Source organism: Plutella xylostella, chromosome 12 (genome assembly GCF_932276165.1).
Source record: "Plutella xylostella chromosome 12, ilPluXylo3.1, whole genome shotgun sequence".
Taxonomy (NCBI): domain Eukaryota; kingdom Metazoa; phylum Arthropoda; class Insecta; order Lepidoptera; family Plutellidae; genus Plutella; species Plutella xylostella.
The window spans coordinates 10,203,101-10,439,079 of record NC_063992.1 but is presented as its reverse complement, the minus strand read 5'-3'; the positions used below and the strand labels follow the sequence as shown (position 1 = coordinate 10,439,079).

General features: G+C 37.2%; 1 protein-coding gene across 1 annotated transcript; it reads right to left on the bottom strand.

Annotated features, from left to right (window-relative positions):
* Positions 1-29,054: 29,054 nt before the first annotated feature.
* LOC105382773 lies at positions 29,055-175,541 on the bottom strand. The gene is made up of 6 exons (XM_048624783.1): positions 175,288-175,541; positions 130,601-130,735; positions 34,711-34,922; positions 31,191-31,326; positions 30,591-30,850; positions 29,055-29,983 (listed from the first exon to the last, which is right to left on the bottom strand). The coding sequence occupies exons 2-6, from the start codon at positions 130,656-130,658 to the stop codon at positions 29,771-29,773; spliced, it is 879 nt and encodes a 292-aa protein (XP_048480740.1). The 5' UTR covers positions 130,659-130,735; positions 175,288-175,541; the 3' UTR covers positions 29,055-29,770.
* Positions 175,542-235,979: the final 60,438 nt, after the last annotated feature.

The following is a 235,979-nucleotide window of genomic DNA, read 5'->3' as shown; positions in this document are numbered from 1 at the left end:
GAAGTGTCTGAATCGAACGAAATTAGAAATACGAAGTTTTGGCAAAGATAGAATGACCCCCAACCAGTCTAGTAACTTAATATAAGTACTTACCTATCTAGATACTTACATACATCGTGATCTTACCTATTCCGTCTGCATTGTTGTAATGCAACATAACGTTCACCACTTTATAGCCACTATAGGTACCTATGCATAAGTAGTAGAATCGATTTTAGTATTACCAAATTATATTCGATTCCGGTCTAAAATTTGAAAATACTCGTATAATCCCACCCCAATGACAACAACAGAACGGTAGGGAAATGGCATTTTGTTATCAAACATGCTCAAAAATGAAGCGTGCTAAATGATGCGCGGTCATGTTCGGCAACTTACTGCATTAGTTGTACCCCGCCCCCGGCTAGGGTTGTCACTATTCCAGAGCGTCAAAAGGGCACCAGCTCAGCATGTGATGTGGGCAATAAGGCCACTCTGATTTTCAGATGGTTCTGATAAGTTGAGCTCAATCTCGAACAAGAGGTAGTTAAATTTAAATGCCATGTCCAGAATTATAACGAAAACCGTCTTGGTATAAGAAGTTTAGCCTCCCCAATGAGCGCTGCGCCATAGGTACTTTAATACTTATATTTTTTTGGTCATTACTTTTCATAATATTTTAAATAGTTTTTGTAACGTAAACTTTACGGGGCAGCCCTACGACTGTCCCGGACAATGGCTCGGCCATTCCCTGCCCTTCACTGGTTCCCTCGATTTGGTTATTGACAGGGGCTGTAAGGTTCCCGTAAACCTAGCCAACTCTGTTAACAAGTAGTTGATGCTCGCGAGCTTCGCTTTGTCTTTAAAGCCTTGCCTTACCTTAGGAATTCCGGAAAAAAGCCTATATTTTAATCCAGGATATCAGCCAGCTAAATAAAAAACTTCTTATTTTAACTATAGGGAGTCATTTCTTTTTGAATTTTCAAATGTCTTAGTAGGTGATCAGAAGGACCCCCTTAGGGACACCCTTTTTCGCCATACTAATTATACTAGTTCTGAAAATTCCTGTATAGTCGAAATAATATTATTTTGTTATATTATAGCGCTGTTAGTCCTTCATGCAATAAACTCATATTTTAATCCTCTAGTTGCGGCGTTAAGTAAATTTATTTTGTATTCCTTCTGGTTGTTATGTTTTATTATAACGGATACACATCATAATCCTATAATACAGGATCATTCCTAGCTTAAGTTTATGATGGTTCAACTCACAACGCAATTGTTCACCCTTTATTTTGTATAGATTAAGTTGGTCTGCAACGTTGCTTTTTACTGAAATAAACTTTTTATTATTATATTATTTTATCCTGATGCTCCGTTAAATCTACTTCAATGTTGCAGAACGCGATATAAAGCAAGCTTTTTTCCGTTTAGGAGTAGGTAAATATGTGTTTTTCTCAGTGGAACCTTTTCATTGCCCGTGAGTGTAATATGTATTAAAATCGCGTGTGTGCGGCCGGCCTAGCCGTCATACGTGCGTCGATGAATAGAGGGGGCTGCGACAGGAGGGCGAGTCTGACTCATCCGATACCAACTACTCCTGCAGTTACTGACACCTCTCTATCCCGCTAGGTACTTATAGGACATTTATTATTAAAAAAAAAAAAAAAAAAAAAAAAAAAATTATTTATTTCTGAATATGTTTACAGTATTCTTAAAGTAGGCACTAGAGCGTAAGTACATGTTATTTGTATATGGGGTCAGTGGTGTCCTAAATAGGTTTTTTTTAAAACCTGTAGTAAGGACTACCGATAAAGTAGGTACAAAAAAACTATTACATTTCCAATTTACTTAACTACTTTAACTTAGTTTAACAAAAAATAAAATAAAAAGTTAAACAAATCAGAATTATAGTTAAAAGATAAGTTATATAATAGATTATAAAATACTCATAGGTGCACTGAAAAAGTTCCACTAAGAAACAAAAATTAACACACTCGCAAGCGAGTCACCCGCTTTTCGCTGTGCATTTTGTACTCACGTGATAGTCTTGAGCCGTATCGCCGTTTTGAATGAATGTACTCATAGCACATAATTATGCACTTAGGATACACATCTAGAATCTAGATGTGCAGGTTTCCTCACGATGTTTTCCTTCACCGTAACAAGAGCGATGGTATAAATAATTGTACTTACATTCATATGGGTGGATTTCAACAAGTCCTAAAAAATATTCATTTCCGTGGACTTTTTTATCTTTAGGTTTTTTATATTGAAAAAGCGCTTTTATTAAATTTTTTGTTAATGTTAGTGTTCTTACTTAATGGCTAGCAGATAAGTTAAAAACTTAACGAGATACAGATGATCAAAAATTTCGTGCCACGGCGATGACACATGCGTTCACGGCAATGAAATAAGCGTCCACGGCAGTGAAAAAAACATTCACGGCAATGAAACTAACGCCCACGGCAATGAAAGAACTGTGCTATGGATATGAAAGAATCAATCCATTGCAATAAAAAAAAACTGTGAGGGAAACGCAAACTTAGACAGATTATGTATGGTAGAAATATTTGCATAGATATTGGAACGAAAGAAAGAACGACAGTATGTATAAAATAATAAATAATGTAGTATGGAATTCTTTAAGTAGTATTATGGGGTTCGTATTGCGACTTATAAGAACTAAATGTTTAATTTCACATTAATATAGTTCACAATATATAATTAACCTTATCTATTATAACATATGTATTTTCATAAAGTATAATATTATACATGTTGCCAGTGATGACCTACGGTGCCGAGACGTGGTCTTTAGGTCTCTTAAATAGGCTCGGAGTCACCCAGCAAGCTATGGAAAGGGCTATGCTCGGCGTATCTCTACGTGATCGAATCAGAAATGAAGGGATCCGTAGAAGAACCAAAGTAACCGACATGGCCTATCGAGTCAGTAAGCTGAAATGGCAGTGGGCCGGACACATTGCTCGAAGGACTGATGGTCGGTGGAGCAGAAGAGTCCTCGAGTGGAGACCACGTAGCGGCAAGCCCCGCGAGATGGACGGACGATATAGTCAAGTCCGCGGGGAAGAACTGGATGCGGGCCGCCTCCGATCGGACAAGGTGGAAATCATTGGGGAAGGCCTATGTTCAGCAGTGGACGTCCTATGGCTGAGATGATGATGATGATGATAATAATATTATACGAACTGTTAATTTTATGTAAAGTTCATAAAATATATTATGATATGACATGATCTGTGCTGATCAGCTGAGTTACAAATCACCGAACAAACCACCAAAAGCACCAAAACCTAAATATAGGTGCAGTTAGGTGCACATGTTTGTCAACAGCGAAGTGGGGCGCAGCATGTGCACTTAACCGCTCCTCCTCGCTTTCCTCGTCATCACACCTATCTCAAGGTTTTGGTGCTAGGGGTTTTGATGGTGTTGTGTAATTTTACACAGATTACGTGATATGATGGAATATTTTATGAGCTCTATGCTAAATGAAAGTATATTTTAATTGATATAATAATATGGAATGTATTTTATCATAATCAGCCTATAATCATCCACTGCTGGACATAACCCTCTCCCAAGTAGCGCCACAACACTCGGACCTCGGCCTTCCTAATCCAGCTACTACCGGCTACCTGCCTAAGCTTGCACATTTTGACAGCTATGTCGGTAACCTTAGTCCTGTGACGGATAACCTCTTTTCTGATACGATCCATTAGAGAAACCCCAAGCGAAGCTCTCTTCATAGCACGCTGAGTGACTTTAAATCGGTGGACCAGTCCCACTCTCAGTGTCTACGTCTCTGCACCATACGTCATCACTGGCAGGGTGCACTGGTTGAAGACCTTTGTCTTCAGGCTCTGAGGAATGGCCGAGGAGCATATATATGTGACGATGATTCCCGAATGCAGCCCAACCCAGTTAGATGCGCTTTTCAGCCTCCTTGTCGAAATTGCTTCTGCCTAGCCGAATAGTCTGCTTGAGGTAGACATATAGTTGTCTCACCAACGATCACGGGCTCCCGTTTGATGTGAACATTCTACATGACTTTCGTCTTGCCCAAGTTCATACCGAGGCCTACACGTTGGCAGGCAGCATTTAGGCCACTTAGCATCCAGCTGAGTTCTTGCGGAGATGTATGTTCTATGCTATTCTATTATCTGCTGGGGGTGTAAGTACCTGCACCTGGCTCTCTCGAATGGAACCTTTGTGCATATATCCAAGGTCTAAACTGCCTTTTTAATCTTGGACCATTTCCGACCACGCTGGTCCACTGAGGGTCGGTGGATTCACATATCTAGATGTGCTAAATCTAGATGTGCAGATTTCCTCACGATGTTTTCCTTCATCGTAAGAGCGATGGTATACATTATACTTAAATTCAAAGAACTAATCGGTACATGCCAGCGCCGAGATTTGCACCCGCATCTCTGGCATGAGAAGCGGGCGCATGAGCTAAAACAGATTTTATTTATACATTACATTAATTATAATACTTATTTTGTGATTGTTATTGATTAAATTATACATTTAGTTTTTATACATCGCGATACGCGCCCGTTTTATCGAACTGCAAAAAGAGGTAATTTAACAAGTCCTGTAGGTAATTTCAATGATCGGTATTACCTATATTACAAAAGATGGTAAATATATTTTTATTTGCCAAATCATACATACCATGGCGATGAAAACATATGTCACGGAAATGAATAAACTGGCCACGGAAATGAATAACCTGGCCACGGAAATTAATAACCAGGCCACGGCAATGAATACACATTATTTTACAAGACATGGCGATGAAATTTTTTTCATTGCCGTGACTTTTTTTTCATTTCCATAGCAAATTTTGGCCACGGAAACCACGGAAATGAAAGCATGGCGATGAAAATCACGCCATTAAATATAAATAACGAAAAAAGTATTAACTATTCGGAGAAACAAACACTTTATAAGACAAATATTTTCTAAATGCTTTCTTTTGAATGCTTACTCAAGAAGACAAACTTAATTTTATAGAAGTTATATCTATCCACGGCGATGAAAGAAAAAATGTCCAGTGACCAAAAACAAATATAACTTTCACTATAGCGCGAAAACGTGGGCACCTGTGTACCTCTTTCCACGTCGAGTAGTTAGGCAAAACTTGTAAAAAACGATTAGCGCACCGAGGGGGGGACTCAAGTTCATAGATAAAACAATATCCTTGATCATGTTTAGGTCACAGCGATGAAATGTAGTTCTGGGACACATGAATTTTCACTTACCGTTCGTTATATTCTTTATTTATTTGAATAAATGTATTTCGTAACAATACTTTAACTATTAATGTATCAAATGAAACTAAGTTTAAATCTAAACACTCAATATTTTTTCATCAATGAAGAATAATACAAAACGAGATGACCTGGGGACAAACACGGCAATGAAAGATTTGGAGGTTCAATATTTTTTTGTAAAGTATCCATTAAGCCTAATGATAAAATATTTAGTGCTTCATATAGATTACTATTCCACATAACCGGAAAAAAATATAAGAAAATTATAACTTTGTTTTTTAGTACCGATTTCATTGATGCCACGCAAATTTTGGCCGCGGGAAATTCACCCATATAGGACAATTTATACAATACTCATAAGTAGTATATTCACGAGCAATGGACAACATTTCATTTTCTTTACCCTATATTTTTATTAGCTATTCGGAAAATTTATAGAAAATTAGAGGACCCGTATTTTTTTATTTTGTATATACATTAATTTTTGCATGTTATTTTTAACTTTAAAGTTAATTATTTTAAAACCGGAAGTATCGTCACATATTAGGTTCAATTTTTAATTTTGTCTATTGCCTTAGTCTCGAAAAAAAACATAAATGACACTGACAAGTGACATTTAAACTTTGTTTACATGCCAACCAATAAATGGGTCATTTTCAAATGACATTGATGATACAAAGTACTTATCATGTAAAAAAATAACCAGAAGCATTTTTCAGAAGCATTTTTTCAGCTGTGTGGGCGGTGGCATGCTCTGGGACATATTATATAGAGGTCATCTCTTAATACGTACTAACCATTATATATAATAAATAAACAAATAGTCAGAAAGTGTCAGAACAGAATTTATGAAAATGACCCAAATAAACAAAAACTTCACGATAAAACGTCAACGTCAATCAAAGATGAAAGTGACAGTTACTTTGTTTTTAAATCTATAGGCTTTGATCATCAAAATGCATCGCACCTGATGCATGACGTCTTCAGCACTTTTTTACTATTTCATGATTTTCTCGAAAATGGTACATCCAAAAAATACAAAAACATTTTTTTTGTGGCCTTTAGAGCTAAATCTCGAAATGGTTTTCGATTTATAGCAGCTTTAGTTTTTTGAAATGTTGTCCATTAAAAACGAACTTCTAGTGACGTGAACGGCAACGGCCAGTGGACCTTTTTCAGAGCTTGCGAGTGTAGTATGGAGTGTGGACCACGATAACACTGCATCTAACTGTAAGCAACTGTAAGCACAGAATCTGCTGTAAGCTGCTAGAAAACTTTTAAGATTGCATGGCAATAGATGCGCAACTCGGCATTTGCCAAGTTGCTTCCCATGAAAGTATTTGCCACAAAGTGATTGCCATAGCGAATGATCCAGCACCTTTTAAAATAACTGGTTAAATTAGAAAGAGATTCGTACAAAAACTTCTAATAGCCTATAGGTAGCTCATTAATTATACCCAGTTACCTATTATTTATTATCCCGGTAGACCCGCCATGTTAATGCAAGGATCGTATGATAAATAGAATCAGTTCCGCTCGATTAGTCCCCAGTTCCAGTAAACTCGGTAGTTTGTGAGGGGAAATAAAACCCTACGACAATAGGCAGTTAGATAAACTCAATGCATTTCCGGAAAATATCAAGGGTGGAAAGTTGAAAAGAAAGTTTACTCATATACATACTTAAATTTAGCTACTCGTAGATAAGTATCAGGGTATTTACGTTAAACATGCACGGTGGAAAAGTAGAAAAGAGAAAGAATCTTACTAAGTTTAGTTAACTACTTATAAGGCTGCAAATAGCTGTAAATTATACAGGTAATTATAATTATATGTATTATTTGAATTGTCCGTAATTGATTAAAATTGCCAGAAGGACCGTGGCGGCGTAACTGATAATATTATTATCTACTCGTCCTCTCATGGGAAATAAAGGCAGTCTAGACTTTAAGGAGATATGCACAAAGGTCGCATTTATAGAGAGCCAGGTACTACAGGAATAAAAAAACTCATGTCAACCGCTACCAATTTGGATTTTTGAATAGTAACTAAATAAAAATAACCAAGAAACACACAATCAAACTTCCGATACTTTTTTATTCGGCGGCAAAAAATAAGTTGCTCAGCAGTCCCATAATTGGTGTACTGTAAACAAACAATAGCTGCTACAAGCTACAAGTACTGGAGGGTTACTCTATACTGACGAAAAATGAACGAACGAGAGCTGTCGTGCAATCGGCTCGTTGAATAAAACGAGGAGTCGTGGCTCGCGCAAACTTATTTGTCATATATAGAGTGACCCCTTATCTACTCTGCCGTCATTGATCTCGTCTCGACATTATTGGCTGCGAGGAAGCTCCACTCATGCATATTCAACAAGCAGCCGACTGTATCCTTATTCCGATACCAACAATTACGTAGGTACCATTTTTTTAATACATTTTCTTTCTTGTTAAATTAGTTTACTTCGGAATGGACAGTTAGTGCTAGCTTCCTGTGTAGAATAGAACTATAGGTCAAGTAGTTGCGGTTGAAAAGTAAAGTTAAAATAATTAAAAATATTTGAGTACTTAACATAAACAACTTGTGTCTATGGGTGATTCTTCGAAATTCCATTCTTCGTCTGTTTTATATGGCCATTTTTTTATTTCCTTTTTAGCTCTATAACATATGTTTATATGAAAATGGATATAGCAAATAACATATAATTGGAAAAGGCACTCGTTTTCATCAAGTATTTTTCGAGTTATTGACGTTACAATTTTTTGTTGCCATATGAATCAGAAACAAGAACACCAAGGAAAACCATCTTTTTTTAAAAATATAGCATTTTTCGCAATTTTCTTGGACTGTCATCAATGTAAGAACTATAGAAGGTTACGAAAAATAAAATTCAAAGTTAAAATATTGAATTTTGTACCAGTGACATGCAAAAAACTGGTCTGAGGCGACAATTTTCAGAAAATTTATAAAAGTGTAAATATCTCTAAAACTATTGACATTTTACTTAGGTCATATAGGTAGCAATATTCTGATCACTCCTAAGGTGTTCTATCAGCCCTCCAAAGCATGACGTAAACTTTGGGAACAATCTGTATTGGATGAGGTTTTTTACCGTATGAATCATATACAAATGAATCAGGATTAATAGTAACCTTATTTTTATATAAATTTTGTGATTTGTGTTTAATTTTAAGTAGGTAAATTCTACTTTATTTTTATGTTCTGGCTGTTTAGTTATACTTACAGTACTGTTGCACCTACTCTATTAGTTCCAATTAACAGTAACGGAGTAAATACCATATCTGTGTACCTAGTTTACTTTGCGGGATGGCACTGTTGCCTATAATACAGGTTTTACCTAGCTTAGGCATCAGTAACCAAACCAGAATTTTAGGTTTTCTTTTGTTCAGTAATCAAACTGTTAATTACTTTTACTGTTTACAGGATGTAAAATTCTTTGTTGTAGGTACTTAATTTTTTTATGGCCAATAAATAATTTTTGAATCAGGATTTTGCATAAAACCTTTGGAAGTTCATAATAAATAAACACGCTACAGTGTTGTATATTTTTTTCATAAATCTGTAACCCAAGAGCATTACATGAAACTCATATTGAAGAATCATACTCAGAAAATATATTTTTTACAGGATACATATTAATCAGAAGGGTACCTGAACCAAGACCATATGGATCAGATTTTGACCTTCTTTTCACCTGGATGTAGGCATACTAGGAGCACCTCCATCTACTGGCTGGTCCGTTGGAGAGCTGGCTTCCAGCGAGCGGACAGCCAGACTTCCATTGCCACTACAAGACCAAGTATGGTCATCAACATATGAATCAGTACTACATGCCGGACACTCCTTAATTATTTATTCATAAAAAAACTTACGTATTTATAAGTACTTAATTTTTTTTTGTGAAAGGAAAACTCATTGCCCTTTGATAAAAGGGAAATGTGATACTGAACATTTTGTTCCTGAAGCTGGCAAACGGACGCTCTATATGAATCAGAATAAACCACTTCAAATATTTTTTTTTCAGTAGTGAAATTACTGCATTTATTGAAAAAATGAGATTGGTTACAAATAGAGATAGAGCAAGACTGTATTGAAAAAAAATTACGTGTCATTATCTTAATTGGTTACAAAGATTTATCCTCAACGCCGTCGAAAATACGGCCCCTGAAGAATCACCCCTATATAACCTACTGTTGATAATCCTGTTCACTGCGATGATGATGTAGTTTCCGTAGTTGAGCCAACTTCAGAGATTGTAAAAACTTATTGTAATAACAAATTATTAAGCAACACATGACACGGTCACATCTGACGGTCGGGTTGCCCACTTACCCAACAACTCTATCAGCACAAGCTTGCTTGTGTTGGGGTCCACCAACCCGCACTAGGCCAGCGTAGTGGACTAGGCCTTAAACCCTTCCTTCATTGGAAGGGGGCCCGTATCCCAGCAGTGGGAAGGTGATGGGTTGTGATGATGAATGCAAATAAACTATCTAAGAAAATATATAACCAAGCGTCAATTTCTGATCTACCACATGCAATCCATCAAATGAATATTGACCTTGAGCATATACTCTCATGGAGCAAAGATCACGGTCTGAGAGTTAACCCCACCAAAACGCAGGTCATAGTTTTAGGCAGCCCTAGATTTACCTCTCTTGTCGACCTAAATGCCCTGCCTCCAATAGTTTTCAATGGAGTTCACATACGTTGGAGTAAATGTGTGAAGAATCTGGGGTTTTTATGGACAGCGCTATGACTTGGAAGAATCAGCTCGACGAGGTGAGCCGGAAGGTGTTCGCTTCTGCAGGCTCACTCCGGAGATTGCGGAATTTCCTACCCACGGCCACCAAAATTGTTCTTTCTCAATCCTTACTTCTTCCTATTCTAGATTATGCCGACTCTTGTTACACCGATCTTACCGAGCAGCAACTTAACAAACTTGAGCGCCTCCAAAATGTCTGTATAAGGTTCATATTTGGTTTACGCAAATATGACCATGTTTCTGAATTTCGCTCCAAGCTCAAGTGGCTCCCTATTCGCCTCCGCCGGAATACCCACATCCTTTCACTATTGCATTCAATACTGTTTAACCCAGCATACCCTGCGTACCTTAAAGAGCGCTTTAACTTTCGGTACGAATCTCATACTCGGACACTTCGCTCATCACATAATCTTCGCCTTAATATCCCTCCCCATTCAACAAAATTTTACGGTGATTCCTTTACCATACAAGCCATCACCTTATGGAATGATCTCCCACTACACATACGTAAAGCGCCGTCATTGGCTTCTTTTAAAAGAATGGTAAAGGATCATTTTCTTAGTGTTTAGGTAGTTTTTTTTTCCGTTGTCTTATTATCAGAGCTCAGACAAGAATTAATATATATCCTATAAAATCTGATAATTATATTTATGTAGGTATATGTAGTTTATTATATGATATATATGATTGTTATGGGTATTATAATATATAAAGCTGGATTACCACTGACACACTGACTGACATGATTGTTCTCCCAGAAGGAGCCATTTTTTGATATGAAAATGTTTTAGGGAAATGTACAGGATGCTCGGGTGAGTAGAGAAAAAATCCGAAATTTTAAAAAAAGTTGTAAAAAAAAAAAAATTTTTTTGTTCCTCTTTTTTGGTGACCATACATTTTTTCATATTCCGAGGGTGTTTTTGGAATGTCTGACAGATTATAAAAAAAATATAAAAAAATAAAAAAACAAAATGGCGGCCGAGTTGCAGTGTTGCAAAGTTTAGGGCGTGTCAGACCCGACTTGAGGTGAATTGATCTCCCGGAAGGGGGGGAGGTGGGGGGATGCTGTTTTTTGTAAACGGTGGGACACATGATGAAATTTAAGGGAAAATTCCAAAAAATGATTTTTTTTAAATTGCGGGGTGAGGGGAGATTTTTTTATAAAAACGTGTTTTTTCGGGGATTTTCAAAGCATTTTTTTATTGTGTTCGAGGCATTTGAGAGGTTTGACTTGTATGGAGCGGTTGTGTAGTTTGACGAGTAAAGTTGCCATGTGAAAGAATTTTCCCCATTTTTGGGGTAAATTTTGAGATTTTCCCCAAAAACATGAAAAGTAGAAATGGCCACTTTTGATTTTAAAATTTGATGCAGTTTTGTCGTAAAGACCTGTACTAATGACATTTGACCATTTTTATTACTTTCGACTGGCAACCCTGCGCGATAGGCGAGATTATATTTTTTCGGATTTTTTTACGTCGACCCAACTTGAGGTGAATTGATCTCCCAGAAGGGAGGCAGGTGGGGTGATGATTTTTTTTGTACACGGTCTGTTATATGGTGCAATTTATGGGAAAATTCCGAAAAATTGAAAAAACAAAATGGCGGACTGCTTTGGCGGCCATTTTGTAAAAGTGACTTTTTTTCACGATTTTTGATTGGATTTTTGACCTATTTAGAGTGGTTAAGGAGATTTGTCTTGTATGGCGCATTTGTGTAGTTTGTTGAGTAGACTATACCTACTAAATAAAATTTCCCCATTTTTAGGGAAAATTTTGAGATTTTCCCAAAAAACGTGAAAAATAGAAATAACCGTTTTGGATATTAAAAAATGATGCAGTTTAGTCAGAAAGGCTCATACTAATGACATTTGACTATTTTTATCATTTTCGGCTGGCAACCCTGAGAAATACGGGATATTATATTTTTGAAAAAGTTCGACGTCGATTCAAGTTGAGGTGAATTGATCTCCCAGAAGGGGGGAAGGTGGGGTGATGTTTTTCTTTGTACATGGATGGATATATGGTGAAATTAATAGGAAAATTCCGAAAACTTCAAAAATCTAAATGGCGGATGAAGTGGCAGCCATTTTGTAAAAGAGAAATTTTACATGTTTTAAGGCTATTTCACCTGTATTGAGTGGTCTGACAGTTTTGACTTGCAGAGCGCGTTTGTGTGTTTAGGTACGCTTAATTTTTCTATGAAATAAAAAAATCCCCATTTTTAGGGAAAAAACAAAATTTCCCTAAAAACATAGGAAATTTTACATAAATATGCAATTTCATTCCTTTGAGACGGTCTGAGGGGATTCGAATGTATAGTGCATTTGTGTAGTTAAATGCATAATATTTTAATTTACAATAAAAACTCCCCACTTTTAGGGAAAAAAACAAAATTTCCCTAAAAACGTAGAAAAAATTACCAACATTAGCAATTTCACCCCTTTGAAGTGGTCAGACAGATTTATGGTATATGGCGCATTTGTGTAGATAAACACAAATAATTTTTATTTAAAATAATAACTCCCTACTTTTTCCTAAAAACAAACAAAATGTAAATCAACTTTACTACACACTTAAGTGCCGAGCGTAGCGAGGCCATAGTCGTTCTACAACCTATACCAAAATAAAACCAGCCGAGCGCAGCGAGGCATCCGACAAGTAAACTTGCGATAAAGAAAAGAATTCCGAGCTAAGCGAGGCATTACGTATCATAATTATTAATACCAATAAAGAAAAACTTCGGGAAAAGTCCCCTTTAAGAAGTGGAAAGCCGAGCGAAGCGAGGCAAAACAACCTAGACCTCAATCCAATACCTAGAGCGCCGAGCGGAGCGAGGCAAAACTACTGAAATCAACAACCGAAAACCCGAAGAGCCGAGCGAAGCGAGGCTAAAGCGCAATAAACAGCAAATTCCTATGTTACTGCAAAGCCGAGCGAAGCGAGGTAAAACGATCAAAACTATCATTCCGAGACCTAGAGAGGAGCCGAACGAAGCGAGGCAAAACTTCTTTAATCACCAACTGCATGTTTAACTGGAGAGCCGAGCGCAGCGAGGCAAAACAATCCAAGCCATCATACCACAAACTTTGGAGAGCCGAGCGCAGCGAGGCAAAACATTTCAAAACATTACACCACAACCACTGAAGAGCCGAGCGCAGCGAGGCAATACAACTTAAGTATACCCTACCGTAAAAATATAAGGGCCGAGCGAAGCGAGGCAAAACCATTCAAACCACCAAAACCCAAACCCTGAAGGGCCGAGCGAAGCGAGGCAACACTACTAATCTGAGAGCTGAATGTGGCAAATAATACTAAAGAATCCAATATTTGTGTACAAAAGATATCGCCTCGATACTAGGTAAAGTTCATGAAAAAGAAAGTTCATATAGGTAGGTAGTTTCTCTACTAAAAAACTCAGGAGTTTAAGTGAATAATCGAGACGCTAGAAAAACGCGCGAATGGCGGTTACTCAGATTTCCTCATCAACAAAACTAATCTGAGAGCTGAATGTGGCAAATAATACTAAAGAATCCAATATTTGTGTACAAAAGATATCGCCTCGATACTAGGAAAAGTTCATGAAAAAGAAAGTTCACATAGGTAGGTAGTTTCTCTACTAAAAAACTCAGGAGTATAAGTGAATAATCGAGACGCTAGAAAAACGCGCGAATGGCGGTTAGGCCCGGGTCTCCTATTTACTCCGTAGGTCGCGTCAAGTGTCACCGCCGTGGGCCGCGTCACAATGCTCATTATGTCTACGCGCCAACGTCGGCGTGTGAGGGAGACCGCATCAGTACATTTCTATAGTGAGCATTTGTGACGCGGCCTACGGCGTGACGCTTGACGCGACCTACGGCGTAAATAGGAGACCCAGGCCTTACTCAGATTTATGAGGTGTTTTATTAAAGAAGCCAACGTTTATATACAAAAAGATGTCACCTAGATAAACTATAGGTAAAGGTATTATAGATACCTATAGTTATAATGGCTACATTTTTGAAGGGAAATCATAAGCAGTTAATGCCAGTATTTTTCTTCAAAATGATTGGAATATTAATGCGAAGAAAAACGCCAGAAAGAGTAGCTGCGATATTGTAAAGCTGACCGATACTTATAATGAAAAAAACTGTTTTTAAAATAAAAGGAAAAGCAACAATACCCACGTGATAACGAAATTCATACGGAAAATACAGTTTTGAAGGCAAAACAAAACACAAGAAAGATTTGCTACAGTATGTTCAAGTCAATACCCTGCTAAAATCGAAATTCATACTGAAAACTGTATCCCCCCCTGAAACAAAATCATCAGAACCCCTTTTATAACGAAATTCATACAGAAAACAGTTTTTAATCTAAAACAAAACACAACAAAGAATTGCTAAGGTTTGTTCAAGTCAATACCCTTCTGAAACCAATATTCATACTGAAAACTGTAATCCCACCTGAAACAAAATAATCAGTAAGTGCCCCTTTAATAAAGAAATTCATAGTGAAAAATCATTTTTAAGGCCTAACAAAATGCAAGAAAGATTTGCTACGGTATGTTAAAGTTAATACCCTACTGAAACCGAAATTCATACTGAAAACTGTTTCCCACGTCAAACAAAATCGTCAGGAACCCTTTAATTATAAAAAAACATAGTGAACACAGTTTTTAAGGCATAACAAAACGCAAGAAAGATTTGCTACGATATGTTCAAGTCAATACCCTGCTGAATCCAAAATTGAAAATGAAAACAATCCCACCTAAACCAATAGCATCAAAGCCCCGCGCGGCTGCTTGCAGCCCGCGCCACAACGCAACCTCTAGTTATAATATATATAGCTGGATTACCACTGACACACTCATTGACATGATTGTTCTCCCAGAAGGAGCCATTTTTTGATATAAAAATGTTTTAGGGAAATGTACAGGGTGCTCGGGTGAGTAGAGAAAAACCTCGACTATTTAAAAAAAGTTGTAAAAAAAAAAAATTTTTTTTGCTCCTCTGTTTTGGTGACCATACATTTTTTCATATTTTGAGGGTGTTTTTGGAGTGTCTGACAGATTATAAAAAAAATAAAAAAACAAAATGGCGGCCGAGTTGCAGTCAAGTAAAGTTTAGGGCGTGTCAGACCCGACTTGAGGTGAATTGATCTCCCGGAAGGGGGGGAGGTGGGGGGATGGTTTTTTTTGTAAACGGTGGGGCACATGATGGAATTTAAGGGAAAATTCAAAAAAATTGTTTTTTTTTTAATTGCGGGGGAGGGGAGATTTTTTTATAAAAACGTGTTTTTTCGGGGATTTTCAAAGCATTTTTTTATTGTGTTCGAGGCATTTGACAGGTTTGACTTGTATAGAGCGGTTGTGTAGGTTGACGAGTAGAGTTGCCATGTGAAAGAATTTTCCCCATTTTTAGGGTAAATTTCGAGATTTTCCCCAAAAACATGAAAAGTAGAAATGGCCACTTTTGATTTTAAAATTTGATGCAGTTTTGTTGGAAAGACCCGTACTAATGACATTTGACCATTTTTATTACTTTCGACTGGCAACCCTGAGCGATAGGCGAGATTATATTTTTTCGGATTTTTTTACGTCGACCCAACTTGAGGTGAATTGATCTCCCAGAAGGGAGGCAGGTGGGGTGGTTTTTTTTTTTGTACACGGTCTGATGTATGGTGCAGTTTATGGGAAAATTCCGAAAAGTTGAAAAAACAAAATGGCGGACTGCTTTGGCGGCCATTTTGTAAAAGTGACTTTTTTTCGCGATTTTTGATTGGTTGTTTCACATGTTTAGAGTGGTTGGGGAGATTTGTCTTGTATAGCGCATTTGTGTAGTTTGATGTGTAGACTATACAAACTAAATAAAAATTCCCCATTTTTAGGGAAAATTTTTAGATTTTCCCAAAAAACATAAAAAATAGAAATAACCGTTTTGGATTTTAAAAAATGATGCAGTTTAGTCAGAAAGGCTCATACTAATGACATTTGACTATTTTTATCACTTTCGGCTGGCAACCCTGAGCAATACGGGAGATTATATTTTTGAAAAAGTTCGACGTCGATTCAAGTTGAGGTGAATTGATCTCCCAGTAGGGGGGGAGGTGGGGTGATGTTTTTCTTTGTACATGGTTGGATATATGGTGAAATTCATGGGAAAATTCCGAAAACTGCAAAAATCAAAATGGCGGATGAAGTGGCAGCCATTTTGTAAAAGAGAAATTTTACATGTTTTAAGGCAATTTCACCTGTATTGAGGGGTCTGACAGTTTTGACTTGTAGAGCGCGTTTGTGTAAGTGGATGCATTTAGTTTGCTTATGAAATAAAAACTCCCCATTTTTAGGGAAAAAAAACAAATTTCCCTAAAAACATGGGAAATTTTACATAAATATGCAATTTTATCGTTTTGTGATGGTCTGAGGAGATTTGAATGTATGGCGCGTTTGTGTAGTTAAATGAATAGATTTTTAATTAATAATAAAAAACTCCCCACTTATAGAAAAAAAAACAAAATTTCTCTAAAAACATGGGAAAATTTACATAAATATGCAATTTTATCACTTTGAGATGGTCTGAGGGGTTTTGAATGTATGGCGTGTTTGTGTAGTTAAATGCAAACAATTTAAATTTTAAATAAAAATTCCCCACTTAAAGGGAAAAAAAATCAAATTTTCTCTAAAAACGTATAAAAAATTACCAACATTAGCAATTTCACCCCGTTGAAGTGGTCAGACAGATTTATGGTATATGGCGCATTTGTGTAGATAAATACAAACAATAATTATTTAAAATAAAAACTCCCCACTTGTAGGGAAAAAAACAAAATTTCCCTAAAAACGTAGAAAAAATTACCAATATTAGCAATTTTACCCCTTTGAAGTGGTCAGACAGATTTGTGATATATGGCGCATTTGTGTAGATAAATACAAATAATTATTTTTTAAAATAAAAACTCCCCACTTTTAGAGGAAAAAATATTTTCCCTAAAAATATACAAAATGTAAATCAACTTTACCACAGTGTAAGTGCCGAGCGCAGCGAGGCCATAGTCCTTCTACAAGCTATACCAAAATAAAACCAGCCGAGGACAGCGAGGCATCCGACAAGTAACCCTGCCATAAAGGAAAGAAATCCGAGCGAAGCGAGGCATTACGTATCATAAATTATTAAAATCAATAAAGAAAAACTACGGGAAAAGTCCCGTTTAAGAAGTGGAAAGCCGAGCGAAGCGAGGAAAAACAACCTAAACCATCAATCCAAAACCTAGAGAGCCGAGCGGAGCGAGGCAAAACTACTGAAACCAACATCCGAAAACCCGAAGAGCCGAGCGAAGCGAGGCTAAAGTACAATAAACAGCAAGTGCCTATGTAACTGCAGATCCGAGCGAAGCGAGGCAAAACAACCGAGACTACCATTCCGAGACCTGGAGAGGAGCCGATCGCAGCGAGGGAAAACAATCCAAACCACCATACCACAAACCTTCGAGAGCCGAGCGTAGCGAGGCAAAACATTTCAAAACATTATACCACAACAACTGAAGAGCCGAGCGCAGCGAGGCAATACAACTGAAGTATTACCTTACCGTAAAAGAGTAGCCGAGCGAAGCGAGGCAAAACAATGTAAACCACCATACCGCAAACCCTGGAGCGCCGAGCGAAGCGAGACAGCACTACTCATACCCTTGTCAACACAACTATACCTATAACCTGAGAGCCAATTGTGGCAAAAAAAATCCTTGAATGAATAAAAAAGAAAGACAAAGGTTTGGGCGCGTTTATAGTTGCAATTATGGATTAAATTGAAGTAAACCATAGTTCTGTAAACAACCATGTCAATAAACAATCATAGGAAATGTTCAAAGTGTGTGTGTTCGAGTGAGAATTTAAAAAAATAAAAAATAGTCTCAAACAGCAAACCCGAGTAAGAAATTAATGAATAAAAAAGCCTGTGTATTTCGTTGCTGTGAAAAAGTTTCTCTTCAGGACAAAGTAGGTAAACTAATAATCGAGACGCTAGAAAAACGCGCGAATGGAGGTGAGCGGTGGTAGCTCAGTCGGGTAAGCGCCCGCTTCTCACACAAGAGATGCGGGTTCGAATCCCGGCGCTGACATGTACCAATGAGACACAATCGCTCTTACGGTGAAGGAAGACATCGTGAGGAAACCTGCATATCTAGAATCCACCAACCCGCAGTGGACCAGCGTGGTGGGAAATGGTCCAAGCTTAGGAAGGCAGTTTAGACCTTGGGGATATGCACAAAGGTTCCACTCGAAAGAGCCAGGTGTAGGTACTTACACACAATAGAATAGAATAGAATAGGAGGTGACTCAGATTTATGAGGTATTAAAGAATCCAATATTTGTACACAAAACGATGTCATCTAGATACTAGGTGAAGTTTACGAAACCAAAAAATAACCATATAGATCAGTTTCTCTACCGTATTTGTGTGAGACAATCCGTTATTCATAATTTAAATAGTTTTCAAGGCAAATATTAACATTCCTGTGGAGTTTTTCTTAGGTATGTAAAGCCAAATTCAAGAAATATCCGTTGTACACTCCCGGGCAATGAAAAAGTTCCACTCACAAAATGCCGACACCATACGACCCCAATTTTTACAAAGATTTTTTAATTTAAAATTGGAACAAAATATTACCGTTTTCAGTTGGTTGTTGCAGAAGACGGCATTAAGCTAGATTTTCCGTTTAGCTTTTCTCAGTTGAAACTTTTCACTGCCCGTGAGTGTATTATGGCAAACTCAATACCTATCTGTTACCAATTTCATACTGAAATTAAATTTCAAGGGAAAACTAAACCCCATAAAATATTCGATACGTTGTAGTCAAGTGAATAACCGTATCTCACTAAAATTCATACTGAAAACCGTATCCCACATAAAACAAAAATCATCAGTACCCCTGTTATAATGAAAACCATAGTGAAAACCGTTTTTAAGGCATAACATAACGCAAGAATGATTTGCGACGGTATATTCAAGTCAATACCCTGCTGAAACTGAAATTCATACTGAAAACTGTTTCCCACGTCAAACAAAATCGTCAGTACCCCTATAATAAAAAAAATCACAGTGAACACAGTTTTTAAGTCGTAACAAAACGCAAGAAAGATTTGCTACGATATGTTCAAGTCAATACCCTGCTGAAACCGAACCAAAAGCATCAAAGCACCGCGCGGCTGCTTGCAGCCCGCGCCACAACGCGACCTCTAGTATAAGTATAATTTCACGTAAGTATATTGTTTAGTTTGTAGGTATTTATAGTTAATTAATAAATTCTTTAGTACACTTGACCCTATCTGAACATAAATATTCTTCCACCTAAAGGTTGTCTTGAAAAAATCGCTTTTAGTCATAAGAACGCCTTTTTTGTACCTATGTGTTTATATTTAAGCTTTGTATAATCTATTCTTGTGTACAATTAAAGAATAATATAATAATAATAATATAATATAATATGTGGGGACATCTCACACACGGCCATCCGACCCCAAGCTAGGCAGAGCCTGTGTTATGGGTATCGGACAGCTGATATATCTACACAAATACATAGATAGATACATATGAAATATAAATATCAACACCCAAGACCCGAGTACAAATATCTGTCTTTAAACAAATATCTGCCCCAGCCGGGAATCGAACCCGGGACCTTCGGCTCAGTAGTCAGGGTCACTAACCACTACGCCATTCGGTCGTCAGAATATTCTATCTATTCTATTCTTAATTAAAGAATATTCTATCTATCGATCTATCTATAAATACAACTGCACCTGTATAGAATAATATATTTATCTTTTCGATCCAGTCAATAGGCGCCCGCAATAGTCTGGTCAGAACGGCTCCCAAAAGACCTTAACAGAAATAAAATACAGTCCACGTAACTGTCGGTGTATTTCCCGTTCGCCACACGACACAATTCGATGTTAAACACCTCATAACGTGGCGTTTTATGTAGTTATACGACCCGAGTGACAATCGGGGTGATTTACTCGCTCATTTGTATCATAACTGCGCTTCAAGTCTGCTGATTGCAAGCAACAATGTGGGCTGGCAAACGCGTATTTTGGTAAATATATAATGACATTCTTTACAATATGTATAAAGAGCTTTTGCCATCGGCTTCTCGTTAAATTCGTAGTACTTACTTAATACAATTTAGTTATTATACATTTAAACCTCCATGTTATCATTGTATCTTAAAAAAATTAAACGCATTGAAATCCGTTGTAAAGATCGAAGGAAGCATAGATACGTACACATCTAGACACGCGGTAGCGTGTCAAGCCAAGTTCGAGAAACAGAACTGGCGAGCCGCACCGTGTGTAATATTACACGAACCATTTCGAGCTACTTTTGATCCCCTCATAAATCAAAAACTATTTCACATTAACGTATCAAATGTGGCTTATATATTGAGACTAGCGAGATACATATGTGTTCCAAATTTCATAAGCGTATCTCAAACGGCTATTAAGATATTAATGTCCAAAAATCCTCATTTTTATCATTGACTCATTCACGTATAGATCAAAACTCTTGTAGTGGTAAAACTGGCTTTGAGATAAAGTCTAGAAAGCTGTAAATGGATGGGATGGGATGGTACTGATACGATACGATACGATACGATACGATACGATACGATACGATACGATACGATACGATACGATACGATACGATACGATACGATACGATACGATACGATACGGTACGGTACGATACGGTACGATACGATACGATACGATACGATACGATACGATACGATACGATACGATACGATACGATACGGTACGGTACGATACGGTACGATACGATACGATACGATACGATACGATACGATACGATACGATACGATACGATACGATACGGTACGGTACGATACGGTACGATACGATACGATACGATACGATACGATACGATACGATACGATACGATACGGTACGGTACGATACGGTACGATACGGTACGATACGGTACGATACGGTACGATACGGTACGATACGATACGATACGATACGATACGGTACGATACGGTACGATACGGTACGATACGGTACGATACGGTACGATACGGTACGATACGGTACGATACGGTACGATACGGTACGATACGGTACGATACGGTACGATACGGTACGATACGGTACGATACGGTACGATACGGTACGATACGGTACGATACGGTACGATACGGTACGATACGGTACGATACGGTACGATACGGTACGATACGATACGATACGGTACGATACGGTACGATACGGTACGATACGGTACGATACGGTACGATACGGTACGATACAGTACGATACGGTACGGTACGGTACGACACAACGCGCCACGACGCGACACGACACGACACGACGCGACGCGACGCGACGCCTAGGACCTATGATGCTGATGATGATACTTTCAAGATTTTCTTACTTGTTATTGTTTTTAACTTGGACTGCGATAATGTTTTAAATCATTTGTTTTACTGTGGTTCTCACTAGATGACGCTGCTGTAAAACTTTCTACATCGCGGTATGGTTGTGTTTCTTGACCACCATATAACCTGTATTGTAGCCTAAGGTCTGTCTTGGCTGGCTAGTTTTCATAGATGAATTATAACATATTACAAGTTAAACCTATAAGAATTCTTATTTTATAATTCCGATAATTTGTATTGTTGGTAGAAACTAGCGATGAAACAGGTAGGTGTATAAAAACTAGCCAAATCAGACCTTAGGCTACAATACATAATTTTATGTTATAAGAACATAATATATGATATGTTATGTACCTACTGTTACTTATAAATAAATTACAGGACTGACCATTGAACTTGGCACCCATTTAGATCTCACTTCTTTTGTCGTTGAAGTCAACAATCAAGGCATTTATCATGATATTGAACTTGGCTCTTATTTTACATTTATGTTTTTGATGGGATACATACTACAGACAGATTTTGACATAGAAGCGACTTCACTTTATAGGTACTATGATCAAGTGATAGTGAAGAAGAGGTACTTAAATATGACATAGGCTTTTGAAAAGCATGTTAGTGGTATCAGTGTTAGTGTCATCACCGTGGCGCGGAGCTGGCTGTTGAATGACCAGACTTGACGCCCTTTATAGGTTATGGCTGAATATATGATGAGCTGACCGCCCCCCTTGTTGCATCGTTCATTACATTTTCAATTACGATTGGTGTATTCCCCCGTACAGACATATTGTGTTATTGTTGCAGTAACTACTTCATTAAAATTCTTCGATTCCTTAAATATTGGAATGCTTACTGATTTAAGTCTTATCTAGTGCTTGTTAGGTAATTTCCCGTGAGATATTTTGAATAGATTTACACACAAAACATGAAATAATTACAAAAATTGTGGTACAATAAAGTATGCAGTTTATTAAAAAAAAAACTTATTTCCAACAGAGTTTGTACAAAAAGTGTCAGGACAATCTGTCCGTGTATCTTTCACATTATTTACATCTCTGGTGCATAGGTAGGTACCCTTGTCAGGTGTAGGATTTGCTTCAAAGATATCGGACGACTGAAAAAGGGAAAAAAGTATTCATTCCGGAAAAACCTAGAATGATTCGAAGCTTCCTGGCATTAGCTAGGAGGTATATTATACCCTGTATCTACAGAAAATGCCGGCACAATTTAAAATCATTTCTTTACTGGCCCGGCTTATAAAATACTCAATCAAACAGATCAGTTACAAGTGAAGGTTTCCCGATGGGGTTTTAATTATTCAAGGCCCATAATTTGATATCCGACCCAGCCACTTTGTGTTATGGACTTGTTATCATTTTCACTTAATTTGAGTTCATAATTAATGTTGCATCATTATTACTTGAAAACCGCGGTCGAAATAAAAGTGGTAGCAGAATATCTTATTATTTAAATAAATGAGTATAGTGAGTATGTTGTGCTCTGTAATAGTGTATTAAGTATTTCACTCACCTACTAAGTAGGTACATAACTTTTATCCGGCTACTGCTTAGATCAAAACTAAATCTGTGTATTATAATACATGTAGTAGGCGTATGTACTTGTGTGTATTTTTTATTTATTTTTTGCTTATATTTAGTGTGTAGTAGATAATAATAACTTAAATTATACTATATTCCTTGAGTAAGTACACTGTACCCCTTTTATATCTCTAGTCCATCCATCCAAAGGTTGTCTGGAAGAGATCGCTATAAGCGATAAGACCGCCTTTTGTACCCTAGTTAAGTGTCTATGTAAAATTGTTAATCATTTCTTGGTGTACAAATAAAGAGTACTCTATCTATCTATCTAAATCAAACGTATTGAAACTCTCACGGGAATATTTTTATGTTTCGCCAAAATGTTACATTAAATTAATGCTTAATAAAAACACAGTAGTTTAATGATAAATGCATCTTCAAAAACAGGCGAATACCTACAGTAATTCAATGTCATAGACAGAGACACAGAAAGATGTCACCTATATATCCTTAATCCTTTAATTTTAATTCTGATTCGATCCTTATTGTTTTTTTGTATAGGTACCTAATTAGGCAAGAAAATGCAACAGGTGACAGTCGTATTAAAAGTATACGGAATTAAAAGGTGCAGTGTGGTGAGAATGCTGTCGGATTGGATAATAAGGCTACGCGGCGGAACACTAGGCGGCGTATTTATAAAGTCTACAATATGTTATTTTGTATTTGAACAATCTGCCTATATAAAATATAAAATGCGCCAAAACGACAAGTTTAAGAAGTAAATTTAAATAAGTTAGTTATCCAAAAGAGCACAAGCACCAAAATCTGAAATCGGTCAAAGAGTTACATTTTACTTGGACCCTTAAACAGTCAGTGACTTTATTGCCTTTAGAATATATCATTACTGTTCTATAAATGTAGGTACTTAATACAATATTTAAAATAAATTGGCAACAAGCACTTTAGTCCGCGCACATTTATCAAAAATTACACTAATGTACTATGAAGTTTCAGGCTCGCACAACATACTTAGGTACAGCTCACGGCTCCCCTGGGCTTTGCAGTTACGCCACCTTTTTGCCTCAGATCGGTATGCATTATGCAAACTGCATGCGCGACCTAACGGCTGCGTATCACGCAAAATGGGATTGCAAGCTATGATTAAGAAATTTTTTGCTCCACCCCCGTGTTTGCGCTGAAATAAATGAGTTTTTCTAAGAACATCCGGTCAGCTGCGCTGAGCACCTCTATGTTTTCTAAATGTATTATATTTATATAATGAGGAATCCTTGTTGGAAATACAATGATAAGTATTTAGTGGGAATCGTATCACACAAAAAAATATTTTCATTAAATATAATTAAGTATGCAAATAAAAGAGATTGATTCCATGAATTTAGATAATTACATTATTGACTGAATCCATTTTAAAGTGGATTGATTATACCTATTGTGTCTGAGTACTATCTACCTATTTATCAGTGAATCAATGTTACCCTTAAAGTAAATGAATGAACAATCACATTCCAATATAATAAAATACCGGGTATATTCCTATCGGGTTGGAATTTTGATTAAAGTCAAGCCAAATGTATTGCGAGGGTGTAGTTTTCGGAAATAAATTGAGGGACACATACAGGATGATGCAAAAATATTATACCTTTAGTAAACCGAAAGGTGCCAACTCCGGGGGTCATTCAGAACAACTTTTGTTTTACGGCTTTTGAAAATTCGTGACACACTCTGTATATTTCTGAGGGGAGTTTTTGCGTGTGAATTAATACCGATGTTTATGATACATTTAATCGAGTATGATTTGTTAGAACGGTGACTAATTCTTAGAGCTTTATAAAAATGTTTCTGTATGAGTCATATCAGTCATAAGTCATAACATAACATCACCTTTGCATACTAATTATATTTTCTCAATGAAATCTTTCAAGTTTTTTTTACTTCTAGAATACTACTTAGTTACTTGCTCACAATCTTCTTTTTACTCCGGTACATATTAATTAGTTTTATTGATGTTTCCTCATAAATTATTTATGATTTTCAAGTTAATTATGACGATTTATTTATTTCAGGTAAGTACACTAATGCTGACGATGGAGATGTCAGCTGAAACCGTGACTAGCAGCCGCGTCATCTTGCCAACGATCCATGTTAGTTAGTTTCTATAGCTATTCAATACACCGATACAATACATATTCTAAACAAATTTTCTCTAAAACATAGCAAAATTTACAAAAAAAAACGAGAACTAAGCACTTACTTGTACCTTTATCGTTCACGTGCAAATTTTTTGTAGAATGTAGAACTATCTTTTGGCTCACTCACATATCAGCCTGTATCAGGTAGTATGAAAAATAGGCAAACAGACATCTAGACGATCTAATGTCTAGAAATAAATAATTGAAATCATATATTTATTTTAATAATAAACTTCCACAGACATTTTCTTAACGTTCCCCCTGTATACAAAGGTACATAAAGTCTTCCGATTCCAATAAAGCCAGGTATTGCTACATCGCATCAAAGAATATAACGATGAAGATGAGTTTTTCCAATTAAAACCAATGAATTAATTAAGTATTTTTCCTACCTGAAAAATGGGGAAAAGGAAAGGTTTTACAGTGATTTTCACGAACCGCGGTTTGAACAGGCTTAAGTATTTAATCTTGGCAATTTTGCTTCCGACACGTTGATGCGAATTGATTTCTAATCCCCTCTCTTACCAACTCTTACGTACATTGTAAAAAAAGCTACAAAATTTGTTTTAAGCTGCGTACAGACCGGCCCAACGAACGCCCAACGATGGATATGTATCATACATAATACAGGGCAGATTGCAGCAACGAAGTTCAACAAAACCCGTTCTTTGGCGTTCGTTTGCCCGGACTGTACGCAGCTTTATAATTAAGCGTAATCGTAAATAAGGTAATTCGTCGGTGAGCCAGGTAGGCTAGGTAACATGTATAGCTATGAAATTCTGCGAGCTGTAACTTACATTGCAGTGGTAATATGCCAAAGAATGCATAATGATGATGAATACGGTTTCTGAAGTGGAAACCATGGACAGACAAGCTCTTTTGTTTGAAAAGATGGCTCAGGAGTTTTTTTCCTCCGTTCTTCTTCTAAGACAGAGACTTTGACAAGCGTGGCGTGGGACGCCCTCCAGCCCACTCTACCTACGACGTCATTAGACAGGTATTCGGTAGTGGTTCGATGAGGATGACCGAGAACAGAGTGTTGGGGCGCTCCTAGGGGGAGGCCATATCATGTATGATGATAATAAAAGTATAGTGTCAGTTCACACCAGAGATCATCCAGTTAAGCAGAACTTCATCATCAGCCTATAGCAGTCCACTGCTGGACGTAGTCCGTCTCTCAAAGCACGCCACTACATGCGATCTTTAGCTTTCCGCATCCAATGATAAACAGCCACCCATCGTCGCCCCATATAGGCGGAGGGCTTAATTATAGTAGTAGTCGGTATATACTGTACGGTTTAGCACTTCAAAAAACACTTTGGTTTTGATTTACCTACCTATTGGTAGCTATTCTTAAGGCAGACATTTTTATTTTAGCGCTGTCAAACTATATTTTTTGGTAGTAAAAATGACATTTACGGGAACACTCATAGAGTCGAATTTCAATGAAAGAAATTAAGGTCTCAACAGCTCTAAAATTAGAATTTCTGCCTTTAGAATAGACATCATTATCTATGTATACTTACGTTCCTCTATATATTTATGGTATACACTTTCAAAATAACAGTATTTGCAGTTTCCGTCTACATGAATGAGCTTTGGTGTATATGTATGTAGGGAAATGAAGAAAAGTAGTTAGGTAAAATCTGTTTAAGAAAAACTATGTAATAAGTTGATCACATCATTTACTCTCATATCTTAACATTGAGCTACGTTATTCTCAATATTTACACAGACAGTCTTAAATACCTATATATAACTTATTCTTATAACAACAAGCAACAACTTACACTATAAAGAATAAATAAAACCATACGACATTGATGGTATCAAGATATTAGGGCTTTATCAAGACATAAATTGGGACTTGTACTGGTTTTTAAATAAAACTGGCATAATATTAACCCCTGAATACATAGAATAACTATCGACTTCAAGTAGAAATTTCAGTAAGTATGTATCACCTCTTGTTTGTACAGTCAGCTGAAAATATAAGTAGCTATACACATTTTTGACTTGCTTGATCTCAACTATTAAAACGTATTTTTTTATGAATGAAGCGGTTTGTGAGTTTGACAAGGTGTTAAGCTACTTGTGAAACTGGTAGAACTAAAATAGTTGTAGCTAATTTCATGAAATTATCACTAACTTTGGTTTATGTCTTGATTAAGTCGTGCCATTATAGTATAAGTTCTCCCACTAGTTCAGTTTTACTAGAGTACCTACGTACTGTAGTGAAATATTTATCTTTACGAAATAATATAGTTTTTACTTAAGCTGTTTTTCATATAAAATGCTAACATGAACGTTTTATACAGCTCCCTGTCTCGAGAAATATGTTTTACGCGGCTAAACTTTGTATAACTATTATTTATATGTATAATATTACGAGCATTAGGTAGGTACATACCTACAGAATTATGGTAATACAAATTAACCTTCTTTATTGACAATTATTTGACTAGCTAGGTATAGTAAATATTACTGTTAGATGCAGCCATAGCACACGTATATAATGAATCATAGGAAAAGAATACATAAATATAAAGTAAAAATCTACTTATAAATAGAAAAGAAAATATACATTTGCGTTTCGAATTGTATTCGTTATATTTTTTTAACTTAAACGTATTTTATAATATAGGCACACTCTATCTAAGAATGTAATGAAACCTAGGCAATACGAGATATATGTAGATATAGTGGTACATCATATAATAAATTATACAAAATTAAGTCATTTTATAAGCTTCCTACGTGATATGTTACTCGCACAACTTTTTTTCGTAATTATCTTTTTAAATTTTCTTATGTTTTACTATATCTCACTAGAAAGTATGAAACGTAATAGTATAGTATACGCCCAATGTCAATTCATATAGCCATATTTAATAGTACGCACTGCTCTTTATCGTTTATAATTTTCATTGATTCACTTTATACAATATTTAACTTCCTTGCCAGTACGTACTTATGTAGATAAAATAATGTTATAATAGGCCTATTATTTCATTTACTATCTAAAAAACTGGCATTATCATTTCATACAAATTCATGATTTAAAGTATATATACATGATCAATCTCTTATTTCACTTTGGTTGTATACAATACCTCTGTTCGCTGTATCTTTGGGTCGCTATTTATATTTATTAGGTAACAAATAAAAAAAAAACTTGAAGGTATGTTGTTTGTGGGCCAACCTTTCTTTGGATAAAATACTGTTATTATTTACGTAAATTAAAATATACTTTTAGTGCAAAGCAGGTACCTACTAACAATACGAGTACAACAAATTACAGAGTACTCAATACAAACTAGCATAATGAAAATCTATGAATTTGAGTGTCGAAACATTGTTACTACCTGATTGTGCACGTATTTAAAACTGTACTTTAAAGAATTCAATAAATAAATTATTATTACTGTTTTATATATGTATTTTGTCATTGACATTGGTAAGTCCACGATTAAATTCTTATAGAATCGCCTACCAGCACATAATTCAGAAACAATAATGCCGCTGAATCCTATTTATTTACCACATTTACAATTCAAGTAAAGGCGTGCCAAAGCGGCTTTTATAGCGCAACAGATGGCCGGAATCCAGTGTTGATGGTATTTTAATTATGGCCACTAAAATCTGGCTAACTTGCTGACTTCTGCATCCTTGGCTTTTGTATAATACCCGACATTCGAATAATTTCAGTGGCCCCTAATTTCTGTCATTGTAATCTATGCTATTGTTATAAATTCAAAGCGAAAAGCTTGTACAGTTTGTAAGTTTAGGATGGTTTAAATATATTTAAATATATTTTAAAGCGTCCTTTTTCACTGAATTTTAAGTCAAGTTAGATCGTACTCCATTGAAAGCATTCAACAATCGGAGACATACGTCGAATGTATTCTATGTATGTGCTTGTAGGAGGTTAAAAATATCGGGTTACACGTTTAATTAACGACCTCTAAAAGCTCCGATTAGAGTTTAAAAAAACACGATTTGCCAAACATAAAATATGTAGAGAAAGCTTTTTTTTTGCGTTAAGATAATTTAACTTACTAGCTAGGATTAGTTAATACATAATTTCAACAAGATTAACCTTTTCTTACATAATCTGTATATTTTCCTAATAATGTTTACTCTCTTTTTTATCATTAGTAATAAAAAGGAGCTAAAATGTACATATATTCATAGTTTAAGTAGAAGTAGACACTGTCCATTTGCTGTAGTTTCCCCCATCTTTGTGGGAAAAGTTCCAAGATAAATGTAAATTGAGTTCAGAGCACTCTAACTCACAGGAAGGAATTGTAACTGGAAAATTTTCTTTGAACATCGTTTTAATTTCAGAATATATTTCTAAAGTCAACAGTTAAATAGGCCTTTATAAGTTGTAACAAATAAAAGTTCCTCTTTTTCCTACTTACACATTTTATGCAAAATGGCGGCTGAACGACGAACAGCAATCCCGGAGAAAATCACAGCACCGGGACACAGCGAATTGACGCGCATTAATACCTTATTCTAAGCCTTAGGTTAGTCTATCGCATGATATTTGTGTGAACATCACGAGCAGGAATGTGAGGGCGGGGGTCAGCCGGCGCCCCCCCGAGGCCTGGACCCGGTCTGCCCGGGAGTCTCCCTCGAAGGTCACCTCGCGCGCCTTCGCGTAGCCCTTCGGCCTCTCTCCCTGCACGCTCTCCTCGTTGCTCCTCCAGTACACCGTGGCTATCGTGGCGAGACACTGCAACAAACATGGCCGCCGTTAGTTTGCGAAACCATAGACTAGACTGTTACAGTGAAACCATAGACTAATGAGCTAACTTTTGAGCGGTGCACTGATCGTAGAATGTAGTGGGGGAGGGTGAGAGTTGTATTATTATGATAATAAAGTTAAAATGTTGGTTTGTTGATGAATGTTAGTGAAATGAGGTATTGTGTAACACTTTTTGAGCGTGAAATCGCAAACCTACACAGGGGAGATTTGTAACGCATTTATTACCATTACGTATAAACTCAAAAACTAATGAACTTATTTCACATATTCTTTCACCTTTATATTATGCTTATACTCTACATTTTAGCCCTAAGTACCATTCACAGCTAACATTTACTCAGGAATTCCAACGAGAAACCGCAACTCAAAGGAGATGCGATAAAATCACGAAACTTAACATAATTATGATATTTTAACTAAGTGTGAGCATCTAACGTAGCTTAGATACTTACAAACTAACCCCGTTATTCATAGAAAAGTTAAAGAATGGTTTTAGCTATTGAACTGTTTTGTCTCTCTCTGACAAAGAACAAGTTGTCTAACAAATCTTCTTGTTGATAAATAACAAACTCACTTTAAGTTTCAAATCGCCTCTCCGAAAATGCTTCGGCTTGACTTTAAAATCCAGCCCCAAGCTCGTGGTCTCCAGTCCATCAGACCCTCGGTGCTCCTGCAGAGGCAGCAGATAGGAGGCGGGTGCGGGCTCGCCGTTCACGTACCACGCCAGGCGGGTGGCGGGGCGCGAGCGGCCGGATGTGCAGTTGACTTGGACCCGGTCTCCGACTCGGTAGCGCAGGCGGGAGCCGACTATTGTCGGCCCGTGTTCTGGTAAAGCTGGGGAGAGGGAGATGGTTAGGTTTGTGCGATAGAAAAAACTTGTGAGTTGGGTATGCTTCTTATTAGTGTATAGTGACAAACTGGTGCTGGACTTGTTTGTCAGGTTTGTCACCATAGTGAGAGGATTAGCAAGTGTGAATAGTGTCATTCCATAATTGGGTGAGCAGCATACCGCTGGACTATAAAGTACACTAACTTGCACTCGATCAACAAGCAAGATACCTTTTGCGAACTACTTTGGCTACTTTATCACAGAACATAATTCGATATAAACGTCTCCTTGGGAGATCTGAAAACCCTTGACCACAATGACCCATAAGATAGCAATAAAGCTCACCAACGACCATCATATCTCCGTGGTCGGACACGGTGGGGAAGAGCGGGCGCTCCCCCGATACCTCGCAGCGGTAGCGCCCCGCCGTCTCCACCACTGCCGGGGACAGCGTCACGTTGGCGCCGTTCGGGCTGGACTTCTGCAATTAAAGATGGCGGTGTCAGTTAGCTGTCGAGGCTGCTCACTATACTATTTCACGGGGAAACGGCTATTATATAGTTACAAGTAGTAAACGGCCACCTGGGAGTAAAAAGAGTACATTGGATTGGGAATCATTTTCTGAAACAACATGAATCAGTGTGTAAAGCAAATAGGTATTGGTAACAATCATTTGAGTATGTAAAGTGTTTTATTTATAGCCCTTTAATGTTAAAGACATAGAATTATCACTGAAATTAGTTTTACCCCTGGAAAACTGAAAAAAGAAAAGTTTAATGTGACCTCAAGGGCAAAAACGTTACTTTTAATAGGAACATTACTACACTGCTACATAAGAAGGTAAAACTACACTGATTGTAACTGTAAATTTACATTCAAATATCAAACAAACAACCAAAAATATTATTAACTTAATATATTCATAGATCTCACTATCGCTTGCCCATCGCATACTACGAGTCTTTGCAAGTGAACCTCAAGACATCCCCGACTCACACTGACAATATAAACTCAAGTGTCGGAGTCACTCCGGATCTTATCTCGTTTACGATGTACTAAATAAAACACAAGTACAAAATCGCCGCGATATCATTGAGCATTATTATTATGCTATCTTTATGACTGAATCGTGTTTTTATCACCTCGACTCGTGCATTCAGGGAATGTGTTCAGATCACGCGACCGTTGTCAAAGATATCAAATCAAATCAAAGTTTAGTGTTCACTCGCAGAATAATAAATGTACCGAGGCGCTGCAGCCATGCATGGCAATGTCGTCAATTATTCGACAACTGCTTGTGCTAAAATGCTAGCGTTATTGGAACTAGGTTAGCTGCTTTGCATAGGTATGAGGTGGAGCGGAGGTGAGCGGGTGATGGAGGACTTGCATTTGTGTTACATTTTTGAATTACTACAGTTCATGAGTTCAACACCCGAATTTAAATCCGTTGCAGTTTAAGTGGAAATATATTTTCGTGACTCTTTGCAGTTTATATACTTTAACTTCTTTATAGAAACTTTGTTGCTCTCGTGACTTTTTGCTATGGGGAGTGTAAAAACGAGTTTTTTTTTATTAAATGTCGCAGTCAGTTAAGAATCTTAACAAAATAACTACACTATTGTAATACATCACACAACTGCAGCTGGCCCACAAATCACTTCCCTATGTACGTATATGTGTGTTTGTGTGTATCTACACACCAGATAGTGAGCAACCGCCTCGGCTCTAAATCACGCAAGTGTGTGCACTATAGCTATAGTGAGAAGCGTTCGCTGGCAAAGGTGAAAGAGTTTATTTGTTCCGCTCCCCACAAACTAATTTCCGTAGCGGAGAGCGCGGTGGCGCCTCTCGCGGCCGCTTGTTGCACTAATTAGCTCAGTGGCTCCGGCAAATAGAGATACAGCCTGAATAAATAGGGCAGAAATTAGACGACGATTCACATCCTGCTAGAAGCCTGTTAAAAGAGCGTTGTGACTTTTTTAGTATCTTGGTTGTACGTTTGAACAAAACGTGATAATAAAACGAGTTATCGATTCAGTAAAGTGAAAAATAAATGAACTAAGTAGGTCAAAAGTAATTGTCACATACCTAGAGCTATAGATTTATGTAGGTATCATACATATATTCATTAGAGCACGGAATCTCTCATATGACAAGGAAAAAAACATTAAATGAGTCCATCCGTGGAATCATAGTGATTGTTTTAAAAATATGTTATATTATAAATATAAATAATAATAGAAATAGCCATTTATACTATGTTGCGCCATAGGTCTCTAGCCTGAAATGCTATTGTGAAATAAATAAATAAAATCGTGAAGATACTCTATGGGCGTAGCGCATTCGTAGCGCTACGGCGTAGTGGCGTAGGCATTGCTACGACCAGCTACGACTGCGTAGATAAAGTCATTGGAAGAATCATTATTTAATTTTAATGAAAAAGGGGGTTATCATTATAATTTATTTGTAATTAATGTAGTGACCATGAAGCCTTGAAAAACGTATTTTGTTACATTAACATAAATTTCCAATTAAGCATTAAGTGGTGGTCTCAACGGACTCTCATTGCCTAATTATGATGTCCGCATAAAAGCTTCATTTTAAATAGGTAAAAACACATTAATAATGTAACTCAATTTGCCATATTTCACGCCGCAACGTTGCAAAGGCTGTTACGGAGGAGAATGAGTACAGAGCGACCCTAAATTCTCATTTGCCGATGTTAGATGTTGTTATAATCCCATAGGGTGTGGGGTTTTTTCTACACGAAAAAATTCTTGCACTCTATGAAAGACATTTTTTCTTCGTTAAGATTCATAAAATATTTTTGTACCTCTAACTAAATTGTTATTAATAATATATAATAGTATGAAGGAACCCATAGGCAAAGGGTCCATAGACCACGATTCCCATGGGCTTGCATACTGTATTAATTGATTTGATATTTAAAATGCACCTTATGATATTTTATGATAGGTAAAGTATATATTAATTTTTAATCCCACCGGCTTCCAATACAGAATTCTTAGTTGCGTTATTTAGTTTGATAAACTCCTACGTTATAATATAAATAATTATAATGAAGGTTATTTTAAGAGTCTACTTAACTTTTCAATCATATTTTTTCTAAATTTACCAGATCCAAAACTTTCCGTATTTGCTGAATATAAATGTATTATGTATTTCTTATTAAAATATATTATAAAGTCTAAACGAACAAAAATATTCAATAAATCCATTTCGTCTGAGGCGAGTCTTCGCATAATTGTGTTTATTCTATCTTTTTCTAGATTCTAGGAATAGAAACCATTAGGCATTTAAAGTGCTTTTAAACGTCTTTTGGGGAAAATGATATCATAACAGTACGTATGTCAAGGAAAATTTTGTCTTGATACCTTCTTTATACATTAAAGACAAATAAAAATATCGAATTTACATCGCTAATGATTAACAAGAATAGACAGCTGACGGAGCCAGGCCGGAGCTCTACTCACAGAGATAAGATGAATGTGAACAGTGCATTTTACTTATTTACTTATGATTTATAGATATAGATAGAGACTGACTATAATCCTATAGCGGCAACAACGCGCGGTCACCAGAGAAAGCGCGAAATAAATTTGTCACAAATTGTGAGTAGTACAAAGAGTGTAGAGCCATAAAACAACGCGTACCTACTCGGGTTGTGTAGAGCTATCTTGTAGGGCTCGACATAATCTTACCGCGCGCCATAGCCCAAAACAAATGAATATCAAATAAACCGCTGGCCACCGACAGAGGAGGATGAAGCGCCTGGTGTCAGCCCCAGACTCCTCGGAGGAGTAGCGGGAATGAAGAAAAAGAAATAAATTTCAAAGCCCCTTACCTCCACATCAACACCTGGCAGCGGGAACTTCCTCCTTGGCTCCAGGTCCCTTGGCACGTGTCGGAAGAACTCCTTGCCGTCCTTGTACCACTTGACGGAGTAGAGCGAGTCGTGCGGCGCCAGCGCCCAGCGGCACGCCAGCAGCGCGCGCGTGCCCAGCGGCACGTGCGACGGCACGCGAAGCTCCAGCAGCTCCAGGCTGAACACTGCACCTGTGGAGACAGGAATGGGTTAAGCCAGGCGTATGCTGGTACTTAATCTAATCCGGAAGACCGCGAGAAACATGGCAGCGCTCAGTCAAGAAGGAAAAGGGGCAGGCTATCTGAGCTAGCTCAAGATCGTAGACAGTAGCGGAGCTTCACTTCGGCCCTTCAATGCGGGGAGTAGAGATTGGAGATAAGTTAGTTAGTATGCTGGGAAGCAGGCTATGCTAGGTTGTGTGTCCTGCTATACGCTCACGGTCTATGGCTTGTCCAATGTCCACCCTCCGCTTTCTGTACTACCCTGAGTCATTTGCGTTTCACCATACGCCTAGACTTAACATTACAAGCCCTTAGTTTACGCGTTTGTAACGTGTAAATTTAACCATCTTATCATGCTTCTCAATAGCACAAACATTTCTGTTTCACACATTTTGGGATGCGAACGGGAGGTGTGATATAAGATAGTTCGCACGTTTGTAATGGCTATGTATACTAAGGGCTTATGCTTGTCGTGCGCCCTGTGTTGGAAGTGCCAAGCAGAAATTACTGCTTCTTCTTAGACAATGTACTTCTGATACAATAGTCACCTTGTAATGTGTAAAGGATTCAGTAACGAGATGACGACTATCTCCAAAATATTTAAACTTACAATGCCAAAAAAACAGTGCTAGTAAAACTTTTATACCTTCCCTTCTAGGCATATGTGATCAAATGTTATCTAAAATATTTTAGGCGTGCATTAATTTCAAACCATAACGTAACGTAGTAGTAGCAATATGAACCTGTGAAAACTAACCTGAATCAATTAATCAAAATAATTGTTACACAACTTACTAATGGCTATCAAAATGCAATAGCTTTTAAAAATCAATGGCTTTTACTGGCCAATGCGAGCTGCGAGCAAAAAGTCATTATTGTTATTATGTTTCGGGGAATATCTCGATTCGCTATCAGTTGAAGGGTAAAGCGCGAGAATTGATGGGTTCGATGCATTTTATTACGCGGTTACTGGAGTTATTTATGTAACTTTATTATGCAGTGCATCAAGTGCATAGGTGGAAAAAGAAATTAATTAAGTATTGGTCAAAAAGAAGGAATATATAATATTAATTGGGTTTAAGAATAATCCCACAAAATATTTCAATAACTACCTATGTTTTACTGTCTATTTATGGTGATATTTTTTCTACACGCCATGCGAAAGGGGAACACCATAGATAAAAATAATAATAATTAAAGCACCATTTTATTATGCATTAGTATACTAATTTGTCCCTATAACAGCGAAGCATCCAGAAGTGGTTTTCAAAACCTCCATCCATTAGCAGTCTTTAACGATATCCTACTGGGCACTGGCGACCTACTTGCCCTGTCTCAGTGCCGCCCGCCCCGCTCTGCTGCATGTGCTTGGCTGTGAAAAATGTACATCTTGGGAAATACCACCCGCCTCGGAAACTAGAGACGGCGAATAATGGAAAATTACGACGCGACGCTACATGACACTGAAATAGCCTGAAAGATATCTAACTACTTTGTTATGTAGAGTTTAATTTTAAATTAAATGGATTAGCTGTATTTAAAACAAGATTCGGTTGTAAACTGAGGTTATGTGTGTGTCGAATCATTGATTATCACAACGCTTCATTAACACACGAATATTGTAGGCCTTTGGTTTTGGATGTCCAGCCCGAAGGATGGCAATGTTCAGCAAAGTAAACGCATCGCTTGGGAAAGTGACTACATTCTACATATTCCTGCAAGTACTTGAATTTAACTAATTAAGAGTACTTGAGTAAAAAGAAGTTAAACAATTTTACATTTATCTATGTGTAAGTACACTAATGATAGACATAAAGAAGAGTAGTGCCGAATCGCAGACAGCGGCGCAACATTTAAAACCAATCGTCCCGCGGCCGGCGCCGGCACGTGAGCAACAATTTATATTTTTATCCGCCGGTAGGTGGCGTGTTATGATGGCAGAAATCCATTAAGCCGCGCGTCAAATAATTTCCCTGGCGACTAGCGCTCGGTGCCCGTAAAAGAGGCAGTGAGCCACTATTGCCCGAATAATATTACTTTATTGCCCGCCGGGGCACGAAATGTAAGTAAATTGGCAAATAAAGACAGCACGACATAGTTGGCATATGCGCGGCACCAGCTAATGGATTCGAAACGGCGACGCGACATGTGAACTCGCAAGATTTTGTACCAATTGGATTTGCGAAAGCGTAATTGAATTCGGGACACGGTTGCTCCTCATACTGTTGTTTTGTTGACGTTTGAGGTGCTGGGGTGAGGTATGATTTCTATAGCGTTTACCCTCGATGACCCTTTCCGCGTTTTATATGCGCATCAAAATAATTGTACTGTTAACGTAAAGATAACATTTGGGCGTAGTGGTAGGGTTAGAGGGCTGAGTCTTATTTCGAAGAACCACGGTTCGATTTCAGGCCGGAGCAATAGCTCTGACTTTGAAAGTTAATTAATCCAACTATTCTATTTGAAAGTATTCTTGCTACTTTAATTAGAATACGATAAAATTCTGATTTAAATCACAAATTCCTACACAGAAAGGTAATTTCATTTAAATCGCCGTAAATTTTAAAATCGCCAGTTCATCTGACCTACTTTCTTCGATAAAATAAAAATATTGATAGAGTTTTTAATTTTATTATATTGTAGTTTCCAAGTAGGTATTGTCATCGTTCCTCTCACTAACCGGATCAACAGCATGGTTTAAAATAAATAAGTAACATACTACTTATACATAATTATAACATGTATCCATGTATTTTTAATAGTAATAATGTTAATCCATTATAATAACATTTCTGAATAGGGAATGGAAATTGTCTCGAAGAACACGAAATTGCCTTTCGTTTATTTTTAAAGACTTCTTATAACTTAGTCTCTACCTACAACACGAATCCGACAAGAGCTAAACTATGAGTATTATTACCATTTCTAAACGTCAATATTTTTAATAGGAGTTCAGAATGGGTATTTTAGGACACAACTTTCTGTAACTAAATTTGTTCTTGTTTATTGAGCAATGACATCATGTCTATTTTGCAAGCCTACCATAAATGTTTATAAGCATAAGGCTTTTAATAAGATTGGTATATCTATTACAAGGCTGGTCTCCAATAGCCGCTTCTGACCCTGCCGAGAAGCGAACCCGGGACCCTGATCACAACAGTCAGCGTTAACCCCCACTCCATCCAGCCGTCGACCTACTTTTGTAACATACATAAAGGGCATTGAGGTAGGTCAGGTTAGGAAAGGTCAGTTTTCAGTCCTGTTACTTATTTAGGCTACTGGCAATGTAACTTGATTACGTGGCAATGGCATTATACGTCAATGTTTTTTTGTTGTTTTGAGTCGTGATGGCGTTAAATGTTATCCTCGGCTCCCAATCAGAGTGGGTTCATATGTCCACTACTAGACACAAGACTGACCCAAGGAGCGCCGAAACACTCTGTCCTCGGCCTTCCTCATCCAGCCTCTACCGGCCACCTGTCTAAAAGTTGTTGTCCAAAAAGCCGTATGCCGAAATGCTGTGTTTTCATCGTTTCACGACTAGCTAATTATGTGTTGCAAAAGTGATAACTATTTTTTTGACAATTGCGACTATTTACGACTATTTCATAACTATTTTTTGGCATTTTCAAAATTCGATTTTATTAGGTTTTATTTTTTGAGGATTATAGCTGAAGGGAAGCACAATAATGAGGCAAAAAATAGTTTAGAATTACCCCAGGAGTTACTCCTTTACGGCTTTCTATAGCGCTTTTGCAGCATCCTGTATACGAATCCTGAGATTGGAATCACGATTTTCATCCTTCAGTGTCTTTCATTAGTTGGTTCATTAAGGAGGAATGTGGGTCGATGCATCGAGCTCGGATCGCATTCCAGTGAATCCTCAGACTTCGCTGTCATTCACAAAATACGCAATCACTTCTGTACATCTACGGGTATTTAGATTAGAATCAATAAAATTTGTGACTTTAATTTTGGTTTAATTAAAGACATAATAAGTGTACGTATACACAACAACGCAACAATCTACAAAACAATTTTTTTGGACACAGATTTTTGATTTGTTGACAAATAATAATGGTGTACCCAAATGATTTACACACTCCAAGCTATACCCAATGATGCTCTCATCTCAACTCTAGAAAACCCCTCCAAATCAAAGAAAAACATTGTCAAATAACCGGACAAAAGACTCTCGTATCCGCGGTATTGTCGGCGAGTCGTTCTTTCGTCGAAACGCTTGCATTCGGCGAGACGTGACAATTTGTATCGTTTCGGGACTCGAGTGGGGGAATTAGGGCGGTGAGCGGCGGCTGAGTGGCCTAAGGAAGATAGTACACGAATTGTCTGCGGAACCCACCGTTATTCTGGATATTGGGCTGATAAAGGTACGATGGGGAAATGGTTCATTGCGAAAAACATCAAGCCTCAGCGCTAACAACTAACGTCAGTGACGCGCGAGCTACTGAGCGCATCGAACGTGTATCGAACGAACGCGTACCGTGTGAACGTGTGTTGTGCCTTTTTGGATTTTCACTTTTTGGGCTATAAACTATGAATATACACAGAAGTCCAGTCAAGGTCGGGGGATCACTCAGTGATCTGTCCAGCTTACGGGACCGGGATGTAGACAACCTCGTGACCCTCCGCAAGCGAAAACAACCCGAGAGTGACCTTGCCGATACTCTCGCCGATTTCCGAAAAGAACTAATGAAATCCTTCCAAGACTTCTTCGAAATTCAAAATAAAAGTTTATCGTCATTGTGTGAAGATGTACAGTGGCCTGCGCCTAAAAGTATACAGGCACGGTCCGCACAGTGATGCCATCTAGTAAAAACCTTGTAACTACAACGTATTGGACGTGTGTTTTGATGAGTGCATGTTGTTGTTCTATAAGAGAGTGTTTGAGCAGTACGATATGGTTTATATTCGCTGTTTTTACTACTGTGTATATTAGGTAGTTAATTTCATACAATTTCGTCATAGTCACTGTGGCGTAGTTGTTAAGGCGTGGCGCGGCGGTGCCGCATGAGTTATTACGAAATTGTTGATACTTACTTCGCATCCTGTTATTGTTTTTTGTGACTTTAAAGATCATATGATAGAAGTTTCCTTTACTTTCTTTTTTAATTTTTAAATTCGATTAAGGGTTTGTTATTATTTAAAACCAAATTTAAAAAAAGTTTTTATTAAAATATTAAAACATGAATTTTACTTAGTTGACTTTAATTAACATGCTTGAGTTAAATATAAATACTAACTATAATCGAACCACAATTACTCTGCTACAAAATAAAAACTACTAAAAAAATGTTTAGATTGAAATACTGATTAATATAATATTTATTGAAATTGACAACTATGAGATTAACATTTAGACTATGTTCTTTTCCATATTTGAAAATGTCACGGTGAATGACAAAACGTAGCATATAAAAACAAGTCAGTTAGGTTTTTCACAATCTTTACCACCCTTCCGCCTGTGCAATTAACAATTTACTACACATGACAATAATATTGTATACTTATTGAGTTACCTAATCAATAATTTGAGTATGGCCGATTTATAACTTGTGCAGAGATAACATGGTTCATATATACTTATATAGTTAAGTGAAGTGAATCAACATGTTACATATTGTAACAATAACATCACTCACTTTCTATAACCAAACGAAACCCAACGAACTTAACGCAAAATAAAGTATATAGGAGAATAAATAGAAGAATAATAATAATTAAATGCTTAATAGCGAGTTGCTGCACCCTCCTGGTTCATGACTTCTTGCAGCCGTCTCGACATGCCTGTCACCATATTCCAGCACATATCACGGCCGCGATATGACTCCCACGTTGACGTCACTAGTTTTTCTAAGTTTATCTTAGTTCTTACTTCGGATGGGTCCCAGTTAAGCACCATTTGGCCCCACAAATTTTCAATGGGATTGATATCGGGGCTTTTAGAGGGCCAGTCAATAATAGTAATATTTGATTGTGTCCTTAACCAGTCACGAACAACTTGAGCACGGTGAACTGCACAGTTATCATGCACGAAGTAAATGTGATGTGGTTCAGGATACACATTGCGCACCGAGGGTAACATTACATCTCGTAACAATTCTAAATATTTGAGACCAGTCATACGGCCCCCTACTTCAACCAACTCGCCGGGACCCATCGAGGACATCCAGCCCCAGTAGCCGAGAGTAATCCTGCCGCTGGTTCTGCATGGAAGCGTGTTAACTTCATTGTAACGTGTTCCTGTTGTTCTCCACAAAAAAATTCTACCATCTTTGTCTGATTTAAAACATTTTTCGTCAGTAAATATGACTATGTTATCCTGCCAGTTAAAATTTAAATATTGGCGAGCGAATTCTATTCTTGCTTGACGATGGGCTGGTGATAGCGCTATTTTCTTCGCTGGTCGATAACAATGAATGCCGCCTGCATGCAGATGTCGGCGCACCACATCCATGGATACTCCATGCTGAAGGGCAGTCGAACGAGTCGTGGCAAATGGATTTGCTGTATGAGCTGCTATAATATCTCGGTGGCGGGCATTAGCTTCGGTATACGTGATAGATTTCCGACCACGTTTTAAATTATCTATCTCCCCTGTAGAAGCATACCGCCTTATCCATAATTGGACGGTTTTCCTCTGTAAAAAAAAACATAAATTAAGCATAAGGACTTTAATTATTTTCGCCTACTGTGTCATTAGAAGTCACAGTATAGTATTTGGATGACTAAAACATTGGACATACCGTTATTAGCAATCGGCGAGCTATCTCACTAATGCTCACATTTTCTTCATGCAAAACAATGATCCTTGCCTTCATAATCACCGTTAAATGATGCATTGCGAAACAAAATAAAATTTCAAAGCTGATTGTTAATCAATAACACTTGATAGGGATCAATAATCAACAATAGTTAGTAGCAGTCAGGTGCAATGTAGCGGACGACTAACTAAAACTTCTTCTTTTTATTTATTGAGTTGTCATAAGATTGAGGGTAGAACTATACAATATATTATATGTGATCATGACTCCCAACGCTTCTTTGAGACAATACAACACTTACGTTCCACTCAACGTTTTATAAATCGCTTTGGCTACTAAATATTACTTATCGGTGCTTATATACTGATATCAAGAATGTTAAAAGGCATTTAAAAATAAAAACTAATAGTTTTACTATTTAGTGGAGGACTTGAACCCAGGGACCTTATGCCGCCGCATCAATTGATGAATGCTTAACCAATCAGACTATCACCGACCATGATAGCGTTGTCTAAATATGCTATCGGTTATTATTACCACCACCGCCCCGCAACTTATATTTACAAGCTGGTTACTAGATGGCATTACTGTTTGCAATTCGCCTGATTACTTTTAGGCGCAGGCCACCGTACGTCAGATCAAACAAGAAATGTCCGGGATGAAATTATGCAACGAGAAAATTTTGCAGGAACAGAATAAACTAAAGCATGAGGTATCCGAGATCAAAACTGATAACAACATGACCAAAGAAAAAATCGAAAAGCTGGATCGTAATCTATCTCAGGCGCAGCTAACCATTGCTCAACTTTCTTCTAAACTACGTGACAATGACCAACAAGGACGCAGAAATAACTTAGAATTCGCGGGAATACCACAACAAAAGAGTGAAAACTTGTATAACATCATAAAAAACATTGCCACTAAAGTTGGTTTTACCCTAAATCCATCGGATATAGATTACATTCACCGCGTCCGAAGATTCAAACCAATCACGCCGGGCAAGCCAAGCGTCGCCGCCGCCGCCGCCGCCGGAGACGACGGTGTACCCACTTCTACCGATTCTACAATGATACCTAACATCATAGTCCGGTTTTGCCGGCGAAACACTAAAATGGAATTTCTATCAGCTGTTCGCGCTCGTCGGGGACTCACTACTGTTGATGCCGGCTTAGATGGACCCTCGAAACCCATTTTTGTGAACGACCATCTCGCTCCATACTATAAAATGCTGTACAGTCGTACCAGAGCTCTGGCCAAGCAGAACGACTACAAATACGTCTGGCTGAGGGACTGTCAGATTAACGTTCGAAAGAATGATACGTCGAGACCAATTGTTATTTTATCTGAAAATGATTTAGATAAAATATGACTTCCATTTACCGTTAATAACATTAACACAAAATGCCAAAATGTTCTAATGTTGAAGTTCATATTAGCTCTGAGTCTTATCGTTACTTGTTTTGCTATAATAACGCTTACAACCATAACTATATCTATTTACACAGCTAGCACTATTTGTTACGAAGCACGAAATTGCTCTTATGTATGTAACCTTCATAAAAACTATAATTACACGCACAAAAGTTTATGCTATATGCTTACTCTTATTTACACTCACATTCTTTGTACTGCTTTGTATATTCTACCGACATTGCTTTTGATTCATTATAATTACATTCCTAATGCTAGCAATAGACATATTGTCTACATAAAAACATTAACTATGTGTACTATTTACAAATATAACATGCTATTTCATGCGATGAAACTGGTTTGTTATCATGGAACGAGTGTAAGTTGCGATCTCGAAAATATGCCTTGTATTATGCATACTTATCTATACCTATACTATTACAATGACAGCTAGATATAACTTATCCATTTATTACCAAAATGCGAATGGGCTGCGTACTAAATCAAATGAGTTTCTTACAGGAGTTTTGAATAGTAATTATGACATTATTTGTATTACTGAAACTTGGTTACACGATGGTTTCTACAGTAGGGAGTTCTTTGATAATCGTTACGAAGTGTACAGATGTGATAGGGACCGAGCGGCGACGGGGCGCGAGCGCGGGGGCGGGGTGCTAGTGGCGGTGCGGCGCGAGCTGTGCGCCCGCGCGGCCCCGGCCTGGTGCGCGCCGCCGCCTGCAGACGAGCTGTGGGTAAGTGTGCCGCTAGGTAAGCCTGTGCCCGCCCAGGCCGACACTCTCACAGGACAAGTCAGGTACCTACACATTGGCCTTACTTACATACCTCACGGTCGCACTCACGAAGCTTTAATTAATTCATTCTATGATAGGACGAGCCAAAACATTTTTAATAATCCTGATGATATATTTCTTGTGTTAGGTGATTTTAATGTCACTAATGCCATCTGGTCCTATGACGAAGATATTAATTCCATGAATATAAACACAAATAACGACAATTTGGCAATAGTAACTGCGGAATTTATGCATTTCTCGGGAATTATGCAATATAATGCAGAATTTAATTATCTCAACAGAATACTGGATCTAGTTTTTTGCTCAAAACCATGTAAAGTTTCTTCTGTACAAAACCCGCTCATCACTGAAGACCGACATCATAAGTCTCTCGAAATAGAACTATCTCTCTTATCTCCCCCCCCTCTAAAACACAACAACACAGTTAAGAAAATGTTTTTTAAGGGTGATTATGAGTCTATCCGTTCTGAGTTAAGCTCCATTGATTGGGTAACTGAGTTTTCTTCTTATAATGACATAAATATGATCACAAATGCTTTTTATAATATTCTAAATTCCTTAATAGAAAAATATGTGCCGATAACTACACGAATTAATCAAAAATACCCACCGTGGTACACCAAACCTCTTATTAAACTCGCAAATGAAAAGAATAAATTTCATAAAAAATGGAAGATCTATCAGAATTTAAGTGATTATCGAACTTTCTCCACCTTAAGAAAGCGTTTTCGAAAGATGGAGCGTGACTGTCATGAATATTACTTGAATGTATCTGAAGATAATATCAATAGGAACCCTAAATATTTTTGGACTTTTGTTAAATCTAAAAAGTCCAACAACGACATCCCTAATACAATAACGTATAAGGGCGATAGTCTATATGAAGGAAGTCAGATTTGTAACGCTTTCAATGACTATTTTCACTCGGTTTTTATTTCTTCTAATAATAATATCACCCATAACCATTCCTCCGGCTCCGTTGCTGATATCGACTCCATAAAAATCGACGAAAAATGTGTCCTCAGTGAACTTAAAAAACTTAATATATACACAAGTGCTGGTAGCGATGGTATCCACCCACTATTTATTAAACAATGTGCAAATGAAATTTTGGTGCCTTTGTTATATATTTACCGCTTCTCTCTGCTAAGTGGCAATTTTCCGTCGGTATGGAAGAAAGCTCTTATCACCCCCATACCAAAAACTGCTCAAAGTAATGATGTAACACAATATCGACCTATTTCGAAACTATGCACTTTTGGTAAAATCATTGAGAAAATTGTTACAACTCAAATATCCAGTGCTGTAAAACAGGAACTATCTGAAAACCAGCACGGATTCGTAAAAGCTCGTAGTGTTGACTCAAATATGGTAGTTTTCTCAGATTATATTCTTAATTCCATGGACAGTGACCTACAGGTGGATGTCGTGTACACCGACTTCTCCAAAGCGTTCGATAAAATTAACCATGATTTGCTTTTGGTAAAGCTTATGAGGGCCGGTGTACACGGCAACCTATTAAGATGGATAGAATCCTATATACGGAATAGAAGTCAGGCAGTATGCTTGAAGGGGTATTGCTCAAGGTTCTTGCACATTCCTTCAGGAGTTCCACAAGGTTCACACCTAGGACCTTTGCTGTTCACGCTGTACATAAATGATTTAGGTAAGATCCTTGGTAACTCTGATCACTTACTCTATGCTGACGACACTAAGTTGTTCAGAAAAGTTTCTAGTATCGAAGACAGCATGGGTATTCAACACGATCTCAACTCATTATTAAATTACTGTAATACCAACCAACTCTTTCTTAATGTTGAGAAGTGTTTTGTTATAACTTATACTCGAAAAAAGAAACCAATTATGTTTGACTATACAATAAATAATTTAAAACTTGTACGTGTTAACAGCATCCGTGATCTTGGCGTTATGATGGACAGCAAGGTTTCGTTTAATCCACACATAGACAATATACTTAACAGAGCTTTCAAAAACCTCGGTTTTATTACAAGAATCAGTAAACCCCTTAAAAGAATAAGCACTCTTAAACTTCTTTATAATTCGTTTGTTAGGTCTATTTTAGAGTTTGCCAGTGTAGTATGGAACCCTTCTTATCAGATTCATATTAATCGTATTGAAAAAGTACAAAAAAAGTTTGTTAAACTGTTAAATTACCGTAGCCATCGTTTAGATTCCTATGAAAATTCACTAAATTATTATAACTTAACATCGTTATCAAACCGCCGTAAACTCATTGATATGTCCTTTCTTTTCAAAATTTTAAATAACTTAATCGACTCCCCAACTCTTCTATCTAAAATTAATTTTGTGACAAGAATACGCATGCCCATTCGCACCTCGCGAAATAAAAATAAAACGGCACTTGTGCCTCCTAACTTTAAAAAAAATTACACTCGAAATAGCTTCATATCTCGTTCAATCACCACTTACAACAAAGAATTTTCTGACGTGGATTTATTCAATAATCACCTTATATCCTTCAAGAGAACCTGTTTCATAAGCATGCAGCAATAAGTAATAAACTTTTCATATAAGTAAGTACAGTTCCCCTGAATTGATAGTGCAAATGCAGATCTTCACACCCGAATCATTGAATCGTAAGAGCCTTAAACAAAACACCTGCATTTTGCACCTTGTTCTAAAGAAATAGGAGTCAATATCATGTGTCACATAATCGAAAGAAACCGATCTGTCAAAGATTTCTAGATTGTCAATTTTGGACAACTGTAAAATATTATTTAATCTTAATTATAGGTACTTACGAACTAACTTTTGTAAGAATATTGTAATGCTACTTCAACATAAAGTGTCTATTCTGTAGTTTATATAAATATACTTTCAAATTGATGTAATCAGATTCCAAATTGCTGCTGTATTATTAGCGTCTCTTTAGCTCTTTTTATTTTTAATATAAATTGAATTGTATTTTCGGCACAGTAAGGTCTATAATAGAATGTAAGTTTATTTTGATAAATTTTTGTATGTATGACTGTTTGTTGCCATAATAAAGATAAATAAAAAAAATAAATAAACAAACAGTGGAAATTGACATAACTTAATATTTTTAGAGCGTTTGTCCCATGGTGTAGGTTGCTCCGTATTAGCAACATTGCGTTGGAAATTGAACCTCACTTACAAAATTCCACCCTATACAGTCGCAGCTGTTAGACGTCGCTAAGCCATCTTACGACTTAGAAAATCTAAATCCCTTTGTGTAAAACGTAACATAAGAAGCTTAATTTAATTTATGAGTAAATTGCTATTGCTATATCAGACGGATTCCGCCTTACTGAATACATAATTCGGGGATGATCATAATCTAAACGGATCAGGTGTACAGTGGCGCGGAAAATAAATATAGGTATTATATCCATGGGAAATGGAGAAGGCTATTGCTGTTGGAAATATCCTGGTTGAACCACCAATACCTATATTTAATATACGTGATAATATTCTAAAATACAACCGGTAGGTATATTCAGGTAACACAGCCGGGGTAACCCTTGTAAATAATAGTATGGGTATTCGTGTAAAATGTATGCACATTGCACGTCATAGTTCGTGGATTTTATTTTCTATTTGTATGTTTCCAAATTTATCGCGATTCTAAAAACATGTAAGCTAAATACTTCTTTGAAAGTTTGCACAACACATCAGTCATTGGACTCGAAGTAAAAAAATATATTAATTAGTTCAATTAGAAGACTTCCCAAAACTTGAGTCCTAAGCCAGCTGAAACATACATTTTTGTGTAGCCGTACAAGTGGATCGCGTGCGGGCGTCGGCGGCGTCTCACAACGGAGCCGTATTCTGGGAACCTCAGCTATCTCAGTAATAAATAATAAATATATGGGGACATTTCACACACGGCCATCCGACCCCAAGCTAGGCAGAGCCTGTGTTATGGGTGTCGGACAGCTGATATATCTACACAAATACATAGAGATAGATACATATCAAATAGATAAACGACAACCAGACACAAGGCAAACACAAGTGCTCATCACACGAATGTTTGCCCTGGCCGGGATTCGAACCCGCGGCCCCAAGCTTCTGAAGCAGCTTCACTACCGCCTAGGCTACGGTGCCGTAAGATAGGGAATTTACATTATACTTCTTCATTCATTGATCTGTGTACTTCAGGGAAGCTGGTTATACTACTCGAGAATATATTATAGAGGTACGTTTGACGAACACTATTCTATGGACGACCAAACAAAATTATAATGATTTTTAAGCACCGCTTTTTGTGCTTTCTAATTGACCGGGGTGTCTTCGATGTTAAATTATGTTGCGTCTTGTATGTGTCTTGTTGCCCTAAAATTGACGTTTCTTTTATGTGTCCTGTGGATACCTTGGATAATGGTCATATTTAACGAAAGCGAAATATCAGTCAGTGGACAGCAGAGACCAGTGAGTCGGCAAACTGCTTTCAGCATATCTGTTACTTCTTAAGCAACCAAGCCTCCTATACCTACTTTCATAAAACTATTTCAGTACCTATTTACAATCACTTTACAACCGCAACTGCCCCAGAATAGGAATCCTGTACCCTCTGCATGACTCACTGGCCTCCGCTGTCCACTGACTCAATTGCGGATAATTATGTCCGTTCTCGGTGGCAGCCCATCCAGTGCTCACGCGATGTCCGGGCCGCGCCGGACACCCGGTGAACCGGACACCGGGCCAGTGGGAAGTGCTCTTTAGTGTTACATCGCAGGTGAAATTTCAGTTCACGGAATGCATTCCCCGTTGAGTTTATGTTAAAGTTGGATAACTTTTGAACGGTTTAGTAGATTTTGATAAATTAGCGGTAGTGATTCAGCCGTTTTAAGAGCTACGCTACCACAGACAGATACACACAAAGACACAGTATATCGAATTAAGTATTCTTTGTATAGAAATTCACTCCATACATTTATGAAAATCCGTTGGTCCTACACGCACGATACCGATATACGCTTACAGTTAATCTGAGTACTATACTCTTCCCAGCCCTCCTCTTCGCCTCTTAAGTCCGTGTCCTGATATCGACACCACTAAAAGTGGGTTGTAAAGTAGAACTTATTGACAGCTGACAATTACACTGTAGACGAAGAGTGCACGAGCTCGCCGCTTGAATAACTTTATTTATAACTTTATTTTCCATTCGAACTTAGTTACAAAGAAATTTACGTAGGTACCAGAGTTGAGAACCTATCAAACGGCTTTTTGCACCGATTTTATAGCCAAACCAGGAATATAAAAACCCTGTATTAAGGGCGCCACATTCGCGTTGAGGACTGCAACACTAAGTATAGTCATACCAATGTGAATTGGCCATGCTCAAATTTTTTATTGTAATTTTTTTATGATTTATTTTGAAAAGAGTGTCAGTAGATCAGTGAGAGGATATATCCTATGCGTTCTTTGGGACTAAAGTAACATAATGTGTAATGGGTGAAATCGCCAAAATTTGTACGTAACAAAAACGTAACAAAAGGGAAACGTTACAAAAATGTTACAAAAAGGAACTATTCGGACTCGATCACACTAACTATGAATAAATAAATCAATATTTATTTAATCAGCACTACGGCGAAGCGAAAAGGAGGGTTATGATTTTGACCGGTATCTATTCAATAATTAAAACACGAACTACTTTCGTAATTTTTGAACAAAAATATTTAAAATATATATATATCTATGAGGTTTTTTTTAAATTATTCTGGTTGTATTGAATTATTAATTATTTTGGTATTAGGTATCACTAGTTAGGATAATTGAAATTAAACTTCTGTACAACTTATATGTTTTTGTAATTTATTAGTTTAAAAAATGTCATCACATTCTTGTCAGTCTGAATGTGCCCTTAGCTTTCCTTTTTGTAACGTTACAAAGAAAATTGTAACAAAATGGAACAAAAATTCTTACGTTCATAAGCTAAAATATTTTTAACACACGTGGATTTAGTTTTCCGAAAATTTGACTGACTGAATAGTAAACAGACTGAAATTGTGATTTTACGTGCAGGAATTACTTTGTAAATACTTTCCTTTAACTTAATTTGTCGGTTGTTACAAAGGGGAACACTGAAAAGTCTTTTTTCTTCCGAGTTCACTATAACTTCGATAACGACTACAAACAAAATGCCGGAGACGCGACACTAACGCCACTTCTAAGAAAACGTTTGCTCATGGTGTTGCCAGTAAAATAATTTAGATTTAATACTATTTTATACAAAAAAATACTGTTACAAAGAGCATAACAAAGAAATATGATATTTTTATTAAGATTTAAATTTATGTAAATTTCAATAACCACTGTACAAAATATGATAAAATACAAATAATTTAATACGTTACTTATTCTACTAATATGATTTACCAAAATTTTCTATGTGAAGTTGTTATATTTTTCTCATTTAGAAGGTTTTAGTGCAACCAAGAGAAATGGACAAAAAATGTACAAATTTTGGCGATTTCACCCTAATAACAGTCTTACGGTGAAGGAAAACATCGTGAGGAAACCGACCGACCTTGTAGGTACTCATTAACGGCAATTTGAAAATAATGAAATTGTGCTAAAGGCATATTTACTGAAATGGTTTTAAGCATTCAAAAGACAAGAGTTAGTGGCTTAATATTTTCCATCCTCACAGGAATTCGACATAAACTACACCTTGGCCTTGTACAGTTCTGCATGCAGAACTATGTCATATGAAAGTTAAAAGCGTTGCCTGGATTATAAATTTGCCAAATTCATTTGCTCTTACTATACTTTATACCTACCAGTCATTTTGACAATAGTATCAGTTATGTTATCAAGAGGAATATACCTAGTCCAATCCCTCGGACTTTTTCTCCGACAAATACTTGTGTATGTGGTAAATTAGTTTCCTTTCACGGCTATGGATAGATTTCGGCATTTTGAAACACAAATAACACACAAAAGCTATAATAAACCCTACGGATTGACAGCACCACAGTTTGACAGCAATAGACAAATGACATTTTGAGTTTATGACACTTTGTGATACCCGTGCAAGAAAAAAGTTCTATTGCTTTTCCGCAATATGGCGAGGGTTTTTATATTCCTGGTTTGGCTATAGTATGGCCAATATTCTTTTTAATACGCCTGAATCGCGATTCGCCCACGTCACCTCTAGTTAAGTTTAAATTAAACTTAAGTTCTTTCCCCCGAATTCATAGAGCTTTTTGACACTTTAAAATTAAGTACATAATGTTTTTTATAACTTAATAGGTACTTCCCATAACTTTTATAAAATTATTTAAAATGAACTCCGAAGTCAATATTGCAACGCAACAATATTTTAATTGCTTTGGTGGTAGGTACATCTTTCACATATTCTGGTAGCTTATTGTTCATTCGGGCTGCGACCATGTCATCGAAACTGAACAGCATTCGTCGAAAGGAATGCCCATTAGTGCAAAAGTCCTCGTTTAATACCAACTGGTGTAAAGGTAGCCATGACGCCGGCCGCACAGACTGAATGGCTAGAGGGATGCTTTGAATCGTTATCATACGACGCCTTATACGATGGATTTCGACGTATATGTGCTTAGATTAACAATATGTGAACAAGATGGTGTGTCACATACAAAAAAAAGCAAAACACTTGTCCGCATTTTGTTTTAAGTTTAATGACAAAACCTTTGTACCAATGAATAAGGTTACAAAACTTCTAATCAAACTAATTCAAATTAGAATGTTAGGAGTGGAAGTGGGGTGCTATTTGAAGTTTCTTTTGCACCGACACTCCATCTTATTCGTATCTTGTTAATCTACGTATACGTGACCAATTTATGGGGCTCTGAGCCCTATCGTTCGTCTGCACAAATTGGCGAACTTCCAAAAGACAGCAAACAAAAGTTGTTCAGAATGTTGAGCCTTCAAATCCCTTTTTGCAATACTCTGAATATCTCTGCTGGAAAACTACGTAGGTATTATTTACATCGGATGGATTTTATTTATTTAAAAAAGAGTATTTTTGTGTTTGCTTCAGGCCAATTCAAAACTTCGGGTTGAATTTTATATTATTAATCCGTGGAATAAAATTGGAAATCCTTTTTCAGCCGTTCGCTGAGCCAACATACTGTTAATGTTAGCATTAAGCCGGACGCTAAACTAATGAGGACTGATGGATTGATCTAATTTGATTTTCAGAAGTCTTTATTTAAATGAGCACAAACAGTTGACATATCACAAGCAGATAATTGAGTCAACAAGCTAATTCGGAACATTAGAGCACCAAAACGTGACCAAAACTATTTGTTAGCATCCGGATACAAAAAAGGTATATAGCCGAGCCTACCCAAGTTATGTATTAACAGGGAATATGCATGTGTTATTTACAATGCTTTATAATAGAAAAAAACTGAGCTAAAACTATATACATCCGGCGCAATCTGAACAATCAGTGACTGAAGTGACTGATTTGACTGGCTAATAGAAGAAGAAGTGGTGCCCATAAAGAAACTTACGTAAAATGGCGGTTCGTCCAGTCTGTAACTAAAAAAACCTAACCACATATGAAATGGCAGTTGTCATGAAGTGATCCTAAACATAGGATCACTTCATGACAATGATACCAAACAAGTAGGTACTATACTATAAACATTTGTATTAGATGGGTGATGTACCGTAATAAAACATTCTGCGAATACACAAATTAGCTAGTAGGTATTAATTTAATGATAGTATTTGTAAACTAAAATCTAGATTGATGGATTCAGATCCGTATTCCTAGTTTTTAATTACTGTCAGTTAACTTGTCACTAGCAAATAATAAATAAACTGAATCTAAATGGGGATGTCTGGTTTATATCGAATTTACATACCGTCCACTGTCCCACGCCAGCGATGCTTGTGAATGAAAAGTAAGTCATATTGCATTGATTTAAGAGCTCAATACAGCGCTGTGAACGTTAATGTAGAGGACAAGCTATCAGTGAATGATGGAACAGTGCAGCTCTATATTGGTGAAGTGACGGGACTTTTAAGCTGTCAATGTTGAATCGCAATGTTGATTTTAAATTTGTGCTTTAGATTGTGGGGAACTTCTGTCCTATATTCATGTAGTGAAACAAATTAGATAATATATCCGGGCACGCTTAAACTAATCAACTGCTGTCGCACTACACATTAAGCAATCGAAAGTAGAATAGAATAAAATACTATTATACAGTGGAGTTAAAGCAATAGGCGACCTTATCGCTAAAACGATCTCTTCAAGGCAACCTTTGGGTGGAGGAGTGACTTAAAGAATAAATGAGGAAGGTGTATATGTGTACTTAGGTACTGTTGCATAAATAATAATTAATAATCCATAAGCTGTGCTGAAATCTAATATAACTGGTGTGGATCAGAGTGATCAGACCATAGACCAATGCGGACTCGGGCAGACGGATGTTTGACTGATCGGCAGTGCTCATTTAGAAGGGAAGAAAGAAATCAATCGATTTTGATATATTTTTAAGGCGTTCCACGATGTTTAAATCGCATCCAGTATTTTTACGTTTAATCCTAACTAATCCCGACTATTTACACAGAACAGACACTCATCTCTCCTCTGAAAGTCGGAGTCCCTAATCAATCATATATCTATCCCTTTCTCTGTGGGTCAAGTACCAGTTTTTACACCGTTCGAGAAGCGGCGTTATATCTAAGCCTGAAAATGAAATCTGAATACCAACATTCTGCTGCACATGTAGGTTTTGGCTTAGTATACCCTTTTTGCAACACCCTGTATATCTCGATCGTTTGGGGTGGCGATCGTTAGGAGAGGCCTATGTCCAACAGTGGACTACAGAAGGCTGAGAGAGAGTATATCTCGATCGGTATTGAAAAACCTACACTAAGCCCTCTGTTTAATCCTAACTAATATTATAAATGCGAAAGTCACTGTCTGACTCTCCTACTATAGAATAGATTTAACTTATTAGGTTTTGTATTTATTTCAGACAACTGAAAAACTTTAATACCGCGATGTAGGATCTTCATATTAATTGGCCTCAGTTCCATACAAGCTCTCTGTATTGCGATTTTAGTGCCATCTGTTGGTTATATGCGGAACTGTCTGTCTGTCTGTCTGTCTGTTACTCTTTCACGCCAAAACTACTGAACGGATTTGAATGAAATTTGGTATACATATGGTCTAGACCCTGAGAAAGAACATAGGCTACTTTTTATTGCGAAACGGAGGTTGTAAGGGGTTAAAAGGGGGGGTTAAAAGTTGTATGCGAATACTTAATTCTAAAAGATAAAAATACTACGGCTGACTGGCGTAGTGGTTAGTGACCCTGACTGCTATGCCGAAGGTCCCGGGTTCAATTCCCGGCCGGGGTAGATCTTTTTTTAAATAAACTTTATATTTAAGCACTTGATGAGCAATAATTAAACATTTTGTTCTAGCGTTTTTGAAACTTCGATCTGTGAGTGGATGAAAATTGATGAAGATAGAGGTTCATATTTTGTATGAAGTTCGTCATTTTTGAAGATAAAAACTTAAAAACATTATATTTTGTATTTAGGCACTACATAATCACAAAAAAATAATAATTAGCATTTTAAAAAAAACCAGTGTGGGGGTGTAATATAGGGGTTGAAAGTTTTATGGGTGTTGAGTTTTATAAATTAGTTTATAGAAGTTTAATTTATATAGTAGCTATGTCCTCTCCTAGATGGCGTTGTCAGATCGGATATAGATCGCGGTATGGTTTGATTTTAGCTAATGTACTTATAGTTTGTATGTAGTTGCAGTAAGATCATAAGGTCCTCGAAAACAACCCATTAAGCGACTGTACTTTTCAACACGAGGTTTAAATTGTCATTAAAATTTGGTTCTTATGCGTCATTTTTGAAGATAAAACCATGAAACTTATTACGTAGGTGTTTTAGGATAGGAAAAATGTGCAGAGATTTTCTATACGGAATTCCCATGACTGACACGCACAGGCAAAACGTAGCGTAGGCACTTGAAATTTGGAAGTACGTAGATCGTCGACGATTGATACGTAGATCGTCGATCGACGTAGGACGTAGCTTAGGTACCGTATTTTCACACAAAAACCGGAGTTAGCGGTTGAAATTCGGCATTAACTTAGGCTGTTTTTAACAGCATGCGGATTTGATCACGCACGCGGGATTTCCCCGCACGCGTTCATACAAGTATTCATTGTAACGCGTGGAATATGCACACGAGATGCGGGAAAATGGCGTGCTATCCCACGTGCGTGATGAAATCTGCATGCTGTTAAAACAGCCGTAAAGCTTAGTTACAATAGGATAATGCAAGATACCTAGATGTTTTCAATCTAACATGTCTGCACACCTTAGTAAAGTTATGGTTTTGTTTTGAAAAATGAGAGTTAAAGTGAAAAAAAATAAGTAGTATGAAAAAAACCAAAACTGCATAAGTTAGATGCTTAAAATTAAACATTTATAAATTACTATTCTGCCATTGCTATACAAGTCTTTGCTCAATGAAGTCATGAAAATCATTTTTAGTCAAGTATCTTCGTACTTATTTGTCAAATTTCATCTTATTTAATACCACCATGGCATGTTATTGGGTAGGTAGTTCGGGAGTCGTCCACGACAACATAATTTTAAGGCGAAGCGAAGCTCGCGGGCAACAGCTAGTTGCACATAAAGTCCCGGCCGCGGCGGGCGACGTGTTTACGAGAGTGCGAGCGAGACAGTTATAATGCGATAAACAAGCACTGCCTTTATTGACACGATCTCTTACTTGAGAAATGGACCCGTTAGGTCATTGGTTTGGACCCATGCTAAGTAAGTATTGTCTGAAATGGCGTTGGTGTTATACTGATTTTAATAATACAAAAGTATGATGTGTTCATTGTTTTCCAGGAAGATTTTTATGTAAAGTACCTAGCTTATTGACTAATTCAATACAGAGATTCTATTTTATGGAGTCGTGTTCTTGTCACCGTAATTTGATTTCTCATCTTATTAAAAATAGCACTAACTGCCAGTTTCTATAACTCTATCTATCCATAACTGGTGGTTACTTTCATACGATTTTGACAGAATCAAAAGTAACAATCTGTCAAAATCGTATGAAAGTAACAACCAGTTATGGATAGATAGAGTTATAGAAACTGGCAGTTAGTGGCATTTTCAAGTAACTATCAAATTGAGTATTTTCAATATCGAATTTACTAGATTTAACTTCGCAACAAAAATTGCCCTTAATTATTTATAATAATAAAAGGCAAATGCCCACACTTCTACACATTTATTCATACAAATTATTTCTGTTATTGATGTTATTATACTTGGGTCATGTACCGTAGGTCTAGTTGGTCCTGGGTGTTCCACTAGGAGCGATTTCCTAACTATTAAGTACCTTCTGTTTGCTGCCTCTATTAGGAACTTATGTTATTTCACTGTGGAGTTGTTACAGTTCTTTAAACAACGACCTGTGTGTAAATTTTAAGTACTTATGTATCGTTAAATTACACGGTCATCTGTTGAATGTGGTTTATTTTCCAACAACTTTAAATTTAGTTTTTGTACCTGTTTAAGATACAGTATTCAGTACAATTTCCCCTTGTAATTGCCGTTCCATTATATCACTGGAACTTTTTCATTGATCATGAGTGTATGTAACCTAGCAAATTATTATAATATACTTATGGAAGAGCTAGGTTCCTGCGTAGTGTGTACATTGTCATTGTGTCATTTGTCAGGGATTGATCTTATGGTTACGTTAAAAAACTCTTACTTCTAAAATACTTTTAAAAAATCCAACAAGGTGTTTTGTAAATCCAAAGACAAAGTTAGGTACTTATTTGCTTCGTCAACAAACATTTTATGGGGCAATAATAGTATAAGCCCGCATAGACGGTGCTGACATGTCGACGTTCACACGAATAGAAATTAAACTAGCTTTAAGGGCTCAAACAATGTATGTGAACTTTACGACTGGACATATTTACCCAGTTTAAAATACAGGACAGCATTTTAACATTGATCTCAAGAAGTGTTCACTTAGCCGAATTTTGACCGTGTGGCTAATCATTTAGAACAGCAATGTAACTACGCAGGAGTAGATTATAGTTCCCAAGTGTGAGGGCAGTACAGGAGCACTCTCTGTTCCATCACTCTCATAAGTCTCATAACCCAATGCGACAGATTGACCGACACAACTGGAGAGAGCTGGGCGCAGGACCCGACTGCTTTACATTCATATCGGACAGGATGGATCATTTCACATTAAGGATGTCTGATGGTGATCAGCCAAAAAATTTGGAAACACAAATTGAAGGAACACCCACCTGGCTATCGGACTCGGGACTCGGGACCTCTGGTTGTTTACGCAGAGCTACCACTAGACCACGCAATACTTACCTCTCTGTGCCTAAGTGTATGTCGGAAGGAAAACGGAGCTCTTGATCCGAACCAAATCATGATGCCATGAAGTATCCATGTTCATTAAATATATAATGTTGCATGAGAATTCAACGAATAGTAATTTCGATTTAACGTTCCTATTCGAGTTCCGGCTACAAAGTTGTCAACAGGACACTAAACACCGCCAGATCAGTGAATCAAACACACTGCAGCTGATATTTCGTCAGTAAACAGTATTCGATCGCGTTGTTTACATGGAATTTAGTCACCAAACTGTTCCGAGTAACGTTTTATTTAGGCTATTCAGCCTACATGGATGCAGACCGCGCGCCGCAGCGCCCGCATGCACAATTAAATCAATCGACCAGAAAATAAACTAAAAAACTGCATTCAAACGCATATTCCATGCGTGGACAGGGGCCGGCAAAAACTGCTAAACACGTATTAACGGTTTTCAACCCTAAGACGCAGGGAGCAAGAGTGGTAAGAGCCCCCGGGTGTAAACACATATGGTAGAGTTCCAAGTTAAGAAAACATTAATATAAATTAAGCACTTTTAGCCCCCGGCTGCATTTGTGAAGGACCCTTTTAAGTCGCTCACTTATATTAATAGCATAAAAGGTCCAAGCATGGAGAAAGTACTTAGTGTTCTTATTTAGTTGTAGGAAACGAGCCATATTGCGCTTGCTTAATATATTTACTTAATTAAAAGAGAGAACCAAAGTACCTGAGTAACTTTTTTATTCAAAGCAGTTAAAATTTTGTTTCATATAATTTGTCACGACATAGAATTACAAGACAACTAGATATTACATTTATTTTTATGTAAATACGGTAAGTTGAGATAAAAAAGTACAATGTCATTCATATTAACAGTGAATGCTGTAAATTTCATGTACTTACAGGTAGGAGATTCAATACCCACTCTATAATCGTTCATGACAATATTGTAGGAAGTATAATAATGTTATTACGAAGCGAAGGATATCTCAAAACTTTCCATATAATACAACCTATCCACACAGCTTTCGGTTTATGCTAAGTATTATTATAACGTACCACGTCCCAACCTTCCGTTAGATCAGATTTCCTCAAAATCATCAGTTATTCATAGTCGATGTAGACGCTTCTACTTCAGAGATACCGCTGCGAGTGAACAAAAAACCCCAGCCGCCATTATATCAAAACTTACAACTCCAAATACAGTTCCTTTGACATTTATGATATTATTATGAGACATAATACGAACAATGCGGATATATTAGAAAGTTAGGCAATTGTAATGTGTGCCCTTATGTTTCGGGGGGCAATTTGAAACGGAAAGTTCCCACTTTTACGGTAATGTCAGCCGTTGCCATTCCACGCTCCCAGTTTATCAGAACACCGCGGTATACTTATTCGTATAACTTGTGCTTATAATTTCTACATTATGAAAGGGGGTGAAAGGTGGAATGGTGTTAGGAAATGGTTACGTGTGTTGAGTAGCTGGTCAGTGGTAGTCGTCGGCTAACGTGCCACTTCGACTCTGTTACTTGTAATGGAGTGATTTGTGTGTTGGCTAATATAAGGCTCATTTTGTACACGCAGTAAAATAATAAAGTACTTACATGTATTTTGTAAGTTTACTTTTATAAAAGCCTCATTTAACCGTTAGTTTTCTGTTAAAACGATAATGACGGACTATAGAATTTTGAAGTTCCAGCCACTGTAGCATATCTCTCAACAACAAAAGAAGCTTAAGAATTTCGAAATGACTTCAGTAGTTCAAAGTATAAACAACAAGAACGCTTGTTATCCTCTCGCAAGCACGTTTAAGCATATTACTGTCGATAAAAGGGTCCAAATTATGCGAATATCTTTTACACAGCCGCACCGAGTTAGTAAACTTGATTATCTTGGGAACTTTAGCCAAACGTTCGTATTTGGCTTATGAAAATAGGAGTAGAGTAGGTAGACGTCGCTGGCTAGAATTTCATGCTCTACTTAAGCTTTCCGTCGATTTCTTACGCATTTCGAATAACTAAATATCAAGCCGTTTTCCTCAAATATGAAGTAGGATGCCGCGTGTAGTATTTTCTTACTTCTGCTTCCTGATTTACAGTCAGTAAATAAACATGGCAAGAAATACGTAAGTGAAATAATAGGTACTTGTATTTTTATGGATGATGTCACAATTTTATTACTTCTGAAGGGCTAGCACGGGAGCATTTAAGACGTGACAAAAGTTCTCTGCCGCGCTTGCTCTTGAGGCTGCGCGATGTGAGTGACCGCGATGCAAAACTTTGTCACGTCTTAATTGCGGCCCGTGCTAGGCCTTCTGGAGTACCATATTTAAGAACAACGTTTACACACGTCATACTCATAACTAGATTATCCGTTATTCATTCAAGCGTAAAAATATTGAATAGAAGGTACGTGCGTGATGTGTATACTGTACTATCATAACAGGTTCGATTAAACTCACTTCATATTGCTATTATGCATAGTAATTATTTCCCATAATATAAGTTACTTTAAAATCTGAAGGTCCAAAGTTTTGACATTTATTTTTCATCAAAGCAAATTAATTCACACATCAAAATGCACATACTGCACACTATTAGATAGCTAAGTTATGAACATGACACTAAACATGGCCAATGTCCCCCGAAGGTGTCATATCTCGTAAGCTTTAAGCACCGTCGTTATTGCATCAAAGATAAAGCTCCAATTAGCCGTCAAAGTTCTTTATAAAACAGGCTCGGTGTAGACGCTACCTTATCCGTATCGAAGGATCGTGTAGCTTAATCCTAATCTACTAAACCGGCGCATCTATAGCCGTCTGAGCTCATTTGTGTGGCTTCTATCGTATTATGTTACATTCGAAAGCTTACAGTGAAAGTGCAGATAATATACTTAATTGATTCATGTTTGTTCTGCTTATTTGGTTTGCGAAGCTTTGTAGGTATTAGTGACTAGCTTTTAGTATCGACTTTTGTTCAGCATTTTAACGGTTTTGTTGTGAGAATGTAGGGATAAACAGCAGCTACAACTGTTCCCGCGAGCTTCGCTTTGCCTTTGAGTTCCGGGATAAAAAGTAGCCTATGTTCTCAGGGTCTAGCTAGACCATATGTATACCAAATTTCATTCAAATCTGTTCTGTAGTTTTGGCGTGAAAGAGTAACAGACAGACAGACAGACAGACACAGTTACTTTCGCATTTATAATATTAAGTAAGGATTAGTTAGAATATCACTTTGAAAGCTGTAAACCATATCTCCGCCATCATTATACCTATTTTCAGGAGCCCTTAACATGAATGTAAAACAATAACTTTTTCCATTTTGAAACAAATTAGATATGCGATAGCTGAAACAATTCATATTTTAACACAACTTCGAATTTATTGCAGACAAATGGTCTTTATTTTTTATTTGCACACGTTAAAATAACAAAACGGTTTCAACAAAACAAACAAGCGATGTCTCTCAAGTACATTTAAGGGCACGTGGAATACTTCGACCCTTTCCCAGTTGAGTGAGCAGTACAATAGCGGTCTTGTCGAGCGTAACTTAACTACACAAAATTACATAAACCACGTGGGTTTCTAGTCCATATTTCATGCGTCGTAAGAGTTAAATTACCACATGTTTACGTATAGTGTTGTCGCGGAATATTAATGGTTCAGTCGTGGTGTTGCGTTTCTTAGGGTTCCGTTTACAAAAGGCTCTTATTGCGAGGGTTCCGTCGTTGAGTGGACTAATTAAGTGCGAGGTTCATTATTTTATGCCCGATGCATGATGGTATCGCTGAAGTACTAATAACTAATTAGTAATGCTTGAATGTATGATATTTATACGATGCGATACCTTTGCGGCTACGGATGTAGGATTTTGGAACGGTCTTCCTGATAATTATTAAGAATTGTTTTCCCACAACGTGTTTAAACGCTTAACTCGTGCTTCTGATTACTACCTTAGCAAGTTAGATAAATAGACAGCCTCTACCTATTTTATAGATAGATAGATAGAATATTCTTTATTTGTACACAGGAATAGATTACACAAAGCTTAAATACAAACACATAGGTACAAAAAAGGCGGTCTTATCACTAAAAGCGATTTTTATTTACGGATGGTTCAGAATCGTTCAGTTCACCTACTGGTAACGCAGCCTATAACACAACCATCAGCTTCAGGAAATATTGAAATACACTCGGAAATCAGGGTTAAACGAGATTCCTAAACTAGATCAGCTCCCCCCTACGTGGCTGGTGCTGAGGGGAGGGGATTACCGCTAATTAAGTGAGAAGCAGGACTTAGCGAGTTGCGCCGACAGATTATACAGAGTGTTCCCGCGGCGCCGCCAAGATACACAGGCTGTGCGCAGTGTTCACAGATTACTCGTGGTTCGTTATGCCTATGGTTTAGGGCAGAAAAAGCCGTTATAAGTTTTGGTGTGTGTCAAAGAACTCAAAGACTCAAACTCAACTCTGTCAACCGATTTTATTTAAGTTTCATTTTTTATAGATATTCAAAGATGAAAACTGTTTGTGGCCATGTTTTCATGTCCAAATTTGCGGGATTACTTTCCAGACTATTCTAATGAACTCAGGTATTTGCATACAATCCATATCAAAATAGTATTTTTTTAATATTTCCTCCCCCCCTCGCCTGTTCTACAAAGTGCGTTTTCATAACCGCAATCTTCCTAAATGCACACAAAAAATTCGATAAAATTTAATGTAGTTATTATTCAAAAAGTATTGCTCATTTGAATCTTTTGTTTTTCTCGTCGGCGGGAAACAGTCTTTTCTGCTTTGTGTTAGGGTAGGTAATAGTGTGACAGGTGGTTTTGAGAAAACATTGTGAGATTAGGGAGTGTCTCTGAGATGCTCGTTAAGATATGACGAGATGAAGTATGGAGGCACCAGGGACGCAGGGCTGAAGGGACTCTTACAACCTTAGATTTGCAATATGCGAACAAGATGGAGTGTGAGCGCAAAAGAAACGTCCCGCAGAAAACACCCCGCTTCTACTACCGAGCTCTTCGGTATTTTGAATTAGTTAGGTTAGAAGATTTGAGATTTTATTCATCGGTAAAAATATAGTATACATAATGGGGACAGTTTATTTATTCCTTTTTTTTATACTGGGTGTTGCAAAAAGGATGTACTAAGCCGAAACCTACATGTGCAGCATTGTATATCTAAGCCCGAAACTGAAATCAGAATTTCAAAATTCGCGAAAAAAATAACATTCTCCATAGTAAAAAGTCACGTGACCAACAAAGTTTCTAAGGAAAATGCGAATTTTGAAATTCTGATTTCAGTTTGACCCTTTTTGCAACACGTGTAAGTTGAAGATCATTGATATTCAGTAAGGGCTGAATTCAAAGCGAAATTGAACTTAATTATAGAATATTACATTGTGATTTATTGTTACTATATTAAGGTATCTAGGTGAAATACTGGATGAAAGTGAAGGCTCTAATGAAATATACTAAATATAGGTATACATTCTGATATTGTTAGAAAAAAAACAGAGACATTTTGATGTAGTTGTAACATTAACAGATATTATTTTGTTCTCGGGTTTTGGGTGGTAATATGTAGCTATACATATAATATGTAGGAATTAAATCAGATGTTGTATTTATCACTATTATTATATAAGGGTCAAAATAAAATAAAGAAATATGAAATCGTCTTTACGTCTTTATACGTCTTTCACACTCTGCTTTCACTCTATGCTCCTCTGTTATTCGTCGTCATGGATACTTCACCTTGCGTTCTGTTCCACTCCCACATAATATGTATCTGTGTAGATGTATCATCTGTCCAATACCCATATTAAAGGCCTGCCTAGTTTGGGTTCGCATGGCCATGTGTGAGATGTCCTCACATATTATAATATTTACTAACGTATCATTATCATCATCGGGCCTCTGCCTCTCACTGCTGAATTAGTATACTGTACCAACTTATTTTATTATTTAAAACATGGACTATATATGTATATATTATGGGTAGATTGATGGCCAATCACATTTCTTTTAACACGGTCAAACGTTAAGAAGGTACTAGACTGAAAAACTTATTACTCATATAAACCGCTCTTCTGCCTCACCCAATAATTTATAGTGAGTGAAAACCAAAGCCAGTGGCTCTTTGATCTTATTATAACAATAAAGTTAGTTCATTTCGCCTCAGTAATGAATATTAATGGTCTTGCTTAAGTCATAAAATAAACTTTATCTGAGCAGCGGGGACGCAGCCACCTTGCACCGTAGCGCCGCCACGGAAACAGCGGCCGTCTATGGAACTAAACAGCTGAAAGTTAGGGTATACACTCACGAGCAATGAAAAAGTTCCAGTGGCAATAGCACCAAATTGATTCCAAAAGGAAAATATTAGCTTAATGATGTCGTCTGCAATATTTAAGTACATTTAACAGCGCATCTGAATATTACCAACTGAAAACGTAAATATTTTGATCAAATTCTGAATTATATATGGTTAAAAACTTATAATATAATTTATTAAATTTATTAAAATATTTTCCTTTTCCTGGCCCCGTCGTCCGAGAGTGAGTATAAATTTACAAAGAATGAGAAAACAGTCCGTTTTCAATTAAAACAGAACTTTAAGTATTAAATTTTCACGTTCGCAGCAAGAAAGAGCAAATAATAGGCTCAGGATTCCATTGCAATGTATAATAATGAAATATTTTCAGTTTTTATGAAATGTCTAGTTTACGCAACTGTAGTGTAGGTATTACAAAATCTAATTATGGCTAAGTTTTGTGTAAGTGCATCATATTCAATTTAAAGTAAGTAACTTTAGTTTAGGTAAGTTTAGTTCCATCAAAAAATGTAGGTAGGTATCTTAAATATTATAAATACTTAAAATATACAAATTCACGACTACATGAGCGAGTAAGTATAGTTATAGAACATACAGAAGCCTCTAAGAGATTAAATTTAATTAACATCATAAAGAATATCGAACCGTGTCGTAACAAAGGCACGACGATAACTAATCTGATTAAACAAGCGCCGGGTATCAACGAGACGAAAGGGCTCATTATATCAAAGACTTTCCAAAACCCTCAAGATCAACATTCAATTCGCATGTTGGAAAGAGTTTGACTGTTTCCAAACATAACACTCTGACTCATGAGCACACAACCCGGCTGTGTGTTCACAGATAATACAGAGTAACTAACAACGCGTGATGTGGTCCGTTACGTTTGTTCTGTAAACAGGAGGCTGTTTGTTCTGACAATGGAGTAAGTAAGAACGATAATTCCTCTCGGAGCGGCTAAGCTCCTTGCGACTTGTTAGTCCGCGCCCCCGTGGGACGCCCGCCCGGCGCACTACTCCATCCAATCGGAAATTTCTCCCTATAAATCCCAGGCGACACAAAACTTTACCCTTCTCAACTCAGAATTCATTTTTCAGTGGCCGCCACCGACGCTGGTCATACAATTGCCTTAGTTTTAGGTCGTTAAGTCCTAGAAAAGACAGGCTCGCTATAGATTCTGGTTTAGTCACGTAATGGTCAGTAAACTTTGTAAATCTTTTGAGATAACTCGCGTGCCGTCTCGGGGGTCGTTACCATAAAGCTGGAAGTTCCCCGGCGACGGACATCGGCTTTACTGACATTATTATTTCAATAAAACAAATATTCAAAACAAAAAGGGAACAGGAAATTAAAAGCATCAAAAAAGGGAATTCGACAGAGCACTTTCAGCTTCCAAATTGAATTGTTCATGTAAAAATTACGGGCGCGATAGAAATCTCGGGAATGAGAATCGAATCAGCCGAGTCGATCGAACCTAATTCGTTCGTCACCGGTTCATTACACGGGGCTGCCCGCGGCGCTGAGCCGTCGATCTTGAGCCGTGTTTGTCTATGGTGATGAGATGGTAATGACCGACACCGTCGCGGCCGCTAACTGGCTCATCCGGGGCGCGCTGCCGGCCACCGCCGTACAGCGGACGAAATATTTGTTACGCAAACACTCGCATGGTAATGAGGATCGAAATACTCGATTGTGGCCGCGTTTGTTACTCACTGTTTGCGTTATGCTAACTTCGTTTTTGAATAACAGTTTATTTGTGATTGAGGCTGGATTTCGCTGGGGTAAAGCGAAATGTTGCCGATTTTTCGGTTAAATGTTTTCGTGTATTTATTTTCCCTTGCCCGCCCCGGGCTAGCATAAGCGTCATAGTCGGGAAGGTGGCCGATGGGAAAAGTGGAAAATAGAAATATGTGACGGCATCATTCCCTATTTACCAAGCAGAAATACATACATTTTTTTTTCACAGAATGGCTAAGTACTCCTAATTGCTTGTGAGAGACATGGTTTATGGGTGATCGTGTTGACCGTGTTTCGTGTTGTGTAAGCCACCGTTATTACAGTCCAATATCATAGATAAAATTACATATGCTCACGTTCTTTAAAAAGAGGATTAATAAAAGCATGTATGTAATCCACCAACTTGTTTTGGACCAGCGAGCAGCGTCCACTCAAGCACATCTACTAGTTTGTACATAAGTACTAAAACCACCCCACAATAATGGAATTGGAGTACAGTTTTTTTCCAAAATAATTGTACGTACAACTTTGTTGTTTCCATCCGGTTTTTTTCACTGGAGCGCCAGAATAGAATTTAGTTTTAGGAAACCGGCTGGCTCGTTGATCGAAACCGATTAACTGCAAGTTAGCACTTCAGTATTTCCGGTTTTCGAACACTGCGTCTGTGCTGTCAGTAGTCCGAAACTGCGAGAGGTTTTTCTTTTTACTTTCGCCGATATTTTGGTTAACCCGGTTGCCGAACTGATACTTTTCGTCGAATTCTCCGGAAAGTCGGACAGTAGTAGTGGAAGCACCTAATGAATAAATAATACGGCTCGGTCGAGGATAGCTGTTGATACAAGTATTGTTTTCTTTTCGATGTCAGCCCAGCGCAGTCCACTGGTACGAGTAAACATATTCTTCCTCATAACGCTCGCCAACGGATGCATTCAAAACTTTCCAAGTCAGTATTATCAGAACTTCACCCAAACTCTTTGTACTCTACGTTTACCACGGATTTCACTAAAACGAGTCTACTCTATCTATTGGCTATTGCTATTCCTAACACATCAACTAGGTTTAAGACAGGGTAAGTCGAGACAACTGCTCTTCATCGCCAATCGCTCACATTAGGCCAATCAAGTAGGTAACTGGCGCAAACTGGGACTATATCCATTGTTGTCCGGAATAAAAAGGTCCCGAGCCGCTGGTCAAAGAAACCGCTTACGAAAAATGGAGATGGATTAGATACTTGAGATGAAAGCAGGTGCAAATTGCGTCCAAATGGCATCGGAAAGGTCGTGGATGGGTGGGACATATAGGGAAGCATCTGGTGTAATGTTTTTTAGCCGTAAAGTGGATACTGCGACGTACATTAGTTGATTAACACGCGCGGGTCCCCAGTGAGTCGATCGGCTCAGCGCCGCTAGTTCACTAAGTAGGCCGGAGTCCTTTTGTAGCTTAATGTAAATAGTTTATTTTATGAGCCAGCATCAGGTGAAGTCGCATTTAATAATTTGATTACTTTGCGCTTGCTGTATGAAGCCGTGTAAGTAAATATCCATGTACAAATAATTCAGTGGTAGGATATGTTTATAGTTGCAGTCAAAATTCGGCGTTTGCATATATTATTAACAGTTCTTATCTAAAGTTTTGAGTAGGTTTATTAATCTACTGACCCCGACAGGTATATTTTAATGATACTTCTAATCTTAAATTAAAAATAATAAAAACAATATATTTTGGTGATGTATTACTTAAAACAGCACGTCAGTGTCAGCATAGGTAAGGTAAGAGCTGGTCGGAGCTATAATATCTAAAAAAAATATGTAAATGACCACCCCCAAACAAAGACAAGGCGAGGACTATTGACATATTATTATATGCGAGGACGAAGAATATCATTCAGAAACCAACAATTCCACATTCATTGCACATTATCTCTCCCCAATCGCTTTTTAGCCACAAACATTGCAATAAGACGCGCCTGAAATACACGGATCACACATGCGAAACCATTCGCGCTTCCTGTTTGATCCGAAACGACATCCACATCGACACTTACCGTCCACCGGTGGCAACATGGCGGCATGGCGGCACGCGCGCCAGAAATAAAACCGTAAACACAAAATAAATAAATCGCACATGCTAAAAAGACAAATCGAATCTCCGTTCCCAATTTTACAATGTCGAGCGGAAAACGTCCACCGCTCGTAGTCTATAAAGCTGGCAGTAGTCCATAAAACTTACAGCAACAAAAAAAACTAGCGAACAAATGCCCCGCGTCTGTTTTGTCAAATGGAGTCCCGACGTGCGCGTCGCCGCCGGCCGATCCGCTTTTACAGCACCATAAAATCTCCTGAATCTCCACCCTTAAATCACAACACGCCTCGTATTTCATAGTTTCGGTTGTCAATGTTTATTTTATGTCATATTTTACACATCGCCCTGTATAAATCAGGCTGGATTGATAAACATTAGGGTCACGTAGTGCGGCGGGCGCTTAGTTCCCGCGCTGCTGACATATGGCCCGAAGGTCGCGATGTATTGTGTCATTTGTTTGCACAAAACTTGTGACGAGGAGAGAATTAGCCGCGAGATGTCGTCTCTCAACAGGTTAACAATAAAAGGTACCATCAGCCTCAGAATAAACCGAATAGCGATATTTGGAACTAGATAAAAACTAAACAACCTTAAGTGGAACTAGAATGAAGTACTCCTAAAGTTAATTGAACGAAGTACATTTTTAGAAGCTTTTAATGTCCATACTCTAAGGTTAACAAGAAAATAAGAGGATAAGTAAACTTTGCAAATGTGTGTCATCATAATGTAATAATAGCTATACCTATTGCCTACTTAGTTAATTATGAAACCGTGCAATATTACCTACTTAACTCTGCGGATGCTGTTGTAAACTTTTATGTACCTATTATAAAATGTTTTTGGAAAATAAACGAAATAATAATAATAAGTGAATACAGTAGAGCAGACTAAATGAAAACTACAGATCAGTTTTTCCAATTGCCTTTTTACCTGCCTACAAGTACTTGAGTCAAATAGACCTGGCTACAACCAGCACATATTCACATTGACACGTTTCACACTCGTTCAGAGCAATCGTGGACGTCAATCTGGTCCCCAATGAGTAGGTCTCTGTGACCTGGATAACCGGCCCATCCGTCTTCAGCCATCCTTCCGACCGAATCTGATGTAATCTGGACGACGAGAGAATTTATCACCGCACCGTTTTTCTTCTCATTGTTAGTTGCGCGGTTTTTTCGCCGCAGTTTTTGAATTTGGAAAGTAGGCCGTTTGAAAGGAGGTCCTTAAGTTTTACAAATAAAAAAGTTTGTTTTAGCAATTTGTCGACGAAGTTATTGTTGTGTAATGGTCCTTTCGGTTCGAAAGTTAGAAAAAGGCACTTGACAATTAAAATTAAAGTTGAAACACATTTCGGCACCGTTTAGCACTGCAATTTTTCATGTTTTTTACTAAAAAAACATTTGCTATTATTGTTTTTTTGAATACCTTTGTAATCAACATTGCATTATTCTTTATTTGTTTCTTAACCTTTTTTATTGACTAACAATTAGGTGCGTGTAGCTTAGTTACTGTAAATTTCGCATCGAACGCGTTTGCTCGTTAATGAAAACTGTTGAAAACCAACAGCAGCTAATAACCTCACTCCGACAACACGCAAATATGCAACGGAACAACCCGCTTAATTATGCATTCATAAATCTTGACCGTCTATAAGCACAGCGCTGGGCGGGAAGGCAGTAACTATGGACCTTTTTATAACATAAAAACTGCAAATTGGTGGCTAAAGACATGACTGTGGTTACAGTAGGCAACGAGTCGTTTCTATTGTATTGATGTGAAGCTGACAGTTATCGTTATGTGGAGCTTCTATTCTTTTTGTTTCTCTATGAATGTGTTGTCTGGTCTGAATAAAATGTTTTAATTTTCATTCTTGTTTGAAGTATAAGTATATTACAAATTTCTGCTGTTTTCTGCATTATTCTTAGACATGACTTGAATTAGCAGAAAAGCTTTAGTTTATATGTCTCCCTCACATAATAATTTACTAAGCATGTACTAGCATCTAAGTCACCCTGCTACACAAGAGAACATCTAGCTTACACAAACCCCATTCTTACAATCGTAGAAAGCTCGACGCTACGGATTTAGGAAAATAATAAAAGCTCATTTATTATTTAGAATGTGAGGCGAGTTGCGTCCTTCTCCGCTAGGAGCCGCGGCGATGCGAGAAAATGCAGTTCTCATAACAATACATTTGCGAGAATTATTCATATCCTTTGCATTCATATCCAGGACGGGCTCAACACACGAGCGATTTTGCACGGATAAGATAAGATTTTTATGTCCGAACTGATCATTGTAAGAATTGTAATTTAAGGCTGTCACTAAAGCTGGAAGAAAATCAGAATCTGTCAAATCTAGTGAGGGGGGGTTGAGGTATGCGGGGCGTTCTACGGACAATGACATGAAATTTTAACATAGTACTCGAAAACATAAAAGTGAAGACATGCCACTTTGTTAAAAATAATATACTAAGTAAGTAATATTGTTTTGTGATACGAAAATATTTATTTTTATTTGAAAGTATTTTTAATATTTAATAATTCATTATATATAAAGTCGTACCCGTGCCGATATTTATACAGGTTGTTGCAAAAAGGGTTTAATACTATGCCGAAACCTACGTGTGCAGCATGTTATTGATGTTATTTCTTAGCCAGGAAATGAAATCAGAATGTAAAAAAATCGCGAAAATATTATCAGAGTTTAATAGTTCAGGGTGTTGTATTAAACTCTGCCCCCGTGTAATAAAAAAAGTATAGTTAGCCGAAAGGGCGTTACTCAGGCGTCACTCTGAAAAACTTTTATCCTACGTAATTTTTTATATTCATGAAAAAAACGCTTCTTCATATAATTTTTTTTTGGTCACGTGACCTTTTAGTTAGACGACCTGTTTTTTTTTGGTGTTTCAAAAGCAGAACAGTAGTTTGCAGAACTCTGCATATACCTCATCACGACCCATTACGTCCCCACTGCTGGGGCACGGGTCTCCTTCCAATGAAGGAAGGGTTTAGGCCTAGTCCACCACGCTGGCCAAGTGCGGGTTGGTGGACTGCATATACAGAGTGTCACAAAAGGTTACGTAGCTGGCAAAGGGATATGGGGAGGTCACCAGAAAAATAATAACATGTAAGTACCCCCGCAAGGGAGTACATTAGTACAAGGCGAGAGTGTGTATTTTTTTTTTTAAGTACTTATGTGTATTTGGGATATGATAGAAATAATATTTTTGTTTCTTAAAAACCAAAAAATTTACACCTTGCTGCGCTCTTTTGCTCACTGTAAGTACACCTACAAATATTGCTGTATTAAAAAAAACGGTTTTGTTATAACGATTATAAAAAAAAGTTATTTTCATGTCAAGGAGTCATTTACCTAATTACGATTTCACTCAACAGCAGGTGAACTGAAAAAATAAGTTCTAGTTCTATCATCACTTTAGATCGCAAACATTGTAACTCCACTTTTCTCGGCGAAAAGTACTCTTTGGTGTCAATAGAAACGTTTTTTGAATTCACATGTTTTCCTCTTTATTCGAAAAAAAAAACTGTATTCCGCATTTTTCCATTTGTTTTCCTCTAAACCCCAAACCGTGATTTTTAAACAAGAAAACTTAGTAATTATACCCTTTATTCTCATATACAACGTGCGATGTAGGCGAACGTGAACGAAAACTATGCAATAAGCCTTTGTTTTTATTACTACTTTAGTAAATTACAATAACATACTCAACAATGTTAATTTTTTTTGCAATGTTATGTTGTTAAATTAAGATCTAATATTTTATTAACATGAAGTTACTTTCAACTTTTTTTTGCATCTATGCGTCGAATCACAGCATGACGGCTGCTGCAGCTTCCTGCTGTCCTGTCCTCCAACCAATCCCACCAGTACTGCAGGTTGCGTCGAATACGAGCCATTCTCTTCGACTTGACAAGACAGGTGCTCCCGGAAGGATCATAGATCGCACGGAACCCGTACCGTATAGAGGCAACGGACTCCTTTGCAACAGCCCCCCAGATTCGGAAGTAGCCCATGCACTGCATGGCGAGCACAGCTGCAGCAATTTTTTCGTAATGAATCATTGGGATGTCATCCCCGAAGGAGGCTCTCAGCCTACCTCACGACCTGTGTGACATTAGAAAAATGCACTGTGCTAACTCCGTTTGCGAGCTTGATTTGCAGGACCGCGTTGTATGCCAAGTTCCACAGCAGAGGGGTCCAAGACCTACCGCTGTGGAACTCCGCAACTGATCTTCTTCAGTGAAAACAAACCCTCTCTTTTCGCATCCTTAATGTACTTGTTAGACACGTATGACCTCTGTCAATTTTCTGCAGATAAGAAGACAAGTGATGGTATACAAGAGCCGCCCTAAAGGTTCGCCCTCTAGGGGATAGAGTTGAACGCGGTTACTATTTTTAAGCAAACAGCCAGCGCAACAACTCGCCCGTGGTTCTTATCCTGCTCCGACAGTGAACGAACGCAAAGTATTGTACCCACTATTCGAATCCGCATTTCGGATGCCAAACTGACTGTCCGAAAGGTCGAAACCGTACCACCACAGAGGTATGACTCGTTCGAAGAGCTTATCAGGCTCTTACAGCAATCAGATGTGTCGGTACACTGAAAGATAATCTACAGGCCTGCTTTATATATTTAGGAGCACTAATGGCCTCCTTTCAGTCATTGAGTCACTGGCACTCAGGCTGCGGTTGAACAGGAAGATAGACTGTCTAAACAAATCATTTTTAGGCTAGTTAAAAAAAACTTTAGGTGGGTAGTATGCCAACTAGAACTACAAATAAAACAGTATTTTTGTCTCCTCTAAAATTTGGTCACGAGGAGTTACGATGATTACGATCTAAGGTGACGCTGACGATATTTTATACAAGGTATTGAAAAAAGGGTATAAAGCTTAGCCAAAAGTGGATTTAGGTGCCATTCTGATCCACTTTTCTGCTACAAATTTGAAAATTCACGTAACAAAACCTTTTACATAGAAACTTATTCGATCACGTGACTTTTTACTATAGAGACCGAATTTATTTTTCGAGAATTTCCAATACTTGGAGAACAAAAGTTGTTCAGAATAACCCCTGAGTCAAACCCTTTCGGCACAGTATACCCTTTTTGCAACATCCTGTATAGGTAATATCAGGTTTATAAAAGACCTGGGCCTGTAGAGTGAGACTCGGCATGGGGAGTCATAATTTATAGATCTTTTAGGTTGCAGTGGCGAATGGGCACTGGTAGCCCTGCCCTTTTCTATAACTATAACTATAGGTAATTTTATGGCAATTTAAAAATGGTATAACATTTATCTATTTGAAAAAATCATTAAAAATATACATTACCTATCACCCTAATTTAAAAAAAAAATTCATCCCTTACTTTAAACTTATAACACCCCTCTTTTTCCTTCAGGGGTTAAAAAACCTGTGTATTTAATATTTTCTTATGAGTTTTTTTAAAAAAACTAGGCTCTTACATAGTTGTACATAATATTATGCGGTATTTTATTCCACTTGTAACGCATAAAACTCATAGCTACAGTAAACATTTCATTTTTTTCATGGCGAGATACAGTCGCACTTAACCGCTTTTTTGCAAAGCTTGTTAAATAGATTTAAAAAATTATGTAAATTTTAGATCTTCAATTTTTAAAAATACTTACTTATTTTTAACAACCTGTAGTGTACAGACTACCACATCTTAAAATATATATATTTTTAATTAACTACGGTTTTTGGTTTCAAATAAAACAAATTATGAACTTACTTTTCAACACCCTGTATATTGTGTAGCTTACCTAGCATACACAACGGTTAAAATAAAATAAATTACCCCTCAGAATATAAACAGGCTCGCGCTTTGGCATACTGCATTGACCGTATAGTTCTTATTCGGAGAATCTAATAAGTGTCATTATATGCAATGTTTACCTTTATCTATGCATCTGTAACTCTATAGTAAAAAATGTAAACAAATCGAAAAGGCGAAATGTTTTCTAAGAATTTTCGGCTTTTCTGCATCTAAAATGATTAGAAAATTAACTTTCCATAGCAAATGCATATGTATAATAATACTTGTAGTCATAATTTGTTGATTTAATCAGTTTTTGTGAAATATTTGATAAAAAATAAAATGGCGTGGGTATCGCTCCTAACAGGCCGCCACCAGGGCGACGACTGAAGAAATCTGAAATCTGTCACGGTGTCATCATTTTTAAACCGGAATTTATTAGTTTTTTGCAAAAAAAGTTGACTTCTGGTCCATTAAATCCAACTCTTTAAGGTAACTTTGTTAAGAATTTAATTACCTACACATACATATAAGATTCCATGAAAATGGGCCCTCTGATTTCGAGGGTTTTTTCATAATAAGTCAAAAAATGGCAAAAGACATGGTGTGTTTGCAATTTTTTTTAACATACTTATTATAATCCTGCACCAATTTATAAGCAACTAACATGTTCAGTATACCCTCTGCTACAAAATATATTTTTATCAATGTGATAGAAGCCACCGTTTTTCCAATCTAATCAAGTATATCAAGCCGACTTTAGCATTTTAGCTTTAGGGATCCCCTTAAGTAACTATATTAAAAAAACTAATGAAAAATTTAATTTATACTTACCAAATGTATAATTTTATACTTACCAAATGTATAATGAGTTTCTTTTATTGAAAAATGTTAATCAAAGGTAAACGTCCACCTTTCGGCATCGTACGCAGCGGATACATCAGGAATTCACACAAGTGCGTCCACTTTATCAGGATTGCCGACGCAGTATCTCCATACATTTATGACAATCCGTTAGGTTAGAATGGTGCGATATAGGTGGACTCTTACCTTAAAGGAGCCTTTTCGATTGAAGCATCAGTGTACCATACTATAATAACGTCCGGCGCACCCTGCTGGGCATTCAGCCACACAGCTAACTATCGTATCGGTCAACTTTCACTGATTCGTTAATAATAAAAGATAAAAGAAGAAATTTGAACAATAATGTGAAGTGAAGCTTACAAAACCCCCACCTACCCCCCGGTGGTTGATTCTGAAAATTCTAGCACTCAACTCACAACTTTAGTTGTGAAAAAATCTTTCATGATATGTCACCTTGACTGGTAACAGCTGAAGATTTTATCAGATCACAAATTGTGATCAGTCGGGAAGCTCGGAACACCGACATGACTTACAAGCCAATTTCGGCATGCAGTTTACCTGCAGATGCATACAAAGGGTAATATTTTTAACAGGAGCACTCTGTGCCACTTTTATTCCATTCTAGCCTCTGCATCTCGTGCAGGCGACACTTTGATTCCTGTAGAGCTATTACCAACACATCTCAATAGATAGATAGATAAAATATAACATACATAGGTTACACAGCAGGATTACTAATATTATACAGACAAGTAAAACAATAACTGAACTGATCATGATACAATTTTACACTCCATGTTTTTTTTTATTACATGTTACTACTCGTAATAATTATTGCAGCGTTATACTTACGCCAACACAACACAGCAACATATGACAACACAGACGTCCTCGGCTAGATGGGGTGACGACTTGCGAAAGGTGGCTGGTTATGATTAGATGCGTAAAGCTAAAGATCGCATCCAGTGGCGTGCTTTAGGAGAGGCCTACGTCTAGCAGTGGACTGCTATAGGCTGATGATGATGATGACAACACATAAACAATTAAAATATTGTAAAGTGTTTGCTGATTATAAATAAATTTTTATTACCCTTACTTGTTCATTGTTCAATAAGCTTTCAGAGCTTCATAACTTTCTTAACTATTAGTTGAAAACAAGAATAAGCTGTTAAGTCTGAACATAACTAGGTAATTTAATCAACTTCGGCTATTCTTTCGTACTAGACTTTTATTTGTATCATATGGAACTCCTGAAAAAGTTTTACTGTGGGAATGCCGGTATGAAAACTCTTATTATACATATTATATAATATTTTCATCTAAGTGGTCAGCTTTTTAAGTGAAAAACATACATTAAACAAAACTTTTGTCTTTATAATGTAAGTACTGTGCAATAGTGTGATTTGATGATAATCTATAAATAATCAGCAAATAACGAGCTGATTTTTTTACAAAGCACATATACACTCATATCACATTGTAGAACCCTTTCAATGTGTAACGGTGATGTTGGCAGATGTTGTTGGATATTGGTCATTCTGCGTATTGGGTTCATAAAAAAATATGGCTTTTGAAATAACTCGGCACGTTTCGTGACGGGACTGTAATGGCGACGCACTGTTTGTTTTTTAAACTAGAGATGTGTTTTGTTTATCTCTCTGGGACTCTTTTGAAAAAAAAGGCAATAAAATTAATAAAATATACCTACTAAGCATAAAATATATTTTGAGTAAACTATTACAAATACCTATGTAGAATGCAATAACTTGATGTCGATCGATCGCAAAGTAGCGAGCTTATGTCCTTTTCGTTATATTTTTATCTCGCCACTTACTGTACTACCACAAAGAACTTTAAACACTGTTTAACAAGTGTTTAAAACAAAATTTGACAGATTTCAGTCAATAGATAGTTCAATACTGACTAAGTTTAGGTGGTAAGGCCCTTAATATTCTATACTACATCGTTGCCGTATACGCATAAATAGGCCTTAAAAGGGCTGAAAAACACAACATACGCCAAAAACAATTTGCATCCGAGTGCGTCAGTAATAACATAACAACTGATAACCGTTATAATTTTTAATTTCAGCGAGTCGGCACAAAAGGCTGCGTCCATATTGCGGGTGACACGAGGCAATCATCATAACGAGGTTGTCGGATAAAGCCTTCCTAATACGAACGCTAACAATGGTTGGTGCTAAAGAGGTACAAGGGGGTTACTCTCTACATGATGATAAACGAAGTTTCTCGAGCCACGACTCCGGCTCGCTGTAGTGAACGTGCCAATTACACGACAGCTTTCGTTCGTTCGTTTTTCGTCAGTATAGAGTAACCCCCAGAGTTATCGGTTGACGCATTGCCTTATTTGTGAGTGTGTGGGCTCAATACACTCAGCATTGCAAACAGTTCCAGTGACATAGCACCAAATTACTCCTAAACGGAAAATTGTAGTTCTAATGACGCCGTCTGAAATATTGAAATATACAGTTTAACAGTGCACTAGAAAACTACCGTTGGTAAAACGTAATATTTTGTTCAAATTTTTAATCGGCAAAAAATATTAATTTATTATTTTAATAAAAATATTTTTTTAATAAACTTTGAATTTAATAAAATACTTATCGGCATTTTTTGAGTGGAACTTTTTCAGTGAGTACATAATTATGATGCCTTGTTAGTTTTTCTTGATATTGAATATTCAACGCTTGTTACAAGTTTTCCGCGCAAAGTGGAGTGTGTTGTAGGAAAAGCTCGGAGTAATTGACATATTTATATCTTTCCCTCCATAAGTGAGATATTTTCATAAATAGATTTATCTTAACAAAACCTTTTGTTATGAAATTATACCGACATCCCTTTCTTATTCATACTGTATAGCGATCACAAACAATTTGACTCTTAGGGCGAGGCCCCATTGGTGCGATGACGCAACTCAATGCAGCGCCACGCACCATTGGGGCCTCACCCTTACTCTTGCAGTTCGATTCTTCCATTAATTATTTACTTACTGAAAAAAACTGTTATCAGATGTCGTAGATTACCTGAAAAAAAATTAATAAAAAATAAATAATTATGAAAATGTGGATGATTATGGAACTCTCTCTGACTGCCCGTTTAGGAATTACAATCGTGAGTTTTATTCATACAAGAAAGCCAAGAAAATACGAGACGGCATAAAGGATAGTCAGTCTCTAGTGTCTACATTTATTACTGCAATTTGTAAGAAACCCAAGTCTCAACACCCTATTCTGTAAACGTGATATCCTATGTAGATCCCGTGACTCGGGGTCATTGACATGATGACAGTTCATTTGTACTTGTAATGTCGAGTGTTAGGTACCCGACGTGAGATCATGGTGAAATCTGAGTGAAAATAATGACATGATACAGAGGTGTAGTGGATCCCATTGAGTACCTATAACCCGCAGTATAATCAACGTTAAAAACGCCTATATTAAACACTAACCCCCAAATTCATAGAGCTTTTTGACACTTTACAATAGGTTTAAAATTGACGTTGTGTTATACGAATTTCAACTTTTTGACTGACCTAAAGAGCCGAAACTCGTGTGTTTCAAAGTAAATTTTAACCTTGTTGTAAATTTACAATACGGTCTATGAATGTGATGGTAAAATCGTATAACTTTGGAATGGCTACACTAAATACAATTCGAATTTATTATTAACTAGCTGTTCCCGCGAGCTTCGCTTCGTCTTAAAAGGTTTTCCCGTGGGAATTCCGGGACAAAAAGTAGACTACGTTCTTTCTCAGGGTCTAAACCATATGTATACTGAATTTCATTCAAAGCCGTTCAGTAGTTTTGGCGTGAAAGAGTAACAGACAGACAGACACAGAGTTACTTTCGCATTTATAATATTAATTAGGATATTGCACACATGACACACCTTTAACAAATAATGAGTAATGGTCTCATAAATAAAATTATAACCCGTAATTGCAATAATAGCTTCAATCAGTCACCGATCCTTCCATTGAATTCAATTACATCAATACCTATATGCAGGTATAGCCCAGTTACTGAAAGCTGGCATGTTCAACACAGTGACACGTTGCGCTTGTGTGGTGTCTGTTAGTGCGTGGCGTCGCGTCGTACTTTTGCTACTGTTTTATAAATACGTTATATTTTAAATATATATAAAAAGAGTGGTGTCATAAGTTCTGTATATCTGTCTGTGGTAGCGCGTAGCTCTAAAAAGGCTGAAAATTGCATAGGTATATGTGAGTACAGTAAGGTGCAGATAAACCTGACCCCCCTCATATTGTTAGTATGAGAGGGGGGTCAGGTTTCTTTGCACCTGACCGTACCTACTGTGAACATGTCAGCTTTAATGAAATGGCCTGTACTTACGTATTTTACGAACAATATCACGAGAAGACTTTGAGGACAACTGAATGGCAAGTCATTGGCCATTATTATGGGATTATAAAATTATACTGCGTCCATTGTCAAAGGATATCAGTCGATACGGTTCAGACGATTCAATTATCCACTCGTTTGTTTTTAACATAATGAACTCTATTGCACTAACATTAAGAGCTCAAATGGAATGATTTTCTATGTGTCATTTGAAACAAAAAAGTGTGGATGCGCAAGAGTGCATTCTATTGTCGAGAAGATTAACACCCGTTTGAAAATGGAATCGCTACTGATCATCTCATTGGTAATGTAAATGTATGTGTAGTACAGTCAGGATCACTATACAGTTGCCACATTAATTCTTAATGATTTGAGAAATACAAAACATTTTAATTTAAAACTTGAACAAAATATTTTTTTGTTGGTAATATCCTGATGCTCCATTAAATGTACTTCAATGTTGCAGATGTCGTAATTAATCTAGCCTTTTCCGTTCAGGAGTAATTTGGTACTTTTCTCAGTGGAAACTTTTCATTACCCGGGAGTGTATTTGAATTTATTTGGTTGTAATAATAGGGGTGTAAGGGTTCTAAACATCCGAAATGAACCAATTACCAACCTCACCTGCCCGTGGTGCACCCTGCTAAATAACAGACGAGGCTCTGGCGACCGGATGATGGCGGTATAACCATCCAAAAACAGCTACACTAAATCCCATAGGCCGGCGATGGGCAGCAGCGTCACCGGCACGAAAAGTGTAGCCCTGCGATCACCAACCCGCATTGCCAAGCGTGGTGATTATGGCAAAATCCTCCATGGAGTCACACCCAAAGCCCCGGCCCCCAGTTCCCGGCAGCCCTACTATTCCTGACTACGGCAGCGGTCTAGGTAACGGTATGGCAGGGGGTGCGAAGAATCCCCGGGTTACGAATGGCTGCCATCAACGACTAAAACTGGCGACATACAACGCACGGACACTGAGAGAGGACGAGAAGATGGTAGAACTCGAGGTAGAGCTTAGCAAAATAAAATGGGACATCTTAGGGCTATCAGAAGTCCGTAGAGAGGGCGAGGACACGATGACCCTGGAGTCCGGCCATATGCTCTACCATCGCGAGGGCGACCAACTGTCCCAAGGTGGCGTAGGATTCCTCGTCAACAAGACCCTTGTCAACAACGTAGTGGAGATCAGCAGTGTGTCGAATCGGGTAGCGTACCTAGTACTAAAACTAACCGAGAGGTATTCCTTGAAGGTCGTACAGGTATATGCACCAACCTCGGCATACTCTGACACAGAAGTCGAAGCAGTATACGAAGATATCTCTAGAGCTATCAAGTGTACTGCTAAGACCCAATACACCGTTGTGATGGGGGACTTCAACGCCAAAGTGGGAGTACAAGAATGCGACGAATCGAGGGTAGGACCTCATGGTTTTGGTAGCAGAAACCAGAGAGGGCAAATGCTTGTTGGCTTCCTTGAAAGGGAGGGGCTGTACTTGATGAATTCTTTCTTTGAGAAACAGCCCCAGAGGAAGTGGACATGGGCAAGCCCCGATGGTAGGACGAAAAACGAAATCGACTTCATTATGACTGACAAGCGGCACATATTCAGAGATGTCTCAGTGATCAATAGGTTTAAAACTGTGAGTGATCACCGACCGAGGTACTCTGAATATTAACTTCAAGCTGGAGAGGAGACGTCTTGTGAAGTCGACCCTTCGTCCCACACTGCACCAAATTAGAGCTGGCAACACCAGCTTCCAGAGAGAACTACAGAGCCGATTCGAATCGCTGGAAACCACTACGGATATTGACGCGGATACAATCCAAATAGTGAAGGCTCTTCGTTAGGTGGGCCACAGACATTTTAGCATGAGAAGCAAAAGCAAGGAGTCTAAACTTTCAAGCGAGACACTCGAGCTTATGAGGCAGAGACGCGAATTTCCGTCGGCAGGTGACACTTCGTCAAAACTACGGGAACTCAACAAGCGTATAAAGAAGCTGATACGAAGAGATCTCCGTCGCTCCAACACACGCGCCATAGAAGCAGCAATTGAGCAAAATCGGGGGGTCAAAAGTCTTCGTTCAGCAACTTGGGAGAAGCCACTTGACGAAGTTGAAGTCTGCAGATGGTAATATCGTTGCCTCTAAGCCGGAGGTTCTTGCCGAAATCGAAGGTTTTTACGGACAACTTTATGCTTCACACGCGCAGAAGTCTGTGGCTCAGCTCACCGATTCCAGAGCGCCACTAATACGCCACTACACTGACGACATCCCTGACGTCGACATAGGCGAGATTAGGATAGCCCTTGAGCAGCTTAAAAACAACAAGGCTCCGGGTGAAGACGGAATTACTACAGAGCTTCTGAAAGCTGGAGGTATTGCAATCCTCGAACAGCTCCAGAGGCTCTTCAATTCGGTTCTTCACAATGGCATTACACCGGAGGCATGGTCTGAGAGCGTCGTGGTATTGTTCTTTAAGAAGGGTGACAAAACCCTTCTGAAGAACTATAGACTGATCTCGCTTTTAAGCCATGTATACAAGCTGTTCTCAAGGGTTATCACGAACCGTCTTGCCCAAAGAGTTCCAGCCCCCAGAGCAGGCTGGGTTTCGAAAAGGCTTTAGTACAATAGACCACATCCACACAGTAAGGCAGATTATACAGAAGACCGAAGAGTATAATCAGCCTCTGTGTCTAGCCTTTGTTGACTATGAAAAAGCCTTCGACTCCATCGAGACCTGGGCAGTTTTGGAATCCTTGCAGAGATGCCAAATCGATTGGCGCTATATCGAGGTGTTGAGATGTCTGTACAATGCCGCTACTATGACTGTCCAAGTACAGGACCACAAGACAAGACCTATCCAACGGCAACGTGGAGTGAGACAGGGGGATGTGATATCTCCGAAACTGTTCACCAATGCATGGGAAGATGTCTTTAAGACGTTGGACTGGAAAGGACATGGCATATTTATGGTATATATGTAACATTTTACCAGCAAGCCTTAAGCATAAATATCTCCTCCTTGTAAACAGCCATGGTAGTGAAGAACATAAAATACCTATCCAGCATACTTGCGGCACAAGAGGGGCTGTGCAAGGAAGGTACCAAATACCATATACAAATAATTATTTTGGTGGAAGAATGCTCTGTAAACAAATACCCAAGTTATATAATGAATTACCGGTAAGTATTAAAAATGAGAAAAAATTATCTTTATTTAAAACATTATTAAAAAAACATTTACTTAAAACTTATTACGATACTTAAAACTTATTATGATTGAGAGTGGTGCCTTCCTTGCACTGCTCACTTGACACAGTCAATATATTGTTTATTTTGTTAATTTTTAAATAACAGCTTAATTAAAATGTCACTGTTTACCCACAGTCAAACCAAAAATATTGGTTTTGTGGGAATTCTTCTGTACCCTGTAATATCCCCCCCCTGCAATGATGCTTCGTACTCTAACCTACCTATTTGAGACGTATTTTTTCGCCCTACATAAATTGGAACGGAACTGAAGAGAAGTTTTGTAACGGTATACGTGTTTTGCATTATTCGTTTGGCCAATACGTGATCGTCTAGTCTAGCGGTTAGGACTCTACATTGCCGAAGTAACTCAAGTTCTTTTAGGAGGTTGAGAGAATCCCTACCCTAGCACTAATCCCTAGAACCCTAGTTCATAATCCCTAGTTTATCTAATTTTTAGGACAACAGAACAAAGCTCAAGCAATAGTTATTTCTTAAAAATATACATAATTGAGAGTGATTTAAAAGTATATATTATATATATATATAAAAAGGGTTTTTTAATTTGAATAGAAGGTGCGCCCCGCCTCGCACACCCTATGAAGGACGACCAGATCCGTCCACCAGACCCATCTACCTTCTCTAGCCCACTGGCTCTATTCAAACTGTTTTTTTTTGTCAGTCAGTCCCTAGGAAAGGATCTATTGATTGGGATCCAGACGATGTTAATAATATTTTATTCAGCTTCACAATTCGGCACGGATATCTCCTGAGCCTACTTAAGCATTTATTCGACACGGATATTTCCTGAGTCTACTTCTGTATCCATAATATGTAATAGTTATTCGGCACGGATAGTTCCTGAGCCTACTCTTGTATTTTCGACACGGATATTCCCTGAGTCTACTTATACATTTATTCGACACGGATATTTCCTGAGTCTACTTATGTATCAATAATGTGTAATAGTAATTCGGCACGGATAGTTCCTGAGCCTACTTCTGTATCCATAATATGTAATAGTTATTCGGCACGGATAGTTCCTGAGCCTACTCTTGTATTTTCGACACGGATATTCCCTGAGTCTACTTATACATTTATTCGACACGGATATTTCCTGAGTCTACTTATGTATCAATAATGTGTAATAGTAATTCGGCACGGATAGTTCCTGAGCCTACTCTTGTATTTTCGACACGGATATTTCCTGAGTCTACTTATACATTTATTCGACACGGATATTTCCTGAGTCTACTCATGTATATCGTCACAGTACAATGTTTTCCAATAATGGACATAATTAAAATATAATTATTATCTCCCATTTCAGCTTGTGTCAAGAGCAATCACTCAAATGTATCTCTATATTGTAGATCTCAGAGTTATGTGACAATTAATATTTTATCGATGCTGGCTTGTATCTACCATGGTACCTACAAGTTGTTCGAGGTGGTTTCCCTGCCTCTAATTAACTTCATCACAGTCAAGCTCAACATTACTTATTAATAACTAACTGTCATCATCTCCTCCTGTATATAGTATATTGGTAAGTTTGTAAGAAGAATCCAATTCAGCAACTGCTTTCCTTTACCCAAGCTGATAAGAAGTCATTTCAATTTATTTATCGGTAGTAAGTAACTCATGTACTATGAAAATATTTTCCTATCTTATTCAAAACTTAGTAAATTTTATTTAGAATAGAATACAGTTGAAACTCTTATGGTCGCCAATCGCCTCAATGACCCTAATTATAAATTTTGTTTAATATTATCAACATCTTATCCAAACCCAAATCAATAATTATTTATATTAGCAGAATTAAAGGAGAATAATAAGTATAATAAATTATTACTAATCACTTAATATGTAAAAGTTGTCATGGTCACAGTCAATAATATATAGCCAATGATACCCATTTAACCTTCAAAAGTAAAATTGCATGAATATTCACTATGGAAATATTTATTTTATCTTTTCCAAATATTTCAGTTAACTTAAAATAGTGTTAGTGCTCCTATGGCCGCCATCCAACACATTGACCCTACTGGTATAATTACCTAATTGAAGGTATTTATTTTATTTTAATCATACAAGTAGATAACTTTAGTAAAAGTAAAGTTGGTGCTCAACTAGGCCGCCAACTGACTCATTGACCCTATTATTTATTAATTTTGTTTAATATTCTTAACATCTTTTTCAAGCAAAATCAATGTTTATTTATATTAATAAAAGGGTATAATGCAGGTTTTTAAGTATTATAAATTATCATTAACTTGCTGAATATATAAGAATTGTCTTAGTCACAGTCAGTCAGGTACAAGTTATGGCCAATGTAACCATTGAATAAAAGGAATAATTACATGAATTCTATTCTGTTGTCTGATACATAACTAGTTATTGTAGTAAGTAAATACCTATTGAATTCCAATAAAACAAACTTTACATACTTAGGTGGGTAAGTAAGTACCACAATCATACCTATCACATATGTAGATCAGTAAGAAGCCTAGATTCACTAAGCATACATACATCAATAACATTCACCACACATGAGATACAAAAGGATAACTTGTTTTCCCCTAAAATTCAATAACCTACTCTCCCACAGCCTAAACCTAACTGCTTTAAGTGGTTTGAAGATGAAATGCATTTTATATTATATGTTCCTAGTATCAAGTACCTAGTAAGTAAGTATAAATTAAGAATCTGGGTTTCTTAGTTCTGAACTAATGTTTTGAAAGTAGATTTATTTTGCAACCAATACAATACTGGTGTCCCTTAAATGTTTGTTGGTTTTGTTGCTGCCTAATTGTTAAGTATGTTTTTCTTTTATGATAAACAATACTTCAAATACCTGAATTTACCAAGTGTAGCTAAACCCATAATAAAACCATAGAGAATCATTAAACTAGTGAATCACACAAGTACACACAATAATTATTCAAGTAGAAACATAGTATTTTATGAAAATATGGTCCGGCCAATTTTCATCCCGGTGGAAAAATGTTTAAAATCATTTCAAATATTAAGAATACAAGTAATAAGTAATGTTTATAATAACCACTCTTAGAGAATCAAAGTAGGTTGAGCTAGCTGTAGATTCTAAATTACTTAAGTACTAAATAGAAATGCTGATTCAAATAAGAATATAATTTTGCTAAATAGATTCATAGCTTAATATGAATAACCTGAAGCATATTCTTCATTCTGGTTTCAAGACTGAATACATAAGTACATGCTTACATGAGAACTAGATGGAGTTGGTAGAAATAAGTTTATATTGTGTATCTCAGGAGATAAGTAAATAAGTACCAACTACCTAGGAATATGAATCTTCTTGTAACCTAAACAATTTCAGAATGATCTAATATGTTATCTAATAGATTTACTTAAATTGCAAGCACTTATCACTGAATAGGATTCCACATAATTATGTTATATATCTGATGAATCATCCATTATTATTACTTAGGTACTTATTCAGATTGTTGTGCAAGCCTAGTAAGTTTGTAAACCAAATATGTTGGAACATAGGTTATGATCCACCACAATGAAACATAGGTACACCTAATGGTCTTTATGCTAATTACTGTTCTTTACTGGGTATGCAAAGACTGCTGGGTGAAACAATTTCAGGTAGATAGATTGCTGTGAGTAAAAGTAACATACTTAAATACTTGACTCATTAGCCATCATCTCAATAGAACATACTATTCAATATCTGTACTATATTGATATAAGTAACTAAGTTTATTCCTTCCAGGTAAACAAACATAGCTTGATGAAACAAGTGGGGTAATTTTCCCATAGTCGAATGTACTTATGCTTGTAAATTGATTGTTTTATGTAATAGAATCTTTAAGGCTGATTGATGAAGTAAAAGGTGGTTTCCTTGGGTCTCTCCTAATAAGCCTAGGTACCCTAGCAGCCTTCAATTTCAAAATGGCCAAGAAGCTTAACAATAAATAATGGGGAACAATTGGATTTTTAGGTTATGAAAAATATTCTAATTTTGAAACCAGAACAAAGTAGATATATATTCTAATATAAAGAATGGGGTGAAGTATAGATATGCTGTGATACTTCTAAATAGTGGTTATGACAAAACCCTATCGACACTTAGCTGAGGATCCTGAGGCGCCGCCGCCGGCCGGTCGAAGCTGCAAAACCACCCCGCCATAAAATACACTTCCACTAACGCTCCATCCTATCACCCGAAACTCCACGAGAAGACCAAGGGCGAGTTTTCTTCCCGAAATCTATTTATAGCCTCTCCTGACCATCGACTCCCTTTTTTCTTTTTTTTTCTTTTTCCGGTTCATCCATCGAACTTTATCGATTCAACTCCATCCCCAAGATCCTAGACTACCTAGACTACAGGTGGCGCCACTGAGCTAGACAATAACACAACTATTAAATATTTTTAAGGTAATAAACCGATGAACTATTGTTCTATAATTATTGATAATTAATATTATTATTATTTAACTAGTATTTACTAATTTTAAGTCCTGATTCAATTAATTAGAACTAAAAGATATTCAGTTGAGCGTCAAGGAGGCGTAGTACGTAAAGTGTCGCGTAAATTAGTGCAAATCTGATCCTCATAATAATAACTTATCACTATGGCGTCATTCATTTCAATAATCAAACAATAATTAACAGAGCCGTATAAACGGTTGAAACATAATATAACCGAATCTAGTATGATATCTCTTTAAACTCTAAGCGTCAACAATAAGACTTGTACTTATTCTAGGTATCTGTCGATTCGAACGACACAACAGCCCCTGAACATTACCATATAAGGAAATGCATCATCGAGTCTAACCCATTAGATGGCACTAGTGTGGCATTTCTACATCGCGGTATGGTTGTGTTTTCCAACCAGCGTATAGTCTTATTTTGCTTATAATAAAAATTTCGCCAATCTATACATAATGTATAAGTCTGCTACGGACGGACTATGTTCCGTTACAACCACCCCCTAAATTTTTAGGAAATGCAATTGGATAAAAATTTACCTATCTAAGACTTATACATTATACATGAATAACGGTACATGAAAATAACAAACTAATATCAGAACCTTACAATACAAATAAGTTTCGTTACAACCACCCCCTAAATTTTTAGGAAATGCAATTGGATAAAAATTTACCTACTTAACTTGATAGACAATGATAACTCTATATCTTAGTGAAGGTGATAAACCCCAATACTCTCATATTAAATTTACTTAATTCATAGTATTGTAACCAGTGTTTTATTGTTACTTAGTAATATTAAAAACAGAATATTCGAGGTAACAGTCGCTGTACCCTTCGCTATCTCGAATATGCAACGAGTTCGGGGCCCCCTACTGCAGATAGATGCCACCCACTCGGCCAGCGCACCCAATGAGGACAACAAAGGTGTCATTACCCGACAGGCGTGCACATAATCAATCCTATCAGGTAACTCATTTGATAACTCTCTTATAAGAATTCATCAAACGCCCTATATGTTTCTCAGTGATTTCTCCATACGATCGATGCATTGGGTGAATTGCTTACTGTTTTCTTCCCAATGTCTTTGCAATTAAGAAAAGAACCTAAGTAACAAAGTTAAACTAAATACTTGAGTTGAGACCCATATCCCCTCTCAAATATGTGATCGATTAGAGCCCTCACTGTAGATCCTCACCAAATGTCCAGTCAAGCAGACACCATCTACGACACAGGTATCATTATCCAATAGGCTTACACTATCAGTAGTCCTGTTGAACAACTCATTCGATAGCCCCCTTATAGAAGCTCACCAAATGCCCTATGTGCCTATCAGTGGTTTACCCGAATCGTTTTACTTTTCTACTTGAATTAACTCCACTTCAACACCTTCACAACACTTTTATCAACAGAATTTTGTAAGGTAAATTTAAGAATCCCTGGGTCTTATCACCTTCAGCATTTACTAAACCTACCTAGCTTTATGTAAACCTGTAAGCTATAGTGACAACAGGATAAAAGTTTATAAGAAAAACAAATAACTGAACGAAACTTTTAATGAAAAGAAATGCATCTCTGGAAGTACTTCTTAATTATAGCTTAGTTACGTAAATATTAATTAATAAATTACGGCATACTAAAATTGTAACCAGTGGTAAGCGTAAACAAAGTATTCGAGATAACAGTCGTTGTGCCCTTCGCTACCTCGAACACGGAACAACTTCGAATCCCCCACTGCAGATTAATATCGTCCCACCAAACCAGCACTCCCGCGAAGGCGACAAAAGTATCATTATTCAAGAGGCTTGTATTTTTAGCCTAATGAATAACTCATCTGATAGCCCCCTTATAGAAGCTCACCAGACGCTCTATATGTCTCTCAGTACTTTCTTAGAACGATCGGCGCATTGAGTGACATTTAAATTAGTTCCTCATCAATGTCTTTGTGATTTATGCAAATCAATAATAACTCATTAATGAAAAATATTTGAGTTGAGATCCAAAGTCACACTATTCCCTTCTCAAATATGAGATCGTTGAAAGCCCGCACTGTAGACCATCGCAGAAAGTCTTAGTCGGTCGAGACAATAAAAACGACAAAGATATCATTATCCAATAAGCAATGCTACTAGATAACTCATTTGATAGCCCCCTTATAGAAGCTCGGCAAATGTCTTATATGCCTATCAGTAGTTTATCCGAATTGTTCAGCAGTAGGTATGAATTTAAAAACCATCACTTATCACCTTCACAAAAAAATATATATATTATAAAATGTAATCTATCACGGTAAAGTTATTAAGTATAGGAAGAAGTACTCCAAAACTACATTCCATCTCATTACCATACCAAAGTATAGTCACCGACATTAGCGCGCCCAAAAGTATAAAATTTACAGGGCCAATGAATAAATGACACGGTTACACGGTGTGACCATCATCACTGTACCTTCAGATAACCTGTACCTAAACTTAAATCCAAGTAGAAACTTATTTACTATCCCTCTTGTGTAAGTACACAACACACCCCCTTGATTTAAGAATTTATCCACTCTCCTAATCACTAATCATAATAACAATAATCCTATTCCAATCCATAACTTTTAGTTTAACCCAAAATCCTTTACAAAATCAATTAGTTATTTAAAGGAGTGCAATGAGAATTTAAATCAGCTATACTCAACCTGCGGCCCGCGTACCATGACTTAAACGTGTTTGTGGCCCTTACATAAAAAGGTTGAGTACCAATGATTTAAATGGTGTATCACCCCCAAAATTAAACAACTCTAAAATATTTATCTATGTTGATGAAATACTTAGGTAAGTTAGGCACATTCGTTCACTCCAAGACAGTCAAATTTAAAATGCATTCAAATTGTCAAATAACCTAAGCTCTTATCTATTTCTGTAGATGAATACTCTCACCCCCACGTGTGTAACAACAGAACAATACTTAACCCACATTCACATCACAACCGTCTTTCCTATTTTATAGTATTGATCGACTCAATTCAATCACCTCACTACACTCTCATTCATAAACATTCCTACATTTTTAAACCATATTTACTAATTTTAAGACACACCCCCACTCTCATATGTCACCTATTCCTAAACACACCCTACTGATGATGATGATGATGATTATTATTATTATTATTATAAAATTGGAGCAGTCCATATTTACTCACTTTAAGCGACACCGCCACTCTCTTATGTCACATATTCGTAAACACCCCCTATTGATGATGATGATGATGATTATAAAATTGGAGCAGCCCATATTTACTCACTTTAAGAGACACCCCCACTCTCTTATGTCACCTATTCGTAAACACCCCCTACTGATGATGATGATGATGATTATAAAATCGGAGCAGCCCTAAGGATACCTATTCTGTGACATTTACCTAATATTATGTTGAACCGCCCGATGATTATGAATCTTGGCCATCATAATCTAACACATCATTATAATCTAATACACATATTATAGTTTATAAAATATAGCATGAGCCCTTTAAAATATACCACGTTTGATTGACAGATCTTCCTGGTAGATGACTATCGACAAATAATTGTAAAATTTTACGTCGACTAAACCATTTGATTACCGACATAGCTGTCAAAATATGCAAGCTGAAGTGGCAGTGGGCTGGTCATATCTGCCGAAGAACCGATAACCGTTGGGGTAGACGAATTCTCAAGTGGAGACCACGAACAGGCAAACGCAGCGTAGGACGCCCTCCTGCCCGCCGGACCGACGACCCTAGGCGGGTGGCGGGTAGTGGTTGGATGAGGAAGGCCGAGGACCGAGTGTTGTGGCGCTCCTTGGGAGAGGCCTATGTCCAGCAGTGGACGATTATTGGCTGATGATGAAACCATTTGACTTTGACTTTGACTTATGCCTGCTAAATAAAGTTGGGTTTCCCTTGAAAGCGAAGAAGTGACAAATAAAATGTATGGATTTGACAGCTGTCATTCTAATCAAGCTATTTTTAAGGAACTGTAACATACATTCACTAGGCTCACCCCCACTATCTTATGCCTTCCAGCTTCCTCTCCTGGGAACAGTCCTAAACACCCCCTATATGTGATGACGACATTGAAGTAACCCTATGAATACCTATTTGTGTGTAACTTTTAATCTAATGATGTTACGGCCGATGATGATGATGAACCCAAGCCACCCTAATTTAACACATTGATAAAATCAGATATAAGTAAGTATGTAAATACGAACATAGTTTCCTTCACTAGCTCATTTTATTTACACCGTAATCTTATCATTCCTCTATCTCATAATATCCCTAATGTCGTGCACATTATTCACAATATCAATCCATACTCAATCGCACCTACACGCAATTAGCAATCCAATACCTATACTATATGTAGCTAGCACGCACTCACGCGCAGCCTGTATTTAGGTATACACTGCAGGACACGAACCTCCTCCAATTCCCCAACAACAGAGAGCCACCTCCACAATCTCCATGCACATAAATTTAACACCACAACACACATTGAACATCAAAAACCCGAGGATCGAACTCGAGACAGTAGTCAAGGTCACTATCCACCACAACATTCGGTAGTGTAGCCAGCTAAGTATTTACATACATGTAGAAACATAAGATCATAATATCATAACCTCTCTTTCTCCACATGCTAGGTATCGATTTCCCCCTCCTAGTTCCAATTATATACCTAATTACCTATACCTGCGTATTAGCAAAACGCATACCTACTACATACATGCCATTGAAGTAGGTACAACGAAAGGAGTGACATATCCACTGTACCCAACACACGAACAGTGCCTCCGGCATCGGCAAACAGCCACCGACAACTGATCCCACTACATAATCTTTTAACCACGGTGACAAACACCTTAGTGACAATCACTGGAGCTGGACAGCTGTTTGTCACTGACATTATAATAAGAAGTAACATTACCTATCATTGCCTAATTAAATAGGTACATACATGAAGGTCATTGAACCTGTACAAAACAGTCTTTAATTTTGTCGACACGAATGCGGTAACTATATACATATTCAGTTAACCCCACGAAAGCTGAATATACTATTACTAAAATCCACAAAACTCATAACAATAATATTCGCTAAACTTATAACAGCCCTTTCCTTTGTCCGCAAGGTACCTACACGTCAGGTACCTAGAACTCACCTACATCCATACCAAATTCATGACACCAATCCCCTTCTATCGTGGGTAAAAGTCACCTTGACATAAGACCCAACACTAATCCTATCTTTTCTATGCTGGCAAAATTTATTTGTCATACATAACTAATTCTCATTACACCCCTTTCTCTAGCGTTGAAAGTATAAATATATCAGCATATAAACATACACCAAACCTATAACAACACTCTTCCTTTATGGTTTAATTAAACCCACATAACGGACTACCTAAATAAATGAGTAAGAAAATTATACAATGCAAAATATTTTAATATGTATACCAGCGCCACCTGTGTTAAAACTCTTGAACTGCAATTAATCATTGATATCTACAGGTAATCAGGTTCGAACATCAAATACAGCTAGCTAACTTCTTCCTGTTGTATTCTTATTTACCTTTTATTTAAAGGTAAGTAGAAGTATAAAATAACAGTAGACAGACAGTACACTTGGAATTAACCCTAAAATCGGATGCACACAATCAAAATAAATTTGCAATGAGTAGATATATCTCATCCGCCGCTGTGAAACTGACACTTATTAAAATGTATCTACTATCTACCTATAATATGTGTATATGTATGTATAAATAACAAAAAATCTATTCCCTAGACAATCGTAGTCGTAGAAAAAATTAAATAGGTAAACAAGTACTTAGGTACTTACTAAAGTTTGCATTCACCAAAACATCTGTTAGTTATAGCTACCTACCACGCTAACTTCGAACGGTCTTTGACCTTACTAGTTTATTCTCGTTTACTTAGTAGATACCTACTTTATTTTACTATAGGTACCCCTTTTTCCTTTATTAATTTAATGAAATAATTACAGAAAATGACGCAACATCCATGCGCCAAACCTACCAGTTTCAAGTGCACCATGGTAAGATCGGTATAAATGAACCATGTAAAGTGTGCGCAGCTTCTAAATCACAATGTCATGTCTTTACCAAAATAATAATGACAGGACGCTACCTATAATCTATTTGATTGTTTTACTAATGCATTTGTAGGCAACCTACACGTATTTTAAGCACACTAAGTTTGAATGCAACAAATTTGTATACAATAGGGTAAAAGTACCACATATCGGCACTTCAAATGTTTCAAGCAAAATTTATACAAGTATACAAATATTATGCTAAGTTTTTTTTTTTTTTTATGTAAAGGGTAAAGTTACCAGTTATTGACCTTTTAAATGGTTCAAACAAAATTTATTACCTAAGTGTACACATTATATATATTTCTTTTTTTATTTGTTTTTTTTTCTCTAAATGCCTATTTTATTGTACGCCTACACATATGATTTTTCTATTAACGTTTTCTCTCAATCTCCTTCCGTTTCACGGCAACAATTGTAGGCTAAAAGCCTTTTAAGTTTTTGAATAATGCAAAACACAAATAAAATAACGTTCCTAATAACCCGATCCTGTTTATAATAATTCTGATCACCCTATCCTGGTCACGGCACCAATTGTAATATCCCCCCCCTGCAATGATGCTTCGTACTCTAACCTACCTATTTGAGACGTATTTTTTCGCCCTACATAAATTGGAACGGAACTGAAGAGAAGTTTTGTAACGGTATACGTGTTTTGCATTATTCGTTTGGCCAATACGTGATCGTCTAGTCTAGCGGTTAGGACTCTACATTGCCGAAGTAACTCAAGTTCTTTTAGGAGGTTGAGAGAATCCCTACCCTAGCACTAATCCCTAGAACCCTAGTTCATAATCCCTAGTTTATCTAATTTTTAGGACAACAGAACAAAGCTCAAGCAATAGTTATTTCTTAAAAATATACATAATTGAGAGTGATTTAAAAGTATATATTATATATATATATAAAAAGGGTTTTTTAATTTGAATAGAAGGTGCGCCCCGCCTCGCACACCCTATGAAGGACGACCAGATCCGTCCACCAGACCCATCTACCTTCTCTAGCCCACTGGCTCTATTCAAACTGTTTTTTTTTGTCAGTCAGTCCCTAGGAAAGGATCTATTGATTGGGATCCAGACGATGTTAATAATATTTTATTCAGCTTCACAATTCGGCACGGATATCTCCTGAGCCTACTTAAGCATTTATTCGACACGGATATTTCCTGAGTCTACTTCTGTATCCATAATATGTAATAGTTATTCGGCACGGATAGTTCCTGAGCCTACTCTTGTATTTTCGACACGGATATTCCCTGAGTCTACTTATACATTTATTCGACACGGATATTTCCTGAGTCTACTTATGTATCAATAATGTGTAATAGTAATTCGGCACGGATAGTTCCTGAGCCTACTTCTGTATCCATAATATGTAATAGTTATTCGGCACGGATAGTTCCTGAGCCTACTCTTGTATTTTCGACACGGATATTCCCTGAGTCTACTTATACATTTATTCGACACGGATATTTCCTGAGTCTACTTATGTATCAATAATGTGTAATAGTAATTCGGCACGGATAGTTCCTGAGCCTACTCTTGTATTTTCGACACGGATATTTCCTGAGTCTACTTATACATTTATTCGACACGGATATTTCCTGAGTCTACTCATGTATATCGTCACAGTACAATGTTTTCCAATAATGGACATAATTAAAATATAATTATTATCTCCCATTTCAGCTTGTGTCAAGAGCAATCACTCAAATGTATCTCTATATTGTAGATCTCAGAGTTATGTGACAATTAATATTTTATCGATGCTGGCTTGTATCTACCATGGTACCTACAAGTTGTTCGAGGTGGTTTCCCTGCCTCTAATTAACTTCATCACAGTCAAGCTCAACATTACTTATTAATAACTAACTGTCATCATCTCCTCCTGTATATAGTATATTGGTAAGTTTGTAAGAAGAATCCAATTCAGCAACTGCTTTCCTTTACCCAAGCTGATAAGAAGTCATTTCAATTTATTTATCGGTAGTAAGTAACTCATGTACTATGAAAATATTTTCCTATCTTATTCAAAACTTAGTAAATTTTATTTAGAATAGAATACAGTTGAAACTCTTATGGTCGCCAATCGCCTCAATGACCCTAATTATAAATTTTGTTTAATATTATCAACATCTTATCCAAACCCAAATCAATAATTATTTATATTAGCAGAATTAAAGGAGAATAATAAGTATAATAAATTATTACTAATCACTTAATATGTAAAAGTTGTCATGGTCACAGTCAATAATATATAGCCAATGATACCCATTTAACCTTCAAAAGTAAAATTGCATGAATATTCACTATGGAAATATTTATTTTATCTTTTCCAAATATTTCAGTTAACTTAAAATAGTGTTAGTGCTCCTATGGCCGCCATCCAACACATTGACCCTACTGGTATAATTACCTAATTGAAGGTATTTATTTTATTTTAATCATACAAGTAGATAACTTTAGTAAAAGTAAAGTTGGTGCTCAACTAGGCCGCCAACTGACTCATTGACCCTATTATTTATTAATTTTGTTTAATATTCTTAACATCTTTTTCAAGCAAAATCAATGTTTATTTATATTAATAAAAGGGTATAATGCTGGTTTTTAAGTATTATAAATTATCATTAACTTGCTGAATATATAAGAATTGTCTTAGTCACAGTCAGTCAGGTACAAGTTATGGCCAATGTAACCATTGAATAAAAGGAATAATTACATGAATTCTATTCTGTTGTCTGATACATAACTAGTTATTGTAGTAAGTAAATACCTATTGAATTCCAATAAAACAAACTTTACATACTTAGGTGGGTAAGTAAGTACCACAATCATACCTATCACATATGTAGATCAGTAAGAAGCCTAGATTCACTAAGCATACATACATCAATAACATTCACCACACATGAGATACAAAAGGATAACTTGTTTTCCCCTAAAATTCAATAACCTACTCTCCCACAGCCTAAACCTAACTGCTTTAAGTGGTTTGAAGATGAAATGCATTTTATATTATATGTTCCTAGTATCAAGTACCTAGTAAGTAAGTATAAATTAAGAATCTGGGTTTCTTAGTTCTGAACTAATGTTTTGAAAGTAGATTTATTTTGCAACCAATACAATACTGGTGTCCCTTAAATGTTTGTTGGTTTTGTTGCTGCCTAATTGTTAAGTATGTTTTTCTTTTATGATAAACAATACTTCAAATACCTGAATTTACCAAGTGTAGCTAAACCCATAATAAAACCATAGAGAATCATTAAACTAGTGAATCACACAAGTACACACAATAATTATTCAAGTAGAAACATAGTATTTTATGAAAATATGGTCCGGCCAATTTTCATCCCGGTGGAAAAATGTTTAAAATCATTTCAAATATTAAGAATACAAGTAATAAGTAATGTTTATAATAACCACTCTTAGAGAATCAAAGTAGGTTGAGCTAGCTGTAGATTTTAAATTACTTAAGTACTAAATAGAAATGCTGATTCAAATAAGAATATAATTTTGCTAAATAGATTCATAGCTTAATATGAATAACCTGAAGCATATTCTTCATTCTGGTTTCAAGACTGAATACATAAGTACATGCTTACATGAGAACTAGATGGAGTTGGTAGAAATAAGTTTATATTGTGTATCTCAGGAGATAAGTAAATAAGTACCAACTACCTAGGAATATGAATCTTCTTGTAACCTAAACAATTTCAGAATGATCTAATATGTTATCTAATAGATTTACTTAAATTGCAAGCACTTATCACTGAATAGGATTCCACATAATTATGTTATATATCTGATGAATCATCCATTATTATTACTTAGGTACTTATTCAGATTGTTGTGCAAGCCTAGTAAGTTTGTAAACCAAATATGTTGGAACATAGGTTATGATCCACCACAATGAAACATAGGTACACCTAATGGTCTTTATGCTAATTACTGTTCTTTACTGGGTATGCAAAGACTGCTGGGTGAAACAATTTCAGGTAGATAGATTGCTGTGAGTAAAAGTAACATACTTAAATACTTGACTCATTAGCCATCATCTCAATAGAACATACTATTCAATATCTGTACTATATTGATATAAGTAACTAAGTTTATTCCTTCCAGGTAAACAAACATAGCTTGATGAAACAAGTGGGGTAATTTTCCCATAGTCGAATGTACTTATGCTTGTAAATTGATTGTTTTATGTAATAGAATCTTTAAGGCTGATTGATGAAGTAAAAGGTGGTTTCCTTGGGTCTCTCCTAATAAGCCTAGGTACCCTAGCAGCCTTCAATTTCAAAATGGCCAAGAAGCTTAACAATAAATAATGGGGAACAATTGGATTTTTAGGTTATGAAAAATATTCTAATTTTGAAACCAGAACAAAGTAGATATATATTCTAATATAAAGAATGGGGTGAAGTATAGATATGCTGTGATACTTCTAAATAGTGGTTATGACAAAACCCTATCGACACTTAGCTGAGGATCCTGAGGCGCCGCCGCCGGCCGGTCGAAGCTGCAAAACCACCCCGCCATAAAATACACTTCCACTAACGCTCCATCCTATCACCCGAAACTCCACGAGAAGACCAAGGGCGAGTTTTCTTCCCGAAATCTATTTATAGCCTCTCCTGACCATCGACTCCCTTTTTTCTTTTTTTTTCTTTTTCCGGTTCATCCATCGAACTTTATCGATTCAACTCCATCCCCAAGATCCTAGACTACCTAGACTACAGGTGGCGCCACTGAGCTAGACAATAACACAACTATTAAATATTTTTAAGGTAATAAACCGATGAACTATTGTTCTATAATTATTGATAATTAATATTATTATTATTTAACTAGTATTTACTAATTTTAAGTCCTGATTCAATTAATTAGAACTAAAAGATATTCAGTTGAGCGTCAAGGAGGCGTAGTACGTAAAGTGTCGCGTAAATTAGTGCAAATCTGATCCTCATAATAATAACTTATCACTATGGCGTCATTCATTTCAATAATCAAACAATAATTAACAGAGCCGTATAAACGGTTGAAACATAATATAACCGAATCTAGTATGATATCTCTTTAAACTCTAAGCGTCAACAATAAGACTTGTACTTATTCTAGGTATCTGTCGATTCGAACGACACAACAGCCCCTGAACATTACCATATAAGGAAATGCATCATCGAGTCTAACCCATTAGATGGCACTAGTGTGGCATTTCTACATCGCGGTATGGTTGTGTTTTCCAACCAGCGTATAGTCTTATTTTGCTTATAATAAAAATTTCGCCAATCTATACATAATGTATAAGTCTGCTACGGACGGACTATGTTCCGTTACAACCCTATGTATCACTGCAATGTTTATAAATAAATAATAATAAATAAATATGTATAAATGGCGAGTACATGTCACACCTCCGCTTCACGGACGACATCGTTATTATGGCAGAATCTCTGCAGGAACTCAGCTGGATGCTAAGTGGCCTAAATGCTGCTTCACGACGTGTTGGCCTCGGTATGAACTTGGACAAGACGAAAGTCATGTACAATGCTCACATCAAACCGGAGCCGGTCGCCGTTGGTGAGGCAACAATCGAAGTTGTGCAAGAATATGTCTACCTCGGGCAGACTATTCGGCTAGGCAGAAGTAACTTCGACAAGGAGGCTGCAAGGCGCATCCAACTGGGTTGGGCTGCATTCGGGAAACTTCGTCACATATTCTCCTCGGCCATTCCTCAGAGCCTGAAGACAAAAGTCTTCAACCAGTGCGTCCTGCCAGTGATGACGTATGGTGCAGAGACGTGGACACTGACGGTAGGACTGGTCCACCGATTTAAAGTAGCTCAGCGTGCTATGGAGAGAGCTATGCTTGGGGTTTCTCTGATGGATCGTATCAGAAATGAGGTTATCCGTCAGAGGACTAAGGTTACCGACATAGCTGTCAAAATATGCAAGCTGAAGTGGCAGTGGGCTGGTCATATCTGCCGAAGAACCGATAACCGTTGGGGTAGACGAGTTCTCGAGTGGAGACCACAAACAGGCAAACGCAGCGTGGGACGCCCTCCTGCCCGCTGGACTGACGACCTTAGGCGGGTGGCGGGTAGTGGTTGGATGAGGAAGGCCGAGGACCGAGTGTTGTGGCGCTCCTTGGGAGAGGCCTATGTCCATCAGTGGATGATTATTGGCTGATGATGGTTGTAATAGTACTTGAAAGGATTAGTTCGCGTGATCAATTTCGCATGACTCAGCCTTCAAGATTCATTTATTCTAATTGAGCTTTGAACAAAGCTGAGAATTTATTACTGTGCACTGCATACTTATAAAGAGTTAAGTATATTTAGAAATTGTAAATATTTTCGAAATATCTTCGAACTTAACTTTGTACAGGCAAGCGAATATTGTACCTGAAGTCAGCATTTACTTACCGAAAGTAAAACAATCTGTTTCTATTTTAGTTCTGCTGAAAAATTATGATCTATTTACCTAATCATGCTATTGGCAGTATCAAAAAATCACTGCCAAAAAATGCTGAATAAAATATTGAGCAACATAAAATTTTCTTATAGCAAAGTTACATCAAGAGTATGAATTTATCATACATGCTCATCACTGTCACTCTGTGTAATCATGTTTTAGTTAGACAGTGACAGCATGTGTTTTATCAGGAAGCCATAATCCAGACATTGTGAAGCCGGCCCTTATTTAGACTACCTATTTTATTTCTTTAATTCAAGATTGACAGTGTTACTGTGGTTATTTATCAGTTTATAAAATAAATGTGTTGTTTCCCCGATGTGATCGCGTCCCATCGCCTAATCTTGGGATGAGCAGAAACATCACGTATTTAGTGGTCAAAGGCACAGTAACGACCTCAAATACACAAACACACTGCCGATATACAGGGTGTTGCAAAAACAAGCAGAAATTTAGCGAAAAAATATTCCAAAAGTCGTAGAAAAATATATGTTCAGATTGACTTCCTGAGTCACCCCCTTTCGGTTTAGTAAGTATAATACTTTTATATCTCTCTCTGGATTGCAGGACATGCTGCTGGTCCTTCTTCACTGGAGAGTTACTACCATTCTCCATGCGTGGCAGGCGGGTTGGAGATAAAACGCCACACATTAATAATAATGATTATGTAAAACAAAATAAACAAATATAATTTTTCAGCGACCACAAACCTAACCAAACCTATTTTGTGAAACAATAACGAAATCAGACGCGCAATCAGTTTTGATATTTTCAGGCCTGAAGTTACTCAGTGGACCAACGTAATATAATAATTATTGAAAAAGGCTGTTATATATACCTATGTTTGATGTGGGGATAGCTGACTGTCTGTCTGTGTGTAGAGCTTTGTAATTGAGTTTTGTTGGGAGAGGTAAATAATTAAGATAATGACTGAATAATAATATGTATGTAATACAATTATGTTAATTATAAAAAAAAAAAAAGTTTTGACCGGAACACAGAGAATATAAATAGAAAAACAAGTGTTATTGGTTTTGGTTCCCTTTCCGAATTATTAAGATATACCTAATATTTTACATTTAAATTAATCTGAAGCAGACATTTAAAAGGAATAATCGTCAAAATTAATTGAAACTTCAATGGTCCGGACGGGAACACACCCAAATTTCATTTACCAGCAAAATTTCATTTTGGTTTTAAATTAAGCGAGTAAAGTAAAAATATTCAATATGCGGCTGAATACGGCCATGTTGCGGTAAATTAGCATATTATGTGCTATTCAGAGGTGGCCAGGTTGCGTAGGCGTGGCGCTGTGGCCATATTTGCCGACAATGTACTGCCGGGCTAACTACGCGTAGGGAAATGAGTTTAAATATCTATTAGTTTCTTGTTAAATCCCGACCAAAACTGGAAGATTTATAAAGAATTGTTTGTTTTGTGAGAGGCACGAATATTGTATGTGTATGAAATGGATTAAACAAATGTAGCCTTTTGCTGGGCAAATGTGATTAGCTGTTTTTGTTGTTGAAGATGTAACCTAATTTGGTTAAGATTGTTCTAGCTATTTCTGTGAATAAAAATCGGTTAAATAAAATTATACACGTAACTAAATTCACACTGCAAATCATCTAGGTAGCATTTTTAATTCAGCCGAGACGGCGAATTACAAAATTTATTAAAAACACGCCACCGAAACGAACCACTTCTGCAAACATTGTCTCCGTTAGTACTCTCCTCATACATATTATACTTATCATGATTTACATAAATGCCTATAAGGGACCCGGCGGGAGGATAATCAGCCCTCTAACCCGAGAGTGAGGGGGTCCCGCGCCCACGCGGCTCGTAAGACGCTCATACGAAAGTACAACTTCTTCTGTAGAGTCGTTCCACTGAGCCTACATCGGGTTAACGAGGTTAGATTATCGTCTCGTGTTGGCAATTAACAAGCTTGCATATTTTGCCACCGAGAGTGATAGTAACAAGTGTTATTATACTCTGTGAGTGATATTATAAGTACCCACGTCTTGTAGTTTTTACAGGTGCATTGCTGCATGTTTTTTCCGTCGGTGCTAATGTTTAGTCTCAAAGTTATAGGGAACGAGCTTAAAGCCATAGCTCTATATTTAAGCACACCGCATAAAAAATAACTTATTTTATCTTTTTTTAGTTTTTTAAATACCTACCTTAGCGAGTAGTCCAATTATGCCGAGGTCGAGCTGATCCGTCTCTATACAGGGTGTTGCAAAAAGGGTATACTAAGCCGAAACCTACATGTGCAGCATGTTATATCTAAGCCCGAAACTGAAATCAGAATTTGAAAATTCGCGAAAAAAAAAAACATTTTCCATAGAAATTTTGTTGGTCACGTGACTTTTACTATGGAAAAAAAATTAATTTTTTTCGCGAATTTTCAAATTCTGATTTCAGTTTCGGGCTTAGATATAACATGCTGCACATGTAGGATTCGGCTTAGTATACCAATTTTGCAACACCCTGTATAACCTTCAGGAAGACATTTGTGTGGGACAGCAAGAGTATGGGGTCCACGAAAGGGTCATGAATGTCATGATGGAACATCCGGCGCACCCTGGGCAGACGTTAGACCAGCTCAAGTTTTTGTCAACGGAACGCTAAGAAGAAGCATGAGTAATATGAGTATGTTGGAATCGAAGCGCAAAGCTCAGCTAATAAAGAATAGGGGTGGTCTGGAGGCTCCGGGAGCGAAGCGCAAGACAGATGCTCTCAGGTACCATCGGGGACATCCATGCAGGAGGGTTACTCTATACAGACGAAAAACTAACGAACGAGAGCTGTCGAGCAATTGGCACGTTTAATACAGCGATATAGAGCCGTGGTTCGCGCAGCAGCGCTCCGAAACTTCGTTTTTGGACATGTTGAGTGACCCTCCAGGCCCGATTTCAAAACAATATTCCTTGCGCAAATCATCGCACGACCATGTGTGTTTGTAGTAACGCGCTGGCACGCTTCAAGCGGTTCTAAGCTTTATGGTAGGCCGTGTGGTAGACCAGCCGATTCCCCAATAGTACATCTGAGGTGTAACAAATTCTGTACAATTTCTGCTAAATTGAAATAATTCCCAGCGAGTCGTCTCAGCAATTTGGGACGACAATTAATTCGGGCCGCAGTAGGGAGCGGCTAATGTCCCTGCTTAGTAATCAGCCTTTATTTATTTAGGATGCTTTGCATTGTATGAAAAATATGGAAGCAGATTAAAACAGTAATTATTCGCGTAATTTGACGTCGGGGGAGCCTGTTCCTAGGTGGGGGCTTTATTAATTAATTTCGCCGTGTTTTTGTCTTGTTTCATTTTTTTATAATTATAATTATTAATAGGTACCTACATAAGTTTTTATTACACCTATAGCTTTTTGGTTCCTTTCCTACTCATAAGTAACATAACCTCAGTAGCTAAATAACCCTAAAACCCTAGCCTTGTCGACTTTATTTTTAAATAATCTCGCATAATAATAATTTGTGTAACGCGATACTGTGTACAACTCCAAGTACTAACCGGTTAAGCTTCAGCTTTGTGCGAGGCCTATATCCAGCCGAGGACTGTTATGGACTGATGTGTGCCCATAATGGTGGCGAGACAAAAGGCTTATGTTGAAGGCTTTTGCGCCGCAGAGAAAAGAGGTAACTTGATCCAACAAACTCGTGATTTGAGTCTTTTTTAGTAGGGTAACGTGGTAGTTCAGTGTTAGGACCGCCACGTCATCGCCATTTTAAATAAGTTTATAAGTTGGCTAGGGGCTTATTTTTTTGAACGTCTCGATAATGCAATGTTATGTGTGTGTGTGTTTGACACACAAGATACAGACGCAGAAATACGCACTAAAATATGTAGACTCATTAAAATATACAAATAACACTTTAAAAAGATTTAGTAGATTTAGTTTATTTCTCTTCATCTTTTATTGTAACTAAGTATGTATTTTGTATACAATAAAGTGTTAAAATTAAATTAAAATTAGTAGATAAGGAGAACAAATTAATAATGAATTAGACTTTAGATGTTAGCGTATAAAATACTTTGCCAACATATAAAGCAAACAATGACGTGAATAAAATATGACACACGTAAGTAAATCTGAGAAGAAAAAGCTGCCATAATTCCGAAAGGCAGAACGCTGAAATTCTTACCTAAGAAGGGGTAATTCGATTTTTTCATCCGAGTGACTCATAAGGCTTTCATGCCATCGCTTATGTACTTCGTCGAAACAATTTTCTCTTTATGAATAAAATTTTAAGGTGCGTATGCAAATTTCCATTACGCGGCCGACTCTAGATTGTGTCATTTCCATGGCACGCTCTTTACACTGAGGTCCTAACGGATATTTCCTCGATTTTCCTGTTTCAAAGAGCGGTGGTGGCGTAATGGATAAGCCCTCGTCCTCTCAATCGAGAGGCCGTGGGTTCAAATCCTGGCCTGTACCAATGAACTCTTTCAATTGTGTTTTCAATGAAGGAGTTTAAGTACAATGATACCTACCACGTGGCCTTACGGTGATGGAAAACATCGTGAGGAAACCTGCATATCTAGATTATGTGTATCCTAAGTGCATTTTACTTATTCCAAAACGGCGGCGGCGATATGGTTCGCAACCTATCACGTCAGTACAAGTGTGCTGCCAAAAGTGGGTGGCTCGCTTGTGAGCCACCTCTGACTACCCGTTTGGGGATTACAGTCATGAGTGCATATACATATATTATATTTCCTGTTTCATTGCTAAACGATTGGATAGATCTTCTTCTTCTTCTTCTTGTCGTGTCGATGGCAACTGTCACACTTCCGCGGCCCAGTGGGCCGCCACGTCGATACCCCTCTGGTTGGCCTTGAGGAGGTCTTCCCGGGTGCAGGTGTTGGGACATCCAGGGCACACCATCAGGTGCTCCATGGTCTGTGGGGACGCACCACATGCGCAGATGTTGGAGGCAGGGCCGCGGTAACCCCACCTGCACATATTTTCTCCGCATCGGCCCATGTTTGTCCTGAGTCGGTTGAGTGACTTCCATGTCGCCCAGGGTAGTTCGTGTCCGGGAGGCAGGGACTCATTAGGGGGGATGAAGGAGTTCGCCATCGGGTATTTTGCCTGCCATAGGTCTATCCTTTCCTTCGATGGGTCCTTGTGCGAGGCAACTGTAGACCTAAGGAAGCTTTTCCGGCTTTTAAGTCGGTAAGGAGCTGGTTCTTGGTTGTAGAGCGGGTGCCTCGGGTCGGTCTCCTGTCTGTGTTTTTCTCGAGAGCAGGCAGCCTCTCTACGCACATCGGGGGGGGCGATACCGCACAGTGAGTACAGCATCCAAACCGGTGTCGGCTTAAGGCATCCCGTGATTGTCCGGCAGGTGTCGTTCAAGGCCACATCCACTTCCCTGCAATGCGCAGATCTCGCCCACACGGGGCAGGCGAATTCACCTGCAGAGTAGCATAGTGCCAGTCCTGTGGTCCTCAGTACATCCGGTGTTGCTCCCCACTTGGTTGACGTAAGCTTCCTGAGTAGGTTGTTGCGTGAGCTCACCTTCCGTTTGAGGCTTACGCAATTCCATTTAAAGGTGAGGGCACGGTCCAGTGTGATGCCTAAGTATTTGGGGTGGTCATTGTGCTCAATTTTTGTCCCACGCCATGTGATGTTGAGTGTGCGTTGTGCTTGGCGGTTACGGAGGTGGAACACGCAGGACTCCGTTTTGGAGGGGTTTGGCTTCAGCGCATTGTCCTCTTAGAATTTCCCCAAGCCTTCCAGAGCAGCTCCAAGGTTGTCTTCTGCTTCCTCGAACGATTTTGTTTGAGTAGCTAAGGCTAGGTCGTCGGCGTATAGAAAGCTGTATTGGATAGATGCCTTGACACTACTGCTATCAAAGGATGATTCACACACTGTTTAGTGGGTGTGTTAAGTAGACGTAAATTGCTGATATTCTATACAAAATATATGTTTTTTTGCTACTATAATCAGAACGCTCCGTGAGTCCGAACAGGGGTTATGTTTTGGTGATTCGGATTAACGAGCCTCTACTGTATATCTGCTAATAAAGCGTTCTTCATGATCACATGATCAGTCGGGAAAGAGCGTTTTTACACTGACGACGTAAAAGCGTACCTAATGCAAGGAGCTTCGAGACCTCTCTGTTAGACATTTTTTTATCAATGTACAGTCAGTTGCATAAGTAGCTATACACTTTAGTATCTTGCCAATCTAACAAACCGCCTATCCATTCATTGAAACATTGACAGTTCGTCAGTTTGACAAGGTACAGAAGTGTATACTTAGCTAGGTACTTATGCAGCTGACTGTACCTCCTTGTATTGCTTAATAAAATATTGCAGTAGATATTTAGTTCACCTTACATAAATCTTTTGTACTTTTTGTCTTAGATAAACGGGGCACCGGTATATAGACGCAATATTCCAAGTAAAGCCTGATTGAGATCCGATACTCAGTAAAGGCCCTTTATCCTATCAAACTTATTAATGGCTAATGAATTATAGGAACAGACGTACCTATATACCTACTTACCTGTATATTAGTCAGTCGATTGATTCTCCCAACAAAGTTAAATCATTATAATTTATGTGCTTAGATCTTTAATATGCGGGAGGATAATCAGCCCTCTAACCCGAGAGTGAGGGGGTCCCGCGCCCACGCGGCTCGTAAGACGCTCATACGAAAGTACAACTTCTTCTGTAGAGTCGTTCCACTGAGCCTACATCGGGTTAACGAGGTTAGATTATCGTCTCGTGTTGGCAATTAACAAGCTTGCATATTTTGCCACCGAGAGTGATAGTAACAAGTGTTATTATACTCTGTGAGTGATATTATAAGTACCCACGTCTTGTAGTTTTTACAGGTGCATTGCTGCATGTTTTTTCCGTCGGTGCTAATGTTTAGTCTCAAAGTTATAGGGAACGAGCTTAAAGCCATAGCTCTATATTTAAGCACACCGCATAAAAAATAACTTATTTTATCTTTTTTTAGTTTTTTAAATACCTACCTTAGCGAGTAGTCCAATTATGCCGAGGTCGAGCTGATCCGTCTCTATACAGGGTGTTGCAAAAAGGGTATACTAAGCCGAAACCTACATGTGCAGCATGTTATATCTAAGCCCGAAACTGAAATCAGAATTTGAAAATTCGCGAAAAAAAAAAACATTTTCCATAGAAATTTTGTTGGTCACGTGACTTTTACTATGGAAAAAAAATTAATTTTTTTCGCGAATTTTCAAATTCTGATTTCAGTTTCGGGCTTAGATATAACATGCTGCACATGTAGGATTCGGCTTAGTATACCAATTTTGCAACACCCTGTATAACCTTCAGGAAGACATTTGTGTGGGACAGCAAGAGTATGGGGTCCACGAAAGGGTCATGAATGTCATGATGGAACATCCGGCGCACCCTGGGCAGACGTTAGACCAGCTCAAGTTTTTGTCAACGGAACGCTAAGAAGAAGCATGAGTAATATGAGTATGTTGGAATCGAAGCGCAAAGCTCAGCTAATAAAGAATAGGGGTGGTCTGGAGGCTCCGGGAGCGAAGCGCAAGACAGATGCTCTCAGGTACCATCGGGGACATCCATGCAGGAGGGTTACTCTATACAGACGAAAAACTAACGAACGAGAGCTGTCGAGCAATTGGCACGTTTAATACAGCGATATAGAGCCGTGGTTCGCGCAGCAGCGCTCCGAAACTTCGTTTTTGGACATGTTGAGTGACCCTCCAGGCCCGATTTCAAAACAATATTCCTTGCGCAAATCATCGCACGACCATGTGTGTTTGTAGTAACGCGCTGGCACGCTTCAAGCGGTTCTAAGCTTTATGGTAGGCCGTGTGGTAGACCAGCCGATTCCCCAATAGTACATCTGAGGTGTAACAAATTCTGTACAATTTCTGCTAAATTGAAATAATTCCCAGCGAGTCGTCTCAGCAATTTGGGACGACAATTAATTCGGGCCGCAGTAGGGAGCGGCTAATGTCCCTGCTTAGTAATCAGCCTTTATTTATTTAGGATGCTTTGCATTGTATGAAAAATATGGAAGCAGATTAAAACAGTAATTATTCGCGTAATTTGACGTCGGGGGAGCCTGTTCCTAGGTGGGGGCTTTATTAATTAATTTCGCCGTGTTTTTGTCTTGTTTCATTTTTTTATAATTATAATTATTAATAGGTACCTACATAAGTTTTTATTACACCTATAGCTTTTTGGTTCCTTTCCTACTCATAAGTAACATAACCTCAGTAGCTAAATAACCCTAAAACCCTAGCCTTGTCGACTTTATTTTTAAATAATCTCGCATAATAATAATTTGTGTAACGCGATACTGTGTACAACTCCAAGTACTAACCGGTTAAGCTTCAGCTTTGTGCGAGGCCTATATCCAGCCGAGGACTGTTATGGACTGATGTGTGCCCATAATGGTGGCGAGACAAAAGGCTTATGTTGAAGGCTTTTGCGCCGCAGAGAAAAGAGGTAACTTGATCCAACAAACTCGTGATTTGAGTCTTTTTTAGTAGGGTAACGTGGTAGTTCAGTGTTAGGACCGCCACGTCATCGCCATTTTAAATAAGTTTATAAGTTGGCTAGGGGCTTATTTTTTTGAACGTCTCGATAATGCAATGTTATGTGTGTGTGTGTTTGACACACAAGATACAGACGCAGAAATACGCACTAAAATATGTAGACTCATTAAAATATACAAATAACACTTTAAAAAGATTTAGTAGATTTAGTTTATTTCTCTTCATCTTTTATTGTAACTAAGTATGTATTTTGTATACAATAAAGTGTTAAAATTAAATTAAAATTAGTAGATAAGGAGAACAAATTAATAATGAATTAGACTTTAGATGTTAGCGTATAAAATACTTTGCCAACATATAAAGCAAACAATGACGTGAATAAAATATGACACACGTAAGTAAATCTGAGAAGAAAAAGCTGCCATAATTCCGAAAGGCAGAACGCTGAAATTCTTACCTAAGAAGGGGTAATTCGATTTTTTCATCCGAGTGACTCATAAGGCTTTCATGCCATCGCTTATGTACTTCGTCGAAACAATTTTCTCTTTATGAATAAAATTTTAAGGTGCGTATGCAAATTTCCATTACGCGGCCGACTCTAGATTGTGTCATTTCCATGGCACGCTCTTTACACTGAGGTCCTAACGGATATTTCCTCGATTTTCCTGTTTCAAAGAGCGGTGGTGGCGTAATGGATAAGCCCTCGTCCTCTCAATCGAGAGGCCGTGGGTTCAAATCCTGGCCTGTACCAATGAACTCTTTCAATTGTGTTTTCAATGAAGGAGTTTAAGTACAATGATACCTACCACGTGGCCTTACGGTGATGGAAAACATCGTGAGGAAACCTGCATATCTAGATTATGTGTATCCTAAGTGCATTTTACTTATTCCAAAACGGCGGCGGCGATATGGTTCGCAACCTATCACGTCAGTACAAGTGTGCTGCCAAAAGTGGGTGGCTCGCTTGTGAGCCACCTCTGACTACCCGTTTGGGGATTACAGTCATGAGTGCATATACATATATTATATTTCCTGTTTCATTGCTAAACGATTGGATAGATCTTCTTCTTCTTCTTCTTGTCGTGTCGATGGCAACTGTCACACTTCCGCGGCCCAGTGGGCCGCCACGTCGATACCCCTCTGGTTGGCCTTGAGGAGGTCTTCCCGGGTGCAGGTGTTGGGACATCCAGGGCACACCATCAGGTGCTCCATGGTCTGTGGGGACGCACCACATGCGCAGATGTTGGAGGCAGGGCCGCGGTAACCCCACCTGCACATATTTTCTCCGCATCGGCCCATGTTTGTCCTGAGTCGGTTGAGTGACTTCCATGTCGCCCAGGGTAGTTCGTGTCCGGGAGGCAGGGACTCATTAGGGGGGATGAAGGAGTTCGCCATCGGGTATTTTGCCTGCCATAGGTCTATCCTTTCCTTCGATGGGTCCTTGTGCGAGGCAACTGTAGACCTAAGGAAGCTTTTCCGGCTTTTAAGTCGGTAAGGAGCTGGTTCTTGGTTGTAGAGCGGGTGCCTCGGGTCGGTCTCCTGTCTGTGTTTTTCTCGAGAGCAGGCAGCCTCTCTACGCACATCGGGGGGGGCGATACCGCACAGTGAGTACAGCATCCAAACCGGTGTCGGCTTAAGGCATCCCGTGATTGTCCGGCAGGTGTCGTTCAAGGCCACATCCACTTCCCTGCAATGCGCAGATCTCGCCCACACGGGGCAGGCGAATTCACCTGCAGAGTAGCATAGTGCCAGTCCTGTGGTCCTCAGTACATCCGGTGTTGCTCCCCACTTGGTTGACGTAAGCTTCCTGAGTAGGTTGTTGCGTGAGCTCACCTTCCGTTTGAGGCTTACGCAATTCCATTTAAAGGTGAGGGCACGGTCCAGTGTGATGCCTAAGTATTTGGGGTGGTCATTGTGCTCAATTTTTGTCCCACGCCATGTGATGTTGAGTGTGCGTTGTGCTTGGCGGTTACGGAGGTGGAACACGCAGGACTCCGTTTTGGAGGGGTTTGGCTTCAGCGCATTGTCCTCTTAGAATTTCCCCAAGCCTTCCAGAGCAGCTCCAAGGTTGTCTTCTGCTTCCTCGAACGATTTTGTTTGAGTAGCTAAGGCTAGGTCGTCGGCGTATAGAAAGCTGTATTGGATAGATGCCTTGACACTACTGCTATCAAAGGATGATTCACACACTGTTTAGTGGGTGTGTTAAGTAGACGTAAATTGCTGATATTCTATACAAAATATATGTTTTTTTGCTACTATAATCAGAACGCTCCGTGAGTCCGAACAGGGGTTATGTTTTGGTGATTCGGATTAACGAGCCTCTACTGTATATCTGCTAATAAAGCGTTCTTCATGATCACATGATCAGTCGGGAAAGAGCGTTTTTACACTGACGACGTAAAAGCGTACCTAATGCAAGGAGCTTCGAGACCTCTCTGTTAGACATTTTTTTATCAATGTACAGTCAGTTGCATAAGTAGCTATACACTTTAGTATCTTGCCAATCTAACAAACCGCCTATCCATTCATTGAAACATTGACAGTTCGTCAGTTTGACAAGGTACAGAAGTGTATACTTAGCTAGGTACTTATGCAGCTGACTGTACCTCCTTGTATTGCTTAATAAAATATTGCAGTAGATATTTAGTTCACCTTACATAAATCTTTTGTACTTTTTGTCTTAGATAAACGCGCACCGGTATATAGACGCAATATTCCAAGTAAAGCCTGATTGAGATCCGATACTCAGTAAAGGCCCTTTATCCTATCAAACTTATTAATGGCTAATGAATTATAGGAACAGACGTACCTATATACCTACTTACCTGTATATTAGTCAGTCGATTGATTCTCCCAACAAAGTTAAATCATTATAATTTATGTGCTTAGATCTTTAATATCCATAACTTTATTCACAAGAAAACGTAACACGTTAAACTAAACTAAGGCCTAAAGTATCACAAAATAGTGATTGTTTACTAACGTCATTTGAATTTAAACTTTACTTTCATACAATAATTAGTAGTAGGTAGTCAAAGTCAAAGTCAAATGGTTTAATCGACGTAAAATGACAATGGGCGTTTTGGGACCTATGTCCAATAAAGATGAGACATACATCGTTGGATAGCTCTTTTCAAGTGAGCAAAAAAGTATTATGACGACAAATCCGTATAAGTTGTCCATTTTGAAATATATTCGTCGGAAGGAAGTATTTTTCTATGGCATTGCACTCTCTCTCCTGATGACAGCTAGGACGTAATACATGTAAACACGTATTATTGAAATTGGAGAAATTACTTTCAACTGGTTTTATTTACTGAGATAATAAACAAATATAATATTATATTAATGATGATCATTTTGTTATAAAAATTAAAAATGAATGTGAAAAACTAACAAAAACATTAAAATTACAGAAATAAAATATAAAAACTTTCAAGGTACGATTATTCTAATTGGACAGTAAATCAAGACTAGCGCTTCCGTAATTCATATTCTGCAAAAAAATACCTTTTCAACGACGTATCACTCATTTCTATTGGTGCTGGTCCCAGCTTCCATATATTTGTGCCCATCATCATTTTACAATTATTTGTCGATAGTCATCTACCACCATTTCACAAAGGCCCCGTCATTGAGGAGGAAAGAAATGGCGAAAGAAACTCCTCGAGCATCTTTTCAACTTTTTGCTTAAATCTATTACAATTTTTACTTATATATAGTTAGTCTAATTTTACTTAAGTACCTAAAAAAAAAATATCAATGTTAACATAGCTATTTCACGGCAATGATCAGTTGAGATTTCAATACCGAGTTCACACCTCCACGTGGTCCCCCCCGGTAACTATGGTGGAGTGGCCGAGATCCTCCAGACCAAGACTACTCCACCATAGGCTGACGTGACAGGTAGAAACACCAAGACGCACTGGCCAGCGCGGTGTTTAACGGCCATAAACCCTTATGAAGTACGCCAAAAAAACACGGCCCTCAGTCCCCGGCGGCCCCACTATTCCTGATTCCGGCAGCGGTCATGGTTCCGGTGGGGCAGAGGGTGCTAACAATCTCCGGCAGAGATCCGGCTGCCATACCAATATTATGACAATAGCAACGTTTAACGCGAGAACATTGAGCACCGATGATAGGTTGCATGAATTTTTGGAAGAAGTAAAGAATGTTAAATGGGATGTCATCGGATTGTCTGAAGTACGGCGAAGAGGTGAGAACCTTATGACACTATCCAATGGAGACATGTTTTTCCACAGAGGACACGAAGATAGTTCATATGGAGGAGTGGGATTCCTAATAAGCCGAAAGATCTGTTCAGATATAAAAAATGTAAACAGTGTCTCGACACGTGTCTGTTACATTGTAATAAGGCTTAATAATCGATATTCCATAAAACTCATTCAAGTTTATGCGCCTACTTCAAAACAAGGAACTGAAGATGATGTCGAATTATTTTATGAAGACATAGAGACAGCGAAAAGAGAAAACCCGTGCCACTACACCATCGTCATGGGCGATTTTAACGCCAAAATTGGACCTCCCTTAGAAAATGAGCGCTCAATTGGTCAGCACGGTTTAGGTAGTCGAAACCCACGAGGGCAAATACTGGTCAACTTCCTGGAAACAGAACATCTATACGCTATGAACACGTTCTTTCAAAAGCGAGCATCCAGGAAATGGACATGGATAAGCCCCGATGGACGAACCAAGAACCAAATAGACTACATACTTAGTTCCGACAAGCGTATAGTAACTAACGTCGACGTGCTGAGTCAATTTAAGACTGGAAGTGACCATAGACTAGTGAGAGCTACACTAATCTACAATCTGGAAAAAGAGAGAGAAAAAATGGTTCGAGGAAATCTAAATCATAAGTACGAGAAAGAGGACTATATGTTTCTCCAAAAAGAGTACCAAACAGATTTAAAAAACCAATTTGAAGGTCTTGCAGAAGCTAACCTGGATGTAGACTCTCTCAATAAAGCGCTTTTTAACATCATAGTCGACACAACCAAGAAACACATAGGGGGAAGAAAAAGAGCAGAACAAAAGCTGGACCCGAGTACGCTGTCTCTAATGGAAGAAAGAAGGAAAATGAAAGAACATAAGGACATTCAAGAAATTAATAAAGTTATACATAGAGCCATAAGAAGAGATTTAAGAAAGTTTAACACCAAAATTATAACAGAAACCATAACCCAAAATAGAGGACCCAAAGTATTTAGAAGAAAGTTAAATAAAAATAGGCAGCAAATTTTCAAACTTAAAAACAAATTGGGAATAGTTGTAGCAGATCGGGACCAGGTTTTAGAGATAGTGGAAGACTTTTACGGGGAACTTTACGCAAGTCAATCTGCGGAACCAGATGACCAGGGTGATTCTGACCCACGAGCCAAACCTTCAGAGAGAATATGGGAAGGAGACTTACCCTCAATCAAAGAAGATGAGATAGCTCATGCTCTGGGTCAGATGAAAAGAGGCAAGGCGTCTGGGGAAGACGGAATATATGTAGAAATGCTACAAGCTGGTGGCACTCCGTTGTTAGAAGTTCTCGCAAGGCTGTTCAATATTATCCTCAAAACATCCATCACACCTGAGGCTTGGAAAAACGCAGTAGTCACGATCCTACATAAAAAAGGTGACCAAGCAAAACTCGAGAACTACAGACCCATCAGCCTTCTATCGCAGGTATATAAATTGTACGCCAAAGTCATTTGTAACCGACTGTCTCGCTTGTTTGACGAATACCAACCTGTTGAACAAGCTGGCTTCCGGAGCGGATATTCCACCATCGACCACATCCACGCTGTCAAGCAACTGATGGAGAAATGTAGGGAATACAATCGGCCATTGTGCTGCGCATTCGTCGACTATGAGAAGGCGTTTGACAGCATCGAGCACTGGGCCGTGTTCCAGTCTCTCCATCGTTGCAACATCGACAAGCGATACATTGACACGCTCCGGGAGTTATATGGATCCGCCACTATGCAGGTGCGCATGCATAACCTTACCAGCCCCGTTCAGATTAAACGGGGTGTTCGCCAAGGAGACACTCTCTCACCCAAGCTTTTCACAAATGTACTGGAAGATGTAATGAAAACTCTTAACTGGGATGAGAGAGGAGTCAACATAAATGGCAGACGCTTGTCGCACCTGCGGTTTGCTGATGACATCATCATTCTGGCTGAAGACGTTTCGGATCTACAGTGTATGCTCGCAGAACTGCATGAAGCATCCCTGAAGGTTGGCCTGAGGATGAATATGTCCAAGACTAAGGTCATGTCCAGCATTCCCACCGAAGTTTCCAACATTACTGTTGGAAACCATAAGCTGGAGGTGGTGAATGAATACACTTACCTTGGACATTGTTTATCCTTTGGCCGAGAATCCCAGGTCAAAGAGATCACGAGGCGTATTCAACTGGGATGGGCCGCCTTTTCAAAACTTGATGATGTCCTGAAGTCTAAGATCCCACAATGCCTGAAGACCAAGGTGTTTAACCAATGTGTCTTACCCACACTAACATACGGTGCCGAAACATGGACGCTGACCAAGGAAACTGTGCACCGAATCAGAGTTGCACAGAGAGCTATGGAGCGAGCCATGTTAGGCATTTCGCTTAGAGACCGTATTCCCAACGTGGTGATCCGCAAAAGGACCAAAGTGTTCGACGTCGGTATGCGGGTCGCCGAACTAAAATGGGAGTGGGCGGGACACTTGGCTCGTCGGGAGGACGGAAGGTGGACAAAGGCGGTCACAGAATGGTGGCCTAGAGACGGACGAAGAGCGGTTGGCAGACCACCTGCTAGATGGTCCGATGACATCTGCAAGGTTGCAGGGAAGCAGTGGATCAGAGCGGCACAGGACCGGAAGAATTGGCGTACAAATAAGGAGGCCTATACCCAACAGTGGGCGATAGAAGGCTGATGATGATGATGATGATGACCTATATCCATTTCATTTTTTCAATAGCCTTAGCTGAGGTGGACAAGACCATGCGTTTTTGTCGTTTAAATAATCATTTATACTATAATAAGCTTTACTACATAATGTAGCTTTAACATAATTCTTAAATTTTTGCTCAGTAAGGTTTATTGCTTCATTTGATAATTTATTATAAAGTATGTATAAGGTATGAGTAGTAGTATCATAATAATTATCTACCTATCTGATACCAAAGGCTAACAACAGTTGTCTAAAAATAACAAATTGCTAACATAATAATATCAAGAGAACCAATCAGGTGGAAAAGTTTGGAAATCATCTAAGTAACTATCTATTCAATGAATACGTGGGATGATATGAATACATAGTCAAATTTAAGTTCTCAATAAGTATAACATTATGCAAATGATACGCAAACATAGTAATATGAGAAATGAGATAAGCCTCTACCTCTTTTGTACAAATGACAAAAAAACAACATTTAAAATCAAAAGAAAAGCAGTCCGTATTTTGTTTGTTCAACCTAATGACAGCAATTATAACAAACGTAATCCTAACTTATATTATAAATGCGAAAGTAACTGTGTCTGTCTGTCTGTCTGTTACTCTTTCGCGTCAAAACTACTGCATTGCGATTCTGTAAAATCAGACATCTCACTTCGATCTTCATTCTCACTTCAACCTTTCACTTCACGTTCGAACAGTTATGACATGTCATCTCATACATTATTTGTCAAAATCTCGAAATTCGATGTGTCTACGGAGGGTTCCCCTCATCTGGCCTAATCTTTATTGCCCTAAACTCGTTTCGCATAACTCGTAAGGTCTAAACTTTTTTGGTAGAATCACCAAGTATTATGTGGCATAAGACTCGTATCGTCTAAAACTCTTTTGGCACAAACTTGAAACACCTAAGTCTCGTTTGCTCTAATTGTTCGTATTGGTATAATCTTGTTACTCCTAATATTATCTTTACAAATACTATATTAAGTATATTTTTAATGTACAAATTGTGGTATTTTTCTCCTACATCCCGAAAATCACGATATTAAATGATCAAAATATCGAAAGATAATGACCATTATAATTATTGCAAACGCCATTAAACCCCATGGGATCGAAACGTAAAGATAGGTGCGACGACTAGCAAAGCGAGCGTGTTAGGTTCACATTATCGTCAAAAGCAAAGCGGAGCGGAGCGTTTCCCACATAGCGGCCACATTATAAGGCACCAGTTTGTGCTATGTAGCGAGACGCTCCATCAAAGTTAAAGCCAAACGAATATTATTAAGTACTTTATCTAACCTATGCCATAGCATTATTAGACTATTCAAGATTCGGCTATACAATTATTAGGCTAAACAAGATTATGCGAAATAACTTTTTACTATAAGAGATTTATGCCATACAATTTTCGGCGAAATGAGATTTTGACCAAACGTTACTATGCAACATGAGATTAGGCAAATAAATCTTAGGCCAAAAAAGGTAGAACCGTCTACGGAAATTACAGAAAGCCCATTTGAAAACTCACTCCGGATTCAGAATCGAGTTTTGACAATTAGCTTTATAGAATCCCAATGAGGCGCGAGCATAGGATTCGATACTATTTTCGAATCTACACGAAGGGTCGCTTTTACCAAACGCGAAACGTATTTAAATCAAATTTTAAATACATTTTGTACCAACTGACAGACGTATGACGGGCTACTAAATACGTTTAGCGTTTGGTGAAATTCCACCTAACATGGAAAAAACAAATGCCACTTTTGGAACTAACAAATTTGCCTTACATTTTGACAGTGACATTTGACGATACGCAACGTAAACGGAGGTTTCGAATCCTGTGCAGTTGCCCGAGGTATTTAGTTTCCTGTCATACGTCTGTCATGGTATACATACGGTCTAGACCCTGGGAAAGAACATAGGCTACTTTTAATCCCGGGATTCCCGCGGGAAAACTTTTAAGGCGAAGTGAAGCGCGCGGGAATAGCTAGTTCAAAATAATAGCTGAGTGGTAGAAGTGGGGTGTTATTTGGCGAGACATTTCCTTTGCACTGACACTCGAGCTCGTTAGTATATCGGTATCGGTAATCTAAGTTTTAGCTCCAATTTCTCCATAGTCGGTTAGATCGTAACCAGGGAAAGGTGGATCAATTATACGTCATCTCCATATTAAACACTTGCCATATGTGTCAAAAGTCAAGCAATAATCCATGTTTATGATCTAACCCATTATGGAGAAATTGGCACAGGCTCACGATCTTATAATATTTATCAAAATTGAACCTCCTGTAGAAATCTAAAACTGATCCTGAATAAAAACCACAAGTACCTTCATACGTTACGTAGATACGTAACATAACGAAACAGATTGCCTGAAGGGATGATCTGAAACTGATCCACAGTTAATGAGAGAGAGCTCAAAGACTGAGGTTAAAATAACTATTATAAGTTTAATCTTTTTAGTGTGAGCCGGGTGAGCCTTCATCCGGGCAGCGGGCGCTTCCCGTCGCACCCTGCGGGTTAAGCACTCAGAGAATATTAATTTATAAAATAAGAATTTAATTTGAGGGTTTAGTGTCTTTACTGCAGTGCGATTTGGTTGAATAAAAAATGGAGTAAGTATGAGTTAAAGTTGTTTAAATGGAGTGGATTTTTAAACATTTTTTCTACACTAGTCCATTCTCCTACCTGAATGATCCGAAGTTTCAGTTTTTGTAATTATTTCATTTTAACTTTGGTATACTTATTATATTTTTGGAATATCTACATTATAATTGTATTGTTATGTAATATTGTACTGACATAATAATTTGGCATGTAATAAACAAATATAAACCGAAATCTTTGTAAAGTCATCTCATATACCTACTAAATTGACAGATTCTGAACGGTTCATCAACAGTCGATTGTTCCGTAATTAGTAGTGTCGGTAGTGACGTATCGTTCATTGCCGGGACAATAGACTGTTGATGAACCGTTCAGAATCTGTCAATTTAGTATCTCAGATTAAAAAACAGACTTACGTTAAATCCGTGATCGGACAAGAGTGGCCCGCCGCAGGTCGATCGCGCACTGTCACGTTAGCCAATTTGTATTCTATGCATAAGTAATGCGGAAAATATGGAGTCGACAGATTCAAGTGCATTATAAATATTGACAAAACTGAACTCGGATATTTCGAGATTTTCGACTCCGTTCGAGGCTCGTGTGACAGCAAATAGCCTGGGAACAAGTGAGCCCACTGGTGGGATGTGTGGACAGATGAGTTGACAGATGAGTTGTTCACGATGATGAATTGTAGGTTTTACGTAGTTTAAAGATAAGCGTTGCATTCAATAGATATTAACCCAAATGCGTAAAAATGTATCGGCATTGCTGGACTATACCTAATTATTACATAAATAATTAAGACTTACTTAAGTAGCAGATAAGTATTTACCTAGATATATAAGATTATAAACCTCACAAAAAAGATACGATTACGTGCACGACGGCAATTCCCAATAACCGCTTTAAGCTAGATACAACCAAATTGTATGTAGATTTCATGAAAAATGCATCAAAAACGCCAATCACAATAGATGCACAGTTTTCCCGCAGAAGCTAATACGTAGTTTGCATACAGGCGAGAGCCCGCCGGCCCACGGGGTTGGCTCCAATATGAATATTCCAATAACATAAAAAGTGATTTTTCTGTAACAAATTATTTCTTTTTCAGCTTTATTATAATGGTGATTGTGACAATCCTTTTTTGGTAATTCATACAGAGCATAGCATAATTAACAAATGAACCTTTTCTAAACGAAACATATTTTTAAGGATTTTTCCAAGTCCCTGATAGATTTTATTTTATTTTAACATTCATTGAGAACCAACAGCATTGCATTAAATACTTTACAGGATTACTTACTTAATTTTTTTTTTTTTGCCCTTAGTACTTCCGAAATTTACTGAACTTAAAACTGGGTCCAAAGTGTTGGTCCGACGCGTCCGGCGCCCCCCACACAGTGTCCCCCGAGGCCGGGGTTGTGCTGAATACTAAATATATTGATACGATCTTAAATCCGTAATAACTAATATATCGCTTCAAGACAACTTTACGGCATATTGGGTATATTATGCTTAAGTAACAAACCCTTGTGGGCTCTTCGTATATAACTATAATGTAAATATTATTATGTATCTCAGTAGAAGGTATTTTTTTTAAGAAAAGCATTATTTACCTAAATAAATGATTCTATTCTACTCTGAGAGGGGGTGAAGCTTCTGTACGTTTAAGTGGTTCTCTCGAGTGGAACCTTTGTACACATCCCCCTAATATTTCAGCTTAGCTCCCGTGTTGGGAGCAGAAAGCCTGGATGTCGCAAAAGCTAAAAAATAGGATTGTTCAGATTGTTTCTATTAATGATTTATGCATATACGAGCTAAGTAAACAATACAAATAATAGTAGGTACCTACATACTTTTCTTCATTACTGTTTTCATGCACTTTGGAATTTCTTCTGCATTACTAATTAAATGTAACACTAGATGGCTGAATAGCAAATAAATTTAATTCTTGGACTGCTCAAAGCAATTAAGGTATAGCGTAATTCTACTTACTTGTTTAAGATGTTTACCAGACTTTTAACAAACTACTTTACATATAAAGGGGGAAAACAAAAAACAATATCTTGTAGTCAGTTGTGACCACATTCGGTATATATTCAAAACGGATGGTTTTTTTTTCGTATAGAATGCATCTTTTCAGACATAATTTATTCGCATTAGTTTGCCAGAATCGGAGTTAAAAATATGCTTTTAACAACTCAAAACCTGCACAACTTTCAAGTCAATTCTAACCTAATCTTATAAGACCTCTCTCCTTCGAATCGGGGGTATATTTTTCATATTTATTAAGCTTTTCAGTTTCACCTAGAGTCCCTTTGCGGTCGTTATGTTTATCAGTCGTTCTGCGCCATTTCATTTTAACATTTCTTCTCTAATGCTCGTTTCTAAAGGAATGAGAATAAAGAACTCGCTTTTAAAATCTCTGGTTTTTGCAAGCCGTTTGTTAATAAGCGTTTCGAATATTTTGTAGTAGTTTAGATGGATCGACTATCGAAATACGTTAAAGATGACCGAATAATATAGTCCTAAAATTACTAATTACGGATGTTATGGCGGTCTCAGGTTCGACAGAAATTGATAATAGACATATATATACACTCACGGGCAATGAAATAGTTCCACTGTCAAAAAGCCGTCACCAAACGACTCCAATTTTTTCCAAGATTTAAGTAATTTAAAATTTAAACAAAATATTTGGTTCTTAGTTGGTAATATCCTGATGCTCCGTAAAATGTACTTCAATGTTGCAGAAGACGTCATAAACGTAGGTTTTTTCCGTTTAGTAGTAATTTGGTGTTTTTCTCAGTGGAACCTTTTCATTGCCAGTGAGTGTAAAACTTTTGAAGCAATGCCAATTGACATTTTCATTTGTTTTGTTTAATCAAAATGTATCAGTTTTATTCTGTATCTTATGAAAATAATTAATTGCCTCTTTCTAAAACAAAAGCAACAACGCGGCGAGGGTATGGTTCGTGCCGCGTTCAACAAAAGTTGCAAAAAATATTAAAGGTTTTCCTTCAGAGCTGAAAATTCATCCGTTATTCGCCAGATGGGGGCGAAAGGCGTATAATTTGATAAAATATGGGGCTAACTTTGGATGTAACGCTGCAGTGGCCCTTTCGACGATGTAATTATGTAATCTATACGTCTAATAAAACGTACCCTATGTCGGTTTTTATCATAAGCTTTCGTGTATGTAAGTAGACAGGAGCAATGAAAGTTCCAGTGACAGTTGTACCAAAACGGAAAAGACTAGCTTACTAACGCCCCGTCTGCAATACTAAAGTACATTTAACCGCTAGCGCATCAGAATACAACCAACTAAAAACGTAAATACTTCATAGTAATGTTCAGAGGAAAGCCGTGGTGGTATGTCAACTAAAAAAAAAAAAAAAAACACGCACTCACGCCTTGTACTAATGTACTCCCTTGCGGGGTGGGCAGAGGTGCATTGCTGCACCCACTTTTCGCCAGAGTGTTATGTTAGTGTCATGTCATAGAGTGGTATGTCACCTACATGAACAAAATAAAAATAATAGATAGGTACCTACATATTAATATTATAGGTAGGTACATTCTAACAGTGATAAACGATCATAAGTTTTAGGGTAGGTGCCATACGACCACAGCTTTCCCCTGAACATCACTACACTATGAAGTATTTAGGTATTTCTTGTTTAATACTCTGTAGAGCGTGATTTTTCAGTACTCGGGTTTTAGTTTTTAAACTTACTTTTATTTATACATACTTAAGTATTAAAATAACGGTATGGTAATCTAAATCCATGATGCTCATTTGACCTACAATAATAGGCAACATGGCAACCGAACCGCGATGACAGAGCAAGGAGTTCCATTTCAATTTATACTCTATGCATAAGTAATATGAAAAATATGGAAACTTCTTACGGCTGCGGGTGGAGCTATAAAATATTGTTGTGTGTTTTATATGGAAAATAGTCGTGTTCCTTCTCTTGTAGTTTATCAGTTACAATCGACAGGCGAAATGGTTTTTCGGAGTGATATTTCGTCTTTGGCCGAATTCCTTCGCTATTTGTTTGGTTTTATGTTTTCCGCTGTGAATCTCGCGACTAGGTGGGTTGGTTATATTGCTGTTTTTTGAATCGTTTTGAAATGCAGTCACTGAAAAATGCAATTTGGTTATGCACGCAAAAGTATTACATTATTCAAATTAGTCAGCCAATACAAAGCCAGAGCTATTCAGATTTAGATTGGTACTTTAGTAGGAACTACCAGTAACATAAAATTTTACACTCGCGAGCAATGAAAAAGTTCCACAGCGCATCAGAATATTTTCAACTAAAAACTAAAATATAGTTTTTTATGGGTAAGTAATACGAGGTATAAAAACGCATGGTATAACATTCACAAGGTATACGCCCATATGATATAAATTTATTAAGTATAACGATCACTTTGCATAACAAACGAAAGGCATAATTACTAAATACATAATTTCGTAAAGAATAACGTTCAAAAAGTATAATTTCAATTGATATAACGATTAAAATGCATAAAGTTCATTATATATAACGTTCATAACATATATTCTACAACGGATATAATTATCATAATGTATAATGCACAAATAGTATAAAAGATTGTCGTATCGTATTTTCATTATTATTGACGTTATGTGGGGGGGAACGCTCCGCTCCGCTTCGCTGCGCTCCGCTTTGGTTTCGACGAACATGTGCACCTAACACGCTCCTCCTCGCTTTGCTCGTCGTCGCACCTATCTTTAGGTTTTGGTGCTAGGGGTTTTCACACCGTTATTATTATTGAAGCTATGTTGGGAGACGCTCCGCTTTGGTTTCGACGATCATGTGCACCTAACACGCTCCTCCTCGCTTTGCTCGTCGTTGCACCTATCTTTAGGTTTTGGTACTAGGGGTTTTCACACCGTTATTATTATTGAAGCTGTGTTGGGAGACGCTCCGCTCCGCTTCGCTGCGCTCCGCTTTGGTTTCGACGAACATGTGCACCTAACACGCTCCTCCTCGCTTTGCTCGTCGTCGCACCTATCTTTAGGTTTTTGGTGCTAGGGGGTTCGACGGTGTTGGGTAATTAAAAACAGATTATGTTATATGTTAGGTTATGTTTTATGAACTTTATACTAAATGATAGTATATATTTTAAACGATATACGTAATGTATGTTATACAAATTGATATTAGTCCTCATGAGTGTTAGTTATTTTGATATTATATCAAATGTACGTTATACCAATTGAATCTTATACCCTATGAAAATATAGATTTTGTTGTTATACGTAACGTTCATTATATGTTGTGAACGTTATTAATGTGAAATTATACATTTCGTTTTTATACGTCGCAATACGCACCCGTTTTTTATAAAATGTTTTAAAAAATTGAGGCAATTTGGTGTCGGAAATTTTAATTGCTAAATAACCATAAGCACGCCGTTACGTTTTAGAGGGCGCACAAAATAAGTCAAGATCCAAACAAACTTACAACACATATTTTAAAATCACGGACAAAAATCAAAACGCTAAGTCCTAAATCACCATTCATAGCTTACCTTTCATCATGGAACAAAACACATTCCTTTGATATAAGACTCCAATTTGTGTGTTCAAGGACTAAATTAGGATAATACCTAGGAACAGACAGTAGATGCCTCACAAGTCATAAATGGTACGAATCGAAGTGAGTCGATGGGAGTTAGCCCACCCTTACTCGTTCCTGTATTAATGGTCCACTGTTGGACATGGTCGTTAAGCCTAGTCAGAGGCCTTCGGGCAGCTTGAAAACATCTGGCAGTCGGATTGCCCACTTACCCGACAACTCTCTCAGCACAATCTTGCTTGTGTTGGGGTCCACCAACCCGCACTGGGCCAGCCGGGTTAAACCATTCCTTCATTGGAAGGAGACTCGAGCCCCAGCTGTGGGGACGTAATGGCTCGTGATGATGATGTTGGACATAGGCCTTTCCCAAGGGGCGCCCCTCTCTGTCCTCGGCCCTCCTCAACCAGCCATCAGCGACTAATGTTGTCAATCCAACAGGAAGACGCTACAGTAAGTACCTACATCTGTTCAATGGAGGTTATCCATCGTTATTTTTCTTTTAAGATGGATTTAACTTAACTTAATAATTTATAAATATTTACTTAATATTTATTAATAATATTTTCTTAACTAAATAATTGTGAAGGAGAAAAAGTCTTTGCAAGTACTCTTTATTTTATCTGTTCGCTTGGCTGTTCGTGGTTTCCACTCGAAAAACTTAAATGAACTTATCATTACTTTACAATAATCACAGTATATTAAGTGAATGAAGAGAAAAGAAAATTGAGGTCGAATTAATAATAAAATATTTAAATAGCAGGTTTGCCAAAATAACAGTCGGGCAACTTAGGGCAAGAAATAAAACCAAAATAAGCCATGATACCATAAAACAGCTGTAGATTTATTACGATAAGGAGTCACTTAAGCTTTTTCATGGAACCGTTATATATAATTTATAGTTGGTAAAGTTTCAAATGGGTTTCGGCAGAGATGGAAATGGCGGCCAATTTCATGTAATTTTCATTCGCCGAATGACTTTTATTCACGATCGAGTAACTTACTAACCCATATGGGAAATGCGCACGTTCATGCTCGAAAAATACACAGCATAGGTCTGTAATTATAATTATAAATCAGGTACTGTTTACTGTCAATTAGACTTGGATGACTTATAAAACTTGCTAAGTCGAGCTTTAAAGTTAGCGTCCACTTTTCGGCATCGGCATTATAATTATGTACGCAACGGACGCATCGCATTCAGTATTCTTTGTATAGAAATTCACTCAAGTGCGGCCACTTCATCGTCATTGCCGACACCGTTTCTCCATACACTTATGACAATCCGTTTGGTGCGATACGTGCCTACTGTTAGGTGGACGTTTACCTTCAAAGTTAGTTTTGGTGATGACTTGATGATAAAGCATATAAATAGTTCGACGATACGGCTTGCAACCAATATTGCGACTACACTGCAAGCAATGTCGTTCCACGGAAATAGACATTCAATTGCTTTTATGAAAGACAAAGCAGAAGGTAGGTATGCAATAAACATATTTTCAATCTTAGTAATACGGCGCAGTAACATGGAATCGCAACTTTGTGGGTATCCTGCTAGTGAAGTCCAATATGTGAAATATAAATTACTAGCTGTTCCCGCGCGCTTCGCTTCGCCTTAAAAAGTTTTCCCGTGGGAATTCCGGGATAAAAAGTAGCCTATGTTCTTTCCCAGAGTCTAGACCATATGTATACCAAATTTCATTCAAATCCGTTCAGTAGTTTTGGCGTGAAAGCGTAACAGACAGACAGACAGACAGACAGACAGACAGACACAGTTACTTTCGCATTTATAATATTAGTTAGGATATATATTAGTTAGGATAATCCTGGCACAAAACAACAAACCTATACGTAAACGTATAAGTTTGTTGTAAAAAACGTAAACTCGTAAATGATCTATGTATGTAGTATGCAAATAAATTAAGTATAACCTGCTGTAGTGCCATTAAGTCTTAGATAAACAATATACGAACAAGATGGAGTGTCCGTGCATAAGAAAAGTATCGAAAAATAACACCCCACTTCTACCACTGAGCTCTTATTTTGAATTAGTTCAGTTCGAAGATTTGTGACTTTATTCATTGATTCAATGGTTGTCATAAGGTTGAGCTTAAAACGTGCGGACAGTTTTGGATTTGTTTTTGTATGTGAAACACCATTTCGTTTGTATAACTATTGTTGATCTAAGCATTAAGTACACTTGCACAAGTCTATTACTTCCATGGTACACACACAGATTACTAGTAAATAGACCAAACTGAGCAGCTACAAATGCATCTGAGCATTTCACAAGAATAGTAAACCACATTTTATTTAATAATTATCTGAAGCCGAGCAGTCTGCAAGCGTATTTGTTATTATAATATAATAACTTCGTCCAACTCGAAATTCCTAACATAAATATTCAGCGGGACTATTTTAAATAAATAAAGTTTGCGCCATTTATCCCGATACTGTGCAAAGAGTGGAAAAACTTGGCGAGATCTCTTCACCGCGATCTAATGCGAATTTAATTCGTTCTCGCGCGACGCGGCCCCAGAATGGGGCGTGGCTGAAATTTCATAACCTTTGTCAGTAACTAAAGTCTGTTTTTTAATCTCAGATACTAAATTGACAGATTCTGAACGGTTCATCAGCAGTCGATTGTCCCATGATAAAGTGACGTACGGTGGCCTGCGCCTAAAAGTATACAGGCGGAGTTTTTAAAATAGCGATCCCTGATGATGGTAGGGACTAGCTACATCTGTTATAAATCCGGGGACGTGTTGTGTGTGATGTGTGTAGCAGTGGTGTTTATGTGGATGTGCTTGAGCAGCATGTGAGCTAGAGATTGCTATTTTAAAAACTCCGACTGTATACTTTTAGGCGCAGGCCACCGTACGTGCAATGAAAAAGTTCCAGTGACATGGGACGTCAATGATAGGTGAAACTTTTTCATTGCACGTGAGTGAATTTAGTTATACTAATGATCCACTGTCCACTGTTTTTAATTATTTCTGATTTTAAGATTATATACCTACTGTACATACAAAAAAGCCGCAGCTCTCTAAGTCGCTTATACCAAAAATGTCCAACTTCAAATTGCTTGTAGGTAGTTACAGCCTTGTGTGATAATGGTACACTATGTATTGATACATAAGCCAATTAGAGCGCTGCGCTTCTTTGCAGCCGTAAAGAAAGGTTATTCCTCTCATCTTATAGAATAAAAGCAAAGGCGCAAAGTGAATACATTAGTACAAGGTGTGAGTGTTTATTGTTTTTTTTTGTTTTTTTTCTTAAAGAATAAAAGCAATGGTTTTGAAATTTCAGACACACCCCATTCTATTAAATTAGGTCAAGTGTGAACATTATCTCGGCTCGTAAAATTCGTACGGACGATTTGGAGAACCGCTGGGCGGCTGCGGTTCCACAGTAGTCGTTGTGTGGTCTAATGCCCAGTTTCCCACTTGGGAATGTCCAGTTAAGCACAAAATAAGTATGAAATTAGGGATTCCCGATTTTCTGGGTTGAATCGATCTTTTGGATCGCAATGGATCGTAACTCCGTGAATCGATTCTCGATCTAGATCGTATGGCTTTGAATCGATTAAATCGATCTTGGAAGAAGATCTATTCAGATCGGGCATCCCTAATCCCTATAATTATGAAATATAGCGGCGTACGTGGCTAAATACAAAAAAATGAACATTACATTTAAAAAATCTTAAGTCCTAATTGTCTGATCTAGATTCAACGCACAGCCCAAATCACTGGCTCTAGAAGCTCAGAAATCTCAGAATCCTTGTTAATTACTTAAAATTTCCCTATGACCTTGACGGCAAACAAGCTTGTAACAAAATTCGACAGCTATTAGCCTAGGTCGCGCCCTAAACCCCTTGCAAATGGGATAAATGGGATTATTACGAGCCCACCGAATAGACACCGACCACGCTATACACTCGTTATTCATTCACTGCTACACAACGATATGTAAAACGAACTAGATGGAGTGTCCGTGCAAAAGAAACGTGTCGAAAAATAACACCCCACTTCTAGCACTGAGCTCTTATTTTATATTGGTTCCGTTACAACATTTGTGGCTTCATTCATTGGTACAATTGTTGCCATTATGTTGAACTTAAAACGGTTTGACAGCAAACAAAATGCGGACAGTTTTTAGCTTTGTATTTCTAAGTACTCACCATCTTAAAATAATAACCACCACCACTCCTTACCCACAGTCAAACCATATTAACATTTGGTTTTGTGGGATGTATGTAATTATCATAATATTAAGTTGTTTTCTTAGAAATATTTTATATTCTATTCTATCTTGTTCGTATATTGTTAATCACACAGTTATATGCAGTCCTATGTTTGACATAAAAATTAGTTAAGTCATTTTGAATCCTAATACTAGACAATAAGGTTTTATAGTTTTGTGCAATAATAGGGTTATCACTGCAACAATGGAACGTGAGGTAAGTTCGTGAAATAAGTAGGTATATATTTAGTAGTCCGCTGTTATAGTTATAGGTATTATTAAGAATTAATGCCATTGGTGGTTTGAAAAATTCCTATCTGATAAAGTAAAAAAAATATTAAGCTGCGTACAGACCGGCCGAACGAACGCCCATCGAACGCCCAACGATGGATATTTAATTTTATCATGCATAATACAGGGCAGCAACGAAGGTCAACGAAACCCGTTCGTCGGCGTTCGTTTGGCCGGTCTGTACGCAGCTTTATATAAACCTTTCTTTAATTTAGTGCTTGTTGCAACTGGGATTGCGTTTCTATGTAAATTCCTTGTGACTATCAAAATGCGTGATTCTAACTTCGAAAAATTACCTCACTCAAGTTCTACGTAACTTGGCGTTGTCAATGGTCATTTATAATAAACGAGTACCGAATCTATTTTACTGCATTGCTATTGGTCATCATTTATCACTCTGTCAGTATCGGAAATGTTCAAAGGACAATACTCAGTAGGTACTCGTTTGTTAAAAAAAAATACTACAGCTCAATCTAAGTAATTTTAAAAAGGAATATTTTCACTTAACAGCTAATTAACTATAGTTTCAATAGAGCCTATGTTTAAAAAAATACAATTTTTTAGGACGATCAGTTCGGAAACCGTGCGGCGAAGGTTGAGAAATCGTTCGGCTGTGTATATTTGCACGCCTGTAGACGTGGCGTTGTTTGCGCTATTAAACTGCACCCTGTATATACACATTATCGACATGAAGCCTTCAGCGCGGAGGTATTTTGTTTGTATACATTACAGGGTGTTTAAAAACACGTGCCTATAGTTTAGAAAACCTCTTATGGACATAATTACTAGAGCTTCTGGTGGAAAGCGTAAATCCATTGTAATGATCACTTTTTAATGTCACATCACTATTTACAGAGCTCGAAAAATTCTAGATAAGTAAGTCTTTTGTAATTGTGCTTTGTACTAGAATACATAGGTATAGGTACCTACCCAATACCCACCAAGTACAGTCATCGCTATAAACATGGCTAGTACACTTAGGATTACTTTCACTAAACATTTAATCGAAATAAAAATGTTTAGTTTTTGGTTTTGACAAGGCCTTATGATATGTATTTTATACAGGTTTATGCAGTTGACTGTAGTACAATATAAGTATTGATACAATGAACGCTTTTGAAACCCAAATTGGGATCTAATTTCAAATGTATTTTCTTTCGTGTAATTTGGGGGTGCTAAATAAAGCCTAACAATTTCCAATTGGACGATTGCTGCGGCCAAACTTATTCCGAACTGTACAAGTGAGTTAAACAGCAATTAGAGTCTCAACAATTGTCAGAACTCCTTGTAGCAACTTCCAAATGGTATAAATTATTCGCTTAAACTAACATTTTAGTTCACTAAGTTTTGAAGTTAAATATTTCAACGGTCGGCTGTGATATGCCTTGCATAATGCCACCAGTATAAAGGGTCAAGGGTTATTATGTTAGTTACAAATACGCTAGTCGCACGAGACTATAAAAAAGGCAATTCACATTCAGCCCTAGTTTCAGCATAGATAATAACAAGGGATTAGTTGTTGCCTTTTGACACATCTGTCAAGAATTCTAACAGCTATTGCCAAATGACCATAAATAAATGTTATCACACACCTCGCAACGTACATATATATGGTAGAAAATTGACTGAATACCTGAAGCGAGTCTGCATAACGTCAACAGTTGGCATCCGGCATTCATCACAAGTAGGTACTAAGACTGGCCATTTCGATTGTTTGTGCAGCTGTAGGTACTAGTTAGTCGTTTAATATTCAATTCTGGCTTGTGGACCTTTCGCTGGGTGAACTAATGCCGGTCCAATTTCATTTCCGCTCCCCCTGTAGGTATCTGAGTGCCATTTTAATGGACACATAAATTGTTTGATTGTAGGGACACCAAGTTATGATGTTTTAGGACTTGGTGAAAAAAATAATCTAAGAACAAAACCCCGTGAGTAAGGGCGCCTTCAAATTAGTCGCTAAGTGTCGCGCGGCTGCAGCGCTGCTGTCTAAATTCCATATAAATTATTAACGCGCGACTGCAGCGCTGCTGCGGCGCTGCAGTCGCGCATCTTTTAAATTACAAAATTTATATGGATTTAGACAGCAGCGCGGCTGCAGCGCTGCAGCAGCGCTGCAGCCGCGCGACAATTAGCGACTAATTTGAAGGCGCCCTTAAGGTCTATAACCCTTTTTGGACTTAAATAATACCTACTACCTATACCACTTTTGCAGCACTCTGCGTATCTGTGTACGATCGATCATAGTGTGTACTGAGAAATCAGAGACAATTAAAATCTATTGTCTGGCCATGTAGCACGGGGCGCTATTAAGACATGACAAAAGTTATCTGTCGCGCTCGCTCTTGAGGCTGCGCGATGTGAGTGAGCGCGATGCAAAACTCTTGTCACGTCTTAAATGCGCCCCGTACTAGCCCTTCTGGTTTATCAATGGGTCACTGTGCACCGGAACGTACCTGTCCGCATTGTCTACCTATCACTTTTTCCACAACGCCCAAAGTTAACTGGAAGATAATGCTTTTAGCATTAAGTTCGCCTATGTACAAATTAATTTATGTGCAATAAAGAATTTTAATTATAATAATAAGCGGTTAAATCACAGTCTAAATTCATACGGTTGGTACTTTCCGTTAAATTCTTTCTAAGTATGATTTTTATAGTTTTTACTTACTACTTTTTCAGTTTCAAGCCCTTCAACAACTTGTCCAAAGTAAAAGCAAGCGAACTTTCAACTGCCCTATAATAAATCATTTTATCACGCTACGTTGTTATTTATTAAATAAATAATAAATGAACAGTTTTCCCCAGTTGTTGACTGACCCCGTGCCCCGTCGTGTAAAACGTATCATTAGTCTCACCTACAACTTGGACAAGGTCCCAAGTTACAGAAACTTAGCGTAACCGAGATATCAATAAGTTTTCATTAAAACTTTGTCAAAGTTAACAAACGCCCCGCTCGGCTGGAATAAACTTGCCGTCTTCTCTAAGTCAGAAGGTATACTTTACTTAGTGCCTATTACAAAGCGACAAAGGTGTTGCTGATGAAATATTAAAGTTGGACTGACTTGTCATATTTCTACAGGATGATATCATAATTATTATTTATCTTGAATAGATATCATTTGGAGAATGTCCAGCAGATCTGACCTGCTTTGCGTAAGTTAGCAGCCACAAACCAAACATATTATATACTTAATTCATTGATAACAGTGTTAACTATGAGAGAATATACTAATTTTAAGAAATGAAAACCATGGTTTTCCGGAGATATTAGGGTTCAAAGGTAAAATAATAAAAAAATATTGTATCAATCTATCAATTAATCTTTTGGTTGTGGCTCTATGTCGTGTGTGGCTAACACAGCAAATTCAGCCAATTAAGATTGTAATAAGGAACACACAATGTACGTAATATTATTAAAACGTAGTCTAACCTGGATAAATCTGCAGGAATGTCAAAATGACAGCTGTCAGCGTGCCGCCGTCCGCCATGTTGTTTTTTCCCGCGCGCCCTCTACGTCACCAACGACATCTCGCGGCGCTTACGCCGGTATCGAAATGTTATTCATCTGTAAAGGAAGAAATAAAACTTACTACAAGTCTAATATTTTGCAAAAGTTTCTATAATCAAAACAGTAATATTATCCATAATTTATTGTTCCACAACTTAGGAGGTGATCGACATTCTAAACGTCTAAACGTCATTCTAAGCCTCTTTTCTTTTTACTTGTACCTTAATTGTAGGTTGGCTGGTAGAAAATGCTTTTAGCATTAAGTCCACCTTTTGTACATTTATATCTCATATTTGTGCAATAAAGTATTAAATAAATAAATAAATATTTTTTTGTTTCTCCTAAACAATTGTGTTGGTTGTCTAACTTTTTACTATATAGGAGTATTTCATATTTTTTTGTGAATTTCGCAGAGATTATGACGTACCTTCCTCATAAGTTCACGTAATCCCGTTACGTTACCTTATGGGACACTCTGTATATTTATTATTACACTCATGAGCAATGAAACAGTTCCAGTGACGAAAAACGTAAATATTTTAATCATATCCTAAATTAGATGTTAAAAAAAACAGTGGAAGTGGAAATTTTTCATTTCTCTTGAGTGTATTGTATATTGTACGTTTATATCTACCGAACGAAAGTAGAAAACGGATAAAAACAACCGATAGACATCAAAGTCACGTAAAAACTTGCCACAGTTTGCACTGATTGTGTTTTTAAACCGGAGAGTCACTCTGCGATTTTTAATTATTTATTTATTTATTTATTTATAAAAACAGGCATATATACATTACATTTTTGTTTGACAGCGCCATTAAACCGGAATGGTTTGTCTTGTCACATTAAAATGAATTTACACATATAGTAGGTACAATATTACGATACATTCACGGTTAAACATTACAGTACATTAATCGGTGAAATATTATACTTATAGGTATTATCTTAACACATCGTACACTCCTGACTTACTACAAAAGCAAGTACCTATTTTATTGTGAGTAAAATTTTATTAGCGTTAGTTAAAGTCGGCTACGCCGGGCAATTCAATATTGTATTGTAACTCTTCTTTTAACCTACAAGTAGAACTAATCCTTTGGACATAAATTAAGTATTATGGACAAACATCCATTGGGAATGTATACCAGAGTGACGAGGTCAACATATTTTTTTATGGAATTAATTAGATTTATGGATTAAATTAGATAAACTTCACGGATTCCAATGACTTTTGCTAGGCTGTCATTAAGCTGCTAAAAGCTAGTTTCAAAACGTGCTATCTTTTGATGAATATAATTGATAATCGGTAGTAGTGACTATAGTTATTATTCTGTGCCGGTAGAAACTAGGCACCTCATAAAAAACACATAAAAAATAAAAAGTTACAATCTGTTAAAACCGTATCGCGAATTCGAAACCATAGATTACGCAACTCTATATATTATAGAGACGCAACTAGTTGCTCTTAAACAGTGCATCCGTTAAACCGGAGTGGGCCATCCGGACAGAAACAGCTTAAAACTTCCCGCCATCAGGCGGCGCTATCCGGACCCGGTTATCGGATCAGGATAATCCTAGTCAAAGAAACTTTAATAGGAAAGAACTCGACAATACTCTCCTTGATACTCTATGTGATATTAACACGGCTCTGCTCTTTAGCTAGGATCTGATGCAAATTTAACCCCGACGAAAAAGAGGGGAGTTATAAGTTTAACGTGTCTGTGTATGTGTATCTCTCTGAAGTAGCGTAGCTATTTCACTTATTATAACGTTAGGTTTTGAATGAGTATTTGAAGATGGTAAAGGTAAGGCACCGTAATGCTTTTTGGGAATAATATAGGTATGACTTAAATATAAGTACTTAATAAAAAAAATACTAGAAGTAAATGTGTATTAATTTATATGTAAGTAATGTATCTAAACTGTAACATGGCAAAAATTATGATACTGAAGCCTAAATTAATTTCTTTTTTAAAATATTTTTTAATATACCTACTTACCTAATAGTAGCTGATAATATTGGATTCATTTTTGTATAATCCAATATTCGTTGCCATTTGCTTATCAAAGTTGCAGCGCAAATTCACATTAACTTTATTTCTTCTTTACGATCACAAAACAAGGGGATCGCTACTTTCAAATTAACTAAATAACAGCGACTAAGTAGGTAATAACTTAGTGAAGGGATGTAAAAAGGTAATAAAGTAACGTGCGATGGAGCCACCCTCCGTATGGGGACTGCCTTATTGGAGATCGACGGCACAGCGACAGGCAGTGGAGATTCTAAGGGCCTTACCACAAAAAAATAGACAGTGCTTTACAGTTGTTTAGCGCTGTCAAACACCTACAAAATCTGTTAAATTTAGTTTTAAACACTTGTTAAACAATGTTTAAAGTTTTTTGTGATAGCACATTTAAAGGTTTCTAATTTTATTCAGCACCAAATTAGGTAGGTACTCACAGAAAAAAAAATTAACTTATTGACACCGTCTGCTAAATTGAATAACATTTAAAATAGCATCAGAATATTACAAACTAAAAAAGTAAACATTGTACCTATTCAAATTAAAAATTAAATGTTTTAAAAAAAAGTTGTTTTGTGAGTGGAACGCGAGTGTATTTTACTCACAAAAGCTCAAAAATATCTAGGAATTTTGTAACTGGGGTAGGCAAAATAAATAATAATAATAATAATAATAATAAAATGCGACTTTGGCTATCCGAAACGTTGCCAGGCCCAGCTATATTCCTAGAAATATGATTGTAAGAAATTATGAGAGTCTGATATAAAATTACTGTATTGAATTGCCTATAATTTTCCAGCAAATTATTTAGCTCTGAAAGGAGCTCCTATTTCTAGTAATTGTGTTTAATCTTCACTTAAAAAGCCCCCGCAGGGATTGGTGCGAATAGCAGGAAAATTAGACAAAACTTAAGCCCCTTAAGTATCATCACTGTAATATCACCCTGTGCTCGCCCTGTATTAGAAATAGAGAGCTACGGGGGTCGACGGGAGCCTTAGATTAACAAGATAGAAATCAGATGGTGTGTCACATTCAAAAACTGTCAAACCGTTTTACGTTTAACGTAATGAGAATCATTGTAATAATAGAATAGAATAGAATAGAATAGAATAGAATAGAATACTCTTTATTCTGCACCATTAAAGAAAACATTACAATTTCAAAACTTATATATAAAATAGTACAAAAAAGGCGGTCTTATTGCTTAAAGCAATGTCTACCAGACAACCTTTGGATGGAAGAGACAATTTTAACATGAATGAAACCACAAATATCCTGTGCGAACTAATTGAAAATAAGAACTCAGTGGCAGAAGCGGGGTGTTATTTTTCGAGACGTTTCATGTTCACTTACATTTCATCATGTTCGCATATTGTTAATCCAAGACGTGGGCTAAAACTTAAGGGACCATATTAAACAGCTACGGATGAGCGAGTACTGTTTTTATGAGAATTTTGAACTCGTAAAACAGTTGACTAGGTAAATATTTTTAATTAAGTTATGACTAAAATAGACACACTCGTCACAAAATTAGTGAAATATTATAGTCCTAGTGTGTGGAACAGATACCTATATTATGTAGATTTTAGTTAAATACTAGTACTTACACTATGTATTTTCTTATTCGCGAGTTTGCAGAAATTATGGTTGTAACGAACGGGAATGACTTGGCTGATATACCTAGGTATTATACATTATACTGTATTACTTTTTATTACATTAAAAAAAAAATTTAGTCTTGAATTTATAGATAGATACTGGGTTGGTGTTTAGTTTATTAAAATTATAAAAACAATGGAAGTAATTAACTGTTTCGCACACCTACTCTTAGCCGCTTGAGTGAACAAATGTGGACGACACCCTAAATATTAATGAAATATTATTCCGAACAAATCGTTAGTATTCTTAATTGGCCTCCCTACTTACATTCATCAAGTGAGTGTCACAAATCCCTTTGGTAGAAGCAGGTTTTTTTATTTATTTTAGGAAATATATAACTACTTCTTCGCAGCCGCGGCTGGGTTAGGCTGGTAACGAGATAGATAACTATGTAGAATAGATATTTATTATACTAACTAAATCATCAGATTTCAGCATAAATTATTGTAATTTTATGTAGCTGTGTGTGATATTCTTTAATTTTGTGAATGACAGTTATAAATACAGTCACGTGAAAAATTTGACGAAAATAATTACCTTTTTTAGTTGGTAGTATCCTGGTTGTCTGGTGTTAGAAGGCGTCATTAAGCTAGCCTTTTCAGCTTAGGAGGAATTTGATGCTTTTCTCAGTGGAACCTTTTCTTTGCCCGTGAGTATATAATTACGTGTCTATCTGGTATGCGCTTACACTCAGTACTTTTTAACTTTAGTCCAGACTAACAAAAAATAAAAAAAATACACCAAAAAGTTATTTCCTTTAACAAGGACTTCTGAAAAAACAAGAAATAGGTCTGTAGGTACCTAAATTCCGTCACATTCTTTTCTTAGACGCGTTCTGTAACGTGAGTAATGATGCCGGCTAAAGGTCGACCTGCATTCATCAAACTACAGTATATTTATAGCCACAGGCCACCAGGGCCTGGGGGGGTCACTTTACATTATGAGAAACGAAGTTTCGGAGCGGTAATGCCACGACTCCATCTCGTAGTATAAAAACGTGCCGCTTACACGACAGCCAACGTTCATTTGTTTTTCTTCAGTATACAGTAACCCGCTGCCTGACACACACCCGCTCTATTTTATTACGGAACCTGTAGAATATCTTCATATTTTTATTACCTTTTTATTTGATGAAAATGTTCCACAAGATGAACGAGTTGAACTGCCATGAAATATTGTGCATAATTTTGATATTATGACTCTTTATGATGCCAGTTTGGGATGTGCGTGCGGCTGAAGTACTACCGGCAACTTCCTAATAAGTCATAGAGGGGGGTTTTAAAAGGGGGTTTCTCCTTCTAAATATACTTATTTGTAATGGAATACATGAAGCTTGCCCTTCTTCATCCATTATGAAGGAGCACACCATAATCACGTAGTTTATTTACCTACCTAAAGGAGAACGCTCCATTTAGCTGCTAAAAAATAAAAGGTGAAATTTTATCAGTGATGTTCTCATTGCCAAATGAGTCTATGTACCCGGAATATTGAGCATCTCTCATAATGGTAACAACTCTGAAAACAAACAGCTCTTCTACAGCTATAAGTTTTAGTTAAGTACCTATGTAGCTGCAGGGCGATCACGAAAAACAGAGCTAACGTATAGAATCGAATGCGAGTGCGACAACTGTCAATTTTATAGGTAAAAAGTGTTCGAAAGTGCTGTCAAGTTGACACTAGTCGCACTCGCATTCGATTCTATATTTTTCGTGATCGCCCTGCTGTACTCTAAAACAATGGGTTTAGGTACCACCACCTAACATTAGCGGATCGACTGTCAAATCTGATGTTACTTGTATGAATCTGACAGATGTTTGACATGTGAACGACGATGCTTAAAGATAGTTAAATGCTAATGAATAAGCAGTACATGGAATGTACCTACTCATAATTGTATTAGATCTGAATTTACCTGTGTACACGAATAAAAAAATTGAGTTTGAGTGTTTAATGTGGCAGGTGGTACGGTATAGCAGACGTGTATTTTTCGCGATTTGAGTAAGTTCTTAATCTACTATTATGTTATTGTTTTTGTGATCCGAACTCCGCAATCTCAGATAAACCCTGCGGGTTTTTGTGATTGTTGCATTTACATATTTATGTAATATATTAAGCTTTTGGAAATAAAAAACTAACGTACTTTCCATCCCTTTTTCCCAAAAACGTTGGAATAGTTCCGTGTCCGGAGAACCGCTTTCACTTTTCCCTCCCTTCAGTCCGTCGCGAGGGCCACAATCAGGCATCATCATCTCGACAACCTTCAGATAAGGCGGCCATTTGTCACCGCTCCCGTACAATGGAAACAGCTCCCGATTCTACAAAATGGCATCTTTTTTCACGAAAACATTTTTTATTTTAAAAGCCGTTCAAACATCGATTCTTTGCCAGTTTTATATAGCACTAGGTTTCTGCGAATTTGTTTGCTAATTAAGCAAATTCTTGCCCGAGTGAACTATAAATTGGGTTAAGTTTTGTCTATCGTGTTTCGTTTTTAAAAAGTACACGAAATGGCTTTGGAAATAGCGTGCCTACATGGATCCGTACTCAAAGTTTCGACCAGCACCGATATTTTTAGCCTACAACCGAACGGTACAGTTATTTGGGGGTAACTATTTGAGCATAGAGTGAACTTCATCATAAAATTGGACTTCTAGAGGCACTTCATAAGAGGGAAAGAAAGTCGATGAACATAATAGCGTAGACTGCATGAGGCCGTTGACAGAGTGTTGTGGCAATCGACTGAACTCTGTATGACCCAACAACGTAATAATATTGTTATAAATACAACTAGTTTGTAGAACATAACATTCAGTATACTTTCAATACATTTAGATACAATATATACAATACAATATATACAATAACCCCCTTATTCATAAAAAAGTTACTGAACGGATTAGCTATTGAACTGTTTTGTCACTCTCTGTCAAAGAACAAATTGTTCTCTGTCAGAGAGGGACAGAACAGTTCAATAGTTAATCAGTTCAGTAACTTTTTTATGAATAAGGGGGTATATATGTCGCAGGCAACTGGTTTAATCTCCTGTTTGATTGAACCACTAGCCCGTTCATTGGATGGCGATATTCAGACTAAAGGACAACTCGTCAAGTCGTTGATTGTAACGTTCGACGTCTTGACTGAACGTCATTCAGCGAAGTCGTTGAATGGGATATAGTATAGCAACTTTGTAATGTCTGGTTAGGGCTTAGGGTGAACATCACCAGACAAGAGTCAACAAAAATACTATGTTACAAAGCTCTTATCTCACAAATTAACTAAACAATAACAATAAACGTTCCTTCATATTGTTGTTCATAATTATCCAGTTTCGCCACTTTTTTTCATTGAAACTATCCGCCCGCGGCGTAATAATAGGTAAATCCATGTTGGCACACTATTTTAACACAAATAACGCACTTTAAAGCTAATTTATTTGCAAAAAACTAACAATATAGGTGTTTTTTGTGTCAGCTGTTAGCTGTTAGACGCCATATTTGTTTTATTCACCACTTGACTGATTTTAAGTCAGCTAACTAGTTGGACGTTTTGTGACGCTTGTACAATCAACGTTCGGCCTAGTCATACAACTGAACAGCGCCATCCAATGAACGGGCTAGTGGTTCAATCAAACAGGAGATTAAACCAGTTGCCTGCGACATATATATACAATATAGGATTTAGGAAAGGGTTTTCAACAATAGATCATATCCATACCATTGAGCAAATTGTCGAAAAATTTAAGGAGTTTCAAAAGCCTCTGTATCTAGCCTTTATCGACTATAAAAAGGCATTCGATTCAATCCTACATGATTCTATTTGGAAGTCTTTAAATGAAAATGAGATAGAAAGTGAATATATTGAAACTCTAAAATACATGTACGGGCGCTGCACCAGCAATGTCAAGCTAGAAAGAAAAGGACCAGACATAAAAATCGAGAGAGGTGTCAGGCAAGGAGACCCCATTTCACCAAAAATATTCATAGCAGTACTAGAATCAGCAATAAGAGAACTAGACTGGAAAAAGTATGGACTCTACATGCATGGAAAACGCATAAATCATCTAAGGTTTGCTGATGATATCGTCCTAGTATCAGAGAATTTTAATGATTTCGAACAAATGGTAAAGTCTCTAAATGCAGCCAGCAATGCTGTAGGCTTGGAAATGAATCTAAACAAAACTAAAATGATGACAAACGGCTTACAAAGAAACCTAAGTATCGATGGTAATGTGCTGGAATACGTCGATAAATATGTATACCTTGGTAAACAAATATCCTTTAATAACAAAAATAACGAGGAGGAAGTTGACAGAAGAATTAAACTGACGTGGAAAAAGTTTTGGGCCATGAAAGAAATTTTAAAAGGAAACCTACCACTTCATCTGAAGAAAAAAGTTATGGACCAATGTATCTTGCCCTGCCTTACTTACGCATGTCAAACATGGAAATTTACCAAAAGAATTAAAGAATAAATTCGAACATGTCAGAGGGCTATGGAGAGAAGTATCACGAGAACAAGTAAGCTAAAGAAAATAAGACACAGTGAGATAAGAAAGAAAACAAACTTCATTGATGCTCTTCAATATGCTCGATCCTTAAAATGGAAATGGGCCGGCCACGTCGCAAGACTAGAAGATGGAAGATGGACACTCACAGCTACCACCTGGCCGGGGCCATCAGGCAAGCGCAGACGAGGCAGACCGTATGCCCGCTGGGAAGACGACATTGTAGAGGTTGCTGGTACACAGTGGACTCAATTGGCTCGTGATAGAGAGAGATGGCTACAATTGGAGGAGGCCTTCACCCAATAAAGGGGTTCCTGCAAGCTGCATGAATAGTATTAAGAAATGTTTTTTTAAAATAAATTACGCATAAAAAGAAATTCAATTCAATACCATTAAATTTAATATATGTAATGTGAATGTATTCAAGTAAATTTTATAGAAAATTTATTTTAATTGATTTGTAAGTAAGTATAGAAAATTTATTGTAAGTGTATTTAAATTCATAATTAATTATAACTACTACTTTATGTGTGATAGATTGTTTGTCGGCATGCACGAAATAAAAGGCTTTTTTATTTTTATTTTTTATTTATTATATACAATATATATTCAATAAATTTAGATACTTAGGTGAAGTATCTAAATTTATCCGCAGATTCTCCTAAGCTGTAAAATTGACATAAAGCTCGCTGTGCATATTGAAAAAGAAACAGTAATGTGATGTAGCTGTACAAGAGGCAGGCGACGCCGGCGGCGGCTACTGGGGGTCACTCTCTAAATCAACGAACGTACGAACGTGAAGTGTCACTCAATCGGGACGCTTAATACAACAACATTGAGTTCAATGATTTCCAGACAGGAAGGAAGGAAAATGACACCCGCGCGCTGGCCCCATATTCATACAAATTATGACAGATTTATTAGATTTTAGGGCCAACGCGAGAGTGTCTTTTTCTAGCGCAGTTGGGCTTACGCTAGTAATATATAAGTCAATGATTGAGTCTTAGTAACCGCTGCAAATTCGAAGTTTCAGAGCGCTGCCCTAACTATGGCTACGGCTCTATCTCCTTGTATTTTATTATAATACATATTCGTCAATTGAGAGAGTGACCCCCGTGACGTGACGTCGGAAGCTGCGCGGACGCAACTGTTTAGACGAGGAAAACCGCAACGCGTTGTTACGAGCCACGCCGCCGGCACAGCGTTGTAGCCTTGTAGTGCGGATGGTATGTATATGGTATTCATGAATAATTATGTAGGTAAGTACTTATTTTTTGAATTTGGGAAACAAGTTAGATCGTATTTACTCTGTCATTACACCAAAGGCTTTTGATATACCCTGTTATGCGCTACAAAAAACTATACAGCCTGTTTATAAATTTACAAACCCAACACTTATTTCCACATAATTCTTAAAATGAAGCGTCCGTAGTCGAGCGGGCCTCAGTGATCGTAACTGATCGCTGAGGTTAAGCAACAACTGACACGGTCAGCCATTGGATGGGTGACCAATTTCAAGTGGTGCTTTTCTGGACGCTTCCGTGCTTCGGACGGCACGTTAAGCCGTGGGTCCCGGTTGCTGCTTCGGCAGCAGTCGTTAAGCCTAGTCAGAGGCCCTCGGGCAGCTTGAAAACATCTGATAGTCGGGTTGCCCACTTACCCTACAACTCTCTCAGCACAAGCTTGCTTGTGTTGGGGTCCACCAACCCGCACTTGGCCAGCGTGGTGGACTAGGCCTAAACCCTTCCTTCATTGGAAGGAGACCCGTGTCCCAGCAGTGGGGACGTAATGGGTCGTGATGAGAATTCTTAAAATGAAGACGACTTCATGAATTGCCAACGTTCATAAATAAAAAGTTAGTTGTTATTGTACTTACTTACATAATTATTATATATCGTGGTATGATGGCTCATGTATTTAGTTACGGTGAAGTAGCTACGTGTTGAATGGATTTCTACTCACTTCACTGATCTATTACACTGTGCTGTCAGTGTATGTTATGATTATTTTTAATTTTATTTTTAAACGAATCCCGCGCACTGACAGCCCGCGGTGTCTTGTGTCAGACCACCGAGGCTGAAATATACAATCAAGTGTAACCTTTTTGGAACAATATTTAGGTATAATAAGTACTGGCCACTAAAATGTAGTCTTTTATAATTTAAAAAGAAAACATTTTAAAAAAGCACACATAACATATTTCTCATTATATTGAGCTTGTTTCACTTGCGGATAAAATACTATTTGAGAAAATAATAACGTTCAAAATGTAATTTTAAATAAAATAGCGGCAAAACTTTGCCCACAGGTTGGCGCTAACTTCAACTCACATAGTAAAATGCAAATTCTGTTGCCGTGTCTACGATATTCACGTAAATTCAGGGATTTCCCGGAGAAAGTTCAGAAAACTTAGTTTCAAATTACATTTGAAATCTGAAGGTCACAATTCGGGATATCCTCTAATTCTATGTAATTGGAATTCTTTCATCGTTATAGGAAATGGAATTTTCAATATAAAACAATGAGCTGTATTTTTACATCTTAAGGGCTATTTGAAAGCAGATCTGTTACTAGAATATTCCAAAATCCATACCATAAAATATGCAAAGTATTTTTTAAAGCAAAAACTACTATATTTTCACAAATTTTCGCGCTAATAATGGTCACCGTACATAAAGGGATCGCCTCTTTTTCTTCTGTCAACAAGTAGAACTCGCAAACGCCTAGCGCTGAACTTTGCCGGCGTAAGCGTACTTTTTTTTTACATTTTGGTAGTTTCGCTGCTCAATCCGCGATAAAAACTCTAACTACGGACCCTCTCGGTACAAATAACAAAACACTACGTATGTGTGTGTTCACAATTAATACTTTTAAGCGATTGTCCTCTCCATTGTCCGCCGGTCCCGGTCGTATAATTTGGAATATTACTTACGTAATTAGTAAACTTTTATTCGCTGACCGAATGAAGTCCCGGGAGAATTATTTCATTCGGTCAAAAGGGAAAATTGCCGGTCGGAAAAGTTGTTTGTCGGTTATTATGTTCATGTATGGTTTATGTTATGGTTATGGAAAGTCAGCTACATTTTTAAAGGTTTGTTACTTGCATGTCTTTCTAGTGTGCTGATAATGATGATGATTAATTTGTTCAGAAGAATAAACTTAAAACTTTTTGTAAGTCTGATTTAATTTTTACAGCTAGTAAGTATAGTTAACATTTTCCAGTTACGGGGCATTTTTTTTATTCAGGTTATGGATGCCATTGAACATACAAAGAACTCGGCTGAGCTTGACTCATACTTAAAATATTTATCTAAAATGAAATCGGGTTGCTTGGCGAAAAGTATTCTAACATTCCAATCACCAAAGTTTCCGGACGACCAATTTTGAATTTTTGTATTTACTGTAGGTAACCGTAGAAAATACTTAAGTAAAATTTATGATAAAAGACCTACTTATATAGATATTTGACTCTGAAAAAGCTGTCCGCGTTTCTATGAAATTCTTTAATTAGTTTCTATAGTTTATATATATATTTTTATATATATTTGTTTATATATAATTAGTTTATATATATATTTCGCGTGGCACCGTACCGCAACGCCAGCACTCATTGAAGAGTTGGTAAAGCTCACTTGCAGCCACTCCACCTCCCGCTCTTAGCATCTCTAAAGATACCCTATCATACCCGGCCGATTTACCAACTTTCATTCTTTTTAATGCTTCCATAATTTCTTTCATACTTATCTTGTTTTCCTCATCTACTATTCTTTCATTTTCTACCTCTACATCAATACTAGTCCTACAATCTGTGCATTCAAACAAACTTTCAAAATATTCCTTCCATATTTTAAGAACTTTATTTTCATCTTTCAAAACATCTCCATTTTCATCCCTTATCACATCCAGATTTGTATTCTCTGACTTCCCTCGAGCCTTTCTTACCAACTTCCAGAACAATTTAATGTTCGCTCGAAAGTTGTCAGAGAATTTTCTGTCATATTCATCTTTTAATGCCTTCTTCTTTCTTTCAATCACTTCTTTTACTTTTTTCTTTAGCAGAACATACTTTTCTCGAATCTCTTTCATTTCATCGTCCATTCCCTGATTTCCTTGCATTCTGTTGTTGGCTTTTTTAGACAAAAAATCCAACCATGCCATTTTCTTTTCATTCACTACCTTTTTGCATTCATCATCCCACCATGTAAGCTCCCTCTTACCATTCTTCTTTCTTATATTCACTCCACATACTTTCACCGCCGTATTTACTAAACTATCTTTCAAGCGCTTCCATTTTTCTTCTACATCATGGCTCGCTCCAGACCTGCAACAGTTACCGCGGCATCAGCCTCTTAAGTATAGTTGGTAAATTGTATGCAAAAATATTGATTGAAAGGGTAGTGAAAGAGACGGAAGAAAAGATCTGGGATGTGCAAGGTGGTTTTCGAAAGGGGATGGGATGTACGGATCAAGTCTTTTCTCTACGAAGCGTCACAGAAAAGGTCCTTGCAAAGCAGCAAAAGGTGTTTTGTGCCTTCGTAGATTTGGAAAAGGCTTATGATAGAGTGAGGAGGAATGATTTATGGGAGACACTGTCTGTTTATGGAGTGGACAGTCACCTGACGCGGGCACTGGGGTCCCTTTATAGGGAGTCTAGTGCTTGTATCAGGATAAACGGAGCCTACACGGACTGGTTTGATATCCACAGGGGTGTTAGACAGGGATGTGTGGCTTCGCCTTGGCTGTTTAATCTGTTTATGGATAGTTGTCTCAAGGATATGAAAGACGATGAAAGAGGTTTACGAATAGGAGAGTTACTTCTTAAGTGCTTGCTGTATGCTGACGATCAAGTCATACTTGCATCGTCGGTAGAACAGCTGCAACAACAAGTAACTCTCATGCATGAAAGTTTTAAAAGGAAAGGAATGAAAGTGAATGTTAGTAAGACGAAAGTGATGGTGTTTGAAAGAGATGAAGAGGTAACTGAATGTGAGATCACAATCGAGAACGAAAGAGTGGAGCAAGTGAATGAGTTTGCATATTTGGGTAGTCTATTTACGAGGGATGGGAAATGTGAGGGGGATATTGAAAGAAGAGTGAAAGCGGGAAATAAAGTGAATGGGGCCTTGCACTCTTTCATGAGGAGTCAAAGCGTGTCTCAAAAGGCTCGTTTGGCTGTTCATGGGGGAGTGTTGGTCCCTACACTAATGTATGGAAGTGAAAGCTGGGTCTGGCAGAAGAAGAATGAAAGTAGGGTAAATGCTGTTGAGATGCGCTCTCTAAGAAGTATGTGTGGACTGAAACTGAATGATAGGATAAGGAATAGTATTATAAGAGAGCGAGTTGGAGTAAAAGAAGACGTAGTGACCAAAATTGAAAAGGGAATGTTGAGATGGTTTGGTCACATTGAAAGGATGGATGAAAGAAGACTGACGAAAGAAATTTATTGTGCGGAGATGAATGGTTGTGTCGGTAGAGGACGTCCTAGGCGAAAGTATGTCGACCAGATAGGCGACATACTCAAGAAGAGCCAAATTAGGAGTTTCCGAAACCGACGTGCGTGTATGAAGAGACTAATGAATGTGGAGGAAGCGAAAGAAGTATGTCAGGATCGTGGCACGTGGAGATCCATAGTCTCTGCCTACCCCTCTGGGAGACAGGCGTGAGTATATGTATGTATGTATGTATGTAGTTTCTATAACCGGCCTCGTTATAAACCAAAAAGAAAAGCAGCTAATTAACGAACACCACAATAAAATTAAACCTTTCCATAAAAAAAACATGCTAATAAAGAAATCACGTCAAAGGCAATAAACTTGTGAAAACATAATCTTACACCATTATAAACGACGCGAACGCCCGAAAAAACGTGCGATGTAATGAAGAATAATTTAGTTGGAGACAGAGGCATTAATAATAATAAATACAAAGGTGACGCCACTGTATTACATAAATCCAACACGCTCCGTTCCGTCACAACGGTAATATATTAGGACAAATGTTATTACAAGCCTGTCTTGTGTTATTTTTGTGTTCCCCGGTGTTGTGGGTAGCCTCTGTGTAGTAGCGGCGCGGCGGCAATATGCTTGCCTTACGCTTTATGAAGCGTAAAGATTGGGCAACAAGTCGGGAAGAAGAAAAAAACTCTAGGTGTGAATGTAAAGATATGTACCTATTGATTCACCTAACTACATATGATATTACACATAATGTTGCAAACAAAAGGGGCTCATTCTAAACAAAGTTTTTTCAACGACTTTCGGAAATTCGTGAAAATAAATTTCAACTCCTCATAGTACCTACCTATAATTGATGTGACCAAGAAAAAATCTTTATCTATCTCTAGATAGTAATTTATAAAAAGTGGAGTCGCTTCCGTACCCATTATAGTCAAGTATGTGACAAGATTTGGCGGTGACCGCAAACCGACAGTTGGCTTTCAGGCTTTCCTCGGCGTCTGCAGGCTTGTCAACTTGTTACAGTGCCACATACTTATCTGTTCCGGTGAGAGTTCACGTAAATTTATAATATTTCTTCATTCTCTTGGATGTTAAGTTTTCCCGTAATGGTAATTTACCCTTGCGGTTTAAATAAATCCATCTGATCTATATCCACACATAATTTATTAGTGAGTAACGAGATATGGACCAATTTAATTCGTTCTCACCGGAACAGATAACTTTGTCGCTCTATACATGATACGTCTTTGTGTCATGAATTCATGATAGTGAAGACGTGTCACATAACTAGTTGACATCACTCATGCTCTAAAATAGGTATTAATTGCCTGAAAAGATGGAAATATCTATATCACCAAATTACTCCTACACGAAAAAGGCTTTTAACAACGCATCAAAATATTATTATCAACTAAAATAGTTAACATTGTTCATTAAATGTTTTAAAAAATGGGATTATTTGGTGTCGGTATTTTGTGAGATGGAACTTTTTCATTGATCGTGAGTGTATTTAGATCATTAAAATGATTGAACGTGTGCGTCTGCTTACACAAAATATCCTCGTTTCATGCGTTCATATTTCACGCGGTGAAGGCAGCGCGCCGTAAGCCTCGGAAAAACAAATCCTTAATGTCAAATTGCCATTAATTATTGTTCTGACATGTTAGCTCAAACCAAAAAACAAATATTTATCACAAATAAATTGTTCTTACGTATGTTTTGTTTGGAACACGCTTCGCATTCATAAAGTTAAGCAGAGATTTTTCGGAAAATATGTTTTTTGGAGTTGTTTTTCTGTTTTTCTTTGTGCTTTTTGGAATCTTGTTCATCTTCCACAGCATGAAGTTTAAAAGCTCGTGGCACAACGCCAGACCGTTTACTGTTTTAACTTGGCCGAGGGAAGGAGAAAAACTTGAAATTAGGAACATTAGTCTTGAGTACATTTTTAAGCGACTGACGTTTACTGAGGCTGTGCGAGGTGGCCTCGGTAGTCTGCCTGCCACGATGAGTTGACTGCCTAAAATATGAGGACCTATGTTGTCAGTAGCGTGTTTTACGAGTAAGTATAAGACCCCCCGCAGACTGCAGACTTTTAGTCGGCCGATAGTTTAGTCGGGCTCTTAATCAGTATGGAGATGCATGGTAGTGCGCACATTCAACGATTATGTATCGGCCGATACTCCATACTGATTAAGAGCCGACCAAACTATCGGCCGACTAAAAGTCTGCAGTCTGCGGGGGGTCTAACTCAATAAAATTAAAAATAGTGAATGTATCATTTGGATTTGTTACTTCTGTCTTCTTCTTCAAGTTCTCGACTGCCACGTTGGCAGTCAGCTTTAAATATTCTTAATTTGCCAAGCGCATCAGCTGTTACGCTGGCCACTGCCGTCCATTCTCCGTTTTTATACATCCACATAACAATAAATTAATAATTATTCCTCTGTCTTTATCTTAAATTGACTCTTCAACACTAATGAAGTTTATATGAATACATTGGATATCTTTGAAATACAATTTCGTTTTAATTTGTGCCTAGTTTGTCCTTACAAAGGACCACTCGCCGTGTTCTCGTCCCAGTTTTAAAAGTAAAGCTGATCGGGAAACGTTCGCTTCACTGTGGGACGCCGGTAGAATCTTCCATTTTACATTTGTACACTCATGGACGGGGCGGTCTAGAGTATTCTAGAATTTCTAGGCATAGATTTTTTTTTTATTTTCTCGCATATATATATGTGTGCTATTGCTACAACAAACGGTATTAGTTCAGAAAAACGGTTTAATTGTAATTAAATTGAACACTTTATAGTAGACGTACTTACTTACAATTGTTACTTTTAATCATCACTACCCATTACGTCCCCACTGCTGGGGCACGGGTCTCCTTCCAGTGAAGGAAGGGTTTAGGCCTAGTCCACCACGCTGGCCAAGTGCGGGTTGGTGGACCCCAACACAAGCAAGCTTGTGCTGAGAGAGTTGTCGGGTAAGTGGGCAACCCGACTGTCAGATGTTTTCAAGCCGCCCGAAGGCCTCTGACTAGGCTTAACGACTGCTGCCGAAGCAGCAACCGGGACCCACGGCTTAACGTGCCGTCCGAAGCACGGAAGCGTCCAGATAAGCACCACTTGAAATTGGTCACCCATCCAATGGCTGACCGTGTCAGTTGTTGCTTAACCTCAGCGATCAGTTAAATTACGATCACTGAGGTCCGCTCGACTACGGACGCTTCAACTTAATTACTTTTAATATCCCAACTTAATAGTTAATCAAACTAGTCAAGTACCTAAAATGTATACTTAATATACAAAAAATATATCAATTAAATAGTTCGAATGAATATTTCAATGTTTATGATGTTCAAATCCCATCACGACCATGAGACTTTTAAAATATTATTTTTTGTTTGTGACCATCGATTCACAAAATCACAAGTGACGATTTCATTACGTTACATGATATAAAACCATTCAAGTCATACGACCAACTTATTTTTTAAAGTCCGGTATTACCACTGAAAATGACGAAAAGTCTTGTTAAAGTCAACTCGCAATCGCAACTTCACCTCGGCGAGTAAGCTCAATCCGCTTGTACTAGGCAAAGGTTTTTTTCGCAGTGCCCAGGGCGTCCCGCATTCGGAAAAATGACAAACACACATACACATACAGCGAGTTGTCACTGAATTATTGAATAAATGCTAAAAGGACGCGCCGCCGGCAGAATTCCTATTTCTTTCACAGAAATCCATTTCTGTTATTCCGTGGCAAATGTCAAGGGCGGCTTCTTAAATATTCATTGAGAGACGGCTATTATAATATCAAACGTTGTCATTTGCATTGATAGGGATAGTTTTTACACAAATAAAATATATAAGTATTATATTATAATATAAATAAATAAATATGTGGGGACATCTCACACACGGCCATCCGACCCCAAGCTAGGCAGAACCTGTGTTATGGGTGTCGGACAGCTGATATATCTACACAAATACACATACTAAATATAAATATAAAAATAGGTAAATAATATAAGTACCTACTGCTGTTTTAGCAGCTTTTTCCTTTGAGCACTTATCTCAGACATTATCTTCCGGAAATTGACACCTCCGTCTAGTCTAGCTAGTCCATATTTTTTCATACTCCGTTTTTCGATTCTGTCCTACAATACCTACGTTGCAATGCATGTTTTTTGAATCAGGATAGGATAATTAAGCAGGTTGGATTTGTGCAAACAACTTTGTTTTTATATGTGATACTCTATCGTGGTCACGTAAGTGTAATCTCATGGTAACCTCTCAGTAATAACTGGAAGCAGAATAATTTATTGACATAAACTTTTAGGGCCTTAGGTACCACCAAAACTTAGACAGTATTTAACAGGTGTTTAGCGCTGTCAAACGCATACAAAATCTGTCAAATTTTGTTTTAAACACTAGTTAAACAGTGTTTAAAGTTTTTTGTGGTAGCACAGATATTGTTTATGTTTTTCGTTACTTGCACTCTATGTGCTTAGCCTCCCTAACGTTTATCTACCTTAAGGATGTGTGTAGACTTAAAAGAATACATTATTTAAAATAATATATCAAAAATTACTGTGGTTGACGATTTCCAATTCATGCTTTAGTTTGGCTACTACCAATTTAATTAAGAGACCAAATTGCTTTCGGTCTTACCTAAATAATTATAGAAAATTTTGGCAACAACGAAAAATGGGTCTACTCTGTATTTGCGTCTCCCTAGTTTTTACTCACGGTTTGTTCGTATTCAATTCGGTGAAGTGTGGCGGTGTGTTGAGTATTCGTTCACGTGAGTCGGGAGTAGGCCCTCAGGGTTGTATTTAGGCTGAGCGCATAAATTACCTCTTAATTCCCTGGATAATGGGGCATGCCACGTTACATTCAACTAACCTAACAACGTAATAAAATAACGCTCCTACGTATAAGGGAAGGTGTACGGTATAGGTACTTCGTACTGTTTTTAAATGGTAGGTATCATGTATTGAATGACGGCTGGTGTACTTAGTGGTTAGTGACCCTGAATGCTATGCCGAAGGTCCCGGGTTCGATTCCCGTTTGGGGCAGATATTTGTTTAAAGACAAATATTTGTAATCGGGTCTTATTTGTATCTGTCTATGTGTTTGTGTAGATATATCAGCTGTCCGACACCCATATCACAGGTTCTGCCTAGCTCGGGGTCGGATGGCCGTGTGTGAGATGTCCTTACATATTTATTTATTTCATTGAAACGGCCAGTATAGTTAAGAATAAAATTATTTGTTTGACAGGCATTGTTTGCAGTAACATACACGCTAACAATAAAGTTGCAGCTTTAACTATTTCCTTTTCTAGTTAATAAAATGTGTCGGTGTCATAGGTATACTAGATTTGTCTTGGCGTTACTAATCGTGGTAAAAAGAATAGCTTCAGCCAACTGGCCTGGGTGCACTGGACGCATATAAAGGACCCTTTTCATGAAATTTTATACTAAAGTTTTCTTGTGTATAATTTATCTCTTCCGAGGTAGTCTAGAATAAATTACTCTTAGTAATAAGGCTGCTAATTATATGTTGTGCATTTTCTGTTGTAATTTCTGTGATTGTGTGCAATAAAGGATTATCTTATCTATCTAAAGCTTCATCATCACTGTACTCCTACGCTACGCCCACCCCAATAATTATAATTCTATAAAGGTTACTTACAATATTTCTAATCGTATATGCAGCCGCAAATTAAGCGACCTTTAATTAGACAAACGAACATTCTCGATATTTCTTTTTAATTACCCAAGAGCTCGCTAGGCGGCGCTGCCTGCACCGTCTATTTGTGAGTTAAAAAACCGCGGTTGTCTCCATCAAAGACATTGATGTATGCTTGTTAAACTACTCAAGTCGTAGTTCAAATATTTATCCGGGCCCTCCCCGGTCAGAGCAGGGGTCTTCAGGGGGGCATACTCCTGCTTTGCGAACTACATGAAATTAAAGTCTCCAGAAAAGGTTTTGCAGTTTTGGTATTTGAAGCATTTTTTTATTTCAATTCAGCTACTTATAAATATTAGCTATTCAAATGAGAAGAGAATAGAATATTTATTATTTGACAGCAAAAAATAACACATACGTACAGTACCCGTATCATGAAAATTCGAGCTAACGAATAGAATCGAATGCGAGTGCGACTATTGTCAACTTGACAGCACTTTCAAACACTTTTTACCTTTCGAATGAGTTTCGAAAAGAATGACCACAGAGTACATAATATTATTCTGACAATGACCTATGGAATGATAGCTGTCAAACTTTCGCAAATCTGTACACCGCAATACACCGCCATTTTGTTGTTGACAGGTTGACAGCACTTTCGAATAGACTATCGAATAAAATGTGCTGCGTTTTTTCCGGATCGCTCTACAGATATAAAACTTATAAACTAACAGAGGTAGGTAGGTACTTAGGCACAAGAATAAAAGAATAACTAGCGTTCTGGCTGTCAACCCGAAGCAAAAAAATAGGTCAGTACCTACATTCAAGAACTTAATTCATCCTTTCAAGGCATAGAACAACGCGGACTCGGTAGTCCTGTACTCAATCTTTCAAGGATATGTATTTCATTTGCGTAACTTTTATCTGACACTTCCCGATCGTGACGTCGGAGTGTGTCCCTGTTGTTTGGTGGAGCAATTAATTTTTGATGGGGTGTCCTTTAACGAGGCGTCAACATGTGGCGCAACATGGCCTCAGCATAGGCGTAGGGCTTAGCATAGCGCACTTTGCAGTATAGAGACTCCACAAAAGACCATCTTCCGGAGAAAAGGCAGAAAATAAAAAAAAAAAAACATACCTACGAACAAAGCGACGCTGTTATTATTCCGAAATAACGGTAAATGAAAAAAAAAACAAATTGTTATTTCTTTAGGGTTACCGTTACTTACACATGTGGCCTTACTATAATACTCGTATCTTCAGATTTACGTTAAACGAGGTTAATAGTGGTTCTAACTCCAAGGTACGGTTCAATCAGGCCATCACATAATGATAGCCTTCCTGTGGGAAGTATGCTATGTCCACTTTAATTATTTATGAGTTTAATCATTAATCAATACTTGACCTATGGCTAATGCAATCATGTTTTAAAACATTGTACGTACAAGACTACGTTTTCAGAAATTACGTTTTATTTGTCCTCGAGGAAATATTCAACGGCGGACCTAGAAGGGTGTCAAATGTCAAAGTCGAAGTCAAAGTCAAATGTTTTATTCATAGTATACTTAAATACAACAAAAATGTGTTACAGTGTTAATAAATATTTATTTTATTGTAAGGACAGGGGGTTGGTGTATCAGGAAACCTCGGCGAACAGTTTCCGTACTGAGATCACAACGCAGACTAAGGAGCTCCGCTCGCTGCTAGAGTCGAGGTGGAGTCGAGGCGGAGTCGAAATAGCGTCGCAACGACTTGAAGGTGCGGGGAATAAGGGCCGGAACACATAAACACGATACGACGTCGCGTCGTGCCACTCTCTCGCTCTCTCCCATTAAACACCTGCGAGTAGGAAGGAGACGTTTTCACGACACGACGTCGCATCGTGTTTATGTGTTCCGGCCCTTATGCCTCATTTACAATGTCGAGTAAACGCCTCGCCTGTACCAGGCCAGACTCCGTCGCGCCTCCGTCTCGACTACTTCAGTGAGCGTCGAACAGTTTTAAAGAATCATACGAATACGAAGGCGCGCTTCGCAGTCTCCTCAGCTCCGCCGCGACGCCGCCACGACTCACATGTAGTGAGCGGAGCGCCTAAAGTGAAAAAGTTCTTAAGTAGTATTCTTTTTAGGGTTCCGTAGCCAAAATGGCAAAAACGGAACCCTTATAGTTTCGTCATGTCCGTCTGTCCGTCTGTCCGTCTGTCCGTCTGTCACAGCCGATTTACTCGGAAACTATAAGTACTACAGTGATGAAATTTGATGGGAATATGTGTTGTATGAACCGCTACAAAAATATGACACTAAATAGTAAAAAAAAGAATTGGGGGTGGGGCCCCCCATACATGTAACTGAGGGATGAAATTTTTTTTTTCGATGTACATACCCGTGTGGGGTATCAATGGAAAGGTCTTTTAAAATGATATAAAGTTTTCTAAAAAACATTTTTCTTAAAGTGAACGGTTTTTGAGATATCAGCTCTCAAAGTCGTAAAAAGTATGTCCCCCCCCCCTCTATTTTTATAACTACGGGGTATAAAATTCTAAAAAAAATAGAGGTGATGCATGCTAATTAACTCTTTCAACGATTTTTGGTTTGATCAAAGTATCTCTTATAGTTTTTGAGATAGGTTGATTTAACTGTAATTTGCTACGGAACCCTTTGTGCGCGAGCCCGACTCGCACTTGGCCGGTTTTTTCTTGTTTGTTTCTGTTTTTATTGTTCAATGTGTCAAATAAATGTTTCTTTCTTTCTTTCTTTCTTAACATTAAATTCTTCTACATCCGTTTTTATTAAAGTCTCTGTATTATCCGTACACTGTACGAAAGGGTTCTGGAATAATGCTGGTAAGGCAATGGAGACCGAACATTGTCACCGTAAATTTCGATGGTAACTTAATTAATTACACTTTAGGGGAAGCGAAGTCCACTTTAAAATGCCTCGAACGGGATAGTTTGGGAATCAATTGAAAAATGAATTAAGTTACAATTTATTTTAGGATTGTTGTTATTCAAAGTCAAAGTTCTACGCCCATAGGGAAATAAACCGAATAACCTAACCAACGTTAAAATCTAAGCCGATTTTGATAATATTATGGTTAAGAACATTTAGAGTAACCCAGACAAGCCGTTGAAAAGAGTAGAGTGACCTAAAAAATGCCGTTTGGAAGCTACGCTAACACAAACAGATACACACACAGTACACAGATAATTTAAATAACACCCCCTCTTTTTTGTCGGGGTACTACTTTAGGAAATTCGTAAAAAAATGCTCTTCTCACTAAAAGCTATTCATCTGCTCCGTATATACAGGTTGTTGCAAAATTGGTATACTAAGCCGAAACCTACATGTGCAGCATGGTATATCTAAGCCCGAAACTGAAATCAGAATGTGGAAATTGGCGAAAAAAAAAAACCATAGTAAAAAGTCACGTGACCAACAAAGTTTCTATGGAAAATGATTTAATTTTTCGCGAATTTTCAAATTCTGATTTCAGTTTCGGGCTTAGATATACCATGCTGCACATGTAGGTTTCGGCTTAGTATACCCTTTTTGCAACACCCTGTATAAACTGGGCGGTGTTCCGGTTACATACTCTAAAATGTTAAATAAGTACCTAATATTTAGATTTTCACATGCATTCATACTGTTATGTACATGTACAGATATATTATCAATTATTCATTTCACATTATTATTATAATGTGTAAATAATTAAATGCTTTTGATAGGATTATGCTAATGGATATTGTTTGGATACCAACAATAGACTAGTAATTTAACATACGTCACATAACATAACAAACAGTTAGCTGTGGCAAAATCTACAACGCAGCTAGTATATTAGTGGCTATATTCCGCTATATGGCCGAAGAGTTGCAGCTACCGTGTCACCACCGATACACACACACACACACGCACTCACGCCTTGTACTAATGTACTCCCTTGCGGGGTAGGCAGAGGTGCATTGCTGCACCCACTTTTCGCCAGAGTGTTATGTTAGTCCCAATGTAATAGGGGGCGGGCCTATTGCCATTTTACGGGCACATCCAAGACCTGAGAACAAATATCTGTGTTTAAACAAATATCTGCCCCAGCCGGGAATCGAACCCGGGACCATCGGCTCAGTAGTCAGGGTCACTAACCACTACGCCATTCGGTCGTCACCACCGATACATTAGCAATTATTAGCTACTAGCTGTTCCCGCGAGCTTCGCTTCGCCTTAAAAAGTTTTCCCGTAGGAATTCCGGTGTAAAAAGTAGCCTATGTTCTTTCTCAGGGTCTAAACCATATGTATACCAAATTTTATGCAAATCCGTTCAGTAGTTCTGGCGTGAAAGACAAACAGACAGACACAGTTACTTTCGCATTTATAATATTAGTTAGGATTATTAACAATCCGTAAGCAGCTTGCCTGTCAACTGTCAAAACTCTGTCAGATCCTTACAAGTTACTTCAGAAGCGTAGCGAGTGACGCTATAAAATATGTTGCGGGGCGCGTGTGTACAAAACGTCAATACAAAACAAAATAGATTCTATACTATATACTATTACTAGTCTATTGTTGGTAGCCTATATTATACCTACGTATCGTAAAGCTGTTAAGCTATTAAGTAGGTAGGTACCTACTTGTATAAGTACCTACAAATTTTATAAATAATATTGTTCTCAGTAAAGATCTGCCTCGTTAGCTGATATTCTTCCATTAAAGGCCTAAGCCGCCGTCGGAAAAAAGGGTGTTTTAATTTTAAAATAGCTGTCTTCTTTGAAATTTATCAGAATAATAATTATAAGAAGAAATACAAAGAGGACCAATGAATGATAATTGAAAAGCAAAAAATGCCCTCGCAATTTACTCGCCCTTTGTTGGGTCGGAAATATTCTACAGAGTGTTGCTAAAGTTGTATTGTTAGTTGTTTTGCAACATTCTGTATGGCAGGGTGAAAGTTTGTATGTTTGTTACTTTTTTGCTAAAACTACCTGACTGAATAAGATTGTAAAACTGCTCACTATTAGTAGGTATATCAAATTAACTAATACATTATTAATTTATATATCTGATGAATTTTTTATCAATATAGTAATTCATTATAAGCGCCATCCATCATCATCAGCCAATAATCATCCACTGCTGGACATAGGCCTCTCCCAAGGAGTACCACAAGCTCGGTCCTCGGCCTTCCTCATCCAACTACTACCGGCTGCCCGCCTAAGGTCGTGAGTCCAGCGGGCAGGAGGGCGTCCCAGGCTGCGTTTGCCTGTTCGTGGTCTCCACTCGAGAACTCGTCTACCCCAACGGTTATCGGTTCTACGGCAGATATGACTAGCCCACTGCCACTTCAACTTGCATATTTTGACAAGCGCCATCCATTTTTCAGAAAATGCTACGAAACCTTCGTAGCCCATTCCCGCTACGAAATATCGTAGCCGTGCTATATTACTTTCTTTTCAGTCTCTCGTTCTTCGCTGTACGAGTTATCGCCGCCCACAGGAAGCATCGTCATAATCATCAGCCGATAATCATTCGCTGTTGGACATATATAGACCATCCAAGGAGCATTGCAAATATCACAACACTCTGTCCTCGACCTTTCCTTAAGAGTGGGCCTTACGAGATGGCATCCCACACTACGTTTGCCTGTTCATTTTTACTAGAGAAATCGTCCTCTTTACTCCATCGGTTCTTTGGCATATGGCCGGCCTTACAAATCACCTTATTTGTAATGCGATTCTTCAGAACCATACATTGTTTTACTCTATTTTATTATTAAAATAATATCACTTGCAAACATGGTACAACACATATAATTAGAACGCCACTGTTAAACAAAGCTATGTAAATATTCAGAAACCCAAGAGCTGCTACAAGAGTTTTACAATAAAATTTCATTCTGCACCTCAGGACTCATTGTTTAAGTAATTTAATTTTAAAATCTACATCTCAAGATGGAATCAAGCGTCTTTTGTTACAATAAACTGCATTTTGCTAGAATATCTCATTATATTCGTTATATTCCCGCTATATTCGTAATTCAAGTCGCTATATTGTATGACGTACAAAGATTTATAACTATAATTTTCATCATTTTTTTTATTCCTACAAGTTATTACTTTCTGTGCCAGTGAACTCAAACAGCGAGTTAATAAATATAAAATAAAACTTTTTCATTCATAAATGTTGCCAGAGCTTTATCAGCAATTGAAATATTTATTCAATTAAACTTTTCGGTAAACATTGGGCGTTTCATTAATTTTCTGATTTAAATCTATGGAATAACATATTGGAGTTGGACTTAAATTATATATTATCAAGAGATTATTACTATGTGCTGGCAAACTAGGGAATTAACTGTAATTTGTCAAAAACTGTGGCATTTTGACCGACGAAAAATTGGAAGAGTAGGTTCCCCATCCCCGGGTTCAAATCCGGCCAGGTACCAATGAACTCTTTAGAAATAAGGAATTTAAGTAGCATAAAATTGTGAGGAAACTTACACATCTAAATTTCTAAATTTTTATACCCTAAATGCATTGTGATCATTCCAAAACGACGATACGGCTCGCAACATATCAAGTGATAGGAAATATACGGCGAAATCGGGTGACTCGCTTGCGAGTCATCTCTGACTACCCCTTAGATTAGAGGATTACAGTAGTCGTGACTTGTGAACATAATTATTATGTAGTGTTCTTATGTATGTAGGTATGATTCATCTTATTTTTTCCGCGCCCTCCCAACTCAGGTACTTAAGTAGTTTTTAAATATACTACTCCGGAAGTACTATCTGTGCCTTCACTTTTGTTTCTAGTACAAGGTATTTCATTATAACTGAAGTAGAGTTTGCCGGCTCAGACTAGCGGTTCAAAGTCCGGTATTATTGCACTTAGCTGTTGGTACTTTGCTTAGTTATCGTCTCTCAGAGATGAACAGTCAAGGAGTGGAATAATCTAAGTAGATATTCACTGATAGTTACCGAGTAGCACAGCAGTTAGAAACGCTATCAACTATGTCGGAGCTCCCGGGTTCGAATACTAACCGAAGTCTCAATTAATTTTACATACTACACCGCCGGACTGTCATATATGGAATAGGCCTCTTCCTAGCAGTATCAATCCATCTGTGTAAATTGTCAAAGTATTGTTGCAAATGATCAAATACACGCAAGCAAAAAAAGCTTTGAAACTATTGAGTATTGAGTTGTAACAGCTTTCCACCCTTTTCAATACAAATGCGCGCGCCACGGTAGAATTATTTAGTCAATTGAGTGATTCACTGGCATTTGTTTCGGGCAGTCTGTGCCAATTAAACAATGGACGACACATAAAACACATTGCGCGTCGCTGCGCCGTCCTCGATCACTTTGATCACCCTGTATATATAGCCAAAATGAGTCACCCGAACTTCCTGACGACAATAAAATGAAATGGCGTAAATGAATTTAGGTTGCAGCTCAATAGCAAGTAGTTAATAATATTTTAGTTATCACTAGGGGCTAATTAAATAATTAAAACTAAACTAAGAAGAAAATGTTGACAAGATTGCCACCGCTGTCGGGTGCGGTACCCCGCTGGCCGCGTTACCTCGCTGTATGGCGATGCTCAGCCTTTGTGCGAGGTAAGAGCCAGCCCTAGGGTCCTTGAGACTTCTATTAGCCTGCTTCTCTCTCTTACAGGTGAGCTTCGGGTTTGTGAAAAAGTAAATAAATTTGACGCTGTTGTACCTCGTATGCGTTGGATGCGGGCCGCCTTCGATCGGTTAAGGTAGAAAACATTAGGCGAGGCCTATGTTCAGCAGTGGACATGCTATTGCTGAGATCATGATGATGATGGGGACGATGACAATGTATGTATCTCATATCAAAAACAATATCATTCAGACATCTTATCCATAGACGTCTGACCTCATAAAAGATTGGGTTAGGGGGCGACTCATCCCAGTCCGAATCTCGGCCCTGGGACGAGTCACCCCTTACCAAATTTATTAGGGGTCAACTGGGCCCATGTTAGATAAAGCATTAGGGACGAGTCTGGGCCCTGGGATCAGTTGCACCTTTCCAAAATTGTTATGGGTTTACCGACATAATCGTTGACTGATGTTATTAAAATTATTTAAATATTTCTTAATTGTGTTACGGTTAAAGCCGATGCTAAACCCAATACATGTCAAATCAGTTTAAACAATTTGTAGAAAATATGAATAAAAGCTTTCTTCGGTTACTTTAATTAAACACACGTCAGTCTGATCCGACATGTTCCTTGCTTAGACGTTTTGATGAAAATCTTTAGAAGAACACTGTGTGTGTGTATTTATGTATGTGGGTGAGTTTTATGAATATTGAATAACAAACAAAATATTTCAGATACAATCATTTTAAAAAGAGCTGCATATTTTCTAAAAATAAATATATTATTGCTGGTTTAAATGCATGGATTTCTATAACAATAATAACAGTAGCATGTCAATGGTATAGTACCTACCATTTAAAGATTTTACTAGTGGATTGAACTCCCTTTAGTCACTTCTTTCCACATAAAAAAGTGTACAGTTTGGTCCAAACAACTTGATAGTCCCTGAAGTTTTGGAGATTACACATTTTTGCTTTGTCAAACTAACCAACTTTCAATCGTTTAAATAATTAATATGTGGTTTGTTAGTTTGTCAAGGTACAAAAGTGCATTCACTGCCAACTTCAAAACTACCAAGTTGTACCGACCGTTACCCTGTAATTATAACTATAATCAATAATAAAATGTGGGAACATCTCACACACGGCCATCCGACCCCAAGGTAGGCAGAACCTGTGATATCGGTATCGGACAGCTGATATACTCGTATCTACACAAATACATAGATAGATACATATTAAATATAAATATTATGTACTTTTCCTTCCCACTAGAGGGTTCGTATGTTCACCTTTATTACATTTTTCGTTTGTCCAGCTGGTGGGCAATAAAGTTCACTGTAAACATTTCACAGCTGCTTATAAAAAGAAGTTGATTTTAAACGGTGTTATTATAATAAATGTAGAATGTACATCCTTGACCGGACTTCATGTTACGAGAGAAAAATGAAAGTGAGTTAAATAAACAGTATTGAGCCTAAAAACCTAGAATACCTAATAGGGAATATGCAAAAGGTTCAAATAAAGGTCAAATATTATTTATAATAAACTTTGTTGTTTCATAACTACGACTCCATCATTATTTTTGATTATAATTTATTTTTGAGCAAGTAAATGAAGTTGAAAAGTACAAAAAAACTTCGGTAAATTCTAACTTCCGAGAAACGTCACGCATTTTCTTAGGGCGGATGTGACGTCATAATTCTTTATATATCAATCTCAGAATAATAACTTCTTTGCGTTTGCGTAGGTATAGTTAAATAAATGTCAAGTGTAAACAAAGAAATGTTAATGTCACCGAGTATTTGTGATGCTCGTTGTGATCAGATACGATGGATCACATAAAAATTCTTCCAATACGAGTAGATCCTAGCCTCCTATAACCTCTCCACTTCTTGTTTTATATGCTTGTTTGTTTGCAAAGTTTAGGACTTTTTATATTTTTTGTTGGTAGTGTATGGGCTGCCACTAGTTGTTCTATTGTAATGAGGCGTAAACAGCCATTCGCTAGTCAACGAGCCACTCAAATATGCTCCATATTGCAACACAATAAAATTAAATTTGTATTGTCAGTATTATGACATGAACATGACACAAGTTGCTCTTTCTACTTTTAGGTTATAATGGCAGTCGTTAGTATATTTCAAAAGTTGTTATTTTTTTCTAAATTAAGTTATGGAAGAATTCTCGTAATCAGAAGAACTGGACACATTAAATTTATTACGCAGTATGAACGAGTAAACTGTGGCCAGCTGCGGAAAAGGACAGCAAAGACTATTGAAAAGTCGAGAGCCGTGTGCCCAAATATTAGGGAATATGCATATATTTTTATACTCTTATTCGATAGTTTAGATAAGGGGGTTTAGACCTTTGAGATATGCACAATGGTTCCATTCAAGAGAGCCAGGTGCAGGTTCTTACACCCCCACAGATAATAGAATAGAATGACCCACTAACCCTAGTCTCTCTTACTGAGAACCAAAGTTACAGTAAGTACTACATACAATACAAATATTACTTTATATTCATATTGCCATAATAGCGTAATATTGTGTACAAAGGTCCTCTGGTTTGCGCGCTCCCATTTCAAAAGAGCTACAAGCAGCTATTTACGAGCTCCCATTACAAAACAGCCACTGGTCACACTTTATTACCATTACAAAACAGCCACTGATCACACTTTATACACTTCCTTTTTCGTTTGTTACCATGACAACATTGGTTTGTTGAAAATACAAAAGTACTCTGTGATTACTTGATTAGGTAAAAAATCTATGCCGACTGACGGGACTCATTATTCTGAGCCGTGAAATTAAACGATTATGACGTCACGACAGCCCGCCATCCTGACGGGAATTTCAAAGTGGTCGTGATGGTTGTAATTTTTTAACTTTCTTTAAAATAACTTAAATTACTTATTTTGGCGTTGAATTTTTTTTTACCATAATAAAGTGATGTAAAACTATCCAATAAAAGTATTAAAAAAAATTACGCATATTCCCTATTATGCTAGCGGGTTTTTTATCGTTTTTCCATAACACAGGGTGCGCGGCTGAGCTGAAGTGTTCTCAGTATTGTTTCCGAGAGGTCGTTTGTCGAGTTCGCTCGTTGACGTCTGATTATTTAATTGCTTCGTTTAATCAATTGAGCAAGCGCAACGTTTGAGCACTGAGCCGCTTAGCGCCGGCTTAAGGGCTACGGACTTCTTCCAGCTATGATATAATATGCCAAAGATAAATATAATAATATGTGGGGAACATCTCTCACACGGCCATCCGACCCCAAACTAGGCAGAGCCTGTAATATGGCTAGTAATATCTACCTACATGTTCGGGATAGGCAACCTATTATGTGTAAATAGCGGAAAATTGAATTATTTCTTAGACATAGTGAAAATACTTCAATGTACATATTTAAGTTTTATTGTAAACTAGCTGTTCCCGCGCGCTTCGCTTCGCCTTAAAAAGTTTTCCCGTGGGAATTCCGGGATAAAAAGTAGCCTATGTTTTTTCCCAGGGTCTAGACCGTATGTATACCAAATTTCATTCAAATCCGTTCAGTAGTTTTGGCGTGAAAGAGTAACATACAGACAGACAGACACAGTTACTTTCGCATTTATAATATTAGTAAGGAAGTAAGGATAAAACATTCTCAGGAAGTGAAGAAACTAGCGCCATCTAGTATTCAACAACAGATGGCAGCACGGAACTAGAATGTTCTACTAAGAAGTAGAACATTAAGTCTTTTCTAGAGCTTTCTGGAATTCTCTATCTTCCGTAGAGAATGGTATAAAAGGCGACGCTTGCGCCTCACAGGCAATCAGTAAAAAAGCAAACAGCGAAGAGAAAACAAGAAGAAGAACAAACAAGCAAAGCAACAGCTCTAGCTCTCTCACTTCCTGACTGGTGAACATTAAGAAGCCTTTCATTCCTGATCCCTGCCCGTACTTTCATCATCCAGTACAGGTGCATCCCGCACACTACACATATGTATTGGTATTTAGTAAACTTTGATATTTTTTTATTATAATATATTATTATGAGATAGTAAGTTAAGCCTAATAATAAAGAATGTTACAAACTAAACCTATGTACATAACTAAAACTATATGTAGAAGAGACCTTCTAAGCCTGGTCCCTGTGGGAGGGTTCCCAACACGCTGGCGACATTGCCCCGCTGGATCGCCAGTATTTAGTTAGATACATGTTAACACTCAAGACCCGAGTACAAAATATAATGTCTTTAAACAAATATTTGCCCCGGCCGGGGATAGAACCCGGGTATTATTTTACACTTTTGTACCACCACATAAACGTTATTACAGCATCGCCTCAACAGTTGGTATTCTAACCTAACAGGAGGAGTTTAGCGGGAGTTATTAGTGAGAGACCCCGAGGGTCAATAAATACTCCGCCGAGGCCGATTCAATTAAGATCAACCGATAGTTTTGGTCTGCAAAGAAATCTAATAGCGACATAGACGACATATGTTTGCGTTGATACGCAACAGATGGCGCTGGGGCGGGTCAAAGCTTTTATTTTGGCATAAACAGAATTAGCAAGAGGGCGGGATGGTAAATTAGCTTTTTATGGAATTTCTATTCATTTTCGAGTTTGAAATTGAGGATAAATTACGAGCCTACTTTTATGTTGCTGTAATGTAGAGTGACCTGTGGATACAGGAATGACCTACGCTATTCCTCTCAGTGTGCGAATCATGAGTATTTTGCTTCGGTAGTAATTTGTATGACATTTCGATCAGCGACCCTATCAGTAATAAGTAGTAATAACTAATAAAACGCATATTATAAAATCCAGTTATCCGAATCGAATTACTATTGATTGACCTAAGTCAACTAATAATATAGAATACTTACTATACTTTTCTATTCTCTGCGGGGGTGTTCTCTACGTGGTCTTGGGTTATCCCATGAAAATGTGCAGGTTTCCTCAATATTTTTGTTTAAAAAGGGAGACTGGTACTTTTACATAGTGTGACATAATATACATAATATATTATGGTTTGAAAAAATTACAAAATAGTAAAGTAAAAAAAACAAACTGTTTTTGAAAATATTATACCAATCTATGAATAATTTTATTAAAGTGGAGGACGCATAGTAGTGCGTTGGGAGGCCATGGATTAAAACCTATTTTTGTTAGTGCTTTATTTGTCATGAAAATCATGATATTTTAATCCCCGTTGTCATTTTCAGGAAGTACCTAGCATAAAAATAAAAATCAAACAATGTTAAAGGATAGAGTTTTTAATCTGTTTTGGACAGCTGATAGGTTAATATATTTACTTTATCAATTAATATTTTTTTTATTTAGAAAGTCTGCTCTCGGATGTCAACAAAATATCCTATTAAGTGTTACAAGAGTCGCATATTACGCCTTAATTGCATACTAGTATAATATAATAATATATATTTTTTAAATGTACTTGTACCATTTTTGCAACACCCTGTAGGTATAGTTTGATAGTAGTGAACGTGCTCTCTCTACAATGGACAAAGTTGTTGATTCACGGCGGCGATATCGCATTATTTACAATGGCCGCCAACCATTATTGTATATTTCAACAAATTGTAACACAAAACACAATCTGTTCCACATTTATTATGTGTTCCTATTAGCATACTAAAATAATGTGATCATCATACACATTATTTATTATAATGAAAGTTACACAGTTTAATAAATCCGTTTGTTAAAATACAAATTATAAACTTGCGATTGTACGATTGGCTACACAAACTACATTCATATAGGTAGTGACTCATTTATATAATTAAATGCCTATTTTTTAGAAAGCCGCAACCCATTACATTTTCTTTAACCGCATAGAAATTTAATTTAATTTTCCACTGTAGGTCCTTACCAATATTTGGGTATATACTAACATCAACATGTTCACTCTTTTTCACACTAATTTTTTCAATATAACAATCCTAACTAATCCTAACTATATAATATTATAAATGCGAAAGTAACTGTGTCTGTCTGTCTGTCTGTCTGTCTGTTACTCTTTCACGCCAAAACCACTGAACGGATTTGAATGAAACTTGGTATACATATGGTCTAGACCCTGGGAAAGAACATAGGCTACTTTTTATCCCGGAATTCCCACGGGAAAACTTTTTAAGGCGAAGCGAAGCGCGCGGGAACAGCTAGTTACATATAAATACTTATTTACACATTAAAATAACAATCCACTGATGCGTACTGCTTTATTACAGCCCCGTATTGTTTCTGAACTATATGATTAATGCAACAGTAAAAGGCTACTGCAGAATGTACATAATGAGTTCCTGGCGAGCTAGACCAGGGGGCTTACTCTGAACTTCCGACCAGGTTGTGTCGGAACGCTGACTGCCTTTCCACCTTTGTTACCGTATAAAGGTAATAAAACATTAATATCATTGTCAGAAATATTCAAAAGATCCAAAAAAATACCTATTTATTGTACGAAAAAATACTTTGAACACGAAAATCAATGCATGCAATGCAATGACATCTAAACTAGGCCTCGACCGTATTAAACTGTTAAATATATTACACTCACGGGCAATGTAAAAGTCACAAAATGCCGACACTTTCAAAATTTTAACAAAACATAACCGTTAAGTTATTCATCTTTAAAAAAGGGATCTCTATATTTTCTTCACCATCAATTGAATTTGTTTCCTACCTGATATGCAGTTAACTATAGCACGAAAAATTTAATCGAATCGAATCAAAGCCCCGAGCCCGTATTTTTGCGAAGTTCTTTTTGCTTCGCTTCGCCTTAAAAAGTTTTCCCGTGGGAATTCCGGGATAAAAAGTAGCCTATGTTCTTTCTCAGGATCTAGACCATATGTATACCAAATTTCATTAAAATCTGTTCAGTAGTTTTGGCAAGAGTAACAGACAGACAGACACGGTTACTTTCGCATTTAAAATATTAGTTAGGATTATGCCAGTTTTAAATAAAGAATATGTCACTTTCATGGAATGACCTTTTGTAAATGAAGCCATACCACAAAGACCAAGTAATATTCTTCATCACCTCTTCATCAGTACATCAGCAGCATCAGTTATACTGTTTATCACACAGTACCGTGTATAGACGCGATAACGATATCAAACTCAGTGGAGTCAAATCGCACGCAGTCGTAAAACCAGAGTAGGCCACACAGCGTATCTACAAAGGACTGACAGATAACGAGGCATGCCGGATAGAGCTGTGCATACTTTTATATTCTACTTACTGCATTCCGCGATGTTAACAAACTGCTACCAAGAACAGCCCTTTACAACCCTTTACTGAAGGTAATCTGCCTAACGGATATGCTAGGAATTCTTGGAGTTGTATGCTTTTATTTCTTTTAAAACGTATTTAATATATTATCTATTTTATTTATACACTCACGGGCAATGAAAAGGTTCCACTTAGAAAAGCACCAAATTACTTTTAAACGGAAAAAGCTAGCTTAATGACGCCTCCTGCAACATTGAAGTACATTTAACAGAGCAACAGGATATTATCAAGTAAAAACAGAAATATTTTGTATTTTTTTTTAAGTTACATAAACAGACTTGCGAGTCTAGTTTTGCCTTTGTCTATGGCTATTTTTGTCATTTTTGGTGGGTGAGGCGCTACTTGCTGAAATACAGGTTTTTATCTAGTTCGGCAGTGGAGGCTAAACAATAACTTTTATGAGACATCTACTTTAGCCTTAGTACTCGTATAGTTTAGTTATTAGTAACTGTGTAATGTGTTTTACTTAATAAAGATATAATTATTATATTATTATTATTATTTGTCCCAATTATTAATTTAAAAAATTAAAAGTGTAGTAGGTATAACCCCCTTATTCATAAAAAAGTTACTGGACGCTTTAGCTATTGAACTGTTCTGTCACTCTCTGACAGATAACAAAATTAAATTGTTCTTTGACAGAGAGTGACAAAAATGCAATAGCTATAGCGTCCAGTAACTTTTTTATGAAGAAGGGGGTTTATAACGTACCACAACTCACTTTTATATATTTACCACACACATATTCGTGTTTGGTGTAGGCTCCACTCCCACTCCTTGCAGAATACCAGCGCTGTGATTATTTAATTATAATCATACCCTGTATATTGCTAATTCAGAACCTTTTGCTAACATGATAAATACACATGTTGCTTATCTATCTGTCTGTCTCATATTAATGTCGTGTATTTATATGTAAGCTTAATCTTAATATTGGTAATCTTGCTGTGTAACCTGTGTATGTGTTGTGTTAAGTAAATAAATAACTTATGTACTTATCTATCATTTTTTTTCAGTTATGAAAAATTTAATCTTGGTATGGGAAGCCTGCGGTGGATGAGCAAGCATAGGTAAGTACAAGTATTCTTATAGTATTAGTATTCTTATGACCTCTAGCGGCGTGTTTTGAAACTATACAAGGCCAGAACGCACCCATAGTGTACTAGCACTGTATAGTTTCAAGTGAAAAAAATAAATATTTTACTTGAAAATATACACGATTTGTGCGTACTAATCGCGTATACTTTCAAGTTGGGATTTACTGAATCGTACTTGAAAATATACATTGCTATTACGCATATTGCTTGATTGGCGTACTTGTCGCATATAATTTATACCTACATGCTGATTCTAATTTACTTAACTATTTCGGTAAATGTAAATGACTACAATTGACTTGTTCTGCCTGTCATACCTATAAAATGATAATAAATGAAGATGAACAAGCTCTAATTTGATTGATAAATTGATATTTATAGCAATCATACTTGCAAGTAAGCATACCTACTATTATCTAATTATTTAAATGAATTAAGAGTAATACCTACTACACTCCTGAACGGATAAGACTAGCTTAATGACGCCGTCGGCAATATTAAAGTGCATTTAACAGCGCATCAAAATATTATTATAACCAACTAAAATAGTAAATTTTGATCAAATTTTAAATTTATTGGTTTAAAAAAATTACGGTCATTTGGTGTTGACTTTTTGCTACTTGGACTTATTCATTGCTCGTGAGTGTATTAGTATATATACCTATTATAGACATATTTTTCATCAAGTTTTGAATTACCGTAATTGTCTTTTATGAATTGTTCTACACCCTCTTATGAGATAATTTTTACTATTAACAACAGTTCTACAGTTTAATATCAATTTACTTTTTAACTTACGGTGTAAACAAAAAACACGTTACGAAATTAATGCCAAGTGCGGAATGATGATGCAATGTTTAGTTCCGTAGCTGTTAAGCATTATTGTTATTATTATAATAATAAATAGAAAGCAATAGACTTATTACTATTTCGCATGAAAGAAAGAGAAAGCAACAATTCAAAAGGGCTACCTGGTAACTAATCACGTATAGTTTCAAGTGCTCGCATTGCCGCTTGGCGCTTGAAAATATACACGATTAGTACGCAGTGGTAACTGCTGCAGTATATTTTCAAGCCATAATTTTGGCCCAACTTACTTGAAAATATACGCGATTAGTGCGTAATGGCCTTGTATACTTTCAAGTAAATCATGGCACCATTTTAATTTGAAAATATACGCGAGCAGTCCCAATCTCTGCGTTTTGGCCTTGTATAGTTTCAAAACACGCCCTCTAGCGTGATCCATCCAAGTCTTCATCTAGTATCATTTAATTATTTATTGCAAAAAAAAAAGTGCAAAAAGGGTCAACATAATGCTAAAAGCATTTTCTACCACCAGAAACAGGAAAGCCAGAGCATTCAGGGCTGTTACAAAAAGGTATAAGCAGAAAGGGGATGTAACTGTATAAACTAGAAATTCTGGAAATTGACGATAAAAAAAACGTTTTCCATTTCCATAGAAACTCCATTGACCGCGTTTGTAATTTTTTCAGACACAGATATTTTTTGCAACATCCTGTATTTACCTAGTGACTAGGTAAATACAGGATGTTGCAAACTAGTGTACTCTTGTAACTTGTAACTGTTCGCGTGTTTAATGTTTCCAATTTCTCAAAATTCATAAAACACTGTCTTTGTCTCGTTCCTAAATCCTATTTCGCATTTAAACGCGCCGCTTGGCTTGTTTAATAGACGGTTAAAACATGTCAAAGTAGGTCTAATAGCAAGAGTAACTTCGGTCTTAGGAAATATTTCCCACAAAGGGATTTTCTTGACAGCCAGCCTTCAGTTTTAATATTCATGGCATGGATAGAATAGCGTGATAAAACTATGAAACTCAAGCCAATTTAAAGTTAGAAACTACAGCTTTATAATGCAAACTAAGCGAGGTGCGGCGGTGGCGCCATCTGTTATTTTATTATAACTTTAACCAACCCGATTTTATACAGCTTTGAGAAATCATCACCTGGTCAGAGCAAGTTTTGTTGTGGAAATTGAGATATATTTCGACTATATACTAAGTTGCTATAACTCGTAGATAGTGGAGTTTGCACAAGGGGGTCACTACAGAAATCTAACTACACTCGCGAGCAACCAAATCGACTCAAGCCTTGACGGCGCAAACATACATTAATACAAGTAAAATTATGAATAGAAATAATAAAAATGATATGTCATTTAAAAGCTTAAGATGTCAGCTTTAATTTGATATCATTATTATTGAAATCCATTCATCATTTTTGAAATAAATGATGTCTGAACGCAATTGTAGGAAAAACGGGAATTTAGGAAAAAAGGGTATGGGTATCGTATTATACAAATTAAACAAAAAATGTTAAGATAAAAATTTATTTATTTAAATCAATACTTTGTATTGCCCCCTCTTGCCCTAATTACAGCCTGCAGCCTGTTTCTCATAGACCTTATCAACTTTTTGACAGTTTCCTGAGGAATGCCGTCCCACTCCTCTAATAAAGCTGTCTTCAGCTCGTCCACGCTTGCAGGGACTGGATTCCTGGCCCGAACTCTTCTTTTGAGCTCGTCCCATAAGTGTTCGATGGGATTCAGGTCAGGACTGAGCGCAGGCCAGTCCATCGTGCGCAATTCCTTCTCTCTCAGAAACTGCCGACTGACTCGTGCCGTGTGGCAGCGGGCATTGTCGTGCATTAGCACGAAGTCTTCACCGACAAATTCTGCATAGGGCACAACATGACCGAGTAGAATGTCGGTGATGTACCGATCAGCTGTTAACCCGCCTCCTCGGCCGCCTCCAGGCACGAAAACAAGTGCGGTTTTTCCCTCTAGAGAAATACCAGCCCACATCATGCAGGAACCGCCGCCATATGCTACTGTTTCAGCGAAACAACATTGGGCAAATCGTTCCCCCGGACGCCGGTAGACCCGGCCTCTCCTGTCACTGCCATGCAGACACACTCTGCACTCATCAGTAAACAGGACCGACCGCCATTGCGCAATGCTCCAATCGAGATGCTCTCGAGCAAACTGAAGACGCGCTTGTCGGTGGCCTGCAGTCAATTTGGGGCCTGATGCAGGTCTTTTTGGTGTCAAGTTGGCTTCCTTCAAGCGTCTTCTCACTGTCCACTCGCTGACAGCCACTTGTCGTACACGTCTCAGTTCTTGCTGCACATCAACGCCCGTAAGGTGTCGATTGCGCAGCGAGGTTGAGACAATGAAGCGGTCGTCTCTCTCTGAAGTGCAGCGGTGGCGGCCCGTTCTTGGTCTTCGATTGAAGGCACCAGTCTCTTGGAACCGTCTGTATACTCGGGATACAGCAGACTGGCTCAAGTGGAGCTGGGCAGCGACTGCTCGCTGACTTAACCCTTGTTGCAGCAAGGCAACAACTTGAGCAGCTTCTTCTGGTGTGGTATCCATGGGTTTGCGAAAACAAGGAATACAATGCAACGAGATGTGTACCGGTCAACTTGCAACAAGCGACTGATAAGGTACACCGGATGTGGAAAGGTTTTATAGCGGGATCAGGTAGCGCAAGGCGTGGATTCCTAATGAGGTAATTAACACTGACGGGCAATTAAAATGCGTCATTAAATCTGCGCTTAGTTTTTTTTTATGGTATTGATCTTAATTGAAAGCCTAATTCTTCAGCTTTCGAATGACATATCACTTTTATATTTACCATTTATCGTTTTAGGAAAATCAATGTATATGTGCGCCGTGAAGGCTTGAGTCGATTTGGTTGCTCGCGAGTGTAGAAGAACAAAAACGAATGAACGAGAGTGTGACAACTCTGTTTCTAACAAGTAGTATTTAGCTCCTAAACTTCGGATCGCTGCACTAGCCACAGCTCTATTCCGTTACCCGTATGACATTTCGCATTTTCGTTCGTTGCATTTCTGTAGTGACCCCCCTGTAATACGGTAGGTAATGAACGTATTAATTAAAAATGTTAAATTTTAATGAACATCGAACACACCTTTACGCAGGTACCAGGTATATATTGTTGGTAGTTATAGCATAGAATAACGAGTACTAGTATAGAACGACAATCTCCTTAGCAAAACTGTCGCCAGGTAGGTAGTTTAATTTTGAATCATCCGTTAGATGTCTTTAGTTGTAGCATTTTGTTGAATTCTTAAATTATTGCATACTCCATTTTTTTGACGACCGAATGGCGTAGTGGTTAGTGTCCTGTCTACTGAGCCGAAGGTCCCGGGTTCGATTCCCGGCTGGGGCAGATACTTGTTTAAACACAGATATTTGTTCTCAGGTCTTGGATGTGCCCGTAAAATGGCAATAGGCCCGCCCCCTATTACATTGGGACTAACATAACACTCTGGCGAAAAGTGGGTGCTGCAATGCAACTCTGCCTACCCCGCAAGGGAGTACATTAGTACAAGGCGTGAGTGCGTGTTTTTTTTTTCTTTCCATTTTTAAGTTGACGTTGGCGTTACTACTGTACTTGTTATTCTATGGTTATAGTTCACTGTATCCACTTAAAAGGATACCTATCGCCGCAGCACTGTATCTTTATCTCGACATAATTATTATAAACGTCACTACCGTTATTATCGTTAAATACAGCGATTTCATTGGTTGCATAGCACGTGTACTAGTTTATCTATGTAGATATCCTAGACATGCAATTAATTATGATTTATATTTCATAGAAAAGTCCCAATTATTGACCCAGCTTGCAAGATACGTTTCTGTATAATAGACTTTGTCTATGTATAATACCTATGTATCTATCTATGTATCTGTGTAGCTATATCAGCTGTCCGATATCCATATTACAGTCTCTGTCTAGTGTGTGGTCGGATGGCCGTGTGTAAGATGTCTCCACATCAAATAAAAAAAAAATCAAAAATCAAAAATGTATTTATTGTTACAAACAAATCATTAACAAAAATGGCAAGGGCCCTTGTACTAGGTGGTAACCTTAAATAATTAGTTGTCGCCCTTAACGATGGTACAACCCTACTACAAGAGATAGATGCATTCCAAAATCTGAAAGCTTTAAATAAGAATTCAACTCGGTCCCGATATTAAATAATAAAAGAAAAAGTATCTAGAGGTAAGTTTTCGTACCCTGAAAGTCACTGAAAACAATTACAAAACGGAGTTTGTATTCCGAAATACATTATCTGTAAATATTTGTTTAAAAAAGAAGGAAAAGACGGGGATAAAAAGGGAATTTATTAATTAATGGAGACGTTCTCTTTGAATAAAATATGAATAGGTAATCAGAGGAGAATTATGTAAAACGATCTAAGTGCGGGGGAGGACGGCTTGTCTACTGGGTACATGACCCGTAGCAATATGTCAAATTACTTTTATTTGAAGGGCTAGCACGTTACAAAAGTTCAGAGAGTCGTCTTAATTTCGCCCCGTGCTAGCACTCCTGTACAGACAGTAAAAGAGATAGGTAAACACCCCCCCTCCTCCATAAGATTGCATTAAAGCTCCATGAATAATTTTGAAATTAAATTAATCATACATGTTTCAGGCATAAGGGCGTCTTGCACAACAAAATTAAATAAAATTAAATCTATGACCTCTTGCTCTGATATTATACTGTCAGAGCAAGAGACAAATTATTTAATTTTATTTAACTTTGTTGTGCAAGACGCCCTAAATGTGCTAATTTTATATACCTTCATGAAAATCGGGTAGTGAAAAAAAATATATGTAGGGTTTGTAATGGTAGTGATGGCCTTTGTAGTTCTCTGTCAAGGTCTCAAGGTTTCTCTCTTTGCGAAAAGTGTCGAGTTCAAGTTACGATCATTTTTCTTTTTTCCACGAGTAGGAACCTATTGCCACTTTATTGCTTCTCGTCTGCCAAGTCAACTCTGGACAGAATGTTAAATAAGTATTCATCAAATCGTGTAGGTTTGTTGCCCCGGTAGATACCAATAGCGTGTAATTAAAACATTCCCAATTTCCCATGCACATCACAATTAGCAGGTGGAACTTTTTCATTGCTCGTGAGCGTAACTATAGAGCTTCCACTATATATTATTGTATTTTTGACGTTGCCTTATGTCTGGTAATTAAAGTTGGTGTTCCTTTGCAGTCATCAAATATGTATGAGATTTTAGAATGTCAAACAACCGATAATATAATGGATATAGTATAGCGCCTTATTGCGGCAACTATCATGGAAACACACACACGCACTCACGCCTTGTACTAATGTACTCCCTTGCGGGGTAGGCAGAGGTGCATTGCTGCACCCACTTTTCGCCAGAGTGTTATGTTAGTCCCAATGTAATAGGGGGCGGGCCTATTGCCATTTAACGGGCACATCCAAGACCCGAGAACAAATATCTGTGTTTAAACAAATATCTGCCCCAGCCGGGAATCGAACCCGGGACCATCGGCTCAGTAGTCAGGGTCACTAACCACTACGCCATTCGGTCGTCATACTATCATGTAACTTTTGACAGAAATGTATGCAGATTACCGTAGAAAACGTTCGGTAATTTACTTCGCTAACCGTTGGTTGAGCTGCTGAAACTTTCAGCAGACTCGGGCTGTGTTACATTGTTAGTGAGAAGTGATCGCAGCCGCCGCTTCCGGTATTTCACGTGAACTTTGACACGGTAGTCTTGGTAGCTGGGGGGTCACTCTATACAGGCTGTTGCAAAAAGGCATACTAAGCCGAAAGGGGGTGACTCAGGGTGTCATTCTGAAGAACTTTTGTTCTACAAGTTTTGAAAATTCATGAAAATAATATAAAAACCATAGAAACTATGTTGGTCACGTGACTTTTTTACTATGGAGAAAGATTTTTTTTTCGCGAATTTCCAAAACTTATAGAACATAAGTTGTTCAGAATGACTCTCTGAGTCACCCCCTTTTTGTTTGTATAACGAAAAATGAGGTTTCGGAGTGCTGCTGCGCGTAAAGTAAAGTATTGTTTATTTGCATGAATATATTATATTATATTATTTATTTATATTTAATTCTTTATTGCTTAAATATATAATAAATGCACAAAAGGTGGGCTTATACGTGTTACATAAGATAAGATATTACATTATAATGTCAATTAAAATTAAAAATGACTATATTCTACCATGCAGGCATGCATAATCCTAATCCTAACTAATATTATAAATGCGGAAGTAACTGTGTCTGTCTGTCTGTCTGTCTGTTACTCTTTCACGCCAAAACTACTGAACGGATTTGAATGAAATTTGGTATACATACGGTCTAGACCCTGGGAAAGAACATAGGCTACTTTTAATCCCGGAATTCCCACGGGAAACCCTTTTTAAGGCGAAGCGAAGCTCGCGGGCACAGCTAGTACATAATAGTAGTGCACGCTATTTTTATAGTTATAATGATTATGTTAAATTATTTTATTTTATAGGTATATTCACATACAATGTATATTGTTCTTGAATAAATAAATGAAATGAAATGAAATGAATAAAATATTAAGTGCTGATTTCACGACAGCGCTAGTTCATCAGTAGAATACCGGAGCATCGTATTCTGCGTTATCCGTTACTATCTATGTATAGATAGGTACATTACACAAGACACTGTGGGATGTTTAAACCCGCCCGATTTAAACCACGGTGTATATTATTATGTTCGTAAACACTATTAAACAAAAGCAATAATAACAATAACGGAAAAAAATAACTGAAATTATATTTCTACATGAACACAGAACTGAAATAAACCAAAAAATATAGAGAATTTTATTTAAAATACAAAGCGCTCGAATATATATTTTATGTAAGTGCTTGAGTATATTATAGGTCTAAATAAAGACTGATTTTATTTTTGAATCAGGCTAGACGGGACCATATTTTTTTGTTATAAATCCTCTTTATAAAAATCAATAGGTATTTTACTTGAGTTGATCTTTTATCGTCGGCTCTTTATGAAATGAGGGAATATTATCGAGAAGAAGAAAATTTAATACTCGATAGGATTAATCCCGCTTTATTGTATTTTGATGATATTTTTTATACATTTTAGGTACACCTCGATAATCTTTTAAAATGTACCTAAAATATTTAATTCAGGGGCCTGCTTCTCATTAATACAGGCTATTCTATAGCCTAGCTATGAGAGCAGACGCTACAGAAATCAGTCTACCAATTATGTATTTCAACATCCAAATCCTAGCCATAAGAACTTTATTGTAATCACCTTACTTCGAATAAATAAATTCTTCAAATTCACCAATTCTTCAAATTTATTTGTTGATTAATATTAAAAAATAATTACAGAATATAGGAGTAAAGTTAATTTTCCTAAATTGTTTCTAATTTTTATTTATTTAATTATTGCAAGGCGCACGGTACCTTACACATCATCATCATCACGACCTATCACGCCCCCACTGCTGGGGCACGGGTCTCCTTCCAATGAAGGAAGGGTTTAGGTCTAGTCCACCACGTTGGCCTAGGGACCTTACACATAGTTTTTCAAAATATTCTAGGAGAATCGACAAATAACCACTTTCCTAACATTTAAAATTAACGTTATTTCTTTTTCTTCTTAAATCATTTATCAATTTAATTTGCCTTTGACGTTTTCTTTGTGAAATATCTAATTTTTTTCCGTTTTCTCTCTTCGGATTTATATATTTTATATATTTCGATATTTATACCAATAACGCCACATAATCCTTCGATTAACAATATACGAATAACATGGTATGTCACAAACAAAAACAAAGCAAAAAACTACAATGAATAGGTAAAGACACAAATCTTCTAACCGAACTCATTCAATATAAGAGCTCAGTGGCAGAATTGAGGTTTCTATTGCACCAACACTCCATCTTGGCTGTATATTGTTAGTCTAAGACTTAATCGGAATCCCTTATTAAGTGGTATGTATTATTTGTATCGATGTCGTAAGTAGTGGCTGTGACAAGGTCGATGCCAGGGCTGTATTTTGTATAATTATACCATTTTAGTCTAGTTGTAACTACCCCATAATTATTAATAATTCGGCCTACATTCCTGTAAATTTAACAGTACCTTACCTTAGATAAAGGACTTTGATAGTAAAGGACTTTCAATTCTTACTAAATAATACAGAATTAATTTATGATCTGCAACCTAAAAAGCTCCATCCTGAGGAACCATATAAAATAGACTGAAAAATTATAAAGGAGGTAAGTAAGTATATTATATTTTTGAAAATACATCATTTTATGCATTACTTTAATGCATATTAATTTTAAATATATTGCATAATTTATACTAAAAAGCGCACTCAAACCGAAGTTAAACTCACCCAATTATATTTCAGGAAAGCCACGAAAAAGCGCAATCGCAGACCAAATAAACATCCAATTTTATTCCCACCAAAAAGTTCACAGAGCACTAAACCAACTGGCCACAGGCAATATTCACAGACACCACACAGCACAGAACGCAGTCCAAAAACGTTCGAATTATGAATTTAAAGGTGAACTGTCAAAAGTCACGCGTAAAACTTTTCGATTCGTTTAAAAATAGCAGCGACCGACGCGTCTTCTCCCGACGACGCCCGCGCGCGAATGGAAGGGTTCTATGGAAGGGAGGCAGGGCAGGCAGCCTGCTCTGTAGAACTGAACCTTAGCACATACACTATAGGAGCCATGAAACTTTGAAATTATAGCCAATGGGACAGCTTACAGATGTTTTTGGGGAATTCGTTCAGAAATTCTAAAGCTATTGTTTTGTTATTCTCTATCAAACTTCCTGTTCAAAAGGAACTTTGCAAGATTTTTGTAAGTAGGTAAAACGGTTTCGACTAAGTTGTTTTTCACTTTAAACCTACCCTTATTCATTGCATCAGGCAGGCTATAAGTACATATTAACAAACAGTGGGTCCCATCTGGACATAGGCGTCCATGAAGCGCCATACTCTGTCCTGGGCCTTCCACGGCACTAGTTCGGGCACGAAAGGTGGTCTTATCGCTTATAGCAATCTCTTCCAAACTACCTTTAGATGGATGGACTTAAAGAGACGGTAATGGGGTACAGTGTATTACAATTTAATTAATACGAACTAAGATGAACTAAATGAACTAATACGAACTAATTAATACGAACACACGAACTAAGTTATAGTTATAATCTGGAAACTGTTGAGTAAGCTGCTCTGAGTGGCTGTTTCCGTGAAGTATGATGGATTAACTACAATGGCCTGCAAAATAGACACTTCACTTTTAAAATCCGTTTGTTTGTTGTGAACTATACTAATAATTGGTTTGTTGTAAATTCAAAAAGTTATATTATAAAGCGAAACTGAATGAGTCAGCTCGTCGTTCTGAATAAGAGTTGTTCTATGAAGCTTGTACCTAAATCCGTGAAAAAAGTTCAATATTCGACACTACGAAACTAACATAATAATATAACTTACACTAACACATATAACATAGAACTTTTTTTTTGACACGCCAATACTAGGTAATTGTAAAGATTACAGAGTAAATGAAAGCTATTCAAAAAATTTATCTGAATACTTCTCATTTTAAAATTGTATCCTATGTACTTACTTATTTAAAGAGTTATTGCCATTTTAAAGTGTGATACTTGTTTTTGTTGCCCACTGTACTTCACTAAAATAAGACACCTTTAATTTGCAATGTTGCCTTATTGTTACCAACCAGCACAGCCAGTTTCTGCGAAAACATTCAAACTTAGGGCTGATTTTTCAATAGTCAATTAAGAGTTACGCTTTTAGAAATAGGTAAAAGAAACTCTTTATTATTCTCTGATATTTATCTGGTTAATGAAATAATGAGTATGGCAATTATATTGACAATATAGAAATAGCATATCAATGATAATTTATATTTTATTGATTTGAAGCTTTTTTATTTAAGTAGGCATCAATCGACTCTACCAAAGTATGTTATGTAACACATATTCTGAAATCAATAACATGTAGAGCTCAACTGTATTTTCAAACGCTATTATACAACCTTCGGTCACCGCTAAAACCTTTATACATCGCTTACCCAGCTTTCTTCAGGTATAAACATTTTTAATAGGACACATCACAGTTCACTTGTTCGTTCTGAAGTTGGCAGTGAATGCACTCTTGTACCTTTTCAAACTAACAAACCACCTATTCCTTCTTTCAAAGATTGACAGTGGGTTATTTTACAAAGCACAAAAGTGTTATCCCAGCCAAGTTCAGAACTATCAAGTTGTTTAGACCGAACTAAGTAAGTAGTAAGTATGCCTGAGCCCCTATCACAGGCTAACGTGACAATGCGCTAGCGTTGTACGATACTACACAACATATGGAAAAAGAACAGCGCCACCGTAGTCACTCACAAGTTTTCCTTACATTTTGACAGTGGCAGTTGACGTTGCGCAACGTTAAGGCACTGTCCGCACAGCGAATATTTCGCTTCGCGATATTAGGCAATTCGCCCGAATTATATTCCGCGCCCGAAGTTCGCCAGTTCACACCGCGAATAAAATTACGCGCGATTTTTGTCACATTTATGCAGACCCCGGCTGAGACGAACGTGTATTTTTTTCCTCCCGATTTTTTTTCCGCTAGTGCGGATACTCTTATAGTAGGTATTTAATGTGTTACAGAATTGCGAAAAAAAAATTGCGCGGTGAAATATTCGCGGTGCGGACAGGGGCTAACGGAGGTTCGATAATATTGTAATCGCTGCACTGGATGGTAGGTAGTATGTAGTATTCCATTTATCGGGCAAATTCAATATCGATGAACAAAATATAATTATTTGTAATGTAATGCTTCTGGAGACTTATCTTTTACCTATACGTTTGTATATCAGAGTCTTTAGTGATGTTATACGATAGGTACATTTCACGATTCAAGTCAGTATCTCTACAAACTGAACGTTTATTGAAAGACCTCATTAAAATAATCTGATACTGAGAAATTAATTAGCTTGGAAATGTTCAGATTTTGATATACTATTGGGGATTTTCGACAAAATGTAGGTAAGTATATTCGTTATATTATTTGATTACACTCGCGAGCAATGAAAAAGTTCCAGTGACATATGGAACGGCAATGGTAGATGGATTGGGTTAGTCCCGCTATGGTATGGTCCCGGTATGGCACCCTCTTAAAATACCTATCAAAAAGTCCCGCTATGGTACCCATCTTTTAGATCTACTTTACAACAGTACCAAAAACTGAAGGGTACCATAGCGGGACTTTTTGATAGGTATTTTAAGAGGGTGCCATACCGGGACCATACCATAGCGGGACTAACCCGATGGATTTTTCTCATTGCTCCCCAGCATGTAGGTATTAATTATTCAGTACGCCAAAACCAAGCTAATTTTGTTTCAGAACAAGACTATATATACTTATGTCGTCAATTGGTTGATCAGTCAAGTCAGCACAATTTTTTTTGCATGACTATGTTCATTTCATCAGACAAATCATTCACATTTAAGAGCCTGGTTATAGATTATCTGTGCATAAAAATCATGAAGCCGCCCTCTGAAGCTTTTGTGACACAGTGGTAAACATTTTTTTTTGCAATTGACAGTATAATAAAATTGTAGTTTATGTCGCATTTAATAATGAATCTTAATCTTAACTTGTGTTTTAGACCGCATGATTTTTATATCACAGATAAATTTTGTCCAGACATAGTAAAACAGGCTCTTGTGTAGCAACAGTACAATACAACACAGTAAGTAGGCAGACCTTACGAGTACCGTGCGAATCAAAACAAGAATGGTCGGATAACTCGCCTATCTATTACTTATCTTCATAAACCAGTGGTTCCCCTACCCTTAGATAAGATAGCATAATGATATATGTATGTATGGTTATCGATAGGCTGGCCCGCTATCGGATTGATATACAGGGTGTTGCGAATACCGTAACCGTAAGTTAAAATTCCACGTAAACATTATATCTTTTGCACCCCCGAACTTGATTTTGAGGATACTTACTTACATATTTTATCGATTTTTTTATATTATTTATTTATATAATATGAATGTTTGCTGTGGGCCCAGAACGTCCATATAGACAAAACGACGTGTGGTATTATAGATGTGTGTTTAAAATAAAAAAGATAAATGTGGTCCTAGTTGATCCAACTTACGGTAAGATACTTTCTAATACTTCTACTAGAAAGTTCTCTACTTACTATTCTAATACATACATTATAATCTTGTGGGATAAAATAAAGTTGTTATTGTTTAAGTGGGTTAGTTAATTTATGGCCCACCCTGTACATGTTCCCTGAGGGGGTGATTCGACACAGCCGCCCCGCTCGTAAGGGTCAAATTAGCATGACACATTCGATCAATCGATTTGTAGCCGTAGTCACAGTGAAAGTTAAGTTCTTGTGGTTACTGTGCTAAAAGGTTCCAGGTTAGAATCCTAGCCAGGGTGTGATAGTTATACGGAACTCTTTTTTTTATTAATACAGTCAAGGGCTAAAAAACTGATCAATTTTAGAGTGACCTTGCCCCTCAGATTCTGAGGGGTCAGGTTTCTCTTCCTTTTTTGTAAGTACCTACCAACATATTTTTTCAACCCCTTTGATTATCACGTACTTACGCATAGTTTATTCATACCATAATATTTAAATCAATTAGCGCATTTACTAATATATTCTTGCGCCAAAGATATATCAGCTTGTGCCCATAATTAAGCCACATATTTTTTTGTTTACACAAGCAGGCAGGGGTCACCCGACTAAACTTCCTCGAAACAGTTTTTTACCTCAAATCGAGGCATATGTCTGGGTTTACTCCGGTTTTACGTATACAATTAGCTGGGCTGTAGGCCCACGTTGTTCCATATAGCAAAGATAACGCCACTTTATTCTAATTTAAGAAGTGGAGGGTAAGAAAGGGCTGGTGTTTACAAGCGTATTGATATTACAAAATAACGCCTTGCGACTAAATAATTATTCTTTCTAATTTTAGTCTAGACATAGTACCTATCTATACGAGTGGAGTGTCAACAAACCTTTCTTCATCACGTAACGCACGGTACGGAGTTAATCGCAACACCAGAGAAGACCACTTAAGCTCCACCAGTTGAGCTTTTGCGGCACGAGGCTCGAATTAGTCTCGCTCCGGTCGTGCCCAAAACGAGCTTTAACGCATTAACTTTACACACAACACACAGTACGCGAACAATAGAGACCTCGGCCGAATAGGAAGCTGAACGCCTTTGTAAATACTCCTCACTTTGTTTTCATATCTCTCGACCATAAAAGTAGTTTAGAATGAAATTATACGCATTTAAAAATACGGTACACAAGTACGCATTACATGACTGTATTATATATTTGGGCCGCGAAAAAATATAACCGGGGCCATCGCCTCAATATAATCAGTGGCTACCTATTATTTCACCTAGACCTAAAGAAAAATAAAATGACGATGAATACTATAGGTCTCAATACTGAACCTTGAGGTACCCCTTACGGAGTAAACCCAGAAGACAATGTAAGCGTGTTGTGCGAGCAAGCAAACTTAACTCAACAAAGACATCACTGTGCGGCTGCGGACTGTGATCTCCTCGAGCGTAAAATTGATATATTATACAATATGTTTACAAATAAACAAGGTGCAGGAATGGGATCAAATTACAGCGGTGACAAATGACTTGGCAACCTTGTGGAACACAAACCATGTTTGAAGTGGTGTTGGAAGATTTGGGAGGAGGGGACAGACGGGAGCGAAGTTTAAGTGACTACAGATGGACGTGTTTATTGTTTTAACACTCGTCGTGTTTTATAAATACATTCCGGGCCGTATGTTGTCCGCAGTTCATTGATGGCGGAAGGTCAAATATTTGGGTTAGTTCGATGTAAGTAGGCACGGGAAAGTGTATAGACCGCACTATTCATCACGACCCAATCACGTCCCCACTGCTGGGGCACGGGTCTCTTTCCAATGAAGGAAGGGTTTAGGCTTAGTTTAGACCGCACTATTAGTACGATAGAAATATTTGTATGCATTAGCTAAGTCTGTAGGTACCTACATTTATTTTTAAACCTATCTGATAGCTTCACCGTGTCAGTCTGACGAGCACAAAACAAACGATACGCCTGAAAAAGAGTCTTTGGGCAATTAAAAGTTTAAAACAACAGCCAATCTATATTCAGAATAAAAAAAAACAGTTTAAAAAACGAACGCTAACTAAAAATTGATCAGAGATTCGCCACGGTTCACAGAGTCATGCATTTTGATGCGGTCCCGCTTTGTCGATGACGTAATTGTGTTTGGGGGAAGGGAGGGTCCCAATTTGGACCCTGGTCTTTTGAAAAGGTAGATAGGTCATACTTTTCCTTAGAATATGGTGTTAATTAACTGATACAGCGATTGTTACTGGTAGTTTTACACCATACGATGTATTTTTTTTCGTAATTTCTGTGTAGGACGGGTCGTTAGTAACTTAGATTAAAATAATTAAACATACCGCCAACCCGCACTAGGCCAGCGTGGCGGACTAGGCTGAAACCCTTCCTTCATTGGAAGGACACCTGTGCCCCAGCAGTGGGGAAGTGATTACTCGTCGTCGTTATGAATAATTATGAAAAAACCTAGTAGGGGTCATTCTCCAGACTCAATCAAATGACATGTTCTAACAACATCACAATCAAACCATACCGTGATGCCACGGTCTTATTTAGCCATTATAAACGTTGATAAAACATAAAATTAAATATATTTTTTTATTGACAATAGCACCAAATGACTAGCTTTATGACGCCGTCTGCAAAAATTACCAACTCTATAAATTGTTTTAAAAATTGTTGTCATTTTGGTGTTGACATTTAGTAAGTGGAATTTTTTCATTGCTCGTGAGCTCGTGAGTGTACTAATAACCTAATAACCGTGTTACATAGATCACAAGGTGGGTCCACAATGCTAGGCCCGAGCAAGCAGTATTGGGGAAGGGGAGCCGCGGTAATAAATCGATTTACAGCGGAATCGATCGCATTTGATTTAATTTTACTGCTCATATTTATTACCGCTTCGGGGAATTTTATCAGGGATAGAGCCGAAACCGGAAATATATTGTACATAATATTTATTATCTACCAACTGTAATGTCTAAAGTACCTATAGTTTGCAGAAATATTCTACATGCTACTTAGATATAAAAAGTTTTACGTGGGAAAAATAGTAAAAAAGATTTTCTAATGAATTTCAAATTAATCTTACCAATTTCTTTATCAGGCATCGATTGAACTGATTACCTAGCGGGCCGTTCATTAATAATTCTGCACCTTATAGCGGACGCAATTTTTATTGAAATATTGCGTGACTGTGTAATGAATAAATATGTTTGTGCTCCCGAAAATTTGTGTTGTCATTGTCAGGCCGATGCGTATCGTCGCGTTATTTATGGTATTTTTCGAGCACATTTATTAATTTAGCCACCGATATTTTAATACAAATTAGATTGAGTGTCAGTGCATTAGAAACATATGCACTCACGACTGTAATCCCCGAAGGCGTAGTCAGAGGTGGCTCACAAGCGAGCCACCCACTTTTCACGTGATAGGTTGCGAACCATATCGCCGCTTTAGAATAAGTACAATGCACTTAGGATACACATCTAGAATCTAGATTTGCAGGTTTCCTCACGATGTTTTCCATCACCAAATGTAAGGGCAATAGAAACGTCTCGACAAATAACGACCCACTTCTACTACTGAGCTCTTATTTTGAATTAGGTCGGTTTGATTCGGCTCGGTTCGAAAGATTTATTGATTGTGCCAATGGTTGTCATTAGGTTGAACTTAAAACGGTTTATAGCAAACAAAATGCGGACAGCTTGATACACCATCTTGTTAGCATATTGTTAATCTCAGAATTGAACTACCTACTTATCTGCGCAAAGGATAGCCGGGTCAAAAGGTAAAATTGTGATATCGTACACACACAATGTTTGAATTGTTCTTCATAAAAATAGGTAATTATGAAATACACTTCATTAGACATGCAGGTATTTTATTGTACCTATCTTTTAGGATTATACAAATTTTATCGTTTCATGATTTTTACAACACTTTTTAGACTATTTTAGAGGTAAGTACTTATATACATATATATCCTACCTACATATGCACTCAGGACTGTAATCCCCGAAGGGGTAGTCAGAGATGGCTCACAAGTGAGCCACCCACTTTTCGCAGCACATTTGTACTCACGTGATAGGTGGTGAACCATATCGCCGTTTTGGGATAAAAGTACTTGTAAAAAAGATTAAATACGATTCTATACGAGGCATACGCTACATATTATTATGGCAGATAGCTGTTCCCGCGAGCTTCGCTTCGCCTTAAAAAGTTTTCCCGTGGGAATTCCGGGATAAAAAGTAGCCTATATTCTTTCTCAGGGTCCAGACCATATGTATACCAAATTTCACTCAAATCCGTTCAGTAGTTTTGGCGTGAAAGAGTAACAGACAGACACAGTTACTTTCGCATTTAATAATATTAGTTAGGATTAGGATACCAAACCAGCAGCAGATGATCAATATCCTACCAATAAGGTGAAGGCCACACTATCGGTCAGCCTACCCCAACACACTGGGTGTCGTGGATGGATCATGGGTCACGCGACGATGTGGTGCACAGTGCTTCAAGTTCGATCAACATTCGACCCATACAAATGCCCCGGATTTATTTTATGGTATTTCTAAAACGTATTCCAAATTGAAAAACTTTGATTATTGTATTTCGTTTCGTTTTTTTCGTTTGATTATTGTATTTTTTATTTTAAGAAAACTTTGCTTGTTCATAATATATTATATGGGTACTTAAATTATCTGTAGACTATACGAGCCGTATCGATTGACAATACAAATAAGCTATTACTTACAACAAATAGGAACCATTTTTTTTTATAAAGTTTGTATGTACAGCATACATGGTATGCGTAACTTTATTTTTTCATATTTTTTTTTAAGCGCTATTTCATATATGTCCATGCGCTGGCTCTAAAGGCCCAGTGTGCGGCGCGTGCGCAGCGGGCGGGTGTGGAGACAGATGGCGGCGCCACCTGGCGGCAGCGGCGGCACCACACACGGCGATAGACTGTCGGGTTTCTGGGCCGGTAGATTCTACGGGGCTTACCACAAAAACATGGACAGTATTTAAAAGTTGTTACCTGTCAAAAGCCTACAAAAACTGTGAAGTTTTAATTTAAACACTTGTTAAACAATGTTTAATGTTTTTAGTTGTAGTGCAGTATATTTTTATTTAATCGTTTATATTGACACAATTGGAATTATTGTACTCGTTTTGTGTCTTGGATCCGCAATAGGTAGGCCTAACAGGTTAAAAGAAGGTTATGGAGGGTACTCTAACTTGACGGAATCAATATTTTAGACGCTTGCCTTTGGAACGGTCCTATAAGAGACTTTTTTTTGTTTATTAGAAGTGAATATTATTTTGTTATCTTTCATCAAAATTAGGTCAGTCGATCAAATCGCAAACCATTTTATTTAGATTATACAATTAGCAACGATTCTCTATAAATTTTACCTAGATAATAATAATATTACTTAATATAGGAATAATGCCTAAAACATGATGCTTTGAAGATTTCCTACATTACGAGTACCGGAGCCACAGGGCAAATGTACACGATGCTTTTTGATCTTTTTCATGTTGTTACTACTTGTTGCCCGGATTCTTTATCTCACAGGCTTTTTTATCCTTATGGGTAAATATCGTAAGGGGGATGTGCATTTCTGGCAGAAAAGATAGAATAGATTAGAATAGAATATTGCTTTATTGAACCCCATAGAAATCAGACATACAAAAAAAAACATACTTATAGACTAGAACTAATGTTCAATAGGCGCCCTTATCGCTGAAAGCGATCTCTTACAGATACTTAATTACTTACTGTTTACTTACGATACTATACTATACTATAATATATGAAAAAAAAAATACAAAATTCAATTTTTGTCAGTAATTTTTAACGTTTTCGCGGAGTCATAATTATTTTCACGTAGTGAGTATTTCTGCAAAAATATTTTTAAGTAATTAAAACTGGCGTGAAAGTAAATTACGACCCTCGCCCTTCAGCAGTGGAATAACACTGAGTTGTTGCCTTTCCATTACGTCTGCTGTAAGTAATCTGACGACGCACACTTACGACCATTTCACTGAGATTTGATATATAAAACGTGTGTAAAAACTAAAATAATTAAACAAATGCTTGTCCTTGGACCAGCTTTAGAGATAGGTAGGTAGGTAGGTACTTGGAGAGTGAAAAAGAGTTTAGTAAAAAAATAAGTGAATTGCCTTTTCAGAAGACTTTAATCATGATATCAACATCGTAAAGGCCACTTATTGTTCTTACTCTTATAATGTAATATTATGTTGGGTGATTTGTTTCTTTTTCAATAAAGTACTTAATATTTTACTGAATTGTAGGCATTAACATAATACACCATGTCATCCAACAAAAGGGTCGCTAAAGGTGCAATTTCACGGCGGAGGGCGACACGAGGCTGCAGTAGACGACGCCGACGTGTCGCAGCGTCACTACAGGCTTCTATTTATTTCAATGTAGTCGAACATCTTAATAATATTATATTCATTGTATGATGGATGGGTAGCCCCTAAATGAATCCCATAGAAACCGTGACACTCATGGTCATCAAAGCTATGTCTGCTTCTTGCCCATGTTTACCCACTCCAGAGAACATGCCTCCTCCATGCTACACCAAATCTTGCCGTCCTATCCCACTCATCCAGTTTGGTCCAGCCACTTTCCTGATGTCATCGGAACAACGGGTCAGTGATCCACCGACTCGACTGATTGCCGCCCTACCGTTGGCCACCACTCCGACATAGTCATAATAATATCATCCGCCACCAATTCGCACCTTTACTGTGTAAAACAAATACGTTATTAAACCCTGTAAAACAACTAACAGTCACAAAAACGTTTTGAAAGCAATAACGTTGCTCGGTCCTTGTTCCGAGCATCACATTTAATTTCCTGCGCTCGCGGCGCGTGTGATGAAGCTTTGTCATCATTTTGTACTCACAAACTCGTAAATGCAGCGGACTACTCTTGAAATCAACATATTATGGGTTACTAAGCCATAATAACTTAGATTAACAATACAAGCACAAGATGGTGGTGATAAAAACAACGCAAAAACCAGTCCAAATTTTGTTTACTGTCAAAGCGTTATAAGTTCAACCTAATGGTCGTCTCTTGAGAGACGGAACCCTAAAAATAAGTATATAAATCAGTAACATAACTTTACACACATACCTAATCACAAATTTTGATTCACAATAGACTTGAAGAGTACGCCTGGATGTGTTCATAACCTGTGCTTTATACCGCGCTGCATGCAGATCCTGACAATCACCCACAATAACTCATTACCGACCGCTGTTTATACACGCAGTTGCGGCTTATGCACCCCGATATCACTAAACAAGGCGTTATACGTTTCAGTTAACAGTACGGACAAGATGGTGTGTCACATACTCACATACAAAAACGAAGAAAATTTTTTGATTGCATTTTGTTTACTGTCGAACCGTTTACAGTTCAAGTTTATAATATAACAAACAAGACAACCATTGTACCAATTAATAAAGTAACAAATCTTCTAACCGAACTCAATCAAAATAAGAACTCAGTGGTAGTGAGGTGTTATTTGTCGAGACGTTTCTTTTGCACTGACACTCCATCTAGTTTCTATTAAAATGTATTTGGTTTACGGGGATTGTGTGTTAAAGTGCCCGATTTATTTTGAATTTTTCTTTTGAAGATAACCTTAATAATGATTATAAACTCCTTAACTACCATTGTTTAAAACTATTTCGTCATGTAAAGTTTCATATTAAACAGTTCTCTACCTCGGCTAGTAAAAGGGTTAGTTAAAAGTTGCAATTTCCCCTGAAGGTTTCAGTGCTATGTAAACTCACGCCCAAAGCTTTCATAGAGGCCGTTTAAATAGTCAATTTACATAAATTATTGCAGGATCTAGCCAACCTAAATGCCCAGGAAATTGCCATGTTTAAAGATCGAGCTTGTTATTATCTCCGGTTTATTGTTACATAATATACAGGGCGATGCATAATGGCATAATAAACTCAGGTCGTCTTTTTTAACTACATTTGTTCTACGTTATATTGGTGACGTGACTTTACCATCGTTATCTTGACAATCATTTACAGTTGTAATTTTCGTTATTTTTAAACTTGGCTTATATTTTTAATACTAAGTTTTCATACTGAAAAGCGGAAGTTTAGCCTTTCTGACCCGACACTCCAAAACTCACAGCCTCACATAGTAGAAGTATAACGTGCGTATAAACAGGGGATTACCCCGGGGAGCATGCCGTCATAATTGTATTCATACGTTCCGAAGGTTGATAGATATTGTTAGATTCCTTGTGTGTACATTTCGTTAGCATATCATGTTTCTAGGAATGGTTGCTCTGAACCTCTAGCCTACAGGGTGGTCGGAAAATAAACATTATATGGAATTGATGCAAATATTATTCCCCGTGTTTTAATAAACGAACTTGGGAATGTTAAGTTGATATTGGATATTATGATAAACTATGTTATAGGTATTTCATTATCTTAGAACATAAAATAATGGTACTTTACCTTCATATATATAAAGTAATATTTGACACGGTAGGCAGGTTGTATGGCTACTTCTAACCATACAACCTGCCTACCGTGTCAAAATATTCAGTAAATTAAATCTTCTTATAGTTGGTGACAAAGTCTAGACTAGTGTTTGCCACCTTGGTGAAAACTAGTCAAATTAGCAATCGCTGTATGCCCCGGATGTTACGGTCGTATTTAGAAGAGCAAAATTAATAAATCCTTACTATCCTTATCCTTACTAATATTATAAATCCGAAAGTAACTGTGTCTGTCTGTCTGTCTGTAACTCTTTCACGCCAAAACTACTGAACGGATTTGAATGAAATTTGGTATACAGATAGTCTAGACCCTGGGAAAGAACATAGGCTACTTTTTATCCCAGAATTCCCACGGGAACACTTTTTAAGGCGAAGCGAAGCGCGCGGGAACAGCTAGTTACACATAAAATTGCGTTCAACCCTCTGCACTATTTAATAATGTAGTGCCCAAAATAATACAGGTACTACATTATGATATAAGTACCTTATTAAAAACAATAAAAGTTTAGTGAGATATAATTCACCCTGTACACACCACAGTGATCTGGGGAATAACCCCGCTGTATGTTAATTTCAGTAACATTTTGTAAATAGATGTAGATTTTCAGAATAACTCCTTGGGAAATAAATGTGCTGTTTTTAGGTATATTTTTACCAAAAAACATGATTCATTTCATTGAAGCGACATCAAAAATGATACGTTACTCGGGTTTTTCCTTTCATGCACCTTAGTGACGTAAAACTGCGTTGGAACTAGTAACTATAACGACATAACTATAATAGACAATATCATAAACTGTTATGTAATTTTAATCCCGGCTTAGGTAATTCAAACAACGTAAGTTAATTAAATAAAACCATTCTCTATTTGCCGAGTAACAATAAAATTACAATGCTGCAAAGGAATAAATTTAAGCCCGGCTTCTTTTTGTTTTAAAAGGGTTGAAATATTAAATACACTCCGGAGTGTGGGCATTTTGCTCCCGTAATTTTAATATTAATATTTTATTGTTGTATTATTGAGTTTCAGAGTGCGGTGGATGGAACTAAGCTCGGCTAATTGCGGGTTTTTCTTCCATTCGCGTTATAGGAATACTGATATCTTATTTCACAATAATGTTTAGCTATACAGTTACTTTTAGTTCAATGTGAATACTGTAGTAAGCCCGAGTTTCTCCATAGTCGGTTATCTAACCGACCAGGGATTGGTTCATTAATTATACGTCATCTCCACATAAAATTCTTGACAGAAGTGTCAAAAGTCAACCACTAATACCTGGTTATGCTCTAACCGACTATGGACAAATTGGCACTAAAACTCTTAGGGCCCCTTGCACCAACAAATTAAATCTAGATTTAGTGTCAAATGTCGATTTAAGAAACGTCAGTCCATATAAAATTTGACACTAAATCGAGATTTAACACTAAATCGAGATTTAACACTAAATCTAGAATTAATATGTTTCTGCAAGTGGCCCTTAGGGCCTTACCACAAAAACTTAGACAATATTTAACAGAAGTTTAGCGGTGTCAAACGCCTACAAAATCTGTCAGTTATTCTTTAGTTAGTTAAGTGTTACCTACTAAGTTGGCGGTGGTAACTAAGGACCACTTTATTGATCCGTAGTTAACTCTGCCATTGGTAAAAAATCACAACCATAAGTTAAAAACTGACTCTGTTCAAACACTGCAATGCTATTTCAAGGTAAGTATTTTTTAAATGAAATATCAGGGTTCCGCTCATCTGGCATAATCTTTATTGATCAAAACTCATTTCGCATAACTCGTATGGTCTAAACTTTTTTGGCCGAACCATCACTTTGCCAAGACTTATGTGGCATAAGGCTCGTTTCGTCTAAAACTCTTTAGGCACAATCTTTAAACACCTAAGTTTCGTTTGCTCAAATTTATGTTCGTCTATAACCTATGTATAATCTTGTTTCTCCTGATGTTATCTCAATAAATAATATATTAAGTATGTAGTAAATGTACAAATTGTGGTATTTTTCTCCTACATCCCGAAAATCACGATATTGTATGATCAAAAAATCTAAAGTTAACGACCAATATAATTATTACAAACCCCATGAGATCGAAACCTAAAAATAGGTGCGATGACGAGCAAAGCGAGGAGGAGCGTGTTAGGTGCACATGTTCATCAAAACCAAAGCGGAGCGCAGCGAAGCGGAGCGGAGCGTTTTCCAAACAGCGGAAACAATACAAGGCACCAGTTTGCGCTATGTAGGGAGACGCTCCGTCAAAGTTAAAGCCAAACGAATATTATTACTTTGTATAAACCTATGCCATAGCATTATTAGGCTATTCAAGATTTGGCCATACCATTATTAGGCTAAACAATGTTATGCGAAATAACTTTTTACTAAACGAGATTTATGCCATACGATTTTCGGCGTAACGAGACTTTGACCAAACGTTACTATGCAATACGAGATTAGGCAAAAAAATCTTATGCCAAAAAAGGTAGAAGCGAAATATCAACATTGGGTTGCTATTATTTCGTTTGTGAAATAAGAAGGCTTCTCAGAATCTCAGTCCAGGAGTGTAGGAATAGAGCCTCTCAGAGTAACCAAACAACTGGAGGGTTACTCTATACTGACGAAAACGAACGAACGAGAGCTGTCGTGCAATCGGCACGTTTAATACAACGAGATAGAGTCGTGGCACGCGCAACACCTCTCCGTAACTTAGTATTTCGTCATATAGAGTGACCCCCCTGTACCACATGTAGGTACCTACATCTGGCACACCCTGGCCATTCAGCAGCTCAATTTGTCTGACTGGCTAATGCTTTTGTCACGGCGACAAACCCTAGACGAGCTCTAGTGTCGGTGACAAACTGTAGAGGCACTGAGGAGGTTAGTTATTAAATTAATTAATAATATTTTTTAAAGTTAATAGCTTGTATTAATTAATTGCAATAAACATTGTATTAATTAATATTTTTTTTATTTAAATTGCAACAACTGCAGTTCTTACATTACCAACTAGCATTGGCTAAATCGGCTAAAACTAACCTAGTAAGAGACGACGAACAGTAAAACACAGATTCGGATTTGAATGCTTAGATTCAGTAAATCTAAAAATATGCAATCTTCTTAACAGAAAGTTGTCCCGTAATTATCTAGCCATATAACAAGTTATCACAAAGTTTAAATTAAATAATTAAAGCCGCACGGGGGCAGAATTACAATGTGTTTTGATCGCGAGAGCAAGATGGCGGCGGACTTAAACTGGCTAGTTACGGAGTGGTATTCAGGAGAGGTCAGGAGGAAAATGTTAAGGAAATTTTGTGTTGCATTAAAGTAAAGGCCTCCTCGTATCACCTTTACGTCTAGTACAGGTTTTGCAATTTTTGAAAAATATAAAAGTTTACTTTTTCTTCTGTCATCTGCATACATTATGTGTCAAAAGTTGCATGATAGTTTCCCCTAAAGGCGCCACTTTGTATGCGAGAAAACGTAAACTTTTATAGTTTCAGAAAATCTAACAAACCTGTTCTGATTGACTGTAGACCCTGTTATGATTACGTCCAGCGCACCTTGGGAAGTCAGGGCCAACCCTAATATGAGCGGTCAATCCTTTTACTACGGCGGTAGGTATATACGCCATTATTTTTGAGCTCATCAATTTTTTTCACCTTACAGGGTGATGTCAATCATGCTATACCTACAGTTTTATAGTTAAGTAAGTGCTTAGCTAGGTACATATTATTTAATATCACTTTCATCATCATCATCATATTATTCTTTTTCCCATAATGGTTATCATAAAGAATCACCAACTTGAAAAATGAACGTTCTATAACACCTCGTTTTTCGCCAGAATATCCGCCTGGGTGTTGGTGTTTTAATGAGTTTTCGGCGACTACTTGCGTGGCAGAGGGGGGTCACTTACACTCGCTCACACTTTATGACGAAAACAGAAGTCTCTGAACGCTGCGAGAGCCACGATCTGAAGGGCTAGTACGGGGCGCTATTAAGACGTGACAAAAGTTCTCCGTCGCGCTCGCTCTTGAGGCTGCGCGATGTGAGTGCGCGCGATGCAAAACTCTTGTCACGTCTTAAATGCGCCCCGTACTAGCCCTTCTAGTTGTATGAAACGTGCCGATTGCACGACAGCTCTCGTTCGTTTAGTTTTTCGTCAGTATAGAGTAACCCTCCAGACCCTGCCCCGTGCATACTAAGTGCGCACGGGGCTGGCTGGGACTGCCTTGAAAACATCACTTTCAAAACAACAAAAATGCTTAAAAAAGAGTGTATGATGATTAGGATATTGCCCTTATTTAAACCCATTTTCACCCAAATGCTTTCACGGATATCAATTATTATGCTCTATCCTCGGTTTTCCTCGTACATACCAAATAACATCAGTTAACAATATAAATAAGTAGGTATTTATATCATAACATTTCCCTAATTCGATCGCGGGTCAAAAACTCAAGTTCAATGTTGCCTCTATAAAAAAAGGTTTACATTCTAAGCAATGTCGCCTTATCAATAATACACGACCCTTTTAATTGTCTCGCCTACCCACTCGGTTCGGAAGGCAATTAGAGGTCGTAGCAACATAATCTATACGGGAAGGCGGCACCGAGATTTGTCCTGATAACTGGAAGGGTCGCCCCATACGTGATGTTGTTGCCAACGAGGGGCCCTACTCCCAGTTTACGATTCTCATGGAAACTTCTCAAGCAACTTTCGGCAAGACGGCAGTTCAGGTATAAAAATAAAGTAATTGTTACGTTAGTACCTATTGGTACTTAGAACCCAGAATGCCGAGATCTTAAATGGATCTTAATAAATAGGTATAGGTTAGGTATATATGTATAGTGCAACAATAAAGTTTTGAAATCGGAAGTGGATACTAACTAACTGTTAAAGACCGTATTTAATCATTATATTTATTTGAGCACATATTCGTTATAAAGCCATAATCACTCGGTATTTTATTTTTTAAAATGTATTTAAATGTACCTAAGTAAATAACTGTAACATGTTAAAAAATCTATGCAAAATCGCACTCTTTATTGTCAGGAGTTTTTAGTTGGCCATTCTTGACCACACAGTCATATATTTAAAATACGATCGCTTTTTATTTAAAACCACTTATTTATTTATTATTCTCTAATCTCTGATTAATTTAATTTCATGGTGACGACCGTTTACGTGAATTGGGAGTAGATTTACTGGGCATATTGTGTGATACAACAATGTATCTTTGAACAACATACTTACTTGGTATATTTCTGGAAACGATCGGTTTGAAACACAATATTTTCAGAAGATATGTATAACACAGACAAGACGATGGAGAATTTGAATGTTTTTCTAGAATAATTATTTTAATAACCTACCTACTTAAGTAAAAGTTTTACTGAATATCAAAATCAGTTTGATGAATAGTAAAGCAGTTTTAGATTATTTTATCTGGAAACAAGATCGCTATTTTTGGTTTTCTTGTAAAAATATTAAATTGAATCGTGAAGAAAGAAATTACTTAGCTTGGGTAAAAATTTTACAGGGTGTTGCAAAAAGGGTATACTAAGCCGAAACCTACATGTGCAGCATGGTATATCTAAGCCCGAAAATAAAATCAGAATTTAAAAATTGGTTTTTCATTTTCCATAGAAAACTTTGTTGGTTACGTGACTTTTTACTATGGAGAATGTTTTTTTTTCCGCATGTAGGTTTCGGCTTAGTATACCCTTTTTGCAACACCCTTTATTGTCTGCCGTAAGTATTCTCTACAAATCTAACGTGGAATCGACGGATAGAATACGAGTATTCACCGCTGAACGCACATTCCAAAATTACTTGCTTGTTTCTCGCCCGAATCCAACTCAACCATTCTACTATCAAGGGATTCTTCTTCTTTCTCGATTTTAGCAAACAACACTTAGCTCAAAAGCTCGTCTGCATAAACACTTGATATTTTTTACCGTTTACCTAACTACAACACTATATTCTATTAATACTTATAATTATGTATAAAAGATGCTAATGGTGAATGTGGATAGATGGACAAGTTTATTTATTTCAACTGGAACACCAGCATGGATAGACAAACGGACATAAGCTGAATAAAATGGTGTATGAAGTTGAACGATGTCCTATACAATACATAATAATCATAAATTTACTCATAAGAAAAAAAAAACTTAATAAAATGACATAAAAGTTAACATACAAGGTTGTCAGTACATAAACATTAGCAGAACCCTTGCGCCGTTCCCTTACACTCAGATTGAGGCCTTGGGGTCACTCTATAAGAGAAAAAAAAACGTAGTTTTTGAACGCTGGTGCGCGAGCCACGACTCTATCTCATTGTATAAAACGTTCCGATTGCACGACAGCTCTCGTTCTTTCGTTTTTCCACTATATAGAGTAACCCCGCTTGTTCCGAAGCGTCGTCCACACGTCACAAAGCTCGCCTTTATTATTCACAAAACACAAAACTGAAATGGAGTTTTAACGAAGACAAAGTGAAGTAAAACAGAATCAATTACGGGGGATTTATTTTCGCAGACTGAAAGAATTAAACAAGAGAGAGGCGGCGTTTGGAGATGTGACGAAATTGAATTTTTGTTTAAAACAAACCGCCTCGAGTTGGTTTCGACAAAGGGGGTTGATCGAAGTGAGCTTTTAAGGCTTCGTTGTTACCAACTTTATAATTTTTTATGTCCCTTTGTTTCCGTTACTCGTGGCCATCGCTCTTCTAAAAACTTAATGGAAATAAGTGAAGATGGTGAAGGTAAACATTGTGAGGAAACCTGCTCATTTAGATCCAGCGCATCTAGATGATTGTGTGGGACCCGACCACCTGCGGTGGACCACCAGCGTGGTGGGAAGTGGTGCGAGCGAAGGGAACTAAGACGACAAGGCCATATTCATATATAGAGTCAATTCTAGTGAGCCAGATTTAGCTATGAATACTGCAGAAATAATATAATAAAATGCGGGGAGATGTAAAAGCACCGGTTGAAGTAATCCTATTTCAGTATCCGTATGCCTCATTAATTTACTAGTTCAGACAACATTAGTCCATAGTAAAGTTGAAAATGTTGTTTCTCCACTATCTTTCCCATACACTGCGCTGTCTGTTCACGTGTCTTCGTTATAAACTGTAATGAGCTGAGTGCTTATATTGATCCATATTTTCCACGTTAGCCTCTGCCGAGATTAAGGGGTAAATTGAGTTTTTTTTCATGTAGCATACTTTCCAAGTGTATTGGAATACCTTTGTTATTTTTAAACGACGTTAAAATAGAAGATTTCTTGTTTTTTTTTTCGTTTGCGTTTTTTACTTTTAATTACTCTGTGCCTGGTAATTATATTATACTTACTTATTTTAGATCGGTACTATAGTAGTACTTGAAAGTAAGACCATCAACGCAATCAACAACAGTATTGTACTTTACACTATTTAATTAGAAATAAGTACCTATGTGAAAATGTTCAATTATAAAATGTTTGTCATGTAGGTATGGGCGGGGTACCCAGTAACACAGGTTTGTCACCTACACTCCCGGGCAATGAAATAGTTCACCTCACAAAATGCCGACACCAAACAACCTCAATTTTTTCAAACATTTAATTTAAAATTTGAACAAAATATTACCGTTTTTAGTTGGTAATATCCTGATGCTCTGTTTAATGTACTTCAATGTTTCAGAAGGCGTTATTAAGCTAGCCTTTTCCGTTTAGGAGTTATTTGATGCTCAGTGGAACCTTTTAATTGCCCGTGAGTGTAGTATAGGGGCCCTTGCAACTTGTACGATTGATATGCAATTGAACAATAAACATAGGTTTTTTTTAACAGTATTTTTGTAGTCGATAAGTAAGTAGTATAAGTAAGTTTTTTTTAATAATCCAAGCGTTTCTATAGGTTCAAATAAATGAAACATTATAGGTAACTGGGCAGTTCTTCTTTTTAACCTACATAACTTAGTCTCCATCAGTTGTGAAGAAAAAATCATGAGTTTTACAAATATTATTTTATTTATTTATATTTCAGCGTGCATTGTACTAAAAACACAACGGCTGTGCACGTTTACAAAAATATAAATTTATATTTTTGTATTTAAAATTACGTTACAGAGTGGTAAATCCGCGTGACAGAGGAGTATTTCATACGAATCTTGGCTGTCTCCCGCCACTTCATCCTGCGCATATTCGATAATGTTACAAAAAATATATATGACAACATAAAATATAAAAATTTATTTAAACTCCAGAAGATATTACCTATTTAGTAAAACAAAATATATATTTTTAAATGATTTCTGAAATATTTAAAAAAAATGTTGAAAATTTGTCTCTTACTACCTAATGTTTTAGTAGTAACATTCTGTCACGTAGGTTGCCATTTAAAATATTTGTTTGAGCCACTCGTCCTTATTGCCATCGATCTGAGTTTAAGGTCTCCTTTTCCCCTTGGTAAGATTTCCCCTTTGAGATCCAGACACCGCGTATCGGCCACCCGCAAAGTGTGACAGGAGGTGCGTGTGTTTATTCAGCGACAGCTTCGTCACGTAGGTAATTGTTAAAATAAAATACAATGAAATTATTATTTTGTTATTTACTCATTGGTAATAACAATTACTTTGAAATCAACATGTGAATATTACACTTTATGTTACTGTTTAAATGCTAATCGACTTTGCAACACATTTTACCCCTCTGTCACACGACAAATCTGTCACATTCTTACCAAACACTCCAACCTGAGAATATTCATCAAAGAAAAATTGAAGAGAAACTACACGTTTTGGTTAAAGTACGAAGCGAAAGGAAAGTCCAATACACTTGCGCTTCATTAATAAAAAGTTTCGTTAGTGAAAAAGCTAATTTCGTGCTATTGTTCTCAAGAACAGACGATGAATGTGGTAGACTGTTTAATATGGTGGAGAATGACTTATCGGATGTTTGATGATAACATTAAAGTCCTTCCAGCTTCTAAGGTAATTAAAAAAGAAAAGAGTATTTTTTTCAGGTTCTAAGAGCCACTGCTGTATTTTCGAAATATGGCTGATTAAAACTTTAACAAATTACGTAATTTTCATTATGTTACTTAAATTTTAGGTTGCCGAAAATATTAATTGTGCAGATAAACATAATTTTATGTAGTTGGAACAAATTTGTCCTTTAAGTTCCTGAAATACGGATATTTCACTCTCCAGAGGTTCTCAAGTGTGATTTCATTAGTTATACTAATAATAAAGATATCTTCAGTAAATTTTTTGACTAACTTGAAACCATAATGATTTATATGTAAGTTACTAATTATTATTTTTAAATAAAACTGTTTTATTCCAAAACGCTGCTGCATATTTAATAGAATAACAACTATGTCACATCGTTTACCACTCTGTAACGATTGGTGTCTCCTGGTAGTCAACTTATTTTTGGTCGTTTATATGTTATGTTATAAATAGTGCAACTTTGGAAAAATCATATTAAATTTAGTCATTGATGTTAACGTCTATGCTGTTAATTTTTTACTGTAATTAGTAGCGAAAAAATATTTATAGCAAAAACAAGCTTCATTTTAGCTGAAATTGTGACAGAGTGGTAATAACTACTTAATAAATATTTTGTTATTACTAAAAATCCATTCTTTCATATGTTTTCTAAAATGGTATTTTGTTTATTAACGTATCAAAAAAGTTTCATTTTAATCGACGAAGACTATTTCGTTAAAATAAAATAAAAGATTCTGTGACGAAGGTGTAATTTTCTTTGCCTTATCCACGTATTATGTTCTGAAAATCTTGAAAAAATACTTAAACTTCGCGGCCAACCACCTTTTTCAATAGAATAGAAATGTAGCTATCATAAAAATTATAAGAGTTCACCAAAAAGCTAAAGTTTTTTTTTTCAAATTCGGGATAATTTTTTATCCATTATGTAGGTTAAAAAGAAGAACTGCCCAACTATAGACTATTTTGTCCTCATTCTACAACTGGGTATCCAAATAGCGAAAGTACCGAACTACCCATGCATTATCTATGAGTCTTGTTAAATTATGTCGAAAAGTTTTCGACTTGATTATACCGTTGGGGAACCCTGAACATAGAACCAACACATTTTACAACTATACTGTTTTACATTTTGCGGTACGGAACCCTATTAGTCTGGCTATTGTAGTGTACTCGCATTCTGAAAGATTAACATAAAAGATTTTGAAACACTTATTAAAAAAATATTTTTTTAAACACAGATATTTGTTCTTGGGTCTTGGATGTGCCCGTAAAATGGCAATAGGCCCGCCCCCTATTACATTGGGAGTATTGGGACTAACATAACACTCTGGCGAAAAGTGGGTGCAGCAATGCACCTCTGCCTACCCCACAAGGGAGTACATTAGTACAAGGCGTGAGTGCGTGTTTTTTTTTTTTATTAAAAAATAACCCAAATTACGATTTTCCATAATTATAACACATACTAAATATGTATGATGACGAATGAAGAGATATACATTTTTGGTGTTTCAATTATGTCGATTCTGAAGGAACAAAATTTAATTTTAGCGATGTTAAAGTTACAGGTACAGGTACATTTGCCAGTAATTTTGCTAATAGAGTATTATTTTTAATGGGGATTTTAGCTCTAAATTTAGAACGTGTGCCTTCAGAATCGACGTTTATATCAGAGCTTATTAACTCTAGTGAAATAAAATAATAATACTCACCTAAATTAACTAAAGCCTAGCTAGCTCATTTCGCCAACTACAAAGCCAACTCTATTCTGAAACTAACGTTTTTTTAGGATGACAAAAGATGATTGCTGTGAATCAGAAAAAACTATGACAATGCCGCCACTAACAGGCTGACAGACCGTTTCAGCGGCTGCCACGTTTTAATAAATCTCCATTTCATCCTGTGTCAGGACCTGGGTTGCCATGCGTCAAAAATTTAACAAACAAAAATGCCTGTTGATTGAGTAAAACGAAGCATAAGCAAAAATAAAAACTAGAGCAGATAAATATATCCCAAAATGCTAGCCCAGTTTCACATTGAAGTGAATCAATTTAAGCATGAATCTAATTTAATCGAAAGCCAATCACAGCGGTTGTAGCTCAGTCGGGCAAGCGCCCACTTCTCACGCGAAAGATGAGAGCTTGAATCCCAGCGCTAACGTTTATCATTGACTTTGACAAATCGCACAAAAAACTAATTAATACCACTATCTATTTTGGTGTGATTTTTTGGCATTTACAACTGGTAACCCCGGAAACTACAAGTAGTTCTTTACAAGGACCACACTAGCCCACTAGACCCAGGGTGGTGGGAGGGGGTGGGGGTATATCTTACCCATTACTCTTCATTCTGAGCCTCGCGTTCCACCCATATACGGGTTTTAAGGACTTTGTCGTTATTTTTTATCAAGTTTGGAACTGTGGCTTGTGCGAAAGCTGACAAGTAGGACGGACTTAAAGAATGGCATTAGGTATAGTGCTGAAATCATTAATGATATTTATTAATTACAATAATATACATACTATTATGTAAGTAAGAAGTTTTATGTTAGCAATCTGTCATTGATTATGCTAGTTAATTGTGCCATGTATATTGTGTTGCTTAGTGCCAATTTCTCCATAGTCGGTTATCTAACCGACCGGGATTGGTATAAAATTCTTGACAGATGTGTCTAAAGTCAACCACTAATACCTGGTTATGCTCTAACCGACTATGGAGAACGCATTTACTAAACGATCACTTAAGCTAGCCAGACTACGGACGCTTCCACCTACTATGCATGAATTACGTTTCCCACTTCAGCAACTGATCAATTCTCGCGCTAATTTTGTATTAGCCGTGTCAATTTAAACACTGGACTGATACGTGATTAAATAAGCTAAACTAGCGTGGCACTTAGCGCGAAGTAGAAGCTGAGGGGTCACTCTAGTTAATGAAAAACCCAGTTTCGGAGCACTGTTGCGTTAACCACACAGCTAATACCAAATAGACTTGCAACCGCCGTGTCGACTATTTTCTATATTACTCAACACATAACATAACCTTAAAACCTAACACGCTACACGTAACTATGTCTTACACGGGTTATTTAATTGTAATAATCTTTATAAACCATCATCAATGCGACAAAAAATCACTTTCATAAAATATTCTCGTGAAATCTCGTGAGCTTTAGAAATAAATAAATAAAATAAATAAGTTTGGAGATGTGACGAAATTGAATTTTTGTTTAAAACAAAGGGGAATTATAAAACGAGCGAACAAAAAAAAACTTTGCGACTGATGATGACATACAGTTTTAATAACTTGAGCGGTATGAATTTGAGTAAGCGAAAAATTTACTAAACTGACGACGAATATTGTTTTATAATAAAATCCAGTACGAGCTTACAAAAAGTGGACTGTGACAAATCCATTTCAGATATAAAAAAAATATTCGAGCGACTTAATTACTAAGTGAGCGACTGGAAATACAGAGAGGGCAACTTCAATATTAAGATATATTCGATTTTTCTAAGTGAGGTTATACTTAGCGAACTACTAAAAAGTTCACTTTGAGCAAAGTTTTGTATGCTGCTTTATTAATGATTATTGGTTACTGATATTCTATTTGAGGGCTTATGTTTTTTATTTTGATACGCTTTTTAATGAAAACTACAGATTTTTAAATGCACTGGCAAAAAGGATCGTGCGACTGTCCCGAATTTTTCAATAGATACCTATGTATGCAATCACGTTTTGGGGCTAGCAATTCGGCTCAAACTAACAACACCACCACTGGAAGCAAAAATGATACCCATTGGACAAAAAAGAAAACGAGGCCGGCCCAATAAGTCCAAACCCGCACTTATTTACCAGTGTCGATGAGTAGTAGGGCTCCTCATACCTATCAATACCTATCAATGTTTCTTAGTATTTATAAGATGTTTTTTTTTAGTTGACTGAAGCGTCTTATTTTAATTTTTGTTCATTTTATTGAAATAAATGCATGCATATTACTTTATTTTTATGGAGTACATTGTTTTATTTAATTACCCTTATATTTCAATAATAAAATTTATCAACTAATAGAATAGTGTTTCTTCAAATAGTTATTTCATATTTTTTAAATGTGACCTCATTATACTCTGCTCATTAGTGTATTTTTCAAAGTGGTTATTGTATTCGAAACACTTCATTTAAGATAAAATGCCGCTCAGTATAAAAAATACATTTGCCAAATATTGAAAAAAATGCAGGACGTAACGTTGACACTCAAACAAATATTAGGTCGCTCAAATATTATGAAGCTGCTCATTTTGTATTTTAAGTAACTCAAATTAATGTTTGTAAGTTGCTGTCCTGTTGATTTCTCGTCACTCGCAGTCAGTCGCTCACTTAGTAATTCTATAACCCAAATGAATTAATTTTGACACTTAGAACTGTAATTTACAGTCACTCGTTTTATTGCTACCCTAAAACAAACCGCCTCGAGTTGGTTTCGACAAAGGGGGTTGATCGAAGTGAGCTTTTAAGGCTTCGTTGTTACCAACTTTATAATTTTTTATGTCCCTTTGTTTCCGTTACTCGTGGCCGTCGCTCTTCTAAAAACTTAATGGAAATAAGTGAAGATGGTGAAGGTAAACATTGTGAGGAAACCTGCTCATTTAGTTAAAGCGCATCTAGATGTGTGTGACCCGACAACCCGCGGTGGACCAGCGTGGTGGGAAATGGTGCAAGCGAAGGGAATTAAGACGACAAGGCCATATTCATATATAGAATCAATTCTAGTGAGCCAGATTTAGCTATGAATACTGCAGAAATAATATAATAAAATGCGGGAAGATGTAAAAGCACCGGTTGAAGTAATCCTATTGCAGTATCCGTATGCCTCATTAATTTAATAGTTCAGACAACATTAGTCCATAGTAAAGTTGAAAATGTTGTTTCTTCACTATCTTACCACATACACTGCGCTGTCTGTTCACGTGTCTTCGTTATAAACTGTAATGAGCTGAGTGCTTATATTGATCCATATTTTCCACGTTAGCCTCTGCCGAGATTAAGGGGTAAATTGAGTTTTTTTTTCATGTAGCATACTTTCCAAGTGTATTGGAATACCTTTGTTATTTTTAACGACGTTAAAATAGAAGATTTTTGGTTATTTTTTGGTTAGCGTTTTTTTTTCTTTTAATTACTCTGTGCCTGCATGGTAATTATATTATACTTCTTCTTCTTCTTCTTCTTCTTCTTCTTTTAGATAGGTACTATAGTAGTACTTTAAAGTAAGACCATCAACGCAATCAACAACAGTATTGTACTTTACACCATTTAATTAGAAATAAGTACCTATGTGAAAATGTTCAATTATAAAATGTTTGTCATGTAGGGGTGGGCGGTGTACCCAGTAACACAGGTTTGTCGCCTAGTACAGGGGCCCTTGCAACTTGTACGATTGATAATATGCAATTGAACAATAAACATAGGTTTTTTTATAACAGTATTTTTGTAGTCGATAAGTAAGTAGTTTTTTTTTAATAATCCAAGCGTTTCTATATGTTCAAATAAATGAAACATTAGGTAACTATAGAATATTTTGTCCTCATTCTACTTCTGGGTATCCCAATAGCGAAAGTACCGAACTACCCATGCATTATCTATGAGTCTTGTTAAATTATGTCGAAAAGTTTTCGACTTGATTATACCGTTGGGAAACCCTAAACATAGAACCAACACATTTTACAACTATACTGTTTTACATTTTGCGGTACGGAACCCTATTAGTCTGGCTGTTGTAGTGTACTCGTATTCTGAATGTTTTTTTAGACAATGTTATCTGTATTTAGTTGTTTATTCGTTATTCTGCTTTATGATTACGAAAAACTTATAAAAATAATACCCAAATTACGATTTTCCATAACTGTTATTATTACATAATAAAAATATATGATGACGATTCTGGAGGAACAAAATTTAATTTTAGCGATGTTAAAGTTACTATCGTAAATAATCATAAGTCTGATTTTGCCAGTGGAAAATGAGATTTACGATTTACTTACACTGATAGAGTATTATTTTTTAATGGGGGTTTTTAGGTCTAAAATTGAGCGGTGGTAGCTCAGTCGGGTAAGCGCCCGCTTCTCACGCCAGAGATGCGGGTTCGAATCCCGGCGCTGACATGTACCAATGAGTTATTTTAACTTAAGTACAATGTATAAATACCATCGCTCTTACGGTGAAGGAAAAACATCGTGAGGAAACCTGCATATCTAGATCTAGCAAATCTAGATATGTGAACCCACCAACCAGCGTGGTGGGAAAATGGTCCAAGCTTAGGAAGGTAGTTTAGACCTTGGGGATATGCACAACGGTTCCATTCGAGAGAGCCAGGTGCAGGTACTTACACCCCCACAGAGAATAGAATAGAATAGGTCTAAAATTAGAATTTGAGCCTTCAGAATCAGTGCTCATTAACTCTAGTGAAAATAAAATAATAATACTTAAGTACCTAAATAAACTAAAGCCTAGCTCATTTCGCCAACTACGAAGCCAACTCTATTCTGAAACTAACGTTTTTTCAGGATGACAAAAGATGATTCCTGTGAATCAGAAAAAACTATGACAATGCCGCCACTAACAGGCTGACAGACCGTTTCAGCGGCTGTCACGTTTTAATAAATCTCCATTTCATCCTGTGTCAGGACCTGGGTTGCCATGCGTCAAAAATTTAACAAACAAAAATGCCTGTTGATTGAGCAAAACGCAACATATGCAAAAATAAAAACTAGAGCAGATAAATATATCCCAAAATGCTGGCCCAGTTTCACATTGAAGTGAATCAATTTAAGCATGAATTTAATTTAATCGAAAGCCAATCACAGCGGTTGTAGCTCAGTCGGGCAAGCGCCCACTTCTCACGCGAAAGATGAGAGCTTGAATCCCAGCGCTGACGTTTACCATTGACGTTGACAAATCGCACAAAAAACTAATTTATACCACTATCTATTTTGGTGTGATTTTTTGGCATTTACAACTGGTAACCCCGGAAACTACAAGTAGTTCTTTACAAGGACCACACTAGCCCACTAGACCCAGGGTGGTGAGAGGGGGTGGGGGTATATCTTACCCATTACTCTTCATTCTGAGCCTCGCGTTCCACCCATATACGGGTTTTAAGGACTTTGTCGTTATTTTTTATCAAGTTTGGAACTGTGGCTTGTGCGAAGGCTGACAAGTAGGATGGACTTAAAGAATAGCATTAGGTATAGTGCTGGAATCATTAATGATAGTTTGTAATTTATTAATTTCAATATACAGGGTGAGTCCTTCATAGGTGCACATCCGGAAGTATGTCACAGAGCTTTTCATTCTGAACAACTTTTTATGATGACCTTGGGATATTCCCGAAAAAAATATCTACTCCCCATACACAGTGTTACGTAAACATCCAATTTTTGTATGGGGAAGCATCTTTTTTATATATATCCCAAGGTCATTATAACAAAAGTTTGTTCAGAATGAAGAGCTCTGTAACATACTTCCATATAATTATGCACTTATGAAAGACTCACCCTGTATATTATGTAAGTAGTTGTATGTTAGCAATCTGTCAATGCTTATACTAGTTGACCGTGCCATGTAATGTGTTACTTAACTTCCATGATCACAAAAGCTAACTAGACTACGGACGCTTCCACCTACTATGCATGAATTACGTTTCCCACTTCAGCATTGATCAATTCTCGCACTAATTTTGTATTAGCCGTGTCAATTTAAACACTGGACTGATACGTGATTAAATAAGCTAAACAAGCGTGGCACTTAGCGCGAAGTAGTAGCTGAGGGGTCACTCTAATTAACGAAAAACCCAGTTTCGGAGCACTGTTGCGTTAACCACACAGCTAATACCAAATAGACTTGCAACCGCCGTTTCCACTATTTTCTATTTTACTCAACACATAACATAACCTTAAAACCTAACACGCTACACGTAACTATGTCTTACACGGGTTATTTAATTGTAATAATCTTAATAAACCATCATCAATGCGACAAAAAATCACTTTCATAAAATATTCTCGTGAAATCTCGTGAGCTTCAGCCATTTTTTTGCTACTTTTTGTTTTTTTTTTCATTTGTTTTAATTGCATGATGCAGAACCTGTTAGGTTGGGTAGCTATGCGTTTCGTTATATTACGCGCTTACTCACATCGCGCGGCCTCGAGAGCGGGCGCGACGGAAAACTTTTGTCACGTCTTACGCCCCATGCTAGAGGCTTCTGCTCTCGTTTGTACATTCCTTGTGGAGCTAGAGTGACCCCGGTGTGTCCGCTAATGGCTGCCGACCGCGGCGCGTGACACGGGTCGGAATTAGACGAAAACAAGGGTACAATTAGCGCTTTTAACTTCTAAAAGTCAATGTTCAAGGAATGATAGGTTGGAATTAAAATACCTTGTTAATACACGCACGGGCAATGAAAAGGTTCCACTGAGAAAAACACTAAATTACTCCTAAACGGAAAAAGCTAACTTGATGACGTCTTCTGCATCATTGAAGTACATTTAACAGTGAATCAGGTTATTACCAACTAAAAACACTAATATTTTGTACATTTTTTTAATTAAATGTTAAAAAAAATTGTGGTTGTTTGATGTTGGCATTTTGTGAGTGGAACTTATTCATTGCCGTATTCTGTTAGTTATGAACGTATATCTGTTGACGTTCTATCGAATGGAATCCGCATACTTTGTAAAATATAGCATGGATCCTATGACGTATTATTATCAGATCCTTAAGCCTGGTAAATAAAGTTTGATTGCCATTAAAAACAAACAAATCACCAATAAAATGTATGGATGTGACATGATAGAGTCTAGAGCTCATTCTATATTTAAAACTAGCTGTTCCCGCGTGCTTCGCTTCGCCCTAAAAAGTTTTCCCGTGGGAATTCCGGGATAAAAAGTAGCATATGTTCTTTCTCAGGGTCTAGACCATATGTATACCAAATTTCATTCAAATCCGTTCAGTAGTTTTGGCGTGAAAGAGTAACAGACAGACAGACAGACAGACAGACACAGTTACTTTCCCATTTATAATTAGTTAGGATTAGGATTAAACTAAGTTTTAAATTCGACTTTATGATTACCTGAGTAAATCTCATTTATCACATAAATAATAATATTTTTTCCTATCTTAAGATTAGAAATTTCACTGTAATTTCAAACCTTATGTAACTCTGACCCAAAAATTGATCCCTTACATCGACCACTAAATGAAGTTGTCTTTCTTAAAATCGGCTTTAAGGCTGTATTTCCTCATTTGCTCGAGTGAACATGTGAAGATGGACGTCCATTACAAGCGGGTCATCGCATAAATATCTATCAGCAATTTGCCCCTTCTTTTGAAACACTGCGTCTATTGTCTGTGGTCTAAGTTACATACCGTTAGATACAGTATAGTATACGGTAAAAGAAGTAAGAACGTATAATTATGTATTTAAATTAATTTACCATTATGTACCTATGTACTTATTTACTTTAATTAATTTGTGTGTATGATGTACTTTTTGGCATGAGTAGTGCACATACAAAGCGCACCTTGGACAATCAGCAACGGGCGGGTTACTCTATAATGATGAAAAACGAACGAACGAGAGCTGTCGTGTAATCGGCATGCGTAAATCAACGAGATAGAATCGTGGCTCGCGCTGCAGCGCTTCGAGACTTAGTTTTTCGTTATATACAGTGACCCCTCTGACGCTAATCTAACCACACGGTGAAACACCCGTTTCCAGCCTCCAGGTCTGGTGATTATCACAGACACGCTGAGAAGAAGGCTTCTGATAAAATAACATTATTACATTTTATTTTTAAATATATAAATCCCGAGAGCCCTTAAATATCAACCACATAAACTTTGCATATTCGTAATAATGGTATAGATCCATATGCTACACTACCTTGGGCCATCCGCTAGGCTATTCGGGAACTCCCAGTCCTTTTAGTAAATATAAATTTATTTATAACTTTGCACCAACAGTGCGGTACTTAAGTTCCACTGGGGACACATTTTAATATTCCAACTTCTTGCATTCTCATTGGTTGGGGATTTTCTTCGGCTAACTTGGTGCTACAATGTTACAGAGTGTTGCTAAAGTGTATAGTGAAAGGGGGTGACTCAGTTCGTCATTCTGAACAACTTTTGGAAGTACCTAGGTACCTACGTGGAAAAAAACCGATACTAAAAGTTACGTGACCAACAAAGTTTATTTAGAAAATCACAGTTTTAAACGACATGGAGCATCAGTTGTTCTCTTTAACTTGTACTATTTACTTACATAATATTATTCGTATAAATATACGAGTAGTAGGACAAGACAAGTGGTATGAATGACCAATCCTAATGGTTCTGTGACAAAGGGTCCCAGAGCATACACATGATTCGATCTTACCTTCTGTTCTGTGATACTATCGCAGGATTGCTTGTATTGTAGCTCAGAATCGTGTACACTCAGAATCACAACAAGTTAAGTGTAGTGTGTAACTTTCATTAGTAAATTAAAATGCATAATTACTTTAATATATTTTTATCAATGTAATAAGTTCTGAGTAAGAAATTGATTATAATTATAATAGGGCTCAAATATTTTTTTATTTAATAAATTGGCTGGGTTAATGTGGGGAAACGGATGGTTTATCCATGAAACACTGTGCAATCTACTTTATGCCTAATCAACTTTCCAAAAAAACAAAAAAAAATGTGATTGTTTGGTTTTCAAATTGACAAAGAAATTAAAAAATTTATCTAAATCTAATTTTTATATTTCATTTGAATAACTTGATAGTTGATTTGGATCCAATATTACAGTACCTATCCAGGCAGCAACGAAATCCATAACCAATGACAAAAGCTTCTGTTCCCCCGAACATATCTTCGGCTTCCCGTGATAGGAAGGCAAAGCCGACATCCAGGGATTATTTATTAGGCCCAATGTTTCAACACAAAACAAACGAAGACGCGGAATAGATTGCTCAATACAAATATTGTGTTTGTGTTTGCCGCCACGAATTGATTCCAGTAGATTTTCTCCTTCAGGAGCATAAACACAGCGCGGAATGGAAGCTTGAATGATAAGGAAAGAGATGAGCTTTTTACATAAGTACATTCGACTCTATAAACTACTAGCTGTTCCCGCGAGCTTCGCTTCGCCTTAAAAAGTTTTCCCGCGGAAATGGCCGGATAAAAAGTAGCTTGTTTTTTTTTCAGGGTCTAGACTATCTGTATACCAAATTTCATTCAAATCCGTTCCTTCAGTAGTTTTGGCGTGAAAGAGTTACAGACAGACAGAGTTACTTTCGCATTTATAAATATTAATTATTAGTTGGGATAATGAGGTCGATTCAAAAGGCAATAATATTTTAATAGAAATATATTAATCATAGGTAATATTCATTATATTATTATAAATCATGTAAAGTTATAATATTTGAATCAAATAATGTTATTGCTACCAATATTAAACCATGTTAAAATTATAAACAGTTAATTAGTTAATTGAAGGTTTGTAAAGCTTGGTTTTGACAAAGTACAAACTCCATAAACACCTACATATATTATATAAGTATACATATTATACTACATATTGTATACCTATATTATAAGTAAACAAATACTATTATCTGTTCAAATGTTATGTTATGAACTTATGAGGTATTATGTACTAAGCAATTAAACATTATATGTTTTATCATAATGTACTAAACTGTAGTAAAAAAATTACCCACCACTTGGCAAAGTAAAAAAAAATAGATTTTAAATTAAAAATACATAAGTACTGAGTTTTCTTACAGTTTCCATTCTCGAATCTAAAATGGTACTACTGCAAAATCCGACCTTATTAGTTCATAGGTCGTATTTCCGCTGACCGAGAGAGAAATTTACAACTACCCTCCAATTTCGATTTACTGAGGTTGCTAGCTTTTAAAATGTCTTGGGTTCACCCGCGTACCATTATAATGTCGGCCAAGATCTAAGTTCGCAAAATGTATGGCCACATTCTCTCTTCGTATTCTACTAATTTTAACCGAGTCTACCACACGATTCACTGTTTTTCATAGGAATTTGTACGGTGTATAGGTATTTGTATAATTTACACTTCTAAGTAGAATTGGACAAGGGCGTACTTATCCAATTCTACTGGAACTCTCTCAGAGAATTTATTATGTAGGTATCTTCTAGTGCAATTTAATAGAGGTACACTCGGCGAGCACTGAAAAATTTCCGTTGACTTCCGTTAATTTACTCACTGTATATAGCCACCAGCGCCAGAGCGTGCTATGGAGAGAGCTTGGGGTTCTCTGATGAATCGTATCAGAAATGAGGTTATCCGTCAGAGAACTAAGGTTACCGAAATAGCTGTCAAAATATGCAAGCTGAAGTGGCAGTGGGTTGGTCATATCTGCTGAAGAACCGATAACCGTTGGTGTAGATGAGTTCTCGAGTGGAGACCACGCACAGGCAAACGCAGCGACGGACGCCCTCCTGCCCGCTGGACTGACGACCTTATGCGGGTAGCCGGTAGTGATTGGATGAGGAAGGCCGAGGACCGAGTGTTGTGGCGCTCCTTGGGCCTATGTCCAGCAGTGGATAATTATTAGCTGATGATGAAATAGTCACACCCAATACTCAAAACTCTATCGTTTATTGCATCCATAAGTTACAATACAATAACTTTATGAAAAACACACAACATAAATACGATAAAAGGAAAGAGTAAGCACAATAGGCTTTATCGTTAAAAGCGTGCTCTTCCATGTAAGTTTAACACCTGTAACGTAAGTACAGTGAAAACAAAATCATTCAAACATCAAGTCACAAAAGTACCAAAAAGGTAGAATTTTCTTAGCAGCTGGCCACACTGAGCAGGTTTAATTGGGTCACGATCGGCGGCGTGTCGAACCCGGGACATGGCGTCATTAGCCGGATCTCTCGCCACATCCGGCGCGGACCCGGACACTAAAAATAATTGTTAAAGATTTGTCCCAATGTTGCCAGCGTCAAGAAATCTTCTGGGCTAGGTTCTAGCAGTTCTAGCTGATTTGTTGTGGGTAGGAGAGCTGATTATTTTTATTCACTTCTCTAGGTTAAATAGTAGGGTCGATATTCATTTTGTGACATAATTATTTTAGCTATCGTCAACATAACATGAGTGCTAGAGCACAAGCCTATAAGTTGTGCTAACGTGAAAATCATTTGGAGCGTTTCGTAGCTGAAAACTTGTTTCATGGGTTTAATGTAGCGAATTTCCAGTGAATTTCCACCTTTGTTATCCAGTAGAGTACTTTATTATGTACTAAGTTATACATCTACATTTTCATGTTCAGTAATTGGAAATTAAGTAGGTATCAAAGAGTCAGTCCAAAATTCAGATTCGCACGGCTTTAACGCAACATTCAGAAGTGAATAAATTCGGCTTACGCAGAGTACAGTTTGTATAGTCCGGAGTTATCAAAGAACAATCCAGGGCCAGGTGTGTGTGTCCGGGGCACTCCGGGGCCAGTAATTAAAACATCTTCAGCTAAGACGAGGCAGCCACCTGCGGACGTCCTGTTAAGGGGAAGACTATTTAAAGATAAAGATAAAGATAAAGAAACATTTATTCGACACATAGACAGCAACAACAACAAAAAGAAAAATACAGACTTAAGGCTGTCACTAAAGCTGGAAGAAAATCAGAATCTGTCAAATCTAGTGAGGGGGGGTTGAGGTATGCGGGGCGTTCTACGGACAATGACATGAAATTTTAACATAGTACTCGAAAACATAAAAGTGAAGACATGCCACTTTGTTAAAAATATACTAAGTAAGTAATATTGTTTTGTGATACGAAAATATTTATTTTTATTTGAAAGTATTTTTAATATTGAATAATTAATTATATATATATAAAGTCGTACCCGTGCCGATATTTATACAGGTTGTTGCAAAAAGGGTTTAATACTATGCCGAAACCTACGTGTGCAGCATGTTATTGATGTTATTTCTAAGCCAGGAAATGAAATCAGAATGTAAAAAAATCGCGAAAATATTATCAGAGTTTAATAGTTCAGGGTGTTGTATTAAACTCTGCCCCCGTGTAATAAAAAAAGTATAGTTAGCCGAAAGGGCGTTACTCAGGCGTTACTCAGGCGTCACTCTGAAAAACTTTTATCCTACGTAATTTTTTATATTCATGAAAAAAACGCTTCTTCATATAATTTTTTTTTGGTCACGTGACCTTTTAGTTAGACGACCTGTTTTTTTTTGGTGTTTCAAAAGCAGAACAGTAGTTTGCAGAACTCTGCATATACAGGGTGTCACAAAAGGTTACGTAGCTGGCAAAGGGATATGGGGAGGTCACCAGAAAAATAATAACATGTAAGTACCCCCGCAAGGGAGTACATTAGTACAAGGCGAGAGTGTGTATTTTTTTTTAAGTACTTATGTGTATTTGGGATATGATAGAAATAATATTTTTGTTTCTTAAAAACCAAAAAAATTACACCTTGCTGCGCTCTTTTGCTCACTGTAAGTACACCTACAAATATTGCTGTATTAAAAAAAACGGTTTTGTTATAACGATTATAAAAAAAAAGTTATTTTCATGTCAAGGAGTCATTTACCTAATTACGATTTCACTCAACAGCAGCAGCAGGTGAACTGAAAAAATAAGTTCTAGTTCTATCATCACTTTAGATCGCAAACATTGTAACTCCACTTTTCTCGGCGAAAAGTACTCTTTGGTGTCAATAGAAACGTTTTTTGAATTCACATGTTTTCCTCTTTATTCGAAAAAAAAACTGTATTCCGCATTTTACCATTTGTTTTCCTCTAAACCCCAAACCGTGATTTTTAAACAAGAAAACTTAGTAATTATACCCTTTATTCTCGGCTGCTGCAGCTTCCTGCTGTCCTGTCCTCCAACCAATCCCACCAGTACTGCAGGTTGCGTCGAATACGAGCCATTCTCTTCGACTTGACAAGACAGGTGCTCCCGGAAGGATCATAGATCGCACGGAACCCGTACCGTATAGAGGCAACGGACTCCTTTGCAACAGCCCCCCAGATTCGGAAGTAGCCCATGCACTGCATGGCGAGCACAGCTGCAGCAATTTTTTCGTAATGAATCATTGGGATGTCATCCCCGAAGGAGGCTCTCAGCCTACCTCACGACCTGTGTGACATTAGAAAAATGCACTGTGCTAACGCCGTTTGCGAGCTTGATTTGCAGGACCGCGTTGTATGCCAAGTTCCACAGCAGAGGGGTCCAAGACCTACCGCTGTGGAACTCCGCAACTGAACTTCTTCGGTGAAAACAAACCCTCTCTTTTCGCATCCTTAATGTACTTGTTAGACACGTATGACCTCTGTCAATTTTCTGCAGATAAGAAGACAAGTGATGGTATACAAGAGCCGCCCTAAAGGTTCGCCCTCTAGGGGATAGAGTTGAACGCGGTTACTATTTTTAAGCAAACAGCCAGCGCAACAACTCGCCCGTGGTTCTTATCCTGCTCCGACAGTGAACGAACGCAAAGTATTGTACCCACTATTCGAATCCGCATTTCGGATGCCAAACTGACTGTCCGAAAGGTCGAAACCGTACCACCACAGAGGTATGACTCGTTCGAAGAGCTTATCAGGCTCTTACAGCAATCAGATGTGTCGGTACACTGAAAAATAATCTACAGGCCTGCTTTATTTATTTAGGAGCACTAATGGCCTCCTTTCAGTCATTGAGTCACTGGCACTCAGGCTGCGGTTGAACAGGAAGATAGACTGTCTAAACAAATCATTTTTAGGCTAGTTAAAAAAAACTTTAGGTGGGTAGTATGCCAACTAGAACTACAAATAAAACAGTATTTTTGTCTCCTCTAAAATTTGGTCACGAGGAGTTACGATGATTACGATCTAAGGTGACGCTGACGATATTTTATACAAGGTATTGAAAAAAGGGTATAAAGCTTAGCCAAAAGTGGATTTAGGTGCCATTCTGATCCACTTTTCTTCTACAATTTTGAAAATTCACGTAACAAAACCTTTTACATAGAAACTTATTCGATCACGTGACTTTTTACTATAGAGACCGAATTTATTTTTCGAGAATTTCCAAAACTTGGAGAACAAAAGTTGTTCAGAATAACCCCTGAGTCAAACCCTTTCGGCACAGTATACCCTTTTTGCAACATCCTGTATAGGTAATATCAGGTTTATAAAAGACCTGGGCCTGTAGAGTGAGACTCGGCATGGGGAGTCATAATTTATAGATCTTTTAGGTTGCAGTGGCGAATGGGCACTGGTAGCCCTGCACTTTTCTATAACTATAACTATAGGTAATTTTATGGCAATTTAAAAATGGTATAACATTTATCTATTTGAAAAAATCATTAAAAATATACATTACCTATCACCCTAATTTAAAAAAAAAATTCAGCCCTTACTTTAAACTTATAACACCCCTCTATTTCCTTCAGGGGTTAAAAAACCTGTGTATTTAATATTTTCTTATGAGTTTTTTTTTTAAAACTAGGCTCTTACATAGTTGTACATAATATTATGCGGTATTTTATTCCACTTGTAACGCATAAAATTCATAGCTACAGTAAACATTTCATTTTTTTCATGGCGAGATACAGTCGCACTTAACCGCTTTTTTGCAAAGCTTGTTAAATAGATTTAAAAAATTATGTAAATTTTAGATCTTCAATTTTTAAAAATACTTACTTATTTTTAACAACCTGTAGTGTACAGACTACCACATCTTAAAATATATATATTTTTAATTAACTACGGTTTTTGGTTTCAAATAAAACAAATTATGAACTTACTTTTCAACACCCTGTATATTGTGTAGCTTACCTACCATACACAACCGTTAAAATAAAATAAATTACCCCTCAGAATATAAACAGGCTCGCGCTTTGGCATACTGCATTGACCGTATAGTTCTTATTCGGAGAATCTAATAAGTGTCATTATGTGCAATGTTTACCTTTATCTATGCATCTGTAACTCTATAGTAAAAAATGTAAACAAATCGAAAAGGCGAAATGTTTTCTAAGAATTTTCGGCTTTTCTGCATCTAAAATGATTAGAAAATTAACTTTCCATAGCAAATGCATATGTATAATAATACTTGTAGTCATAATTTGTTGATTTAATCAGTTTTTGTGAAATATTTGATAAAAAATAAAATGGCGTGGGTATCGCTCCTAACAGGCCGCCACCAGGGCGACGACTGAAGAAATCTGAAATCTGTCACGGTGTCATCATTTTTAAACCGGAATTTATTAGTTTTTTGCAAAAAAAGTTGACTTCTGGTCCATTAAATCCAACTCTTTAAGGTAACTTTGTTAAGAATTTAATTACCTACACATACATATAAGATTCCATGAAAATGGGCCCTCTGATTTCGAGGGTTTTTTCATAATAAGTCAAAAAATGGCAAAAGACATGGTGTGTTTGCAATTTTTTTTAACATACTTATTATAATCCTGCACCAATTTATAAGCAACTAACATGTTCAGTATACCCTCTGCTACAAAATATATTTTTATCAATGTGATAGAAGCCACCGTTTTTCCAATCTAATCAAGTATATCAAGCCGACTTTAGCATTTTAGCTTTAGGGATCCCCTTAAGGAAAAGAAATACATATACATACAAGATAACAAGGCCAAAAAAATAATAATAAAAAATTAACATGAGGCAAAAACAAAAATACAGGCAGAATATAAAACAATAACACAACGGGTTGCTGTCCGGAGTGTCGAAACGGTACCAGCTCAGCATGAGCTGTGGACAGTAAGGCCACAGCGCTGATTTTCAGCTGGCCCTTTTAAGTGACCTCTATTTTACTCGTGCGCTGAGAAATGACAAACGATACAGTTTTTCACTTGCAGTTAAGGCCGCGGGATCGATGATAATTGCACAAATAAAGCCGTTGGTAAAATATGCAAATTCACTGAATGGGAGAGTATTTATTGAGCAATCTCATGTAGTGATTTTGCGTATACCTACTGTACTTTGTACACTAGGTCGATTATAAAATGTTTCCTCACAAATGGTTAATGATCACACTCCATAATCTTACAAAATATTGCCAGAGTATCCGTGAAGCTTCAGGTTCAGACCTGATAAAAGAGCATCCCACGCTATGTCTATACCTAAGAACCTAGTTTAATTTTATAAATTATAGTCTCAACTGTGATACTTAATAATAAGCTACTTTATATAAAAGTGATCTTATTAATCCTTTGTACTTTTTAAGGTAAGCCCGTACAATTACTTTTAGGCCTTGTAATTAGGTCCTAAAGCCGGGGCTGTGTGGGCAAGTGTTAAATTAAAATACGATATTTTCAACGTAAAACCAGGGGCCCTATTGCGAAGTCGCGTGTTTTGAAACTATACAAGGCCAGAACGCAGAGGTTGGGACTGCTCGCGTATATTTTCAAATTAAAATGGTGCCATGATTTACTTGAAAGTATACAAGGCCATTACGCACTAATCGCGTATATTTTCAAGTAAGTTGGGCAAAAATTATGGCTTGAAAATATACTGCAGCAGTTACCACTGCGTACTAATCGTGTATATTTTCAAGCGCCAAGCGGCAATGCGAGCACTTGAAACTATACGTGATTAGTTACCAGGTAGCCCTTTTGAATTGTTGCTCTCTCTTTCTTTCATGCGAAATAGTAATAAGTCTATTGCTTTATAAACATTGCATCATCATTCCGCACTTGGCATTAATTTCGTAATGTGTTTTTTGTTTACACCGTAAGATAAAAAGTAAATTGATATTAAACTGTAGAACTGTAGTAAAAATTATCTTATAAGAGGGTGTAGAACAATTCATAAAAGACAATTATGATGAATTCAAAACTTGATGAAAAATATGTCTATTTAAAAAAAGATTTAAAAAAAAGATTTAAAGATTTCTTTATTTCACCAAAAACATACGTACAAAGTATATTGAGCGCTGTTTTCCGAACTAGATATAAATCTGTATTTCAGAAGACAGTTCTCTTCCAGATTAGGGCCTTACTGGTAAATAAACAAAAATAGAACACAAAATCAAATAATAATTTAAATTAATTTTATAACCAGTGTGTGGGTGTCTGTGCGCGCGTGTGTGTGTGTATGTGTGTGCGTGTGTGTGTGTGTGTCCTACCTACATACCTACTACACTCACGAGCAATGAATAAGTCCAAGTAGCAAAAAGTCAACACCAAATGACCCTAATTTTTTTAAACCATTAAATTTAAAATTTGATCAAAATTTACTATTTTATTTGGTTATAATAATATTTTGATGCGCTGTTAAATGCACTTTAATAATGCCGACGGCGTCATTAAGCTAGTCTTATCCGTTCAGGAGTATAGTAGGTATTACTCTTAATTTAAATAATAAGATATTAGTAGGTATGCTTACTTGCAAGTATGATTGCTATAAATATCAATTTATCAATCAAATTAGAGCTTGTTCATCTTCATTTATTATCATTTTATAGGTATGACAGGCAGAACAAGTCAATTGTAGTCATTTACATTTACCGAAATAGTTAAGTAAATAAGAATCAGCATGTAGGTATAAATTATATGCGACAAGTACGCCAATCAAGCAATATGCGTAATAGCAATGTATATTTTCAAGTACGATTCAGTAAATCCCAACTTGAAAGTATACGCGATTAGTACGCACAAATCGTGTATATTTTCAAGTAAAATATTTATTTTTTTCACTTGAAACTATACAGTGCTAGTACACTATGGATGCGTTCTGGCCTTGTATAGTTTCAAAACACGCTGCGAAGTCAAAACGAAATAACATTTACGTAGTAATTATAAACTATAAAAAATAAAATATATAGGGTAAAAGTACTAGTAACTGGCAGTTTAAGCGACTAGCAACACAAAAAAATGTATTAAAAATTAAGTATTGGCCTGATTTAAGCACTGGTAGGCTTGAATTACTGGCAATAAGATGACGAACAATTATAGGCATAAATTGTAAAGATATAAGATTAATATTCGATTTTAATGAAGTTTATATCCACTACCCCCAAAAAACCTAGTAACTGGCAGTCAAAATTAGTAACTGTCACATGATGTTTCAGTAACTGGCACCTTTTAAAAAATCATGCAATTAGGTCAATAAGTACTCTAAAATCAAAAATATATTTGATATTAGGTAATGTACAATTACCTGTCTAGGTTCTGTACCGGTAAGACTCACAATCACCGTTGTAATGGTCGACTTCTACGACAAAATGGCAGTCTCCTTGAGAAAAACTTAACGTACGTGCATTTTTTTGGCGATTTTCGCCGCTTTTACTGAGATAATTTCTAGCGCCGGAAAATACCTACCGTAAAATTTAACTATAATATCAATGAATAATTGGAGATTGCTGTAAACACATCACAGATGGTCTTACTATATCCAAAAGCTTAATATATTTAGTTTTATAGTCAAAGTGCCAGTTACTGACACATGCCAGTTATACCACGATTTACCCTACATAAAAAATAAGTAATTATAATTATTAACTAGTGTCAAATTCAATGCATATTGAATCCGAAAATCTTTTTTTTTTAAATCGCGATAGATACACAGTGTTACAAAAAAACATTTGTGAATAAAGAATCTGCCCTCGAGACATTAAATGGCGATGTAAGACAGAGAGGGAAATAACATATTCCCGTCACGCACGTGTTGTACCACAAATGGTTGTTACGAGGAGTTTTTGGTTGGACGTCCACTTCTAACGACATGTTCTAGAAAAAGTTGCCTAATAATGTTATAAATATACAAGTGTAATGTTTATTTATGTAGTTAAGTATGTATTTCACGTTATTGAAATATTTAGATGTTTTTGGGTGAATTTCCCGCGGCCAAAAATTGCGTGGCATCAATGAAATCGGTACTAAAAAACCAAGTTATAATTTTCTAATATTTTTTTCCGGATAAGTGAAATAGTTATCTATGTGTAGCACTAAATATTGTATTAATAGGATTAATGGATATTTTTAAATAAAATATTAAACCTCCAAATCTTTCATTGCCGTGTCTGTCCCCACGTAACCACGTTTTGTATTATTCTTCATTGATGAAAAAATATTGAGTATTAATAGTTAAACTTAGTTTCATTTGATACATTAATAGTTAAAGTATTGTCTCGGAATACATTTATTGAAATATATAAAGAATATAACGAACGGTAAGTGAAAATTCATGTGTCCCAGAACTTCTGTTCATCGCCGTGTCCTAAACATGATCAAGGATATTGTTTTACCTATGAACTCGGGTGCCCCTCTGAGTGCGCTAATCGTTTCTTACAAGTGTCGCCTAACTGCTAGACGTGGCAGGAGGTTCATCGGTGCCCGCGTTTTTGCGCAATAGTGAAAATCATTAAAATTTTTGGGGACTGGACAATTTTTCTTTCATTGCCGTGGATTGATATAACTTCTATAAAATTAAGTTTGCCTTCTAGAATGAGCATTCAAAAGAAAGCTTTTTGAAAATATTTACCTTATAAAGTGTTTATTTCTTCGAATAGTTAATACTTTTTTAGTTATTTACATTTAATGCCTTGGTTTTCATCGCCATGCTTTCATTTCCGTGGCTTCCGTGGCCAATATTTGCTATGGCAATGAAAAAAAAGCCACGGCAATGAAAAAAATTTCATTGCCATGTCTTGTTAAATAATTTGAATTCATTGCCGTGGTTAGGTTATTCATTTCCGTGGCCAGGTTATTCATTTCCGTGACTTATGTTTTCATCGCCGTGGTATGTATGATTAGGCAAAGTAACTGACACTGTCACTGTCACTACCTGAAATCAATGACACTAGTCAAATTACCTCTTTTTGCAGTGCGTTAAAACGGGTGCGTATCGCGATGTATAAAAACAAAATATATAATATTACAGTAATAATAACAATCACAACATAATTATAATGAACGTTATGTATAAGTAAGATCGGTGGTAGCTCAGTCGGGTGAGCGCCCGCTTCCCATGCCAATGATGCGGGTGCGAATTCCGGCACTGACATGTACCAACCAATGTGTTCCTTTGAATTTTTAATACGATGAATCCTGCATATCTACCTATAGATTTAGCACATCTAGATAATATGTGAACCCACCAACCCGCGGACCAGCGTAGTGGGAAATAGTCCAAGCTTAGAAAGGCAGCTTAGACCTTGGGGATATGCACATTGCACAAAGGTCCCATTCGCGAGAGCCAGGTGCAGGTACTTACACCTCCCACAGATAGTAGAATAGAATATAATAGAACATACATCTCTGCAGGAACTCAGCTGGATGCTGCTTACACCGTGTAGGCCTCCGTATGAACTTGGGCAAGACAAAAGTCATGTAGAATGTTCACATAAAACCGGAGCCGGTGATCGTTCGTGAGACAACTATCGAAGTTGTGCAATAATATGACTACCTGAGGCAGACTATTCGGCTAGGCAGAAGCATCTCCAACAAGAAGGCTGAAAGGCGCATCCAACAGTCTTCAACCATTGCGCCCTGTCAGTTATGACATATGGTGCATATACGTGGACACTGATGGTGGCGTGCTATGGAGAGAGCTATGCTTGGGGTTTCTCTAATGGATGGTATCAGAAAAGAGGTTATACGTCAAAGGACTAAGGTTACCAACATAGCTGTCAAAATATGCAAGCTTAGGCAGGTAGCCGGTAGTGGCTGGATTCGGAAGACCGAGGACCGAGTTTTGTGGCGCTCCTTGGGAGAGGCCTATGTCCAGCATTGGATGATTATAGGCTGATGATGATATCATGTACATTTCATATTATTATACCAATTAAAATATACTTTGATTTAGCATAAAGTTCATAAAATATTCTATCATATCACATAATCTGTGTTAAATTACACAACACCATCAAAACCTCTAGCACCACAACCTAAAGATAGGTGCGATGACGAGAAAAGCGAGGAGGAGCGGTTAAGTGCACATGTTCATCAAAGCGAAGGGCTACATGGGGAGACGCTCTATGTTTAGGTTTTGGTGCAAGGAGTTTTGACTGCGTTATTATTATTGGCGCTATGTAGGGAGACGCTTAGCTGACCAACATGTGCACCTAACCGCACCTATCTTTATTTTGGTGCTAGGTGTTTTGCCGGTGTTGTGTAATTCAGCACAGATTATGTCATATTATAGTATATTTTATGAATTTTACATAAAATGAACAGTATACGAATTGGATATTATACCTTATGAAAATATAGATGTTATAGGTAAGGTTTATCATATGTTGTGAACGTTATTAGTGTGAAATGAAACATTTTGTTTTATACGTCGCAATACGGACCCCACAATGCTACTTAGAGAATTCCATACTATATTCTTATTTTTTTATACATACTGTCGTTCTTTCTTTCGTTCCAATATCTATCCAAATATTTCTGCCATACATACCTGTCTAAGTTTGCGTTTCCCACACAGTCTTTTTAAAAAATTGCAGTGGATTGATTCTTTCATTTCCATTGTATACAGTTTTTTCATTGCCGTGGAAGTTTGTTTCATTGCCGTGGGCCTTTGTTTCATTGCCGTGGACGCTTGTTTCATTGCCGTGAACGCATGTTTCATCGCCGTGGCACGAAATTTTCAATCATCCGTATCTCATTCAGTTTTTAACTTATCTGCTACCCATTTAGTAAGAACACTAATATTAACAAAAACTTTAATAAAAGCGTTTTTCTTATATAAAAAACTTTAAGATAAAAAAGTCCACGGAAATGAAGATTTTTTAGGACTTGTTGAAATCCACCCTTTTCTGCTATTCACAACGTTTAAATTTAAAATGATTTTCAATCATATCTATTTGTATGACCCGATAATTACATTTTATTTACCCGTAAGTATGTGCTTAAAATATAAAGCGGGTCGAGTATAACTGCTACTAAAAATATATTAAGTGCATGATAAAAAACTCAATTCAGTGCACTTTTATTTGAGAACTGCCCCTTAACTCGAAGGTACTGAACAAATACTCTCAGATGGGAGCGGAGGGCGCCCCACAAGTAGCACAATACTGGACGTGCACAAACATGGACCCCGCCAATAAATGAAACAGAACAAAACCTACGCGATTTAACAGAGAGCAAAATTAGTTGCGAACTCCCATTCGTGAGGCTGTGGGGCTGAGAAATTAAAGAGAATTGTTAGGTATTTATATGCTTTTAAGGTTTTAGGGAAAACATCGTGATGAGGAAATAATGAAGATTAGATGCACACATCGTATTGTATTTTAGTAACTCATAATTATCACGGGGATGTCTTGCTAGTCAATCAGAGTTCGGTCATCTAGGACATTCTAGGAACTTACCTCTTCAATGGTCAGCTATAAATTAGTTTATAGTTGACCCAAAGATTGATTTCTTACAGGCAGAATCATGCAACAGATCGTATGCTTTTCCATGCAAATAAAATAATACCTTCGTTATAAACACACCTACGTTAAAACCTACGACATTCAACACTAAGGGCCACTTGCACCAACATATTAAATCTAGATTTAGTGTTAAATCTCGATTTATTGACAAATTTTATAAGTACTGACGTTTCTTAAATCCACATTTGACACTAAATCTAGATTTAATTTATTGGTGCAAGGGGCCCTAAAAGTGGCATAACTTTTGAACGGCTGAAACGATTTTCATAAAACATGTCTGAGGACACTCTGACCTGAAAAAACACAGCAAAAATCTGTTCAACCGTTTCAAGCTACGCGCTACGCTACCACAGACAGATACACAGACAGTCAGACACGTTAAACTTAGAACACCCATATTTTTCGTCGGGAGTTAAAAACAAAGTTTTGGAACTGACTTTTAAAGTAGGTGAGTTCTCTGTCTCGATTCGCTGACTGCACCTACCAGATAGGAGAGCTAATTAGTTTCTAGAAATATTGTTCAGTAATTTTGGAAAGAACCGTGAAAGCTCTAGTTTTAAGTAAGTACCAGTAAAATCCTTTTAAACCGGCGAGTACGGCGCTGCCAAGGAATTCCAATTAAGTTTTTTTCAGTTAACCATTTCTAACTTTTGAATAAGTAGGTACTCCAAAAAGGTAGAGGTTAAAGATTCTATTTATATTTTGAACAGTTCGTAACCATTGTCATTTTCATTACCCATTTTCCTATATTAGGTAATTAAGAACTGACACTTAATAATTTTAATGCTTTGTCTTCGTATACTTCGGGGTAGGTATTTAATATTTATATAGCTTTGTTACTTGCAGACGATCGTCATGATCATGATGAAACTGCACTCATAGGAATTAGTAAGTGGTTTTAGAATTTTCAGTTACTAAAATTCCAGATACGTTCGTAAACAATGGAGAAAATCATTTTCTTTGTAAATTCTGTAGTTCTGTCAACTGCACTTATACGAATTAGTTAGTGGTTTTTAGAATTTTCAGTTGCTTAAATTCCACATACGTTCGTAAACAATGGAGAAAATGATTTTTATGAAAATTCCGTAGTTCTTCTTCTTGGCAAGCCGGTGTCAATCACTAGCTGGCATGTTTTCGTTAAAAATCCAAGTCCCTAAATAAAAAAAAGGTTTTAAAAAATAAAAATGACTAGGGTTTGTGTTTACTGTTTCATGTTTTATGTTTACTCTGCTTGTTTTCAATAAAGATTATTTATTATTATTATTATTTGTCTCCGTGGTGAAAGGATTGGCCAGTTAGATTACCGTTGTTGGTCGCTGTTCTATGAGATAAAAAATAATAGCCCATTTGTCAGCTCGCACTTTGTTTTGTGAAATGGTGGTGAGGTAATTATTATGTCTATCAACATTTTTAATACTAGCAAAATTGGGTCCTTTAAAAAATTAGTTTTTTAGCACACTTATTTTTTCTTATCTATGTGGACCTGATATGCTCGATGCCCAGTTACATACATCTCCCGGAAGTGTCCGTGGGGGGGCGGGGCGCGGGGCGCGGGGGCGGCAACAAAGCGCACAAACAGGCAGTAATCGCCGGCAGGGGGCGCGCACGTCGCGGCGATATGTTTGTTAGTGTGGCGCGTGCCTTATGCGGGGCTCATTCTAGTAACCTGATTTTAGGCATTCTGCTCAGTTGCATTTGCAACTTTACAAAAGTGGTGGTGGAAATTAAAAATGTACTTATAAGATAAGTACAAGGATATTTCGGAATCGTGAATATTTCAAGGCAGAATACCTATATGTAATGTAAATAGTTAATTGATAACATAAGAACATGTGTTACAAAAAGGGTAGGTAGATATAGTAAGCCAAAACGGGGTGACTCCGGTGGTCATTGTGAAAATGTTTTGTTCTAAACTTATGTAAAAAAAAGCTAATACTGTGTTGGCCACGACGTGTGACTTTTTCATGACGAGACGACTAAGAGTGAAGTATCCTAACTAATATTATAAATGCGAAAGTAACTGTGTCTGTCTGTATGTCTGACTGTTACTCTTTCACGCCAAAACTACTGAACGGATTTGAATGAAATTTGGTATACATACGGTCTAGACCCTGGGAAAGAACATAGGCTACTTTTTATCCCGGAATTCCCACGGGAAAACTTTTTAAGGCGAAGCGAAGCTCGCGGGAACAGCTAGATTGTTATATCTTTGTCTTGAATTTACAGCAACTACTAGAACAGCCCCCATCTTTTGTACGAAACTTCGCTGCATGACGTTGTATATTTCCGATAAATTTCAACAAGCTATGTGTTTGAAGCTATTTTATATCCGAGTTAACACTGTGTCTTCTATTTTACTGATAGTTTAACCCCTTTTCAGTGAATTTCATACAGTTTTACTTATGAATTTGACACCACAGTTTAACATTAATAATTATAGGCAACATTATATGAGTAATTATAGGCTTTTATCCCGGAATTCCCGTGAAAACCGAAACTAAATTTATTGAATCCGTCATATTGTACATGTCATCGACATTGGAAGGAGTTGGCACCATTATATTTTTCTAGGAAAATTATAAATTAATAGCTGTCTTATAGGAATAATTATAGGCTTTTATCCCGGAATTCCCGTCAAAACCGAAACTAAATCTGTCGAATAGGCCGACCGCGAATTTGCGATACCATGTTTTGTATCATAGGTGTCAGTGACATAGAAACACAATTGTTTTGTGTTGAGTGTTGACCCGGCATTGGGGTTGCACCGTAATTGCAACTATAAAGGTGCAAATAGACGGCAAGCGACATAAGGCGCTCCGCTCACTGCACGAGAGTCGAGGCGACCGACGCGACACGTCGCGGCGGCGGTGGCAAAGAGTAGTGCACCTCCTCTATATTTTCTATATGCGAGCCCTGGTCGACGACGCTTACCGAAGGAGTCGATTGTCCCGCGTTAAGTCCCCGAGGCGACTCTCGTTGTGAGTACTATACGCTGCAGCGGCTAGATCCACTGCTCCATGGATCCCTGATGTCAGACTGCCGTCTGACTGAAGGTATAATGTCTGCTGTAGTTTATGACCAAGTCGTCGGGAATCACAGGTCACTATAAATAAATACGTAGTTTAGAAAGCGGGTAACGTGTCCCGCGATTAAGTGGCGTATCGTTCTATTGGCGGACAATCGACTGTATTCCATTCTATTCTATTCTATTCTAACAGCCTTTAGTGCCAATTACTCCCTTGTCGGTTATCTAACCGACAGGGATTGATTTATAAATTAAACGTCATCTCCATATAAAGTTCATGAAAAATGTGTCAAAAGTCAACCACTACTCCCTGGTTATGCTCTAACCGGCTATTGGCTCTTGGTACGATACCTCTAGAAACCATAGTGACGTTGTGATTCACCGTCTGTTACAACCCTAATGTCGGCCGCCGCCAAATGGTACCTTTAGGGTAGTACTCCGTAGTACCCGTATTGTCTCGTACACAGTATTGTCCGAGATTCTGTAGCTAACTGCATTAAGCTTTCTAGGCACAGATCAAAGGGGACCTAGGAATACTTAGTGATAGACTAGATGTAGCTTTGAGTTCTTACGATGGTATTAGAGATAAGGGTGCCTGAAACCAAACTAAATCCCATACAATTTTATTAAATGTGCACAGTACTTTGAACCAAAGAGTCAATAAAATTATTGATTGTAAATAATAAAATTAAAACTACACTTTAGATGGAACTTCACCAAACGGTAAACACATTTAGTGCCAATTTCTCCATTGTCGGTTATCTAACCGACAGGGATTGATTTATAAATTAAACGTCATCTCCATGTAAAATTCATGACAGATGTGTCAAACGTTAACCACTACTCCCTAGTTATGCTCTAACCGAGAATGGAGAAATTGGCACTTAGTCGCCTGTAAAACGTCTGTCTGACTGAAATCAACATAGGTACATACCATATTGCAATAGTTGTCCCGAATTATCGGGAGTTGTACCGATTTCGACTCACAGAATAATCAAGATAATTATTCTGAGTGTAGACGAGCCTTAATATTAATATCGGCGAGTTGAGGGTAGACTAATTTATCCACGTAAACGAGCAGCGCGGGAGCGCTTTTCACTTTTTGTGAGCAGCCGCGGTGAGCAGACGGAGAGTGAGGGAGTTATCAGTGTCGTGGGTGCGAGAGGAACCCGCGGAGCGGAGCCGAGGCGCCCAGGCTCGGGGAGCCGAGGCGGGCGTGATGGCCCGGTTCAGACAACAGCCAGTTACTGCAAGTGCGCAGCTAAGTGACCTTTCTACTTACCTTTTATATCTCGTTTATGATTGATAAGTTATACCTACACTTGATTTCTTGATGTACCAATTGTGTTTATAATGAGTAAGGAAACTAAGGAGCTAATAATGTAAGGTTTAAAGGAGGTACGAGGTACATACCGTACCCGTACCGTGTGATAATAGATAGATTAGATATTCAGTGCGCCAGGGGAAACAATCCCATGTGATCAGTGTAAGAAGCTAGGGAATCAATCCCATGTGATCAGTGTAAGAAGCTAGGGAAACAATCCCATGTGATCAGTCCCAGGGAACAACCCTGCTAGCGAGGCACGGGGTGGCTATAGGGGAGGTTGGAGGCCACTGGGGTGAAACCCCTAAGAACATCAGGATTATCCTTGACATTCAGACGATCAGGTTATTAGACTGATCGGTCATCACGTGTGCGTGATACTAAGTAACTAATTTGTTTATGATATATCCCATATTCAGTTCGTCACCGTGATTAGTATGTTTGTACTAATCACGGTTATTAATTATTAACAGTTCAGATATTCGCGTACTCATATAAATAGTTAAATGAATTCGCGACATGGTGGAGATGCTGGGATCTGAGTGCAGTGTTACAGCTTTGTTTGACTTGCGTGTAATTTATTTTTCCCTGCAAAGGGTTTTGCAAAATACAAAAAAAGGTATTTTGAAATATCATTATAAAGGTTTACCAGTGAATACTTTAGTTGTTTTAGACAAATTGGGGACTATTCTTGAGACTCGTGAAAGGTTTTAATGAAAATATACACATAAAGATTAAGATACAAGTAAATTAGTTTGGTGTAGCTGTTATATTAGTAGTCAATAGTATTTGACTGATTTAAGCATTACTTATTGAGTATTTGATGAAATTACAAGTATTTATAAATTGAAGTAAACCTATGAGAGTTTAAATGATACATGCATTAGAGTCGCTTTTAGAGTAGCGTGACATTATAGTGACAAGATCCTTCCAGTAGTGGATGGCATACGATATTTGAGAGGATTATGATTGGAATTTTGCAGTATGTCAATTTGCAGTTAGCAATTGATCAAATTTAGACCTGCAAATGAGCGAAGTCAGATTTGAATTTATTAGTTATCATACTGAAATAATGTGATAGTACAGTCCGTTCACCGAAATGTGACTTTTAGATAATGAATATTGTAGTCTACAATCTGTTCACTCAGCATATATTTTTCCCTGAGTAATATAGATAACTATATTTAGTGAATTTTTGAGTAATTTATCATAGCGTGTGTGAGTAATTTACTCTTGGCACTTATTATGGTTCAGATTCAGATATTTAGTGATTGAATTAGACGCCATCGGGACAAGCTAGTTATTGGACTGCATAGATGTTACATGGTTAATGCTATTCTTGATAAATGAAGCACAAATTCTACAATTTCATAGTGAAATGAAACTTGTAAAGGAGCAAGTCACAGTAAGCTAACTGTACGAGGCGAGTAGACAACAGGCGCCCGCGCTGGCGCCACCGCCCGTTTCTTTCTTACGTTAAATTGTTGCAGTCTAAATGATTTGCAAAGAAATTTGTTTTTTATTGCCTATTGAATATGGTTCAGTTTAATGAAGGATTTCCCAGAAAATATTTTTTGATTTGATGATAAGTAGTACAGACTCAGGTGATGCTCTTGCTTGTGGGTACCTACCCCTTGAAATTTAGAATAACCAGTTGAAAAGCTATGAGCTAAAGAATATACCTATGAAGATACAGATGTTCAAAAGGAACAGTTTGCCTATTACCAAACATTTTATAGTTCTCGTCTGATTGATAATTTGAGGATATTAGAATTAGATATCGTGAAAGTTGGTAGAACTTGTACTAGGTATATCAGTAGTCTGAGACGGTCAAGATTAATATCTTGACATGGAGTCAAGTAACTAATTCAATTAAAAAAAATAGTACCGAATAGGAATAGTGAAGTTGTCAGATAACAAAGATTATACCCATATAATTATGTATATACTGTTCTCTGAAGTTATACTTAATAATATAAAGCTTCAAGTTATTTAGAAGTTAAATGTCTTACTTTAGTTCAATGTGAACTTTAAAATGTTTAGAGTTCAGTAAGCGTTAAACTTTAGTTACAAGTGAATGGCCTTGACCAAGGAGCGACTCAGAAAAGGGTCAGAATTTAAAGTACTTAAGCTTATAAATCAAATAACGTTTTTGGTTATTAATACCCAAGCAGGGTGGCCAATATCGGAGAATGAATCTCCTCTTAAAAATGAATATGATTCACATTGTGCCCAATACTGTTAAGAATGTTTGAATTGTCATTATATTGAAACTCGTGCTCTTGCTGAGTATACTTACTTATACTTAGGTACATATATCTTAGCAATGTAAAATTTCAGATAAATTCTTGCGATTTCCTTCTCAAGCAGACCAGACGTAACATAAGTCTGTATAGTTGCTTAAGTACTGTACCTTCAACCTAAAGTATCTGAAGGTAAAGGAAAACAAACTGTAAAATTGTTATACTCAGTTGAAATTAGATATAATAATATGTATAATAATATGTCCACCAACCCGCACTTGGCCAGCGTGGTGGACTAGGCCTAAACCCTTCCTTCATTGGAAGGAGACCCGTGCCCCAGAAGTGGGGACGTAATGGGTCGTGATGTATACTGGGTTAACTAAGACTATTCTTTTTCTTTACCACCAAGTTGGGACACACAATTACGTGCCAACGTAAATAAGATATACCTTATATAATGTTTTTAGTTATCATAGAATTTAAAGGATCACGAGTGATCTCAGAAGTTTTAGTCAATGAGTCCGAGAGGTTAATAAGTAGTTTCATTGTCATCAAAGTTGAAACAGTTGTATGTGAGATGAAGTTGATTAGTGTCGTTATAGCTGTTAGAATTATAACACAAGTAAATAAAGTAGCGCGACAACATTTGCATGGTTGCATGTTATGACCTATCAGTAACAGTAAGTTGACTATTCAGAGAGACCAAGTTAAGTCAGTCAATCAGAACTTTGCATTGTGATATGTGGTATTCACCATATTTTTAAAATGAGTTATTTAGCTAATATTCAAATCTGTCGTAAAATTGGCCATTTTTATGAAAGTTCTGCTATGATTAATGTTATAACATTCTAGTAATAGCACGTAAAATAGCCCAGTTGCAGCAAAAGCATTGCTATTAAGAAATAAGAATTCAGATCTAGTTTAGAAGTTAATCTAGACTACTCATTGACAATGTGGAATACCTACAAAGTAACTAAAATCTTAGTGATAAATATCATGATGGTACAGTAGATCGATTATTAATTTAGAGTTTTACTTTACGAAACGTGGTCTTAAATCCATGGTTATAAACTTATAACAGTACTGATATAGAGGAAAGTTAGATATAAGACATAGACCACCACAGACTTAAATCAGTCATCAAAGATAAAATTCAGATTCACGTTATTTTGAATCCAAAATAGTTATAAAAACAGGTTTGCCATAGGTAAATAGTATGGATAACTAAGTAGTATATAAACACATCCCTTTCATTGAGATCTGCAATATTCTTAGATTTTGTATCATTTTTAGAATCCAATTATGTGTGGTATACAATGTATAATTGTATACATATAATGCACATGACCTTAACTAGCATGTGGTATTGGTACTCATAAAGTAAAGTACCTACGTAAGAACAGAATTATATGTAGATATACATGGGTACCTACGTACGTCACCAATGTAAGAAGAATTCAATAGACAGATAGACGGTAATCCTCTTTATGTTTCCTTAACATACAGATGTTATATCAGAAGAATATTGTATAAGTCAGAAGTTTAAGTAGTGTGAGTGTTGAGTGTTGAAGCAAAAGTGTACCTAAGTCTCAATTAAAATTAAAGATTAACAATTTTCATGTTAAATGTTGAGTACTTACTTACCTAACTAGAGAACGGATGTGCAAACTGGTGCTTACGTACTATGTATTAGGCTTGAAGAAGGATAGATAGAATATGTGCAACACATGTAGGTACATGTGATGCACATGATGTTGGCTGTGTTTTAGTGTGAATAAATGAAATGAATATTTGAGGCCCAATGGGGATGTAACTGAAATATTATGTAATTATAAGATAAGATAAGAAGACCTTTGTGCAAGGTATGCAGATTGGGGCATACAATTCCGGATAAATGTTTAAATTTACAACTCAATACCGGGATTCCGGTATTGGTGCCGGTATTAGACTTCATTGTAATAAATGGCATATATTGTGTTTAAAGGTCGTGTAGGACCAAATTAAACAAGAAAAGTTTTACTTACAACAATTGTGTATTAGAGTTTATATTTTAGAATATATATTTTTTAACATTGATTTTCGTTTACGCATGGACAACAGTAGATTTCCAACGTCCGAAAACTGCATTAAACGGTTGGAAACAAGTGGGCTTTCGTGGTATATAGGAACACAAGGCTAACTATATCTTAATCGCTTTATTTATAGCCTAAAAGGGTCCGATTCCGGTGTTACTTCCATGCCGGTATTAACGTTCGATACCGGTATTGAAAAAAGCATAAAGTTTGTCCGGGATCCCGGTAGACAGATATGCAAATGGTAACCTGTGTGCATTTTATAGTGAATGGGTACTACTATCTTGTTCATTGAGTCAGAGTCAGAGTCAGAGTCAGAGTCAGAGTCAGAGTCAGAGTCAGAGTCAGAGTCAGAGTCAGAGTCAGAGTCAGAGTCAGAGTCAGAGTCACAGTAAGAGTCACAGTCAGTCACAGTCAGAGTCACAGTCAGAGTCAGTGGCAAAGTCAGTGCCCGTTGTAATTGGAAAGGTTGAGCTAATTTATAAGTAATGAACCTACCCATACATCTGAACTTTCATAGAACGTTGAACAGAACTATAGACAGAACATATAATTGCATATCAGTATCAGTATCAGAACCAGTATCAGCATCAGTATCGGTGTATGACTAACCGTGTCATCAAACTCTGTATAATAACCAAGTCCAGTGTCAGACCAAGAGAGAGTTAGCCTCAGTTTAGATATACTAAAGTATCTTATTCATGATCAGGACTTCTCTTGACTTTTATGTGGGTTTACTATCACATAATATTCCCAGCAACTTAGTCCTATTACAAATACTTGTTGCAATGAATGTTTCCAAACTTATATCGTAATCTGTTAATGATAAAGAGACAGATTCTTTAATGGTATTCTAATATGAAGGGATGAAAAGACAGAATAGTACTCCTAAAGTTCAGGCATACTATAAGAGTCTGATGACTACTAAGTTAATGTTTTATGGCAGACGGACAGACATAAGTATACCTGCTTTCACTAGGTATTTCAGTAACAAAATGGATTTTGTTGTTTTGCTAGCATTTATTATCATTACCAATCTATAATAACTAGCACTGTTTTATACGAATAGTCGTAAGGATAAAAGACTTGTCATAGGGCAACGACGTATAATAAGTCGAATACAAATCACAATTTTTAACTTTGAACTGCTGTTAACTTCCTATATTTGCCCTTGAACCATGTATGTGTTGGTTCAACATTTTAACTGACAAAGGCAATATGAAAGCATAACAATAATGATGGAGGTTACAGAATGTAAAATATTACAATACACAGAAATTTACTCTAATGCTTGTTATAATAAAAGCTAAGGCAGAAAATTGCAGTACAGTCGTGTGTATTATGTGACAGATATCAGTAATAAATGTAAATGCAAGAAGAGGTGTAGTAAGAAAAGAAGAGGTGTAGTAAGAATAAAAGATAATAGAAAAATAGGATGAACTATTATTTGTAATAGAAGCCACATAGTAGAAGTATCAAATAGAACTTGCAATAGAAAATTGCTTGAATTACTGGAATGTTGTTATAGTACGAAAGGAGAAGTGCAATTGAGGAACTTGTAGCAAAGGAGCCAAAACTAGAGATTGCTACCGATGTATGCTTTATTGCTTATTAATGAAACAGGCATTAATATAGACGTAAAATCAAAACACGAAAAATTTGAGAAGGGTCTAATTTGTCGGTGGCTGATCTATACATATACTTATGACCTATATTAGAATAGGTAAAAGCGTCTCACTCATAGAAACTTTTCTCTCGGCGGGAGTGTCCCGAATTATCGGGAGTTGTACCGATTTCGACTCACAGAATAATCAAGATAATTATTCTGAGTGTAGACGAGCCTTAATATTAATATCGGCGAGTTGAGGGTAGACTAATTTATCCACGTAAACGAGCAGCGCGGGAGCGCTTTTCACTTTTTGTGAGCAGCCGCGGTGAGCAGACGGAGAGTGAGGGAGTTATCAGTGTCGTGGGTGCGAGAGTAACCCGCGGAGCGGAGCCGAGGCGCCCAGGCTCGGGGAGCCGAGGCGGGCGTGATGGCCCGGTTCAGACAACAGCCAGTTACTGCAAGTGCGCAGCTAAGTGACCTTTCTACTTACCTTTTATATCTCGTTTATGATTGATAAGTTATACCTACACTTGATTTCTTGATGTACCAATTGTGTTTATAATGAGTAAGGAAACTAAGGAGCTAATAATGTAAGGTTTAAAGGAGGTACGAGGTACATACCGTACCCGTACCGTGTGATAATAGATAGATTAGATATTCAGTGCGCCAGGGGAAACAATCCCATGTGATCAGTGTAAGAAGCTAGGGAATCAATCCCATGTGATCAGTGTAAGAAGCTAGGGAAACAATCCCATGTGATCAGTCCCAGGGAACAACCCTGCTAGCGAGGCACGGGGTGGCTATAGGGGAGGTTGGAGGCCACTGGGGTGAAACCCCTAAGAACATCAGGATTATCCTTGACATTCAGACGATCAGGTTATTAGACTGATCGGTCATCACGTGTGCGTGATACTAAGTAACTAATTTGTTTATGATATATCCCATATTCAGTTCGTCACCGTGATTAGTATGTTTGTACTAATCACGGTTATTAATTATTAACAGTTCAGATATTCGCGTACTCATATAAATAGTTAAATGAATTCGCGACAATAGTTTTATTGCGCTATCGCTGCATTTTAGATACAGTTTAGCGTTTGGTAAAAGTAAACCCTGAGCTAGTCACAACACATCTCATTAAAAAACTAAATTATAATGAATAAACTTCAGAGTACTAATGACTTCATAATAAAATATAATTTTACAACACTCTACAAGAAGTTACAGAAAAAACTTAAGCGTATTTTTTTAATAATAGCTTTCAACTTCGGCTTAGCTATTTCAGGGATCAAAACGGAAATATTTTTACCCTGACCTTAGGTGAATTGTCAGCTTATGTCATGATCACATCACGCGACCTGCTCCGCCCGGCTCGTCAGTGTAATCCGGCTGTCACAATGGATGTGAGACATTATCCGGTTGGTCTTTGCCAACTAATTTACCAGGCTTACCCGGGACTTCGGTGCTCAACTTTAATGTTATCCGCCATATTGTACACGTCATCGACACTGGAAGGAGTTGGCACCATTATATTTTTCTGAGAAAATTATAAATTAAATAGCTGTCTTTTCTGGAGATCGGTGTTGTTTGAGTTCAGGATATCAGGATACTTACTCTATTTGATAAAAATCGACCGAACCAATCACACACATCCTTCGTTTGTTCGTGCAATGATACCACTACCTGTAATAAAACGAGGTAGAGTCATGATTAGCGCAGTGCAGCGCTCACCAATCTTAGTATTTCATAAACAATAGAGTAAACGCCCTGGATTCGATTCACTCGCTATAATAAAATGGCACCTTCTATAACAACGATCACTTACCTTCACCTCTTTGTCTGAACTCCGCCGCGGCCATCTTTAGTGAACTCAAGTGGAGATCCTATACACTACACTATTCTAGAGTATACTATAGAGACTAGAGAGCCTCTGTCGGCGTTTCGTAGCGAAACATTAAGTTTTTTTTTGTAGTAAAATGTAAAATTAAAATACATACGCGGATACGTATCATATCAATCGAAATCATAATCACTTATTATTGATACAACCTAAATAATAGTGAATAGTTCAACCGAGGACAAAGTATTGGGAGTTGGAAGAGACCTATTATGTCCTGCAATGAACTTGGCCGATGGCTGATGTACCTATAATCAAATTTCACTCTCCGATCGATTGTATCGCATCGCATGTTTGTTGAATCATTTAATGCTATGGTTTATATAACACACACACACACACGCACTCACGCCTTGTACTAATGTACTCCCTTGCGGGGTAGGCAGAGGTGCATTGCTGCACCCACTTTTCGCCAAAGTGTTATGTTAGTCCCAATCCCAATGTAATAGGGGGCGGGCCTATTGCCATTTTACGGGCACATCCAAGACCCGAGAACAAATATCTGTGTTTAAAAAAATATCTGCCCCAGCCGGGAATCGAACCCGGGACCATCGGCTCAGTAGTCAGGGTCACTAACCACTACGCCATTCGGTCGTGGTTTATATAAATAGTTGAGTATACATATATACTTACCTATGTAAATCAGTTCTGTAGATTTTATTTAGAATACGGTCTTCGGCTGGTACCCTGTGGCCTGTTAACGTCTTGTGCGGTTGGGCGACTTATTAAGCACTGAAATGAAACTTACAGAATAAAAAACAAGGAGGCGACCTTGGTTTGTGCTATTTCTGATATTATTCTGAGGCTACAAAGGATGCATGTTACTGGCTGGTAATAAAAGCAGTGTTAGCCGCACTGTTAGAATACATAATTAAGATTTACGATGCGCTACTCGCATCGGGCGAACTTTGTTTAGTACAATAATATTTTCTTACGCGGCTCCGGCTACCATCTAACTGATTTATCGAGTTTACGCAGAGGTTTTAATTTAGTAGAGACGCGTTCAAGTTATGTAATTTACGTTAACATATTATGTTTTGCAACAAATTTGTCTCACCATGAGTCTGACAAAACAAAGTGCAACAGAAACACGTGCCAACACCAAAAATTACGGTTATTCTGAACTACAGTGCCACAAACTTATCTGTTCCGGTGACAGCTCACGTAAATGTGTAATATTTCTTCATTCTTTAAGATTTTAAGTTTGCCAGTAGTAGTAATCCGCTCTTGTGGTTTCAATAAACCCATCTAATCTTTATTTTTTATTTATTTATAAACACTTTATTGTATAATAATAAAAACAGTTACAAAAATGGACTTAAAAGTAGTAAATCTATATCAATATATAATTCATTAGTAAATAATGAGATATGGATCAATTTAGTTCGCTCTCACTGGAACAGATAAGTTTGTCGCACTGTACACTCCCGGGCAATCAAAAATTTCCACTCACAAAAAGCCGACACCATACGACCCCAATTTTTTAAATCATTATTTGAAATTTTGAAAAAAAAAATATAGGTTAACCGTTTTTAGTTGGTACTATACTAATGCTCCGTTAAATGTACTTCAACTTTAGAGAAGGCGTCATTAAGCTAGGCTTTTCCGTTTTGGCGTAATTTGGTGTTTTTCTTAGTGGAACCTTTTCATTGCCCGTGAGTGTATTACACAAGAAAAAAATATCAAAATTCACACGAGGTGGGGCCCTATGTTAGTGTTAAATTTAATAGATTTTAATTCCGAAACGAAAATGGCTGTCAAAACAAGTTCGCGATTGGATCACTGGGTTCTAGGAAACGTATATATCCGATAATTTTATCAGCTCCAGTATAACACAATCCAGTTGGTATCTGAAGTGGCAGTGGGCTGGTCATATCTGCCGAAGAACCGATAACCGTTGGGGTAGACGAGTTCTCGAGTGGAGACCACGAACAGGCAAACGCAGCGTGGGACGCCCTCCTGCCCGCTGGACTGACGACCTTAGGCGGGTGGCGGGTAGTGGTTGGATGAGGAAGGCCGAGGACCGAGTGTTGTGGCGCTCCTTGGGAGAGGCCTATGTCCAGCAGTGGATGATTATTGGCTGATGATGATGATGACAGTTGGTATCATTAGGTATATCATAATTATTTTGGTTATCTATCGTTTATTATGTACTAGGTACATAAACCTACTCATATTCTAAGCTAAGTTATAGTTATATTAGTGTCATGTCTGCAGCCGGCACTGCTGTTAGATTCTTATTTGAATTCATATCGCCCTGCATCTGCCTACAGGTACACTGTATTTCATACTGAATATGAAAATTTTTGAAATTTGATATTATTTCTTCTATTTTTGCCGTCCCAAATAAGTGAGCGTTTACCAAACCTTTCTATGAGACAACTTGCAAAAAATAAATATGAATTCTCGATATTACTCTACTAGTCAATGAAGTCATAAGTTATGTACCTAATGCGATATGAATTTAATTATTTATGAGGTGTTTGTATTTCCAACCATATTTAATTTAAGAAATTCAGTGCTGATAATATATATCGCTAACACAGTTGAAAGTATTAAGCCAAACGTTTGTCAGTTAGTAAAAGTCACCCAAATGCCTCGTTTAACCATAGTCTGTTAGATCATTAACACCCCTGTTACATTGTAATGTCATCAATTATACCTCATCTCCATAATAAATTCTTGACAGATGTGCCAAAAGTCAACA

Bases quoted from the DNA above. Each gene is read 5' to 3' on its own strand.
- LOC105382773 (XM_048624783.1), bottom strand. From the start codon at position 130,658: ATGGCGGACGGCGGCACGCTGACAGCTGTCATTTTGACATTCCTGCAG. The intron at 34,923-130,600 runs GTTAGACTACGT...CTGTCTCCACAG, and splicing joins ATTCCTGCAGATTTATCCAG to GTGCAGTGTTCAGCCTGGAG. The intron at 30,851-31,190 runs GTGAGCTTTATT...CCCTCTCCCCAG, and splicing joins CGGAGATATGATGGTCGTTG to CTTTACCAGAACACGGGCCG.